Source organism: Rhopalosiphum padi, chromosome 1 (genome assembly GCF_020882245.1).
Source record: "Rhopalosiphum padi isolate XX-2018 chromosome 1, ASM2088224v1, whole genome shotgun sequence".
NCBI classification, from domain to species: Eukaryota; Metazoa; Arthropoda; class Insecta; order Hemiptera; family Aphididae; genus Rhopalosiphum; species Rhopalosiphum padi.
In genome coordinates, this window is record NC_083597.1 from 39146653 (window position 1) to 39366353 (window position 219701).

At 27.0% G+C, this 219701-nt stretch overlaps 11 protein-coding genes across 15 annotated transcripts; 5 read left to right on the forward strand and 6 right to left on the reverse strand.

Annotated features, from left to right (window-relative positions):
• Positions 1–211: 211 nt before the first annotated feature.
• Positions 212–8512, reverse strand: LOC132921587 (vinculin). Its single transcript, XM_060984691.1, has 10 exons — positions 8115–8512; positions 4952–5401; positions 4739–4883; positions 4458–4657; positions 3981–4400; positions 3763–3899; positions 3563–3693; positions 3158–3484; positions 2333–3066; positions 212–2259 (listed from the first exon to the last, which is right to left on the reverse strand). The coding sequence occupies exons 1-10, from the start codon at positions 8169–8171 to the stop codon at positions 1999–2001; spliced, it is 2862 nt and encodes a 953-aa protein (XP_060840674.1). The 5' UTR covers positions 8172–8512; the 3' UTR covers positions 212–1998.
• Positions 8513–21424: 12912 nt separating this feature from the next.
• On the forward strand, positions 21425–25436 carry LOC132931383 (U1 small nuclear ribonucleoprotein A). The gene is made up of 6 exons (XM_060997404.1): positions 21425–21634; positions 22128–22214; positions 22328–22500; positions 24333–24516; positions 24993–25083; positions 25148–25436. The coding sequence occupies exons 2-6, from the start codon at positions 22148–22150 to the stop codon at positions 25305–25307; spliced, it is 675 nt and encodes a 224-aa protein (XP_060853387.1). The 5' UTR covers positions 21425–21634; positions 22128–22147; the 3' UTR covers positions 25308–25436.
• On the reverse strand, positions 25357–29214 carry LOC132931376 (leukocyte elastase inhibitor-like). Its single transcript, XM_060997402.1, has 7 exons — positions 28933–29214; positions 28066–28602; positions 27781–28001; positions 27491–27715; positions 26230–26370; positions 25829–26165; positions 25357–25756 (listed from the first exon to the last, which is right to left on the reverse strand). The coding sequence occupies exons 2-7, from the start codon at positions 28600–28602 to the stop codon at positions 25445–25447; spliced, it is 1773 nt and encodes a 590-aa protein (XP_060853385.1). The 5' UTR covers positions 28933–29214; the 3' UTR covers positions 25357–25444.
• A 14414-nt stretch (positions 29215–43628) lies between these two features.
• LOC132927234 (uncharacterized) lies at positions 43629–47252 on the forward strand. The gene is made up of 5 exons (XM_060991733.1): positions 43629–43941; positions 45162–45446; positions 46522–46810; positions 46920–46999; positions 47086–47252. The coding sequence occupies exons 1-5, from the start codon at positions 43888–43890 to the stop codon at positions 47107–47109; spliced, it is 732 nt and encodes a 243-aa protein (XP_060847716.1). The 5' UTR covers positions 43629–43887; the 3' UTR covers positions 47110–47252.
• LOC132927209 (uncharacterized) lies at positions 47238–51766 on the reverse strand. The gene is made up of 7 exons (XM_060991695.1): positions 50819–51766; positions 49123–49311; positions 48853–49044; positions 48648–48779; positions 48364–48522; positions 48058–48289; positions 47238–47985 (listed from the first exon to the last, which is right to left on the reverse strand). Exons 1-7 carry the CDS (start codon positions 51169–51171, stop codon positions 47902–47904), a joined length of 1341 nt encoding a protein of 446 aa, XP_060847678.1. The 5' UTR covers positions 51172–51766; the 3' UTR covers positions 47238–47901.
• A 254-nt stretch (positions 51767–52020) lies between these two features.
• On the forward strand, positions 52021–54280 carry LOC132927197 (FYVE, RhoGEF and PH domain-containing protein 4-like). Its single transcript, XM_060991686.1, has 7 exons — positions 52021–52314; positions 52385–52515; positions 52587–52808; positions 52870–53056; positions 53134–53564; positions 53627–53770; positions 53844–54280. The coding sequence occupies exons 1-7, from the start codon at positions 52203–52205 to the stop codon at positions 53955–53957; spliced, it is 1341 nt and encodes a 446-aa protein (XP_060847669.1). The 5' UTR covers positions 52021–52202; the 3' UTR covers positions 53958–54280.
• Positions 54281–54401: 121 nt separating this feature from the next.
• LOC132927226 (uncharacterized protein F13E9.13, mitochondrial) lies at positions 54402–56097 on the reverse strand. The gene is made up of 7 exons (XM_060991719.1): positions 55709–56097; positions 55512–55594; positions 55310–55450; positions 55048–55247; positions 54803–54930; positions 54580–54700; positions 54402–54491 (listed from the first exon to the last, which is right to left on the reverse strand). Exons 1-7 carry the CDS (start codon positions 55782–55784, stop codon positions 54428–54430), a joined length of 813 nt encoding a protein of 270 aa, XP_060847702.1. The 5' UTR covers positions 55785–56097; the 3' UTR covers positions 54402–54427.
• A 449-nt stretch (positions 56098–56546) lies between these two features.
• LOC132927215 (single-stranded DNA-binding protein 3-like) lies at positions 56547–60184 on the reverse strand. The gene has a single exon (XM_060991708.1). It carries the CDS (start codon positions 60012–60014, stop codon positions 58749–58751), a length of 1266 nt encoding a protein of 421 aa, XP_060847691.1. The 5' UTR covers positions 60015–60184; the 3' UTR covers positions 56547–58748.
• Positions 60185–60403: 219 nt separating this feature from the next.
• On the forward strand, positions 60404–77282 carry LOC132927159 (protein PFC0760c-like). Of its 2 annotated transcripts, XM_060991630.1 has the most exons (13): positions 60404–60957; positions 63005–63592; positions 63686–64287; positions 64598–64711; positions 66975–67140; positions 67408–67623; positions 69059–69349; positions 69775–73600; positions 73677–73799; positions 74438–75503; positions 75663–75730; positions 75916–76073; positions 76596–77282. In XM_060991630.1, the coding sequence occupies exons 2-13, from the start codon at positions 63009–63011 to the stop codon at positions 77077–77079; spliced, it is 7698 nt and encodes a 2565-aa protein (XP_060847613.1). In that variant the 5' UTR covers positions 60404–60957; positions 63005–63008; the 3' UTR covers positions 77080–77282. The 2 variants fall into 2 exon arrangements, with proteins under 2 accessions (XP_060847613.1, XP_060847622.1); XM_060991639.1 differs by lacking the exons at positions 60404–60957; positions 63005–63592; positions 63686–64287; positions 64598–64711; positions 66975–67140 and adding an exon at positions 67208–67340.
• A 1176-nt stretch (positions 77283–78458) lies between these two features.
• LOC132927173 (adenylyl cyclase 78C) lies at positions 78459–206015 on the reverse strand. 4 transcript variants are annotated; one of them, XM_060991651.1, is made up of 24 exons: positions 205761–206015; positions 190574–190636; positions 136118–136217; positions 135990–136041; positions 107913–108098; positions 107307–107480; positions 106470–106651; positions 105683–105875; positions 105457–105606; positions 105021–105100; positions 104797–104946; positions 104226–104362; positions 104033–104126; positions 103797–103950; positions 101247–101305; positions 100973–101164; positions 100496–100795; positions 99720–100235; positions 99398–99524; positions 98454–98560; positions 97943–98057; positions 96723–96868; positions 93948–94164; positions 78459–83489 (listed from the first exon to the last, which is right to left on the reverse strand). In XM_060991651.1, the coding sequence occupies exons 2-24, from the start codon at positions 190627–190629 to the stop codon at positions 82960–82962; spliced, it is 4017 nt and encodes a 1338-aa protein (XP_060847634.1). In that variant the 5' UTR covers positions 190630–190636; positions 205761–206015; the 3' UTR covers positions 78459–82959. The 4 variants fall into 4 exon arrangements, with proteins under 4 accessions (XP_060847634.1, XP_060847643.1, XP_060847648.1 ...); XM_060991665.1 differs by having other exon boundaries at positions 83316–83489; positions 93970–94164; positions 205761–206006; XM_060991674.1 differs by lacking the exon at positions 78459–83489 and adding an exon at positions 87633–88139 and having other exon boundaries at positions 93970–94164; positions 205761–206007.
• On the forward strand, positions 152195–159358 carry LOC132917179 (dynein regulatory complex protein 8-like). Its single transcript, XM_060977791.1, has 5 exons — positions 152195–152246; positions 152330–152443; positions 157110–157233; positions 157625–157832; positions 158897–159358. The coding sequence occupies exons 1-5, from the start codon at positions 152195–152197 to the stop codon at positions 159038–159040; spliced, it is 642 nt and encodes a 213-aa protein (XP_060833774.1). The 3' UTR covers positions 159041–159358.
• Positions 206016–219701: the final 13686 nt, after the last annotated feature.

Here is a 219701-nt window from a genome sequence, read left to right on the forward strand (position 1 = left end):
TTTTAGAAAATCTAAAATCGAATTACATTTCTTTTAACATTAATATTTTATCAAAATTCAAAATCTTTTATAAAATATAACTTTTTGTTACAATGACTAGATGATTTTAAAATTTAAAGGAATTAGTAAAATACAGGTTGACTAGGTAAAGGGTAAATAATACAGTTTACAAATATTAAAAATATTAACATTGGTATGATAAAACACATCCTGAATAATGGTAATAATTTATTAGCACCAACTATATTAATACAATATTTTGTGTATGAGTCGCTTATGAGTAAAATAAAATATACCAAAAAAAAGGGGGGTAAATATGCTAGTATAATAGTTTTAGTTAACGCGTTGAAAAACTAGAAAGTTAGGAACTGAACACAACATTGTTTATTAACGGCAAGTTAAAATTGATTCTTTTTAAGAATTTAGCGCTAGCCTAGTTAAAAAACCAGGTTACAGCATATTGTTTTTCGATGTTAGTCATTTTTTAATGAGACAATGTTGTATGAAAAATAAATAAAAATAAAATAATAAAACTCAAGAAAGAAGTTAAATACAAATAAATACAATATTAAATTACAGTTAATGATAATTAAAAAACTAATATGTGATAAGAGTATACAAGAAAAAAAATAGATACATCATATATTTTATAAATTTTATATGATGGCGATTCTGTTTCCATATTCAGCAATACATTGTATCCAAAACAAAACTCATATTGTATACAACAATAAAATAGAATATTTACTGACAAACATTTACTATTTTCAAATAGTGATTTTTTAAAAATAAACATACTATTACAAGCAGCATAAAAGTCAATATTAACTCAAAATAGAAAAAAATAATGTATGGAAAACACAATTGTGACGGCTATGAAATGGCACTAAATAATTTACATTCCGAGCCACACAAGTTTTGTTTAACATCAATATTTTTTACTGTCTTAAACTAATGTTCTTAAGTCTTATATTATGGATGTGAATGTTATTATTTTGTAATATCATTGATATACTATGTGTATTTAATATTTATACATTTAAAAGAACATAAAAAAAATAATATATCATACACATTTGATACATTATTATAAGTATAAAAATAATACAATTAGAACATAGTATTATTAACAATTATTATAGATACAAATCTTAACATGTAAGTGGCTCGGTAGTTTTGTAAATTAAAATAACAACTATATTAACGACTTAATAAAATTGTTTTGTTACAAACATTTTAAAGTAAAAATCAGATATAATAAAATGGAAGCACTGAATACCTTTACAACAGAACATCTAGAAGAACATTGTTGTGATTATAAACATAAATTCATAATAAAAACAAATAACAATATAATATATAAATATTCTAAAATATGTTTGTATGAAAAATATTTTTCTAACAATCTTTGATTTCTATTTATGCACATTATCAATGCAGAATAACAAAATTATAAAAGCCTCTTTAAATTACCCTATATAAAATTATCTAGAGGCATTTAAAATAACAACATAATATGTAATTAAAAAGATATTAATTCGTTGTGAAATTGTCTCATTTGATGATTGAAGCGTCTATATATATATAGGTAACTCAACAATTAAAGTTAAAGCTCGATTATTAATTATTATTTAAATTTGATTTAACACTCTTAAACCAAATAAGTATGTTTAATATTAAATACAACTCTAAGCACCGCAAATCAATATAAATATAAGGCACATGTCGACCCGTTGGAATGATTTAATTGCCGAAATATAGAAAATAAATTTTCCAAATTTGTATTATTTATTTTATCTATTTATTCCTAAACCACAAATTCAAAGACTTTTTTTTAATGTAAATGAATTATAGTACTGCCAATGAGCCAGAGACTACAACCTATCACACATTGTGCCCAAAGTGATTTATACCAATTACTTTGTTATAGCTTATAAATTCCTTAAATAATATTGAACACCTAATTATGGCCATGGTAATGGAGGCAAATGGAAGTTATTAATAATGATACCATGGTTGACGTCTGACCCAACATAACCGTATACCAGTGTCAGTTCTTATTTTAATTGAAGCTGCTTCAGCTGCTCTTACGGTTTCTTTAACAGACTGCATCAAGTTTTGTGCATTACCCACCAACATGTCAGTAGCTTCTTGATCTTCTTCTGAACCATGGGCACCCAACATAGTTGCTTTGACTGTGGATAAGATTTTCAATTGAGTACCAATAGTCGGTATACGTTCACACACTTGCAGCAAGTTCTAAAAATTAAATTCAATATTATTATAACTTAGAAGGAAATTACTAAGTTATTATTTTTAAAAATAAACTTACAGTTCTCATTCTCTTATCAGTGCACTCTCTAGCCAATTCCTTGGCTAAACGTGTTACTTCTTCAGAAGCTTCAGCAATTGCCTTAGCACAAGCAATAAGATCACGTTTGGTACCAGTTTGTCCGCGAACCAATTGAGATAACCTGCCCATCAAAAGTGCCATTTTCTTTGCAGCAGCAATAATCTTGTTATCTTTACTTGACCATTGTCTCACTTCTTGATGGAGTCCGTGAGCTGCAGCCATAATAGGTTGATTAGGTAATGGTGCATGCTTGAACATTTCATCTTCATCATCAGTTTCAGCAGGTAATGGTGGCCTTGGTGGAGGTGCCTGTTCACCAGGTAACGGTGGACGAGGTGGAGCTATTTCAGGCTCAATAGACAATTCATATAGGTCTGGTACAACAGTGATAGCTCCACGCACACCGCGAACCGCATCCAACAATACATTATTAGATTCTCTCCAACGTTTAATAGCTTGTTCATTATTGGTATTTAATGCTACTGGCTTAGCATCTTGGACCATTCTTGCCACAGCAGCTTGTAATATATCTGCTGCTCTATTTAATGTTGCGTGGAACACAGGATCCTCAGAATTGTCAGCTTCTTGCTTGGCAACTTGATATACTCTGTTTCCTAGACGAGCAATAGCTGTAGTATGTTCTACCATTTTATTGGGGTCATGTCTGGCAATAGCATCCTCACACAGTTTTGCATGTTTACGCATCTGGTCCTCTATAAACAAAAATTAAATAATTAAATATTAGTATAAAGGAGAGCTGAAACAAAAATTTCATACCTACTAATTATACAATTTTATACTAACCAGATAATCGAATAAAAGTAGCTGAATCTGTAGCCTCATCGCAAAGGTTTCTTATGTGTGTAGCTGTATCAGCATACTGAGAACACAAATTGTCAAAATGCTCTCCAGCAACTTTATTATCAGAGTATTGTGATCGGATTTGTCCACCATTTATTAACTGAGGTCCGAGAGATTCAAGTTGTGTGGCAGCTTGATTTAGAGCTTCAGACAACTTTTTTCCACCACTACCGGTCGCAGCTACGAGTCGTCCAGTTCGACCTGCACGTTTTGACCAGTCAGATAACCTAGTTGCTCGATCAGCAAAGTTTGCCTCTCTACCAGGAGTTCCTTAACAAAGTAAAAATAAAATTTGCCATATATTAAATAAAACAAACATACCAAATATTGTATATTGTGTAAGCTTACCTTTTGGTACATGCACTGCATCTGTAAATTGTTTTAAAGGTGTATTTATGTCAACAAAATCTTCCACAACACGACTGACCACTGCATCTTGTATCATTTTTTTCAATTCATCTAACTTGTGAGATAATTTTCTAGAAATCATAGCATTACAGTTATAAGCTTAATATAATATACAAAAAAAACAATTTATCGATGATTACCTGGCTATTTGTTGCGCTTGAGGGGAGTTACCTTCACCACGGCGACATAAATCATTTAATTGTCGAGATAAGGTATCAACCTCATCACAGAGATTTAATATTTCTGCTCTTTGAACACCGGGAAGTCCATCAGCCACCTAAGATATTTCATATATTGAATAATTAATACTAATAACATGACATAAACAAAATGTATGATTAAATTTTCTCTATTTTACCCTATGTGCTTCATCTATTATCAACGAAATGGCTCTTTGCCCCAAACCATTATCATTTCGTTCTGGATGTAACAACCATTGTCTAGCTTGATCCAATTGTCCGCCAAGTGTATGAGCCACTTGCTGTCCCTTAGCAGCAACTCCACTTCTCTCTGTGTCGTTAACTGCACGTGTAACTAGTTTCACTAACTCCCCAATTCTTTCGTCAATGCTACGCGATAAACTTTCTGCTTGAGCAGTAGCGCCTTTTCCATCATGTCTCAGTTCACAAAGAGCATCGGTCATTGTGTTGATTTCTGAACACAATTTCTGTATTGGCTCTCGAACTTTAGGTGAACAGCGCTCTGATATTAAATGAGATTGTTCAAGTAAATGGCGAATAGACTTTTCACCCAGACCACCAGGCATTGATAATGGTTCCTAGAAAACAATTTCATTTAAAATATTAGCTACAACTTAATGTTATTTAAAACTTACTTGTAACCAATCATGGGCTGTATGGACTTTACCTTCGATTACATTAAGAGCTTTTCTCATTACAGTTATGTTATCAGCTTCCCATTCATCTTCATCATAAGTGGTCAACTGTAATACTCTTATTATTTCTAATAACTCTCCTGTCATTCGGCTAGTAAGATAATCTCTATTCTCAGCTGCTTCAGCGGCACCCTTACCACCTAAAATTAATCTTTAGTTAATAAAATGTAAGAAATAATAAAAAAGTATTTTACATTATAATTGTTTTTTGATTTTACTACCTTCTGAAAGAATATGAATATAAATCTTCATGCTACATATAAGTATTGGAGCTAATGTCTTCACTTGATCAAGACAACGAATAAGTATATCTCGATGAACTTGATGAGTAAGTTCTTTTTCACGAGCTCCTACTTCTCGAGAAACCTAGAAATATAAAAGAAATTTTAATTAGTTCAATACTATTTAAAGGAAATAATAATTAATAAACCTACTTTACTTAAACATGGACTTAAGTCTTTAAGAAACTGCACTAAGTCTTCCATACTTTCAATAACTTCGGCAACAGCTAAATAATCCAAAACTTTTTTACACTCTCTAATGATTTTTCTGACTTCAGATTCATCAAAACACAACAACAATGATGATGTTCCTTGCAAAATTCCTCTAGATCCTTCTATCAGTTTTCTCCGAGCTGGTCCACTATAAGGATCTTGTTTTAACATAGCTGAAGCTTCTTCGAGTAAACGGGATGCCCCTTCAACTCGATAAAGTGCTGAAGGAAGATCTTGTTTAAGTATTGGATCATCACTACTGTTTATAGTTTCTTTTCCAACTTTGATAAGGTTCATAACTGCACGACTAACAGCTTGAACCGGCTTTTCCAAGTCTGGCATTGCACTTCCATCTTCAGCATCTTCATGTAAAATAACCAATCTGGATACCTATAAATTTAATAAATAGATATTATTATTATATTAATAATATTTTAAAAATGTTTATGACATATGTTATTATAATAATACAATGAAATATTACAATGCACTTTCAAATAATAAACTATTAATACACTGTAAAACTAGTAAACAACAGTAACTAGTAAGTAACTAGTCATTTAAAAATATTGAGTGTTAAAAAGTCATTTGGAATCCATATGTATCATGTTCTACTCTAAAAATAGTAATGTTTTGTCCCAACTGTAAGACTACATTAGTTATAAAAATAGAGTAGTTAAAGGGTAAACTAAATTATTTTAATATACATCTCTCTTGGGTCCTTTTAGTCAAAGAAATATAAATATATACAAGAAGCTTGAGTTTGAAATACATCCTGTTTTGAAAAACATATAACCAGAAGAATCACATATTTTATAAATATCTTATTATATATATAGATAAATGTAAATTATAATTACAATATTTATATATATCATGTAATTTAAACTAAATATAATTTTAAGCTAACAAAAAATTATAAAAATATGACAAATAATAAATTAATTGTGATAATTTGTCAGAATAATAACATCCAATATAAATTTGTAGTTTTTATTTTATTGATAAATATAATTATTTTAATGTTCAATACAATAAACATGTTAAGGAAATTAACTATTAATTAATAAAGTAGATAGGTATTTAAATTTTGAAAATTTGTATTATGTAATACCTAATTTTTTATTAAAAAAAACTTTTAAAGGTATCAAACAAGTAATATATAGGTAACTATCAATTCCATCCAACTATTTATTGATTTATTAATATATTAAGAACCCAAATTTATCAATAACACAAAATTTTTAATATACTTGGATCTTTTTATTTTTATTTCTGCTACTAATCTGCCCCCTAAATATTCTTGATATTAATGACTATAATATGGTATATATGGATATAAATATGGATTATAAATCATCGAACTGCATTATACTTATAGTAATAATTAACATAAATAATAAATGTAGTAAGTTAAAATAATCCATTTTATGCATTTCATTATTGGATATCTATTTATTAATCTATCTCTTTCATTATTATACATAATATATAAATAATATTTTAGGGATTTTATTTATCATAATAGACACTAAATAATATTATATGGTAGTATATTCCTGACTAAGTCCAAAAATTATATAAGATATTTATCACTAAATTATTAAATTATTTGTTAATTTAACTTTTAAATAAAAAGAATATTCTGATAGTAACCAAAAAAAATATTTTTTAATAAACATTAAAGGTAACTTATAGAGTTGTGAGTATTAAATTTTTTATTAAAATAATAAGTTTAAAAATGTAATGGTATTTAAAGTATTAAAGGTATTCTTTAAATTGATTATTAATACAAGGAAATGCATTTGGTATTTTATTTCAATCTCAATGTAAACATAAAAATATGATTTCCAATTTTAAAAGATTTTCATACTACTCAAGTTTTTTCATAATCTTTTATCATACCAAGAAAGAACTAATATGAATGCATTCTGTTTTTGAAATTTGAATTGTTTACAGGTAAGGTACCCATAATTTATCTATGTGACTTCAATGTCACATGACTCATGCCCTTATCAAAACTACCTATAGGTACTTTAAAAAAAATGATATTAACATTAACTGTACTTTACTACTTAATTAAATTAAACATTTCTTGAATTTTTATCAACATTAAAAAGATAAAACAAATTCCTTAACATAAAACCATGTAGTTTTGATTGTTGTAAATAGTTTTCTAAATAATATTATATTTAATAATTAATAATCTACAGAGTTTATAATAAAATTTATTAAACTACACCAAAATGTCATTGAATATTAGCTATCATCTATTCATCTGACCATCAGAAATACCGTATAAAATTGTTCACCTTGTCAGTTTACAAAAATGTACTAAAATAATAAAAAGAATCTGTCTCATCAAGGATGACTAGAAGACTCTCTCAGGCAAACTAGGAAACTCGAAAAGTCAACGTCCAGTAATCAAAGAGCTTACAACAATGTACTACAATAGCAAAAGCCAATGAACATACACGAGGGTCTTTATAAATCAATCATCATGTAAAACATTGAAAATAAACATGATATGAACATGATGGAAACATTAATTATTGAAGGCACATTGGCATGAGTCCATCATACATTATACATGAAAAATCCTTGAGATCAGATCAAAAGGAAAAAAAATAATAGTAATAATAATGAAGTAGGTATCTATATGTATTATATATATAAACATAATTTTTCATTATTACAATATATTATAAATTGGGTCAAGCTCGCAGACGAGAAAAGTGACAAGTGTAACACACACACACACACACACACGTACAATAACATTCGATTATATTCTACGTACACGACAATAATATATAGATATAGTAGGACAACGATTATGCGAGGAGTGTTGTTGGCATTGGGCAAGAGCGACGGCGGCGGCCGCAGCAGCAGATGGTCGTCCTAAAGGTCCGAGCCCGATATTTACAAAGCCTAAATTACACGCAGTCTACCTACACATGCCTACACACGTCAGACGTGATACAATAACGATAATATACGTGAGTATAGGTAGGTAGGTAGGTGTTATGCGTCAAATCGTATCGTATAGCCTAATGTACACCTATAACACTTGGAACGGGTACGTTAAAAAATCAAAAATTACCTGTTGGGCGACGGGCTCCAATATGCTCTCGATGGTTTTCGTGTGAAACACCGGCATTTTGGCGGCAGAAAATTCGGAAAAAAAAAATTCAAAACCCTGACGAAACTCCGTACGCCGACGGGACGTGGACAGGTACCTATCTATCTGGCGCGAGCGCCAATAACACACGCACAAACGCGACTGTCGCGCGGGCGGCGGTGTGGTGGGTAGGGGCGGTGCGGCGCACAAAGGTGCAAAAAAGCGGGCGCACGCAGCAACACGAGCACAACACTACCACTGTCAATGGACCAGCGAAATAACCATTTATAGGAAACGACGTCGACTTCTTAAAATAAACACAATTCTACTGCGGCTGTGTGCGGTTAGGCAGACGGTTCAGCAGCGCCAGCAGCAGCACTGCGCTGCCGTCGCCACTCGCCGCCACTCAGACTCGTTCCGCCGCCACACCTCCTCGCGCACTCCCACCCGGCGCGCGGCGTAGACGCCGTTTGGTAGTCGCGGTAGACCCGTCTCTGCCCCTCCCCACCCTTCCCCTTGAACCGCCAAGACACTGACGACCCATCGCGTCGGCCGAAATGTCGTCCGGACCGAGTTAATTATATTATTATGTGTGTATGTTGTATGTATATATTTTATTTTGCCGCCCGTTTATTCGGCGCCCACTACGATAAAATTGAAAAAAAAAAAACGGATACGACTTTCAGCGATACATCAACAAAAATAATAACCACGGTACTCGTGCTAGTGATATTTGGTTACCATATTTATCATTTTAAAGAGCTTTCTTAATAATCAAATGCTCTCGGGGCTCTCTATAATTATTATTATATTATCGACGATGTCGCGCAATACATTATTGTTTAATGCGGATAATATTTACACGGGAAGAGAAACAAAGCCGCGTACGAAATTTGCATTGTTTATAAAATATAATATTTCTATAGAAGTTCAAAAAATAATTCGATAAGTATGCCCATATTTATAATTCCTTTAGTTTTATACAATATAACCCGTGTTTTTGTTTTTTTACCATCGGCTTCGTCGAACAATGGAAATCAATCATTTTTAGAGAGATATACTATAGGCGTAGAACCAAGGGTGGATGGCCAGGCTTTGCTAGTCATGATAAACTAATTTATAGTTAGTTACTTAGTTAATCGTGGTGCTGGTGTGCTATAGATTGTAACTTAAAACACTGGTCTGGTTCAACATGTTAGCCTGGGGCCGCTGAACTGCTGAACAATATTACTACTTATTATACATATAGTTTATCAATTTATCATTGTAGAATACAAGACCGCGTACCTCCCAGTCCGCTCCTGGCAGGCTAAGAGTAACCCATATAATATAATTCTTTCTTTTTCCTTCTTTCTACCTCCATAAAAATTAAAAATATTATATACAGATACTATACAGTATTTACCTACCTTGTAAATTAAACATTAATACGTGTTAGTGTTACCATAATTCCCATAAAATTGTTATCAATATACACGAAAAGATACTCTTATATTATACTACAAGTACCTATAAGAAAATAAAAAGCCAAAGGGACTAGGGAGAAATATATTTTCTACATTTCCTTATACTTCTCATAAATACGTCACTGCCGGACTACCCACTTATATCATTGTAATATTGCAAATTTGAACAATATTAGATACTAAATTATATATTTCGTGATTTCGAGTGAATGAATCTGCAAGGTCCGGTCTTTTTATAGGACAGTGTACGTTATTGTCGCCCACCGAACAAAATTATATTCTTTAAGTATATAACAAATTCATGTTATTATTTTATTAACATAATAATATAATATACGTTTACATAGAAAGTTCGAATTTTGTATAATTTTGCGTATTAATATTATATTACTATTATTACCTATAAAAGTCTGTACCTAATACCTATATGGTTATTACAATAGATGAATTTTTATATTTTTATAGTCATCATATATAGATACATACTATATACTTTCTATTAACCCGATTATTTTCATTTGAATGCTATTCGAACAAATTTAATTTACTAATCACGGCGCACTCACTTATCACTTAGACAGTTAGACAATTAGTTATAGTTATATTAGTTATAATAATAATTTGGTAAATGAAAGAAAAATATCTACACCTACCGAATTCAAGTTCAAATATTTGAATAAATCGTCCTAGCACAAGGTTTAATTATAATTCTTTCGATTTCTTAGCCAACGCACTAATAATCTGTACATTTAAATCGACTTCAATATATCTAACCCAAAAACGAAAATATTTATAGTCTTCTTAGTTCTTGCCCATTTTTGTCGAAAGTACTCGATAGTCAAGGCCGTATTTAAGCTTTTTGAGGCCCTAGGCAGACGGCAGTGGTATAATGGGGCCCCTATGACTTGGACAGAGTAATATTTTATTAAAATGGGTGATCAATAGATAAGAAAAAATCTAAATTAATTTAACTATAATTTTTTTATATTTTATTATTATTATTATCTATAGGGTTCGGATTTATGTGCTCTAAAAATCTTAAAAATATGCATTTATGTCCTGACTTGTAGAAATATATATATAACTAAAAAATCTGATTTAATTATTTTTAATATCTTTACAAAAAATATTTTATATTATGATAAATTTTCAATGGTGATGTCACATATTATAATTTTAATCTGAAAAAGCAATAATGAAAATATTTCTTTTTTTATAAATTCGGTATGTATGGCTATATGAAAATAAATACATACCAAAAGCAAATTGTAATGACTGTAAATAATAATATAACTATAAATACATTATTTAATTAATATAATCAACATATTATATATTATATTATGTATTTAAAACCCGTCTATATGTAAAGGAAAATCTAAAAATACAGAAATATGCTGTACAGTGTATGTGTCGAAAAATGGCAAAATATGCAAAATAAAACTTTGTATTTCAGATCTATTGACTGTAATTCAAACTTGTAGCTTATTTATAGCTACTTTTTGGACTGTTTGAAAAAAACATACAAATGCATAAAAATTCAGGCCCTAATTATTACTTTTAGCGATTATCCTTTGATTTTTCTCGAAATAAGTTTATTTATCGGTAATAAATATCGGTTATTGGTTACGTGCCCTATAAGTGCCCAATGGGAAAGAAGTGCCTGTCAGTAGTGCGCTACTACGCTCCCTTTACACACAAGGAAAATTAAGACTATAGTAGGTACGATTTTCGTATGTAAATCTCAAATTCTCAATATCCCGAAAGAGTGAGAAATATTTCATATCATCTATATTCGTGATCTCTAAAAATCACTTTCCTTGGATAAACCAGACACAAACACAAATACATATCTAATGCGTATAATTAGGAATTTATAAAAAAAATTTTATTTTTATTGTAGGTACTTTTTTTAATCTTTTTATAGTATTCAATTAATGTAAAATGTATATTAATTCACACCAAAGGCGTGTTTACTATAATATAGAATGAACTGTAAACTGTACGTGGCACGTTGACCTACGACCACCTACGCGTTTTTAATTATATAATATTCTATATAGACTGACTAAACACTAAAATACATTAGCCACCAAAATACAGGAATCACCATATCGTTTATTTATCTCTACGCAGATCGCGGACACGTCGTACATAGCCCATTGGTATCTATCATAAATAATGGTTCTAAAAAATATTAAACAAATCGGATTTTTGTGTCTGCGCATCATATACCATAGTCTATACCGACTATACCCCATAAATAATAAATAATATAGATACCTGATAATATTAATAAATTATAACATTGTTATTATATTATAATAACGATTACGCGACGCTGATGAAATGTTTTTACTTTTTATGTACCTAATATAATACATTAATATATTATAGCCTATAGATATATTTATATATTAATAAAATCCTGACAGTCTGACTCACTGCGTGAGAGCGCGACTACATCGAACACGTCCAAGGTAAATAAAACCAGACGACGGATTTTGTGACGAATGGTTTTTTTCCACTTCCTTTTCCGACGATGACGCGGGAACAATAATTGTCGTCTACATAGTTTCTATCATCCGCGGTGTAATATTTTATCGTGTTGTCTGTAATGTGTATTTGCGTTTGTACAGCACGTACCTACGTCGTATAATATTAAAATGTCCGTGCGTACAGTGCGCGTAAATAATAAATAGAATTAAGCATTTAAGCGTGTGCCTAAGACACGACTTCTATACGATTAAACACTCGCACATTGTTATTATTTTTTAACAATTGATAATTTACTTTTAATTGATATAACTACCGTATTGATTGCTATTTAATTAGTATATTATGTTGCGTATTGTTATATAATTATTGGCTACCGCAGCAATGTAGCCGTACACGGTTAAACAGTAATTATAAATTACAATAGTTGTAAGTTATGTATATTATGTAGGTAATATTAATGGTAACTGCAGTTTATCATAAACGATTATATTGCCCGTAATTTCACAGACTGCAAAACCATCAATGAATGAATAAAAGGAAATCTATTTTGGTCATTATTTATGAAGACTTAACGAAAGGTCGATTTTTTTGTCGCCTTTGGTCGTTTATGAATCATTATATGTTATTAGTCATTAGTATCATTACTCATTACATAACAGAATTCAAGGAGCGTTGACAGACGCATGCATTATATGTATATATATAGTTATTAGTTATTCACAAAGTATATCATAAACATCATAAAACTTGTGACAGTTTATAGCTCGATCGTAATTTATATAATAGACAGGGCCATTGCAATGCTATATGGAATGTACAGCGGGTGGTATTTGGATATTTGGTGATGATCAAATCTCGCTGCAGTATATATTACATATAATATTTGAACTGAGGAAAACCTAGTATTCTTTGAGAATTAATTTAACCATACGAGTATACAACATATCACATACATGCTTCTTACCATATTATTTTCAAACATCTAGATTCTGTAGTCTAGTAGTCTACTAAAACTCTTCATACACTATTTTATAAAAAACTTTTTATTCATAACTGCAAAAAATCACAATTCAAAAACATATAGCTAGGTAAATCTATATTATAATATAAAAATATATACAGAATTGGGCAAAATATTATCTATAGATAATTATTCGAATGATTTTTTTTTATAATTTTTTAAATAAAAATTTAATTGAATCGTTTACAAACATAATGCTAATACAAAATACAATTAATAAATTCAAATTCTTTACTCTCTAATTTCTTCTTTAAATAGTTCTATATTTGTTTCATTTATATAGTATTTTTCTATTTATTTCAAATAAAAGAAGATTTACAAACGTGAACTTAAAATATAATGCTAACTATTGTATTTTTAATACGTAAATATTTTAATTAATAAAATACCAACCATATGTTAACTAAAATAAAATTACTGAAAATTATTCGAATAACTACTATGTTTAATAATTATTATACATATATAAATAAATAAAAAATTTTGAATTTTGATTGATACATTTGAAGTCTGGACTATATAATTATAATTTTTAATACTAGTTATAAATGGGATGGATAAAATATTTAATTTATTATTTTACAGGCTGCAATATTCATATATATTATTATATGATATAGGTAACTAGATTATTGAGACTAGTAGACTACTCTAAGTTTGAGCGTAAATTAGTAACTTGATAAAAGTATAAAACTAAAATATCCAATTTTAAATAAAACTATAAAGATTTGGGCCACCATGTAATATAAACGGATAATGGAAAATATGTCTCTAGAAAAAAAGTACCGAAGTGTCAGTAACAGTGTACAATAAGTCTCATGTAAAAAAAAACTTAATATTTACTCTATATAGTATAGTAATTAGTAAGTTTTGTGTAGAAAACAGTAAACACGTAAATACAATGATTAAGTTTAATTGCACTGATAAAATGTCTTAGTTCCTCATACGTGTAGTCAGTCAAAAGAGTTATAAATCATAATATTTTATTGTGAAGTAAAAGGTTAAAATATTTTATATTTTTATTGATGACATATTAATATTATATTATTATGTATACACAAATAATACATTTTAATTTTTAAAATTCAATAAAGTCAACATTATAATAATTTATATAATAATATACAATTATACAAAACCAACATAGAAAATTGTTTAAATATTTTTATAGAATTATTAACTACAGCTAGAAATATTCAGTAAAACTGCACTACACGTCTACACACACAATATTTTTATAAATATATTACATTATTTTATTTTCAAAAATTTTCCCTAAGAATATTTTTCCAGGACTTTTCTGTTTATCATTAATATACACACATTATTAACATAACTAATTTATTAGTTATTTTAAGATATAATAACTGTAGTAGTCTGCATTGGCGTATTTCAGAATATAATTTTTGCTTGTAGAGTTGTAGACTTATCGTACAATACTAAAATACATAGTATTATATTGTACCTATACCTATAAATGTGACTATGCAGTATGCATCCTCATAACATATTGACACTTTATTTTTTATTAACTTAATTTAATATTTAGATATATTTTATAAATATGTTTATATATATTAAATATATAATAACAATAAATATGTAAACCTATTATTTCATTTTCACTTGCCAATTGGCAGTGTTACAAAATAATAAGGTAGGCATTATAAATTGTCAAAATGTGTTATACATTAAGTTCACGAGGTCGTGTGGACATTCAAAATAAATGGCAAATACGTTATGTTTATTGACTATAGTTTTATTTTTATAATGTTAATGGTAAACTGTGTAGTGTACAGTATTGTATTGTACAGTGCTATAAAGGTCTTTAGGGTTGAAGTGTCATTATGAATATGACCGAGGATCTGAGCTTTTATTTCTGTTTAGCTAATGTCTAGGGCTGGGATTTATATGTAATAAAAAACCAAAAATATGTACATATATATGTAATTAAAATTACCAAAATATGTAGTATAAAAATATAAATTTTATTTAAAAATTTAAAATTATGTTAAAGTGTAAAATTAAAATAAAATTCTAAATAATTGTTGAATAATATATAATTAATTGTTTTTAATTTCTAATCAATTTAATTTAAAAAAGGGTGTGCTAAAGTGGGTATATAGCTCTAGCCCTCTAGGTCACTATAATGGATGTGTTAAATTTAAATTTTTTACTTTTAACCCCCCTCCCCCCAAGTACCAACTAGATTCAATTTCTTTTTCAAATAGGGGCTAAAGTCAAAAATCAAAGTACTATTACTAGTATTACTACCTACTCCAAAACGTGACGACAGACACAAAAAAATTAACACATAACGTTATATAAATTAAAATTTTTGAAAAACTGGGGAAATCGTATATATTGATATATACCTATAGTACCTAATTACTAATTAAAGTAGTTATCGTGTGTTACAATTTTATTCAACAGATAAATGAAAATGTTAAAATACTTAAAATTGAAAATTGAATTTAATGATAAAATATTGTATAATATGATCAATGATCATACAAAAAACGATTCTGATCGAAGATGACCATCATACTATATTATTATAAGTAGATATTTATTTTTATTATGCATTTATGTTGCCATTAGACATTAGTAATTTATTTCAATATTAGTTATAATATGATTTGGTTGAATTAATTGTTGACAAAAACATTACATTTAATATATTATTATTTATAATAAATAATAATGTAGAATATATTATTATAACAATTTTGTGTCAACTGTCAATACCGACTTACTATAACCGTGTGTGAATAAATTCGTGGTAACACGTGTATATATAATATATATAAAAAGCCAAAAAGTAATAATTCAAAATGAATCTAAATATTTTAAAATTTCCATTGTTTATGTATAATAAAATATAATTATGTACGTAAAACCGTAAAAGTTTTAAGGTAACATTAATATTTTTAAATTGGGTTAATAAAAAAAAATAACTAAAACGGTTTTTTTTAAATTTTAAAAATTTTAGGTATAAGTAAAAACTGCTTATATAAAAAATTATACTTTATTTTCAAGCATCAGCTATTAAAATTGAAAATGTTATACATTCTTATTAACTACAAAACAATTAAAAAATTTTGATTTTGCGGAATTTTATCAAAGCTTTTAATTTAGACACTTAAAAATATAACCTAACCTATATATTTTAAATATTTTTAAATTTCTTAAATTACAGTTTATGTTCCGAAATTATTAATATAGTTTTATTTAATGTTCTGAGAATTTAATACCAACTGGCAACTAGTTACTAGATGCTATTCGCGCTACCAGAAACAACTCACAATAAGTTGTATATCGAAGAAGCATTTTTACTACTCTAAAAAGTTATGACATGGACACGAAAAAAAAACATCTTTATAAAACCAATACAATCATCGCTGGGCTCATAATTTAAAAATGTATGTATACATTTTTCCTTTAAACATTCATTAGATTATTACTATTATTAGAACGATTTAAATACCCAATCTTAAAATCTATTTACATGGTCCATATAAATGAGTATTTTATGACTATGAATAAGCGTGTTATTTATGACAACACGAAAGACAAATTAAATGGTACTTACACGTATTGCCCAGCAATGAAACTTTTAAAATTATTTTATTCATGTTTTTAAAATTTAAGCTGCGTACCAGGTATGACATAATTGCAATGAATTGCATTACCGTAAATTTTGATGGGATTATTGGGAATAATTATTTCCCTCTAAATATTGGTCGACGGTCGTCACTCGCCCTCTTCGCTTTAACAAATACTAGGTACCTATATTTTGTTAATTTCGTTTCAGCTAATCAGTAGATATTGGAACAATAACTAATTGAAACTCGAAACAGTCGAAACAATCAAAACTATAAATTATAAATTTATAAAATTTATAAATCACAAGCTATTATTATAAATTGTAAATTATAATATTATAAATACTCGCATTACAAAGTAAACACAATTTTAATATTGAAAATAAAAATTTATCAACAATAATGTTATTTTGAATTATTCAAATGTAATAATATTTTTATAAAGCTGGTATCAATTTGTTCTTGCAATGAGATGTCTTGACTCTTGAATCTAGATCGATATCTATTTTTTTTCATTTTAAACTTTAAGACTGGTCGTGTTTCACTGTCTCTGTGTCTTTATAATATAGTTATTTGAGTAAAAATAACAAATGTGTATTTATAGGCGTGTTAGTGTAGGTGTACTATTTTGTTTTTTGCCAGATTGTTCAAGTCACTAGGTCTGAGTGACTGATTCCTTGTTATTTTATCGTATTTAGAGCTACTATATAGTATATTAGAATATATTCTACAGCATATGAGCACGGTGGGCTGATTTTTTTTTATCTACCATCTGCTTTTAAATTCTCAAATCTTATAGATATTTATTAATTTGAAAAATATTAAACTTATAATATACCTAGTTTAAATTAGAATGTAAATATTCATAATAAAATATTTAACGTTCATTTATATATTTAGTATTAACTAAAAATCACATACCTGAAAAATAAAATGTTTAGTCAAAAATATAATGTAATATATTCAGTTGAATTAAATTTATCATTCATTTATAGTATATTCATAGCCTCATAAATGTGTAGGCACTATGAGTCTGTGTATAAAATAATGCATAACTAATATAAACGTAGGAAGAAACGTCCTATAATTCGAAAATACATCGACCTAATTGAATAATTATCGTAAATTAGGACATACTAGTACCTAGTTGTACTTATGTACCTAGGTAGTATTCGTTATTCATATAACTTAATACCCATTAGTATCTGATGGCCGATTGCCCGACAATATTATTGATTTATAAAATATCATTCTTATAATACAGATAATTAGTAATTATTGACTATTGTGAACAATGTGTTGTAGGTATATAATTTTACATTAATGTTATAGCCTTGTTGATACTAATTGTGTTAACTACTAATGTACCAGTGGGCAATAAATCACCAAATTTATATTTATAGTTGGTAAAAACATATAAAAAAATAATATTGAATAATAATACTTTGCCTTTGGAAAAATATATTATACTAAATACCATCTCTATAATTATATTAACAATAAAAATTACATATTTTTATTTGTAAAAAAATTATTTTTATAAAATCACTATTGGTATTTTACGGTATTCATTATGTTTTTAATGTTTCAGTTATTAATAGGTTAACAATAAATGAATATTATCTAATATTATAGTCCATACAAGTATACAACGATACATCGATTTATAATAATACATTAATACATTATAATTTATAACTTATAAGCTAATAAGCTATATTATATTTGATATTGTAGAATATCTTATTGTTATTGCAATAATCTATATTGTGGTAAGAAAAAAATTTTCGTAAAAAAACCGTCGGAATAAAAGTTACGGTTTTGTAAAAAAAAATTATTAGAAATAGATGATATAAGAGTTTACTACTTTTTATAGTTCAGTTATCACATCACAAATATTTTTTGTTAACTAAAATTATATTGTGATTAATAAAAGCTAATAATAATTGTAAAAATATATTCTATGATAGTTATGTACTTATGTATAAACATATAATAATTATTTTCTGTAGCAGTAAAAAAAATAATTCTAGCTATAGCTTTAGTATTAATCACATGAGCGTTTTTACCAAAATCAACAGTTTTCCTTTACCTATTAAAATACATTCTACAACTAAAATTATTATTTTTAGTCATGACCTCGTAGTAGATATGTAATAGTGAGACAGAGACTTGAATTCTGAAAATATTATCAATTAACAAATACTACTCATATAATGTGGTGCTAATAGTTGTAAATATACACTACGTGTCTACGTCACTACTATAACATACACTTCCAGAAGTTTAACCGGTTGATTTTCTTCTGTCGGGGTCAATATACGCTAGCATACACATTTTTTCTCAAAATTCTACATTATGCCATCTGTTATAATTAGAACAATAAGCTTAATTGATAAATCAGATAAAATACTGACTGCAGGAAGAGTAGTATACACTTAGTTTGCTATATCATAAATATTTTAGTAATAGTGAACAGATGATTTTACGAATAATATATCTGCACGTCTCACGAGACACGGACTTCATTGAGAACTGACTAACTGAGTAGGTAGTAGTAGCATTGATTATAAATAGTATTTATAAATGTATAATCAATGGTAGTAGGTACTGATTATCAGATACGACGTCATACCGTAGTTAATTACTAAAATAATATTAATGAATATGCGTAAGTTTATTTTTACCACTGATGACGTGTTTCCGAACAATTAGGAATGTTTGGATGTTAAGTTTCAAGTACACTGTAATACAGTACACTAGCTATAGTATTATACTATTATTACTATAATATGAGTAGGTATATGACTATAGTATTATATTAGGTAGAACCAAAAAAAAACGTTCTGTGGTAGAACGAAGACAAATCGTTTATTCGGTAATACAAACAATGCAGTATAGTATAATTAATATAACTAATACACCTTTATAGCCACATATGTCCAAACATCCAATTCAATTCGACAGTCTTAGTGCATTAATTTAATTTCTTAAAATAATGTGTTATCTTTGTACTTGGGTGTGTGTTTGTATTCATATCACAATAATCACATAAAAACTCATATAATAATAACAATTCCATTATGTCAAAACGACACATCACACGTATGACATGTACGATGTATACCTACATTTATATTTAATATCTATTGGCTATAATAACTTATTGTTACCCATTTAATCTCCTTTTTCTCTTTTATTCGTGCATAGGTACTTACTGTGTTATTTACTATATTTTTGTTATAGTTCGATTGCCACGTAAATATGCAAGATGCAAGATATGAATACAAGACAATACAAGAATCAAGAAGACTGTGTTTAAAATTAAAATTTATAATTTATAAGTATATTCCGCATTGAATGATAACTTTATCGTTTTTATCAGCTCACCATTGTCACGAGAATTGTTGATATTTAATGTTTATAATTAATTTCTTAAACCTATATAGGCTAATGGCTATAACCAGTGGCCGGTGGCGCCCGCGTAATAAATAAATAAGTATACAAATTACAAATATATAATAAATAAATAATACTAGTATTTTTATTTAACAGTTTAACACACACATAATAATGATACATAATAAAATATATAATAGTATAATACATAGAACATAATAGTGAACAACTTGTTAATTTTACCTGTGGTATTGGAAATATAGGTGTACACATTTTGTGAACTAGTTGTCACATAGAAATTCTCAGCACTTACAGTACCATATAGAGATTGAACAGTTGGGTTTGAACTGTTTGAACCATTAGCAATAATGAAATCTAAGTTGACTTTATCTAGGCCTCTAGGGGATCTGTACTATCTGTTCATGATCATAAAGATCACGACCAGCGAGTATGTTTCCTTTACAACAGAAATTACAAATATGTTTTGATAATTATTGGTTTTATGTAAAATGTGGTAAAATTAATTATTATCTATCGAGTAAACTAGCTGTATTTTATAAAAATATAATTAATGCGATACCTACCTAATTTTTAATTTTAGCTATAAAACTGAGCGTTATAGTGGCTATTATGGAAAGATTCTGACCTATTGGTTGTTCTTGCTTCTGTTGAAGGTTCAGTTGCCCAATGCCCATACAATTGGTAGAAAAGCGGCATCAGATGTAACCAAACTTAGAACTACGTTTTTGAGCCAAAAAGTTAGAACTTATTTTTTGTTATATTTTTTTTTTCTGATGCCTTGTAATAATAAATTACTAATTAGTGTGGTGTATTATTATAATTATTTTTTTTTCGATTATACATATTACGTTATTATTAATGTTGGTAAATTTTTTGAATTAAATATTTGTGTTTACTCAAAGAAAAAAGGTAAAGATGCACAATCGTGTTGTATTTTCTCAATTATAAAAAGGTGAAAAGTGCACAATCGTATTACGCCCGGTAGCCAGGTAGGTACTCAACTCAACAGAAAAGTGAAAACGCCATGGTGTATAATGCATACTGCATAATATACACTTACGAAGTTATGAATTTACGATATTTACTATAAAGATACTATACACGGTGTTATATTATAAGAGTAATAAGACCGTGATACTATACGTCATATTATTTTGTCAATGTTTTTGTCACTAGTGGCGCCATCTAACGTCGTTTTTTAAGACTAACAAAAGCCATAAGATACAATGCCGAGCGATGGCCGGACTGATTTTGATTAGCATTAGCCAACGCCGTTTTGTTTATGATGTGCGGTTTCGTTATCGTTACCAAAGTTGTGGATGTCGATTGTAAAAGCCGAACTCCAAAATTGTCATGTTTTGAGATTTACTTTTTACTGAATATTGAATTGTTTGTCCCGCAGATTAATTGTGGTGCGTTCGATTATTAATCAACGTTTACCGTTATCTTACAACATCAGAGTAAGATTTTCGTCTGTACATAATTAATTAGGTGAGTACGTTCGTAGTTTTCATACTCGACGACGTTATGTCGGCGATGTGTTTTCTTTAAACATGTTTGAAAACACGTCATTGGATTTTCCGCGTCGAACTTTTGCCCGTTATTATTAACTATCCTACGATATTGCAGACATCAACTCAATGAAATAATGTATTTCTATGCACTTTATTCGACTTTATATATTTCCATAGATTTCTTTAATAAATCACATGCACATATAAATATGAATTTTTTTTTTGTATTTAAAATTTTACAGTTAAAAAAGTATTTATCACATATCAAGATACAGTAGTTAATATTAATTGTGACATTTAATTTACTAATAACATCAGTAATTAAAAATTATGCATAAAGTCTACATTATTCTGCAATTCATAAATTAGCCAATTTTTTTTTAATGTGTAGTCAATATTACTATATTAGCATCTTATTTTATTAAAATTTTTGTATAAAATATTGTGTTAATTAATAATATTATTTTCAGTTTATAGAAATTGTGGAAAAATGTTGGACACACGTCCAAATCATACTATATATATAAACAATTTAAACGAAAAAATAAAAAAAGATGGTAAGTTTTCTTGGAGTCAATTTACTAAGAAAAATAGTTATTTAAAATAAAAGTATTGTTCTAAAATATTCAATATTTGTTCACTTTAATTTTTATATTTTTTATTTTTAAAGACTTAAAGAAATCTTTGTACGCAATATTTTCACAATTTGGACAAATACTTGATATTGTTGCAATGAAAGGTATTAAAATGAATGGACAAGCTTTTGTTATATTCAAAGATATAACTAGTTCTACAAATGCATTACGTGCAATGCAAGGATTTCCATTTTATGATAAGCCTATGGTAAGATATATATTCTTAATATTATATTAGTTTTATATTATCAGTGTTTGGAAAGAATGCACTTGTGGACATCACTCACTTAAATCGAATGAAGTTCAAATTTTTCAGATTGTTTAAATAAATTTCCTTTTTTAAAATGTATTTTTAAGATTATAATCATGTAATGTTACTAAAATTTCATCTCCATGGTGGTATTAAACAATTTATATTATTATAGAAAATAGAATAGAATTTTTACAAATTTATATAGATAATATGATTAATACACCAACTTCTCCTCTCAATGCCGATCATCTCTTCTTTTCTTATTAAAGCCCTTTAGACATTTCTCGTATTTTTTCTTTTATCAGTTTCTTTGTCCCCTCTTTCTATCCTAGAAATCACATTCCAATCCATTCATTATTCTAAGATTATAATCACCCCATATGATTTATATACTAGGGCGTCCAACCTTTTTTGAAGTTTGGGCTACATAGATTTTAATTATTGTAATATAATAATATTACTCATAGACTTATTCAGTGGCGGACTGAGAGAAAATAATAGCCTGGGAAAATCATAATTTTAGCGGTCCTTAGTACACCAACAGCCCTTTATATATATATATATATATACATAATTATAATATACTTTTGTAAACACAATTTAGCTTTTAAATTTTTAAATATTATAATTAATTTATATAAAACAAAATAAAATAACTAACTATTTGAGATTCTATTTTTAATCTTGTTACAATAATAAGTTGTCAACAACCATGGACTGGTTGAACACAAGCAGGTCACACATTTTAAAATAAACAGAAACCTGGCTTTTTATATTTAATAATATTAGTATATTACATACTTATTAGATAATATTTTAATTTATAATTTCAAAATAATAATATTGTTAAATATATATTTTATACTAGCAGCAGCTTACCGGGAAATTTCCTGGTATCCCGATCGTCCAGTCCGCCACTGGACGTATTATACGTCTATGCATTAACTGGCTTGAGTTGATAAGGATAATACTTTCATATACTTTTAAATTAATTTAAAGTTTATTTAATATTTTGTGGTATTAATATATTTTTAAAATACATTTTTTTCTATAATATTGTATACCATTAATTGATGGTTTTGAAATTGAAATGAGAACTTGCATTAAAATCTACTGCAGGCTTAACTATCTAATTATTTTGCTATATTCTTTGTCTTATATATTAAAGATTTATTAATTAATAATTTCAATGAACGATCAAGTTAACTTGGTTTTTTTATGTAGTGGGCAAATTAAATTTTCAAGTGAACTTTCCGATTACTATAAATTATAAATATTATAAATATTTATATCTATTATATTTTACCAGGGCCATCAGTAATTTTGACATTCACTCTAGTTTACGTAATCTTTTTCCAGAATAAAATTACGTGTTTAATTTTAATACATTTTATTAACAGCAGTTTTAATAAATTTTTATTCCAATATTTTAATCTAGTTTTTATTTTAAACAATTTGATTAAATTATTTTTTCACACACATTCAAGTGCATAGATATTTTTCTCCGTGTATCATAATTTATTCATTTAAATTTAATAAAATTCTTATATTTTAATCATTTTTTCAATATTTGATATAAATTAATTCAACATACCATATTCGTCAAAATTAATAATATGTTTTAAATCCTTGAACTAGAAATCATTCTAGTCATAGTCACTCCTAGAATATGAACACTAATATAATACTAATGTATAATAAACATAATCAAAAATTTAATATTTATACAACATGTGTTTGAACAATATAGTATTGGTTTGTAGAATTATTTTTATTTTATTTTTCAGCGTATACAATTTGCTAAATCAGAATCAGATATAATTGCAAAAATGAAAGGTACTTTTGTTGAGCGCCAGAAAAAACCTAAGAAGCCAAAGGATGATGAAGAAGCAAAAAAGAGACGTAAAGCAGCTAAAGAACAGGCTCGTGCTTTGGCACAACAAAATAACCCAGGAGGTGTATCTGGTGGTAGTGAGTGTTATTTATACTTCTACTTGTTTTACATTAAGAGGAAATTGTGTATATATGCATTGTCTTTGTCTTACTAATGCATAACATACCAAAATGTATGTCTAGTAGTTTCAATATTGTGTTGTTAGCTTAAGTATTTGAGTGAGATGACTTATTATCAAATTCACAGTTGAGAATAATATTTGTGTTCTCTTGTTTATATTTTACAATACTTTAACTTTTAAGTAAATTATGAGCATTTTTAAATATTAATATTTTACATATTCATAACTCGCTTAAAAATTAAAATACCATTAAAACCCAACAAGAGAACTCAAATTATGTTCTTAATTTTGGGTTTGATAATAGGTCATTTAAAGTGAATATAATATGTTTTGGTATATTATGTGTCAGTAAGATGGAAATAACACATGCAGATACGACACCTTCTTAATTTTCTTGTTATTGTATCAATATTAATTTTTGTTCTTCAACAGATGTACCTGAACAGCCACCTAACCAGATTCTTTTCTTGACCAACCTTCCTGACGAAACGACTGAGATGATGTTATCCATGCTTTTCAACCAGTATGTTTAATTCTATTGTTTTGTATACAATTGAGCTTAATGTGAGCTATTTTAATTTCTATAGGTTCCCTGGATTCAAAGAAGTACGACTTGTACCAAACAGACACGACATTGCTTTTGTTGAATTTGAAAATGAACACCAATCAAATACTGCCAAGCTATCATTAAACGGTTTCAAGATTACACCTACTCATGCAATGAAAATTACATTTGCCAAAAAGTAAAATTGTTCATGATAAATGCACTGATCATTTGTGAAATAACATAACTACATAACATATATATTATTATATTTGTATAAGTATTCAAGATTACAATAAAAAAAAAAAATTAAATATTTCAAATTATACTAATAGGTGATTTATGTTTTTTTATAAGAACTTGAATTTGACGGTGTTATTGAATATGGTGTAGGTTTATATATAGTACTCCAAAATACTATTGTATCACTTTCTATGTGATGAATAAAAAATATAAATGGCTTGTTTACATTAAAAATAGCCTGGCCTCCTCTTGTTATAGTTACTACGGTAGCTGCCGATGCCACTGTACCAATTTCATTGACATCAATTTCAACTTGGTGTAAAATCTCACCGATGTAAGAGCCTGGATCTATAGCCATATTTGATAAATCAGCCTTTAAAGGGTCAAATATTTTGTTAATTCCTATATTCTAAAAATAAAAACAACAGATATATAAGAATAAAACTATGAAAATATATAATTAAAATTATGTATTGTGTACCTGTAAAACTGGTCGTAGGTTAATCAAAGACTTAAGAGTCATTTTAGGCACAAAGTATGTGAATTCTGCAATCTTTGTATCTTTGGTTATGTTTTTTAATACTTTTGCATTCATTTTTGCAGTTAAACTTCTTAAACTAACATTTGTGTCAGGAAGCACAAAATATGTTATAAATTGATTGCCTTTGTATGGTAGTCCAATGGCTTTAAACTCTAATTCTTCATTTTTATGAAACAATACTTCACTGCTACCTACCATCATTGGAACGTATATGCAACCTTTGTTTTGACTAGATGACTTTTTATCACCAGTATATGATCCATTACAAAATGGTTTTCTAAAATAAAAATAATATTTATAATAGTTATTATTTTAAAATACATTTTAATAGTTTAACTTACATTCTGGTGTAATTGACAAAAAACGGATTTTCCCATTCACCTGTGAAGTATAATGCACTTGCAATAATAGTTTTGGTATCTGCTGGAGGAGTGTCAGGCATAATATCATTGATTTTTCCATGTGTCTGATTAGATATCCATCTATTTAAAAATGTTAATTATATTTTTAATACAGAATATAGATTTAAAAAAACGTTGACTGAAATTTTAGTTAAACTTATTTTAACAATCGTTGTGCTAAAATTTAACCGTACTCTCAACATAGTTTTAAATGTTTTAATACATCATTAAAAAAAAAAAATTTTATTAAACCTGATATATTATTCTTGAGTAATTTTCCATCACTTACTAAATGTTTTTATGTAATATTATAAATGAGTAATTACTAATTAATGAATCATTTTATTACTATAATTAAATAATACATAATTATAATGAAATAATTAGTCTTCCCTATTATAAAATATTATGATGGTAATTTGTAGTACTGAGAAAAAAATATCATTAAAGTTTATAAAAACTATATTTATTTAATAATTTAAAATTGATAAATTTATCAATACTAAAGGATGATGTTATACTGATGTAGAAATAAATAAAATTAGATTATAAAAACTAGTTATCAAAATTAATTATAATCTATGATTAATCTTGTTTAACTTTATTTGCATTAGTTATAAAATAAATATATTTTCAATTATTATGTTATATTGACCCATATAGGTAGTAAAATATTGAATAAATATATATTTAATGAAATTCATGAATTTTTAGTTATAGTCTATAGATAAAACCCTCGTAAACTTAAATCATCGGTTAATCATCTACCTAGTTTTTTTTTTGCCACTGTAGGAATTATTATATCCTTGTGAATTATTTAATATAGTTAATGCATTAGCTATAAAATATTTTGTCTTTAAATTAAAAATTGATCAATTACTTAAATTTAATGAAAAAATAATCATTTACTTAATTAAAAGCTTTATCATTATAAAGTTACATTGTAAAAATCTAAAATAAATGTATATATTTATAATAATAGTTTTTAGAAATGTAATGAATAGAAACAGAAAAAAATAGCTGAGCATAAACCAGACACATCAGATTACATAAAATATGTATCAATTAAAATAAATATTTGATAATTTAAAAAAAAAACAATCATAATTAAAACTGAAATGTGTAAATAAAAATGAACTACCTACTTAAAACTCCATGATCTACTATATTTTATATTATATGGTTTGTGATTAATACGCACTGGTTTATAATCTGTTTTGCTTTTTCTCCATCTGATTTGAAATTAACTGTAATCAATTTACTATTTAAATATTCTTCAGCTGCTTTTATATAACTTTTTGTAATATTATATCCATTTTGTACAAAAACTGCTTTTGCTAGATTAACTTGGGAGCCCAATTTTTCACCAGAGTTGGCTTGAAAATAATTTAATAGCATTCCCAAATTCTTAAAATTTTGGCTATTGCTATGAATATATAAAACATATTTTTAGAATATAATTATTATAAAATAAAATGTACGAACTCTTACTTATCAGCTAAATGGTTTGTTGTGTTCTCATCATAACCAAATAATTTACCAACTTCAGTTTTAGTTTCACCATTAGCTCCCAGAAGGACAAGTGACATAGCAGCCGCCATACATATTGGTGATATAACTATATTATTGTCACGATTAGAGCTGTATGATTGCAAACTATCAATTGATCTGTCAATATTTAATGTTGCATCAAATAAACCTAGTGACAATACCTGAAAATTTAAAAATAAAATTTGCCAACAAATACAATATAAAATTATAGATAAAATAATTTACTTCTGCTTCTGCATTAGTTGAAGTTGAGTTGTTCTGTATGTGTGGATGAACTGTTTCATTATTCATAGTTTCATTCATATTTAGTAATTCATTCATAGTTGTATTTATCTTCATAGGTTTAGTTTCATCAACAGTTTTATTTAGGAACATAGCGCTCATAGGTCTAGTTTCATTGATAATTCCATCTGTGACCATAGTACTCATAGGTTTAGTTTCATTACTAATTTTATTTGAGAAAATAAAACTCATAGGTTTAGTTTCATTAATAATTTTATCTGTGAACATAGAACTCATAGGTCTAGTTTCATTAATAATTTTATCTGTGAACATAGAACTCATGGGTTTAGTTTCATTAATAATTTTATCTAAGCAAATAGAATTCATAGGTCTAATTTCATTCTTAGTTCCATTTTCATTTACAGATAGGGTCTCATTTGTCTTCACCATAGGTTCCAAAAATATAATTTTATTATTGCCATCCACTATTGACAACAGAATGTAAATATTTAAACTTAACAACAACATTTTTGACCACATCTAAATAAATAAAAAAATATATGTAGATAAATTACTCACACAAAAAAATAGTACACTGTGTTGAAACTAAACAATCATTTATTAGAAAGACCATTTAATTTTAAATTACATAATATTATATTACCTTTATTTTAAATAAACAATTATATGTATTGTGTAAGTGTAGGTATATTAAAACATAATATAAAATATATTATATATACATAAAAAAAAAAACAATCCTATTTCATACACCGGTATCCGGGTTCACCAATTAGAATATTATAAATATTGACGACGATAATAATAATTATTATTTTAATACTATAACATTAAAAATTTAAAATATACCTCTGCAGTGGGTCCGACGGGGTAGTATGCTATGTAGAGAATGTGGAGTTCACGTACTTCGCCGTGAATTCATTAAGTATAACTGATCGATTCTCAATCCAATATTTAATAATAATAATATTATACTCGTACGTTAAAGTAGTATAAATGATAATAATGGTCAAGGTCTGACTTGTGTGAGTGTGCTTATAGTGTTCATGTATGTGCGGAGTGGTGGGGCCGTGGCGTGCAGGAGCGTATGTATATGTACGTTGGTACAGCGGTTCGTTCAGGAATGATTCGTTTTGTTTTTGTCTTCCTGTAATTATACATTATATCAAATGAATATATATATATATAAATATATGTATTTATATTTTGTACACACATATCGGCGATGTTGGCCGTCGGGGCGCTCTCGACAAAAAAACTCGTTTTTGCACGTTGTAAATTGTACTCCATTTTACTGTTCCATTTCATGTATATTCGACGCGTAATAATATTATTCCTATACCTGTACAGGCTATACATAAAATTATAGTATACGTGCATATAACTCGCTCCGGCCAGCAGTTTAGTCTCTTTTTTTTCTGAACTTGATAAATAATCACTAACGTCGTGTAGGTATGTACCCACTATAAATATAAATATCGTGAATTCTGATGTAGAAATGCGCGAGGGGGAGCTAAAACATTGATGTTACATTATTAGGAAACATTTACATACGGCGTACCAGTGTCTCGGTGTCTGCAGTATATGAAATACAATTTACGCAACGTGTATTAAACACGTCGTAGATATAATAATAAAACATAAATCCATTTCTACATAATATTTTGAAGTATTAGCAGATGAGCGAACAATGAACAATATTCATGCATACTGTTGTATTGTTGTTGGACATTTTAATCGTCGTATTATTATTGTTGGCCCGTCGTTTCCGTGTATTTAAATCTTTTACATCGACGTCGCGATATCGTATAAAATCGCATGCAATTTTAAACGTTTAGATTTAGAACACAAGAACAATACCAACTATATTGGTTAAGAATACGAATCACTGACATTTTACCAACCACTTGTCAAACAGTGATTGTTATTTTTTTAGGTAGGTGTAATACCTCCTACGCGTTATTATAAAATAATTAAGGTATACCTATTGCAAATGATCACAAAAAACTTGTGAGAGCGAAAAAACAAGATTTTTTGCATATTTTCATCAGTAGCCAGTTAGCTACACCTAAATTATTGTATCAAGTATACCTACATAATAATCTATATTATGTATATAGGAGACCGCCCCTATTCACTCATCAACGCCCAGACCGAATCGCTGGGTCTAGAGACTTGAAATTTTGTACAGAGATTCTTTAAGCAATGTAGGGGCGCACTAAGAAAGGATTTTTCAAAATTCGACCTCTAAGGGGGTAAAAGGGGGGTTTTATACATCTATAGGTCTATAGATATATGTATTTTTGAATTGTTTAATAATGGTTTGTTATTTGTTATAGTACATTCTAAAATTTTGAATCAAAATAATATAACGCCGTTGCCGTCCGACGAATTTCCCTTCCATTGATCTTTACGACTGTTAAACACGTATTTATTCGAATACACTTTGAAAACCGTTTAATCGACGTGAGCTTCACACATTATTAACGCATCAAATAGTAAATACACGGGCAACGCCGTGACGGAACAGTTAGTATACCTAATATAAATATATGATAGCGTGTCAACCAGGCATCCACTATTTTATTAAGGGTGGACAGTGGTGTCAACAAAAACTGTAGTCACAGTCCACCGTAGGTGTAAAATGAGAGCCTACCTGTCACTTTATTTTCAATTTGCCCTCCATTCTAGAAAGCCTACTAAAAACCAAAATATATAATATATGTAAGTATGTAGCAATCAAAATATCAATTGATCGCCAAAAGATAAAAGTACAATGAATTGTGGCATTGTACATAAACTACATATAACTATATACATACTAAATATTTTGAGTAATAAGTAGGTAGGTATTTACTGTCTTACATTTACCAACTACAGTTTAATTCTCACTACTTACTACTTTTAAAGATAGTAGTTATACGTAAGTACCTATCTACACAAGTCGAACAATCGATATTAATTTATTATAATTTATAATTATAAACATACTTATTACATATTTACATAGATTAATGATTATTGTTTTAATAATAGGTATCTAATATATATTTTATTAGCCTTTCGTGCACGTTATATTATTAAAGTAAAATTATATATATATATAGTAGCAGCCTACGGCGGCGTCCACGTAGAGTGCAAAGTAGTGCAATTGCACTAGTTTTACATGGGTCCCGGAGACTACATAAAAAAAATTTGGTTAAGGATTTGCAATATTTTTAAATTTATTTAAGGAAAACATGAGAAGTTTAGAAGCGTTAACGCGTTATGCATTATAGATTATAAACTGTAGCATTAAATATATATATATATATGAATTAAGTATCAAAAAATAAATTCGGGGGCTCAGGGGCTCTATATAATATTATAACTGCACTGGTTTATGGAAAACCTGTGGGCGCCACTGGCAGCTTGAACATTTTTACCAGGGAAACAAAAAATTTCTGTTGCACCATTCAAACATATCTAAACTTTTTATTAGCTCAGTAACATAACGATGGGAGAGGGAGTTGTCTCTCACACAACATGACATGATTTTATTACAAATTTATTCCACTGAAAATTCTTATTATGCTTCAATAAAAATAATTTGTCATAATTAAATAAACAATGAAATTAACAAATAAATTTAAATAATAATAGATAATTGTGTACTTACCTTATAACTATTAACATTCAATATTCATAATGTTAATGTATATGTATATATTTTTTAGATTTTGAGTGGAGTGAAACAGCAATGAATGTATGATTTTATAATCATATTATGTGTAGTACTCTAGTGTTTTTTTTGTGTATATGCATGTTTTATAGTATGAAAAATGATTTGATTTTAAATTTTAATATATTTTCTTGTAAAAAAGTGAAGCTATTTTAGATTTTATGATTTTCTTTTCTTTAAATATTGCCCATACAATTTTCATTCAGTTAAAACGCTTAAAAATCTAATGGATGATTTAACATAACTCATAACTCATAAGTTGCTATTTAAAAATATTAAAGTTGTAGGTATACAGTTGTACAGTTGGTACTTGGAATAATAAAAAACAAATTAATATCCTTAATTTATTTTATAGACATTTTAAGTTCAAATAATTTTTTTGAGGATTTGTAACGCTTATATTATTTTATACACAATGAAATTTTCAAAATAATTCAATAAATATTGTATTAAATAAATATATTAACTTCCCTCCTCAGACACATACATTAATGATAACTGATAAGTCAGAAAACTTTAATATTCTGAAAATTTGTGGGATGAATTGTTTTTAACCTTTTGACGAGCATTTAGGTACGTTTATATTATTCATTTTTAAAAGTGTGGACACGAGGGTCGAGGAGCATTTAATATAAATTTATACGTTTTCAAAGCCACCGATGTTTTTTTTTCTTTATTTTATAAGGTTTATCTTCAAAACTCACGTATATAATATTATACATTTAGAATGTATTTACATTTCTTCGTTAAAAATATGGTAATAAAAATGATGCGTTTTTACATACGCCATTGCTCCAAAGTTTATAATTTTTATTTCGATTTTACATTCCTTATCCGCTTTCTGAGCAGCGCCTGCAGTGTATTATATATTAATATATTTCAATATTTGTATTGTTCGTCCAAAAAAGTATTAGCATAACTGTGTGTATGTAGTAATAGTGTTATCATCATGCATAATTACCTGTTTTTCCATAAATATATATACCTTTGTGCCTCGAGGGCTATACAATATATTGTATATTTTGGTGCAATTCCCAATCTTTAATATTTTTTTTAATACTAATATAGTAGTATGATGTGTATTTCCATTTCTCACTTATTCTAATTTCAATGTAACAATTAGCCAACTGACGTCAAGACGCCAACTAAAACTGCTCAAATTAGCCCGCAGTTCACAGATATATAAATATATATTATCTAGCTATGTACCTTATACATATAATTATTAGAATAGAACTACACCACTGACCACTATACTATTATTAGTCAACAGGTGTTAAGTATACGTTATTTATTAACATCTCTCTAAATATTATTATTAAGTTTTTGATCAACTATAAATATCGTATGATTATAGATTTATCTACACACTACAGTCTACACACTCTGTTGTGAAAATTAATATCCTATAAATATGCGTTTGTGTGCACTCTATTATTTACGGACTATTTGTTATTTTTAAAAAACCAAGGCCAAATCTGAGCCCAGGCCTGAGGGGTCTCCGCCTCGGATGTTTAGAAATGTATACATTTATTGTATTCTTTTAGACTTATTTTACAAGGGTGCGAAGTAACAATTTGTAAGGGGTTAAATATAGGCAATTTTGACGAAAAATTAAAAAAAAAAAACAAAAATTCAATAATTTTAAAAATTTTCATGTAACGTTGCGTTATAATTTTTATAAATCATACTTTTTTCTCATTTTTCTAAAATTAGTCAGAAGTTCTGTAAATTATTTTTATTCGATTCATAATCCTTCCTAAGACAAGTAAATACGGAATGTATTGAAAAAAACACGTTTGGGTACTTAAAATATTTAGATAACTTATATCATCTATATAGCTGCTGTACCTATGTTAATTATAAGTATGATATATTTTTTTTAACTCTTAAATGGATTATGTAATATAATATATATTTAAAATATGCAAATTATACTTCCTAATGTTTAAACGCGTATATAAGGTATAAATATAATAATGGTATATAATATAATATATTAGTATTTAGTACCACATTTTATTCATTAAAAGTCCACAGTTACATTAAATTAAAGCTTTTGAATTTACTTTATTGAACAAAATAGGTTTCTGCTATGTAAATTTAATAGACAATACAAGAGAATATAAATAAGTGTATATTTATTGGTAAAATTATTGCTTTCTCGAAATTTTAATCGACTAATATTATTATTAAAATTAAAATTAAATTGCATTAGTCATTACTCATTACGTATTTACGTTAGCAGTCACTAGTCACAGTTTATTTGTATACCGATACTCATACCCGAATAATTTAATATCTATTAACAATTGTATTCTTTGTATATGTATATGTATATTATAAAATACAGATAACCTATGATATTAATTTTTAAAAGTGCTGTATAATGGTTCGATTATATACTACAAAGTGCAATTATTTAATATTGATGCATCCTCGTGCACTGTAATTGTAGGTAAGTTTTAGTTTTTTTAAAAAAAAAAAAACAATTTTCAATACATTTATAAGGTAAAAAATTTTACTAAGAAGGAGCAAACAAATTAAAACCATCAATGACTTTACAAACTATTTCATTTACCGTACCTATGATATATTTATTATTTACTGCATGAATCTATTTATAAACAGCACATTTCATACGCATAGTATATAAGAATTCTGTTCTCGATTTCTACAAATATTTACTTAAAACTATTTTCTCTTATTAACATAACTTTATAAATCCACGTCAAATATAACGTGGATTCAAATTTTTAAATGTACCTAATGTATTATGATGATTATTTTTATGTGCTTGTAATCAGATTTCGCGCGTCTAAGCAATTAACTACAAAATAATTTCTATAAATATTTACTGATTCTATCGGCGAGATCTAAGATATATTATAAGTTATTTTAGTGATCATTGATAATACATGTATAGTATCCGTGAAGGTATTAAAAAATACTTTTACATACTCACAACAAGTGTAAGACTGAATGACTATCATATTTTACCGTTTACTGAAGGTGTGGGGAAAGTGAATTTGATTCAACGGAAACTCTGCAGATTTACTTCCAATAAGTCGAAAGTGGACGTGTTGGGGTGTTTAGATACTAGAAATCAGTAATCTGTAGGGAAAGTCGATAACTGGCTGGCAATTTACGAACTACCTTACTAAGCTAATTTTAGTTTTTACTATAATATGTACTATTTAATCTATACATCTAAATTTATAAATTTATTATATAATAAATAAATATATATATTATTCGGTTATCTGTACTATTTTCCTTGTGGTTCTAGGTAATCATCATGATTAACTCCCATTAAACATCATATTGACCGTGTTACACATATGTGACACCGGTCTCTCAGAACAGACACACATGTCACATATATGTGACACGTGGCCGTGAACGTGTTAAGAAAATAAAAACCATGATGAAGTAAATTGAATAAATTATTTATCAAAAATAGTAATACAGTCTAAATTCTAAGTGAATATCGATAGATTTAACTACAATAATATTATCATTATGTATATTTCGTTTATCGTTGCTATAACTATTTTGATTACTATTACCTACTGGCTACTATCACAACTATTATCTATTATGATGTCATATATATAACAATAATGTATGCTCGTTTTTTTTCTCGTTCATACGTTTATAACATATAAAATATGTAAATATTATTATTATTGTTTATTTCTTCAAAAATATAATATATGTATAATTATTATAATTTAAATATCTGTAGCGGTAAAGGTCAAGTTGTCTAAACGAAATAAAGATCAATTAAAAAGAAAAACAACTAAATATTAAACCTCAATATTGTGTCACATAATTACATCAATCATTAAAATATTCTAAAAATATTTAAAATTGTATTTACCTATAATTATATGTATAATAAAAGCAGATACTAAATATATTGTAGGTATTCATGCATAATATAATATTTATTGTTAAAACTCAAGAACCGTGCCTGGTTAAATATTTAATATACTAATTATTATCAGTTAGTTATATTTATTTATTTTTAGATTTTACTAAAATATCACTGAACGACTGAACAGTAATTTGAAGTAAATATACATCTTATATAAAATTTAAAAATCACATGCAAATGTATATTAAAGCTTGACAGTTTACGGTTTGATTTGTATAATACGAATATATAATTTGTAGTCTTGTAGATATTATTCTATAAAAAATTATAAAAATTATTTATAGTTGACTGATGATCTAAATGATCACTTAACCTTGTGCTATTTTTTCTTTTGACATTTGCCATTATAAGTCTTTGAAAATTCACCACAAAACTCAATGTCACATTATGCCGAATAAATAAAACTAGGTAATTAAAATCTGATGTTGTCGTTGAAAATTATTGTGATTTCTTATTTTATATATAATTTTACCATATTATTATAATAAATACCTATTTAATTAAAATATACCAGAGTATAATTTCAGGAAATACTTTTTGAATATAAAATACTACATTAAAATAATTATATCCTTCAGGGCTCACAACAAATTTCACATAGGAACGTTTCGTACATGAAATGTATATATAGTGAATATAATTGAGCCTGCTATAGTGTTATGATACCTAAATACGTACATACCTGCTAATATCTAAAGGAAAAAGAAAATTGAAAATGTTTACAAAAAAAGAATTTTAAATATCTACCTTATAAAAGTGTAAGCGAATAATTTGAACGGAAGGATAAAAATTATGAACGTGAACTTTGGAGTATACTTAATTTATACCTACGTACTTAAATAATTTGCATTAAATTAATATTATGCACGTAGCTAATATGTTTTGTTTTAAAAAATTAAAAAGAAATAGTGATAAATAATAGCGTTATCTACGTGTATACGTGTAAGCTATTACATAATACATACATATTCAAATTATTAAGTATATCTATTCTGTATTCATAGCTGCAGTGTTGTATTTAATATGGCTCCTTAGTCGAAAATTATACTTGGCCAAATATATTTAAAATTATTTTTTAATATCATTTCGTTTTTAAGTGATATTTTTACCTAATTATTAAAATATAATATAGCTTATTAGTTTTTATACTATTTATAATTTAAATTTTTAAATTTTCAATATAAATTCTATTTATTTAAATATGAAGGCGAGGATTAAATTAAAGAGGTTGATAATAGGAAAACATTTAGTAATGCATTCTAATGCATTAATACTTAACAACTTTAAGTCATGTAGGTTTAATAAACATTGTCAAGGGTGTAAATTATAGTCGTAGGGCGATGAATTTTTTTTTTTTTGAAAGGGAGGTTATTATATATTTTTACTGTGCAGTTCAAAGTGGCGAGGAAAGTAATGCTAACGCAGGTCATGTTAGCATTAGGTTTTGTAGATAGAGGGTATGTACGCTTATGGGTGTAATCAATGCGAGATGAGTGGGTGACATTGGGCACCCCTGACAGGCGTGTGGTGTATATGATAAATATAATATTATGCGATATAATTAAGCGATAGTAAATCATGTATAATATAGTTATTGCAAATGGCAAAATTTATATCTAGTTTATTAGTATCTGATCATATTTATTGCTATACTCAGATGAATTAAACCACTCGCCATTAGATTATAATATTTACTATTTATAATTTATGTATTTTGATGGTTTATAGTTACATAACACATTTTAGGCAGATTAGCAAAAAATTAATAATCGTCGCTTAGCGATTAGTGAACGTCAAATATCCAATTATTGATGCTAAAACATTCATGAAACATTAATACGATAATGCCGAAAATATATAAACATAGATGCAATGTACGCAGTTTATTTTTTTATGCATTATATACCTATATTATTATATCAGACTGACAGAGCGTTAATACCTATTATGATTTATAGTGGTGACGCGTATCCGACTATATTATTATAGAGGAAATAATTTTTGAACAGAAATTATAATATGTTTACATTTTAATGTTTCATTATAACAATTATAACTGTATTTCCACTATTACCTTTTGTATAGGTATCTATATAGGAAATAACTTTTGAACAGAAATTATTATGTTTACATTTTAATGTTTCATTATAACCAGGGCTCGGATTTTATAGCATTTGCTAATTATTATAGGATACAGATAAAAATAGCAGAGTGAGCTGTACATTTGTTTTATGCACCAGGGGGTCCAGATATGAAATTTTATAATGCTATATATTTTGCATATTTTAAGTATTTTAGATTTTTAGTGCTATTTTTCAAGTTTTATTGGTGCATTTTTTTGCTAATTTGTATAATATAACGTTTTATTTTGTATTTTCATAAATCTAGTTTATATTATGTGGTATGAAAATAATAAAAATGTTGTCATTTATTTTAATTTTTTTTTGTATACATATGTAAAATACCCACATTTTCGTTCATATTAAAATATATTTTTAAATAGTCCGGCGTATTGGCCTATCCAACGGTAATTATAAATGTAAACAAACAGTAGTTTTTATTTAATTATAAATGTACTTATTAAATATGAATAGTCTTTAGTTAATAAATATAAGTTTTTTTTAATTATGAACAGTTTACATTTTTATTTTTGCTATTTTTCATGTTTTTAGGTCATATTATAGCGCTATTTTATTTATTTTTAGTGCTATAAAATCCGAGCCCTGATTATAACATTTATAACTTTATTACCTTTTGTATAAGTATCTTGTATAGGTTATATACTTATATCTATATGTGCCTAACAAATTCGTCCATGAACTTCGAAATTGTAGGTGCACTGCAGTCTGCAGTTAAATTATTATTCTTCGTTTAAATATTTAATTTATTCCAAATTTGAGCTTAAAATGTCGGTATAAAAAAATTGTACCATTTGTACCTATATATATTTAAAAAAAATTTATATAGTTATAAGAACAACATATGTGGAATTATATGAGTATATTAAATTTTCAAGCTTTTTAATAGAACCTTGACTTCTTTATCGATATCTAAAGTATAAAAATAATAAATATAAAATGTCTATAAATACTAAAAATAGCTTAAAATTAGTTCAAACATTTTGAAAATGTCATCAAGTATCAAAAATAATAAATTTAAAAAGTTGCGGAATGTTTCAACTTTCTACGGTTAATACTTTTAATTTGGATTACTTATTTACATTATAGATTAAAATTTTTATTTTATTTTACACTACAAAATATTTTAAAAAGTTTGAGTGGTTTTTCTTAAAAATTTCAATATTATAATGGTTTCTGATTATTTGATATACTGAAGAGTAAAAAATAAACATAAATACATTATAAAAAAAATACTTTCATTGCTATATATGCTTAAAATATAAAATTATTGACAGCAAAAATAATGTAATTTAATTAAGATTTAAAGAGTTAATTATTTTAACATATATTGTACTAATATTTCGTTAATATTAAATATTATGCTACATGAAAAAAATATTCGTCTCATAATACTGGCATCTAAATAAAAAAAAAAATTAAATGGTTAAAATTAAATGATATAGGTTTAAATTTTATGTAATGTAAAATTTTTCCTCAACATTTCGGCGGGGAGGGGATTAAACCCACAAACGGGCCCACGCTTTATATACGTGCTAGCGGGTAGCCCTATACGGTTGTATACGTATATATACACCGTATTTCTTTTTAAATGGTCTAATCCACTCTAATCGATAATAATTATAGATTTTGGAAGTAGAATTATATAATAGTATTATTTATATTTAGACAACTATACGGAAAATGAGAATTTTAAACACGTATACAAATAATAATATGCAAAACAAGTAACAACTAATGATGTCGATGACGAATGTTGCTGTGCGAGTTTCATAAATCCGGTCACGGTTCAATGGTTGTGGGTTGTGCACTTGTACAGGTAAAATGTGTTTATCACGGGAATACCGTTTGTAGGAAAAACCTAACATTTTTTTACTCATTACCATACATAAACAGTTTTAATTCCCGACCACCCGGGGCTGATGTTTTTGTCGATAAATTGTGCCATATCGATTAAATTAATCGGCAATTATGCATGTTTAATAAATAACAATTTTTTCTTTTGAATGAACTGTTAACAGTTAAATAAACAGGATGAGTACTTTGGTGTCTGGTTGAATATCGTTGTTTATTATAATACATGTTTGATTATGCACCAAAACGCAATGAATATTAATTGCTGATAAATGTATAAAACAATATTTTAAGTTTGAGTTAACTCGATCTCAAAAAACCCACAAAATGCAGTATTTAAATAGTTATAAGTACCCATGTATCATTGTATCAACAATTTTATTGTGGTAAATATCAAAATTACCTAATAATAAACAATTTATTATTTATTACACCACAAAACGTCATAACTACAACAATAATTGATAATAACATTTAATATCACATTCTTTAATCAAATATAATAGTTGCTACCATAGTCCATACTATATCAATTTTAATTGTACTTAATAAATTAAAAACTTAATAATATTGTCATACACGATATTTATATATTTTGTAATTAATTATAATTAAAACATGAGTAATAATAATTAACAATAACGCATTATGTACCTTTTTAATAATTAATTAATAAATAATTATGAATTCCAATGGTAGATGAGTATAAGTACAACAAAATTAATAACAACACTCAGTTGTCTCTGTTAGCCTTCAATGATGTATAAGTATTAAGTATCTATTAGGTACTATAGTAAAGTAGTAATGCTTCGCTGCTCTGCTCCATCTAACCATTGACCATTGACCATCCCTAAACACCTATCACCTGTGACTTGTGAGAACTCTTTTCGTTATTACATTATTTAAATGTGTTTTAATTATTTCTCACTAAATAACTTGGGGGATGTTAATTGCGAGCATGCATTTGCATTTCATATATTATAGTATTATACTCTATTCCAAATTTCCAAATAAGATCAGCCTTCGGCGGCCGAGTTGTGCGTATGGGCGTGGTTTTACAACACAGCAGGCATACAGTAGGTTAGGACAAACGGGTGTTGTCTGACCGCCGCCCAACGTAAACTGGTCGCCGCCGAAGTCTGTTCTTATTTGGAATAGAGTATAGATGCTTTTTATAGTTAACAAATTTTATATTAAAATTGATAAGTTTGATAGTATCAAATAGTATTGTTGGTATTCTGATATAGTGATATCCATTTATCAATATCTTCAATATTCTGAAAGTTACTCCTAACTTCTTTAATATAATTTTTATTCCCAGAAACAATTTCATTACAATAATAATAATATAATTTTATTATAAATATATTATTCAGAACACAACCAGCGGTGTAAAAATGACCAATTAAAATATGGTATTTTAAATGTCTCCGCGGGTCCACGGCTTGGCTGAGTTACTCCTGGCTGGTGGCCGGTATCGGCTGATCGGGCATTTCACCCCTTGTCACCAGTAGGTCTACCTCCACCGCTACTATGAAGGAGAAGATAAAAGCCAGAAAGAAATTGGTAAGCTAGTTAACTAGCAATACCGACTATCTATGCAACCTGCGGCAGGTTGTATGACTGGCCAGTATTGCTGGCTTATCAATTTCTACCTGACATTTATCTTCTCCTTCAGATTTTGGAACTGTAGGAAGTTGTAGGTTCCGCGACTACTGTACTTCCGTCCTCGCCTTCATCGCTGGTGTGCAGGCTGCCCCTGTACCGGTGCCGGCTCCCCGGACATAACGGGACTGAGTTCATTCGCTATTTTTACCGTTGATTGGTGTTGCAGTGGTTGTTTATCTGATGGCTGTGACTGGAGTGCATGTGCATCCCTGTTCGGTTACAGCTGTAGTGATCGCTGGATATCTACCGTCCGGTCTGCCCAACCCCGGCGGTATACATAGCCACACGCAACGGGTCCTGCAGTAGTTGATCGGCGGGCATCCTGTCGAATGGCCAGTATGGGTGATGACATCCACAGTAGATATTTTTACTGTAATATATAATACATATCGTTTTATATATAAGGGCAATATAGGGCAATTTAAGGCTATTAAAAATAGATTAGATACTATTTAATAATGCACAATATACAAATATATTAAGTAGGTATTCAAATATTTGAAATATTACAAAATGCTTACGAAATAAAATTTATAACGTTATATTATTACGCTAACTTCTAAGTGATGATAATAATTTTAATTCACAGAATTATTATTAAATATAAGATACATATTATGTTAAAGTTAAAAATAGAATTCAAAATTATAAAAAGAATACACTTGTCTACAAGTAATACAATTAAGTCCCACACTTTCTCCTCTATTTACGACAATTGCTAGGTACTAATACCTAGCTACATATTTTATTTTATTATATATTACCTACGTTTATACAGGATAATTACTCATTAGCCATTATTGATTGACCTAGTGGCTAGTATGTTAGTAATGTCGTAGTGATTTAAGCTATTTTTAAAATGATAACCTCGTTTATTTTCTATAGATTGTTAGCAGATAAGTTTATTTAATACTGATGATATACTTAAATCGATATTTGATTTAGAATGTTTTATTTTATTTATATTTTATTATTTTTATTAATAATAAACATTTGACTTAAATTCGTTGTAAATAGAATAATTCAGTCCTTACATAGATCCAGATTGATTCTCCAAGCTCACCTCCATTAGATCTTTTAATAATGTATTTTTTCAAAATGTCATCAAGTGGATGCGACGTATACACTTAAAATATATTTCTGCCATTTCTGATGAGAAGGTTTAAACTCAGCTGCCCACTCTCCCTCCAAAGTATTACCTTTGTACATATGGGAAGTTGATACAGAAAATCATAAACGACAGCATACTATATATATATATATATAAGCTATTAAACCCAACATAATATATAATACACACATTATATAATATTATTATTACGTACGTCCTCTTATAGGTTATCGCATCTGTAATAAGAGTACAGAAACTCGAGTAGGTATATTTATATTGTGATAATATATGAACAAATATATAACATATTAACATTGTACCTATTCATACGTAACTTCTCCGGTCCCATTGCAGACATCCGTAAATGCCGTATAAATCCCGAGACGATTAATCAATTTCAATGATTTCAATGTCAGACGTATATTTTTTAATAAGACGCGTGTTATGTATGTATACATATCATATGTATATTGTATATGTTTGCTGTTTGCACTATTCCGCAGGAATAATATTATTGTAAACGGTAGTCTTCTGTAATTCAATTTTCGAAGTGTATATAAATAGGTGTATTCATCATATATATATATATAGATATTCCTTTATTATTATTGTCCACTTGAGATACGGAAACGCATTTCGATTCTCTCGTGGCGGCCAGTCCATCTCGTCTATGTTTACGCACGTAGGTATATGTACCTCGCTATATGTATATATATATAATATACATATAATAACAATAACAACAATATACCTATATTATTATAACGCGCGCGACTCTTGTAAAATGATATATACACAATTTTGTATCGCTGTCGCGGATTTATGCGGCGTTTGTTCCCCAATTGAAATGACGACCATTATTATTGTTCGGGAACGGCGGGGTGTTGTATATATGCTGCGCGCCAATTTAATTCTTTAATTCTCACGTGTACCGCACAAACAGGACGCGTCACTTATATATAAAACGCGTTCGGGGGGAAAATTGAAAAAAAAATCGACGTCCTCGCGTCAATTTGGTCTCCGCAGAGACATTGCATTTCATTGCTATTTAATGTGCACAGAGGTCATAATCATAACACCGCGACAAAGGCATCCGAGCCCGTATATAAGACCTCGGGTACCGCGGCCGGGCGTCAGTCGAAACCACGCGTCGATCGTCGTACGAGGTGACATAATACTGCAGTTCATCGAAGAAACCACAGAAATTAATATTGCCGTCGTGTCGCGTTATAAACCATTGTACATATAAGGACAAACACGCGGGCAGACTTCATATAATTCATTACACTGCACAGTGCAATATCACAGATCATCGTGCGAGAGATCAGCTCTTGCAGCAGCATCGTGTGTACTCAGCACATTCGCCGACATTATGAAGGTATCTGCAGCGACCGCCGTCCTGGTCGCACTGGTCGCCACCGTGCAGGTAAAGTCATTTAATACCACATGATGATCGAATATATGTATAACGTTAACAGTAGGATAGTTGGTTATTAGTTATTCTACTTATTACCCATCATATAAATAGGTATTTGAATATACATTATATTTAAAATATTTTATATACCTGTATAGTTGTAGACTTATAGTACAATTTTATTCTGAACTTGAATTTTTTTTACGCAGCTTTTCCGTTGGATATAAATAAAGAATTGAAAGGTCGGGGTGCTTTTTAATAGCTATCCTAAAATTAAAAAAAAAAAAAACATTAAAATGTATAGGGTTCCACGACAAAATATCCCGTGTAAAAAAAAACTTAAAATGTTAACCGTTAACCTTTATTATAAAAGTTGCGATAAGATATAATAATCAAACTTATCCAAAGCGATTGTGTGTTTTAAACATTTTTTAATTAATTTTTTTTGTATTTAATAAATGTTAATAATAGTTGTATTGCATTTATATTAATAATATCTATGTAAATTTTATAAAAAAAGGTATACATTTTGAATTAATATTTACGTGGGATATTTTATCGGAGATATTTTGACGTGTCACGCTAGTCTGAAGAGTGCTATAGGTATGTATTCAATTAGCAAACTAATATTAATTTTAATATAACAAGACGCCAACATTTAATTTAAGTACACCTGAATGACGTACAATCGAATATTAATTATTTACCTAGAATTGTTTCATAAAAATTGGGATTCTATAATAATTAAATAATCATATTCATATATATTTATGAGAATATGAATCTTCTATAAATTATACGTACCTACCAACCTACCTATAACTGTGCTAATACTGCTAATGCTCAATGTTAACGACTTAGTAAAGTCTCAACCTAAAGAGTAAAGGTTATTACCGTACAATTATGAAAGTTCACAAACACAAGAGACACATTTGAAAATATAAACATATTTTATAAAAATTTAAGTATTGTTATTTAATTAAATATTTGTTAATATTTTAACATGCCCATTAAAGTGCATACTGTATATTACAGAGTGATTATCAACTTGATGGTTTTTTTTAAATATTCAATTTACACATATAACATAAGTGTCGTAAATAATAAATAATATTTAAAATTGACAGCAGCGAGTCTAATTAAGTTAAAGACCATTGGTATTGGTATATAAATGTACCTACACAATGACGAAATGTAAATCATCATTTCACCCCGTTTTTCGTCTCTAGAGCTCGGACCCATGTAATATATCCACTTGTTACAAGAGTGGAACCACGAAGCCACCGACGACCGTGACGCCCACTCGTCTACCGGTGCAGTCATCGTCTACGCCAACCAGCCATCAACAGACCACGTACGCCAAGGACCATGCGCATAGTTCGATCGCCGCCAAGTCTGGAGCTAATGTCACGGCTACGACAGCCAGCGGAGCAACTGTCAACGGCACGGAACGGCCAACCGTCGTAAAGTCTTCCTCCGGGGTAGCCGGAAACGCCACCACACCAAAACCAACAGTATAAATCACTATAAATTATTATCTAAATTAAATCTCAATCAACCCGACTTTTTAGAAAGATAATTTATTATGAACGAGAGCACGCGATTTGTTTTGACTTTTAATTAAATTTAGTAATCAGTACAATAACTGGCTAATAAAATTAAATTCGAAACTAAACGTAGACCGTTTTGAGTTTTTGATATATAGCGACAGATAACTCTCTGAAGACCGAGGTGCAATTGTAATTCGACACGTTAATCGTATAATCTTTTGGTGTTTGATAAATATTGATGGTCTATTTAAAAAAGAAAACATTTCAACTATAGGCACACCTTATAGTTTATGTGTTCCTATATGAATCGAACCACTAGCTAGCTCATAACAGTTTAAAATTTAAATAACAGGCGCGGATAATTTCATAAAATACTTTTTTTCTTTACTATTAATCAATATCGTTCTTAATAATTTATCACTTTTCAAAATTATAAAATCTTGTACATTAATTTGACGCCCTTAAATGTTAAAACAAACTCAGTCTTGAGGCTCCAGTGCATTATTGCATTTTCCTTTAAATCCGGCACTGCGTATAGGCAATATACACATTAGATCAATGGTATCTCGGCATCTCGCATACAAATATTTAAAAACGTTAAGTTAAAACACGCTGCAACACATCCATAAGTCAGAAAGCCACGGTCAATCACCATTATGTAAGACTATGAATATACAAGTAATGGGGCTTTAATTTAATGCATAATACAAAAGTTATAATTTAAAAAATAAAAATAGCAATTTATCAAGTGTAAAAAGTTTTAATTAACAACTTATTAAAATTGGTATATTTTACCTAATTCAAATTTCAAAATTTCCTTCAAAAAAACTAAGTATAATATTAATTTCTCTACAAATTCTAAGCCCTAGTGACGATACACCTATTAACGATTCTTAATAGTTAATCAGCAGGGGGGGGGGTAGCTTATAATTGTACTGAGTTTTCAATTACGGAATATACGCTAATAAGATTAATAATATTTATGTTTATATTCGTATTATGTCTATTACTCGATCTCATATGATATTCGTTTATACAGATGACTGTAGAACATGTAGCTCTGAAACAGAAGTTGAACACAATTGCGGTAAAGTGCAAGGATGAGCTGCACGCACCTCAGGAAATCATGGCACTGGTCAGCAACACGGTGGTACCACAGAATGAACAGCAAAGGTGTTACTTAGAGTGCGTATACAAAAATCTAAATTTGATCAAGAATAACAAGTTCAGTGTGGACGATGGCAAGGCGATGGCTAGGATACGCTTCGCTAATCAACCCGAAGAGCACAAGAAGGCGGTGACAATAATAGAGACTTGCGAAAAAGAAGGTAGGTTCGCGACTATGAAGATGAATTGAAAAGTCGCGAGTCGGATAAACATTCAAATATACAAAAACATCCGGATGATAATCTAATGGTTTTTGTTTTATTCTTACAGCTATTATCGATCCAAAAACCACCGAAAAATGCGCAGCTGGACGAGTGATTAGAAATTGCTTCGTTAAAAACGGAGAAAAAGTGAGGTTCTTTAGTTTTAAATTTTGAAAAAATTAGGTTTAGTTTATGATATACTTATATTTTAAATCTATATACTTGCTATTTAGATAAATTTCTTTCCTAAAGCATAAGTCTGGTTATGTGAACAGAAAACGGAAAGTATGAGTTTGAACATTTCAACCAAACACGGATATACTAAAAATACCTATATTATGTAATAATTAATTATTTTAAGTTATAATTTTTACCAATAAAAACATAAAAAAAAACATTATCAAGTATTTATTTTATTTACTTTATTCATAAAAATATTTTGATTTACAACATGTTAAAAACTAAACATAATGTCAAAAATAATATACTATTAGTATGTACAAATTAAAATTATAGTTTGTTTTTAATTAAACAAGTATCCAATAAAATGGAATTTATTGAGTATATATAAATCACAGTTTAGTGTGGACTTATTTTTACATAGAGAGGAAACAAATTAATTAAACTAATATACAAGAAAATAATAACTAAAAATATTCCACATTTTTTTTTATATCTGCATTAATAATTAAAGAACTATTGCAAAATTATATTTTACTTAGTACATATTTTATATAAGTGTAGTAAAATATAATGATGGTGCATATAAAATATATGACACAATTCATTTTTTTAAATATAATAAAATTACCAAAGTAAGACTTATGAGCTTTTAAAATATGACAAAAAGTCTTATATACAAAAATCTGTTATTATTAATGCTCAAAGTCAATAATTATTAATAATGCAATTCAAAGTGATACTATCACAAATAAAATAGAAAAATTTAATTAGTAAAATAAGTCTAATTAAACATTTTTTTTTTTTTATATGGTTATGTAAAAAAATAGAGATATCATAAAATTGAAATCTTAAAATTTTCATTACTTTTAGAGATTTGTGTGTAGTTTTATCCAGTCATGTAGTAACAATTCTTGGAGAGGTAAACGACTCTCCGGTTTTACTCTTAATAACTAAATAACAATAAATATAATTATTATACATTAAAATATATAAAATGAAAAATTATGTTTAAAAATACTTACACGTGATATGAGATCTCTAGCAAGTGGAGCAACATGTTGTGGGAAAATATATTGGGCATTTAATATTCTTTTATACGTTTCTTCATATGTTGGAGCTTCAAAAGGTGGTTTACCAACTAAAATCTCATATAATAAAACACCTACACTCCACACATCAACTGATTTATCATGAGAGTTGCCACTGACCATTTCTGGTGGTAAATAGTCCAAGGTTCCACATAATGTCATACGCCTGAAAAATAAATTTTTTTATAGATCATAATTTTAGGTGTAAATATTAAACTCAAAGTAGTATTTAAAAATTACTTGGAATCACGTGTATGTACAGACCACCCGAAATCAGCAATTTTCAAGTCACCAGCTTTAGTAAGTAGAAGATTCTCTGGTTTTATATCACGATGTATAATATTTTTATCATGGCAATAAATCAATGCTTCTGTTAATTGCTTAATATACAATGCTGCCCTATTTAACACCATAGTAGAATAGATCAAATTTTTAATTCCAGTAAAATAAATTATAACAAGGTAAACCTTTAGAACTATTTAAATCAATAATACATATTGTAATTTTTTTCTGTAAATATTTACCTAACTTCAGAGAAACGTTGATTTTCTTGAGCTTGTAGTTCTTTATAAAGTTGTTTGGGTGCATACTCTAGGATCATATATACTCTAGCATCATCATGGAAATATCCAAACATACGTACAATATTAGGGTGCCTAAAAAAAGAAAAAGAATCAATTTGTATTATAATTCAGATTTTTATTTTTATATAATAGCTTGAATAATTACCTTAAATGTGTTTGAATTTCAATTTCTCTTTTGAGCTGATGCTCAACATTTGCTTTTAAAATTTGCGTTTTAAATAAAACTTTAAGTGCAACAATATATCCAGAGCTCTTTTCTCTGGCAAGATACACATTTCCAAATTTTCCTTTTCCCAAAGCTTTTCCAATATCAAAATTATCCAAAGTCCATTTCATTCTATTTTAATAATCAAAGCACACAATTATTAATGATCTTTTTAAAAAATTATATTGATTTGTTATGATGCAAACTTACTCGTCTTTTTTATCTGTTAGACCCATATTTTTATTATTTTCTTGATCAGTACAAGGTTTTTCTTCAAGACTGGCTGCTTTCATATTATTCTGGAGTTGATTAACAGTTGTAGGTGGTTTAGTCACTTGTGCAGTTCTTTTTGGTATATTGGCCACAGTTGGAATTTTAAATACTTCTTTGGAGGGAACCCTGAAAAAAAGATAATATACATATTTTTTTAATGGGTACTGCTAATTTTAAATTATTTTCAAAAGTTATTTATGGTTTACTCACTATGACACAAAATAAGGTTTGTATTAGAAATTAAAAAAAACCCCTACATAAATCATGGTCATTAAATAACATTTAATGAAATTGTGTAAAAGCTTATATATGTGACATTTAAGGTATCAAAAATCTTCAAGCGAGCCTTCAAGGGTTAAAAACAAATTTAGCAAGGAATAATTAACTAAAAACATAAATTATGGAGAGAAATTAGGGTAGTATAATTTAATATTGTAAAGGTTATGAAGAACTTACGGTTTTATATTATTTTTATTAATACTCATTAATTGTAGGATATTATAATATACAATATTGGTTAATAATTAATCTAATCTTAAAATATTTATATCCAAACACATATTACTGTGAACTAGTTATTATTGTTATTTTAAATCATAACAATGTGATTACATTTTAAAAATCTATAAAAGAATTATTGATGAGGGAATTTCAAATATATATTAATTTATATTAATCTAATCATTATTTTGTATGCTGAGAATAAATTGTAGGATGTTATAACTGGTGATTGACCGTGGTGGACTGACAATATTTTTTTCCCAAAATAGTTTGTCCTTGTTCAACCCGAAGCCAGACTTGAGTAGAATAAAATAATTCTGTGTTTTATGTAAAAACACTATGAACAATATTATGTGCTTATTATTTTATTTATAGTATCTTAATTTTTAAGACATTTCTTCTATGGACCATCTTTAACCTTTTATGTTATACTTGAGATTTTATAAATATTCATTTTGGATTTCTTTTTACTGGGTACTTGTGTATAAATCCAAGTACATAGCTAAAAATAATAGTTAAGTAGTTTCTATTTAAGTAAAGAACATCTAAAACTTGTTCTCCAGCACAATATTAACAATTAAAAGTCACTAATTTATAGTGACAGGGAAACAATAAAAATGAATAATGATAAGTATTACCCTCGAGTATACCTAATATGCTAGGAGCAAAGATTATCCATTGATATAACTTGACTTTTTTAAATAATTATTAAATATTAAACTTCCTATAGCCTGTAGATATACTATATTAATTTATAAATTGTAATATTTTATTCCTAATGCGAAAGAAATGTATTTACCTATATTATAAATCATCACAGTTTAGATGGCCAAGTCGAGGAAAAATTATTTGTAGTTTTGAGTAAGGTAAGAATTAAGATGTATTAGTTATTATGTATGATTAATCAATTGGAAATATTGTACAGTATACACTGAAATTTCAAAATTTTTGTCAAAAATCTGTTAATATGGTAGGTACAATGTATTTAGTTCAATACTCAGGGACATACAACCACTTTGTACAATTTGGCATTTTAAAACCTTAAATCTTTTCTCAGACTACCACTATGTCACCGTTCTATGTTCAAAACAAGACCATTCATATGCATAGGTTACATTGACAAATATCTCACCTTGTCTGGGTTGTCGGTTCACATGGTTGTGATGGTGGTTTCTGTGTGGTTTTGGTAGGCAGATTTTTAGTGATGTCTGGCTTGCAACTGCGGTTGGACAGCTGTTGGCCACCAAACTTGGGCGGATGTAATAAATCCGGTGTCTTGCTAATAGCTGTAGTTACTGATCGGCGGTACTGCGCACCAACTGGTTTTGCAGTTGTTGGTTTTGCAGTAGTAACGGTGGTCGTGGTCGTTCCAAAACCCACGGTACGACCAGATGCGGACGATGTGTTTGAGGAAACGGTGGTTACCGGAGGTATCCGCGGTCTCTGTATTCGGTTTTCTTTTGACTTGAGCGCGAAACTACTCATGGTTAACAAACGAGGAAAAGGAAGGTCGAAAAACAGACGAAAAATTATAAATGACAGAAAACAATGAATGTCCCAAGATTTGAAAAACTATGTTGATTGGAGGATTTGTAAAAAAACTAAGAACAAACGAGACCGAAGATACTATGTGAAATATTATAAAACACTAATGAAAAATGATTTCAGGAAATCAACAGGCGCATAAATGTTGATTGTTGATAGTGTTGATACTTGATACTTTGATAGTTATTATTTTGAGACATCAACACAACTACATAAGCTTAATATACAGAACTAAAGAATTTGGAAATAGAAAATACAGAATTAAAAATATTCAATAGATAATGAAGACAAAATTCTTTGGACGACGACGGTTATTTTTAAAAATTGTTGTCCAATCCTGAATCCACTAGGAAGGAACTTATCTGGCAATACACAGTGCATACACAGAAAACGAATATTACATCTTTGAAAATCAGTGTGGCAAACTAATATTGGTTGTACAATTATTTCCATTTTATGTTTTCTCGGTTAAAAAAAGAACAAGGACAGGTGCATTGACGAATAATAATTAATAATTGAGGCCGTAGTCGGCGTAAACATATAAAATGATGAAACTCGTAAGATCATTTTAGGTGAGACGATAATGGATTGATAGGACAGGTGAAGACAATCTTCGACCGTTTTTTCTAATCTTTAGAATTATTTACGAAACACCGGCGCTATGTTTCAATCGGCAACGATATCTCCGTCAATATGGTCATACTGTAATAGTCGTAAACTCGTAACGTACTTTTTTTACGTTTTCCGAAAAACGTCGTAATTAATTCGAATACCGATTATCGCTGCAGCCGATTTCTCCGTTTTCCCGGTTTCCCACTATAATAATAATATCCAATCGCTAGTCCTATTCCCCATACGTAAGTTTAATCTTAAATTTATTGGCTATTTACTATTTAGTTAATCAGTTTCTGCGATCAGTTGTTTTGATCCGTTTCTGGGCACTGCGTTCGCTGAATTGATTGCTTAAAAATATGGACGAAATGAATTCGTTTGTGCCTATGACGCCACCGAATCATTTTGTCAAAGAACTGCGAGGAGTGTTGGATCAACAAAACATACTTTCTGCTAAAACCAAACAAAAAGGTAAAAATAAAATAACCCTCAAGCTTCCATTGATTGCATGCTTACAAATTGTTTTGTTGTTATACAATAGTATTGCGAGACTTAGATCAACATATTTGTGATGACAATGAAAAACGCATCGCAAAGTTGAGGATTCGATCTATTCAAGAAATATGCGTCTCGGAAACAAATTATATTCACCAGTTAGACAAATTGATCACAGTAAGTTTGAGACTCATGCTTGTCATTCACTCTTTCACATTGTTATTTAATATTCAATTTTCTGGTTACAGTATTTTAAACGTCCAATGGAAGAACAGAAACTTGCTTCAAGCCAAGTCATCAGTAAATTGTTTGGCAATGTTGAGACAATTCTGAATGTGAATAAAGAACTTTTGGTTCAATTACATCCGGCCAAAGAAAATATCGGACAAGTTTTCTTGAACACTGCTCCTTTTCTTAAACTTTATTCAGTTTACGCATTTAATTACAAGAACGTATTGGATACACTTCAAGTAAAAAAAATATTTCTATTATTGTTTAATCAATTTGAAAATCTAATATATATTATTTTAGGATTTACCAAAATCTCACCCAAAACTTTATCGCTTTATATGTACACAAGAATCAAGGCCAGATGTATCTGCTAAATTGAATTCACTTTTAATAACTCCCATTCAAAGAATACCTCGTTATCTGATGCTTTTACGTGAACTTCAGAATTATACTCCTATTGAACATCAAGGTTATAATGATATTAAAGGTATGTAATTACAACAACAGAAAAATTCATTATATTTTATAAAATTTATAACTGAATATAATATTTTTTGTTTAAAGCTTCTGTAGAACAAATAAGTAAAGTTGCAGACCATATCAATAACTTAGTTCAAGAACAAGAAAACATGTCCAGATTAGTAAGCATTCAACGTAGTCTTTCAGGTTGTGGCAAAGTTAACATTGTACTACCAGGACGTAAATTAATCAAAGAAGGTCCTCTGATGAAAGTATCACCCGAAGGCAGTACATCTATTCCCCGTTACTTAATATTGCTTAGTGACATGATACTATATTGTAAAGAGTGGGTAGACCCAGAAAAGTTGGTTTGTCTCAGAGTATTGCCACTCAATAAGTGTGAAGCCAAGTCTGTCATGTATAAAAGAGGATTGTTTTCAATAAATTGTCAGTCTGTAGAATTTGTATTTTACACAATGGATGCACCTCATGCTACATGTTCATGGGTAGAAATGTTACAGCAGTCTATTGACAAGGTATGCCATTGATAGGCATTATTATAATTAATTATATTTTTGTACAAATGATTTTATTTTAGTGCAAAGCCAACTCTTTGATGCCAGTAAAAAGATGCGGTCCTTTGAAATTAGTCAAAAGAAAAAAGGAAAATAACACAAATAGAAATGATGACAATTGTTATTCAAGTCCAACTAAAAAAATGAAATCATTAAACAGTCTTAAAGTAATATTTTAATCAAATTTTTTTTTTTATAAATTCCTATATGTCTTATTATTAATTAATTTTTTTTATGCAGGATACAACAATTGTTAAATCAAATCAACATATGTCATACATGGCTTCAGCAAGAAATCTTGTTTTCAGTTTTGGATCAACATTGAAAAAATTAGTGGGAAGAAATTCAGTATAGAAAATCAAAAAACAAAATATTTTTTTTTAACTTATAATGTTTTTTGTACTCCATCCATATGAGATCTCAGTTATGTTGTCCATTTTTGTTTAGATGTAGTTTGTAACAATTAACTAATAATGTTTGAATAATATCTTTTGTGGTAATACTTCCTAATGCAGTAACATATGTTACTTAAAAGTAAAAATTGTAATGTTATAATTATTTTTAAATTTGAATATTTTTCACATTTATAAAGTTTGTATGTAAGTAGAACAATTATTTTTAGTATTTAATTTATTTTTATTGGAAATATAACTAGTTATTAGTTAATTTTTAAGTAATTACGTATATTTCATAATAATATTATAAAAATGAAGTCCATAATATAATGTGTTAATGGCCTCTGTTTGTCAATTTTCTGTATGGAGTCTAGTATTACAATATTAAATAACTTACATTCAATAATGAATAAATTGGGGTTCTTTATTTCAGTTATTTTTTAAGCAGTTCATAAATTCTAAAATAACAGTCTCCTTAAGTTCATTTTGCCACCTGTAAACAAAAGTTACAGTTATTAATATTGTTTTTGTAGAATATGTACGAATAATTATTATTGATGGTAGTAATAGAAGGTACATACATGCCATATTTCTTGAAGTGAGATCCAATTATGAATCCATCAGCACCTTTGTACTCATGTACATTGTTAATGGTTATACCAGATCCTACAAGTACTGGAACAGTCACACACTTTTTCACTTCTATATTACAATTACATAATGGTACATTTATTAATATATAAAATAAGCACAATATCAGTGTAAAATTAAGTATATTATTATTATAGTAAAAGTATATTATACCAACTACATCGTGTGGTTTGGCGGGTTCTCCTGTTGCAGTACCAGTTACTATAACTCCATCGGTCAGAAAAAATTCTGCTGCTTTAGCAGTTTCAATCAGACTTACATCTTGAGTGATAGCATGTGAACTATGAGGAATAAAAAAAAACAATTTTTTTTCTTGACTTAAAGTCTTATATCTTTTACAATTTTCAGATATTTAATGTAATTCACTAAATATAACATTTTGTATTCAAAGAAATTACCTGTGTTTTTTTTTTATATCTGTAAATATACACACATCTTCTGCTCCTATTGATTTGCGATATCTCAATAACTTACCAGCACATGCATCCATGTAACCTTCATCAGCAACATGGCCAAAAACAAAACCTTCAGCCCTAATAAACTGGAAGTCTGTTGCATGCGCAACAGCGATTGCTTCTTCATTGGCTGCAGCCAATATCTAAAGTTGTCATTGACAATTTAGTAAATGCCGTACAACAATAATTTCAATTTCGAACCCACTTGGAGACCACAAGGAACATGTTCAGGTACCACTTGCCTAACTGATGTACAAATTCTAGTCATTGAGGATACAATTTCTGGACCTATTTCTTTGGCAGGCATATAAGGTATGTCATGCATATTTTCAACGACAATACCGTCCTATAATTGATAGTTATTATTATATTGGGTGTTGGAATAAGTATATGTGTTGAATGCTTACTATTCCACATTTCATATATATTTCAGCCTCCTTGCAGGCAGAGTATATTATTTGTTTTATATTTCTACCATATAACGGTGTACCTGAATATCATTATTAATAATTTAAGAGACAGAAATCAATTTTTATCTAATAGGAATAGTAAAATGTATATTATGTAGTTACTCGTTATACTTAGTATACTAATACACTCTTACCTGGTAATGGTTTAACATGAATCATCCCAAAGACATTATTCAATTTGGCCTTGAAAATATTTTGTATGGTGTTCATTATAAAATATATAATTATTTCACATTAATAATGTGTTTTCTATTAAAAATAAACTATTAGATTTTCTTAATTATCATTCCATAATTTTACTATTATGGACGCATAAGTTGTTGGATAATCACTATTCCCCAAATGTTTTATTGTTTGAAGTATACTTATCACAAAGATAAGTCATATTTGACAGTTGTTCCATAACATGAAATCACTTCTTGTCTTTTGACCTTTGTTGAATGGTACAACATAGTATTTTTTAATAAATACTTCCATAAATTGTAATAATCTTAATAAAAAGTAACAATCTATTTGAATTCATAACTTAACTATTAGTTAGTTCATTCAACTTGAATAAATTCAATATTAATTTTTTTATTTAATTTTCTGATGGCAAACTTATTGATGTTGAAGTATTTCTTTTCTCAATTAAATAAGGATCAATAAGATAAACGACAATGATTTTTTTTTGTAAACTATATAATATATATTATATATATTTATTAGAATTAAATTTCATTATAATAAGGAAAATAATAGGATCTAAATATTGATAAACAATCTTTTAAAGAAATTATGATAAATAAATGTTTGTTTTCATAACAATAATTTTATACTTAATTGACTTAATGTATAATATGTGTATGTATATTATAAACTCTTTTTCTTTATTTTTCATTTTAAAATAATATTAAGAAGACAAAGACTAGAGATTGACCAAGGGGATAAAAATGAAAAATGGAAATAATTATTACGGGTTTATCGATAATATATATTATAAATGTATTTATTTTTCTAGATTACCTTAAATTTAAATAGGTTTGTATGATTAACAATAAGTAGATTGCTTTCAATTTGTTTTTAATAATTGTCTAAATATTATTCATTATCCACAGCCTATATGTACACATCAATATTATATACAATAAAGCAATATAGATTCTCACATTTGACAGCATTTTGTCTATTTATAATATTGATATAAGACCATACATAATAATATATGCTATTGAGGTTTTTGAAAATTAACAATACAATTTTAAATAACCATATTTAATTTTTTGATTTACTTTACAATACTTGACATAAAATGTTGACACCAAATTAGATTTATTAACAGATGTATATAAATTCTGATTAATGTGTGAAATGATTTAGTTTGTTTCAAAAGAATCTTAAATTAAGTGTGGGAAAATATTAAATTTAAAATGGAGAAAAGAAAAGAACAAATGAGGTACAAAAAACTGGAAGTATCAAAATATTGATGAATGCACATGAAAAAGAATGTAAAATAAATGTAGATAGCATTGTTCATTCAAGTTGGAAGTCATAATTAAAGCATGAATTGTACTTAATAATAATTCAAAATTATCTGCGCGTATATTTAAAGCGCTTTAAACATTTGAGCCAAACTATATATTTTATTTTTATATCAGTATAATAAATAATAATGTCTAGACTACTTTTAATACTATACAAATATTGAATACTTAGATATTACCTTAACTAATTAAAAAAAAAAAATTAATTAATAAATAAATTGCATTAAGCTTTAAGAAGAAAATATTTATGGACAGGGTTTGGTTGGGAGAATATAGTCACACTATGTAGAAAAAACATTAAGAACAATATTTTATAACACTAAATAAGAACAATATCAGAACGCAATAGAGCGTTTTACAAAATTCTCAAAAAAAAAAAAAATGTTCATGCAAGTTAAACAACAAATTTTAAGTTGTCCTCTCACTAAGTCAGCAACATACATACACAAAGATGAAAATGGTTTAAAAATAGATTAAATGTTAAAATTAATATACAATATAAGTTTATGGTACACTCTAGGATAATGTGATGAGTCTATAAGAGAATCATCTTACATCTTTCTCATTCCCCCCATCTTATACATACAATTCAAACAAAAATAAATAAAGTTTTTAATAATTAATTAAAATGATGGGCATAATAAATATAACCCTCTAATTGTTTAAATGAACTGGTATCCCAACCAACAATTTCAAGGATATTTTTAAGTTGTTTTCCTAATTAGAGATTACTGATTATCATATAAATTTTTAGGTATGCTTAGGGAGACACATCACGCAAGGTTTAAGCACATGTCATCACAAAACGAATATCAATATTTGATAAAAATAAATTTAACTCATCACTGGCCATTTCCTTATAGGACTAGTATGAAAACACTAAACTTTTGTTTCAAATCATAAATACTGAAAGTTCTTAAATATTGAAACAATTTCAGTATCTAAAACTAAGTTCCTCAGGAAAAATAAAATAAAATATCAATAACTTTATTGCAGTTGCAACTATTAAGTAAGTTCATACTTAATATTTATCGACTTATAAAAATTTAACATAATTTTAATAAGATCAAAAATACCAAATTGTAAATTTAGCAATTTTTAATTAATATATTATTTAGTGGAGATAATGAACTTAATTTATAATCATTTATGTTTATTATTGATTATAAATTCTGTTTTTATTATCAATGATATTATGCTTGATTTAAGTTAATGTATTTTCTTGTTTAAAAAAATCAATTATGTATTGAAATAAATATTATGTCCATTCTTCCATAGGGGACAAATTATAATAACTTGCATTGCAATAATGGTAATTAGCTTTAAGCCCAAAATGGATATTTATGAAATACTCCTTTGGTTACATAAGTTATTAATCTAAATTCCAATAATCTAAAATATAACATACAAGAGTAAAGGTGATCCACAGAAATGTCTTAAAACACTATAAAAGAAATAACAAAATACAAGAAGCGCATAATATTGACAGCGTTTTCACATGACACGCTGGGAACTATTTACAATGATATTAAGTAATCTTTAAACCTTTAAGTGATAAATAATAATTAATAATATAAATATACATACATTTTGGCAAGAATTTTTTCTAAATACCAGAGATGATGAGTTGCTTTTAAAATGCCCACAACTATTATGGTATGTAATACTCTGGATGGTCAGAATCTTTTTCAAACCTTTTTGCTTCTTCCTGCATACTTTCTTTAATTTTCAATATTGCCGCAGATTCATTTTGATCGTTGTCCACAGGTCCACCATATCCTCCTAGGTTATAATCGCCCATACCACTACCACTATCATCTCTTGGTGTGCTCGGCCCATCAGGGGGAGATCGTTTTATACCTTCAATACCATCACCATTCATTACAGGGCCCATTGAGTTTGGTCCCATTGGACCTAATGGTCCCGCAGAGTCAGGATTTCCCATTGAAAATTCACCTGGCATACTACCGCCAGGTACAGATTTCATCATTGTATACATGTTTTCACCACCAGAGTTTGAATCTTGAGGACTTGCCATCAATGGTGTACCAGGACCGGGGGGGCCTTGTGGGTAATTCCCAGGTGATGAAGATGTATAACCCATTGGATGATTTGGATTACCTGGTGTCCACTGTGGTCGACCGACTGGACCCATGCCCATACCAGGATGCATTCCAGGGCCAGGACCGGGGCCCATGACATTACCAGGAGGCATACCCCGCATTGGAGGACCATAGCCACCCCGTGATAGATTCATTCTCGGATTCATTACTGGTGGTCCAGGACGCATAATATCCATATTATTCATCATAGGTTGGTTTGGGCTATTGAAATCATTAGGCATATGTGGTGGCATTCTTACACCGGGCCGAGGTCCACCGGGGTACCTAGGGCCCATAAAAGGCTGATTCATCATTTGATTGTGGGGAGCATTGGGTGGTGGATGAGGGCTCGATTGTGATACAGGATGAGTGGGAGACGGTCTCATGTTTGAGTTGTTGAAAAAGCTTGGCGGCATTCCGGGTCCGGGAGGAATTGAATCGTTGGGCGGCATCGGGCCCATCGGTCCTGGGGATGGTCCAGTGTTGTGTCCAATGCCATTGACACCACCGGGGTTGTAATTGGTCGGATTAACGAAACCATAGTCGTGGAATGTTTTGGCTTCGCTGGAATGTTCGCAGTTGTCACGGCGTTCGGGCGCCGCGCAGTATAGATCCCAAAATACGCACCACCAAGAACTGAGGAACCCGGGTGGCTCGCCTAGTGTGATGTTTTTGTCCCAGCGAATCTCGCTGAGGAACGTTTGCGCCGCTTTGGAGGCGCCTGTGTGTAATAGGTATTCGTAAACATAAAGCGCTAACCTTTCTCTGGCCTGTGCGTCCGACGGCACCGACGACCCTTTGCCTTTCGAGTACATGGCGAGCACCGTTCGCCGAACACAAACTCAACGGTCGATACGAAAGTCCGCCAAACCTATGTCAGACTGATCTTGGATCGCATTAAATACATAATTTTAGCATCAATAAAAACGTAAACACTACAAAACAACAAAACCATGATGGATTCTACTTGATTTGATAACACTGTGCGAACCCCGAAAGAGTCATGGAGGAAACCGCGTCGACAAAGACGTTGCGATCTACGAACTATAAATTGCGCGCCGCATCACCAACCATCCTGTCTACCCCACCAATCCGATAGGCGATAACCCACGGGAACCTATCGTGCCGCAGTAATGGTAACGAAAAAAGAATAAAAAGTAAAAACCATTGGCCAATGGCGGTACCTCGTTTTTTGTTATTGCAATAATGCGATATTGTAATTTGTTGTTAGTATAATATTGAATATTTTATATTTTTATTATACCTTTTACCTGTAAGAATTAAGTATATAATATTAAATATCTTATTATATTATTATGTAAGTGTTACAATAATGAGATAATTATTAACTACAAATATACTCTATTTTATCGATTACCGTGTGGCGTGTGCGTTTTTGACTTTTGATATTTTGCACACGTTTTGTGTCGTTTTTTGATTCGTTCGTTTCAAATTGTTCATGTCGAAACTGACGCGTGACTACGTTTCTGCATTCGTCATGACTAGTGTTTTGATGGTTTTTACCTATGTGAATTATTAAAAATATAATTATTGTATTTCGTATTGTTCCTATTGTGTATTTCCATTACCAGAGAACACCGCTGAGAATGGATTACTGAATAATAAAATTTATAACGAATTGCGCGTCTTCTTGCAAGTTAAATCGTTATTCAGTGGAGGCCATTATGACACATTCGATCAGTTGAAATCAATTAGAACGACAACGAAAAATCCATATCAACAGCCATCGTTATAGAGGTAAAGCTATTTTCTGAAAATTTTGGTTTTGTTTATTTTTTTTAATAAAAAATGTACTTACAAATCATTTGGTACTCTCGCCATCGACCAGATGCTAACTATTGCTTCGAACAGATTCATGGACTCCCACTACTATGTTGCAACCTTATATTATAGCCTATTAAGCCATAGATGGTTAGGTATAATGTGTGAACATCAATATATAGATGTTTTAAATGTTTATGGTCTTGGTTGATTTGTCGACATAATTATTAAGTATTGAAATTAACAATTTGTTGTATCTTGTACTCAATTTAATATAAAATAAGAGATATTGAGTAAAACACCTACTCCTTTTTAGGTAGTCTTTAAAAATGAAAAATTATGGGAGGCCTTGTATAGTAGTTCTTGAAACTGAGCTTTATATATTAATATAATGTCTTAATTGTTATCAGTGTCATTGTATTAAATATTAAGAATTAAGCATAATGTTAAGTTGTATACAATAAATTTGTTTTGATAAGTTTATCATATAGTATTATTGTACTAGACTCGGAACATTTTTATGATGAAAATTACAAATTTAAGTATCTATATTCTGTTCAACAAAAGAACATTTTTCCATGTGATATCCTACCATCAAAACTGGTTACATTATGGCTGGATATCGCGTGGTTGAGCAGAATTAAAATGTTCTCTCACTACACAAGAGTATAACAATATACCTACTTAATAATACAAAATTATACAATTTATTGTACCTTCATTTCTGTTAAAAAATATCAGAGAATTTAAGTTTTGATAAATTTATAAATATTCAATATATTTCGTTCGGGGAAAAGGTTGAGTCCGTGATTATAATAAATTCTGAATTTTATCTGTTCCCTAAATATTAAACTTATAATAAGAAAAGAATAAAGATACATATTTATTTTATTAAACATGTTATTGAATTAATAATAATAAAAACATAACATTATCTGAAAGCTTAGACGTAAGAAGTCATTTATTAATGACACTAACAAAAAAACTTAAATTTTTGTCACAATCTTACGTAAATTTTAAATACATTTTTGATCATTGATAAATTAGGTAGTTGGGTTCAATGCATATAGTAACTCTATGGTTCAATGACTGTTGATAATTTATATTTTATTATAATGACAAATTAAAATTATCATTTTGTAGGTTATGTTTGTAAATTTGTTAAAAAAACAACAGTAACTATGTATTTAGTTTTCATATTTTAAATGATTTACTTAATTACCTAACAATAAAAATTCAAAATGTGTATCTGTTAATGTTTAGGTACATTCTAATAATGTTTGGCAAGTTCTTAAACACTTTATAATTGTAAATATATTAACTTTAATATTAAATTTGTAAATGCATAATATGTGAAAACATTCAATTTCTATACAACAGAATTTTTGATTAGTGCTATAAAAGAAATAATTTATATTGCATTTATCAAATACTGTTATCAATTACAAATCATGAAATTTTGATAATGTTTCATTAAAGTTTAAATAATAATGTTTAGGAATAAACAACTGTTTAAACAATGCCCCCCATTAAATTGAATATATATATATTATTAAAATTAATAAAAACACATTATCTATATAATAATTATAATTATGTTGTTTAATCCATAATATGTTTAGAACTATGAAAATGCTTTGTGTTATTTTTATTCGTTTTGTTAGTTAATTTATACTTTAAAAACTAATTATAAAGGATTTATTGAGATTTAGCATAATAATCATTTTTGTTTAAAAAAAAATCTATTTTAATCTTGAATCCTTCATTACGTGATTATTGTACTCAAAATATTTGCTGAAAAGTAATAACAGGTGAAATTAGTTAAAGGTATAATTGTTCTAGATATTTAGATATATTTAACCAAACATTTTATATGTACACTTGAGTATTTAAAGTAGGTAGATACTAAATTTATAGTAAATTATTAGATAGATAGAAATTGTGTAACTGTTATTTCTTTTACTATCTAGTTTTTACAATGAACCTAGAATACATAAATTTATAATGTATTTTTTACTTTCAGAAACATGGATAATTCTGAAGCAACTGAGAATTCTATGTGTGAAACATCCCAACAACAGTTATTACCAGTTGAAAATAACTGTCAGCCAGTTGGAGATGCATTATTGAACAATGATTGTATAGAACCTTTAAAAATTGTAGATCAAATTAATAATTCTGAAAACCAAATGCTTGTAGAATCAACTGATGTCAGTTCTCCAAGTTCAAATGTTACTACTGAACTTAGTTCGGTTGTTCCAGCCGATAATTCTATGCCACCTCTTCCACCACTTCCCAAAAACGATAATGGACAATTGCCACAACCACCAGCAGCACCAGCTGATTACAACATGCAAAACTATGCAAACTATAATAGTTATATGTATAATTATAATAATTATTATGGCTATCCTTATCCTCAATATCAATGGGATTACAATAGTCAACAATACTATCAACCATATCAAAATTATTATAATTATAATTTTAATCAAGCAAATCAAACTCAAACATCATCAAAACCTCCTCCACCTCCACCTGATGCTGTGCAATTGCCAGTTGAAGAGAAACCAGTTAATAAAACCAATAATACAGTTGATGACTCTAATAGGTAACTTATATATTTCATAATTGCTCATAAATTTTTAAATATCAAAATAATCTTTTAGCTGATTTTATTACATTTATGTATTTTATGTTTCAGATATTCTCCTACAGCAGAGACTGATGATGATGTAGTATCAGAAAACTTAAAATCTGATATCCTTATTGAACAACCCGCTCAAACCATCAAAGCGGCTCTCATTCAAACTGTACCATCTGAACAAACAGAGGTGCAACAAAACATACCCGAGAACATTGACAATATAATTCGACAGACCGTTGACCCTTCAACTTTATCTTCAATTACACCAGTGCAACAGCGTGTTCCTATGCTAGCCCAGGTACTACCATACAATATTCAGGTTCAACAACCTAGCTATCCAATTAATCCACAAAGTCAAGTGCAGCAATCCACTGAAACTGTTAATGAGGTGAACAATCAACAGCAAAACTCGCCTGCATTGAATGGAAAAGATGACCCTATTGAGAAAGTGTCTAAAGCATCAACAGTGTTGGGTAAATCCCAAGCTAAAAAACGACTGATGGCTTTTTCAATGATGAAACAAAAGTTGCAAGAACAAAATAATTCAATTACTGATAATCAGAGTTCAGACATTGGTGAAGGAAATGATGTAGAATTTGTGCCTGAACTTAATGTATTCCAAACAGTTACAAAAAAAAAAGTTGTTACTAATAAAAAAGGTAAGCAAGTACCAAATTAGATAATTATTAGTTTATATTATTATTATATATATTTTTTGATCCTTATAAAGAACAATTTTTCATCATATTTTTTTTACAAATTCTATAAAAAATGAATTATCGTTATTTTATTATTTATATAGGTTTATTGAGTATTTTTTTGTATTAAAATTCATCTAATCAGATACTATGAATATTAAGCAATAATTCAATAACTTTCAAATTTTAAAGTATCAGATCATTATTTGATAGTATCCCATTTAAAAATTTTAATAAATTTGTTTACTGTAAGATTCTGTTTATTTTATAGTTGCTAAAGTTATCAAGGCTCAACAAACAATTGAACAAATTGAAGAAATGAAGAAAGATGAACTGTTACAAGGAAATAATGCAGCATTATATCAACATCTCCTTAGAAGTGGTGGTAAATATAACATTTAAATGCAGTTATTATAATAATATGTTAAATCATGCATGTGTTAGGGTTTAGTGAAAACTAAAAATATATTTAAAAAAAAAACAATAAAATAATTCATATATTATTAGTTAAATTCTGTATAACATTTTTTTAAAATTATAAATCACTACAAATTCAATTGTTTATTTTTAATTTTAAATACAGAAATATTTTTATTAGTTTTATGACAAATTAAAATATAATCTCTAATGATCACAATTTATCAAATTGAAGGTTAAAATTTATAAATATCTTTTTATTGATGTTTATTTTCAATATAAAGTAATACTATATTATTTTACTTACTTAATATCATCCACGTGACCAGGTGTATTTAATCTCATTTATTATTAGTATATCATTAATACTAATATATTACGTTTTGTATGTATGTATTTTAGTATTAAATTCTAAGCAAAGCAATGGATGTATTGAAATTATTTATTATTATTGTGTCTTTAACACTTTTATTAGAAATAATCCTTAGTATAGGCGTTTCTAAAGTATGTATGTACCTACACCCCATGCGATTTCAGATGGGGCTCACCTCAGTATCATCACGTATATACATAGCCATTAGAGTCGTTTAGACCAACATTCCCAAACTTTTATGACCTGGGTATCCTTGAGAAATAGTTTTTGTTTTGTGTAACCCCCTTTTTAAAATAATACAAAATAATAGTTTCTAATAATATAAATAATCCAAGTATAATATTAAACAATTTTCTCAATAATCATATATATCTGGTTGAATACACTTTGGTAAATGCTGGTTTAGACAATAGAATAATATTTATCAAACATGCAATTGTACTAGTTGTAGCCAATATTGTGTTTCACAGTCTCCAATATCTTATAAGATTAAAATCATGACGAATTTGAGAATAACAAAACTGTTAAACAAATAGAGCTTAGACCCTAAACCCCCTGTGTATGTGGCAGGTATAGATAATTATGATAGTTATCAGTAGCAAATTTGACTTAGTTTGTATTTAAGTGATACAAAATAGAAATTTTTCAGTATTTTTAAGATAATTGTTTGATAGTTGTGGTTATACAAAAAGTTAGATCAGCTTTGGTCAGAATTGTTTTTTTTTGAATGGTACATCATTAAATTAAAGTGATTCAATTAATGATGTTCATCATCTCAAAATTTTTTTTTATTAATATATATGTCATAGAGTAGAAAACTACTTTGATCTTCAACTATAAGTTTTGTTTCTGATAAAAAATTTGAATCCAGTTAGTACTTTTGAGAATTTAAAATTAAAAATGCTCAATATTTTTCAAAATAATTGTGAAAATGGGAATTTTTACTTAAAATTGATTTTCTTATTTTGTTATCTAAAAGCAAATAACTTACTTGAAATTTTCACCAAATGTTAATATAAGCATTTTCTATACATGCAACAAAATACAAAATTTGATAATGATTTTTTACATAAAAATACAACTTCTTATATAATTTCAATTATTTTTAATAGTATGCAGTTACTATTCAGTTCATTAATTATCTTGATTTTAATAAGTTAAAATTAGATAGATCAGTGCCATAATCTATTAAAAAATTAACTTAAATAGTAAATGACTCACTGGAGCTCTCTACTTTTCTGTGATTTTTACCATCAATTTCTTTATATTATATGTTTTTATTTTTCTATGTTAACATTTATCATAACTGCTTTTTGTTCTTTGCTATAGACTGCTAGTATTCAGTTTAAAAAAAAGTAATTTTGAACTTCAAACTTGACATGGTTCTTGGGTATTTAATAAGTGCCTATTTCATATAAAGATTTTTAATTAATACATATTCAATGTGTTTTTACTGTTTTGTTTTATAATATTTTATTACTTTTATTATGAATAAATCACACTTTTACAACTCACAGTATGGTGTTGTGTTTTGGTTTTAATTAAATAATTTAATATTATGAAAAAAAAAAAAAAAACGAATGCTAATTTTTGTTGATATTTTTAGAATTTAGCTCATAAATGTGTTTTTATCACAAATTAAATGTAATTGTTTTTATGACATTAACTTATGTATGTGTTTTTAAGTTAAAGTTTATCATGTTAAAAATGTTTGGAAAGAAATGTTATTTTGTGGTTATGACTTCCCATAATATTTTATTCACTATTTATTTGTATACAATGTATAAGTCTACTTTAATAGAAGCTTTACTGAAGTAACTAAAAAATTGAGTTTTAATTGAATTTATTTTAATTTTAGGCAACGAAGCTCCTATCCTTCAGAAACTTGGTATAGAATCATTAGCAGAAAAATATTCAGCTAAGATAAGAGAACAGGATAAACGTTCAAGTAGACACCATCACAGGCGTCGAGATGAATCCAGAAGAGGCCACAAATATCGTCGTCGTTCTCATTCGAAATCCAGGTTATTATTTGCCCAATTTTTATTCCTCAGCACAAAGACTGTACTAAATCCAATAATAAATATTTAGCGCAAAAGTTATCCACAGAAAACAAAGTCCCGGGTCGTCAGCATTGCTGCAATATTATTCTATAAACTTTAGTGAAGGAAGCGCTGAGCACTTTTTGTACCTATTTGATATTTACATTATCATTTAAATAGAGGTATATCAATTACCCGAAATTATTACTGCTTAAAATTCATGTCTCCGTGACATTATTTTTCTTTTAGGACTAGGTCAAGATCAACAGAGAAGCCAAAGATGCGAGCACTAGAAGTTAAGAGTTGGAAAGATTTTGTTAAAGGTGGATTTCACTTTGACAGATTTAGAAGATTCAAAATGGATGAAACTGAAGAAATAAAAGAAAAAGAGCGCAAGTCCAGAAAAAAGAAAAGGCACGGAGACTCAAGATCTGATAGCAAAAACCATAAAAATGAATCTAACATGTAAATTATTATTAATATTAAATTATATAAATTAAATTAATTTACAAACCTGAAAAACCAAAACATTTAGTAACTTCATACTGCTCTATAAGCATACTACTGATTTTAGTTAACTTTAAGAAAGTGAAATCATACCTAATAATCAATTCGATTTCTACTCATATCATTCAACAATTCCTCAAATACACGAAGTTACTGATAAAGTATTAATGTATTTAAAAAAATAATAACACTGCTCAGGTGTATTTCTCGATATCACCTAAAAATTTAATCATGTCTGATATGATAGGTTATTGTTTAAATTAAAATTGTTTCTACCTGCTCTATGTTACCTTATTCTAAAATTAATTTTGAAGACCAATTCTTTCATTGTTAAACATAATAACTCTTACTCTTTCTACTACAAAGTCAATACTAGAGTACTCCAAAGAAGTGATTTATCACCTCTATGGTGTCACATTTGATTCACCCTGAACAATTCATACAACTCTAACAACTTATGCTGATAATACAGTCATTCTAGCTGCCCACAATATTCAATACCATTTAAACCAGATCTCAAATTGAACAAACAAATGGGAAAAATTAAGATAAACAAAAATAAATCAGTTCAAGTAGATTTCACAATCAATAAGACTGTCTTCAATTATCTTTCAATAACATATCCTTACAAATTAAAAATATAACCAAGTTTCTAGGAGTCCTTTTGGATAATAGACTAAATTTGGCCCAACATGCAAAAAAAGAAAAGAAAAGAGTAACATTCACCTACACTTTCTCCGCCATTATCTTCTTCAATAAGTGAAAAATAAAATTTTAATATATGAGACAATTATAACTCATATGTGGTCATATGGTATTCAAATCTGGGGTCAAACCAAACACTTCAACATAAGACCAATAATGCTCTACATAACTATCTACAAATCCTAACAGTTAATGAAGTAGCATATCGCCATTACAAAAAAATTCATTCCAAACTACTCAAACCAAAACTCACTAATCTTTCATATGTCATCAATTACCATTCTCAACAACCAACAAAGAAGACTTAAGAATATTGCCAAAAGAAGTCCTAAAATTAAAAAATTAAAAAAAAAACTGTTCCCATCCAATCCATATTAATTAAGAGATCAGATACTGTAGACAGTTTCTGAATGGTTCCCTCTAGTCATTCAAGCAAAATTCATATTATACTTTCATACAGTTTACTTATGTCATATTTAGTATAGATTGTAAATTAAACTTTTTTTTAAAAAAAATCCATGTAAATTCATTTAATTTTTTATTATTTTTTTTTTTAAACTATGATCAGTGGTATGTTTAATCTCCTCATTGTATTATAACTAACACTAGATTACAGATATTTACCACATCCAAAGTTATAATTAGGTACCTACTATTTATTCTAATTTTTATGTTATCTTTATTAAAGACTATCCGAGACAGAAAAAGGAACTGGAGATCAGAAATTACGCCACAACATATTAGATCGCAAAAAAGAAATTCTCAAGGGTCTTGAAGTCAACACACATGAAGGAGATTTTACAAAAGATTTTCCCAGTTATATTATTCGATGCACTAAAAATAAACCAGTAATTAAGTTTAGTGAAAATCCAGCAAATGCCACATACCATCTCCAGAATAGACAGCAAATGTTTGCCACACTTCTACCAGAAATTGAAGCAATTGTTCTCAAATTCTTATCTTCAATGAAACCAAAAAAGTAATTATATATTTAAGATTAAAAATACTATAATTGTGGGCCTAAAAAGTAAATTATATTGATATTAATTTAAAAATGAATAATGCAATATTATACTTCGGTCCACAAAATAACAACTAGATTTTACACCTCTAGAATGACATGCGCTTTGTCTTAATATTTCTCATACTTTTACACTGATTTTTCCACTCAAGTACCATCTGGTTGAGTGTATTCAATTACTATAATCAAGTATGTACACATCAGCCATAAGCATATGCCACTGAATCTTATTTTATTACCAATTGATTTGGTCAATATTATATTTGTCTTCTGGTAGTCTTAGTGTTACATAGTAAATATTTTGCTGTATAATTGTGGATTTTAAACTGTAGTTGATAAATTGTAATGCTCTGTAAATTTTAATTTATTTACATTTTTTTCAGGCTCAAAGAAAATTATACTGACAATAACTTTAGTAACGTTGACGAAAAACTATTAGTTATGATGAAGGATAAAAATATTTATCCATTCAAAGGTTGGTGGCCCAAAACAAATTTTATTGTTACACAAGTCAAAGAAGATCCAAATGTTGAAATAGATGAAAATGTATTGATGAATGAAATCACTACTAGTAAACGAACTAAAAAATCTAGATTTAATGATGATACATCTCTTGTTGATTTAAGACCTACTGTTCCATCCAAATGGGACAGTGATTATGATGGTAGTCCAGCTGCTGAGAATAAAGTTTCATATGTTGGAGTTACTCAAAATGTAGAAATGAATACTAATGATAATGTCTGCATAATCAAAAAAGAAGAAAACAGTCCTTTGGATATAAGTCATCAGGAAGAAGCAATGGACACTGCATCAGATGTTGGTGAAGACGAATCAAAGATTGAAGTTAATATTTGTCCAGTTCTACCGATTCAGATTCAAGAACCACAAGGACACGCTAAATTGAATACAGAATATGAAGAGTTTTTGAAAATTGTAAAAGCTGAAAAGGAAGAAAGTGCCAATTCCATTATTACTACAACTAATAATGTAACTATTCAAAAAGATAATGAAAACAATCTATCTACAAAGTCTGTATCAATGAATGATGATTCTATGCAAGACGAGTCTGAAGAGTATATGTCCACAAAATCTTCAGATGAATCTATTTCATTACACAATGCTGCCGAGGAGTCTGATTCAAATGATGGATCATTTGTTGAAGAGTTATCTTCTGCTATTGATTTAAAGATTAGAAAAAAGAAAAAATCATCTAGTAAAAAGTCTAAGACGTTTAAGAGTAAAGAAAGTAAGAAGAAAAGGCATAAATCAAGTTCCAGTGAAAGTTCACAAGACTCAGAATCAGAAAGTGATAGTAGTTCAGATGATAGCGATTCTGAATCAACTGATTCTAGCTCTACATTTGAAAAAAAGAAGAAAAACAAATCGAAAAATAAGAAAAAAAAGAAAACCAAAACAAATTACAAAAAGAAACATAGAAGTGACAAGAATAAGACCAAAAGTCCCGAAGACGAAAAAGAAGATGCTAATAGTAGTATTCTTAACTTAATCGAAAAAGCATTAAATGTTGAAATTAAAAAGAGGCCTTCAGATAGTAAAGAACTTAAACAAAAGAAGAAAAAAAAGAAACACGAAAAAAAAGAAAATAAATCAAGTGAAGAAGAGAATGATGATAAATTTGAAAAAGTTAAGGATTGTTTAAAAGAAACAATTACAAAATTGGTTAAAACTGATAAAGTGAATAAAAGTCAGTCTCTTTCATGTGATGACACTGTCATTGAAGTATTAAAATATTTAAATGATAAAGAAAAAAAGAACAAAAAATCAAAGAAAAGTTCAAAAAGAAAGCACGATTCAGATATATCTGATGATGAGAAAACACTTAAAAAATCTAGGTTAGCTGATAGTTGTTCAAAACCTAAAGTTAACGATAAGAAAAAGAAGAGTAAAAAGAAGAAATCTATAGAAAGAAAATCTGTCGATTCAGATGAACACCTGACAAAAAAGAAGTCTAAGAAAAAACCCAAGACCACTGATACTTCAGAGACTGAAGATCTAGAGGAATTAAACGAAAATAAAAGTAAAAATGATTCAGTTCAGTTTTTTGAATTGCGACCCAATGAGTGGAACATTAATAAAAAAAGTTCCATGAGGGGAGTCATCCATCACTCGGAAATAAATAATAAAAATAAAGTACCGCTTGTACATGATACAAGTAGATACGATAAAAATAATAAAAAAAACAAATCTGATTCCATTAATTTGATAGATAATTGTCATTCTACAAACAGAAGTACAAATAAAAGTGAAATACCTAAGTCGCCTAATGTATTTAAAGACCATGTTGAGGAAAAAGAAAAAAGAAAAACACAATTGCAAAAGACTAATGAAGATGTCAAAAGTGATAAAATCGACAATGTTTCAAAAAATATAGCAGTAGAAAATGTTTTAATTAATTTTAAAAATTCAGACTTTAAATCTAATGAAGAAAATGATGAAATGTCGAAGACATTTGTTGATAAATGTCATAATGATTTATTTAAACTTAAAAATGAGTTACAAAAAACTGTGTTTGAGAAAAATGATAATAGTGAACAACATGATAAAGATAAAAATAAAGATCTTAAGAGTATTTTTAAACCACAGACCCAAAACACACCACTTGATCTATATAATAAATCTCCTATTACTTGTATTGTCAACAAACCTGTTACAGAACCCATATCATATAGGGACAAAGTAAAAATGAATTTAAAGAAACTTTCCACTTGCCAAAATATGCCGTTTGTTTTTGGATTTTCTTCACCAATCAACCTAATTAAATCAAACAATTTTAAATTGGATAAAACTAAAGATTTTAAAGTATTTAATGAAGAAGATAAATCTAAAGATGATGATCCAAAAATAGACAATCCAACAGTTAATGAAACCAAACTTTTAAATTCCGATGAACCAAAAGTAATTCTTCAAACACAAATGAAAGAACCACATGTAACTATTACTGAAAAAGAATCACCTAAATTCAATGTTGAATCTGATAAAAAAGCTGTAGATCATAGTTATGATTGGGATGACTCTGAAGAATCCGATACTGACCAATCACTTACTACAAGCACGGATACGTCAGAGCATTCAAGTGATGATAGAGAAAGTGAACAAATTAATTCAAATTCATTGGTAAACGATTCGCCAACTATAAGTAATAAAAATAAGACATTCTCAAATGATAGCAAATTTAAAGAATTTGAGGAACTTGTATCTAATGTGTTTGAAAAAAATAATTTAGATTCAAGAAGGGAAGAACAAGGATTTCCTTTAGAAGTTGACAATGTCCTTATAGAGAAAGAAATAACCTCTTTGTCAAATTTGGCTGATTTCTCTGAACAACATTTAGATAGTGATACTGAAGGTTTGCGAAGTGATGTATTAGTTAAAATGGAAAAAAAAGATTCGGTTAGCGATGATCTACTAGAAGTTTCTAAATCTAACAATGAACTAATTACTCAATGGACGTCAGATTGGATAAATTTGGATAAGTCGGTTACTGAAGTTAATCATTCAAGCAATTCCAAATCTGGGGATGAAGAATTACAATTAAAAAAGAAATCTCGTTGGGACAAACAACCCATGGATAATAATATTAGCAGATCACAAAATCTTAATAATGGACTGAAAGAGTTTAATGATGAAACTGAAGCAAAAATCTTGACTGATGAACTAAAATGTATTAGTTCTTCATCCAACAATGAAGAAATAAAATGTATAAGTTCTTCATCCAACAATGAAGAAATAAAATGTATTAGTTCTTCATCCAACAATGAAGAAATAAAATGTATAAGTTCTTCATCCAACAATGAAGAAATAAAATGTATTAGTTCTTCATCCAATAATGAAGAAATAAAATGTATTAGTTCTTCATCCAACAATGAAGATGACCTTTATAATGAACAAAACCTGGCATGTGAAATAATGTCAATAAATTGCACAAATGATATTCATGAAATTAGTCCTTATGTATATGATGATTATGCTCAAACTTATGAACAATATACTGGTTTACCTATGTATTCTGAAATGAAAACTATTGAACATGATTTATTAAGTCCGATTGACTATAGTGTGTATGAAAACTATAATCCAAATTATAATTACCATTCTGAAGATTATAACATGTGGAAATCTATAGATACAGAAACATCTGATCATGGAGTGATTAAAGCCATTCCAACAACCGATGAAACAGTTTTACAAGTAAGATCATAAATTATTTAATTTATCAGTAATTATTTATGAATGATGTGTATTTACCATTTTATTTATTATTTAGTATGACAATGCTTTTGAAATGTTGCCCGTTAACAAAGTTTCTGTTGATCAAGTTCAATTCTCTAAAGAGGAGGTAACAAACGAAAACGTTGATATTATTATTACAGATATTCAGGACAATCAGGTAAATAGACAGTAATTAGACAGTGTATGGTAGTTTTCATGATTGCACATTTTCATAAAAAGACTCATTCAGTTCTCACTCTTTAATTCGTCAATACCACCATACACTTTTACAATCACACCAGTATTTAATACTACACTCATAGATATGTATTGTATTAATAACACATGCATTTATTTAAAACCAGACACCAGTTAATCATTTTATCATAATCTCAAAATACATTTTTTTGGATAATTTGTAGATTATATTACTATACGTTTATTTAGATAAGATACATTTATGGTACTTATTTAAAAAAATTAAATTTCTACCATCAATTAACTAAAAATATTTTTAAACTTTTTAAATTATTATAGGTATTAAATAATAAAGTAACTGATTCAATATCCGAGTACTCTTGGATCTAAATTATTTTAGTATATATAAATAGTACTTAATATTATTTAATATAATGAATGTTAGTATTTCTGTTCGAGATTAATAGACTCAAAAATTATGGGATTGATTTATATACTCTAAAGTGATCCCGATTATAAAATAAGTGCACTTTGAATAAGGTTTTTGGAGTTAATTTATAAAAATATTTCATTTACTTAATTGTCATTAACAATACTAAATCAAAATATTGTATTTAGGATGAAATTGTCAAAAATGAAAAATCGGATAGTGCAAGTCGTGATGAATTATTTGTCAAATTGTATCATCAGCATTTTCAACATTACAATCAAAATCCAATTAAATACTCGCTGAGCGATCCTGTTATAATTAACACAGAAGAAGTCAAACTAAATATCCCAGATAGTTTGATATCTCAAGAAAAGTCTGAAACTGATCAAAATTCTGATAATATAATGTCCATACCTTTACAAACTCGAGCTTATGTATGTATACTCGAAGATGATAATACCAATCTTTATCTTACCAGTGACAACTACATGGCATATTGTGCTGTTGAGGATAGATGTATGGTACACATATCTGTAAATCCATGTAGCCGCGATGGAATAGGGAATGATGTCAGGCATTGTTTCAATATAAGCTTAAGTGGATCAATAAATGAATATTGGCTGCATGCAGATTTAATTCCATTCAACGTTCCATCTGATGCTGAATCAGGTGTGTTCAGTGATGACGAGATTGACTCTTTGGAATCAGATTCTGGCCACGAAGAAGACTTAAACAATGACAATGAAAATGATGATGATCTAATAGAAAGTGAATGGGAACTAGTTGACAATTTTCATGACGATGTCAATAGCTGGCTAGATGAACCATATATACTTAAAAAATATAATATTGAAAATGATGTTAGTCACATCAATGAAGATCATTGTGTGACTAGTTCCTCAGAATCTGACACAGATGGAAGTGAGTTATCAGATTCCTATGTTGAAATGTTTAATGATAAACAAAATATTAATGAAAATAATAAGTCACTTGAAACTAATGATGATAAACACAAATACCAAAATGTAATCAACAAAGTGATGCCTATAGATGTTTCTGAAAATACTGAAAATTCAGATTTAATAGTAGAAACTGAATCATCTGAACAATTACGTATGGACATTGAAGTTAAAGAAGAAATTAATACATTGGAGGTGATTAATGAGAATAATCTAACTTCAAAAATAAATACAGAAAACAATTGTAATGTCTCCATAAAGTTAGAAGATAAAGAAAACCATGGAAATGAATCAGGTAATAACAAACATTTGGAATAAAGTGGTAATAATAATAAAAGTAAACTTTATGTCTACATTTTCTCAATTGATACAATTATGTTTCTGATCTTTTATATAATATACTTTAGCTTTATATTAATAGTAACTTTTTAATACATTTATTTATGTTTTATAGGTGTATTCACAAAAGAAAAAATTACTGTTGACGACCTTTCAATGATGGATACTATTATTAATCAAAAGGTATAATTAAATTAATATTAAATAATAATCTTAAATTACTTTTTACGTACAGTTGTTAAAAAAAATGTTGTAATACCCATCTTAAAAATTTAATTTTTTTATAAAAAAACTTGTATGTAGATAATTTATTGAATTATATTTGGTTTTAGTTTTGACTAATAATTTGACTGTTGTACATTATTCAGATATTAATTCAGAAATTAAAAATTCGCGCAAAAGAAAAGATTCGTGAGAAACTGCCTGATACAATAATGGTTCGCTATAGCGACAACATGGAAACCATTAAACATCCATTTTTAGGACTGTTTCAGCCACCAACTAACAGTATCCTATCTAAACCAAAGTAAGTTCACACATATTTAAATGTATGAATATTATAGTGCATTTCACATAGAATGCGACTCAATTAGAGGGTGTCAGGTGACAGTACTCAAATCAATGGATTGTAGATTTATAATAGAAAATCCTCCTGTAAATATTATAATAATTCTAAATTTTCCACTTTATTTACGCACTATTATTAGTAACTTTAATGAAAAACTGCTTCCTGGCATGCTATGAGTCGCATTTGATGTGAAAAGCACTTTGAATTATTATTATTTTTTTTTTTTTACAATAATAGTATTTATAAATTACTTTCAATCACAATTAAATAAAAATATATCTGTATGCTTTATATTTTTAATTTATATGAACATATTACCATATCCAAATTATTTATATAAATTTTTTTTTTTAAATATTAATATGTTATTCTTAATTTATTTGTTATTACTGTACTTATGTAATGTTTTGCCTTATGGTATTTAAGTTAAATATAATAAAATTATTTACAAAAACTTTAATTTTTAATTATTGTGTTTAGGTCTATTGAGCCACTATACACTTCTAACATGTCTAAACGTGTGACTTTTGCTGATGGAATCCGTCCTGGTGACAATTTGGCAGCATCTCCAACACACGACGATTTCGGTCGTCCATTATCACCTCCTCCTCTTAAAGCATTAATGCGGGAAACATTAAAATTCAAACGTAACATGTATCCATTTAAAAAATCAAAAGTACACACTAAATTGAAAATGGAAAAAAAGAAAGTGGCCAAAGTAACACCTTCAATTAAGGCAACCAATTCATCAACTATTGAATATTATATCAGCCGTCATCGTCTTGCTGACTTACCTATTGAAGAAACGCCCAATAGTTTCTCAAGATCTGATTTTTCATCAAATAATGATAATGATGGAACCGAAAAGATGAATACTCCACCTAGACCCACAAGAGAAGTCACTCCAGTGCCATTTGATACCGAGTGTTGGAATGATGATGATGTAATTAAAAACAACAGATAATAATTAAAGATTAAATGAGCTTTATATATGCGTGACTTAAAACAAATATATTAGAATATCATTTTATGCCTTTAGTTCACTGTTATATAAATATATATACATTTATAATACATATATATTATGTCTATAAATTATATATACACCATATACATACGTATTTAATAATTTTACGAATCTATTATATTATTTTATCTGGATCAAAATATGTATTTTAATATTATTTATTTTTATTACCTATCCCAATTTTATTATTTTGTGTAAAATTAATGTTTATTATATGAACAATGTTATGTATGGAGGGATGAAAAGACAAACTGCTGCCACATTTTGAGTACATAACCATTTTTTTTTTAAATTTACTTTTTTTCTTAAAATAATTAATTTTTTATTATAACATCACTTAAGGTATATTATTGTCATATATTGATTAAAAAGAAATCTGAAATAACTGTAACTACTACTGCTATAGGTAATGTAAAACAAACATCTGATTTTGGGTACAGGCATTATAAATATTTTTAAATATATACTACTTAACCACAAATGTTTTTTCTATGTAATATTCAGCACATTAAAAATGTTTTTTTTATTAAAAAAATTTTAATTTATGATTATTTAAATACCTGAACTGTTAAATTTATAAACTTTTTATCATAAACTAATTTTTAACTCTTACCTATTTTTTCAGTATAATATATAATTTTTACTGATTGTAAAATTGTCCAATTTACTAATACTCCAATTATATTATTTGATATTTATGGCAGAATATCAATCACTGTCATTTAAAATCTCTAAACCTTTCCTGGAATAAAATTTCTAGGTAGTTATAAATTCATTATTAACCATTTTTTATGTTATTATAAGTTATTTTAAATGACAAACTATAATTTAAAAAAAAAAATAATATTGTAATTGCATTTTTAAATTGAGTTTTTAACTATTATTATAATATTATGTAATGTGGTGTATTATATATTATGTGTATTGGCGTATTGTAACTATATCAAGTAATGTTTTAAAAAACAATAAATTAATAATAAAAATTTGATTAAAACTAAAAACAGATTTTAATGACCTAGAGTTTATTCACAGATGTAAAACTATGATAAATATATTAGACATAAAATAAAAATTAAACTATAAATACTCTGAATTTGATTGATGACCTTTTTTTAAAAATTCCAATTTTGAAAAATTGTATGAACGATCCGAATGGTTGTTGTTCGTTTTATAACGAACAACGCTGCTTACCTGAGGGTATTTTAGTCAAAGCGTGTAATAACAGAAGACCGCAGACGTGTGATAGGACGGATAATATACAGGGGTATAGCTACGATTAATGTACAACCGGTGTTGCTTAATGACAAACAAGTGGATACATTTTTAAAAATTTTAATTATATTTATCTTACAGTAATAGAAACACAATATACACATGTAGGCAAATAATAATACGTAGATAGGTACTAAATATATTTAAAGATCGTTGGTTCAATCGTACTGTACAAAATGGGAATAATATATATTATAATGAACATCGAACAATACACTTATGTACGTCTTACATAAATAATAACATTGTTATAAATATAGGTACGGACGAAGGATGTGCATTAGCATTCAAAGGCAACGAGGCCGTCACGAGGGGGTGGATAAGAATAATGTAGGTACGAACTACGAACATAGCAGCACTGTACGATATATTAATACATTATAGTTATAAGTAATAATAACCTTTAATAATGTTGGGCTTGGCTGGTACCTCTACACCGAATTATTCAGTTTAATTATTTGAGATTATTGTATACTATCGCAAAGAGGTATGTACCTATGTAAAATGATGGAGTGTTTGTAAAGTATATTACTGAGGTTGGGAAAATATGACGAAAGGCGTTTGCAAATTTACAATAGGTGTCTACCGTAGTATACTCTAATGCAAATACATAGGTATACATTCATAGCCGTACCCAGAATGGCTTCAGGGCTGAACTCCCCCCCCCAACAAAAATGAGGAAAGTAAGAAAATTAGTAAAATCCTGAGCGTGCCTGTATACAATATAATAGATATTTAGATATTCGGAGTTCGGATTGTATGATAAGTCGACGATAGATGTCCTACGAGTTGATTCCGGGATTAACACACAGACTGTTATCATAATATAAATAGGTATATTATACGGAAGACCGAAGAAACGTGTAATACGATCAAAAATACGAAAAACTAGTGACTACTGTTACAGAAATTGGTCTACACTTTATTGTATATAGTACCTACATTTCGTTCAAAACTAATGACCGACGAAGTCCGCGTCGACGCAGTGACGTACCTATGTAATGAGTATATATACGGAGAACGTTTACCGAAAATCGGAATTATCGTAAACACTAAACAGTATATAATTTTAAACTCGAAATTTGAATTGAAGGTATTCATAAAATTAATATTATGTACCTACAACGAATCCGTTTTATATAGATATCGGTTTATGATTATGACATCAATGTAAATTGTAAGTACACAATTCAATAGGATAGGTATGTCAGAAAATATTTTTTTCTGAACAAGTTATATTGTGATGGATAGGCATCGATGTTCCTCAATTACGTATTTACATTGCGCGGTAGATAATTCTAGTATGGAACTTATCCTTACGTTTGTTTTAATCACAAGAAAATAAGGATTAATTAAAATTCAAAAAACAGAGTAACCTAACCTTGGTATTTATTATAACTTTAAAAAAACCAGCGCCGAGGTGAGAAATACATTATTTCCACCATTTCACCCCGGATAAAAATACACTGCGTCGAAGGAAACCGATCGTGTACATAAACAAACATTTTTCCTAGTATTTAGGAAAATTGGAGGAAGAAAATCGATAAGAGTGTTTTAAATAACCAGAATGAATAACTAATAAAAAAAATAATAACTAATGATACTCATACTTATGATTAATTTTTATTATTTTACAGTTTATAATTTAGTGTTACCTAATAAATGATAATTATGTTCACAATTATTACGATTTTTTAAGGGTCACGAAAAGTTTAATTTAAAATGTTAGGGTCACGCTCATAAAAGGTTGGGAAATCACTGCATACATTCTAGAAGTATCTATACGAAATCTTAATATTTTTTTAGCGTTCGTTCGTACCTATTATGGATAATAGGTGTGTCCATAAGTTCCGTATCATAATTATAAATAATAATAATAATAACAACAACAACAATAATAATAATAATAATAATTAATAGTAATAGGTTGTATCTTATATCATACACGCCGCTTATATGTTATATTGTACATTACGACTAGGTTAAATGAGGACTATGCTTTCAGGTTTTCAATTACTGCTTATATGCATAATATAAATGGGTAGGTATTTTTTTGTTATCAAGACATCTGTACATTTTTAACAACTTTCAAGAAAAACAAAAATCTGGTTTGCTCTTAATTAATTTTCATTTTAGGACCCATCATTTAAATTTCGGTTGAATTTTAATTGATTTTTTCTAATGCTTTAGCATTACTTACTATATAAATTTAATACTTTAAGACTTAATAGTCTATAGTCTATCCATATTAAATATATTATACAATATACAACCATACAGGGTGATTTACCAATTATGCTCACCCTCATTTTTCATTTAATAATGAATATCATTTTAAAAATATTTGTTTATTCTAAAATATAAAATATACTTAATGACCATATTTCTAAATTTTTAAGGTTTTTGTACTACTTAACGACAATAACGAGTGTCCTATGGGAATAAAAACTCTTGTCTTTCAAATGAGAACCCCATTTTTTACTGTAAATTATTTTTTGAAAATGTTGGTGTGCCTAATTTCTAAGGAGTAGTTTTTCAGCTATTTAAATATTTATATTAAGGATAATAGTCCTCAGAAATGGTTTTGTAAAAATATAAAATAAATGTAATAGGTATTGAATCTAGTGTTTATTATACCTGAATCATTTTTATTTTTTACAATATTATAAATGTTGATAGATGGATTGATATCAATTTGGTATACCTTTACTAAAACCATATTACCATCACATTGGTAGTATAGTTCACAAATCTTCCAAACCCATTATAATAATGGTTCTATTATTCTTAGTACACAAAGTTAAATAATACAATAAATACCAATCAAAAAAAAAAAAAAAAATACTATTTAAATTTACATTTTGATACGTAATCATTTTTAAAATATTACCTACTAAATAATTTACAGTAGAAAAGGGAATTCTCATTTAAGAGACAGTAGTTTGTATCTCTATGGGATATTCATTTTTCGTAGTACAAAAATCTTGTCATTTAAAATATGGCCTTTAAGTAGGTATATTGAAAAATTCCCGACACCAGATTTTGAATAACTGCGTTATTGAAGAATATGAAAGGGTGAGCAATAACCATGTTCAGCGAATCACCCTGTGATAAAAAACCTTTTAATTTTTTTTAAACCTTAAGTGACAAAGGACCCTTTTTTAATAGATTCTAATGTTTTAACATATACAATATCAAAATAATATAGTACTTGTAATATTTGTACCAACGATTCAGTTTATATTTCATTTATTAAATCCAATAGAATAAATAGGTAGTAAATATTAAAAAAAAAAAACTCAAACTAAAAATGAAAACTTGATTATTTCTCTTGAAAAGTTAAAAATGGAAAAAGGTACCTTTTAATAAATACCTACCCATTAAACATTTTTAATATAAACATTTAGTATGCACGTTGTATAGATATGGCCGAGTATCTTACATAGGTATTCAGTCAAAATATCCAAACTTAAATAATTTATTCATAAAGATTTTACGTCGATATTAGCTAATAAAGTTAGTAATAACGGAATAATATAATCTAAGCTCATTAAATTCAGATAATCGTATATACAGTGTGTTATATGACGTGTAGTCGATATTAGCGGAACATTCGATTTTCAAACTAAGACGTAAGACGTAGTATTATCAATTTAATATAATTCAATCGATTTGTTTAGTATTGATTCAGGTTAATATTACCAATACATAAATATTTGAAAATTATAATTGCGAAAATGCGACACTAGAACAAGCAGCTGACAAAATAATATAAGAGCACAATGTATAGGTACGCGAATTGGGTATTATCTGACCTGTCACCGTGGATCAAATCACACTCATAATTATTAACAGTTCAGTGTTACGAACGATAAATCTCCGAATTTGGATTATTCTTATTTACTTTTTCAAAACTTCTTTTACCGGCATACCTTTTTCCTGGATACACATTATTTCGTCTGTGGATATTTTGACCTATTAGAATACTTTTATGACACTACATGAATATTTCTAAATAATGTTATACCTGTCAAAGGAAATAGATTTACCATAATGTACTATATAATAATATTTTACTCTATACTCAAACACGTGACTCATTAGATGATCCTTTTTTCAACAAAATGGTGTGCAGTTGTTAAAATCGCCCTCGGTCTACCTTCCCGGCCCTTGAACGGCGAGTTTTGCACTCGACAGGACGCGCTAAGACATACACATTCTGTGGATTTATTATCATAATATATACATCACGCACAATTTTTCTTATACATAATAATATACTTAATGTGATTTTAGAGGTATATAATATAAATACACATAATATAATTATCGACAAATCAATATATATAGAGAACAGATGGTACTTAAGCAAACCTTTCGATCGTACCCCATCGAACGTTCGTTTTCCGTTTAAAACAATATTCGTATAATAGTAATAATAGTAATAATAATAATAATAATACGGACTCTGTTCCGCTACAATAGAACGCTGCACTCGACCGCCGCCGCGCTGCGTCTACCCGCACCGGTCATCACTCATCACCATCACCTCGGGAACGAGTCGACGGCCGTCGCCGCGAAGCTGCGGGCCTGGAGGTTCATGGACGCCGACCTGGGCGGGCTGCGGCGCGCCGGCGGTTTCTCGGCGATGGGCGACACCGACTTGCAGTACCTGAGCGACGTGGCGGCGGTGACCGGCCTGTGGTTCTTACTACGCGAGTCCACCCGGGCGACCACCACCGCCGTCGCGGCCGTCCCGTTGTCGCGTTGGCGTTGCTGCAGCGCGCCGCCGAAAGCCGACGCCGACAACAGACGGCTGCCGCCCGCCGCGACGGCCCTGGCCACCGGGCTCGGTCCGCCGTCGTCGACGCCGTCGCGGCACGTCTGTTGCTGTTGTCGCTGCTGTCGCTGTTGCTGGTGCTGTTGTTGTTGTTGCTGCTGTGATTGTTGTTGTTGTTGTTGTTGTTGCTGGTGCCGGTTGGACACGCGAAAACTGCTAAAGTTCACCAACCGGCCGGGTTGCGTGCGGTGGTACTGCGACTTGGTGCGCGTCAGGTTGTTGTTGCCTGCAACATCTGCAACACGCGCTCGCATCAGTCAAAACATCATCGTACACGACGGGACGTCGAGTTTAGGCGTTACGGGTGTCGTGGGTGGTGTATTTGTTATGTTATTATGCGTTTATTATATTTTATATACGTATTTATGTTATCACATTATGGCGGGCGGGTCGCAACAACGACATATTAGGTTAGATGTAAACCGGTGGCGCGCTGTAATATCTTATGTCGCGGGTAAGCGTTAAAATAAAACAATTAACTAGAGTTAATCTGTAAAAAAAAAAAAATGATATTTTATTGATACAATACCTACAGCGGAACTTCGATTATCACCGGACTAAAGCTCAGACAAATATGATCAAAAATATAGACGGCTAATCGGACGTTTGAACAATTTTGAAATTTTATGTTTTTTTTTTTTTTATGTAAACGAAAGTCGAAACGAAAAAATTGATTTTTAATTTTCGCACATTGTTGTATATGTGTATGTATTATTTTATTATAAAACTCTATAGTGTATAATAATTTGAAAATATTGACGTGATTGACGATCGTTTAAAATAAATCAAATTTTTTTCAACGATGATACATAATAAACCACTTGACTCGGCCATCAAAATCAAACTGATATGCGACTGACGGACCGAATGAATTTATCACACATTATCGAATTCTATTTTTACCATTACGGCAATTTTCAACAACGATAAATGTTTATTATTATAATGATAAATATTTTTCATTTATTAAATAATATTTATTTTTGAGTATCTATGACGGTTGAACGAAGTTCCAATGTATTCAAAACGTATTTATTAAATTTAATAAAAGTGTATTGACGATGTTAATTTTCCGATATGCTGCAGCGGCGCAATATTGGAATTACGTTTTTAAAATTATCGACGAGCCCTGATCGACACGGCAACATTCTTGTAATACCTAGTGCTCTCATCTTAAAGAAATAAAATATAAATAAATAAATATTGTCTGTACAAAAAAAAAAAAAATAATCTCACTTCTTTCGAAAAATAAAAATAATCTCACTTCTTTCGAAAAATACTGATAAACTGATATAAATTGAATAGACGTACAAGAATTAACGAATAGTAGTCATTTTAATGACGTATAAGTCACACTGTCGTTTAAAATAATGACTGTTAAGCTTTTTATTTCATCCTTTTGCCGGGCCATGCCGTTTACCTAGCTTGCCCTGACCGCACGCCACCGCTGTAAACATATTAATTAATATCTTAACGAATCGCCGTAGAGTGCTATAATGTGGTAACCGTTAAACACGATTTAGGTATAGTGACCAACGATTGGTCCATTAAATTGCAGAGAACCATTAAATCAATCGATTTTTTTTCATGTGATCCGGTATAATATTTTATACTCGTATATTTTAATTATACGTTGTACACTCGCATGAAAGTCTTTTTTCAGGAACTGAAATTTCGACGGTTTTTTTTTGTTCGGTTCCTGTCTCCGTATGTACGGTTCATAGAAAATACATAAATGGCGGTTTCAGTACTTAAAAATTAAAAGCACATATTTCTATAAATATAGTTATTAGGTTTTAATTAATTTCAATTTTAATGAGTGATTAAAAAAATAAATAGCAAATCAAAACGATCAAAACTATTGACGTCGCGGAAAAATACCTATTTAGGATTCTCAAAATATCGGATTTGGACGTTTTGGTTTTTAAAATATTTAAAATAGGGTTTTAATTTTAAAATTTTTAAAATTATAGTTCTTTTCTGTACAGTTCACACGCGCCGAGAGTATGGACGACAATCGTACTTTCCTTAGGTTAGGCTTTCTCTCTCAAATTACGAGTGGCGGACATTTACTTCGTATCATATAAAATACAAGATTACAATTGCATTTATGAAGCGACGACTGGTTTTCAAATCTCAGTATTCATATTTACGTGACGGTATTGTCGCGTATTCATAACAATTTTTATAAATAGTTGATAGTTGCACATTTGTGACATTAAAGGTACGGTTTCCCTGCAGTGTCCAGCGTCAACTACTGGTCTGGACATAGTAAGCGTCATGACACGCCGCACTGTTCCACTCTTTGACGCTGCAGGGAAACCGTACCTTAAAGCTTTTTATTCTGAGCTAATTCAAAATCACCACAACTAAAGACGTGTTAGACATATTAAAATGCAGGTTAGCAGCTAGGCCCAACTATTACGAGCTTCGTGCACTTAAAAAAAAAATTATTAATTTGATAAAATTGAGTATATCTGTATATAAATACACAGTGGCATATTTACCCCCACCTCCCCCGTAAATACTGTTTTTATGTTTTAAATGTTTGGTTAAATAATAAACAATTGATTGACAATTTTATGTATAAGTAGGTATATGTTTCGTTCATGAAAACACGCGGAAAAACGTATCTGAGATTACATCATATTGATATAGAAATTAAATAGTCAATTTTGTTGACCAAAATTGAGCTACTGAATAAGTGTAGTTCCTTAAATATAAATTATCTTTCATATTAGTCATAAGGAATAAGAAAAAACAAATATTTAAATCTCATAATATTTATGATAATTCATTCACATTGATTATTACTATATTATATTAAAAGTTGAAAAAAAATCAGATATAATGATAATATCATTGATACTCATATTTGGAAAATATCACATTAGAAACAAAACCGTAGAACAGAACCAACCGTTCATTAAAAATCACGAACTAATATTATATATGTATATGTTAGGATGTCCATAGTTAAATTATGATAATAATGATTACTTAAAAATAAAATAAAGCAAAATCATAAAAGGTGAGACATAATAATGTCTCATAGGCCATAACGCAACGGTAGGTAATCACTACAGTTTTCCGATTCTCCCTGCACGCCTGTTTGAATGAGACAAATTCAACATCGACTTGGTGTGTCTGCAACTAGTATAGATACTATATATACTATATATACTATACTATATATTCCAATAATAATAATAATTAAAAAAAGAGAAGCTATTTATAATATAAATATAAAAACGAAACGATTATAGTACATAATATATGTTAACATATTATTATTACATTCAAGTTTGGTAAAATACATTTTATTTAAATATAATAAAACCAAATCATTTATCTGCGTTCTAATTGGGTATGTGTTGTCTCATTGTTGTTTCGAGTTATGGTACTTCGCTACTGTTATGGTTTTTCCTTTATAATAATGTATATTGTTCTCAACTACAATAGAAAACGCGCGATCTAAATTTATAGGACATGCTCCAACAGAGTTTTATGCCAAAGTGATAAAATATATAATAAATAAAAAACAAATTAACACACGAAAAAAATAATATAAGTTCCGGGAGGTGATGGTATATATCACTTTCCGTAATTGCGCCACTGGGCTATATTGAAATCGAAATAAATACTCATTCATTGTGCGCGGACGTGAAATAGTTGCTCGGCAATATTGGAATTCGCCAAAAACGTATACAGCAGTCAACTGCAAAGAAAACGACTGCGGTCGAAATACCGATTGGAAAAAAACGTTTTAGTCGTGTATAGTTCAACCTTCGACAAAAATTTGACGTGCTTCGTACAGAATAACTGAACGTCATTCCTTAAATGTTTTTATCCAATTGCGGTTCAACATATAATCAAACTTGTTGGGCTCTCCGTATACCTTTATTTGCATATATATATATACATAATATAGTTATATATTTTTTTCTATAGGTTTTTCTCTTCGTATTAAAGCTGCGAGTCATAAAAAAAACCTCGTTTTTCTAAACGGTATATAGGTAGGAACATCACATATTAACATGCATGTAAATGTCACACCATGTAATATAATGTGAAAACATAAAACGCACGTTTTCACTTTGAAATTTGTTCCGCTTTAACGGAGGATGGTAGACTCGTATACAAAAATTCATCATAATCTTTCAAAAATATTAGACATGTAAACTTCTATAAAAATATTTTAATGCATAACTGTTGTATTTGAGTGCACATTTACATTTTATATAATAAGTATCTGTATATACATGTACTACATTTCAAAGTTTAAGTTAAATATAATATATTATTTAGTTACTTAAAAGTTGAAGTTTGAAAAAAAAATAACAAGGATTAAATAAAATATGTAAAATATATATATATGTATAGTAACAAAAAGAGATTTTTCATGCTTTTTTTTCTGGATGATGAGCATGGAAACTGAACACGCTGCATAAGATAACGAATGTATATATATATATATATATATATATATATATATATAACACACTATAAATAATTATATATAAGTTCAGAAAACGTGAAAAACCGAGAAAGTTCTAACGTTTCATTTTGTGATACGATGGTGAGTAGATTATTAGCATGATATAACATAGTTTATTTATTATAATACTTTTACATAATGTAGTATTTTATTCCGCAACCGAGACGTGCTTGTGAACAAGGAACTGTATTTTCTGCATGTGATGACTATATATTATTATATTAGGTCCAAAACGGATCCCCGCGTCGACAACGGTTTTGGATATCTCACACGACCATCCCGTAACGGACCGTGCTGCTGCAGTGTGTAAATATCGATTTTATATTCTCCACACGCGTGTCATCATCATACATATTATATATATCTGCGCCCACTGTCTGATCATTCCTGTAATAATATGTGAATTTTGTTGAAAATAGGGGTGGTCGACGACGTCCTGCAGAAAATCGGGTGTCATCTGATCGAAAACAGAATAAATAAATTCAACATACAGCGAGATTGAACAAAATTAAATTTGTCTTACGGGTGTAATTCGCTGTAAGTACAATATGCGCGTATAATTGAGAATTAAAAGGAACTAATTTGGAAAATTTTCATTTAAGATAAATGATAAACAAATGGTGAATATTTATTGTGCAAGATGTCATAAAACCAAACGTTGATATTTTAACGATGTATTATAATTTATAATTGTCTTGACATTTTACAAAAATAGATATCGTGAAACAAGTGAATGAAATTGTTCAAAAGTATTTATGTCTCGTATTATGATAGACATTTTAATATCAATCATACTATGTCGACGGAGATTCAAATAACATATTTTGCCATTTTTTTTTTTTAGAAATTTACAATAATTTCATACTGTCTATTTACCGATTTACAGCTGTGTGATAGTTTTGACTTGAACTTTTGATCTACGATAGGTACTTTATTATGATAAATCATTATTATAGTGATGCGTTGATAATACGAATATTTTCACTTTATTCGATAATCTTTATTTCGATCTCGAATAGGATGACCCGATTTTCTTATTAATCACGGCCACTGTTGTTTCCAACAAACTAATGCTATTAAGGTTGCGACATTTAAACACAGTCGAACTGACTGTTCATGGCTACATGCAGCTAACGTCACACTGATGACTATATAATAATACAAATAACACATAGATAGGTATATATTATAAACTATAGCGGAACAGACAAATTACAATAACAAACGAAAAGCTCCTGAAATGTTATTCTAACGACTAGACCGAGAATAGATTTTGCTGGATTCCTGTGAACATTATAACATTTAACACACTTACATTAAATGCGCCAGATAAGTTTGTAAAACGTTTTAGTGTAAATCTCAAACACAACTGTTTTTGTGTTGATTTAAGTATTTTTTTACGACAGAGTAAACATATATGTTATATATGTACGTGTTGGAATATTTGTATAATAACGATATACAGGTATTGTGTGTCTAAAGAATTACAGTAGTGTTGTTGTTTATGCATCCGTGAAGCAAGGATGATTGTCTTGTGATATTTTTTTCTAATAAATTACTAGTTGGATATTAAAAGATCTAACACATTTTTAAAACGATAGATAAACATGAAAAAACTTTTGTAATTAATTTTTGAAAAGTTTATTTCTTTTTAAAAGGTAAAACTGTCGTTGCCCGTCGGTGGTTGTAATGTAATAGTTTTAAATTTAATTTTTAGACTTATAAAACAAGCTTTGTTTACCAACACCTTTATATGACCATACATTTATATTACAGGCCAAATCAAAACAAACGAAACCATAAATGAACAATAAATATAGTTATTAAAAACACAAAACACAAAACAAAAATTTAATTTTCAATGGTACTAATAAGTTAGGTTAAGTTAGGTAAATTATTATCGAGGTTTAGCGCCTTGTTACATTAACTTAAATATATTTGTTTATTTTGTATATATACAATAATTTAATGATTTGTATAGTCAATAAATAATGGTTTTGAAAAAAAGTGTTCAGTAAATGAACATAAAGATTCTCTAAAAACATTTTTTTTTTTTTTTTAAAACAATAGTTTCAATAAAGTTAATTAATTAATTTTTATTTATTGATATACAAACACAAATTAATTATATATTGTTATCAACATTTTTGTTTCTCGACATTGATTCTTATAAATAATATATATTTTTAGAGTGTAATAAAGATATTCGTATATGGTGGCGTGGTGTGGACTCTAGAGATAAAAACTTTATGTAAATTATTTTAGACAATAAGTACTTTGAAAACTAGAGACTATCTATTTAAATACTAAATATACACTGTGGAATATAATATAATAGTTGAAATTAAAAATTGATTATAATAAGGTAATATTTTAGTAAAATTCTAGTTTCTAGAGATTTAACACATAATTTTTTTCTTCAATTAAGATGTTTCAGTTTTTTTCACCAAATCAAAAATTTAATTATGCACTTAATTTCTCAACTAATTTATTCTTTCAATTAGTTTAGACATTATTATATTTATTTATTTATTCAATTAAATAATGTACTTTTCTTTTAATGATCAATCAACATTAATGTATAACATTTTTTTATTGTACCTAATAGTTTACGAGTATAATAAACTTAAAATGTTGTAACAAATTCAAAAAAATAAATAATAAATAAAATACCTATTATCCAAAACTTTACAGCATCAAAATCATACACGATAAAGTACTAACATATTAGAAACAGTTTACATGAGTAAAACGTAATGGCATTAAACAGTTAAAGAAATAACTTTTTATATTAAAAGTTTTAGCAAAAATCAAAAAAAAAATATCATTAAAGTCCAGCTCTTTAGTTCTAAAAATACTTAGTGAAGTAGATATAAACAGTTGAACAAATAAATAATTTCTATTAAATTATTCCCGTAACACACTCCTGCGAGTATAAATTAAAAATAAAATGTTTAATCAATAGGTATGTATAAACTATGTATACTGAATACTGTATAGCCCGGAAAGCCGTAACGAAAATCCATCTATTATTTGTTGAAAAATAAAAATTCAGTTATTAGTAAAAGTAAATCGTTGGATAATGAATTATTATTTATGATGGCATAAAAATATGTCAAACACGTACCTATATCTTTATATTTTTTGTACAGTTTTTTATTTATGGAAAAACATCGGCTGTCAGAAAAAATGTATGTATTTGACTCTTTTAACAGTAAAAACTCACTACATTGGAAAGTATTAGCAGTTAAAAAAATATTTTTTATACAATTTGTTGTCATCATAAAACAAAAATATTGAAACAATGTTTTCTATTTTTATCGTTAGTTATTCGTAGAACTGTTTTGAATCATAAAATGTATTTTAATTTTATGTTCCAAAATAGAATGTTTTTCTGCGAATTTATATATCTAAAAATCCGATTTCGGACGAGTAATTAATTAGTTCTAATTTATAAGTGTTTAAAGTTTAGAGTGGAGTCGAGCGGTGCAGAAGTACCTTGCACATTGTTGGTCTACTACAATTTTACTTTGTGTCGTCGATCATCAAAACTTTAAACATTCTTAAGAAAAAAAAACAATTTAAAAAACGTTAATAGTTTTCGAGATAATCAGTGTTTACTGCTAAAAGAATTACCTAGTAAATATAAATTGTTTCCGTAGAAATTATTTTGCATTACATGAACATTGTGATTTTTACATATTTTTTTCACTAAATAAATCACGGCTTACGGGTTTACATACATCAGCTGCGCTTAGTGCTTACTGCTTATTACATTTGAATGTTGATTTATAAAAAGATACTGGTTTATTTGATTTTGGTAGATAGGCGCACGGTATTCTATAAATACCTAGTATTATATTATTATTGTAATTAATCTCGTTTTTTCGGTATTCACAGCTAAATCGGTTTATCGCGTTATCACGACGTTCATATTATTACAGTTATTTTGTTATATGTATATATATATATATATAATATTATTGCGACGATTATGACGTTAGGATTAAGTCGTTATAACTACAGTATACCACGCAAACACGGTAATACTGTACGCTCGATAGATATCCGTTCAACGATTGCGTGGGATTAATGTTAGATATTAGATTATTGCATGAATAATAATATTTGAATAATATTATATTGCGGTTTTCAACAGAAACCGAAATCAAAAGTTTTTAAATTGTGGTGAATATTTTATCCCGCAAGACAGTATATTACAAGACACAAAATATTATGACCCTCGTATTCGATCGATTTAAGACTCTTCAAACTAATCTTACCAATAGTTAGCCCGGTAGTCACAAGAGGTGTTTTTACGATAACTTGTTCTAAAGGTTAACCTTGTTAACCATGTTTCTCGCAATATCCTAGCTGCACATAAATATCCAAGTTGTCATTAGTAGAAAATCAGTCGACGAAAAAAATTTTAATTATTTTTTTTCTTTGTAAAATTGGGTGAAATAAAATAACAAATTATCTTTCTATCTTTTCGTGCTCCTTATATTATAATATCTTGCCCTCCACGGAAAATTTTGGACTAATACTGTCAAAGATTCGGTTCGACGTATAAAAAGATTTAAGATCCCTGGGGTTGTGGATGAGGAATATCGGGTGTTGTATACGACAACAAATTCACCCTGTATACTAGACATAAATCCTTTTCGGGCATCTTGTTGACCCGGAGATTCGTGTTACACATAATACGTTTGCCCGAACATCGTGTCATTATAATAATCATTATTATATCTACACGTACGCTGTACGCTATATATTATTATATTCACAACGACGGGTACAAAGTATCATATTACTGTAATAACCGAATCGCGAGCAGATTCAACAAATCACATATTATATCGTTGTCTACCTAGGTATCTATTTATTTATATAAGTGTATAAAAATGAATGTTTCTTTGTCCGCTATAGACTAAAAAAACTATACTGGACCGTTTTCAATAAAAGTTTATATCAATAGATTCCTCGGTACCTATGAGGGTTGTCGCAGTTTATTTTTTCAACTCGTATATACCGCTATCGCTATGCTATTGCTATAGATCACACATGTATTATTTAGATTTGGCTCCCGAAAATCAAATATTTATTTGCTTGTTTAAATAGTTGCCATTGATTATAGATTATATTGATATTATAGAAATATATGGCATAATCAATTTTTTTTTAAAATAAATTTAAAAAAAAAAACAAATCTTAAAATCAAATACTTATGGTCGTATCTTGAAGATACATATAGCAACAACATTAAAAAAAATATATCGCCTTGTGCTCACGCCCCCGTCTTCCCGTAAATACATCACTGCACATATACACATATTATGTAAAAAAAAAAAAGTCTATAACGAAGACGATGCCAATATATTATATAATGTTGGTGGTTACTGGTCGGTGGTATATTCTTGTTGCGTGCGCGTATATATGTGCACAATGTTCATATATTATTATAGCCGCCGTTCTAAACGGTTGTATATAGAGTATAGGCAATACCGAATTAGCGTAATGTTATGGTATATTAATGCAAATGTTACGTTATTAGTTAACGGAGCAAGATTGATGAGATCCAATTTGGTGGCGAAACCGTAAATAATTACGATGTATTACCGCCGATACAGTAATACGAACAACAGTAATAATAATTATTATATGACCGCGTTCCCCGCGATATATCTCGCGCGTGTGTTTACTGTTTATATACTTATAATACATAACGACGGTACAATTACACGGATTGGTATATGTTATATGATGTGTATATGTATAAACTATAAACATATATCAACGCGACGTGGTATATTATACGAGTCACTGCACGCGACGATGTCTTACTCGGGATTTCGTCTCGGACCGACTGAATAGTTCAAACACCGCAATGTGTTTAATTCGTGGTTCGCACATTCTGTGCCGACGATGGTACAATAATGATAACACACAACACCTAAACCGGCTAAACCATTTAATATATATATATATGCGCATTCAAGCTCGCGGTTAATGCTTGTTAATAAATCGCAGCGAAATAAGTCGAAAAAATTTCGGCACATATAAGCATAATATGTATAACACTAGGCGTACACCATTCTCTCGTCACCACAATAATAATAATAATAACAAAGCCGTACGCCCGTACTCATTAGATATGTATTTTATTATTAGTGTTGTTAGTAGAAGCGCACTCACGATGAAAATGTCTTTTTTTTACTGTGTTTTGCCGGCGTCTAGCTTGCACCATCCCGTAGACGACGGTCGCCAAACTGCTGATCTGACTCGACTGTCGGCTCAGGTTGTTCGCCACGGCTCCCTTTTTGCCCACTACGAAGTACGTTTTCATTTCGCCTTTGCCCTTGACCGCGATCGAGCCCCGGAACTCCGTCTCGTAACCCCTGTCCATCAGGATCTACACCAATGACGATAATAATATGTATTAATAATAAAAAATATAATATTAATAATAAACGCGGACAACAAAGTTTGATAATGCGTCAATATATATAGGCGCATTATATGTATCGAAAATTGATTATGGTTCTTTAATATTTAGATACAAATTTATAAACGATAAAATAAATAAAATTATACTTATAGATTTTATACGTATAAACTGAAGTCATGACATTTAATTATAATACCTATTGTACGCATAAACGAAAAAGTATTATTCACGCTGCTTCACTGTTTGGTTGTGCCTATACTACCAAAAGTGAAATTATTGTTTCTCGACGCGTTGATCAAATGTCAGGCATTCCGCCTTGATCTGACATATTGTATTACGCGAAATGTAATTTTCCGGAAGTGCACTATAGTGTATGTACCTCTAAAGATTACTACTGTATTATACATATATGTAGTTAACATACATTCAAAACATTAATAATTTAATAATCATGTTTTAACGCTGTTGCGTGCACGTGACAACATTTGAACACAACCCGTGCGCGGGACAATTTCATATTACACGAAGTAACAAACGACATAAATCTTAATAAACGATTCTGTAAAATATAACCGTTCGATAATGGCTGCGTGTATACCAACGAGTTGCGCGTTTCACCCCCTCCGCGTATATATTGTAATGCTGCTGCGTTGACGACGACGAAGACGTAGCCGTTTATTATCGAAAGAAAAACAGCGTTCAAAGTTTAAAGTGTCCGACAGAAGAATATGTTTACATAAATTTGAAATTTATGTATAGTATTATACGAGTATGTACTATACGTCGAGCGTTCTGCAGAATAATAACACAGGTAAGTATACCTATACAACACGCCTTGCGTGTCTACAATATAATGTAAAAACGCGCGCATCATCCGTAGCCCAATAAAGTGAATTATTTTGTTTATTCCGACGGACCTGGTTGGTCATCTAAAAGGATAATATGCTTATAGTCTACCTCTGTACATTACACTATTTTATTTTTCAAATTGATCCGTAGTATCCAATTTTTATTTAAAAACAAAATAACATGAATAATGCATGAAACGCACGCTTATATATTATGTAATATACCTATACCCTTCTGTAATATGTTGTATTATTCTCCGATACAAGCTTAAAACTTTTCATCGTACTCTTGTGCATTTTTATTTTGTTTAAATACATTTAAAAACAATCGTCACAAACAGGTAATAAGATTCATGAAACTTTCACTCGAATAATCAATTAAAAGGAAAAAACAGTGGGATACACGGTTATGCCGGTTACAGTTGCAAGAACGGGTATTGTTGATCTCGTAAAACGATTCTAAGCAATCTAAGTAGGTATATCTCGCGGCTTACCCAAACAAAAAAAAGGTCAAGATTTTTTTTTTTAACACGGGAACTGGAATATATTATTTTTGCTGTTTTTTCCATAAACTATATTGATAAATTTGTAAAAAGGTTTTCTCAAAGTTAAACTTGTATGTAGGTAGGTAGGTACATAATTTCCTTTAAACTTTTAGGAAACTTATCCTCGTTGAGCATAAAATACTAAGACAATTGAATTCGGCTAAGTAATGCATTGCTGATAAAATAAGGGTTTAGACTGTTTTAGTTTATATGGAACTATGTGCATGAAGTATGATTTACTCATGTATAAACAATAAACGTTTCAAAGCATTTATACCTATGCAGAAGGGTTTTGTTATATTTTATTATAATAGTTGTTGTAGACACTGTAACCAATAATATAATAATTATTGATCACATAGTTTTAGTTATAAGACATTGATAACAATTTTGTATAGGTACTTACGTTATTTATAGTCATCTACTAAAATATTAATAACTTATGTTGTTAATGAATTTAGTTAATTAGTTAAATAAAGGAAATTACAAATAATGTTTCAAAGCATCTTTACGACTACACTTATATAGCGAGGATTTATTATACTTTATTCTAAGGCACAATCATTTGACAAAATTACTCTATAAGTATGTCACGTTACGTAGATTTATGAATTGATATTACATGATATTGATATGTATAACATGTGTAGTATAACAATGATGTTTTTTAGTATACCTATGTAATATAAATTGCTATCGTTGTCCTGCCAAAAAATGTTTACAGTGAATACAATTTTTATTGTACCTATAATTTGTTATTTGTTGTATGTGAGAAAAATATAATTAAAACAATTTAACAATGCAATAAATTAATGTTTTTTTAGACGCATTTTGTATAATTTATTACCCGTATAATTCTTTTATTTTAATTATACGTCATGTAAATTGCACATAATATTAGATTATTAAACGTCGCGATACGATTATTATTTTTCAGTTTTTTAAAAGAGACAAAAAAACATAAACTTTGGTCATTATAGCCGATGACACGCCGACGACAAAAACATAATAATATTAAATAAATGCGAACAACGAAAAGCGACGCCAATACGGAATGATGTAAATATAAACAAATTATAATTTCAAAACGCCAGTGACGTTAAAATTAATTCAATTACACGATTCTTACTTTGGCCGTGCTCTCGGGCACTTGTATCCGGCCCATAGTGCCCGTGGAATCCATCCTGGAAGCCTCGTTCACGGTGTTTCCCCATATGTCGTACACAGGTTTCCGCGCTCCGATGACTCCGCCCACTAGGGCACCGCAGCTTATTCCTGTCGGACACGAATCGATCGAAATAAAATAACGTTCATCAAAGGATGTAATTTATATACCAAAATAAATATACGGGTTTGATGTCTACAAAATGTTTTGTTTGTATTCGTAAAACTTCGATATGTATATAATATGATCATCACGCCGTTTGCATTAATTTCGTCATACTTTGGTAGTCCGGTGTATATTCCATAGGGCGACCCTCACCGTTTGTTTATCCTAATATCCCCCGGACCCGGTATATATACATAATGTGTATATAATGATATGTACATTCGTCTAACCGCCTGCCTCCCGACTATGCGTTTTAAATATTGCTCGCGTATTTGTATACAACTAATGTTTACACCGCAATTTGATCTAGAAAATTGGCAGTTTCAGATTTTTAAGAGACATTACGTTTATTTTGTAGGTCGTAGGTGAATCAAAAGTTAGAACGAATTACAATTATATGTATGATTATAGTAATTATAGAACAATAATAATTGTGTCCTTATACGGTTTATACGGTATTAATTTTCCAAAAATAATAGTATACTTCAAAAGTATTAATAAAAAAAAATATATAAATACAACTGAAAGAAACTTGGTGAAATATATAATAGGGTGGTAATTTTATTTTTGGCCATTGATTTTTAAAAGAGTATAAAAATATTATATATAGTAGGAGTACCTACCTACATTTAAATTACAATTGATTTCATGGATTTTTTTTCTACCTTTATGAATTTATTATAACAACTATTATACAACAGCAGTTACTTGAAGTATATACTTATCGTTATTTTACTATTTTTTATTGATATAATTTTTTTATTCCTTCTTTTATTCATAGCGAAACCTATTATAATTAGTTTAATATTAAATAAATAATGTATAATTATTATATAAGGTGCTACGTATAAATTAATATCAACAGTATAAATATATATGTGAAATATAATATTTTAGAATGGTAATGGAGTTTGTTTTTATGACGTCAGTTTGTTGGTTTGATCATAATGAACAAAATGTAGTGTATTTGTCCATCAATTTTAAAAATGTACCAACTATTTTTTTTAATAATTACTTACCAACCCTGAGCTGAAAATTATTAAACGAGTGCACATTGACATCTTGTAAACATTGTTTCATAGCTAATGCGAAGTCGACAAGAGCGCAAAGGTGACCGTATTCGTCTTCTCCGTCCTAAAACAACAATGTAATAAAAATATGTATTAATATTATCGATTATTTAGTGCTAAATTAAAATTTTACGTATTAGCGTTTAAACTACCCAAGGTCGAAAATAATATAAATTGTGGACATTTTAATTAAACATGGAATAATCAATATTACCTACAATAATGTTTCCAAGAAAACAATATTATTGGCCGATTTTTCAAATTATATTCAGATAATTTTTAAACAAGATATGTAGATATTAAAACAACCAAAATATACTGTGATTTTATGTTTTGAAAAACATAATAAAATAAATAAAATCCTATCTACCTAAATGATATTAATCGTACTAAATATATTGGATTTGACAGTTTAGAAACAATATTACATAATATTTAATAATGGTAATAATATTCTTGCCTTAACACCGGGATTTAACCCGGACGCGGCCATATAGCTTGCACCGACGGTTTTGATTTTCTCAATCGAACCAAATTTTGGTTCTGATAACAATTCGTCGAAGTCAGCTGTAAAACAAAATAATTTATGACATTTAACCAACATCGTAATTTATTGTACTGCGTAGTCATACACGCACATTAATCATTAAACACTTGTGTTCTTAAGTTCTTTATTAGCACGCGTATAATAAAAACCTTAAAACAGGTTAAAAGTTTAAAGCTCTTTCGTGTGAAAGTTTGACCCTTATGAGTAGTAGACACACGACACTATATTTCCAAAGGAAAAAAGAAAACTTAACACCCACCAAAGTACACGCTTTATACCTATTTATATATAGTTCATTAAGCGCCGTATGTATAATATATTACAATTTAGACCACGAATGCGGCGATAATCATGATAATAATAGCCATACTATATTATAGTACCTATATACTACCATAGTATATCACGGCGCGCATTTAGGTAAGTGACAGTTTTAATCGATTCCAACATATACACACTTAACCGACACAATATAATAAAACAGCAGGTACCCACAGAGTGCACGACATAAAATATATTATGTATAATCTATTCACGTATAATATACATAGTATATATTTAAATAATATAAATATATGTGTATAATATAATGTATATATAGATCAAGTGACGTCAAAACTGACGTCCACCCGTACAGCATCGACTGCCTGGATTACTACAGATTTCGTATTGTGCAAAGTTCACCCTCCCAAAAGATAGCAATGGGCGAACGGGAAAAACAGGCTAAATAATATCATATTTTAATATGAGTATATAATACTCATTCTCTATCTACGTACAAATATATCTACATAAATACCATTAGGCAATAATAATATTGTTAAAACATACATCGTGTAAATGCCTCACGTGCTTACCGATTATTTCGTTCAGCAATCTGATGCACTCCATGCCTTTGTTTATGTCTTCAGAATAAAATTCTGTGAAATTTGGAATGCTTGCAAACATGACGCCAACCTTGTCGATGGACTGCGAGTACAGTTCCTGTGAACAAAAACGTGGTTTTATTATATATATAACCGAATGAGGTTAAAATAGCAGTCGCATGTCTATTGCTGCGTGTCCGAGGGGGTTGTATTTAAAGCATATTTGTGGTTCAAACCACATGCTCATCAAGCCTCTCCTCCCCGACATCATGATAGGTTTTCATTTTAACATTGAGTACCCGCTTTTACTTACGTCCGTAGTGTGCCTGCGTGAGGACGACAGGAAATGGTGGGCGACGTGATCGGGCAGTATATTGCGCAATAGTTGTCGATTGTTGGTTCGGGTCTCTCGCATTTCGGTAAGTTCCCGTTCGGCTTCCCGTTTCCATAGAAAGTCTAGCCGGGAAGTGACCTCTACTAGCCGGGCGTGATAGGCCACCAGTACCAGGAACACGATCAACAGCAACAGCATCTGCGACGACAGCGGCATGGTGCGGTGTTCAGTGTCGGTTTGTGAGAATACCTGTGGGTAGGCTAGCGATGTGAGTCCTGTGTACACGGCCACCATGATGGATGCCAAGAAAGTCTTGACCAGGAAGTATAGCTTGAGCGTGGTGGCTAAGGCTATAAGGCAAAGGACCCACGTGAACACTAAATACTCTGGGTGCACACAGTCGTTGGTTTCTTCTGTCCGCCGTTTTGTCCTTCGGCCGTCGTCTCCGTCCGAGTTGTCCACCTTCCTAATCAGGTGCTCGTCGGGCGTAAATAGCTAAATTAAATTAATGTAAGTAAACATGTATGAAACCTACTGATTTGGACAGTAAATTAATTTTATTTTCGTTGTTTAACATTGAACGGAACGATCGCATTCGCTTAAGTATTTTATCCGTTGATTTACGTTGCTTAATTTTTATTTTACTTTAACAATGAAAGTACGATGTGATTTTTTGGTCTGAAAGCGCTTTTAGATAGGAGACTTTACGTGAGTGTGTCGTTATAAACGACAATATTAACAGTCGAGATACTCACGAGACTAAGAGTGGAGGAAAAACATATAAGTCCGACTACAGCGCAAATGAACATTGTCCGCCTGAACCGGTTTTGAACCAATACTGAGGACATCCTCTGCAAAGCAGACGGCAAGTGCATGAACTCTTCTGCCATGACAAGTGTCAGTGCAGCGCAAAGCACAACGGTGGTGAATGCCAAGGCAACCAATAGTTTCATGCATCGGGGCAACATGATCGTTTGACAACATACGACTAACAGCCATATGATAAAACAACACGCCATGTTTGATTTAAACATGTCTTCGCGTAACTGACAAAACTAAAAATAATAATATAATTAAATCATCAGTGGTTATAATCAAATAATATAATTTTATTATTGAAGGTATGTTATTATATAATTATAGTTTTGTATTGATAAGTTTTATTGGCGAACAATTTCTTTTAATAGAACTTTAACAATATGTATTATTTTATAATAAATTCGTGATCTTACTTTAGTTTCAATTTCTGGTTGTTTGAACCTTAATGTCCATCGATCTATGTTTTCGTTTCTCATTCTTTCATTACTCTCGACTTCGATACAATGATCCATTATGTCTTCGGCGTGTTCGACGTCTCCTTCGATCGTGATAGGAGTACCACATTCACCGTCTTCGATTTCCAGTTCTTGATCACTTGTATTTAACTAAAAAAAAAAAAAAAATGAACAAATTTAACTTTATAATTTAGTTTTAATACATTTTAATATTTTGGTATTTCAAACGTACGTTTTCAAATGGTATTTCCGGAGTCCATTCATTGCATTTATTGTCATCGATGTAATCTTCTATAAATCATATTAAAATTAAAATTATAATTTATAATAATCATTTTAAATAAAATGTAAGTACCCCATACTAAATATGGTTTTCATCTAATTATTCATGTGAATTCTAATAATACTTAAATTCTTATTTTCTAATTATTCGATGATTCTGCCTTAAAGATATTCAAAAGGAATTGTGTCAAAACTGATATGTTTACCTACTAAAATTTTACTGTTAGTTGAAATTTGGAGTGTATATTTATCGATTCTGCCTATTTCATATCGACTTCACAAAGCTTTAAATTAATACACACATATTTAATAGTAAAATTCATATTAATTTAAAAAAAGTTTGGTAGTAGGTTTCACGTGTAATGGTACCTATTATGTTAATAATTATTTTGAATTATATAAATTTTTTTATTTAAAATAATTCAGTTAAATATTAATATAATGTAGGGCCGATAGGTATACTTATAAACAGTATGAACTATAGGTAATATCCGATGGAATCGACCAGTCCTAATTTAATCATCAAATTAAGTTTTTTAATTAATTGCGAATTTTCATTATTTTTTTATTCTATAAACAATTTTTTTGTAGTTTTTTTGTTTAGTTGTTACGATTGAAACATTTTCAGTTGTATTTATTGTTAAGTTATTTTATGTAGGTACATTTTAAACCAATAACACGTCTGGTACATATAATATGTCTGCATCGACAGTCAAATGGAAATGAAATTTATAAATATCGGAAATAGTATGAATTCTGCATTCTGCTTGCGGAATCTCAATAAAGATCTTTGAAGGTAACTATTGAAAATCTTAACTGAAATGACAGAATAAAACGAAAACGTATACAAAAGATAACACAACTTGTGAATTCTACAGATAAAATTCTCTTTGTTTCTGATAGTGTAGGAAATTTTAATATAAATAAAAAATTAATATGTTATCAAAATACATCGCAACTAACTAAAATCATTTATTATAAAAATAAATAATGTATAAACTAAATACTTACTGAATATTATTTAGAAAATAGTTATTTATTACCTAATAAATAAATATTAACTTTTACGAATATGTCTACCTCTTATTTTTTGCATTAACTTATTTAGCTATTAAATATTTTTGTCAATTGTGACTTATGAGAGTTATGTACGTTAACATTTTTGGTTTTATTTATTTTAGATATACGATTAACTATTCTTTAATAAAAGTGTATTTAATGTTAAATAGTAGGTACTATAAGATCACCATAAAAATAAATAATATAAGAAAAAAAAAACTAGAAAAATCTTACGATGATACAGCTATATAATAATGTGCTAGATGATTGATGATTCGTGTAGGCCAGCAACTGTATACCTTAAACGAGGTTAAGAAAATCAAAATATCTTAAATCCTGATTATGACACCTATTTTTAACGACCAAAAAACTTTTACAGGCCAAAGATGTATACACACTCCTGAATGGCCGATTTATTCATGATGATACATATATATATATATATTTATAATATACACCGTTCATGGTATTTTTTTTTAAAGTATAATTTATGAATTTATTTATATATTATTATTTTAGCGAATAATATTTTTCATCTCTGTAGCCTAACCTAATTTACTATTCAACAAATTTGCTTGTTCTAACAATATTGAACAATGCACATGTACGGAATGGCCCACGCGATACTATTATAGCTGTACCGAATGTATCGTAACAGTATACCGTGAATATTATTACTAACTTTGACTTATTATGTTATGATACAATATTTATTATTTAAATTAAAACAATGTGTTTATTGTTGAATAACATAAAGTTAACTAGCTACGTGTATATGTATAAATCATGTGTTGTAACTATCGATTTTGTCCCACGGTATGTTTGTTCGAATAAATTAATAAATTATTCAAAGATTAAAATATAGATATATTTTTTAAATAAACTAAACGTAGTTATTTTAATATTAATTGTAAGTTTTGAGATTTATTATTTTTAAGTGTTAATAAATAGGGACTGTAAAAAAAAGTTTGAATATACATTTAACTATAATATTAGTCGTGTTAATTGAATATTGCAATCAATGAAAATGTTGAAAATTATTAATATTATTATATTATACATAATTATTATATAATTAATGAAAATTACTAATATTGTATTGATCTGAGTCGTTCAAATTATAAATATTTCAATTAAATAATTCAATAACAAATTACAAAAGATACACGTACAAATATTTTGATATTAAATATTATATCATGTTAAAAAATGTAAATATACTTATTTGTACAGTGTATTGTTAAGGTAATGCAATCACGAAATATTAATTAGCCAAGAAAGCTGGTATGAAACTCAGTTATATCATATTTTGTGTGTTGTATGAGTGCAATATACGTATTGTATAGGATATTTTTTAAATTGTTGACATAGTATATAGATATTATATTACTATGTCAACATTTTGTTTATTTTTTAATGAATTTTATAGACAATAAATTACCAATTTTTGGCGATACTAGTTTCTGCGTATTGGAGTTGAAACACAATTTCTCGTCCGACCATAAACGCGGTCTCGAAGAATTAATTTTCTGTAGCTTTCGGTGACCTCGGCAAGGTTCTTGTTCTTTAATCAAGAACGTTTCAATCCCGTGATCCTGCAGCACAATAAAACACAATACCGTGTCATATTCTCATAATTTTGGATAATAGTATAATAATATATTATAATAACTATACCCTTAAATAAGCATCGCGATTTTCCCCATGACCGGGTTCTGTGTCGTAGGCTTCTTCTAAGCAATCTAGAGTAGCCTTGGATATGTGAACACGTCTAAAACCGAACGGTGTGTAATAATTAACATTAAAGCGAAGGCGGTAAGAGAGAGAGAGAGAGAGAGAGAGAGAGAGAGTAAACGTTTCAAAAATATACCCGGGTATTCCGCCTGACTCCAAGTGATTGGCTAATGTCACGTCGTAAGACCACACGTCAAACTGCCATTTTCTGAGTCCTAAGACGCCACAAAGAACTGACCCTGAATGTATTCCGATGCGCATATTTAGATCGACCTGTTTCAAATCCAATAATTTGGTGTCAGTGTTTTTATTTAATCTGCATAATATGCGCGACCTATTTGATCGTGGTTCACGTACGACTCAAATTAATCATGTCCTATATTCACTCGAAATTATTTTTAACATAAATAAGGTGAAGTCGTGCATCTTTAAATTTTTTTTAAAAAGTAGCACAAACTCATTAACTACCGTGCTTATCCGCAGCATTTCGATAAATAGCTAACTGAACATCAAAAATTAATACCACGACGAGTGGAAACCTATTTTATGGGTAATATGTTCACGATATCTACGGCGGCAACGATGCATGATGTACAAAATGGGCGGATACGACAAAAATGTAGTTTTTTTTTTATTTATGTTTTGGGCACAAATGGGTTACACCATTCGCAAGTGTAATTATAATTTATAATATTATATGTTCTTACGTTCAATTTATTTCGCACTTCCTTAATCGCGTTTATCATATGCAAACCCATTTCTACACAACAAACGGCGTGATCTTGTCTAGTTTGAGGAAGACCTGAGACACAATAATAGCAATCGCCCAAAAGCTTGATACGAAGGCAGTGATTTTCCTAATTAATAGATTTAATAAATTGTAATTTCATTAATAAAACATATAATTTTTTAATAAAAATTTCGTATTTACCGCAGCTAGTTTATCGAAATTAGCGAATAGATCGTTCAGTACTCTGACTAATTCTTGAGCACAAGTACGACTCGCCCACTCTGTGTAAACAAACAAAAAAGTGTAACAATAGGTTAAATAGGTTTAAAAAAAATTATTTATTAAAAATTAGACTAATTAATATTTAAATATATAAATAATAATTATATAGTACTTATACATAATATAAAAATTATAAGGAACTGAATAATGCATATGATAATAAAAACTGTATCACTTTTATTGCTCGACAATATTTACTGTGTAAATTGAGTATAATTAAAAAACAATAAAAATATGCAACGTATACTGGTTTTTGTACGATAATCAACTGATTTAAATAATTTTTAAGTAAAATATTAAGATTTAGCCATTATAAGACGTATTGACACGCGTAGATTATAAATATTTCACTGACCTGTAAAACCTTTAATGTCGGCAAACAGAATACTGACGTCTTCGTAGCGATGAATGTAAATTCGGTGAAATTGATTTGGCATAAAAGGTCCTTTGTCCGTTTCAGAAGCGATGTCTTTAATTATTTCCCTAGCCACGAAATCCGGCAAAACTACATCAAACAAAATATGTTAATGACATTCTACAACGACCGATTTGTATAACAATGTACTGCGTTGTCAGCGTACCCGAGAGTAAAAGTTTTTCTTGTTGTTCGTTTTCCTTTTGGGTCTTGAATCGGGCTTCGGTGGACCTATGCGTTTCTAAAAACGCCTTTCGCTGACTTCGGTCCGTTAGGTACTTTGTGTACATCCCGGCAAAGTTGACGGCAGCGTACAACAAACTCATTGCGGTTAGCTGGCGAACGACGCACAGTCTATTCTGTATTTGCGAAAGAAAAAAATTAGAAACTTTTAAGATCGGCATCAATCATATTGCACGCTCACGAGGATGTCACGCAAGCTTCCAAGCCATTATTATTGTTACTTTATCGTTTCTATCGCGCATTATAGGTAGATAGCAAAAATGTATCATGTATTGATGTGATGACCAGTTCCGGACGATTAGTAAGTTATTATTTTAGGAACTAAAATTTCTATAATATATAGGTGCTATAAATTTTAAAATAAAACAAATTTTCGATACATTTATAGTTGAAAAAAACTTATCAATGTACTTCGAAAAAAATGTATATAACTGGTATATATTCATAATAAAACTATAAAAGTAAGCCCGTCGAGCTATATATTGGCACATAAACACGTGTGAGCTATCACGTATTATTCTAAAGTCACTTGCTAATCGTGTGCGACTGGTGTTGACCAGAGCGAATTCTAATGTAATTTGTTAAGTTTCGATTTTATATAGACATCATCATCGCATACGACTAGAGAACTCGGGCCTGCGAGGCGTGTCCCATATCATTGTATCAACTATAGGTATTCGGTATCTGAATAATTAGCGCTACAAAATTACTTTTTCTTTTGATGATTTCGTGTAACTGGTGATGAGTATGTGTAAGAGTGCGGTCGAACAACCGGCTAGTATGCACCACCTCAACGGAAGCGGTAGCATGGCATAAGTAACGAAGACGATGAACAGCACGTACCACACCAGGTATTCTCTAGATCCTTGTCCATAACTCTCCCATACGAAACCTATTTAATATAATACATTGTCAGGTGAATATTTTTATATAATATTACATTAGTTATTATCTATGTACTTGCGCCACGTTGGAAAAACATATAATATGCAATAACGGATAACCGGATGGATTCAGTATTATACAGAATGATTCAAAGTAAACTCACCCCTATTTTTCCTTTAACAATTTATTTATTCATATATTCTGTTTTTTTAAATTTTTAAATAAAAATAAAACACCATATATAAAATATACCATATTTTCAAACTATCGATTTTTCGTACTACTTAAGGAGTGTCATGTGGCGATACAAATTTATTTTTAAAATGAGAACTCCCCTTTTTTCTGTCAATTATTTAGTGGATCATTTTATTGACGATTTTCATTGTTACTTTAATCTAATAGTTAAAATTACAAATTGTTATGTACAGTTATAAAATTTACTAATCGTGTATATATCAATGATATGTCTAAAGGAAATTTAAATCGATTGTTACTATCTTATGATATAATAGAAGAAAATTGATGGAATACAATATTATCGGAATAATTTTACACCAGAAAAACCAATACTTAATTATAATGCGTGTTATGGCAGTTTATGATTAACGTCATTCTACTATGCATTTTTTATTGTAATAAATAATATATTATCGCGTGGGTACCTTGTATATTAATGAAACACCAAGTGAAAACGGCTGCCCACTGGAGATAGTTATTGGCGAAGCATTTCCACCAGCCGAGCAGACACACGGTGAGATTGGCAAACATCGTCAGACACGTCCATATGGCCCTTTGACTGTGGTACGGCTCGTGATAGGTCGGCAACAGCCACACACCTGTTTTCACAGGAAAATCATTGCAGTTATTAAAATGTACACAAAGCACGTTTAACAATAATATTTTACATGATAATCGCCGTAATACGTAAATATTTTGTCGAAAGTCGAAATCCCTCGTTCGAACGTATATTCGTTAACTATATGTCATATGCTATAAAATGTGCGTGGACCATTTACTTAATACCATAGATTTTAAATAAATATAATAACAGTATAATATGCAAGTGCGACGTGAATACGTGATGCTATTACTATATATATGCTTGGCGTTGTACGGACGGTATATATATATATATTATTATAACTGCTTCGTTACATATATTACTCTATACTATTGTGTTATTATTTTATTTTTACCTTTGGAATTTCTTCAATAACACATTTAATCAATAGTCGAAATAATTTTCGTAAATCTGAAAGACATTTTACCGGCTAAGACTGCTTTAAGTGTCATGTCGACGAAATTAACGATGATTAAGGACTTCTGTCGTTGTCTGTGCGAGTATCTCTGATACGATAGCTCGAGACTGGGTTCTCGAAAACTGTTGGTGAGCGTTGGACAATAAATGCCTTTGTAAACTCTGCCTTTTTTGAACACAGGCTCCGTGTACTCGACTGTAACAAATAATAATTACACTATTAAGCATGCCGGCGCATCAAGATTAGTGTCACAATAGTATAATACTACTATAATTGAATATTATGCACTATACTGTAATTGGAGTCTCGAAAATATTATCAATTTTTTTTTTTTACATAAATTACGAGGAAACAGAAATTATTTAAAAATATGCAGTTGCTCGTAAAAGTTGTGTAATGAGATTTATGTATATTTAAAATAATTTTCAGTACACAATTGTCATTAGAAAAGTGTTCTTACAACACATTTAAAAATCGGTGCAGCTGCTTTGCCGTATAGTAATAATATTGAGTGTACTTCATCATTGAGTATAAGTTGCTGTAATGAATGTGTTAAATTGTAATCGAATGACAACGTTTACAATTTTTTTTTTTGTAAAAAACATATATTAATGATGAATAATCATACCGCTCAAAATTTAAAATATTATACTAAATCTTGCATGTTTAATAATAGATACACAATATTGTATTCCTATACATATGTACTTACCGATACCGATGCTAAACCATAATGACGAAAACAGATAGTGATGATACAAATGATAAAAATAGGGAAAAAAATAAAAACGAAGTAAGTTTACATTATTACACGAAATCGAAAACGGCGAGATTAAATTAATTTATATATTTTTTTATTCACAAAAGGTATTATGTTTTACCATTTTTTTTTGTAGATATAAAGTACAAATTGCCAACACTCTATTATGTCAACCCTTTACTGAATTATTAGTCCTTGGCATTGAGGTATTTGCCGATTCGTAACAATTCCATAAACTAATTGAATATTTCAGTATAATATTCTATAACCTTTTTCGACCCATTGGGCGTCCTATTCAGTTGCCAATAAGCGTTTGTTAAATGTTTTCGTTATCTGTAGAGTATTGTGAACCTATTAGTTTCTCAAACGCATCTATCACAAGATTTTCTGGTACACATGCTAATGCGAATTGTAAGAGCCGTATCTGTAATGAAAATTACACATTTTATGTATAATTTTGACTGTATAATGGATTTGTTGTATTTTACACCAAATACATGAGCGAAAATAAAAATTGAATCTTTTATGTTTTAAATTTGGAAATACTTCTTTAAATCCATTAATTAATCCCATTTAAAAATCTGACATAATTGACTTAAGCGATACAATTGGTTAATCTTTTTTTATCGACTACGCACACGTTTAAATTACGATAAAAAAAAATATATCTAACACAAGTACAATAATACATAATACACTCGCTCTATACTAAAGCTTGATGTTCGTATAGCCACTATAATGTTATAGTGTATAGATAGTGTGTGTACTTGTACCGCGTTCACCATTCACGTTAAACCCGATAACGGATATTGCATCGAGTCTAGACTCTAGACAGTTGTTACTTATTGCTGTAATTGACTTACATATATCTGATTAATGATGTAGGTTACAACAAGAAATATAGATATATTATTATTTATAGATTTTCACCAACCATTCTTTTGGAATGATTCAGTTTTGTTACATTTTTTTTTCTATGACATTTTTATACTTATAATAATATATATACTGTATAATGTTGTCCTTATTATAAATTACGCACGGTAATAATAAAAACCAAAATATTATATATATATATAACTTAAACAGTATAACTTTACGAATCGTTCATAATATTATAAAGTATGTCATATTACGGACGTACAATATTATATATATTATAGATAGATTTAAACGAGTCCTCGAAATTTCCGGGTTACCGTCCTCGGGGAAATAACTATATTAAACGTGTATTATTTTCCATAGAGAAATACAATTACAATTCGCGGCGGCTTACCGCAAGGGCCGTTTACCTGTGTATAGGTATTAGTTATGTTGTATAGTTCAATTTCTGTACTCTGTATAGACATACCTCGAAATGGTTGTTCGCCCAGCCGTGGATTAAAGTATTAAATAATAATAATAATAATAAAAAAAAATTAAAAATTAACATTCTCATTGCTAAAAATTTTAGTATTTAAAACGTACCGTCGGGATACGGTATAAAATTAAATGTTTTTACATTATGTATTTAGTTTTCACGAGAAAATAGAATTAACCGACCCAACAATATACTCGATACGGACTTTCTAAATATTAAAAAAATAAATTAATAAATTGGATTCAAAATATTCAAATATATTATTATTTAATATGTATATACATATACAGATTTAAACAAATATAATATATCCCTGCAACGACATAATCTATTTCATGTAACTTAAAACGATTACATTCAAAAATTAGTTTTTCAATAAGTGATGACCGATGACGTTTTGAATATTTATTATAGCTGTTGTAATAAAACGTAATTATTTTTACCCAGAAATCAATTCTAATTTTTATATTTTTTTTGTATTTGGAATTGATCGTGAATATTAATTTTATTTTATATATTCTATGTACATAATATTTGTTGTCCAACAAACAGTTAGCAGATAACTTTTGTAATTAACTTATGTGACATAAGTAATGAAACACGCACACACATAATATATAGTAGCAATAACATATAAAAGCCAAACAATGTTAAATTGATATTCATAAAATATATTTTATAAAATTATTATTACCAGAAGTATACGCGACGAGATCGTATAAGAAATTGAAGAAAGCAATATTGTCCCCGTAAATTAAATTTATTGAAAAATTATTTGTCATATTATTATGAAATAATCACCATCGTAATAACTGTAAAACAAAGAAGCCAAAGGACCGTGGTCGAGTATAATTTAGGGATAGGTTGTATACGAGTGTGGTTAATATAAATTTAAGTAATATTGTTATTAAGTATAGATGCCTATAATTTCAATATATTATAATATATATACATAATAAATAAAATATTGTAAATTCAAATTATGCAGATTATACAGGTACTTGATGACATTAGAACTTACAGTTAAAATGATTTTCTTATATTATTATGAATAAGATTCGTTGACAGTATAATAGTGTTATAGGTAATTATAATCTCATTATCAGATATATTTTATAGAATAATATCAGTTATGGAAACGGAATTATGGAAATTTACGAAGTGATTTGAATAGATTATTATAAAGTAGTATTACCTATTGTAAGTTATTGTTGCTTGAACATTATAATACAAATTTCTTGGAAATAATGAAAAAAATCATTTAAGATATACTAAGATCGTCTTAAGTATACAAAGCTTTTAAATTTAGAAACACAAGCTTAAAACAGTGGAAGAAATTAATGTTCCTCGAATGATTGACGGCTTTGCTAATTGAAAGTTTAAACTATAAAATAATATATTATGCACAGCATACGCTACGTATATTATTATAAATGATCAATTTAAATAACATTATTTACTATATTTTAGACATTTTGGGTTCAGATACAAGGTTTACTAAGGCTCCCGCAATCTGTTGTACTACTGAGGTCAAAACTTTGTGGGCAAAATGTATATGTTTATATTATAAACATTTATCTAATTTACAGGCTGCCGACGTATAAGTCTCGGGTGTATCGACTAGAGAGGAATTGCAAAGTGTATATTAGATATCAGGTTTGCTGAAAATGGGATGAAGTGGTACCGTGAATATGGGTTTTTATAAAGTCTGGTCGCATTTAATATTTAAAGGGGTTTCAGTAGCTATAATAAGTGTATATTTTTATTGATTTAAATTCAATTATTTTGTGGTTAACTAGAAAAATCAAATTTCTGACTATCTACGCCAATCAAATCTAATTTGTAATAATTACTAATAATTGATCGACCAAGCGCTTGTTATAAGTTGGGATGATTCTGTTGCATATAGGGAATGAAAATGCTTTAACCAAGCGCGTGGACCAGAAAAAAATTATACAACGGTATATCAGAATAAATTATATAATAATAAATATAGCTGTAGCATGCAAATATAATAGTTGAAACGTTAATAATAAATATCGTAAATTGAATATCATCAGTTTAAGTCATAATAATATAGCAGTAAATATACACAGGAGCGTGATGATCATTTCAACAGAAAATATTTATTATTTCAAATACTGTTAAAGTTTTTTGAAAATATTTCATTTAGAAAATGCAAGAGTATGAAACGTGCAGACCCAATGTGTTTCTAATATTTTTTCAACCTTTGCTTTCAATTTTCCAACAAAAAAAGTGTCTGTAAAATATAATATATAGGTAAAATATTTTTTTTGAATGAGTGTTTGTTGATAAAGGTATCATACTGTATAACTGAGTGGATAACTAAATGATAAAAAACATATTACTATAATGTATATATCAATATATTATTATGTACTCTTGTGTAGTACTAAAATGTTAGTTCTAAATTTCTTGTCTAAAACCGTGTTAAATACTCGACTTAAAATTTAAAATTAAATTAAATTAAATGAATCAAGTGCTATGCGATGTTTTTTAACATTAAAATCTTTGTATTTTAAAAAGTATTAAAGTTTTTGTAAAGATATAAAATTTTTTTACTTAATTTAAAAAAAATACTTTTTATTGTTATATTTTAAATTTACTTTTTTGAAAGACACCTACATTTATAATGTTATTTTCTAAAGACAAAATGTTTCTAACATTCAAATTTCTAACCAATAGTAAATTTATAATAACTTATAACTGTTATAAGTATTTAAAGTTTAGATTTAACAGGGCATGTCTTGTTATATAATGACTTGAAATTAGGTAAAAGAGTAAAAAAAAATAAATAGGTATATTATATGTGAAAAAAAATACTTTTTGAGATAATGAGTGTTTATAATTTTCAAAGATCCATAATGTATATTATTCATTAAATAGTAAAAATAAGTATATGTATACATTTTTAATTTTAATATTAGCTTACCATAAAAAATTAACAACAAAAATACATAACGAATGGTTTTATTATTAATGGTAATAGTGGTAATATATACGGTTGAAAATGGTTGGAATGGTTGGATCTTTTTCAGTAAAATAAAACCGTGAAAATTTAAAAATAAAATATTTCCAGTTTTCTTTAACCACAGAAACTAAGTCGGGGAATAAAAAATACAGACCGTTATTAAAAATTTAAGACTGAGGAAGTGACGAAGACAATAACTGTACATAGAAACACAGTGGCCTATATTTGTGGTAAAAATTGTGATAAAATAAATAAAATAGGTCGTTAAATAAATAAGCCGAACAGTGGGTAATACTATTATTCGCGAAAAGCACCTACTTATACACTTTAAATACACATTCTACATTGAGCCGGGTGACGACTATTACACGGCGCAATTTTGGCAATTAATTTATTTCGAACAATGAAATGCGCGTTGCGCTTATAGCAATAGCCGTACGAACATGCGGCTATACGCACTAATTGTGTTATTCACGCAGGACAATAATTGCGTTGTAATTAAATATGTTACACCTACACCACTACAGTGTATAGTAGTAAAACGTAAACTGGATGCAGTGATGTTCGTATTATATTATTATAATATTATTATAAAGGCGAGTTATGATCGTGTTTAAAATAAGCATCCTCGCGGTCGTGTTCAGACCGTCGAAATTGAATTATTCCGACACACAGCGCATAATATTATGGATATAATATAGACACACCGGCAGTCTTCAAAACAGACGCCAACCCGGTCACGCTTGTCGCATCTCTACGATAACACTATATAACTGCGGGGCGCTCGCGCTCTAAGAAATATCGAGACATTTTGTGGGTCAGTATTGTATTGTAGTGTTCTCTCCGCGGTCTGCGCAGTCAATAAAATATTTGGTGCCAATACATATAGTAATAAATTATTATGCGGTTTTCAATACACGAGTTAAAAGGTTTAAGTATATAATATAGTTTCTCCACAATGACGAATAACCGACGCTCCGAAGTATATTATATTATATTATATAGTTTTATAAGGGGGCGTGTGATTGAAGTGTATCGAAAAGCACGAGTGCCGATGAATTTGGAATTTTTCGTCAATTGAATATAATATTTTGATAAAAATTAATGACTGCAATATAGACAGAAATAGAACTTATAACCAATACATATATAATATTTATTTTCGGCGCTTTCTTCTATGTTTATGTCGGTCGAATTTATCTATGATATTCGATACACTGAAGTCATTTGCAAGGGTATGCTGCTAACAGTGGCGTGACATGGAGTTGCCAGTGGCGTAAACAATCATTAAAAATTATATCTACCTATTTCATACAACGCAAGAATCTGTGCGGAGAAGTTAATTATAATATTGTTTTTATTTGTTTACACAAATGATAAAATTAACATCTTTATCGTGATCATCGCATACATCATAAAATAATTAAAAATGTAAATATTATACACAATTATTTAAATAATTGATTACCGTCACTAAATAAAAAATAACAAACTATTCGAGTAATAATAGTTCGAACTTGGAAGTACATAAGCCGATGACAATCCCAGTGTTGTATCAACGCAATGGAATAAAATATTATATATAATGATATCGATTAAAACCACGACGATTGGTTGCATGATAAAATAGATAAGTAGTAGGCATCATCACAGTTTTTCGATACACACCTCTCGCGCAAATATTTCTTCACTTCACCTCACTGAGATGGATAACAACTACTAACTAGTTGCTATCTATCTCAGTGCTTCACCTATATTGTAGTTCTTCACTTCTTGTTTACTTGAAATTATCATTGCCACGTAAATACGATATGCAAAAAATGTGATAATAATTAATAAGGAAAAATATAAACCAATTAGAAGTGGAGACCTACGGTATAGGTCAGAGGTGAAGGATAATACGCGCAATACTATTACAACTGTGATGAGATACCTATTTTTTCACGTATAAAACATTTAAAAATCGCTTATACACCACTTATGTACATTATATACCCTTTATACTATTCCATACACTTATTCCAATAATCCAATGCAATTACTTTTATACTATAAATAGCTTTAGCATTAGTTGCAAACAGATTATTGTCACGTTACGTGAGCGCACGTGCTATTATATCATGTTATCACATCACGGGAACAGAGTATAAATTGTTTATTTATATGCTATTTTTATGTATCAGTAAGTATAGCACAGTATTGTCATCTCACGCGCGTGTCACGTCACATTTGATGCCCTGGACCATTTCGCAATTCATGCCCTAAATGATGAAATTCACCAAATTTCTCCTTCTTTTTTATTGATTTCGTGTACCCAGGTTCACTGGGTATATTTATTATTTTTTTATTCAAAAATTGCTATTAAAGTAACAGTTTTCCACTCTGATGAACTAATTGAAGTCACTATTTCCATTTTAATTTGTATTTTAGAAAAAAAACGTGCATGTTCATACAAAAAACATTATGAATACTTAGTAACCGTAACGCGATAAAGCATGGCAACTTGATGATGTGACTATAATTTATTTTTAAGCGTGATATCGCGGTTCAAATATGCCAACGTGATAGCACACGAGTTCACGTGGTGTGACAATAGTAAATTCGCAGCTTATGCTGTAATAGTTTCATACACAAAATAGAAAAGGGAATTTGAATACCTTACACCTTACACCTTATACACACAAACACGTCTTATTTTTTATAATTATTATAAAAACTGCACAGTTGACCTGAAAATTCGTGTACTGAAAGTTCGGAATAAATTTTACCGAGTATCCTCAGTTTGTTATCTTTCGACGGTTGAAACATTAGAAATCAACGATGTTTTTTTTAGATATGCCAACAAATAACAATAATACATAAACAAATTTAATGATCTATAATTTTACATTAAGAGAGCTTTGATCATGATGGATTAAATTTAATTTTAATTTGTTCATTTGAATATGTATTCATAACGTGTTACAACTGAAATTGTAAACACGCTGCTTACACTGCTTTAAATGCACGCGGCTCCACTGGTTGCCGAAACCAAAGGATGTTGTTCGGTTATAATAATGTATGTTGCCATTGCCAAACATGATTTCGATGGATATAACAACGCAGTGTTGAAGTTAAATTGGTTTTGTCTAGTTCACATCGTAATTAACAGTTCTTGTAATTATGTTGTCAGAACGATGGTTAGTCGAGTGACGAGGGAAAGGAATGAACGCAGAGAGCTGTCAAGAGGAAATTGCAAATATATAACCCGCTGGCCCTAATAATATAGTTAAATGAAATCTTTCATAATAATATCGTCATCGTCCGTTCGTTAGTTGTCGGTACTTGGTAAACATATAAACGTAATAATCAGCCTGAAAACGTCAAAGTTTAAAGTTTATCTATTAATAACATAATAATATATAGGTAAGTACATAGGTATAATGTGTATTGTGTATAGTGTATACGTACTGTATAGATGTTTAAAGTTTATTTTTACTTCAACTTACAGATATTACGGGTATTACCTATACCTACTTATCACAGATTTTTACTTAAACTAAAATATTATTAAAAAATACAACCATATATTTATAATATATACATAAAAGATGAAATATTTAGTTAACAACCAGCAGGTATGCATTTTTATTTGCATAAATAAATTACAAAGTTAAGTAAATGTACCCTCGTAATTTGATTTTATTTCAGATCCGTTTCAAAATATGAAAATGTATCTAAGATTCTAAGAGCAGCATTAATAAATAAAGCAATCTATCAACACCAGGTCAGTTTTAAAGTTATGTTCCCGATGGAAAACGGTACACATAATATACTGATGATTTATATAGCTGAGTGTTGATCAAATTTGACGTAACCCAAGGGATTGTTTTGAGTTAAACTTAATTTGTATACATTTAACGTTAAAATTATGTATATACGACTATACGAGTAGGTAATTATCTATTTTAGTGTACGTTTACTGTTCTGTTGGATTAAATTAATTTTGTAATTCATGGAAAATGTATACCAGCACTATAATATACACTGACATTACTCAAATCATCCCATACTGTCATTCGGATTAAAATTATTTTAATGCTGATAAATAATAATTATATTTGTTTACAAATCTGAAAATATAATAATTCTTAAGAAAGAAATATCTGTGTAATTAAAAAAAAAAACAATTACCAAATTGTATAAAATAATAATCGTACGAAATATATAAAAAGTAATATTATATTAAATTTTTGAATTGAAATATTTTTTAAAACTTTATGATATAATATTATTCAATACAATTTAAACATTATAAGAAATTATAATCTATCTTTAAAAAAAAAAAAAGATACATTTTAGATCTCGTATAACGAATGTACTTAACTTAATCTTTATTTAATGTTATTGTTAAATAATAAATTGTATAACAAAACAAGACATGATCAGATATTATGCAGGACACTGTGTTTTATATCAGTACAGGATATAACTCTTCGATTCTACAATAGATAATGCATATCATAACGATAATCATCATTTGAAGTTTCTGTTAAACTAAAAAGAATTTCATCTGTCCGGATTTTATTGCATTGTATTCATATAAGGAAGATATTCATCTTTTCTAATTGTATATATTATGTTCATTTAGTTTTTGAACAAGATTTTAATAATACATCGCGTGTGATAAAAATGTCATATATGATCCAATTTATTTAGGTTTTTATTTGCGTCAATATATTCTGATAAGAGTAGTAAGCTAAGAATTACTATTTATTTTTCATGCATATTTAGTATAATTGTATTGTAATATACATAAAGATACATAGAGAAGTAGGTACATTAAGTAAACTACGCAACAGTATGATATATAACGTATGTACAGTGTATACTGTACAGTATCCAACTTTAATTGATTCTATCGGCTACCAATACATTTTTCATTACTCGTTGTTTAGATAGATGATATTTAGGTTTGTATCGGAGGTATGCAAATAATTAAAATTAAATGATAAGTAAAACAATTCATGTTTTACTGTTTTAGTTCAATTATGTACAATAAAAAAATTAATAAACTAATAGGTAATACAATATTGATAATAATTTAAGAAATTTAGATATTAACAGAAACACCCAAATAATAATGTACATTGAACATATTAATTATTTATTTAGTATAACAACTATTTCAATGTTGTATTTTTGATTCTGAGAAGAGTGATGAATATTTTGATTTTGTAGTGAAATGTATTTTTTTCTGTCTGTCATCACCGTAAGTGGTAAAAATGCTTCAAATTTTAACCTAAGAGTAGTTTCTTGCTGCAGGAAATTGGATCTAGTTGGTAATTATTTAAGAGGTTAAAAGTAAAAATAACTGGGGAAAAAAAATTAAAGAAAAATTGAATTTTTTACACAAAACCAGTATTAGACCAAAGAGATTTTATATTTACGGTGTAACTTAGAAACGTATAACTTAGATATCACTTAAAATTTTTACTTTACATATTGAAATATTGTTATAATACATTATAGTGACTTACTTCTCAATAACGAATTACAATCGACATCTACTGGAGTGCAATAGTGGTTACCGATTTTGCCTTTTTTTAAATTAATTTCCGAGTAAACTATTACAGTGTTTTTCTTAGAATCAAGCCAAAGAAATTAAATACCTACTATATTAATACGTATCAAAAGAAAAGAAAAAAAAACATTAAATAATATACTATCAGATAATTAAGAACAAACACATACACACAAACACAAACTAAAACAATAGGTATAAACATTTTAGTAAAATTCCTTAGAAAAAAGCGAACCAACGATTTAATTAAGAAGATGTCAGAAGAACAACGGTATCAAAAAGGGATTTCGTTAAAAGAAAACTAAGCGATATGAAGTCATATAGACAGTAACGTTTGAACTTTGAAGGTATAAAACGAATAGTGAAAACAAATACGAATACCGTTACATGCTATAAATAATTTGCTATGACATAAATGATGAGAAATGACTAATAGAATAATGATTTACAAGTGGCTTTTTGCACATTTTTATAATAATTAATTATATGTTATAGAAACTAAAAATGATCATTGGTATTGTTTTGTATATGCACTCTTAAAACGGCCGTACTTGTAATATAGTTATCGATTATTCGGGTCCATATGCGGACAATTTGAAAATAGTATTTATCAGTTCTGTCGTTGGTGATATGAGCTGAACCATTTGTAACCTTTAAATGAAAAAATCGTATTTACTCATATAAAACATTTGTGCAAAGCATTAAAATATTTAAAAGGGTTAATGTCTCCCTCGATCTATACTCATGCACCGATGCACATGACCCGCAATTCCCACTAAAGTGAATTGAAGTAATATTTCATTGCAGAGGTAAAAATATTTTAAAATTTGTATTGCACATTTTAAAATACAATTAATTGAAATATTTGTTCACCCCCAAATTTTGTTGATAAAAATAAACAAATCTCAACTCAATATTAATTTTTATTATTGTAATCAATGGCGATAATAAATAAGGCATGATTCTAATAATATTATAGTATAGTATTAAATTGAATGTGTATTCCGTGATTGCATAACACTATAAAAGTCTGTGTTGCAAATACAGAGACAATTAAATATTCTTATCTGTCACTATAGACTTATCGTGACTGGGATTGTCGTTAAAAGTACAAAACTGCTATCGTTAGAACTCCGGGACAACAAACAACTATAAATTATGGTTAAAATGAAAAAGATTAATTAAATTCAAAAACAATATAATATATATTATTTTATTATATTATATTGTACAAAAACTCGAATTCAATCCTCGAATATTGGATTTTAAAGCTCTTGTAAGTTTTTAATAATAACATTTTTCTTGATCAAAATATATGTTATTTTACAGGGTACTTACTATTGATTAGAGCATAGGTTTTTAACCAGGGTCCGTAGATGGTTACTCGGGGGTCCACGGAGTGGCTGTGAGTTTTTTTTTAATAACCCAAAAATAAATACGATCCAAGATTACAAGACAATATTGGAATAAAAACAACAGCAAATGTCACATTAAAATTTGTTTTTGATTATAAGAAAAAGTGATTATTCACAATCATTTAATATAGTATTTGTAGTATTACGTTTTAGATTTATTATCATTAAAATATATTCAAAATAAAAATTATATCTATTCGGATTTATATATATTTATACATAAATTATAAAGGTTAAGAATCTATGATTTATATATATATTTTTTGGAGGGGGGTCTGTGATTATATTTTATCCTTTAAAGGGGTCCATGACCCAACAAAGTTTAAGAATCTATGGATTAGAGTAACTATATAGTATATAGTATTTATTATAATTTATAATCTTTTCAATTTTTCGCCTTTCCCACCCTATTCCTCCTGAAATTATTTATAAAAAATATTTGAATATACAATTTGTATACAAAAAAGAAACATTATTAATGAAAATTAGATTGCTCATAATATCTTTTCTTTAATTTTTTGTCCTCTGCAAATGCAGCAACTAAATCATGATAATTTCAAGTCCACAGAAAATCTGCTTTGATGTTCAATATTGTCAAACTATTGCACGAATTTTTTGTTATGTGCGTAATGACGTGTATTACATATATATTGTAAACAATATGTAGTTAGCTGTTCAATTTTGAGTAAACGGAAGCGATATAGTTTAATTTGTAATTACAAATGATGTAATAATATACAATATTTATTTAATTTATAGTAATAATTCATTTAAAAATAGTTTTTACACTTAAAAATTAGTAAAAGTATGACATTAAACATATACAAATATAAACATTTGCCACCCTTAAAAAGTCGTCGCTCTAGGTTCAGGTTTACAGAGCTATGCCAAAAATACGCCTCTGTCTGTGATCAGTTTTTTTTATATTATATTCATATGACAATTAGCTAAGCATAAAAAAATTAAAGTCTTAGTTATTTGTTATGTGAATCGTGTATCAAAATAATTGTTTATATAATTTAATATTTGTTGTAATTTTTAACTAATGAAATGCCAGCTGAAAATTATTACGAAATAATTAAAGAATAGAATTATTTATGACTCAGTTATAATTTATAAATTATGTTATACTTAACAAAATCTGTCCAAGAATAAGATTGAGTCAAGTGAAATAAAAATAAGAATGTGGTTATTCCAGAGATCAAAAACGTGTATTACCAGCTTCAAGTCCATTTCATTGTATACATGATGAATTATAAAACTGCATTAAAGTAATTTCGACTAAATATTACTGTAGGTATTCGATATAAATCTTCCATTTTCTCTGGAAAATATTAACGAGTTTTCCCATTATAGTGCGTTACATATTTTTATTCTGTTTCCCACTTCACGGACAAACATTATTTGAGTTACATGTCAATAACATCATGATTTATGAGTTTTTCTTTTCATTTTTTTTTTGTTAACAGACCAACCGATTAATAAGAAAGAGATGGTAAATTGATATATTATGTTTTAATTATTGCCCATTTAGTTTCGTTTGTAAATCGCGTAAATCACTCATTAATAGCATAATATAATAGTTAAATCGTTTATTGCGCTCATTAAGGATATTCTGTGTAAACAATATTTACGCCGGCGAAACGATAGATGTAACGACAAAAAATATCTTTTTAACAACGTGATCAATAATTTTCACCTGGCAATTCATGACGTAGAAATTAAAGTTGTAAATCACCACAGTCTACATTGTATATACAAATGATGCCGTTGTTATCCAAAAATTCTATTAATTTTTGACATGATTACAGTTTGTTTGCGCACGCGACGAACGGAAATTGATATCACGGCAAACAACCTATATGTTATATTATGATATCTATAATCTTTTAATGCGATTTGAGTTCAGAATAATCTTTATATAGTTTTAAAAGTATAGAAAACGAATATGTTTATTATAAAACAAAAGTTGTGTACTTTCCCGCGGAAAAGTAAAAATAATCTCGTCCTTTGTAAAATAAAAATCTGCAGGAAAGGGCGAGTAAATGTCACAAACACTTCCAATAAAAATCTACACATGTTAAAATTATGTAAGCTATTATGTAAGCAAAATTATGCAACAAGTGTATAGCAATAATTTTTATGTATACTGATTGGAATAAGCCAAACGATATATTTTATTAAAACGTAAATAATTGACGATTTAAATTACATCCATACGGGACAACTTTATATATAAACACAATGCACCTATATTATAACTAATATAACTATAATTTAATGTTGATTTCGTCCTTTTGAAGTCGAACGTAAACTGTTTAATTTCTTCAAACGTATAGACGATTACGGAAAGTTATACTATATGTGTCTTCGTTTTCCATATAAACTTTGCACCTCAAGCAATAAAGTGCAAGTTAAAAGGATTATTTTGCGTCTAACTTTAAGCATTAAAATTGTGAAGATATTTTCATTCGGAATTAAATTATCCTTAGAAAGGCTTAAAGATTTATCTACAAAATGCTGAAAAATATACGGAGTTTTATATTTTCACTTAAAATAAAATGTTAAAGTAGTTTCAATAATATTTTATTGTTATAGATTCCTTCTATATAATATTTTAATATCTTAATACATTTTTTAATATATTCTCTAAATTATATATTTATACTTTAAAATTTTAAATGTAATTTAATATAATAATATGTATATATTTATTATTTTAAATAAATTGAATAATAATGTTTAATTTTTATTGAAACATATTTTTGTCAACGAAAAACATCGGCTTTATTATCATTTTAAAATTTTTCCACAATAAAATTGTATAGCTTTATTTTGTATTCATTGTATGAATTTCTTAGATTATCATACACGGTATTGTAATTTGTAACTCAAGATTTTCTTATTTCAAATGAACACACTTTATTTCTCCGTGTAGTTCGTGAACTGTGGAGGGAACTACGTTAGCATTGCTTCCCGCAAATAAACATACATACACTATGCCTTTATATTATTATATCACACATGACTACATACGGAATACATTATTTATAAATAAAAAATCTAACTAGGTTTATACCTTCTTAAGTTTAAATGAAATAATTATACGCCGGGGATTGGAAACAAAATTATTGACCATAAATGTTTTGTGTAATACAATAAATAGCCATGTAAACACGAATTCTAACTGATTAAGTTATACATTAAAACACATGCTGTTACTTTATAGTGTTTATAATTATATCTGAGTCAAAAACTCAGACTTCAATGAATAAGTTTAATACTAAATAATTAAATTTATGAATAGTGCATATACGCAATGGGCAATATGGGTACACATAAAGCAGAAACAAGTAACTTAAATAATACGTAAGAGTACCTACAAGATATAATTCCTGAAGTTTAAAGTTTATTTACCTTTTAATTTAAATAAACCAATAACTAAGAAATGTGTATAAGTGCTTTAAATATTATAAGTACATTAAAAACATAAATATTACAAGCGATATGTATATCGCAAACAGCGCATTTGTTATATTATAATACTTTATAACAAAATTGTTTAAAATATTTTTTTTTTCGATATAGCCATATAGGTTAGATATAAGTACCTAAATTTTTATCATACTCTAAATTGGTGATATTTTTAATTTTTATAATAATAAATTAATAATAATAGATAATATACAAGATAAATAGAAATAAGCCGGATATAATTTTATGTAAATTGAACAACACAACAAATAAAAATAAAATTACTTATAACTAAAAATTTAAACGTCAGTAATTTAGAACTATTGAAGTCATTTTACTTGTTATAATCATAGAATTTTACACGTGGAATGTAAATATACAACTGAGTAATACGTTTATTTTTATAGATTAGTATATCGATATAGATCTCGTGGTCGTTTCGTTATAATATTTTTAGTAATAAAAAATGTTATTTTTATAAATTCATGCTAATAAATTTAAAATATTATATTTGAAACATAGTACGTTTAGGTTAATTTAAGTATTTAAAAATTATTTTTAGAAACAAGTGGGTTATATAATTATAATATTTATAACGATCTTCATTTTTTTTTTTATTAAGATTAATAAAATTATTATAACCCTAGCAAAATAAAAAACGGAAAATTAAAAAAAAAAAAATTCATTTATAACAGAAATAAATAGAATATTATACTAAGGACATAGTAGTTACAGCCTGTATTAATAATGAAATCTAAAAGGATTTAAATTAGATTTACGTTATTAGTTGTTAAGAAATTGACACAAGAAAGGTTTCTATTAAAGGAAGAGGTTTTTTTTTTTAAATTGTCTCGTTTAATGAAAGAGTAGGGAAATTAATAAATAAGTGAAAGAAGTCACAGAAGTCGACTCTGCATTTGAAGGGGTCACGAAGGACCGTGGTTAAACCCTAAATTGAAACCGTATTTGAGAAAGTAAATTGTGAGTTCTAACATAAACTTTAATTATCATACTATAGAATTTATCATGATTGTAAAAAATATTAATAGTTGCTCAGAATATTGTGTACAATATTTTTTCTCAAGAATGCAAAAAAATTAAATTTCAAAGACGACATAAAAAGTTTTTTTTTGTGTATAGTATGCATAGATGATACAGATATCGATATATGGTTTTTTTTTTAATTTTGAATTAATGTGTCCAAAGCATTATATGTTTCTATTTACTGTGCAAAACCTACAAAGATTAGTAAACTATAAAAATATCTTTATATTATTTAATTATGTTTACACGTACTACGTAGGTGTATGTATATATAATAATATATCATGAACATGTACTAATCATGAAAAAATTATTTATTTTTGAAGCTTGAAATAAATAAAAATAATAGCTAGGTAACTAGTATAATTTATAACCATTAAACAGTATTTTTAATTCAATTTTAATTTTATAGTGTTAATAACACCATTTAAATAAATTATTAAAGTATAACGTATTTTATGTATAAAATTTGATACCTATTTTATAAAAAAATATATACCTTGAAGAATACAATAATAATATAAGGTTTAATTTTATAAAGTAATTAATGAAAAATAAAATGTATATACAATTTTCAGTTCTTTTAGTTTAATCAAACAAACTCAACGCTTCATGTTATGTATAATTTTGTTACCATGCACACATATACCATGTTTTTTTTTTTAATAAATGACTAATTTGTTTTACTTAATACCAACGTAGTAACCCTCGTTAGTATTATGCTTTGTAACTAATAGCCGTGACTTGTGAGCACTTTAACTTTAATAAAAATATAAGATAATATAACTATTTTATAAAATTAGTTGTTATAATAATTATTGTATTTACGATTTAATGAACTTATTATAGTTATTACTTATTTTAGTACTTATTCATTTTTATACTGAACGTTTTATCAAACAATAATATTTATACATGATTTGTACCGTTCATCACAAAATCGTCATTTAAAGCAGATAGATAATGTTTAAATTTTAAAATCTTATTAATTTATCTTTTTTGACTAATTAACAAAACTAATATAATGGACATGAATATATTTTTATAAAAAATTAGACATATTGTCATAACTCAATAATAGATCAAAACATACTTTTATAGTATAATACTAAATAGCAATAAATATATTATTGTAAAAGAACAAAAGAATTTTCTCATACTTAAACTCGTACAGTTGGTTATATAATTGACTTTTTTATTTAGTCGTGGTTATTTATGTATATAATATGAACGTGCGGTAAGTGTTGGTATTATTTTTACTGTGTTGCAGATAAGATGTTACGCAGTACGCGGTAATGGTCGAATGTAAATGTAAAAGATCTTTGATTTTATAAGTATAATAATAATAATAAATAATTAACAATAATAAAAAAAAAAAATCATATACATGATAAAACGATAATGATTAACTCGGAGTATATATAATTTAATAGTAGTAGGTACTGCACCGAGAAGTAATAGTGTGCTTGGACCTGGTGTGCCGGAGAATGTTTCGGTATTTTCGATGATGCGGTCGTTTGTCATTTTGTCAAGTGTACAACTCCACACACATACACACACTCACATGTGTATATACTGCAATACAAAACTACTTCACCACATTCACTAATACTTTACCACAGTCGTTTCTCCACTTTGATTCGCTGTAGGTACATAAATAGATACATCTAAGTTTTGTCACGAAAAACCCATTTTCTCGGAGGGGTTAGTGCACGTTTATCAACTTTCACCTCTTCCAAATATCAAATCACACAACACGAGTAGCCTCAAGAAGTACCCACGACCCTGACAACGAAAAAATAATATTATAATAATAGCACAATATTATATTAATATTTGATATAAATGTATGCGCGGTATATCGGATTGTTCATATTATAATGTACTTGAATCAATAAAGTCGGGTAATATTCGATCTTAATTTTGATGAATATCTTATCAGTAAAATTGGTAAATACCCATTAAATCGTTTTTGAAAAATTATATTTTACTATATTTTTATCGTTATTAATCTTGATGTTTTTTTTTAGTTTTTTAATTAAAGTAAAAATGAGTCTTTTAAATTTTAAAATCGTAAACACAATATTTTTCTTAAATTTTCAATGTATATAAAAATCGAATTTTGAACTAGTGGTTAATAAGTTATAAATATTTTTTTGATGAGTTAAGTAAATCAATATTTTGTCGGCCCCATGTCACTCTACTCCGCTCATCTAAATTTTAGATACTTTTTACTTATAAATCCTTTCAAAATTCAACATTAACATATTGACATTTTCAGAAAAATAAACTACTAAATAATTTGTTGGAGTATGAAATTAAATATGTTTACTATCAGATAAAAAGTAAAAAATGATAACAATAGAAATAGTGAAAATATCATTTTTTTTTTTCAAAATGATTTGTAATGACTTCAAATAAAGTAAAAAAAATCTTCAAAACAGTCTACGAGTCTTGGAAAATTTAGTATTAATTTATAAAATAATTACCTTTGTATGCTTCATTATATAATAACCACGGAAACTAATAAATAAATATATTTTGATTTTTTCCAACCTAACTTAATCTAACTTCTAACCTATTTTATCTTCAGATATTTTATTTTTAAATATTTTAAATTTCAAGATGTAAAGGGAGTTGACTTGTGGGTCATAGAGGCAAAGTTCTTATGAGTGTCAGTACCACTGAGGGGGTCTTGACCCCACAAGGGTTGGTGAGCGAAGTGAGCAAGCACCCTGGTTATTTATAAAATATTTTTAGATTGTCTATTTTTCTTAAAAAAAAAAAAATTAGCGAGATCGTTAATTTATTGATTAAATTATTTTTAATTATATGATAATACTATTATTATAAAATACGATGTTAATCCAAACTATTCTCAAACTTTTTTATCTTTATAAATATTCTGTTGTAAGTATACTATACACAGTAGTGTATGTATTACTTGTATAAATATATATAGATAAATCATCAATGAGTTTTTAATTAATTTATTACGGTAGAGGATTTAGTACTCTTAAAAATATATTATTTTATAATATAAAATTGTTAATTAACGGTAAACGTCATAATATTTTACTTTTATTAAAAATTCAAATTTACACTTTTATTTGATAGTTGTAACATATTAATTAAAATTATAATAGTTATGTAAGCTAAAGCAAGTTTGTATACATATTACAGATTACACACAGTATATACTGTAATAGAGGCTAGAGAGATTAAGTTACAACCCTTTAAAAGTATTTATAGTTACTAAACTATATTTCTTTTTGATTTTATTTTTGGAAATAAATCACGTTCTACACCTATAAATTATATGGATCTAAAACCAAGCTGTATAAACTCAACAATAACTTTCATTATTATTTTTCCTTAAAATTTCAAATGTTATATGATTATTAATTTATGCGTATACGACGAAAAGTAATTTATCATCATTTTATTTTTAATTCCCGTATCAAATCCTTTATTTTTTAATAGTTTAAAATAATAGAATGGAAGTACGATTCTATTTTTATAGAATAAAAAAAACAAGCTAAGAATTTGACTATATTTATGAATCATATAATATTTAAATTATATTGTAGAATATTATTTATATAAATGTTACGACTATTTAATGGATTTTATCAATTTTTTTGAGAACAGGTTTCAAACACTTCGGGAAATGTGAATATGTGAAACTATATCTCGCTTACCTATTCATCTAACATGCAATTTGCGTTCTACTGGTGATATTACGATTTTAATATGTATTCTACCCAGGATATTATGAATGCTCTACCGATGTAATAATAATTTAATTCGTTTTTTTAAATATATATAAAATCAATTTATTTAGTAAAATTTGTTTTTTTTTTTTAAAATTAGGATAAGTTCGGAATTCCAACAAAAAACGATGGAGGCTAACCATAGGTACGAATAATTACATTTTCCGATGTAGTAGACCGTAATCTTGGTAGGTTGGTCGGTGGAAGAAAGCATTTTGTTCAGTGCGCTATAATGTGCATGATAACCGCATTTTCTATTTACTGTAGAAAAATATTAAATACCGGAGTCCAGAGATAAGTTACATCATATCCAACCTGTTTTTCAATAATTTTTTTCCAATGTTTTACTTTCTTTATCTTTAATCAAATATTTTTAATCTAAATGTAAATTAATAAGGGACTAATGCCCGGATATTATAAAATAATAGAGATATTTGGGCAAAACGTGTTTTTACTAAAATATCGAGGGAAATATGTAGGTATATTATAAATGCATTATGTGTGTTTATATCTAACAAACAATTTTATTTAAAAAAAATTTATTTTTAAGCTTTTATAAGAACAATCGAACGGTATGTGGATGAAAGAAAATAAGTTGAATTGGTAGTTTTCTGATTATAACGCTATTTTGTAGAAAAATAATGTCCCACCTAGTTTTCATCATCAAAATATTAGATTTTTTTATCTTAAACTTGTTTTGTAACAATTAATTGATACTAGTACAGTTCTATGGCATCCACTTATCCACTACCCATGATCTACTTTTTTTTTAAATTCTATTCATTCAATTACTTTTTTATTCAAAAGTATATATAAATAATGATGTATAATGTGAATTATATATTGAATTCACTCCCTCTTTGAAATGGCCAAGGGACATGCTTAAATAGATACAGTAGTATATTATATAATTCTATTAATACGATACTTTTTATATTTTATACTTATCATTTTAAATTTAAAAACATGTAGGTACATAGCTTTTCATAGAAATAATACAGAATTACTTATATACTATTTAAAAACAAATATTAAGTCTTATAACAACGTTTTACTTTATGTGTTATTAAAATATTACAAAAATAGCTAATAAGTATTGATGTAAGCCGTAATAATTGTACTTATCCGGAATATTATGCATATTAAATGTAATCATGAAAGTTTCTTGTACTCAATAGTTACAGCGTAATTTGTAGTATACTTGCAGTATTTAAACATAAATATAGTATGTATGTAAATATGTTAATCGACCTTACCTTATTAGCATTTTGTTTATGTCACATTCGTCCAAATTGAATGTATTATAAAGCTGATTATCTATACAGATATAATTCAAAATAATGAATATAATTCATCAATGTTCTATTGTAGAAGTTTAAAGTTTTGTTTTCATTTTAATTTCTTTAAATTTTTTTTTAGCCGATCACTAAACGTGTGAAAAAATTCAGTAAAAGACTAATGTGTATTGTGTCTTATGGGACAGAAATAACAAAGTGTTTGCTCATGTTTACTGTTTGTATAACCAGCCAATCGGGAACGTTTTGTAAAATGCTTAAGAGTTGTATTATGTATTAGAGGATGTCCGCACAATATTTTTTTGTCCTCGCCGTTTATCATTGTACAATGTATAGAAATACTATTCTTATAGATGTTCTTATTTTGCGCCTGTACGGTATTGTGTGGTTCGGGTTAAGATAACCATAACTCAATATTTATATAAATGAATGTTTTTTTCTTTTTTTGTCCACTATAGACTAAAAAATCGTCCAACACCATGCTTCAATGTTTTTCTGGAAAGCGATTTACGTCCGTTAGTCATTCGCTAGTATATTGTGGCTGTAACTTTTGTGTTTTGTAAATATACAATTTCCCAAACAAAAATCAATTGATCAATCTGTACCTCAAGTACGTGAGAATGGTATTGCAAGCTTCAAAAACGAATGAGCAATAGAAAAAAGGATAGGACTAAAATTGGTATATCCATGTATCTCACATTTTCAGATGTAGGGTAAAGAAAGGTATGTTTGTGATATATTTAATTTCGTGATATTTCTTTTGTTAAACTAGTTATCATCTAGGTATGATTTGACGTTATTTAGGTATTTACCGAAGGTATGTTCATTATAAACGCTAAAAGAAATATCACGAAATTAAATATATCACGAACATATCTTTCTTTACCCTATATGTAGCCTGTTTTGGAATCGTAAAACCTTTTGATTTATTCGCGAACGAGAAGCGAATTTAGCTTTTTACAGTTATTGCTTATTGGCATTAAACATTTTCTACCACTATAATAATAAAAATGTTATACTTATACTTTTTTATAAATATTAAATATAATACAGTGGACGCCACTTATATGATTCAAGCATATAAGATTCAGTCGCTTAATGGATTTAAAATTACCTGGAACGGACTCGGGCGTATCCTAGTATATAAAAAAAGTCAGTTCTAAGACTCAAATTTCGTAAAAATGGTACCTAATAAATAAACATTTTTTGTAAAAATAAAAAATAAATTGGTGTTGAAAAGTTACATTAGTTTTGAAAATTTATTATTTTTAAAATCTTCTATCTAAACTCTGAACATTTTGTAAATTGTCGAATATTTGTACGGATTATGAATATAAATTGTTATAATGAAAACAAAATAGGTAGGTATATACAATATATATAAATAGGTACACAATTCATGAAATTAAAAAAAATTACAATTATTACTTGTAAATATAAAACAAAGAAATTTATATTTATATTATAGGAAATCCACCTCTGTATGTATATACGCACACGAAAAGGAAAAACCAAAAATACTGTGTATCCAAAGCACTTAAAATGTCATTAAAACGAAACGTTAAAGGTTCAGAATTTTTTCGTAGAAAATGTACAAAAAGCCATAAAAAATTATTTAAAACAAATTAAATATTATCATAGCGAGTTTTCTGTATATACCTATTCAATTTCGGATGAAGGCGTAGCAACTCGTCCAGTGTAAAATATATAATTTTAAATGAATACATAAAATAATTGATATATAACTTTTAATTTTGTTCATTTAATCTATACAATATACATACTGAATCTAGCATTAGCGCGATATTAAAATATACTATAAAAACTCGTATTGTATTTATACATACATTAACGTTACTTGACACACCGTGAAATAATATTTTTTAATTTTCAACACACCAATTACTTGTGTTAAATATTTATGCAATAAATTTCAAACTATTTAATTTAAATTCTTAAGAAAGTAGTATATATATATATATACTATTATATGGTCCGTACTGAGTGTATTGACATACAGATATTAGAACTGGGTAATTTTTTATAATCGGTTATTTCAATATAAATCTCATCATCTAGTCACAATATGAGAAATACGAAGTGTTGTTTATGTATGTGATTGATAGAAACTAAATTTGGCACCGCATCCTCATAAAATATTATAAAACAATAGCGTTATTTAAAAAAAAAATATGTTTGTTATCATTGTATTCTGTATATTTTGTAGATGAAAATATAACCAAAAGCTAATTGAGCATGCAATATTTTACCAGAATGTAAATTGATATTATAGATACGTCTAGTTTTTATTTATTTTTTAATATAAAAGAAAAAACGAAATTCGGTTTGTCGTGAGAAATATATTCAATACGTAAATATTTAAGATTAAATATTTTTTTTTATAAAAACAAAAATAGTAGTTTTTTTTAAAGTGATTTTATATTAAATAATATAAATTCAAATGATCAACAATTCATAAATTGACGTGTAAATGTATTGAAAATTAAGAAATATATTGAATAAAATACAACCTATATAATCCTAATATCGATTGAAAGAAAATGGTTCATAATAAAATAATATTGTATTAAACCCATTTGATATGTACCAATATCGTTATATTGGAAATTTCACTAGGCATTATTAGAAGCAACATGTTTGGTGTCTTTGATAATTTCTCTCCGACTTACTGCTCTTAATATACGATACAGATTAAATAACGAAAAAACTTAAAATAAAGTCACGATAATATTATGTATATCAGTTTTAAAAGTGTTCACGTTGTTTTGTCTTTAGAATTAGTAATGGTAAAAATAATAATTGTTCATTATTTATTGGGTATTAGATTTATTGAAAATTATTGGTGATAATTGATTGGTATACAATATACTATAAAGGCTTGTGTATATAATGATGATAGACGTTAATAGTGGCTGTTCAATATATAAATTATGTTATGAGTTTTCATGTTAACGTATGAAGAGCTCTACAGTTTTAATTAAATTTTTCTTTTAGCTAATATTTTATATTATACAGTAGGTAGAGGTATACCTCCTAATAATTCGTATTGTCTGTCTAGTAGGTACCTTCGTACTTTCGTAAATACAAATCCCATATGACTGGCCTATGGGCTTTTCCGCTTCAATAGGACTTAAGTAATGGGACAGAAATACGTATATATATCATGTATTGGACTTAGTAACTTAAAAATAAGAGACATTCAACTGATTCAAGTTAAAAAATATTATCCTTTTAAAAAGAATTTAATTTACTGAATTTCAGTTTTACACTTTTTAACATATTAAAAGTAAAAACAGATTAATTATAATATTTTATCATTGTTGTCTATTTGTACTAGGTGCCTAGTTTTCTGTATATACGTATATCATATGCATTTATACTCATAGATAATACTCATAAGTCTAAAAACAAAGCTGTAAGCTAATCAAAACAATTAGAATGTAGGAAAGAGAACTTGACAGGGCATACTGAAAGGGTGTCAGTTGAACTGACTCAGTTCAGACACTCGATTTATTCGCTTCAGGGCTGTATTATTATTTATTATTGTAAATTCAAAACCTGCAATAGTAAATCATTGGAAAACAATTTCTCTGAACGCAGTGTTGCAATTAAAACTATATCAATAATATAAATATATCGCAAGTTTATGGTATAGTTTTTTGTTTCATTTCAAGTAATTACTGAGAAAATCGAAAAATTGTATTTTTAAAGTATCAATATTAAACTACTCAATTTGCAATCGATAGTGCTAGTGAATAATAAGCTTAAAAGACAATTATTAAATATTTTTTATTTATTAAAAAGTATTATCCTTAAATAAGTCTAAAAAAAATAAATTAAAATTAGATATTTTTATTTTCCTAAGTATAAATGTGGAACCAAATAAATTTAATTGATTCGAATCTTTAAAATGATGACAATATTAAAATGTTTTCGATTAGAAGAATATACAAAGTACTTCCAAAAATCTATCATCATTCATCAACGTAAAGGGTTTAAAATATTTTTTATTAAGCATTTTAATTATTTAAGTACACTGTATTAACAACAATCTACTAATGGTTTCAAAGTTTTCAAAAGTATTTAAGTTTATAAATCAATTAAACATATTATACAGTAAATTATAATATTTAAGAAATTATTTTCTAAATACTTATGACATTATACTATATTATTCTAAACTTTATTAAATTTTAAAATTAAAAAAAAAATGTTTTACATTAAACGCATTAAATGGCAAAAGTTGTAGTTTCAATCATTTCAGTTTGTATTCAATTTATTTCAATTACCTACATACCAAATTAATAGTTACATGGGTACGTTATACCTATAATTTTTTTAAATATAATTAATATCGTATTAATTTTGCATTTATTGATTTATAAATGTTAATTTAATAGAGATATGGTGATAAGGGATAATTAAATTATAAAATTATTTGAAAGGATTTGTGAAAAATCTACAGAACAACTGTACTTACATGAATTGATTATTATCTTGCTCTCAAAAATATACAAATATACCTATAATAATAGTCTGTTATCTTAAATTTAAGCTTTTGGAGACATCTATAGTAAATGTACTATATAAAAATTTCACGATTCAAAATTGAAAACTATAATTACAAGTATAATTTAACAAAATAATATGGTATTTATAATTTATTATAAAAATAAATTATTTCTCGCGACTAATCAATTGACATACATCTCATTAAATTATTACTATATTTACTATGTTTTAATAAACATACAATATGGTAATATGGTTTTATAAACATTTCTGAACAGTATAATAAAATAAAGATTCCTACTACAAATAAACCAAATACAAAACAATTTAATTACACTTGAGAAGTAGAAAGTTCAGTTTTATAGAATGATTTAATGAGTAATATTTTAGTGGACAGTGGCCGAGACCTTTGAGAAAATTGAATTTTCTTACGATGATTACAAATTGAAATTTTATAGTTACCATCAGCGCTTTATTGTAACAAGCTTTTATGTGAAACATAAATACAAAATAATCTTTAATAATGTTATTTATCAACAATTAAATACTGTACAATTTTTGAATTATTACTTTATATTATTATAACTACTTATACACAGCTGCTTACACAGTTATTCATATTTGTTACACCTGATATTGTTTTAAAGTTAAATGAGTTACTTTTAATAAATCTAAGTAATATTATATAATATTGAGACAAAAATGAATTAATGGTTTTAAATTTTAGTTTAATATCTCATAATTCAACATTATTTATAGGAATGAAAGCGTTAAAAGTAATAACTAACCACCTGAGGTACTCCTAGTAAAAATATTATACAAAATTAAAAGTTTAATTTTAACATTTTTAAGTAGAACGAAATAATTTGTTTTTTTAATTTATAGAACTTCAGCCAAACGTATAGGTGTAATGCACATCATTACTCATTGTGGTCTGTAGTGAATAATTAAAACATTAAAAAGAATCATATTCAATATTGTAATATTTTGTAATGTGTATTTAAATTTTAAAATGATGTAATAAAATAGAACATATTACTGTATAATACATTAAATAATTGTAATTTTAGATTTCATAATCAGAAAATGTATATTTAATTTATATTTGAAAAAATATCTACTTATTTTCAAATGTATCCGTTAAAAATTAATTTTAATTATTGAAAAATTATTTTATCACCTTGGATTGACTTTCCTAGTTTTAAAAAAAAAGATACATAATATGAGTAATAGTTTGTTAATTATTTCAATTAATTACTTTGATACCCTCAATTAATTACAATACATTTATAGCTATGTAATTGAAACGTTATAAAATGTATGAGCTATAAATATTCTGATGTTATCACTTATGTTTTTTTATGAACATTTTTGGGTAGGTATTAAAAAAACATCTCTAAAAATTCATAACCCTAATCCAATACATAACTTGAAAATTAAGCTTAATTCAGTGTTAGTTTTTAAATTTTATGATAATTATTATTTATTAATATTATATATCGTTACACCGTACCAAATTGAATAAGACAAATGAAAAAATTGATTTTTTTAATTTTATGTTTAGTTTTAATTCTATTTATAATGTATAGAAATTAGCCATCACTTAACATGCCTTTCTTTTTATAAATGTATTACACTTTCATTGTATAATATATGCATATAATATAGATATATAACTGATTTATATACTATTAAATGCACATAAATTTCGTTAATGAAGTTATTTTTTTTTTCAGAAATATTTGATTAATTAAATAATAATTATAATCATAATTAATATTTCTTATGATTCTTTGAAGTATTTAGAGTCGTTCATATTTGTGACAAATGGAATAATATTACAACACCTAATTTAATTACATAAAATATCATATTACTTGGAATTTGTGATGTATTGTTGGTGTTGTAGTCTGTGCCGTCAAACGTATCCTAGAAGAAAATGTTATTATAAATATTGTTATGAATTGTTATTTATACTTAATAGAAAAAAATAAATCGTACGTACCACTGTCATGTTTGAAACAGAATTTGTCTTTTGTAAATCGACATGTTGATTTCGCCTTTTCTGGCTGTGAATCCGATGTATCGCTCTCAGCCATAGCTCTCTAAAACACAAAGAAAATTCGAATTAAGGTGGTTATAATAATAATAATAATTGTATAACATTAATTGAATATTAGTACTACCCATTGCTGTACATAAAATATGGTTTTTAAACTAACTAATTTTACATCAACGGTTAACAAAAAAGGATAATATTTTATTGCTAAATAAGTATTAGGTATCTTCCAATAACGTGGTATAAGTATATATTATGCGAATGACGCGATGTACCAATATGCTATCTCTTGTTGAATCAAATCATACAGCTCAAAAGAATAAATCCGTGTTGCTTCAGCTATAAACAAAAATATCAAAAAAAATAAATTGAATTCTCATCTCTATTATGTTTTTTGTTACTTAAAGTAAGATTCTCCAGACAATGTAGTCTCTATGTCAGAATATTCATCATCAACCCGTTGTTGAGATATCAATCTAAATAACTGTAAGTACGTCTTGTTATAACATTTACAAAAACCTTTTTCTTTTTATTCAAACATAAAATGTACGAGTCAATCACACTAAAACATGATTTATTCGTAGATTATCACCGGTCTGATATAACTTTAGTATATCCTTTAGTATAAGCTGATTTGACTATTAATAATATATTTACATCATTTTAACATGTATAAATAGCAAAACACCAACAGTAAATTATATATATATGCCATTCGGAGGGTTTAAAGTGGAACAAAATGGCGAAAGGTGCTGTAATATTCTCTGTATGATTTCTGTAATATTTTGAACTTTTACAAAAATGTATCTTAAATGATTCTGATTTTATTGAATTGTTATTTAAGCACATTGTTATAACCGATGGTAGGGAGAGTTCTTGTGTTCATTAATATTTCAAAACTCTAAATAAGATACCCTATAATGATATGAATTAAATTTACATGTACACTTTTCATTTTGACACCATATTTTATTTTTATTCAAACTAGCATATATTTCTTCAGAATTTAAACTATGTGATGATTATACATCATAATCTTTAATAAAAACATATTTTTATGAAATAATACAATAGAAACATTAATCGAATTTTCTTTAGAACTTACATTATACGTACCTATTAACTTGCCTTGATAAAATAAAATATACCAAATACAAAATGCGATATAAATAAAATAAAAAGTATAGAATCAAACATATTATGGATTAGTGAGATGATAAAAAATAAATAAATAAGTTTATTCTGTATGTAATGATATTTGTATGAAACCAAAAATGTTTTAATGAAATAACTTCATAATAAAATAATAACATTTTGATAATAAATAATTTTTTTGAACACAGAAAATAAATTATTTCCTAAGATTCAAATTGAATGTTCGAATGTACTAGTTTACCATTTGAAGAAAATATTAAAGAGAATGATTCCTAGACGTGGGGTCAGAAGTAGGAGGACTGATAACTATTGCGCCGTCTTTAAATCGTATCAATAGGATATATTATTTAGTGTTCTCACTTATCGTTAATTAGATTATTAACATAGAATCTCGTGGTTTGTATTGTATAAAATAAATATTTGTTTGATATGAATTTACATCTATCACGCCTGACTGTTACTGCTGGGTATAGTTACTCTTTTCAAGCTTCCATGCCTTGTGTGCACATTTCCCGAAATGTTTAGAAGAAGACATTTTAAATAATAAGGTATAAAAACATAATATAATAATAAACATCAAATTTATTTTGGGATTAACTATGTTTTAATAATGTTCTATGGAAATCCGGAAGAATATGTAAATAAGGACTAAAATAAGAAAACTAGCAGAATGATTGATGTCATTGATGAAATAACGATATATCGTTTATCATATATCGCTTAATCGTTTATGTAAGGGATTTAAAAGTCATCGAAAAGAGTCTTATTTGGTTATTAATATTATTAGGATGCACAGATGATTAATTTGATATATGTTAGTACCTTCTTTGCTATTTATATATTTTATATAATATTATCAAGTATTAAATAAGTATTAAGTCAATTTAAAGTCTATAATAACATTTTAATACAGTATATTAAATTCTAAAGAATAGTTATTTTTAAACCTAACTATATTAAACAGTTTTTTTTTTTACTTGTATGACTAACAAATCAATAGTTTATGAAAACAATTTTTACTATAAGACTATATTTTTGTAATATTAGGTATAATTTAGAATAATTTTAAACAAAATTAATACCTATTTATATATATGACCAACTTTTGTAAGAGATTTTATACACATAAAATTAACAAACCTCGATAAATAATTCGTATTGTGTTTATTTAACCGTATATATTTAAATATTATATTAAATCAGTAAATATAATATTATGGCTATGGCAGTTAAATAGAACAGATTTTGACATAGAGTGAACATTTTCAATAAAACTCGTAATATTTTTTAACAACACTTTATTGCGTCGCGCATAACGTGTAAAACGTACATATATCTAAAACAGTCTCAGCATACAAATTAATGTTTGTCTGGGATTGAATTTTAAGCACGTGGACGGCGTTGGTATTTATATTATATATATAGTTACCGGTCGTTTATTAAGATGATCTATTTAAGGCATATTACGTCGCTTGCGTTCATATTGTTAATCTTCACAAAAAGCAATGCAAACACATTATGAGTCACGTTTATACTTTCAAAATTAATTATTTATTGAAATAGCTGTACACGATATGTACGTACCTATATATTATTATGGTATTAAATGGCACCAGTAAATAATATACCTACAAAAATAAATTTATTATATACGTTTTTGTAGGTCATTCAATAGGCACTGGACAAGCTCAGTGATACAAGTTGCGGGCCAGTCATACCGAACGGCTCATTCAGCCGTATGTATATGTTTCAGTCAATTGTGTTCATATATAATATGATAATATGGAATCCGATTTTGACGTTGTCAATGAATGAATTTGTAGAATTGAAGGACACAATTGAAATGGAACAGATATGTTTTCAGCTCAAAGACACTTTATTTATTTATTTCTCCCAAATCACTGAAGTTTAAATATTTGTTATTCCGTTTGTCCGTGAATTTATTCTTTTAATTTAAGATTTTGAATTAAATTATTATTAAAAATTCAATAAGAGCATCATAATGTTTTTGCAATGTTTTTTTTTGGATTACATACATATTATATGAATGCATAGTAAAACAGTTAAATTCAATAAGTATTTAGAGTAATAATTGATTTATTTATAGTATACATATTGAAATTATGAAAATTGTTGATTTTTTAAAGCGAGAAAACTAGACGTTAGATAATAACTATAATGGGCATGCAACAAACACACTTGCTCAAACCTACTGTATAATATGACAGGTAACGACTCTACATAAAATGAAGCAAACATAATAGACAACATCATTTCTAATTGTTTGGGTGAATTTAAATCTATACTTTATCCCTTACTTGACACTATCATTTTTAAAACTAATCGAATACAAAAATAAAAAATAACTCACACCTCAAACTTGTTCCTTATAACTCATAATAGTATAGAGTAGTATGGGTTATCCCATAATAAAAATAAAAATAAAGTGGTGTTGCTTGTTTATCTAAAATTTAGAAAAAAAGACATTAAAAATGTAGACTAATATTATGTAAATTTAGTATAACACGTATAGGTGTATAACTATTATTTCATGATGAAGTATCTCCAATTCCTGCCTCTTAGCTCATATTCTATTTTTGTATTTTCATATCTATATTATTTTATCTATTAAGCGTACTATTTAGCTCTATAACTGATGGTATAAATAAAAAGTTGTGTTAAAAAAAAATTAAGGTAATAAATGTAAGTTAACAACAAAAAATCATTAAAATATTATTCGTTTCTGATAATTTGCAAAACACTTTAATAAAAATAAAAATAAAAATTGAAATCAATTCAACTATAGTAATTGAAAAAGTTTTATACACACACACACACACACACTCAACCTAACGTAGCTTGTTTTGATTCGTTTGTGTACGAAATGATTTAGAAACATCAAACCAGAACTAATAGAAACAGAAACCATTATATAAACGAGTTTGTTATTTCTGATGCAATAACAAAAGATTTATTCCAAACTTCGATTATTTTTTTTTTTTTGCAATTGTCAGGTGTCTATATATAATATAAAAAGAATAAATAAATAATACATTTAATCGCTTTCTGCCTGGAGTATATCATAAGATGCCACATTATTCGACGACATATTTATGACTTCCGATAGTAGAAACTGGAAACATACGACTATAATATTAATGATACTTTAATTTATTATTATGCATGTTAAAAATATTAATTTGTTCAGAATGTATTGAAAAAGTATAAAGTTAAGTTCAAGTAAAAAAAAAAAAACAACTTTATAATAGTATGATAATATAACTAGGTATTTTCAATAAAACCGTATCTAAAAATTAAATATGATTCATAATGTCTAATCCATCATTTATTCCTGGATCAATACCAGGAAATGATAAAAATTATCTTTCAGAATAAAGTTAAAAATAATTTTTTTTTTACATATTTTTTATGGCTGTAAATTATAATTCATAATATTTATTCAAGAGGCAACCGGAATACTTACAAAATTACTAGACTACCTATGCAGAAGTCAGTGGGTATTATATGAAATTTAAAAAAAAGAAAATATATAAGTCGATATTTACTTATCATAATTATGAAGAAATGTTAATTTGGTTATAAAATAAACTATTTAGCTTATTATAATTCTTTAATACTAAATAATTATATTATACTTATACTTCTATGATGATAAAATATCATTAGCTGTTTTCCGTTAAACTAAAACTGTCATCTTAAATGTCCGTCATCCTCATCTCTCTACTAGATTCGTCGGTTATGGATATAATTATATATAATGCTACGTGTGCTAAAACACTAATAACTACATATTGACAACTATGACGATAAAATTATGTGAAAGTTATAACAAACTAAATATTATAAAATATAATCAGTAATAGTAAGTCAGTTGTAAATAGTTGGAAGTAGATAAATATTAAATTATAATAATAAACGAATATATTAGATATTATTATATTTTATCTATATACATTCAAAACTTTTGATAACCAAAAACATTTTGTTAGTACAAACCGTTATAACTATTATAATACATAAGTAGAATATTCATTTTAAAATGTTTGAAATTTTAAATATATTATTAAACATATTGTATTATTTTATGTTTTATGAATACAAATTGCTAATAACCCTACATGTTTGTAAGTAGTTTAGATTTGCTATGTAAAATATAGGTATATTATGTTATATTACATACACAATATGTGGTCATTGGTCAGGCACATTTTTACGGTTTAGAAAAAGGAGATTACATAACATTCCATGTAACCCACACATTTTTGTAATGTAACTTTTAGACGGTTAATTTTGTAAATACAAATAAAAAAATGAAGATGATATTTATCATAAAAAATTATAGAGTACCGGGATGATAATTATATTTATTGAATTGATACACGTTTTTTCTACTTCAACTGAATTGTAATACGATCAACAGTTCTATATATCGGTGACTCTATATACTCATATGTATCTAACCTGAATGTCTCCAACCTTACAATATTAATCCATCACGACATTAATAATGCATTACTTTACCCCTTTTTCAACCCTAGAAATACCTGTCACAGGAAAATAAATTAATTGCCTTGAAATAGAAGTAGAAACCCATCGAGAATACCAAACAAAGAGTATTTATGCATATCATTTAAAACGTTTAATTTCAATGTTTTTAGACATAACTGATTTATCTGTCGGCACGTATATAATGAGATTGTTTTTACTGAAAGAAAATATTGCATTTATGATTAGGAGTTAATGAATTATCATTAGGATTATTAAACTATAATTAAATTACTAACATGTACATACATCTTATTTATCGTTTTATATAAAAATATAATGTTATACATAAATATAAAATAACTTTGGGATAACGCGTGCCTACAGCTAATAAATAACTTGACTTTGACAAGCATGTCTAAAAATATTAAACGAACATTATATCTAGTTAACTCGTCTCTTCTAGATACCAATATAGTAAACAAAAAAAAATCAAGTTTGATAGTATTATAAAGTCTACACGAACAACTGTATTATATAAACTGTAGTAATCATAAAAATAATGATAACTGTAAACATAAAGGAAGTTTACTTTATAAAAATAAAATAAAATAATTAATAGAAGAAAAATATGAAAAACGTAGTCAAATAACGTGACACGACGAGTATCAATTATGCTTTTATTTTAGCATTAAACAATATGAATTATTTAAGATTATATAGATAAAATGTAAAACGTTTAACTATCAATGCATTATTGTCATGTGACAAAGCATATTAAACTAAACAATTGTTAAATTGTCAACGATATGCAATATGCATAAAATAATTTATAGACTCTATTATTATATAAATTAACATTTTTACATATTTTTTTTTATATGGCAAATAGTTTAGCAAAGATAACTTAGTTGAAAAACCCCAGTTGACTTTTTTAAATTATTAAAGTTGAACTACATAGTACATACTACAACATCCAAATTATAGATCAATTAAATTATGTACTAAAATATACACGTTATAATATTATAATTCATCAGTTGAAATCCTAGACGATTCTTAACCAGCAGAAAATTTAAGATATAAAATGTTCCAAAATATGACATATATCGTGCACGGTATCAGATAAATATTTCTTAATACACATAATATGCAATTTTTATATAATTTTTTTTTTATTTTAAAATGTTTAACAATTCAATGTTTAACCATAGCGTATACCATGTATAGTATAGTTTATGGTATATTCAAATATTTACAAATCAATATTTCGACATTTAAATGTTTGATCTATGTCAACTTCATTTTATACAATGATGTATAAAATGACAAGTTCTTTATATTTTCTTAAGGTGACAGTTATTGAAGAATACCGAAAGATGAGGTCCTCTGGGAAACCTTTTTGGTACTCAAGTACTTATTTAAAATTATCTATATGGAATTGTATAATAAAAAATAATGTCAACACACCTACGAGTATATTGATACAACTAAATTTAATGTTTTTGAGAAAATTGACACACATATCTTATAACGTACATTTAAAGGCATAACTAATTCTAAATTCATTAAACATATTCAAAAACTTTAAAAAAAAATTCATCTTGAAAACTTCAATTTTACTAAAGGAAATGTATTGTGATTCACACAAAACACAAAGCATACATTATCACAATAAATGGATGGAAAAAGAAATCAAATACATCGATAAACTTCAGTTGTTATTTATAGAATATCATCATAAGTGTTTGTAACAATGTCGTTATTATTATGATTATAATCATAAGTCATAACTAAGCGAGACTATTCTAATTAACTAAAATGGTTCTTATATACTTAATTAGAATATACACAAGCCTACCGTGTAGATGTAATAGCATTGTTAGTGTTAAGTATCTATAATCTATATGGTAGGTATATTACATTACGAACAATTAATATCATTATTTAGTAGGTTAATATCAGAATATATAGTTTATATAACTTAATAATTGATATAGTTCAATATTTATTTTAACTCACAGTCATATAATATTTTTTTATAATTTCAAACTTAGTATATCTGTTAGATATAAATTTATTTTAGTTCCAAAACTTAAAGGTAAAATAAGCCACGTTAAAAAAAAATGTTAATAATTATATTAATGATTTAATTGAATACTTTACTTTTGATAAACTTTCACTTCCCCCACTTTAAAAAACAATTATATAATAATATTGATAATCTCTGTAATATATTATATTGTTATATTCTAAAGTGTAATAATAAATAGAATAATTGCATGAGAAGTCAAAAATATTCTATTACTAAACAGTATTTCAATATTTCATAATAAATACGTAGAATGTTCTAAGTTTACTATTACATTTTATAATACTGTTAAAATAATTTAATGAAATAACTAAAGTAAAGGAAAGTTACTAAATGTCTGTAACTATTAACGTTTAATAGATTATTTGATAAAGATGCAATTTTACAGCTGTAAAACTTCATTTTTAATTAAAATATACAATTTGATGTTTAGTTGATATATACTAGTATTTTAATTTTGATTTTTAAACATAAATATTTTACAATATATTTATTTGGATTTAAAAATAAAGTTATATTTTTCGTAAGCAATAATAAATAATCTGACGATAAAATAAAAACAATACGGTCGCGGTTTTTAAGGTATAATATGAAAAAAATATTTACGCCGCAAAGAATAATAATAAACATTTAAATGACAACGAATAATTATAAGTTATAACATACGTATATAATACGACTCAAACTGTTGGTCACATACACGCACACAAACATTAAAGCAATGTACCACAATATAAATTACTATATTATCCTATTGTAGGTATATACATTATAATATATAAGTATTACATATATACATAGTCTTTTAGTCGCATTAATCATATCCCCACGGAGGGACGATGGGTAACAAAAATATCAGAAACCGTTCAACAACAAGTCGTTACGACAATCCAGAATATTATAAAACTTTCACATACGCTTGCAAAGGCCAATGAACAATGTTTTTGAACTTTATTACGACCAGACCCCGACCCGGCTCTGCCAACCGACGTCAATCCTTCGCGTACTTTGCCATGCCATACACACGCACAAATGCATACAATATATATGATATTATATGTACATAGAGCAGACGAATACCCGTAGTATATATTATATATTTCTTAAGCCATCCCTTTGTCATAGAGACGTATGCGTACGGGGAGTTAATGTGAATATGTGCGTTTTTGTGATTTTGTTTTCACGCACAACGATATCTTTTCGCGCGATGCACGTGACGTACATTTTTATTGTCCACTCGGCTTTTAACGGCCACCGACATTATAGTCGGAATATTGTTTTCTCCGGCTCGTCCTATATACCATCATATACCATATTACTACATGCACCCTTCTATTTCAAACATCCGACGGGTAACGGTATTATGGCTTTTCAAGTATGTGTGTATACTAATGAAATCTAATAACAAGGTCGGCATCAGAATGGCAAGAACAAGGGAAATTTACGATTGCTCTCTCTCTCTCTCTCTCTCTCTCTCTCTCTATATATATATATATATATATATATATATATATATATATATATATATATGTCAACCCATCATAACCGAAATCCCAAGTAAGTGCAGGTATATTAAATAAGATGAAAATATTACTACGGAATGTGTGATATTCTTATATTTTATGCGAAGCAATATTTCTCGAATATCAACAACTATAAATGACTATAATAATGTTTACCTACCGAATGTAAATTTTACACACACACACACACACACACACACACACACACACATACAAAAATTAAAGTTTTAATGCTTTTGTATGAAGAATATTTGAATTGATTGTATATTGAATTTGTATGGGTCGTATATATGATTTCCAAGTAATGAAAATAATTTTCTTAAATTTACGTAGCTGTAAATTCCAATAAATATCAATGCATCACAATAGTATTTGAAAACTATTAAGTATTACATTTTTTAAGAACGCACTAATACTAAGTGAGTGTGTTAAGTCATTAAAACAAGTGTAGCAAGACACTATATGTACCTTGTACCTAGTTAATTAACAGCTAAATGGAGTTAAATTAACTCTGTCGTAGTGCACTGATTAAGACATAAATTGTTGGACACATGAGTTATATTATTAAACAAAGAATAAAAAACAATAGGGAATAATTCCCGTGTGCCGCACAACTATACATATATAGTGATATAGATACTCAAAACGTTGAGCATAATTATTGTTCGATAGTATATAGCAAAAAAAAACAATAGCTTAAATTATAAATACATTTTTATTTTTATTTTTATTTATTAAACATGCATAAATTAAATAAACGTTTTTAAGCAATTTGTTATATTCATAGTTTAAACAATTACTAAAAAAAAATAGTTAAAGTATAATATTATATGTACAGGGTGAGTTACCATGTTGTTCGCCTTGTATATAGTTATACCTTAAACATTATGTGAAAGTATAAATTTAGAATTTACTATAAATTATAAAATAATTTTTAGGAAAATTAATAATTTATATATTTTATTTATTTGCATTTTTAAGTTTACCTAACTTAATCTTCTAAACTTTGAAATCGTTTATAATATAAATACATATTTTCTTATAACAATAGGAATAAAAGATAAGAATTTATAGGTATAATATTTATAATAATAATAATAATAATAAATAAATAATAGTTACTTAATAAAAGAATAGTGAATTAAAAGTGCCTTAGTATATTTATGTTTGATATAACATATCATAACCTTTTTTTTTTAAATATTAATGATTAAATCAGTACCAATATATTATTTATGATTGTGTAAAATGCATAATAATATTTAGATCAAAAGCTAAACAATAATAAAACATAATATTATAAAAGCATTGTTTCTTTACAAACCCATTTCTATATGTATAAAAAGACATTTATAAACATTTAAAATGAAATAATAGTAAAATCAGCGAAGTGTACCTATTTGAATTTAGAATTATACAAAAACTTTTAAAACTGTTTGAAGTATACGTACGTATATGTTTTTATTTTTATACCGACTGTTTCATCTATGCTTGACTGTCAGTTTTACGTTGTCTGAAGATAAAAAAATATTACTTACATTTTTATTATATTTTTAAAGTTTAAATCATTTTTTATTAAATGTTTTCTTGCAAATATTTCTCAAATCTATGAAACATTAGTTTTTATATTATACACAATTAAATTTAACAATTTAATATCAACTTGATAAATAATATTAATTAATATAATGACGAAGAAATAGTTTTTGAATTTCAAAATAAATAAAACTTATTATTCAGAATAGCTATAGCTTTAAACACAAATTTGCATAATTATATGTGCTCCTATATTATAATGATATATTACCTACTAAATTTAAAATTGACTAAATTAAATATACATTTTTATAGTTGTAATACGATTTTTAATTAAATAATAATCTTAGTGAAAATTGCTATGTGATATTATTATAGATACAATTTTACATATGCACATATTATCTTCAAGTACTGCAGTTTGGCAAAGAGATGTAATGATACTAAAAGGCCTTAAAGTATATGAGAAATGTTTATACTATTTCACCAAATCAAAGCAATGCCTTGTCATTTTATTATATATATTAAGAAAATTTCGTTATAAAAACGTGTACTATTATTATCTCTGACCTTTATTTGGCTAAACCTAATACCGGATAAGGATTGACTGACTGAACCGACCGACTGTACTTTTGACAAAAAAAATATCACTTAGACAATGACAAAGGTGAAGAGCTTTTTATATGTATAGAAATAAATGTGAATTTATTTGTGTAACTAAAATTAGTTTTAATTTAGTATGAAAGTACACATTTAGTATTATGTAGTAAAATTATAGTGATGTAAATTATATATTATGTATTTCAATATGAACCACGATTACCATAAATTATAATTAGGTAGTTCATTATAATTTAGATAAATATATAAAAATGCTATTTCTTACACGATAATGTTACTGTTTAAAAATATAATATGAATAGTAAAATGATAGTTACTGATTATGACATATCTGTTATATGCACTTCAGTAAAAATCTAAAGGTTAAGAATATAGGTATACAAATACATGTATAGGATTTTTTTTAATTTCTTTTTTAATATAATATTATAATCGATATTTGATGTTTAATTATTCTAGACGTATATATGACATGGATACAAAACAATAATATATAATTTATTATAGGTAGATGACTCTTGAGTATTTAAAACTGTGTAACATAAATCGTATTTTTAATCGAGAATTTCAGAAACAGGAAATAGTGTATTCTTTTTTAGTACTTTTAAATAAAACTTCATATTCGATTGTACTTAATGGCGACATTACATTTTCATATCGAATTATGTGCACATGTAACCGATCCATTACTGAAAGTTTAGTGTCACGTGCTCACTGTAAAATCCAATACTATAGTTAACATGAGTAATTTGACTCCTCTGGTTGTCAACGTGTAATACGATCATATGGTTTTTAAATATGCTGTTAGAATGGTAAACATCTCCTGTATGGAGACTATGTATAGGTCGGTCACTCAGCTAGTTGTTTGATTTTAGTTGATGTATTCCGTTCTTGAACCAACAATGCCGAGTAGGAATACATAAATGACCAGTTGTAGGAGTGATGGAATTTTCAAATAAAGCCCATAGGAAAAGGGTATATATATGATGAGATGTGGATATTTTTTTTTGTTATCGTATATATGATGTACACAGACGTGGAGAATAAATCTAAAACGAAATGACAAGGGAAGAGTCAGAGTGCGGTAAATAATACATTGATAAATACTAGACCGTATACTAGATATGAGAATTGAAAAAAAATATGTTGAATGGACTGTCGCTAACTCAACAATGGCAATGATCAAAATGATCATGGCCGCGGATTCGAGGGAAAATATTGAAGTTTGTCTCCACTTGTCGCTATCGCTATAGGTTTGTGTGTGGCTACAGTTATAATTTATGAATATTTCGACCTATTTCACGTCAAATATTTGAAGTTTTTTTTTTTTATAACTCACATTTTAAAATATTTCTGCTTTTATTCTGGCAATATTTACAAGTTAATTTATCATAAATGTGCTAACGATCAAAGTTTTAATACAAAATATCTTAGTAACTATTATTAATAAACAAACCGTAAAAAGCTTACTAAATAGTAGAAAATAGTTGGTAATTAAAATGTCTAAAGTTGTTTTGATCCATGATGGATATAAAATTAAAAAATAAATCATTATGATAAACTATTGTACTTTAACTAAATATGTAAATGAACATGATAATAAATAATATATAGACAATATAGAAGAAAATATATTATAAATATAATAATTATATATATATATACTCCTGGGTTTATTATTCTTTAAAATATTTAATCTATTTTAATAATTATTAACATTTACGTTGAACTATAAAGTATTTTATAAACAAATATTTTTAAAAAACTATAGTAGGTATACATTGTCATATTGTGAATACGTAATAAGTACAATTAAAACTATTTAATGAAATCTATTGAATGACAAGTAATTCAGTGATACAATTTTTATAAATAGTGACGAAATTTATTTTTTAAATTGTTTTGTCAGTTATTTTTAATTTTAATAAACTAATATATAATTTAACTAAAAAAAAAAAAAAAATCAGTTGTTTGTGCTTTAACAGTATAATTTATAGTTTTATTCATTTATTAATCCCGTATATTTAATGTTATGCTAGTGTTTTCGTCACATTTAAAAGTTATAGGTACATATTGGTAATATTGTTAGTATTTTTTTTTACCGAAAACTAATGGTTTTTAAAATAACCTTGTAATTATTTATCTGAAAGATAATACTTTGATTTTCGTCAAGTATAATAATAGCACAATGTTTTGAAATAAAATATTTCGATATTGGACCTCTTCGTATAAAATCCAAACTTCCTAATTAGTCAGCGTTCGAATACAATTTAAAAAAAAACGAATATAAAAGGATAGTTCAAGGGGGAAAAATGTGGAATTAATTTGATTCGCGCACGCAGTCCACGTAAAGTAATTTAAATTGAAATTCTCTGTAGATAGAGTTTACAGGATGCCTTCGTGTACTGTAATCCTACATTTAGATGAAAGGAAGAAAAGTTTGTTTTTTTTTTTAATTTTTAAAGTATTTTATAAATTCATTATAAAATTTCTGACAAAAATTAAATATTTTCAATTATTTATTATTTGAGTACATAATTTGTTTAATTGATAGTGATAAAACAATTTTATTTATTATTAAATGTTAAAGATTAGAAAATAATGAAAATCGTTACCTTTTAAATTTTTAACGCCCTTTATATAAATGCTCAAAGATATATTTTTTAACAAAATATTATGATACATATTTAAAAAAAATATATTAAACATAATATGCATATTAAAGTTTTGCTTTTAACAATATCAGCGTTGAATACTTCGATGAATATTGTAATATTTAAATTGTTGTTAATATACATGCCTTATAGGAGTTGTGATGATTAACATCTAAAAAATGTAAAGTTTGTTAAAAGCTATAATGAAAGAAGATTTACAAATTATATTTCAAAATTAAGATAATTTAAGCAATTCATTACTGTTTATTTTTAAACATTCAAGCTGTTTCATTAAGATACAATAATAATTAATGTCACGAGATAAGGGAAAAATGTTAATTATATTGTTTTATATTTAACTGTCTTAAATAATAATATGAACAAAATAAGAAATGGAGTTGCATATTTATAGTTTAATTGGTTTTACTGTATTTGTATTTAGTATTAACCTTGGTAAATAATAGGACTAATATGAATTAATAATTAATATCATACAGCTATTGAGCTATCTTTGAAAGTTAGAAACATTTCTTTTTTTACTTTACTAGAAGGTATAATAGAAGGATTACCAGAAAAATTATATAATAGGCGTATATATCATCAGACGGAATTAAGCCATAAATATAATTCCAAATTTGGGATTGAACTTTATAACTTCAATAGTATTTAAATATGTAGAATAAAAAACAAACAAAAAAATAAATTGAGTTAAGTAGTAAATATCAAAAAGTTTAAGCTTTATATAAATTATCTATATAAAAAACCTATTCGATTCATTAGGTTTTTTTTTAATATACTATATTTGTATTTTGTCAACATGTATTTTATAAAATGTGCACTTTAATTTATTATAACTCATCTTATATACTTCTCCTAATTTACGTATTTTTCCTAATACACATTAAAATAATAGTAACTTCATACTAACATAAATATGAGTTATATACTGAAGCTTAAAATATTACTAAATAAATTAACACCAGTTTGTGTTGTAGTGTATATAAATATTTACTAAAGTAAGTTACAGTAAAACGAATAACATAATATCAAGATTTATCGGACTGTTATTTTCAAAACAAGATATTTTAAATAAATGTACGAAATACTTATACTTTATGAATTAAAAAAAAACTAAAAAGTTATGTTTTAAAAATAACTGTATTTTGCAGTTTTTTTGAATGAATATCAAAATAAGCGTTTAAAAGGTGGGTAGGTGGTAGAATTTCATGGTTACGATTTTGCTAATTACTATATGTATAAATGTATCATTATAAAAACTAATTTATATGACTAATTGAGTATACAGTGTTAAAAAATTTAAATGTTTATTTTTTGAAAAACGAAGAACAAAGTAGTAATTTTATCACGTATTTACTAACTTTTAACATGATAATGAAATGTACTATATATATATATCAATACTACTGATTTTGATCAACTGTCTATCAATGTAATACGTGCTGTAGTAGAATACAACGCGATAAAGTGAAATATTTACCTTATTCTAGTAAGACGTTTTCAAACAATATATTTATATTAATTTATTAAATTGTATTTATTTATTTTAATTAAAAAATTATATATTTCACTAATATTACATAATTTTCTTTCGTTAGTCATGATCAAAACTTGAATTTATGTGTGTTCTAAATCGTTATTAAATAGAACATACAAGTAATAAAGATTGTATAAACAACCCTTAAAAAAATATAATGATAATAACAAATAAATTAGTAACCTATAAAGTCAGGGTTAAACAGATAAAAATTGTCTTTATTGATACAATCTAAATAGCATCATTTTAAATTCAATTTGGCTTAAAACACTCGAATCAACATCTTAATTAATCACACAGCTGATAAAATAATGTTTTATATTAAACGTATTGACATTTTTTTAAATCAATATTCAATAAAACTATTTTTAATTGTTTAAAATGACTGAAGACAACATAACAAATAGCAGTGAATCAGTTATTTCGACTTTCGGTATTTTTAGATACTTCATATAAAATTATACACTTTTAGTGTACTTAGATTAAATTACATATTTTTTTATTTTTTTTTTTTAGAAATTAAGAATGATCTTCAAAAAATGATTGTTGATGCATTTTCATTGTTTACAAGTGCAGACAATATTAACATCATACCAATTACTGATCTAGGCAAGGTTATTCGTCATATAGGTACGCATAAGGCATAACGTACCTATGATAGACAAATTAATGGTTTACAAATATGATTCCTAATAAAGGTTTATTAAATTTATTAAATTTAATTATATTTAATGAATTAATTGTAATAAATATTAATACAATATATGCAATATCCATATAATAGTTTATTTGTAATATACAAGATATAAAGTTCATAACTATATACATATATTATTATGTATAGGATATAATTAGGGATAATCATAAATTGTAATAACTAAATATTATACTCATCATATAGTCATACACATTAACTATTTATCAGACTCACACAAAATAAAGTTGGATACATAGACAATTGTCTGGTCATCATTTCGTAGCCAATTGTCTATTTCTCCAACTCCATTTTTATGAATATATGAATACTGAAATGGGTAAGGATTTAACTTTTCACGTAGTGTGTACTACACTTAATCGGTGAACAAGGAACAACGGACGTGTCACCCGTCTATACGCATATATTGTATAATATTTAAGTATGAAAAATACCTACCGCGCGTATTTTACATTTTATTATTATTTAACTATTATATTGCTGGGTACGAGAACATAGAATACCTACATGAGACCGTTTGACGTGAACTTTGTAAAGAGAGCGTGGGTGGGGGCGAGAGAAAAAACACACTGGCGCCATAAAATAATTTCGTGACGACGAGAGCTTGGTGTAGGTAAAAGAAAAAACCTCGGTCGACCCGTCCAGTGAAATAACAGAGAACGTCGTTTATCGACATAGAGCGATCGATTTCAGTGATAGATGTTTACATCTAAGCCCTGCCGCAAACTACAGAAAAAAGAAATTCACAACACTGGTATGGATCCTCTGCTCTGTACCGCCATGTATAAATTCATGTACCAGGGCAAGACCTTTGATTTATTCGGTGCGCCAACGTTTGTGATGATTTATGGAGGAAATATATAATTATTATCCTCGATGAATATTGTTTTAAATTTTATTTTGTGAAATCCAAACGGATAATTTGCCGTCCCGTGCTATAATTCCATGCGATATACTATTATTACTGGCGTGTATTAAGCCTTTAATATTATTTCTGTTCGATTGGTATTTGTAAATGAACGGACCTGCGACAGTAGATAGTAGCGCATAGTCATAATTACCTCAGCTGCTGGAGGGGAGGGATTTAATAGTTAATAAGTAATGATGTAAAATAACACCTATAATTCTGCACATTAAACAAGGTTATCTTCTAAGTTTGAAGTATTGCAAATTGTAGATAACCGTCGACCGTGGTATTAACTGATGACGCTGCCAAACAAAATTTCAAGAAATTTTAAAACAATTTAAATCCATTGGTAAATGCAATAACATATTGACAAATATCTATTAATTGTATTTTTAATATTTTTAATTATATAGTTCAGTAAGAAATTTGAAAAATTCACTTGTGTAATATTAGATTATATAGGTATAACATACGTGCAGATACGTGATGCACGAAATTACAAGTTTTAATGTTGAGTCTATTTTTTATGCTCAAATTTCTATTTGATTTTACTATCGGCACGTATTATAATATTTACTTTCAGTTGGAAAAAATTAACAAAAAACGATTTGGTTTGGTTTTTTTATTGGTTTTTTAAATTAATTTTTTTTTTTGTCATGTGGTAGGTATACATAAAAGTAACGTTGACCTATATTATTAATATACCGATGAACAAAAATTGTTTAATAAATATTATTATTCATGATTATGTATGTGTAGTATATGTAGGTACTATATATATTATATAATATATACGATATACCTATTTGTAGTTTGTATACCTAGTTTATAGTATTGTAGGTTTTTAAGTTAAAACTTTTAAAGTATCAATACATAAGTTATTTGTACCTATAAGTAATGTATTGTGTAACTTTTAAAACGTTAAAATAATATATTTTAAATAATGAATCAAAAAAATGAAATAATTATTAAATCTATTTATAATATGATTATTTTTATTTTTTCATTTATTATATTTTAAATTTGTCAACATATTACATATGTTATTACAAGTTTTTTATTACAATTTAGAATTTATTTATTAAATATAGTATGAATAGTCAGAAGATATGTGATGCGTGTGTTAATTAATTAAAGAGTAGGAGTGATGGGGAGTGAGATTTTGTTTATTAGGTATGTTAGTATAGCTAGAAAGGTATTTAAAATGGTAAAACAGTAGGGTGATCTATAATATTATTTTTCCAATTTAATAACAAAAATCGATTGTATCATACCTATTATTTTTCAAGAAATCCAAAATTAACCGATATAAAAATAGTGATATCTATAAAACCAACTGCCACTTGAAACGTTGCCAACGATACTAATCAATGAATTTCCTTGTTTGTAGGTATTATTATTTTATCTACTTTTTATACTTGTAGAATTCTGAAATTTAAATCAATGGATTATTTTTACACATTTATACATATAAATATATAATGCACTACTATCATCATATTTAAAGTTCAAAAATCGAGATAAGTAGATATATGTGTTTATATAGGTAAGTGTAAGTTTAATAAATAACTATATCAAATTGAATAATTACTTAAATTGTTGTCTTTATGCAATTTTATACTTTAGAAAAATAAAATAAGTACCAAAAAGCGAGTGAAATGGAAGCGGAACCGGGAACATAGGTACTATACGAATACATTGAAAATGGCTTCCCGAAAAATTTTCATACTTCATTTAAAACTGAATAACTTTTTAAACCAAAAACCCAATCGAATAATTTCTTTAAAAGTTGTATACCCCTTCTTTTAAACCCCTTTCAGTGTTATTATGTATTTTATACGCGTGGATATTATTATATCTGCAGAGCGAGAATAATGTTCAGGCAGTCAATTCAACTAAGATTGTGTGAAATGAATGATATTTTTGCAGTAGTAAGCAAAATCGCAAAGAGGGTTTGTAAATCGTTGTATTCAAAGCGGTATTCGAATTAATAATAATGTCGAGGACCACAACGGATGAAATACGAGGTTTCAAATCACGTAAAAAAAAATCGATAGTAGTTAGTTTTTCAAAGCTGAAATAATATTAGTGTGCTTGGAGATAATATATGGGTAATGTCAAATGATCAATTATAAATTTCAAAGCAGCTGCAAAATACATTTTGCGAGGTAATCGAGTTATTTCGTTTTCAATTTTTATGTTGTAGGTATAGGTACATTTTAATACTAAATTATAAACATAGAACTTATATATTATAGTATACATTATGTATGTATATATTTTATTTAGTTTTATAATTATCAAATGGTTCAGAGTAAACCGATAAAATATGATCATATAAAATAAAAGACACAACTATCATCAAAATACTGATGTATTAAATGGATAAATTACGAACAAATTAAATTCAATTTATTACATAATAAATAATTATAATATAATGTTAAAAAAAACTAAAATTATAAATAATGATATATGTATATGATTTCTTAATAAAAAATATATGATCATTGATAATGATAACCATATAAAGGATTAATTAAGCAATTTAATTAAATTACTAATTTTAAGTTTAATGAAAATATTGTTGTTTTGTTAAAATGACTTTAAGAATATTAAGTGACCAAGTGTAGGCAGTGGCAGATTTTCAACATTTTTCTGGGGGGGGGGTCCTAAATATTATAGTATATTGTATGTGGATCTAAAATTCAAAATTTACAAAATAAACTAGTCTTCTTATATAGTTATATATATTAGTGTCTGGGGGGATCCAGACCCAATGGATCCCCCTCTCCCCCCCGAAAACCACCACTGAGTGTTGAGCATGATAAATTAGGTAGTTGTACTGATGAATTAAAATATTTTATGGCACAGTACCTAATCTATATTATTAATTGGTCATCTTAATGATATGTGGTTATCGTTTTAATAGATATATTACAATCTAAATTATTATCTTAATAACTTATTATATATATATATATCTTCCTAGAATTAAATGCTTTTCGGTTACATTATTTACAGTTGTCTGATTTGTATCTTGTTCTTATTTTATTTCAACAAAAGAAACTAAGATTTCAAACAAGAAAGAACGATAAAATGAAATAATACACATTTGGTTAAATGCATTATTCAGAGTTGTTCAATATCTCGAACAAAAATACATTATACTGGTTGTACGTTTAATCAAGTTTTCGTAAATTCGAAATAATATTCCTAGCAAAACATACTTATACTATGTAATGTATATTTATTTTTGATATTTAAATAACAAATATTTTTCAACTTTTTGTTTTATATTTCGATAATTAATTATGATGCACCATTACAATCAATGTTATAATATCATGTTTATACGTTATAATTTAAACATTAAAATCTAGAAGCTTAACTTAACTAGTCTAGATGTTCAGCGAAACCCATTAATATTAATTAACACAGACCATTTCGATATTATACTTAAGTACTATACGTTAATAAGATGGTGCAAACAAACTATAACGTATGAAACGACTGCATTAATTGTATTAATAAAGTTTACTAAATTAGTTAGACTTGCACGCATTTATACAACTAAAAAAAATGCAATGCTAACCCATAAACTAATATACTACATTTCTTAAACATATTATATTTATCAAAAAGTTTTTGTAACGATACTGATTATTATTTAGGATGTGTCCCAACCGAAGAAGAACTGATCGAATTCACAAGTTTGGTAGAAAATCAAAATGAACCGAATACAATCAATATAAATGTATTTGTACCACATATGGAAAAACAAATAAGAGTGTTTAGGTACCTAAAATGTATTTATTTTTTAATCACTTTACATATAAAAATATCTGAAATACATAATTCCTATGTATATTATTTAATTATAAAATAGCTAAAACGTGTATGTTATATGAATATACAATCAAAAAGTGACAATGACAATCATGCGACGATATTCAACAAAGTTAATATTAGATTTTATAAACGATAACCGGAATATGGTCAAGACGTTTTTATTTTTATGGCTAAACTAATTACTTGTTTTATTTTCAGTCCCTAACTTAACCTAACACTTCCAGCAGATAAATCCACAATAGGACATACGATATCATTATAGACTTATTACCTTATTTCTGAACAAACAGCAACTGAGAAAGTCTTCTTTGGTATTTTTAATTAATAACTATTTTAGGTATAAACCGGGGACGGCGGACGAATTGCTGCAGGCATTTCACACGTTAGACACAGAAAGTAAAGGCTCGTTGTCTGTGGATTTTATGCAACAAGTGCTTCGTGAAGGCGATTCATTAGATCCCGACGATATTACTGAAGCAATTAAGACCGCTTACGACCCCGATTTCCAGTGCATACATTACGACATATGGATTCACAAGTTAATGGTAAGTCTAGTCACAGCCACGGTTTCGAGATTTAAAATTATGAACGGTCACACCTTGAATTCTGATTTCAACATTCATCATCAACTCATAAATCATAATGCGATGATACATAGAAAATAAAATATTCAAACCATTCTGACAGGTACTAGATAAAATATGTATTTTAAAAATCGAAGGGCGGTAGGCAACATTGATTTTTTCACAGTACCTGCAGGAACTATCCAGGTTTTGAATGATTCTGGTTTATAATATACATAATATTTTGTTCAATGACGACTATGAATACTAATTTGTAAAATCCACGAATCTATGGCCATCCATAAAACGAAAGGTTACAAAAGTTAAAGTAGATAAGTAATAAACTAATAACCAGAACCCAATGCTATTTCATAATTTATTTTGGCGAATTGTATCGCGCAGTAGAGCGTAAAAAAAGAAAAGCGAAAAGCATAATAAAAACCCTCAAAATCACGCAAACGTACGTGACTTAGTTCCTTTTATTAATGCGTCGTATATAGTAGGGTGCGGGATCTGACGTATTATTATTGTCATTGGGAAAACAATCGATACATTTTTTTTCGTTTTTAATTTACGTGTTTGTAAATTATGTGACGACGGTGGTAATAATAATGGCGGTAAACATCACAAAGGTCGATTAATAAACGAGACGGAAAATCGATCGACAGCGATAAATCCTCTGCGCAATTCCGAGCGCGGTGTGGTAAACACGCGAAGCTATAGATACTCGGAGGCGCACTATAGAGCTCTAATTCCAGGGATAACTTTATAAATGATATAGCGACAAGTAAATGTCCTCGAAATTAATTTTAATATGCTAAAATACGTTTAAAAAACTAGGGAGAGGCTATATGGATAAAACTGGGGAGGGGCTAAGCCCTCCCTAATTGCGCCTATGTAGGTACTGCAGTATGGCCAGTAAGTGCTCATTATATACATCGTAATAATTATATTTAAGTTTTCGTGGTGCATTTTCCTGTATACTGGTCATATATTATATCATTAATTTTGTACTTAAAATTTCATTTTCATTTCCGCTGCTGCAGGGAAAGACCAAAACGGACCCGTACGCTTTAGTCACCAAGGATCTCGTTTCGACTAACCGGGCGAGGGCAGCGGAAGACGGAGAACTGAACCGACTGTTATTGTCCTCTGAGAATAATGATATTGACCCGGCTGTACAATATTAGAATTATACTGTTCAAAACCAATAAAAAAATATATATATTACGACTCGGCGATATTTTACACGTCTTATATCGTATACAATATACGTCATAATATATAATGTTATGATACGTTATTATATCAATATTATATTTATAATACACGCATATACTGCGCGCGTGCGGACGCGATACAACATGACTCGAGCACCACCTGAACTGTTGACGGTGCGCTACGAAGGGTAGGGCAGGAGGTAATTGGGTCGTAAACAGGTCAGTCGCAAGACAAAAGAAGAAAAAGGGGAAACTATGTTATACGCTTAGATATAGAAAAAGAGCGGAACGCCGCCGTGGCGGTGCGGGTAATAAGCTCTGCATACGGTTTTGACACGGTTTCAAAAACGTCTTTTGGTCGTAAATGATATACATACCTATATATATATGTGTGTGTGTGTGTGTGTGTGTATACATTTTTTTTTCGTTTCCCGAGGACTCGCTTTTATCGAATTAATCGCGTCGAGCTCGTGCGATGATGGGCTTTTCGGACGGCGTGCCAAAAACCGTATATAATACCAAAACGGCGACGCGACCGACCGACCTATACCGGCGGCGGCTACGGCGACGACGACGACAACAACGACGACGGTGCATGCGTGTCGGACCTAATGCCCCGGAAACGCGTAGCCAACGAGGCGGTTCGCGAGCGCGCACGTCATCGTAGTTCGCTGGACATATATATATAAAATATACGCGCGATTATATTTTATGGAATAGTGTGCCATCCCCTTATCTCTCCACCCTCTATCCACTCCCCTACCAACCATCAAGGCTGCGGCGGCCACTCAAATGCCATTATTTGTTTTATCTAACTCTATAATAATAATTATTGTATCTCGTACTCGGCATTAGCGTGATATATGTATTAACAAAGATGAATGTTATGCTTCGCCTGTTCCGACTGCGTCCGTCATCTCACCATTACGAAATCACGCGAGAAGATTTTTAGCACAGCCATTCGTTTCACGTGCAGCTGTGTACAATATAATAGTACGACCAACCGCTATACCATATACATTATAGATCCGTGATTTGACTACACGCGTGGAAATTGTTTATTCGACGAGAACGCAATATAATATCACGATGATTATTATACACGGTAAAGCATCATTTTAGAACATTTATATCAAATTAGGTAGGTAGTTGGGGGTACGCCTTATCCATGTTTGTCAATTAATGACATTTTTATTATAATTTTTTACATTACATGGTATACAATGTACGATAGGTAATACCTAACTTACCCGTAAACGATTCACATAATTGTGTTACCTATATTGTACAACCATATGTTTTTGTAACAATTTAACAACACATAATTTCCGAAATATGATTTAATCTAAAAATATTTTTGATACATCAAAATAAGAACCATTTTTATACTTGACAATGCTCTTTTAACAAATTGAAATTTGTTAAGTTAACAATAAAGTGTGCATTGATATTTTTTTGTTTTAAAACGTAATTTTTTTTTTTTTTTTGTTCGACATTATAGTACTTTCAATAAAACAAAGTATTTCCAAATTGTCAAATTTATTTTAATTTTAGTGTTTACAAATTGTTATGATAATTTTATCAAAGTGACAATAATATTATTGGTATCAGTATGACAACATATATATTGGGCTAAGTTTTATTAAATTTATCTAAATTAGAATAAATAGTTAATTACTAGCCTACTTTTATTTTCTTATTTTTTTTTTTATAAATAAATAACAATTTTTAGAAACAATATTGTGTTATATTTTTAATTTTTGAAATAACTTTACTATGAATTATTTAAAAAAATATATGAACATGACCAACTTACATAATTATTATTTAGTATTTTAAGGTTTTAAGGGCTTGTTTATTTCAAAGTCAAACTATTGATTTTCCTATCAAAAAATAAGAAAATTGAAAAAATAAAATAATTTTGATAATTTAATACAACAATATAATTTTGTCAACGCTACTAAACTTTTAGTTTCATTGATAATAACTTTTGTTTATATAATAATGTGGATCTTTTATAATATATAATAAAATTGGTTTAACTAATAAAATAATATTATTATAGTGACGATTGATTTGTTACTATAAGAAAATCATTGTTATTTATCAACTTTACAATATTGTTTTATTAACAATATATTTTATTGAAATTATAGTTATTTTTTAATACAAAGAAGTTTGTCAATTTGATAGTTAATTTTTGTCGGAACTGTGTCAACACATTTTAGTCAAACTTACATAGGATTTTATATTTATGAATGTGGTTTTTCTTTTGGTGTGCCTAGACTTAGTATGATATTATTATAATGCCACTGATAATCTCTTAGTTTTTATTATTTTGCACACCATAAATTATAGAAAATTACAATAAAAAGACACATGTGTTGTATTTAAGTATCTATATTTTTGTATAAAAATAATTACAAAATATAGATTATTGAAATTTTAAAACTTTAGAGTTATTTAAATCAATATACAAACTTAAAACAAGTGAAATTTACATGCGTTTTAATCAAAAGCATTTTGGTTATTTTGTAATAATTCAGATATGCACTGATCCGAGATATTTAAAACTTTAATGTACTCGTATAATTTAATATACACTATATATACCAAGCATGCTCAATCACACTTTTCCTTTAGTAGTGAATTTATTCAAATTTTTATTTTTGAAATTTGTAAGTATATTCAAGAACCACATTTTCAAACATACATAGATGTTTTTACATAATTTATGTAGAGTGTAATGTGGTGGTATGAAATTTTTTTTTTAAAACAAGACTATTTTTTATTGTAAAATGTTAAGGAGTTAAGGATGTTAAGGATCAACTTTGTTGATGATTCAAATATACACAAAATAAATCGAAATACGAAGTAGTTTTGAATTAATATATTTATAAGTTATAAAGATTATTGTCTATGATCTTTCGTCGGGTTTTTTATACTTTAATTTTAATGTGAGTTACATATAAGTATGAACATTTTTAAAATAAAAAATAAAGAAAAAAGTAAAAAGAAAACCTAGATATTTTTATACACAAATTTTATAATATGCCAATTTATTACAATATTAAAACTAAAAAAAAAAAAATTAATTCTGCTAAACACAATTTGCTACTCTTCATTTATAAGACTGTGGCAGCATACATACGGGTAACACATTTTATTAATAAAAATGTAAAATTAATAAAAAAATATTAAAATCTATTTTTACTTAATGTAATATCCCAAACAGCAAAATTACAATTAATTAATATAAAAATTATACTACAAATAATATAATAATTGTTACGAAGATGTCAGAGTAGTATTACTGTTATCTCTCGACTCTATCTAACCTACGCACAACATAGTAAATTTTACGTTCACAATATTGTTTATAACCATATTAATTCATAGTATATAATATATATTTAAATTGTTTAAATATTTAAAAAAAACTTTTAACTTGCTTTAAAATTAAAATATAATATAACGTTTTTGAGATGCCCTAGATAATGTTCTTAACTTTAAATTTTATAAGAGGTCATTTTACTCTAATTTGAAAAATTAATATGGCTAGAGTCATTATTATTAACGTAAAATTTGCTATGTTGCGCGTGGGTCAGAGAGAAAAACAAATATTAGGCTGACATCCTTTTAACTTTTAAGTATATACTAATAGTATAATGTTTATAGATCCTATGGAATTTAATATCTCATAGTACCGTTATCATATTATAGTTTAAAAATGATTGTAATTAGGTATTAATTAATATTCATTTTATAAATCGCAGATTATTATTTATTTATTTCATGTTACACTGAACATAAGACTAAATAATATAACATGTAATTTATATTTTAGGTAAAACCACTATTAAAGACTATTATCCTCTTAATTCTTACCACATAAAATTTAATAACTCAAATACTAATCGTGAATTTACTAAAAATTTACAACACAATTTAAGTGGTTTTCATTTAAAAAAAAAGTTTATTTTACCATAGGATGTTTTTTAAATGAAAAAAAAATCAAAGAAAATATGATTTTGAAGTGTACTTAAAAATTTGAAAAATTATAATTCGAATACAAATACAACTAAAAAAAAAAAAATGGGAATAAGCATATCTTGGTAAATCACTCTATAAATAGTGTATACATTACAATAAACTGAATTCGAGTCAACAGTAAGAATTTTTTTTGAGAAGCAAAGATTTTATTATATTGCTTTCAAATTTAATCACACCAAAAACAGCTAATGGCTATTTTAACTATAGTATACACTATAAACGTGAAAAATGTCCACTCCTATTTCTATTGCATTTATTTAAATACGTTAATGGAAGTGTTTTTAGTCTCCCTTCGACTTTCGGTTATCGATATAATCAACTAATATAATACATAATAAATATATAAACTTCACCACACACAAAGACATAGCTTTATAATTTATATTATAAAATTAATATAAAATCGACCACACAGTATAAAATATTAGCTAATATAACCATTAACCGATACTTTTTTAAATATAAGCGTTTCAAATTACGATGAATTGTTTAAAAATTAAAATAATATATACCTAATCAATAGATAATATATTATGTGATAATAGTAAATATCAATGGTTTCCACACGAATTAACCTCAACCCTATATTATGACTACATTATATACAAGTATTATAAGTACCATACAAATCCTAATAATTCTAAAGTATCCTGCGTAACGTACAACCGAATTAATCCGATTATTGTGGTATTAATTATATAATTATTTAAACTTTAAAGGTTATACTGCGTTGCAATGAATAAAGGGTAAGACACTTTTTATTTATTTTTAAGATTTCCTTTCTCCATTCCGTTTATTAAAACTTTAAATAATTTGTCTAGCCAGTCTAGGTTGATACTTATCAATTTTTTCATATGATTAATTTACTTGGTACTTTAATTTAAAAATAATGTACATAATTTAATTTAAAATTAAAAGAACTATTCATATTATCTTAAAAAATTGATCAATTTAAATACATTTATAAAAACATCTTATATAAATTGAGTATTTCGATTACTGCTTATGTGTAATAAACATTCCTAATGTTGTATAATATGAATTGACTGATATCATATGACCACTCGCTAAATTCTTTAATCTAAAGTTATTTTTAATAGTTTTATATAAAATTTTAAAATTTATTTTAAACAAGGTATTTTTAAAAATATTTATATTTTGATTTTTGATAATAAATAATTAAACATGATCAAAAATAATAAATAATAATAATAAAAAAAATGTATCTTAATACAAAATTGCATAGGTAATATTTTTTAATAGTTTATTTACCTAAACATCAAAGAGTTTTTTAGGAAGCTTGATGTTAAAGTATACTTGTCAATTGTTTCATCAATGTTAATAATTATGTTTGTTAATTATTTTTCTGTAGTTAATAAAACTAAAATAACTATTAAGTTTTGATTTATTGTAGATAAAATTTGTGTTTTAATAAGGTTTAACTTTGAAAAACATCTTTCAATTTAAATACGAAGAACAGAAATTGTATACACGCGCGGGTTTATAATGTTTATATGCTACATGAGAATCATAAAATGCTGCGATTAAATCATAGAAACCTAAAAGTTGAAGAATGTTAAAAGCTCTAACTCAGTTTCATTATTTTTTTTGTTATTATATTTTTTGATATCACATAGTTATTTTCATTACATTGTTCACTATTTTCTTCTTTATCAATATAATATATAGTTTTTCTAACTTAAATCCGACTTGTAATTCATTATAACAAGAAAAGAACCTTTTTTTTTATACATAGATTTCTGGAATCCAAATACATCTTTTGGCAAGGAACTTTTATTGCATACACTTAGCAATCTGTTATAATATGATAGTAATAACTAATAAAATATATCTTTTAGGATTCCGGGGTTTTTTTTAAGCTTAATTTTCTTTATAAATAATACTTACATTACAATTACAATTATTAATGTTTTCATATGCTTTGGAATTATCTACGTGGTCGTACTATCGCAACCAACTATCATCGCAACAATTATTGTCATGCCCCCTTAAAAATATCTTCGAGATGTCACTGGGTAATATTATTATAAGAAATTGATTGATATACTTAATTCAAATTTGTCTTAATCTTCATTACTTATGTTGACTTGTATTAATTATATTATTTATTATATGGCAAATAGTAATATGTTATACAATTTTATTATGATTCGATGGTATCATAGACTGTTATAATATTATTCTTATACCTAGTTAATCGGAATTTGAAATAAAATATTTTAGAAATATCTTTATTTTCGTAAAATTTTACTAAAAATTGAACGGACTTTTTTTTTTAAATTTAACTATATTAACAATTGAATAAATTATTATATATATATATTTTAACTTTTTCAATGTACGCATATTATATATAAAAAGCCATGTGTAAACTGTACAATATAGCATGAATGCACGATACGTTATTAAGACTTTCTAGACACTGTGATATACATATATATTTTAAATTTATCTAAAATTATTGTTGTATTTATTCTATACACTTTTTTATATTTATAAATAATCCACATTAAAATAAATATCTATGTATATCGTATAGTTATGATATATATGTTTTAATATTAAATTGTAAACAAAACATATTGACTGAAATTGCAAAATAAATATAAAAATATTGTTTATGCATACACAACAAAACAAAAAATCTTCTTAAATAATTAATTCAAGAATAAAACTGAAGTGAAAAAAGGTGAACCAAGGCTATAATATTTGTATTCCTGCGTAGAATATTATGGTAAAACAGCCAAAAGAAACAAGAGAAGAACAAAAATCATTGACAATAAATGACATCTATTGAAAAATGCATTTATTTAAACCAAATGCAAAATTAATTTAAAAAATATTATTTAGATTTGTGTTTAATGTAAAATTTAACTAAAAAATACTTAAATATTAATTAGAATTTTATTTCAGATTAATATTTTAATTTTTACTAATTCATTCGTTATAATTAGTCTATAAACACTGACGCAAAATAAAATTTTAGTTCTGTGTGCCAAGACTACGTGTAATTAATTTTAAATTTGATATGCATATAAATTATAAATATCATACGATACTATATTTTATTATTATTTTAATGTGGTAGCCGGTAGGTATACCAGATTAATAATGCAAAAATACGTTAACATATTATTTTGAATCGATTTTTATGTAGGTGCTAAACGTCAAGAAGACCACACATAATATTTTGGAATTCAACCAAATTACTCCCTTGCAGTAATGTCCATCAGACTTGACATCTTCTAAAATTATGTCGTTGAGTGACAAATTTACGTTCTAAATATATTCAAACGAATTTCTGTGATATTAAATATATTCTATTTTATTATTACATATAAGTATATAACAATCCTTAAAATATGTTTAATTTGATATTCTGTTTAAATAAATATATTACACCTAAGGAAGAATATTTTTAATTTAAAACCATGAAACATAATTCAATTAATCAAATTATAGGACAGAGATAAAGAAAAATGTCTTGGGCCAGAAATGCAATAGGTAACCGTCAAAAAGTGAAAATTAGTTATTTTTTAACACCTATTTTAGATTCTGAGTGAAGCAATGAATGTATTGATTTTACAATGCGTGTGCTTTTTTTATAGTGTACCTACACATTTTACAGTAGAAAAAAATGCTTTGATTTTCAACTTTAATATCTTCTCTGGTCGAAAATTGAATTTAGTTGGTAGTTTTGGGAGCTTTTTAACATTCGAAAATCCCAGTACTTTTCAAAGTAATTGGGCGAAAAAATAGGGAAAACGGGAATTTTCACGCAAAATTAGTTTTTGACAAAATCGATTTTTTTTTTTTTTTTTTTTGTGTAAATCAAAAACGAATAACTACAGTAGTAGATTACCAAATGTTTATTGGCATTTAATATACGTTGTACGCTTTCATAAACGGCTCTAAATCCATCCTAACTCTATCATAAAAGTCTTTCCACCTTTACACTCCCAAAAAATCCTAACCACGGGTTAAAAATAAAAATATTGACGCGATCTTTTACATAACTTTACTATCTAATGCTTTTTAAAAAATAAAAATAAATATATGTAATAATTTAGTTAGGAGTCACTAATAGGTGGCTGCTTTAATCAAAAGATATATGTTTTATTATTATTTTCAACGTATAAACTTATTGTGCTGATAGTATATTTTGTTTATAACAAAAAAAAATATATATATATATGCGTGGCTTAATTTTCAAAATATTTTCCCACTTTTTGAATAATTTATATAAATTTAAAATATTATATTCTTGATAAAATTAGTGTTTACCTTTAAAATAATCATATTTTATAAATATAAAAATATGTATGGCGTTTCTTCTTATTATTTTTTGTTATATGTTTACAGTAGTGGTTCCCAAACTTTCTTCCATCGCGATACGTTATTATTAGTTATTATAAGTCACGGCACACTTTGGATAAATATTATCTAGGTACTTTCTAAATATATATGGTTAGGACCGGGAAAAATAACATATTAAAGTTTTGTTGCCTTTTAAATTTCGCCGTACATCCTTTGGGAAGCACTGGTCTACGTGTATATTATACTTTATACGAACCGAAAATTATAATTTTATTTGATAATGTTACCGATAAATATAAAGTGAATTCTCCAAATGAACGCATTTTCGTGTATAAAATATACTGCTCTTACATAGTTATGCATACTAAACGAATAATTTTTGGCAGCTGGCCTTTTCTATGTGAGTACACAATTTTAAAATAATGAATTGTTTTGCCAAGAATCCATTTCGTGGATTTCTGTCAAACTGCCTGTATAATAAATAAACCAACATAAAAAAATTATTATTTATTTTTACAAGACCGATTACATTTCTGAAAACAACATCAACATGTCATACGTGTTAATGTCATATAAGTTTCGGTATATCAATAATTTTTCCTTATTGGTAATATCGTGTATTTGTGTTCATGAATTAATTAATTAGTAAATAATACTAAATTTCTATTGTTTATTTGAAAAAATTACAAGTGCTTGAAAAAAATAAGGAATTCATCGATAGAACAAAAAATTAATTAATATCCCCACATATTATATAATATGATAATTTTTAATGTTAGTTTTTATTTTTATTAAAATAAAAATGTAAAAGTATTTCAACGGTTAGTCCTGCGTTAATAGCATATTGATATATACATGGTGTATATATAATATAAGCTTTAGGTCATCTATTCTAAGGTTTCTAATTAATTTAAGTTTCTAGAAATACGCATCATTAACAATGATATGAGCGCTTCAAAGCAAATCTTTATAAAAACATTAAAAATAATGATTTTATTACGATAAAAGCCAACAATTTCTAAGACTACAGAAGATATTTTAACGTTAATTCACATACGCGCTAATAGGTTAGTTAAAAGTTGTGTTGAGAAAAACAAAAATGTAAAAGCTGGTAAACAACTCACAATAATCATAAATTACCCGGTGCAAAGTACAGAACATGATGTATACGATTTTTAAAATTTATTATATTTTTCAAACGTGTAGGTTCAATATATAAATAATAACATCACGTGTACGAGTCGGAGTACAGCAGTAGATTATAACGGACGTTTAAGCGCGACACGGACACAAAACAGATACATAAAGGTATAGACTATAATAGCATGTCGTCTGTGCTCGTGTAGCTCTTGTTTAGCTGATATAGTAATAACAGTTTTAAGGGTACTTCACATCAGCGTTCGTCTCGGTCCGCTGCCCCATATTATGTCCTACATCCACCATCACATTCACTATCAATTATATGGCCAACGAACCTCTAAAGACAGTTGATATCAAACACCAATGCAGACCATACTTTTAATTTTTAAATTTATTTTAATGAGTTTAATAGTTAAGTTATGTAATATTTATACTGTAAACTTCATTAATTGTACATCATACTCGCGTATTTAAAGCTTAACCCATATCTTAATTTCATATAAAAGGGGGAAATACGGGAAAATAGGTAATCGCTCTGCTATACCCAGATACGGAAGTTGAGTGAAACTCGTTATTGAGGACAATAAAATATGTGTTAAACTTAAATTAAATGATAAATCATTGCATACGATTAACGATTCTGAGCGAAAACCGTCTGTCAGACTATACCTATTACTAAATATATTTCATGATATATTTACATTGTTATTGAAGTAATTTATTTTAAAATATAATTAAATATAATAAAATTTTAAAATTTCATTGAGTGTATAAAATAACATAAATATACTAATTATACAATAAAAGTTTTAAGTGCCCACATTTATTATTTTAAACACTTATTTTTCGTTTAAATAACTAATTTCTCTTCAATTTTATCTTAAAATGTTTATAAAATAAATTGTTTTAGTAAAATTAATAGTTTAGTCTTTGGTCTCAGTATGAATTATTTATGAGTTATGACGAATCTTATAATAAATTGTTAAGCATTATCACATATAAAAATTGATCATTTTATACATTTTACATTTTCTACTACAAAATCATTTTAAAATTTACTTAATTTTATGCTTATAAAAAAAAATTATGCCGATCATTAATAATTTCATAGTGGTAACTGTAATAACAACTAAATCATAAATCACGTCTTAAATGCTTATCAATAAAAATCAAAAATTTCAAATGTTTAAAAACAATTTAAAAAAACACAAAAATATTTTTATGAAAATATTGTATTATGTATCAAAAATGATAATATAAATATTTGTTGAAAATGTCAAGTATCTAAAGCTATTTGTTTTTAAGATAGGTACATCAAAAAAACGAAATCAATTTATCTTAAATGTAATTTTTGTACAAATTTTGTTTATCCTTATTTTTTAATTAAACCTAATTTGTTACCAGAAACCACTCCCAAAGATAGATAAAAATCCAAAAGTTTTTACTGCCTCAAAATGTAATGAAAGACAAAAAAAAGTATAAAATATTTCGTTTTAAAATTAATACATTAATCCATTTCTCTGCTCAGAATCAAAAATTAATGTGTTGGTAATGTATGTACTCTAAAAATCTAAAACTACATAAACGATTTTGAAAAATATTTAATAGATCGTTTTTAGAGATACCAGAAAAATTTAAAGAGTAGTTTTAATCACGTTCAAAAATATACTAAGTGATATAGATGCAATCCACAACAAACGAATTCATTTACAAAGCGAAGTACACCAATGTCAATGCCTAATACGTCCGTGAACTGAGGTACACTAAAACGTCTAAAACCGAGATACACATATAAAGCACAGTATTTAAACTTGTTAATTTTTTTCCGTTGTAATCAGATTATAAAAGCTAGTATATTAAAAGAAATAAAATAATATATAGTTTTCTAGTGAAACAAGACACGTATACCATACGAATTAGTTAGCAGTTACAAATCACGTCACAAAGCAAAATCAATATAATATTATAATATGTATAATGCAAATTATATTAACGACAACGACGATAATATTGTTATTTGTTATCATACTATGCGATATATTATATGATTGCTGTTTGGGATTTCGTAAATTTTGTAAACGGCGTTGAAGCTGTAAACCGTTATATAAGCAATGTGGATATCACATTACTACAGTCTATAACAATTACTATTACCTACGTTTTCGCACTATGTCGATAGTAATATTATTATTATTATTTTATAGGATTTACGTCGAGGGTATTATCCTACAGCGGGACATCTAATGAAAACCACCTGATAATATATATATTAATACATACACCCGGAAAACTTACAAGATTTATTGATATAATTAAAGAATATTTTCAATGAAAAAAAAAAACAAATAACACGCAAACATTTTAACAGATTAAACCGATTTTCTCTCGACTCATTGGACCACATGTCGAGTTCACATAAATAATAATAAGAAGAATAATAAGAATAAATAATTGAAAGAAAAAACCGAAGAAACGCATAAACTGTCGGTAGCAGAGTGGCAGCGACGGTAAACGAAAGATATTGAATAGTTACGCCATATCCGTTATATTGGGCATTTACAAAGAAAATAATGTAAATACTAAAATATATATTTTAATGTATTAATATATTCGCTTTGAATATGATATAGTGCATTAGTATACACGCCAAAATCTATATAAATAAGCAATTTCGTATACAATTATATTCTCTGTATTTTTTCCTCCTCCGCAACTAGAGAATCTTGATTTAATATTAAAGTTATCTCTATTATTCACAAGCCTTTATACAGGAATGGACAGTTTCATATGTTTCTCCAATCGTTAGTTAGAAATTAGAATTTATTGTATATACCAGTGGTAAATTTAAGGTCCTCCTTAGCAGGTATAAAGTATTATATTCGTAGTTGTAACTATACGAGTTAATAATAATTATGAAAGCGCCTTTTTTGGGCCCTCTCCAAAAGAAAAAAAACGTATATCAACTACTGGTACTTCAATATGAGTATAGGTTTTGGAAATCCAAGAAAAACCTATTGGTAAAATAATTGAATGATACAATTTTTAGTATAAGCACAATAATAAATAGATTTTCGACAACGTATAGTACATATTATCGTTGATGTTTTAACGACATCACTCTTTGCTGCTCCCCGTAACGATGTTGTGCTTATCAAAATGGATGTATATATAATAGTGGGACATAAACTGATAATATTACTATCATGTATATTATATACCACATAAACAACGGTTTTCCGTCTTTTATCGCCTGTCATCGTTACATTATAGTTGCTTTATAAAACCTCCATACTTTAAAATTTGATTTTAACAACTCTATTCCTTTTCATATACATACAACATAACTCTAAATATACTCATTTATAAATCACATTCAAGCATGATAAACATATGGGGTGATTCACTAACCACGTTCGTTTAATAAATATTTTTTTAATCAAATTCTGATATTTAACAATTTTAAAAATGTACTGTGTCAATAAAATGTTTTTTTGAAATTAAAATAGGCCTATTTTACTAAAAATTGTTGAGCATATGATTTTTTAAAAAAATAATGTTTCTTCTACCTACCTATATAAATTATAAATGAAAATTTGAATGCTTTTGAATTATTGAACTTAAAGTACTGATGATAATAGATCATAATAATAATTTAAAAATAGAGGGGGATGATTTTAAAATAATAGTAATTAATATTATTAATTAGTAGATTACAATTTTCAAACATTTTTCAACAACCGCAAGACAATTTTTAAATGGTAAAATTAATTTAAGGCATTTAAGCATCTAAAAACATGGTCTTAAAGTATAGCTAAAACTTTTAATAATCAAAATTTAAATATAATATATTAAACTATAAAAGGGGTGGGTGTAAATTGTTTTGTGAATCATCCCACATAATATTATATTAATTAAAAAATAATATAATATATTATAGATGTACAAAGTACATTGTACATTGTACATTCAATATATTACTCATTTCAGCTATCTAATTATGAATAATAAATATTAATAGTTAGTTTATTATAAATTTTTGTGCATGTAATATATGAACTTTTTTCACTCGTATTATAGATATGTCATATGTGCATCGCCGTATACCAAATTATTTTGAAATGAAAACAAATACCTATCGATTCAACTTGATTACGAATTTTGTATACAAAATACTACACAAAAGTGTTTTAACAAGGTGATTTTTTCACACTCTTTAGGTATACTCATTGTCTCGGCCATTTTTAATATTTTTCAAAACATTGTTCGTATATATATAGTTTGAGGTGCGCTTGCAAGATACAACAATACTGAATTGAATATAAAATGTCAAATCTGTTATAACGGTGGTATTGTATGTTTAAAAAAAAAAAATAACTAACAACAATCTATAATTATAATGTTTTATTAAAAAAAAAAAAAAAATATTTTTTTGAACAAATAATGTATTAATGCATAAATATCATAAGGGACAAATTGGTTTTTTTAAAATAATAACCACTGTTTTAATGTTTAAACTTTAGACTATTATAGTACACTACTACACTGTATACCATTAAGTTAATTAATATACCCTTGTCGTCTTACTTAATATTTGAACTTGAAAGTTGAAAGTGTATATTTATATATAACCTATATACATAATAAAAAACAATTATTTGACGTGCCTATTGCATACATTGTCTACATTTTTATAAAAATATTCTATTTCCGTTCATAAAATTAAAAATAGGTAGGCTTTTAAACACATAAGTAAACCGATATAATAAGGATGCCCTATTCAAAGACTACTCAGTTACTATGCATGTATTATATTATAGTGCTACTTCGAAATAAGTTCATTAAGTCATGAAATTAACTTTAGGAAGTATATTTTTTGGAACGTATTGTTTTATTGTTTTGGTTGACATTATATTCAATCTAAAAGTAATTATAAAATAAAAAAAAACGCAAGCCTTGTACAAAAAAAAAATAATAATAATAGTAATAATAATAATCAAATTGTTATTTAATTTTATTGTTATTAAATTTCTGCGAGTTCACATAAATAAATATGCGTTATGTTATTGAATGATTTTTAATTAATTCATATTTAAATACAAATACTCTTAAGTCTTAAAGTATTAAGTTTAAGTAACATAATAATAATATTATTATTAATTTATAATTTGATTCCATTATTCTTTCGAATTCTTTTACAATATTTACTATTTACTAAAAAACCCGCATTAATAATAAAAAAAAACAGGAATGATACAAGCCCAACTATATTATTTCATTAATAAAAATTCATATTATAAAATAACCTATTAACATTTTACTACTGTTATTTATATAATATTCAAAATTTCATATCAAAAACTGGTACGATGATTGATAACAATATAAAATCTAACTTTGGAGTGAATAAAGTATCATTTAGTGCGTCGTCTAATTACTGCGTTGAAACAATAAATGGATAAATAATAGATTATTCTAAAAAATTCTCAAAACTTTAATAAAATACATATTACAAATTTAAATTATTATTTATTTTATTTTTACGTTTTAAGAAGCCTTTACTCGTTTTAAAATTAAATAACTAACATGAGATGAATGGAGAGTGGAGCTAAAAATAAGAAATAATCTTACGTTTATAAAATTCAAATATTTGCAAAATGTAGGTGAAAATTTAGAGAAAATCTGATTACACTGTGCCATTATAAAACGTAGCAATTTTACGTATTATCTAATAACATATTGTTGACTTATTTATTATAAAACATACACCGTACCTGTAGGCCTTTTGCTCCTTTTTATTATAATATTATGTAATATTTGAAACCATTGATAAACAGTAATATTATTCATATTATATAGGTAATTAACATTTTTATAGAAATTAGTCTATTATATGACTAATTTAATAAAATTGTGCCGTTATATCGTATAAAATATGTGCAATAACCATACACTAATATTCGTATATATAATATGTAGCATATTAGATAATTGATAAGCAACTGTGGCATTTACTGTAAAATTGAATACTTTTATACAAGACATACGTTAACTACATACCGAATTGTCACTATAAATATTATAACACAATAATTGCGCGAGCCAATCGACGTTAAGAATTTACGGTTTTCAACAAATATAATATATCCATCATTATTCGTCATCGTATCTTTTATTAAATCATAAGCATAAAAAAATGATTATATAGAATTTTCTCAGTACTTATGTATTAATACAAATATAAAAAGAAAACGGATGCCACAAAATATAACACAGAATTTCTGATTGTTCTATTTCTTAGTAACATTTTCATCAAATTATCATATAAATATAAATATATAAATTGGTTCAGTATATAACATAATAATCTTGAAAAATTATATTCTCGTAAAAAATTTAATATCACAAATCTTATGTCAATATAATATATTTTATTATGAAAAGTAATGTATAGCCAAAATGTAGTTCCTTATAAATTATAAATTGCAGTTCAGGCATATTTTTATAGACAATTAAAGTTCAACAATTTAAAAAAATTAATATTTAAAAAAAATGATTTTTACTTTAAAGATTTATTTTATTGAGTTCATTGAGATTTGAAACTTTTTACAACTCCAACATTAATATTTTCTATTGAAAATTCTATTAAAATATTCTTCTTAAAATTTCTATTAAGATTCAATTTTAAAAATATTTTCATTATTTATTATTTTAGTCTATGAATTTATTTACACTATTTTGCTGTACATCTTTATTAATTCTTATTTCATAATAACAATAATATATATAGTATATTACAATGATTATTTTATGCGATGTGTTTGGTAAAAAGAAGTACGACCTAGTATAATAATAAAAAAATAAAGTACTCCTAGTTTTATAAATTAATTATACAATCTCCTTAGGTATATTGACTGACCATCAGTCTTCGATCAGAATAATTTTTATCATTTATAAATATCATTGAATTAAATATAATCATTAAATTAGTATTTATATTAATGAGTTTAATAAGTGACCTCAATGAAGTAGTACACATGAAAGTCAAAACTTACTATACAGCAGAATGACTTTCTGATTTTTATTTAATCATATTTTAAATGGTGTGCGTGTAATAATTAATATAATATAATAAGTTTGTTTCCGCGGTCTGCGATCATATATTTTATCTGATTGTATTATGTACAATAAACAATAAAATAAAAATACTTTGAAAATATCATAGCGATAGTTTTCAAATCAAATGTGTTAAATTAAATTATTAACTAGCCAATCCGAAAATTACAGTTTAGTCTAAGTCATACAATCGTTAAAACAATTTTTACTGTTTTATTTTTATTTTTTTATTTATTTACTTTAAAGTTGTAAACGAAAGTCAAAATGCGGCCATACTTTACGCATTAAGTAAGTGTTCCATTCCGAACAAATGCGTGTAAAGAATGTTATTATGTCAAAATCTATAAAAACAATTTAGATCCAGCAAACTTGTATGCTGACACTGATGCGATTATTATAAAACCGATCGTTATAATCAAATGTGTTCCATAAAATTTATCAAATATTATATTATAACAAAAGAGGTCATAATATATTTTAACAACAGGTTATAAAAATTGGGTTAATCTTAGAATTATATGTAATATAAATATAGCTACGTGGCTTACGAAATAATTTAAATAATAAATAAATATGGTAAATACAATTTAAACATTTTAGTACCACCCATAATACACACAATTGCTTTAAAACAGTCTTCGTTTATATACCTATTCTGTTTCTTCATCAAGTCGGCTACATAAAAATTTTAATAACATATAATCTTTTCATCGGTTTTTTTTATTTTTTATTTAACACTCCAATTTCAGTATTTTTTTTTTTTATTTGTATTTACAATTGAATACCACGAATAAATATATGAAACCACAACAAATTTAACACTTGACTACAATATTTAATACACGGAATACGTATAATTAACTCATTTATAGCGAATGATTTATGGAATTTTATAAACGCATTCGCAATCAACTTGAAATATCGTATGTTTCAATATGTGTCAAAAATAATTGAACTTTTTCATATCTTGAGTTTTTTTTTATTCTACATTTGCGCAATTACAGAATTTGTAAATATAAACTGTAAGTGTGTCTGGTAACACAACACATTAAAATGTAAATCGGTTATTACTTTACTAGTGCGTTAAGTTATTGTAAATTATTGTTAAATAGATTGGACGAGAGGCAAAGGAAAATAATTTATTTATAATTTTCTGGAATCTACAAGTTCAAAGTTCGTAAAAAACTAATGATAATAATTTAATATTTTCTGATAAAAATTGCTAATTTACAATTGCTTAAGCTGTTTGAGGTATATTTTATTTGAGTGAGAACAAAATTTAACTTGGAAAAATATACGATGTGTAAGTACCTAATAACAATAAACCGTCAGTACCTACCTACGATCACTATAATAGACAATAGAATAGATATAAGTATAAGAACTATTTATATATTATAATGTTATATCGGTCGCAAATACTTTATAATGTATAGGATATAGGTTATATAATAAATTATAAAATATATATTATATACTTATACATGATGTTTTGACACACAATATAGGATATTATTTTCGAAGATTCCTTTTTATATAAAATTCAAAATTTTCTTTTCGTATACATTTTTATTTTTTATTCATAAAAACTAATCCTGTTACTAGTAAATAGAGCTTGTTCGTCAAATAAATTTCTGTCAATATCCTATTACAAATACTAATTTACTATTTCAGGGTTATGGAAAATGAGGTTAGGTAACCTACCTAGATATTGGGCTGGAATCGAAATAGTACGTTCTAAGTTCAAACACTTTCCTTGAAAATTAAATATACATTCTATTATACAGGTTTTAGTCATCATCATTAAACAATAATAAATATTTGAAGATCTTGTTCACTTATTTCAGCAATATTCTTATAATAGAAAGTGTTAAATCATATTTAAAATTGAGTTTAAATATAATACATTATCTGTCTTTCAAAATTACAACAATAGGGTCGTAAAGTTTTTCAGTTCTAACTTCTAAGCACAACAATTATATAAATATTTAACCACTCAAAGGCCTTAAAAATTGCAGCATTCATATAGGAAACCATTATAATTATTAGTTTATGTACCAAACAGTCCATTCATTTTAAATAGTTAACGATAAAATGAGCACTTACAATCAAAATTATGGCTTTCTAATGAAGTTAATAATAAGTACGTAATACTACACGATAAAAACTATACGAGTGGTGATCAAATTAAAATAAATTTTCTTTGATTTTAACTAATAATATCGTATCTTATAATATGTAATGATTACAATGTATATCCATCATATTTTCTCTAACGGATGAGTTTTATGAAAACTAGCAGCTTTAATATTACTTATAATGCATTTTTTTTTTAATACTCGATTTAGCACATCCGATTAAGCATTCAGATCATATCCTAAGTGTCGTGACTTACATTATAAGAAGACATTTTAGTCTAATAGATTTAGAATGTTATAAATAATGTTTGATTGTGTAAAACTAATACTTGGTAATGTATTAGTATTTTTACTATACTATAGCTAGATAGGTATTACAAAAAAAAAAAAAAAACTGTTGTAAAACCAATATACCAAGTTTCATCGCATTACTCAGAATCTAAAATCGTATTTCGTTGATAATGGTTGTAAATAAATTGGTTACGGTTGTACTTTGGTGTTTATATAATATAAAAATGCGAGTGTACGCGCCCACGCGAGTATGTATATACAAACAGTGACAATAATATTGTTATAAACAAATCTTGTGGAATCACGATTTACAAAATGAGTCGGATCCACCAACATTATATGACTTTGCCGGTCTCCCTTATACTTTATTATTTTTTTCTGTACAATAAACTATAAGAGTTTTTCCAAATCGCGACGCGTATAAAAGATTATTTGAATGTCTACAACTACAATATGTAGGAACTACCGCGTAACATTCATTTTATGAAAAACGGATCGATTTTACTTTGTTACCACGTTATTAGTATAGACTATAGGTATACTAAACTTACGAAGCTTAACAATATTATCATATTATTATAACAATATTAAAACGGCTCATAAATTGCTGCAGCAGCTTTTCGAGTCTTTATAAATTAACCTATACGTGACTACATTATTATTAAACGTATAAACGGATAGTTTTCAATGAACATTTTGCCAGCTCGAGTGATAATAGTATAATATTGTCTTAGATAAATCGTAAATTTGTATATATTAACTTTTGTTGTAGATATAAAAGATTAATTATCAACAAACACGAAACGTACTGGCGACCTCCGACTCAAAAGGCCGACCTGATTGTTGATATTCTTATAGTTGTCCATATTATTGATAAAAATACAAAATACGAAATTTCATTTTTTTAAATAAATAAATAATCTGAACTTATTATAATTACTTGGATTGAACGATTTTGTATAAATACAAGATAACAAAAACATAATACAAATTGTGTCCCAGACACTATGAGAACACTTACAAATTACGAGTAATAACATATAATAGTTGGATAATGGAATATCTTGGATATTATACACTATAGTTAGGTTGTAGCCTCGTAGGACATTTTATACGGTCACCCAGAAAAAATTAAAACCCCAGACAGTTTGATGAACTAGTTCGGGTAGAAAAAAAGAGCGAATGTAAGTTCCTACACAATAAAAAATAGGTGCATGTGTAAGTTTTTACACGGTAAAAAAAAAGGACGTATTATGTAAGTTCCTACACTGCGTATATCATTAAATATAATTTATAAGTTATCAATATCAGTTATATCATATAATACTGTCATACATTTTAATATAATATAATATAATAATTCATTTATTATGTGGTTATAATATTTCTTCACTTACTCCACACTATTATATTATTCATATAGTCATCAGTTTGATAACTTATAGATATAATATTATATAAAATGTAATAAATATATATATTTTTTTTTACTATCAAAATGTATAAAAATAAAATGTTCAATGATATTTTTATTTTTTTAAGACAGTATCATCAGTTTAATAACTTATAATATTATATAAAATATGGTATATTTTTTTTTACATATATATACCATGTCTTCCGTCGCGTAGGAACTTACACATCACATATGTAGGAATTAGTGTATGTAATTATTTACCTGTTACTCTCGTATAGAAACTTACGATTCACCGAAAAAAATTTATACATATCAAATAATTTTTTATTAAAAAATACAGGTAGTTAAATTTAATATTCTGATGTTATGTTATAAAATAATATGATACTGATAACATATAACTTATCGGCCCATAAAGGTTTGTAGTAATTTTACCTGTACAAGTCACTTTTGAACACATCCAACGAATATTTGATTTATTTATTCTTAAAATGGTATAATCTTAACCATATTTAAAAATTTTTGGATTTGGTTCAGCAGTTTGGTTTTGGTTCATAGTGTATTTCAGAGTGTATAGGTTATGCTGTATTGTGTTATCAAACTCATGTCTCATACTAATTGCAATCACGATTCACGAACTGAAGTTTTGAGTACCTAATTTAATCTTATTTTGTAAAATATATTTCCCAGTTTATTTATACTGTATAAAGTGTCCGCGCTCGATTTTTATCAATTTATTTTAACCGTACAAAGTGACCGTGGTATGTAACTCAAACAAAAAATAGTACAAAGTGTCCGTTTACCATTATAGCTGAGTTCCGAATTATAATAAGCACTACATAAATTGGGTCTTGAATGTATTTCGGTAAGTGCTAAAATATAATAAATTTCGAAGTTTGTAAATTTGGTGAATTTTCGATCAGATATTCTTATTAACAATATAAAATTATTGTAATATCAAAAAATTCCGATTTCATAACGTTTATCCGTTGATAACCGGGTAATCAATGAAGAGTTGAAAAATATATTGTATTTGTATAGTAGGAATAATATATTAAACACGTAATAATTAATTAATATTAAGTAACATAAATTAGTACAATAAATGATATTGGATAATAGATTTAATGATTTGAATTTTAAAAAGGTTCATTAATTGAGGGATATCGACCATAACATATTATCGTAAATTTTGGGGAATCATAAATTATACACGAGAATAATAAGTAAAAAATTATACATACGTTAATTCCTTCATACGTGACGTGTGTAAGTGCCTACACGGAAAAAAGGTACGTATATGTAAACAAAAATATACCATATTTTATATAATCTTATAAATTATCAATCTGATGATACTGTTTTAAAAAAATAAAAATATATTTTATTTTTATACATTTTAATAGTAAAAAAAATGTATATACAGGCTGATTCTTTTATCAAACAACACTCATTATTTCAAAAAGTATTAATGTTTTTGAAAATATTTTTTTACATAGTTTTAAAATGTTAAAAAAACAACGTTTTTATTAAAAAATTATATTTTTAAATATTTTTATCCTTATAATTTTTTAATTTTTTTCCTTTTTTGAATGACAACATAGATTTTTAATTTCATATTCCAAAGCAGAATAATTTTTTAGTATTTTTATACATAAAAATCAAATTTAGGGCGAGTAGTTAATGAGTTATATGTATTTAAAGTTTAGTTGCGCGGAGTGGAGTGGTACGGGGTTACCGTATATTTTTTATAATATTATAATTATAATAGTTATCAAACTGATTATATGAAAATAATATCATTTAGAAGAATATAATAGAGTGGAGTAAGTGAAGAAATAATATAATCACATAATAAATGAATTATTATTATATTAAAATGTATGACAGTATTATATGATATAACTGATACTAGATTGATAAATTTTGAATTATGTATAATAATATACGCAGTATAGGAACTTACATATGTATTTTTTACCTACTATGTCTCGTGTAGAAATTTACATTCATCCTAAATTTTAATAAAGTACTACATCTACGTGCTAATAAAATGATAAGAAATTTATTATAATGGAACGATGGCAACCCGTGTGATCAACCTTTGGACGGTCGGTTTATGAACTGGTATCATTTTATCTGTGAACGAAATAAATCAACTTTAAAGAACTTGGGAAGAAATGACGATTCACAAAATGAAACAAAAATTATGGTACCACTATTATATCATACAATATTTGACGAAATATCGAAAATATCGAAATTACTACACCGAGTGCATCGATATATAATGTATTAAGATCAAACGACCCAACAAAAACGTATAATAGCTAGGTACCTAAAACAATCCCAGGCTCAACTAGTGTAAACATTTAATTTTTGGACTCAACTCATATGCAGCCTTTTCATAATATTACAATAGTTTTCTTTGCAGTTGATCTGGTTATGTAATATTAATATATTATACATAGTATATACGATCAACAGTCAGAGTTTACGGTTAGGTATAACAATTCACTGCATCGTCTGCATCTAAACCTTTATAATTACACATTTTCAGTTTAAGATATTTGTTTATCTTAATTTTTGTTGGTCTATCGAGGCAAAAATTTTAGTGAGGCTAAAAAAAATTGTGTTCGCACACATAGCATTACTTTAAATATATTATTATTATCACGTCTTCTGTCACGATATACGGCGCACCGTCGCGGCACACAATATTCGTGAATGTATATACGTAATTTTGTTACATAATAAATTGGATTTTAAACAATTGCACATGCCATGGTCGCAGACGAGGTCGTCAATATCGAAGTCCAGTTGTTATTATTTTTGTTTTCGGTCCGTCCATTTATTTCTCTGTCCTAATCGATCGAAAAATATACGATTGGGCTTATACAGATAGATAAATTATATCGACGGTGGGGATAAAAACAACAAAAAAAACATAATGGACAAGATTGCCGGCTACAACGGTGAATCAGCGATAGCGGGAAGAAAGCAGTACCGTAAGTACGGCGCCGGAACAGCTGACGTCTTATTAACGACAGCCGCCGTCGGGTCTATCTGCTGTTACGCTGTCGCCGCTGAAGTCTACGCACACTAAATGACTCGACTAAAATCTTAATAAAATATTTACACAATATGATTTTTATAAATTTCATCACTGTAGCAAATTTTGATCAGTAAAAAAAAAAATGACCAGTATAGATTAATAAAATGAATTAACTTATTATTATTGTGTACGATATATTTTGTATTGTAACGTAAAATATCAACACATTAGTTATCATATCAACAGCACTTAACTATACACATCTGTTATTTTTTGATATTTTTATTGAAAAAAATGTACGAATATGCCATTAAAAATCTAAACAACAGTAAAAATGGGTAGAGGTAGACATACAAAAAATAAAGTAAGTACGTAGTAAAGCAATTGATAATATTATACGACTCGTACAAGTTATAATATAGAGGAAGTAAATCGGACGGCTTAAACTTTCCAAAATGACTAAACAAACATTTTAAAATCTACGGTTAAGTTAAAAATCGTTAAATATAATATCATATATTGCCCATTATCCATTACTCGCCACATCATAATAGTGCGTGAGAACTGATTTCCTACTTTCTTAATATTTAGCGTTTTTATTAATATTATTGCACAATATGCGTAGGCGCTTAAGCTATACTATATTATTGATAAGCAGTTTATTTTAGTATTTTATCGTATATGGAATGGAACATGTGTCATCTCAGGATTGAGTGACGTAATACAGTATCTCGGCTCCAGTCAATTACTTATAGTGTACTATACGTATGTAATAAGTCTATTCGTTTTCAGCGAGGAAATAAAAAATAAGCTGGTATATTATATTGATATCTGTTATTATACCTATAAATTATGTAACCATCGTTCAAAATATCAGTCGACTGTCGAAATGATACTGAAATAGACAATATACCTAATATTTTAAAAAGACAATACGACAAATATATTTAAGACTTACGTCAGCAGTGTTAGAGAATGTCATTTGCTATTTTTATGTATATATTATTTTATAATTGTATTTATACATGAAAATAAAAATAATACGGAATTAAAATTGTGGTTCTAACTACTGACCACGGTGTGCGAAAATACGAATATAATGATTGATTTTGAACCTAACGCTGCCGAAGAAATAAAAAAGTTTTACATCATCGTTTTTTTCTTCTCTTTTTCTACAAAATGCGTTAAATATATTAAATAAGGAAGACGAATGAAACAAATGGGAACAATAATCTGCTACCAGACAGAGTATTAAATTTCGATTAACTTTAGACTTGATTGATTATAAACAAATCGAAACTTTCTTGTTAAGAGTATTTTGTACATGGTGGTACACATAATATAATAATAGCTATAATCACATAAATACGAACACAAACGTGAAGATTTATTATAATACAGTTAATATATAAGAATACTAGATTAGGCAGAAAGCAATGAAGTAAATCGTATATGTTCGAATAAAAACTAAACATGATGACTACGGGATATTTTGTCAATATGGAAAAAAATGACTTAGGTAGTAAAACCGTTATGATTTCGTAAAGTTCGTTAAAATTTCACAATGAATCATAAACTATAGTTAATGAACAATTTGTATACGCACCTATTAATTAATAAAAGTACTTAGTACATTGTCAAACTTGATATTATAACGAGTTTTTGTGAGACACATTCGAGAGCTTTTGATAATGACAGTTTCAAATCTCCAAATTAAATCATGACGCCCCCATTCGTGATTCAAATAGCACGTTATAAATTATAAGGAATGCTATTAACAAAAATTACTTTAACTGGAATTAATTGAGGTCCAGTTAAACGAGATACTTTATCATTTTGTATGTTAAGGTTTAAATATTTAATATAATTTCCATTTATTTAAAATTCCTCAAATCTTTTTCACAATCATATTATAATTTATTAAGCTAAATATTATTATACTAAAAAAGTATAAGTAAGTACTAAGTGGGCAAGTGGATATCGCTCTGCTGTATAGTAGAGATGGAGAGTAGGTCACTGGTCACTTTAATGGGTGTGTTAAATTTGAATGTAATGACGGGTATCATTGTATACGAAAAACAAATCTGAACGGAGATGATTTGTCAGTGAATGATAATAAGTTGGATATATTATATTATTACCTATATTTAAATTGTAATATATCGTTAGTTTACGCGATTTCGTAAAAAATTAAATTTCATAGGCTCATAAAATGTTTTCTATATTGACGCTGGAATTTTTTTTTACAGTTACTTGTAGGAAAACTTATGGATAACCTTGTATTGGATTTTTGAACCTTAAGTATAAATCACAAAAATTGTATGCTTTTTCAACTTCAAAATTCCTTGCAAATTTTCTCAATTTTGATATATTTCGTAAACATTTGAACTTTAAATAGTTATAAACAAAAATTGTGACTAACGATTTTTGATTTTTTTTTTTTTTACTACGATAGGTATTACTTATAATAAACCTTGTATTAAATTTTAAAGATTTTTTGGATAGCCAAATTTTTTTTTATTGGCATTTTAAGAAAAAAAACATAGAAAAGTCGAAAATTTCAATTGTCTATAAGTAGCTTAAAAAAAGGTCAAAATATTTTGAAAATTTAATCGTAAATAGATAACCATAATATAAACATTTGGTGAAAATTTCAAATATTTACAGTGATTCGTTTTTGAGTTACAGCAAAATCAAAAAATCGATTTTGTCAAAAAGTGGTTATGCGTAAAAATTCCCGTTTTTCCATTATTTTTTCAGGGTTTTTCCCGACGCTTTTGAAAACTACTGTAAATTACTCCACAGAGTACCAACTAGATGAATTTTCCTATTCAAAGAGGGGCTGAAGTCAAAAATCGAAGCATCATTACTACTCCAAAACGTGATGACAGACACAAAAAAAAAATAAAGAAATAAAAAAAATAAAAAATAAAAACACACATCATTGTAAAATCAATACATTTATCACTCCGTTCAGAATCTAAAAGAATTATTTTATATCAATAGGTTAGTATAGTATTATATTAACACAATCATGACAGATAAATAAAATGTTCTTGCATTTTTGGAAATTAAGTCAGTTATCATCCAATGATCTAAAATTGAATCGCAATCACATATATACTCGTATGTGTATAAAATCATTGACAATTTAGATACCAAAATTATTTAGAACCATATTTACTCTATAAAGTCATTGACCGGAACACTTTTGACCCGCAACCAAACCGTTTGTATGCCAAATTGTTGTACTATACATAAACTCCTTATATTCAGACTATTTGGAAGTTCTCAATAAACATTATTAATTTAGTTACGTTTCACTTAAGAATTCGATCTACTGTACGTTTATATCAGATATAAATCAGTGATTTTTAAGATATTTTGAACATACCATATATTATTATGTTTTTTAAATACAATATCTGTTATAAAATACTTGTTAAATTTATAGCAATATTTTTTAATTTTAAACCACTTAAGTTTCTATAGTTGTTGAAACAAACTGATATAAAAAATGCTTTATTTCTTAATAAGGTAATTTTCAGTACTTAAGATAGGTACTACTGGAAAATATGAATAAGTATGTTTTGATACTTTCTTAATATAGAATTTTTTAACATGCTAAATTAATTACTCAAACCAGCGATTACTAATACAACTTTTAAATATTTCTAAACAGTATTATTATTGATTAATTATTATATATTTAATTTTATTATACTAAAGTTTTGTCACAGTGTATCTTCTATTATGTATATGTACATAAATACAATTACAAAATATTCTATTTTCTGATATTATCTAATATTTGATTGTACTGTACTGTATACACAACTTATATTCTGTATACCATAGTACCAATTTAAGTACCTTCATTCAATAAACTGAATAAATATTATAAACTAAAAAAATATTATGTCCATGATTCTGTTTGATTAGGAAATCTTATATCGAAGGAATTTTTTTATAGTTTATTACTTTTTGGTAAATTAAGAATAGGCAAATATAATTTAATACTTAAATATATTATTTATTGTAACTTTTTTTTCTAGAAATTATTGTCTTTAATAAAACTCAAATTGTTATTAAACACTGTTTATTTATTCGAATTACAATGTGTTATATCTCTGTATTATACATGTACATATAGGTATAGGTAATAGAAGGGAACGATACGGAAATACATAATGCAATCGATTGAAGAAATTAACAAATTAAAATACGTTTAATGAAAAATGATTGTATTATAATCAGGTAAATATTCAAAATTATAACAAATCATGTAGTTATTATGTTTATTTGAATTTGTCAGCCACAGCTCATGATTTATCGATGTAATGATTGGTTTATTAACATATAATGCAAGGCTCCATAAAATGATGAAGAGTTTATGAGTATGGACCCTATAAAGTACAGCCTTACAATAATTCGATTTTCATATATACTCACATGGGGCTTATAAAATTATCGAAGTATAAAAGTAAAAAGTAATTACCTAATAAAAGGAAATTATTACATTTTAAAATAATTGAAAAATAAAAAAAAATGTTTTCTTTCCTACCTTTACATAGATAGTTTAACCACGATATTAAACTCTGTACATTTTAGAAGTAAGTATTTAACCCAATAATCATTTTATACATGAAGGTTTGTCTTTAAAAACGACTTTCAAATGAAAAAGTCTACCGGAGTTTGGCTTACACATTAATGTTGAGAAAATAGCCAATTGTCGAGTTAAATTTATTTCCAAGAACCAATTTATTGCCACAATTGGTAAGCAGTATAATAAAAAAACAATAGGACGTATAATAAACATAAATTATAAATACTTTTTAGCATTCTAAATATTTTTTCATTGTTGAATAAACTATTACGTTTGCTCAATTCACAAATATCGTCTTCCTCACTGGTGGTACTATATACGAGCAAAATTTCAAGTTTCATCTCCATACATTTTTTTTCTTCATAGAACTAAATACTGATATAAGCATTCATAAAACGTTTTAAAATAAAATTTTGTCCTAAAAATTATACTTTGATTAGCGTTGGGCTATTTCTAGAAATGAAAACTTGGTGAATACTCCAGGGAATGACTCGAAATATCGAAATTTCATGAGAATCAATTACTCTTTATTAATTCCGTTCGTATAACACTAAGAATTTCTAGGCGTACCGACCCTGTTACCCTGGGATACAACCTTATTATCTTGATTGTGTTAGATTTTGCTCCATTTTCGTCTACTATAATGACTAAAAAGTTTGTCGTATTATTTTATAGGTTGCCGTAATGACCATGTTCATTACCCTTCGTTTCTACGCACTCAGTCAAAGGGTACCGGGTGTAATAGGGATCCAAGGATAAAAGAACATTAAGAACCCATCAAAGTCTTGTCATATTTTTTCCACCGCTATAATATGTACGTTTACTAAATAAAGAACGACTTTTTCATCTCAAAAAAATAATATATTACGAATCAAATTGAGATATATGTATATAGGTAATTATATGTACCTATCACATAATAAATTACATAATTTTTGTTATAAAATTTTAAGACTTTTGCAGACACATCTACTATTATTGGTTGTCAAATTAAAGTACCTACATGAGAAATATGCATTTTATATTTCCAAATAAATTAATAAAAATTGTAGATTATTTATTCCTGCATAAATTTAGTTATGATTTAAAAATATTACTCTTATCAGTTATCGTACATATAATAATTACTATAAAATAAACTTTATACTTAAAACATTTTATATTTAATCAATTTCTTATTTGTTTTAGTAATACAAAACATGCTGCAAACGTATCTTTATTATATGCTATAAAATATAGAATCGATAATGAATAACAATTTAGTAATAGAAAATAATGGCAGCAATAATGTTTGTACCTACATAGAAAAAAAATTAATTAGTAGTTCTATAGAACTATATACGTATACGAATATCGAATATCAAGGAAAATAATTTTTAATTCATAAATGAATTAAGGGTTGGTCATATGAATCATATAATAATTTTCGATTTTAAATTCTGTGTTTGTAAATTAAAACATTGCATAATATACATATTATAAGATACTACCTATGGTATGTAAACTATTAGAACGAAAGAAGATTACATTTTTGGCAACTGAACTTTTTAGTCTACGGTCGTTTCCCTAATGTATTGTTTTCTTTGTAAATATTAATCTTTACATATTGTATTTTAAGACAAAAATTATTTAATAGCTTTTCGAACAGACAAATAAGATATCTATTGGTAAAATCAGAGAAACTGAAAAAATGTTATTCATAAAAGTTTTCAACAATTGTTTTCTCTTACTACCACTTAAATCCAAATTGAACGGTAATTATTATTGAGTCTTATGATAACAAATACAGTTTTTATAATTATTAATATAAGTTTTGTCAACTGTTATTATTGATTGTTTTGCATTTACTTACGTAATTTGTTTGAATAAATGTATTAATATTAAGTTTTTATCTACTTGTTAAATTTCAATGAATAATATATAATATACTTATCATAACAATAAATGTATTATTTTTTATAATAACGTGTTAAATTTTGTCTTTATACATAAATGATATAATATAATTTGAAATTCTAAATTTTTAATTACAGAAAATATAATAATATATTATATATATTCAAGTTTAATCATTTCATGTTTATTTATAAGTCGAAATGTATTATAGGATAATTTAACGTTTGTTTTTTAAATAAAGTAAATAGGATATTTTATGGAATATGTAGGTACTTAGTGCCACAGTAAAACATGTTATTCTATTGCTCAAACTTCAAGTTTATTTTTTTTTTATTATTATTATTGCACATACGTGTGAAAGTAGAAATTGACTACGTACACATACGGAATTACAACAAGTTTAATGTACATATACATAATGTTATACTAACTGTAATTTGGTACCAAGAGAAAATTTATAACAATTTTTTTTCATGATTTAATTTGCTAATCATAATATAATATAATTATGTGATTATGCAGCTTACACTGTTTCACTATTATTGATAAACTAAGGTTTACTTTTTATTTTTATTTTTTTGTTAATAAAATTATTCTGCTTCTGTGGTTAAATTTAGTGTGTATCGTGCATATTGCACATAATCGATGTATACTTGTTTAGTGTTGTTGTGCATAGATGAATAGATGAATAAATATACTTATATAATTAATTATATAAGTTATAATTTGTTGTTTATTCGGCTAGTTTAATTAAATTTACTTAAAATTAATTTTTCATTCAAATATATAATAATATGAAGGTTTTTAATTGTTTTTATCAAATTATCATATTGAGTTGTTATAATCGTAACACACATATCGAATCATATAGTATAATACTTTCATATATTAATGTGAACATTAATATATTATATTATTATAAACTAAATTTTTAGAAAAATGACTGTTACAAACAACAGTACACCTCAGTAAATTACAGATTTACTCATTTTTATCAAAGAATTGACACTAACTATATAGCATCTCCCGGTTCATAGTATCATCAATATAAATTTATATTACCTAGAACCAATTCTATACTTTGCTACAGTTTTTTTCAGTAAACTTTCAAGCACAATGCATTACTTATGATTAGGTATAAAATAAATGCTTTCACTAACTAATAAATTTGATATTGTATTCATTCTATAGTTTTTTGTGGAACTACATTATGCAGGTATGTTAAGGAACAAATACAATAATTTATAGGTACTTAATATATATGTATATTGTGTCACAGATAAAATACTGTATATAATTGAGTTATGAAAGTCGGTAAAAATAAAAAATGAAAACGATTATTTTTCAGTAAAATTTAAAGTAATTTTATGAACGTTTGTAAAATTAAAATATTATACCTATGTTGTAATATATTTTCAAAATTTTTTGAACAAAAAATAAATTATTAAAAACTTACTTGTTTTTGGTTTGTTTTGTTGTAAGAGTATGAAGTGAACTTGATTCTGATTGCATTTTCCACCTGTAAGAAAACAAATTATTAAACTTTGTGCTATCCCTAATTTTTGTTATTTTCGATATTAGTAATATATAATGCATGTATTTATCATCCAATTTCAGATTGGTGCCTTTAAATAATAACTATTATACCTAAATGATCTTGTACTACATTTTCAACAATTTTGATTCAATAAATAATTTTTATTGTACTTTATAAAAAAAAATTTTAAAATGTTAACATATAAAATAAATAATACTATAAACGTTTGATAAAAATTTCAAATATCTACGGTTCTTTGTTTTTGAATTATAGCAGAAAACAAAATATACATATTGTCAAATACTGATGTTGCATACATAAATTCCCATGTTTGTCTAGTTTTTTTATTTTTCTCAATTATCAAGAAAAGTGCATAATAGAATTGTTTACTTTTAATCCTCTAAAGTACAAAGTAGATTCACTTTCCTACCAAAAAATATATTGAAGTTATCAAATCAATGCATTTATTTATACTTCAATACCAAATACTTTTACTTAAGTATTAAAAAAAAAAAAAAAAAAAATACGTCTTTGTGGAATTCATATATTTATTGGTCCGCACAGAATCTAATATACCTACACTTTTTCATAGTCAAATTGTATTTCAAATTTTAGATTTTTATCTTGTACTAAATAATATATAAATAATGATAAAAGTATTAAATATTGTACTTAAATCAAACTTTCAGTAAACTTTAGTAGTAATATTGATGAATTACTTTTATTTAATAATAAAATAATAATAACAATGAATACTAAATAGATATCAGTAAATATTAAAATATTGGTTTACTCACTAAAGCAATATTAGGCTATTTTATGGATACGAGTCAAATATATTGTTGTTATTATTATTTAATAAAATAATAAAAAAAAAATTAATTATATTAAATACATAGATTTGTATTACATTTTTTTTTAAATTTAAAATCAGAAATTTAAATAATATTATACATTTTAACAAAATCTACTGAAGCAAACCATTCATGACAATCTTCGTGCCAATAAAAACAATTATAATATACTATACATTTACATAAACCTTTCTGTAAAAAATAACAATACATATACATAGTATGTTTTTACACGTATCACGAAGGAATTTTTATTACTTTAAGTTTTAACGTTATAAATATATACACAAACATTTAGGTACTGTGTAGTTCCAGACACATCTCGCGTTACAAATGCTACTTGTTTCTACTACCACAGATCAAAACCGAGTTCAATATGCTAAAAAGGGGTTTTTGGAATTGTTTACGGCGTAATTTTTTTTTACGATTTATTTTGTTTTTTATAATCATAGTTTTCAAGAGAGAATAACAAAATCGCTCCCATTTCAATTCATATACCGTGTTTATTATAAAATACATACATACTTAGGTAATATTTTTATATTTAAATTTATTTGGCAATGGTACTCATTTATATATTTATAAGTAACCGTTATACTTTTAAAATGTAGACACGAGGCGAGAAAAAAAATATAATATATATAAATTATTTATACACTATACAGAGTGGTCCAATATTTTATTTATTCGTTATTTTTTCATTAAAGTAACATAAAAAAGGAAAATCGTGAAAGATCCGTGTACTATAGATACTTTATTTTACTATAGTAAAACAATATAACGGTCGAGAATATACAATGAAAACCAATACAGTAGGATACTCTGTATAGTTTGTACATTGTATAATATATTTTGGTTTCACAATCCCTCTCTGTACGACTGATTACAGTTATCTCATCCTATAGTTATCATAAATTTCACCATTTGGAATCAGTGGTCGCTGATAACAAAACTTAGTGGAACTAGTATAAAAGTTTCAATAAGTATGCAAAATGTGTTTTTGTGCGTCGTAAACTTTTCTAAACATTTTGAGCGAAAAAACTACAGCTTCATACGGCAGGCGGACATTTGGTTGAATTTTTGGCGGGATAGCGTTATCTATATAGTAACGTGGCCGAGCCCTGATTTCTATTTAGATGTTCCACACATAGATGTATTATTTGAAATTTAGAAGAGCGGACTAAACTTCCAAAAGCCCTCACCGATAACCACCTTTTTGGCTGCAACGTCAATCCAATCATCAATAAATCGAGCCGAAAACCTTCAACCTTTCAATATAATCCATGTTTCGAAAATTAATCGTATTATACAAACATAATAATTAATATTATGTTGATGCGTGTATCTGGTAATATAGTACATAGGTACTGTATATACTGTGTTCGTATCGCAAGCGAAAAGAGTGTGATGGTAGATGAAAGATAAGAGCTTTAAACGAAAAATTATTGAAAGTCACGTTCAGAACTTACAAGTACGTATAAAGTATAGTCTATACTCTATATCAATGATTCTTAACCCGGAGAGCAAGCCCTCCCTCCTTAGGGAGGTGTGAAAGTTAAAAAAAAAACCTCAAAACATGAAAACGTTATTACTGATTATTTATATTTTATCGGGCATTATTGAATAATTATATTATCTATAAGTACTTAAAGAATACCGTTGGGAAGTTGGGTTATAAACAAAATTGATATGTATTATATACTATATATATATATTATATATATTATATATATGTATATAGCATGTATATCAGCTATATTCCTAGAATGCTAGATAGAAATAATAAATAAATTCATTAAACGACCAACAAAAAAATCATGACGGGTATATATAAAATATAATATCCTATATTAGTCATACTTCAATCTTGTAGTGGTAAGAGGAAGTGTGATCTCGTATAATAGTATGAAAAGAGACATGGTCCTTAAAAGATTGAGAACCTATAGTATAGACTAAGGAGGATTTTTGTCACCTCCGTGTGAAAATGACAGACAAGCGTATAACAAACGATAAATAATAATAACACAATATAGCAAGCACTATATTATTACGGTTACATGTTTCGGTGTGCGTTATCTCCGTAAGTTATATTTTATACCTTTATTTTATTCAACCACCAAAGCTCGTTGCATTACAAATCGAATTTCAAAAAATTATATAGCCGACAGACAAGGTGTATGTCACGTTTCCCACCTGAAGCATTTCTCGAGAAAAAATAATGTTTTTACAATTTACCATTACCCGCTTACTTATATAGCTATATGCAGGTATACGTCGCTCTTGTCGCTCTTCTTTTTACCCACTTCCGCCACCAAGCAACTTGTTAGGACTGCCGTCACTGTCACTGGAAGACGGCAAAATTTCTCACGACATAAATCCACGAACGAAAATATGAAAATTAATCCATCGACCCACCCTTTCCTTCCCGGCTCCGATATTACTCGGTACACTAAATGTGTAATGTGTCGTAGGATTTTATACATCAGAACTCTACACTATAGTTTTACATACAACATTGCATCTGCTGTACTGCTAAAACAGGAGCGTTTGATGTATAAAAAAATTAATAAAGAGAATATCTGTGGTTCATCATTATTAGCCAATGGTTATAAATTACTTATAATTGTGTGATTTGTAAATTTATCATTAAATCTGCACGACTCCGTATAAAACCATCCGAATAAAATCATTTTGAATTGTTAACATTAATTTATTATTGCATGATCCATAATGTAGTATGCATATTAATTATATTATATTTTGTTACCGTCTGAGCCCAATTACTACACATTATATAGTTAATGTTAGGATATACTGAACACATATATTTTGGGGAAAAAAGTTTTCCTTTACTAAATACTATATATATATACACGTTGCATAGATTCTAAATGTAGCAAATCGTTTTTAAAAGAACCAAATAAATCGATTGCGAAAAAGTAATAAAGGTGAAATTATGATCGATAAGCTGTGTGCAATAGCATTATTTTTAACCACCAGATATTTTCAGTGTCAACTGTGAGTGCACCCCGATTTGATTATTTGTTGTAGAATAGACAGTAGATTAATATTTTGTGGCTTTAGAATTATTTAATCACAACTTGTTTTATATTATTTATACTTCTGAATAGCGCAATAATGATTATTTATTTTATGTTTAATTTTATTGTGTTTATTAATATGTGCGTTGATGATCATTTTAGCTTCTGAGTGAATTACGAATGTATTGATTTAAGAATGATGAAATGTGTTATTCATTTAAAATACATTCTCAACAAAGCGATGAATGTACTTATTTTACAATGATAATGTGTGTTTCTCATGTTTTATTTTTGTGTCTGTCATCACCTTTTGGAGCATTAAAAATGCATTGAATTTCAACATTGAGGGTGATTTATAATATGATAGTACGTTGGATCTAATGTGCACTTTTTTTAAAGGGAGATTAAAAATAAAAAATGTTCAGTACTTTCAATAAAAATTGGGAAAATTTAGGGGAAACAGAGAATTTATACATAAAAACAGTTTTCGATCATTTTCTTATTTTGTTAGGAAGTAATAATCATATACTTACATACTTTAAATGTATAAAATTTATATCAGATTTTTCTATGCACAGTAAAATTTTCAAAATATTTTGAATCTGATTTTTTTTTTAAATTTATTATTGATAAATGTTGATAAAAAAATTTCCCTCGGTCACAAAAAATGTAAAATCTAACATAAGGTCTTTGTTTTGTTATTTATGAAATAATTTTTATAAAAATTGAACACAGAACATAAATCTATATTTAAGTTATTTTTTATTGAGTAAAGTTTTGAAAAAATCGTCAAAATCACGAAAATCTGAAAATGTATTGTAGTTGAACATCTTTAATAGTCATATCTACCTACCTAAAATTTGAAAATTCAGTACAATATTCAATTTAAGTTTTGTTTACAAGAATTATGAATAAATACTTTATACGATTTCAAAAATAATATTTATGAGTGTTTAAATATTGATATGGAATTGGAATTCGTGCAATGATATTTTCAAAATATCTTGATTTTAGAATTATTAGCGATATAACTATATATTATTACCGATTAATTATTTATAACCATATTAGTAATGGTAAAATAAATTACTTTAATAGCAATATAAGTATATTATAAAATATAGTAAGCAATATAGACTACCAGTCTTTGCTCAAAATCGTTTTTTGATTTGATTTATCATTGAATTCTTATTTTCTAGATCGACTTTACAGTAGACGGTTACCTACTTTCTCCATTTTTTTTAGTTTTTCCCAATTATTTGAAAAGTAATAAGCAATTTTATTTACTTTTGACCAAAAGTACTAATATAGGTAGTTTTAATTTGTAATTAGAAATCACTTTCAATGTTGAAAACTCAAGTAGATTAACTGCTATATAAACAGTTGTGGCAGACCAAGATTTTTTTTTAATAAACACACATAATTCTAAAAACGCAATAGATTCATCGTTCTATTCTGGATCTACAATTTCTTAGAAAAACTAACTTTTAAGTTTTAAACTTTAGTTATTGTATTCAATTATTTTGGTAAAATACATTTATTTCACTAATAAATGTATAATTATTAGTTTTTAGTTATTACAGTGTTTTTCGCTGTATAATATCATTCAATTCGAGGTATTGATAATTTAGAAATAGGTTTTGAAATCTTATATAGCTAGTTTTCTAAGTGCTTCGATTTAAAAATTCTTGACGTATAATAATTTGACAGTAAACTGCAAGTTTATACTTTACAATTTATTTAAATATAATTACTCCGTGTCAATAATATAGAATTACACAATTAATAGTTTATTTATGACATTTCTGATAAAAAATATTATACGATTCATATATTTTGTAATAATTATGTTTATATAATATAGTTTAACGAGTATTTAATATTATTCATTCGGTTACTTATCAGCTCTAAGTTCAAATTGATTTATACTTGTCTTTACTTTGAATAAAAATGTAATTTTTTTTTATCTTTTTTTAGGTAACAGGGAATATAAAATATTGAGTTCAATATATTAAATTTTTTTTTAAATTCTCCAATTTATATATATATATATATCAAATAAAAATTTTAGTTCATTAAAAAAACTACCCAACTACCTATTAAATTATAACTAATCATTAATAATTATAATTGGAACGTAAGGCTTACTCGGTGTACAGTTTTATTATAACAATGTATAAATAAAATAAAAACACTAATTGGATGTCCAAATAATGTCTTTAATTGCTGTATGACGTATTTATTAAATATCCTATTTCATAACAATTTATTCAAAAAGTGATTTTTAACGTTTTACTAATTACGTATATATTAAAAAAAAAAACTAGTTTTAATTTTATATTTAATGGATAAACATATTATACTCTTAATCTATATATGTATGAGAAAATTGTATACATTATACTATCATATTTCATAAGATAATTTCTTAAAATAAATCATTAAGATACGGCGGTAATAGCTATACATTCGTTTATAGAATATTTTATAAAAAATATCAATAAATAAAACAATAGGTATCATACATAGCTACATACCTACTACTTACAGATTAGTTTTATTCGAATATAATGCCCATAAGGTTATTCCATTTAAACAACTTATTTTTATAAAAGAGCATATTTTAAAAAACTTCCAAAGAAAGTTCTTCTTATGATAATATTAATGTGGCGACATTTTGTCTTGTGAGATATACATTGTCTGCATTGTCAAATGGTCTTACATTTATTTTTCAACCTGCTCTCCAAACCATTACGACCTAACACATTGCAGTAATTCCCTAGGGAAAATACAAATAATTTTGGAAATAAATAACAAACTTTAATGACCATCTTTGAACTATTCTAAAAGGATTTGACATGAGACAGGATTTATGTGAAGTAATAATAAAAAACCTGTTGAATCACCAAAATAACTCTGTTGAAATGATAGTTAAATAATAAATTTTTTTTTCAAACATTAGTCTTTATTAAGCAATCTGTTACAATATGAATAATAAGCTTAAGTAATAATTGATACAATGATATATAGACAGGAATAACGGATTGAAGAGACTTCCCAGTGGGGATACTTCATTAAAAGATAAATAATGATAAATCAATTTAAAAACTTCACATGAATGGTTATATTTTAAAGCGTTCTTGTAAATGTTTTTTATTAATTTTACTACATTAAAGTATATGTCACATCATTTTTGGTAGTATTATCAACAAAGGTCAAAGAGTGAATTTAAAAATATAGCTATTTTAAAGCTGTGAACTGTTAATGTCAAAGGAAGTCCATGGATAAAATAATATTATGTTTAATTATAAGACGAGCCACAGGTGTCTCTATATTTCCTTTTTTTTCATTATAATATAATACTAAATACATGTATTATTGGATAACTTGGATGTCTTGACATATATATATATATAATACTTTTTCGACTTTTTGTAGTAATTTACTATTCATATTTTTAATTTTATTATAATAGTCTTAAGACCAAGGTGCTTATAGTATTAACGTTGTTAAAAAAATTATACCTGGAAAGAAATGGGTAGACATAAAAAGAACATTTACGAGCAATGATCTAAACTCCAATATAGGGTTTTTAAAATTCTGAGTACATTGATGAATGTATTGATTTTATAATGATATTTTTTCCCCGTCAGTCATCACCTTTTGAGACAATAAAAAAAGATATTTAACTTTGAATATAATTTCAGCCAACAAATTGCATCTAGATTGTACTTGGGATGGGAGGAGGGAACTGAAAAAGTCCATGTACTTTTTTTTATCGGAAAAAAGAAAGTTAAACGGGAATTTTTTAATTTAATTTAAAAGCTAAACCAGTTTTCAACAAAATTAATTTCTTTATTTTGTTATAATTCTAAAACAAATGATTGTAGTAATCAGAAATTTTCACTAAATGTTTACATTATCATTTACTATAACTACTTTCTTTGGTAAAATTTTAAAAACATTTGACACATTTTGATCTATTTATAGGCATGATAGATTGTCGATTATTTTCTATAAATGTCAATAAAAAAATATTCTATGAGTCAAAATAGTAAATATATTAATATTATATAATTAATTTATCGTTTTAATAAAACAAATTGTAACTAATTTACTCATTGAAAACTTTTACACTGATATGAAATATATTATATTTAAATCAATTTAAAAATCGTAAATGAAATATAATTATTATAATTTTCAATAAATGAATCATTTTATTTTATTTTTAATTATCTTTCAGGATATAACGATTAAAAAATATATTTTTGTATTATTCATTAAATAATTAATCGCACTATACTGACTGTTATGATTAAATAATTTAAAAAGAATTTTATAATTTTATAATTTAAAAAATATTAATTAAAGAAACTTGAAAAATTCTACTTTTGCTTAAACTATTATTTTCTATACACAAAAACATTCAAAATATTTATAAGTTGGTACTTATTTTAAGCTATTTATACCACGAACCTATTCACTCATTCTCGAAAATTGGTTTAATAATAAGTACAGGCAGTAGTGTAGACAGGAGTTCTAATTGGGGAAGGGGATATATATACCCCAAAAAACTAGCTAATTTTCGAAAAAAAAAATTATTTTATAATTGTTAATCTACAATATTTTATCTATTTTCTTAGATTTATGTGAGATATATAAAAGATATATTATCGGTATAATATTTAAAGTATACATATATTAAAAAAAAAAGTCATGGGAATCCATCCCCCCCATAACCATCACGTGTCTACGCCTATAATATAAAAATTGTAAAAATATTACAATCGGTATCATACAACAGAGCGATTTACATCACTAAATATATATACATATATATATATTATATTAATGTATAATCTAAACTACCTCTTTATTAGCTTTTCTTAGGTCAGTCAGGTCAGGTTAAACTCATACAAATTAAGACCCGATTAAGACCTTAACAAATTAAACTTCGATTAACTGTTTTTAGTGTGATTAATTGCTTTTAGAGTTTTAGACTTAGACAACACTACCAGACAAGTAATAACTAACTCAAAACGTGATTCCGAGAGATCAACATAAACTCTTACGAATTACAATATGCTATTAAATGTAAATGGAGTAAACTCATAGTATGACTAACACGATGGTTACCCGAAATTTAAATCGATGTATGCATTATAAATATTAAATAGTTACTATTTTGATTATTTAAACAGAATATAGAGTATAATGAGTAGTTATAGCCGTAAAATTTCAGAAATCATACATAAATATCTTATTAATCATTATGATTTCAATAACAAATATTATGTTTATACTAAAGAATGAATAATTTAGGTTATATAGAAATCTAAAACATTTAAAAATTCTAAAAAAAAAATTGTTCGATAATAACTATAAATTTATAAATAATAATATATTTTAACGATACCCCTATACTGCAGTACTGTAATAAAATAATAGAATATTCACAAGGATAAACGTTAACATTTCAATTTTCAATACCTAATGCGTAAAATAGGTATATATAATATTTTGGTTTAATTTTGGATATGTTAAGAATATTTTAAGAATCAACGTGTATTACTTTAGAAGTTTTACAAAATGTAAAAACTATTTTATTTGTATTATATATTTATGTATTATGTGAAAAATGATTTTATTACATAGCTACTTCAATAATCACTATATTATTTTTTATAAGAGTTTATACTCTTACGTATATGTTTATGTAAGTACATGTATTAAACTAAAAAACATAAAACAATTAATTATGTAATCATGCTTAAGTTTACAAACTAACTATTAATAAAATATAATAGTGTTAAATAATTAACGTTGAATTTAGGCTGTTCAAAAATGTAAAGTTTTGAAACATGAAATTCTTTAAATATAACCACTATAAAGTCCCTTTATTTATTTGAATTTATGTTATATATATATATATATAACTATAATTCATAACATATTTTAGAATTAATAGCAATATAACATTTAAAAGGAAATTAAGCTAAAAATACTAAAATGTGAATCCATTGAAAAATGAAAATATGGAAGTGCACTCCGTCTTGATTAATAAAATTACCACTATACATGTTTTTTTATAGAACTATTAATAATAATAGCTGCCAACTTAAAATATTTTTCTTAGTTTTTTGTTTTTAAACATTTAAGGTTCAGGGTGAAACGATGAATGTATAAATGTTACAGTAATATGTGTGTGTCAGTCGTTTTATTTTCGTTTATCACCTTTTTGAGTAATAAAAATAATATAATCTTTAAATTTTAACTTTGAGGATGGTTTCATGTATTCAATAACAGTTTTCTATCAAATTGATTTCATTTTTATTTTATGTAATTCAAAAATAAATAACCGTAGTTAGGTTAAATGTTAAAAAATTAGTTATGTTAGCATTTTTAGACATGATACATTTATTAAGCTATGGATGGAAACACTTGAAATTTTTAGTCAATATTTATTATTACAGAAATTAAAAATATCTAATAATAATTATACAATATAATGTACATGATTATGTTTTTATATATAAATGTAGTAATGTAGACAATTCAAATTTTATCAAAAATAATGAATATTTTAAAGTTTTATAAGCATTAAAAATTTAAGTTTTTCTTACTGGAATAAAAAAAAAATGAGTAAACCACATACATATTTTTGGATGTTTTGTTCAAACTATGTAGTAAAATTGAAGGGTACTCAAATGTAAAATAACGATTTATTATTGTAATTAATTATAATTAGTAATTCAAAAAATATAAATCGCAATTACATACAATTTCTTACCATTGTAGGTATATTATTATACATAATTTTTAAAATATTTAGACTAATTTTAAGCTATATACATAGGGTGGGGCAGGGGGGAAAGTGCCCTCCCTTGCATTTCAAACTAAATTATATTTCTTACACCTTATAAATTGAGTTTTAATGATTTAAAATTGGCTATGTCAATGCCCCCCCTTGATTGAAATTCTAGCTACGCCCATGGCTATATACCTATACCACAAATAAATTTAAGGTGCCGTTCTACTGTGTTAATTTTGACGTATTATAAGTTAATAACATTCATCTATAATACCTACATAATTGTATAAATTAAATAATTATATAATATAATGACATTTTTGGCAAAAATTAGTTCAACATATCGAGTTACATATTGAATAATGATTTACTAAAAGTAACATAGATAATTTAAATAAAAACCATAAAACATTGTTGAATGAGTTGAAGCGTCAGCAACAAGAGATATCTCGCAAAATTGTTGTATACTATCACCAATTAATTTTCCTCTTATGGGGTATTTTTAAAATTATTTTATTTTTAAGTTAGTCATTAATTAATTGACTAACTTCTGTAAAATTTAACTTTTAGCACTTATTTAAACGTAATAAAAATGTAACCAGAATGTAAAATGGACTTAGTCACATATTAAATAATAGAGGATAAGTATACTACACTTTTTTTTATGATGTGAAATGTATAATTTGGGTTTTACAATCAACATATTTTAAAATGTTGAAACCGTTAACTATGTTCAAATTCGGTCAATCGCAAAAACTTTGTTTCTTTTGTAGTGTTCGTTGTTATTTCAGTACAATAGCCAATAAACAAATTAATAAGAAAAAATGTAAATTAAGATTTAAATATTCCCTAGAGTTATATATGGTTAAGAATTAGGTACCTACTATTTTTAAATTAAATACTATTACATGATTATTGAAAACTGGAATATAAAATATTAGTAAGATCAATAAAATGTATTAGTATAAATAACTTAAACAGGCTAACCTACATTTAAGTGTGATATTTATCAATCACTTAACATTTATCTAATTATGCTAAATTCTATATTCTCAAACAACAATTATTAATCTTACAATATATTATGTAAATAGATAGAAATTAAGACTCGTAGTTTTACAATTTATATACATACATTTAAAAACCGATTTATACTTAATGATAAATATAAAAATTAATTTTGTCACTTAGAAACTTTACTTATGGTAACCCGAAATGGCGTTAGTTTAAAATTACATATACTTTTTCCAACCGCCATTACCAATCAGTATTTAGTACAAATAATGTAATAACAAAATTATCTGAAATAGCATTTTCGCAATTACGATATTAGAATTCAATACAAAAGAGATTTATTTATTTTTGGAAATATATTGAATTTCGAGTAAGTGTTATTTTTGTTAATTCCAATAGTAAGAAATAAGAACACTCTAAAAACTGTATATTGTGGCTAAATTTCTAATAATAATAGGTTAATAAGTATACCACTAAATTATTTCAAGGTGAGGTAAACAAAAACAGTGTCTTATTAGTCCACGTATATCCTATTAGTAGTTTATTCGTTTATTATTATGAAAACTAACTTGGAGAATCCTTATAAAAATAAATAATGATTTTTATAACTAAATTTATGTGCAAAATAAGAGTAAAATGTACCAAATAACATTATTTTTTTTATAAATTACATGTAATGCAATGCACTTTGAAGTACCCAACTGATAAGTGGTAATTAATAAGCTACATCACTTAAACTTTTATAATATAACATCAACAATAATATAATTATAATGTAAGTAAAAGTAATATTATATATTTAATTTTACAAATTGTAAAATACATAATGGACGTGTTAAATTTGAATTCAATGAACTAGATCCTATAAATATCTAATACAAAATATTTGTAGTTCACAAATTCTGGATTTTGACAGATTTTGTAACAATTTAAACTTCAATTGCATATAAAAAAAATATTTTGCAAATGTATATTAATAATTTTATAAAGATATAAAAACAACTTATATATACTTTTGTATAAAATTTTCGAGAATTTTTACCTGTTCATAAATTATTGTTAATACATTTTTATAAAATAAAATAATGAAAGTTTAAATTGTTTATAAATAGCTCAAAATTAGTCAAAATAGTTTTATAGTTATACCTTTTGGTAGAAAATGACTAGGAAAATGAGATTATAAGCAATTGGTAACTTCAAACGCGTATAAAACTGTTCTCTAAAAGAAAATATCAAGTTTTCAGTCATTTGTTTTTTAATTATAAAAAAAATAAAAAAATAAATTTTTCAAAAATCAGTTTAGCATAACAATTTACTTTTTTTAATCATTATTTTGGTTTTGGCTCTCTAAGTGCCAACTAGATCCATTAGCTACCTAAAACCATCACAAAAGTTAAAAATCAAAACATTTTTTTTTTTTACTACCTCAAAAGGTAATGTAAAACAGAAAACACACACTCACACACAAACAAACACACATCATTGTAAAATCAATATATTCATTGCTCAGTTCAGAATCTACAAAATTATTTTAAATCTAAATATTTTCATCGCACACCGTCTGTGAAAATTAAAATCATCAAAAATGTTTTATTATTTTTTAATATTTTTAATAGTTATCTCCATAAAAATATTTAAATGAACGCCTTTTTTTTATATTAGTTTCAAATATATTCAATAATAGTTGTTTTTAATTATTAAAATGAAATTGTTGATACCATATTCTTGATTTAACTATTTAACATTATCTCTGTGATAAAAAAATAATAATAATAATAAAATGTGGGCGTTTACTTTTGATTTATGATTGTATATATTATTATAATATACATAGTGTATACATCATTATATACTTATTTTATTATACAAGTATTATATAATTTAAAATAAATAGTTTTATTTTGTTATTCGAGTGTGTATAATAGATCGACAATAAGTATATTATATCTATTCGAAATTCGTTAAAATTCTTAACATTTGTGCCTATTTATGATTTTTGATTGATAATTTAATTAGATGTAGAACACATAAAAAATAATAATCAATCATAAAACTGTGATTCTAACGAAAAGTATTAATTATTAAAACCCAATTTATAGGTATTTTTAATAAATGTTGGCTATCGTATTTTTAGAATGTGAGATAAGAGAAATTCACGAAATTTGCAAACTTTTTCTAAGGATTTCTATAAGTAAACATAATTTTGTTTTTGTTATTAAAGTCACACGTGTGTTGACGAAATCATTAAAGTAATGTATATAAATATAAACATACGGAAATACATACATATAGGTAACTCAGGTTAACTCAACTACCTACTTATGTCGTTACGAAGTATAATTATAATCATCATAAAAATGTAACAATTTAAAATAGTTTTATTTTAACTCTCTTAAATATGAGTAATTTGAACATAACATAAATGTAAATTATAATATTAAACCTTTTCATTCATAGATTCTACAAATTGTTCAGTAAACTAAATGCGTTGCATTTGTAGTAGATACCTAGTAGGTACCGAATTATGGAATAATTATTATCTACATTAAAATTAAAATTGTTATCAACAATATTTTAGGTATTTTAAATCTCAAATTTCTATTAAATCATGTACGTACCTATACCTATATATCATATTATGTGAATGATGTTTTATTGTTCATCTAATACCTAAAACTATATTATGAGATAGATACTTAGTAAATTTTCAATTGAATAAAACTGCATAATATAACCTATGTAAATTATTTATAATTTTATTATAAATAACTTATTAATATAAATGTTAATTATCTATATTAATAAAATACAATGTGCATATTTTATAATGATATAAATTTAGGCATTTTTAAATAATACAATTAGGTAGTTAGGTATCTGATAATTATACAATATTGAATATTGTATATATTATAATCGTAGAACAATTTATTAAAAGAAAAAAATATTGTACACTTGTACATATCTACGAAATATCTAGAAAAATATTATGGCCTGATGGATAATAGTAACTGGTTACTTATACACTTGATGTGTAAAAAATCCAACGAATTTTTTTAATTTAATCGTCTATTAGTATCATAACTATACCGGAAAAAAAATAAGAAATATCCAAGTTATAAACCCAAACAAATAAAAAAAAATACCAATCCCGACGAGTAGGTATTTATACGATTGCAGATTACATTGTTTTTCAGTGTACCTGTCTAATGGCTACATAACACAGTGCATCACCGTCGTCGGAGACTCGGGTGTGTTCATAAAAGCATTAGACATATAATTAAGTGCATGGGTTAGTAGAAAATGTCGTAGTTATATTATTTTTATTTTCTAAAACCTATAGGTACCTAACTAAAAAGTGAAAAAAATATTTAATTACTTACCTATATTACGTTGACGACGGTCCTAGAATCTTCTACGACGAATAATATTATATAAACACATATATTTTATTATGTTATTATTGTTAATTATCTTTTTCGGAACACTGCAAACTCGCGTACGGTAACGAAAACAACGACGACAGTAACGACGACGGCACACGGATGCAAACGACGTCCGCGTGAACTACCGTCGCGGCGACGGATTTCCAAGCTTTTGGCGGCCCATGCGGGATCGTCGTTCGAGTCTCGTTGCCGCGCGCGGGAGGGGGAGTATGACCAACTGTCTGCGGCGAATAACCGTGCGCGTTGCCACCGCCTCCGACGCAGGCAGCATTACGGTGCGACTGCGACTGCGACGGCGGCGTTCGGCTGACCGACCGCGGTCGGCTAAATAATAAATTATCATTATGTACATTATATTGAAAATTTATAAAAAAAAAAAGATATTTTATTCTTTATTATACACACGCGAGGTGCATAGTACAAGTAAACTTAAAATTAGTAAACAAGTTGTAAGAAAAATTAACAATTTTCAAGTGGGTCCTAGTGTACACCTGTAGTACACTAGTCGAAATCTTTCAAGATTAACACAGATCGATGATTATAATTTTTCAAAAAATGTCTGTAAAAAATAAGAACAAATGGTGAAGTAATGATGGTAGTGGTGAATGTAAGGTAAGTCACTTGAATAAACCATTTACCCTCCTCCTATTAAGATGTTTTATTTTATCTAGTGATCACTGATCTATAATATAAATACTAGGTACATCTAAAGTGCGTTAATATAATTCAATTTAATTGAGTACATATAAATTAATCAAATTAAAAACTTTTAATACAATATTTCAATCATAATGATTTGTGTTTTTTTTTTTTATTACTGTTTTTATCACTTTTTAGGACAGTAAAAATATTGGAATTTTTAACTTTGAGGATGTTTTCTGATAGAAAATTGAATTTAGTTGGTACTGTAGCGAAACAAAAGCAAAAAATTTCCTGTAATACTTTTCTTAATAATCAGGAAAAACAAAACAAATTAATGAAAATTGGAAATTTTTTCTCTAAACCTATTTTCGAGGAAATTAATTTTTTTATTTTAAAAATGAATAACCGAAAAAATTTGAAATTTTCATTGGAAAGTTTTATAAGCGTATGAAATTAAAAATTTCTAATGATCAATTTATAAACTGTGAGTATTTTTCAATAAAATTTTAATTTTAATTTAAACTTTTTTTAAAAATAAAATCAGCTTTTACACAGCTAATTTACAGTTTTCCTGGCATTCAAGCAACCTACTATAAATACTAATAATAAAATAAATTACTTTAATAGAAATATTAAAAACCACATAATGAAGTATACTTAGTTATACAGGCTGTTAGACAGTCTCCACTTAGAATCGTTTTCCGTATACAATAATAATATATCATTGAATTCAAATTTAACATACAACTATTTTATACTTAAGTTTATAACAGTCGTTAAATAAAATAAAAACTAACCATTTTTGTTTCGAATTATATGGAATATTGTATATACTATATTTATATTGTGATGGCATTTTTTAGTTTGTCAATTTAAGATTGTAAAGGATTTACACAATTTGAAAGTATACACACATGCGCTACAATAGTACGACGATTCATCCGAATGTATAATATTATGTTTGCTTTTTTTTCCTTTTTGTGTCGTTTTATTTAAGAATCAATTTAAATTTGAACCCTAGATAAAACGTAGGTTCAACCAATTCTATTATTTGAAGCACGTTTCAAGCTATGGTCGAGCTATATCATATCCTATTTTTATATTTTTTATTAATAATAAACAAAATAATGCGTTTCGTGATCTAGACGATTGTTGGTTGGCATAAGAGTGACAACAATAACCGTATCACGTAGGTAATATATATACGAGTGTATATAATAATAAACAATATTTGAAAAATGTATTCTTGTATAACATATGCGTGTATTTTATGCTCATTTATGGACGGAATAATTTGTTCCTCATCAAAGTTTGGCCAGTTTAAGCCCACTTTTAAAATTATCATGTATATATTTTATATATAGTTAAGACTTTACTAGAATATTAAGTAAAATAGGTATTATAGGTATTTATAAGTACCTATATAGAGAACTCATCGTGGCGTATTTATGTTTTTCCCATTCATAGGCACTTACAAATTGTCCACCTCTCTCTCCTTAACTCTCCTAGAATTATTTATAAAACATATTCAAATATACAATTTATTAAACTATCATAATACAACAAAGATATCTTATTATTAATAAAAATTAAAGTCTTCGTAATATATTTTCTTGCAATTCACAAATTAATTATATACTTTTTCATCTACTTTTTTCCTCAAAAAATGCATCAATTAAATTAAATCATGACAATTTAAAGTCGACAGCAAATCCACTTCGGTGTTCAATATTGCCGAACTATTGTAAGCATTTTCTTGTAATTTATACATAGGTACTATAGGTCCATATTGCATATAGGACATATTATGTATAAAATGTAGATAGCTTTTCAATTTTGAGCAAACAGTCGCAATCGTTTAACTAGTAATATAGGTATATCATATTGAAGGGGTATACGACTATATTATTATGTGATGTATACACAAAATAAGTTTCGTTACATTTGTGTAATATATATATATATATATATATATATATAATAGCTGACAAGAGTCAAGAACATTCATTTCTTAAAGTCAGCCGTCAGGTATTCAAAGAAATACTATTTTTAGACACTATAACAATATTAATTAAATAATTATTTTAATTTGGTAAATAAAAATTCTAAACTAAGATTTATATTTTTAATCGGCCAGCTAATATAATATTTAAATGATTATATTTTTATTTTGTTTACAATTAAGTTAATTCGTGACAGTAATGTGCCAAACCATACCATGTCGATGTTTATATAATTTTCAAATTTATTAGAAAATTACAATATACCTACCTAGAGCATAAGCGTAATTTTCCACATTGACAGCATCGTAAAGGATGTAATAGAACAATATATGTAGGTATTACCTTTACTGCACTATGCATAATATGATTTACATTATATTTATATACCAGCCATCAGGTGTTCATTATTTAATAAGTTTGGAAACTCTTAATTATTGTATGCATATTTCAATAGCTACACGGAGTAATAACAGATTACACTACTGTTCATGTATAATATAAAATATTTAATAACCTCATTAATTATATCATATTATCGTTTATCAGTCCCAATTAGTCTAATTACCGTTTGCAAACTTACTAAACACCCTGTTTCAGTGACGTAATTGAGGGGATGAGGGGAATAGATCCCCTCCCAAAGCCTTATTTTACTAATATTTTGCAATATTTATAATTTAATAGTAATCCAACTATAATATTATAAATAATTGTGTTCTTAAATCTTAATACAGTTAAAGGTTTTTTTTTAAGTGACACATAATATATTTTACAGTTTTCTACTGAAAAAATTGAATCTCAAAGCAAATTCATAATTACTCCACTGCCCTGTTTATATTTAATATTTATTTATAATTATTATATTATAAACCTGCAAAGACTCTCGATTCAATTTAATTGTTTTAATTTTCGTTACCTAACTTGTTGAAGCGTCATAACATTTATTTAAGAAAGAATTGTATTTATTTTTTCATTAAAATCTAAGTATAATCAACATCAATTAAAGCAATATAAACTAATTAAATAATTTATTAAAGTTGTCTACGTTTAAACTTACCAATTCTTAAAGTATCATTATCCTTTATCTCAATTTAAACGAAGCTATAAAAAAATTACTTAACATCGAGAATGTTTCCCTTTTAATTATAGAAGCAAGTTTGCTGAACTGCAAACAAGAAGTTTTGTTGTAATGAAATGATACAGTATTATTGTTGTATAATAATGAGTTGACAAAATGTAAAAACGATTTAAGTTAATATATTCATGTTTGAAAAAAAGATAGTACTATCACAGAATGGCTTCTTCTTTTACATTTTTTACCATGTTTTTTTTTTTTTCTTATTATGCCTTTGGGCACAGATTGTTTATTTGTAATAAAATAATTAATATATCGTATTAATAATGATGAGGTTTACGCGACAGTAATATTTCAAAAGTTTCCACCTCCATTGTATTGTATTTAAATAAATTTTCCCTGGGTTCGAATAGTTAGTATTTGGGTTTCATACGACTTGCTAAATAATTCACTTAATAATCTACGATTTAATTTTACAGAAGATAAGTCGAAGTTATTTATTTTTCATCTAAGTCATTTCAATCATACCGTTTACATCTTCATCAACATGATAAACGTAACATGCAGTGGTGTAATTACGGAAGAAGAATCTTGGTTCCGTGATTTTTTTTTTAAAACTAACACACCACATTAACACTACTATAGAAAATGTTATCGACATAATAAAAAAAAAACTGAATTCCTTATACCAATACCTAAGTAAGATAACGGGTGGAGAAAGGACACAAATTTTCTACATTTACCTAAAGTATTTAAATTCTTACTTTGCATATGGAACGGTTAACAAGACTGACAAAAGTATTTAGTATTTATATTACACGTTTTGTCTATGAGGTTTCCGGTTTTTACACGATTAATCTCAAAATACAATCTTTTAACTTCCTTACAAACTCTGAGCCACTTCCATGTATATACTACATCCGTTGTAAATGTAATCGCAGATGAATTCTTCGCTATACCTCCATTTATACACGTCGGAAATATCATTTTTCTCCGGAACCACGTCTTAAATTTTAATATAATAATATTCATACCTTACAAACACCACTAAAACGTATTGGTTATACTGTTAGTATACTAACATCTAACGTTCAACATGTTCTATTACAGTTATTATATTTTTACTTCAATTAGTTCACTAAAAATGTCCACCTTCAAAACTATGTTTTACATTGAGTAAATTTTAAATAGGCAAATAGGCATTTGTAACAAGTGTCTATTTTGTTTATACCACAGTTTACTGTTTAGAACTTGGGTAGGTAATTGGTGTTATGCTTACTTTTTTTTTAAATGAAATATTAATATTAGATAAAACATTATTTGATACATTATGCATATTAAGTGTATAAATGTTGGCAATGCTGATAATGATATACTTGTAATAGTCACATTTTGTCATTTATCTAATTACAGTTAAAATATATTTTAGTACACTGTAGCTATCGTGTTAAATGCCAAACTATAACCTTGAATTTTTCAACAAATATAAAATATAAATAAAAACCTGAAAATTATAAAGTTATAAAATATGATAAAAATATATCGCCATTCATTATCAAATAGCATTAAAAATACAAACAATTTTTCTAAAAAACTATCTATTATCCTTAAAGTATTTCATTATTAAATTATAAAATAAACTAATAAGTATATTAGTATTATCATAATTTATTTTTATAAATAATATTTTATTTAATAAATGGTATAATTAATACAGTAATATATAATGTATCTAATATATATAATGTATTTCTGAAGATTATTCCTATATTATATTTAAAATATTATATAAATTATAGAATAATTGTGTAGGTTAATAAGTACATAGTACATTGTATTAGAATATACAATTAATATATTAGAACATTTATAACAAATCTAATTATCGAAATTTAAATTAAATGTTAAACAATTGTGAATGATATACAATATTATACATTATCTACTTATACTTATTCAACAGTATTACCTTCATCCATGAATGGGGCGTGTCGATAGCAATGATATTATGTATCTACTATCTATTATATCTATATAATAATTAACAATTTATAATGTTTACTAAATCTATGCTTAAAAACATATCTTACACCTAACGGGTAGTGTACAAATAGGTAAAAACTAAGTATAGTACCTATAACTACATAATCATTCAACTATCTATAAATATACCAATGATATTAAAATTAAATTAAAAGTGTTTTGATTGTAAACCGTTTTGAACTTCACCTTAATCATTTCATTTTACCTTGTAATCAATTTTAGATTTTGAGCAGAGCCATGAATGTATTGATTTTACAATGATGTATTTTTTGTTTCTTTCTGTCATTACCTTTTGGGACGGTAAAACTGCTTCAGTTATCAACTTTGGTGGTGGTTTCTGGTGTAAAATTAAATCTTAATAATACTTTAAAGGGTGAAAACTAAAAAAATGTCTAGTACTTTCCTCAATAATTAAGGAACACAAAAATAAAAATTAGGAAAGGCTGGAATTTTTACGCTGAACCAGTTAACTTGTTAATATAATAGAAACTAAAATCAAAGTTAATTATGTCATTACAGTAGGTGGAACTGTGTATTAACTACATAACTTTTTGAACTAAAGGGAACATGGAAGGTAAATTTATTCCTAGAATTAAAATCCGAGGCTTTGAAATCAATTTCTGATAACAATTCAGGATAATCTATTAAGCCATTAATTAACTAACCTATACACAAATACATCATTAAAATATTTTCTACGATGAGTGACTAGCGATATTAGACCAATTCCGATGTCTTTAAAAGCCAATTTATACTAAAGCAATATGAAGAAAACGTATTTTTAATTTCTTGAGTTTTCAATTTAACTGCGCAGAAACGGATGTTAGATTACTGACCCAAATTTTAAAATCAACCTTACCAATATACAGTAAAGTGCAATAAAACAGTTTATATATTTAAATTCAGCACAGTTTATTTTCAAAAATCCAAGTACTCTTAAAGCTTTTAAATAAATTGAATTAATATGTGGACTAAAACTAAAATCCTTAGAAAAGATTATTCCTAAGTTACAAACTTGATCCACTTGTATAATTTCTTCATTTTTTACCATTTGGGTGTGATCTATCTGATAAAAATAAAGCCATGACAGAAAAGGTTTTCCAACACCCATTTTTCTTAAGATCACCTATTAATTTGTTGTGGTCAACACTGTCAACAGTGTCAATTTTTTTTCCCCAAGTCAGTATACATCTACTTGTTAACGACTGGATGCTTTGTTATAACTAAAAATAAATAACCATAGTGTGCTAGAATAACAAGTACTAAGTAGCCAGAAATACGTTTTTCCAGTATTTTTCTAGTAAAATTAAGATTTTGGACATTTCCTGCAAATATATTTCACGTTTTTATATCTGTGAACATGACAGATTAGTTTCTAAAATATATATATATATATATATATATATATATATATGTCCCCAACACCACAACCCCACGTACAAAATTAAAATTAAAAAAAAAATTTGGCTAATATTTAGCATGTATTTGTATGCCAAATTTTGTATTTAGCATTTTTTTTTATTTAAACGTAGTAAAAAAAAATATGGGTGGGGCACATTGTTTGCTAAATTGTTTCTAAATTAATATTTAGTATGTAATTAACACGAGTTTGTACGACTAGATCATTCCCATCATATAAATGATAAATCCGTCTTCCGTAACCACATTCCACATATTTCCCAAGTCCAACACAAAAGTGATTGAATGGTGTCTATCAAGTTGCTATCAGCATACTATTCTAGAGCTAAATTATAGTTTAAATGGGCTTAATTATAGTATAAAAAATTTGTTAATTTGGTTGGACCATTTATTGAATTTACTTGTGCGCTTGAACTTGACAAATCCACAAACACACCCGGGATCATCGGCACATCGTTCGATTCCGAAAAGAATATGGATAAATAATTATTTACCCGGATTTACTAGATTTTGCTGATGTATGTGATATGTCTTGTTGTCTTCAGGCGTTTTCTCCAAGTTTCATGACTCAAATTTGGCGTCAGAATCAGTCATTTCCTGTCTATACAAAAAAAGGTGCAATATGCATAACAACTTTCGAGGCTGTGCCTTCGTACAGACTAAAATATTATTATAAAAGGTAAGCTTATTTGAAGTATTAAATGTTTATTTGTGACATTTATATAGTTAACATATTTCAAATATCTATAAATATAATATAATAAGTCATTTATGTAAATTGGAAGACAAAGAGATGCTTCCCGCTGTACATAACATGATGATGATATATTATAATATATTATATATCTGTATAGTAAATAGTATCGATTTTTTTTTTAATTTTACTAAAACTGTACTAAAACCATAAGTGTTATTATTAATCAAATATGTTTTTACAAAAATGTACTTCGAGGTGAAAGCTTTTCCGCCTGTTATTCGTAAATCACAAAATCCCATCTCACGTATACCAAATACGATATTTTAAATCATTTTATAATGGCGTCGTCCGGGAGCCGTAAACGATGACTTAGACAATGTCGTCTCCGCAATTCCCGTACGTCGCGACGCACACATGTCTACAATTTACCGCGAGTTCTCAAACGGATCTCTTTTTAACACTAAAATAAATCATACCTCAATTTTGGCCTGAACACTTTGTCGTGGCATGTTTGTTCAATGTACCGATCCAAGCACCACGTGTTATGACAAATAGCTGAGAATGTTGCCAAATGTTCGCTATTCCCTATTTGTCAATGACGGACGCGATCCGCAACAAATCTGAAACGCAATTGTAGTCAGCACTCGGCCGTTACCACATCACTCTACTCGTGGTTAACAGAATAATCATGTTCGCAAATCGCAATGTTCGTAAAACATTCGATCAGGGAATATCCACTATACACTTATTCATAAATGTATGTGTTAACGAGTGACTTTAATATCATAAGAAATATTCAACAGTAAATATCAAGTAAAGTAGGTACTTTGTCGTATTGAATGAATGAAGAATATCAATTTGTATTTCTTTATTTTACACACCATTTTTATTGTACATTTGAGTTTTATCCATGGTGGTTTTTGAATACTTGTTCGGCCAATAGTCAATATACAAGAACTACGTATATGGTATATACCAATAAAATGTATACGGTAAAAATAATTGATGTTAATAAATATAATTTAGAAACCAATCAAGGTCAATATTATATAATTATTACTATTATATTATACTGTATATTATATACCTATTATATTCCAGATATAATATAATATTACGTCTGTGTGCAATATTCTGGTAATAACGCCAATCAAACGATACACGACTCGTGTCAGAAGTTAAGTGTCCGAGTCCAAGTATGATTATTATTATTCAAAATACACCGGTGAAGATGTTGTATTTTAATATTTTATCTATATTTTCCAACTATGTTCATATAAAACTTACTGTACTCATAACTATGTCAATGCCGTCGTTTGAATGTATTTGGACTTGAGTGTTAATTGTCTGGTTACTAATTTATATAATTATAGAATTCAATCAAACGCTCATTTAAATGCAAATTGCACCCACTCTTTATTACGTATATAGATTACTATTTATTGAAAAACCTCGTGGACCAAACACACTTTTACGTAATATAAATTAGATAATTTGATTTAACAATATATTATGCTTACGGCGTACCTATATCATTATAGTCATTATATCCTGAATTCTATTCCCACACCTAATGAAAATTTGTCACTGTCAAAACACTATTTTCGTGTTTTATAGGAAATTGAAAATTAATACGGTACATCAAAAAAAGTGTTGAAAATAAAACCAATTTAAAAATAAGTAATACGCGTGCAAAATTTCTATAATATTATAAAAAAAAACCCAAATGGTTCATTAGTCATTACTTCGACGAAAAAAGTGGCTCTTATTTCTTAAGATAATCAATAATCTATAGAAAATAATTATGTAAGTATTTAATTAAGAGCACAATAGTAAAAAAAATGTTGATTTTTATGATATATAAATGCATATTATTATATTGCTTATTTAATAGGCAAAAAAAAATAGGTACATAAGCCCGATAATATTAGAAAAATAAACAGTAATACAAACAATTAACAAAGTATATGGAATAGAAATGTATACATAAATTATTAGGTACCCTAAATTGTTGAATCATATTGTGCTACGGATAATACTTATGGCCTTATTAGGATATAAAAAAGTATGTAATGTTTGTTATGATGTTAATTTTTTAATTTGCTCATCATATCATCATGTTATTATTTTTTAATGGGTTTATCTTATTTTATTAATTCATACATTGAGTTGAGAAATAGGAGTTAGTATAAATATACATTATGTATAAGCTTCTATAAAATAACTATAATTATTTATGATTTAATAAGAACACAATACATAAAATTATTGTGACCGGGTATAGTGAAGTTTATTCAATAATGATAACAAAATTGGTTAATTAATACATTTTCCTAATAAATGTTTCAATGTTTGTCACCAATTATTTACGAGAAATAATGTACTATACAATTTATTGTACCATATCTAGATAATATTATAAACAGGGTCGAATTTATTGGTGGCGTGGGGGGGATTTACACCCCTCCCCACTTAAGATACCTGGTTCATTTTAGTCGGCAAATCGGCAATTATGATTTTATTATGTTGTATGATTATATTATATGAATATTCAAATAATATTTATTATAATATTTAGTATAAAATATAATAAATATTATATTTGTTTTTGGTAAATAACTTGTATTTACAGGTAACTATCTGCCTGCTGTTGGTCATCAACATACCTAACTAAACATAACATATTCTCTTTATGAGTCAACACTTTATGATTTATACACCATCATCAACTCACTTTGTATATAATATACTACGTATATTAAATAATATTTTTTCTATGCTGCTGGTGATCTATATTTATAGGTACAATCACAAACTATAGAAAGTTTCAATTCGTCAAAACCTATTAAAGTAAAGTCAAATTCAAATTTGATTTATTGAACATAGAATTAAATTTATAGAATATACCTAAAATTATAATTTTTATTTTATTGTTTTTCTTTGTTAGTATCCAATAAATTGTTAACAAGATGTTAGTGCACTGTTTGTTTTCTCTCTCTGACTTATGAACAACACAGATAAAACACATTTACACAGAATCATTATTTTTTTGTTTTTGAGTACCAACCTAATCTTATAGGGTAAAATCACTTATTACAAAAACGATAGAAAATAATATTTTTGAGGGTATGATATATCGATTTGTTTAAATATTGTTTCAAACAGTTTAAACATTATTGAAAATTTCCAATTTTTTTTTTTTTTTTTTTGAAAGTCAAATATAAAATCAAATAATAATAAAATATAAAACCGATATTTAATCGCTCGAAAATATTATCATCTATAAATTTGTAATGAGTGATTTAACTCTAAGACTACTCAAATCATAATAATTTTAAGTGAAAGTATTTATCTATGTTGCGGGTGGGGTCTGAATGAGAAAATAATTTAAGCATAAAAATGGGGTGAGAATGCTTAAAAAATTACCTTATATTTAGTATACTTATATGAAACGTTTTGTGCCGGGTGACACGGAGCAATAACTATTAGAAATACGTTAATATTTTACAAAATTCTTCTATTTTTAGATAATAAATAAATAATTAAATTTCTAAGTACACAGAATTGTTATTATTATAGCATTATTGAATAATAATTCTCCTATAGTCTAAAAATGTTTCAACCTGGTGAGACATACATATATTAAATTGTAATCATAATAATATTTGGAAAAAAGTTCCAAATAGTTCGGCCACATGCCTATTATTATGAATTAATTTGGGGTCCGGCCGCCTGGGGCCCGGGGGTTTTTTGCATCCATGCATCTATAGAGTTTGGGAAAATAACTAAACCAATTATAGTAGAATTTTTTGGCATTTCTATTTAATAAAACAAGAATGTTTATTGTTTAATGTAAACAATCTTTTAAAAAAATAAAATATTATCAGGCTAAATTAAAAATAATTAATTACGTTATACCGTGTGAAACTATTAGCACACAAACATTCAGTTATTATTATAATATTATATGAATGCTTTATAATATTGTTTATTGATCAAGCTTGTATAGAATTTCTGTCATAATCTTTAAATTTTCTTTCATATTTTATAATGTCTTGCATTAATTCAGTTCATATACAATAATAGTATTGTTTATATTGGTTTATATACGTTTATAATACAGAATAATGGTTATAATAATGATGAACCCTATTTATTAATAAAATTAGATATTGCATTATCGGAGAACGCGTAACTTATTCGTAGAAAAACCAGCGAGGGTGACTCTCATATACATACACGCACAAATCGGTTAAAACAACTACTGTTCAGGAATCAGGATTCGTACAATATTTCCGTCAAAAACTACTAATTTTTCATCAATCAGTCCGATCGTTGTATTGGTGGAATAACACTTCTGAAAATTAATTTTAATTCAGCGTTAAGTATACTTAAAATCAGTCGGGCACTTTTTCAGTTTTATTTAATAATAATTGTTAAACAATGCTACAACATTTAGTATTTTTCAAACAATTTAAATCAAATTTGTGGAATTTTAAGATCAAAATTAAAAAATGTAGTCCGATCGATCTCAAATATACTTTATGCCAAATTCATATACATTTTCAGAAGTCTTATCGCTTCAATACAATGATCGAACTAATTGAAGTTAAATGGGTAGTTTTTGATGGAAAAATTGGCCGGTATTCAAATAGCCGAAGAGTTTTACATTAAAATATTAAATATACGTCTATATGATCAGTAAATTTATAGTTAAAAAAAAACAACAACACTCAACAGTCAACACGTATAAAATATAATGCAAGATAATATTTATCATTTTTTAGTATAATAAATAATATTGTAAGATATAATAAATATTTGTGGTAACGCCCTACGTAACAGAAATAAGGTAAAGCAATAGAGAGGACCCCTACTAAAAAAAGATTGATCCTTTGAATAATTAATGAATTAATTCAATCATAATATTGTTTAAAGGATATACACGATATGGAATAGGACACGCTATAGACAAGAATAATATCACTCTGGAAGAAAATAAAAATATTGTATTACCAAGCGCAGATGTTAAGTATGTACCGGAAATTGAAAAAAAACATAAATAATTTGGATGTGATGGACGAAAAAGAATATGATGAAACGGTTCTGGAGACAGATAACTCCATGCCAGAACCAAATCTAGGCTAATCCAATTACCTACAATGATTCTATCATATGGCGATAGGAGTTGTGGGATACAAAACTTGGTATTGTTCTATGCGAGTAATAATGGATGATACAATAGCGATTAACAGTTCGTACAATTAAAACATTCTTGCCATCACGGCAACCTATAGTTTCGACATTACAGGTGTTTGTCAAACATTTATAGATAGCAGTTATGGTGAATGTGTTTTGAAAGTGTGGGTAAATAATCGCAATTGTATCACCCACGATTGTAACTTACAGGGCAATTTGTAATGTAAATACAAATGTTCATTGTAGCTATAATACAAATTATATTTCAATTACATTAATTTACATAATATAATAAAAAGGGACTGTTTTTAATGTTTTTATATTTTTAGTCTTAGTCTTAATGGCATGTGCTGAGTGTTGACTCTGTTTTACAGACGCGTAAGATATATTATCAAATGTTGAGTTCATTCTATTATTTTTTAAATTACAGTAAATTGATCAACTATGTATATACAATTAGTGTACAATTTAAAAAATTAAGATTATTATCTAGGGAATTTCGGAGTGTTTTATTGATATTTTAAACATGAAGCAAGTTATGTTATTTTGAAAATCTGCAAAAAGATTATAATTTTAAAATATTAACTTTCTTCAAAATTTAAATATCAATAAAACTTTCCAATATTCCCGAGTAGGTAATAATTATATCTTTACATTTTACAATATATAAATTTACTCTAGTTTTAAAATAACATAATCAAATTAATTATTCTAATTATTGAATTATCCCCCCCACCCCCATCAATATTTGCTAGCGCCAGCCAGGGGCGTCGTTTGGGGGAGGGGGATCATGGTGTGCGGTT

Coding starts and splice junctions, on each gene's coding strand:
- LOC132917179 (XM_060977791.1), top strand. CDS start 152,195: ATGACTGAAGACAACATAACAAATAGCAGTGAATCAGTTATTTCGACT. Junction 152,247..152,329: donor ATCAGTTATTTCGACTTTCG/GTATTTTTAGAT, acceptor TTTTTTTTTTAG/AAATTAAGAATGATCTTCAA. Junction 157,234..157,624: donor AAACAAATAAGAGTGTTTAG/GTACCTAAAATG, acceptor TAACTATTTTAG/GTATAAACCGGGGACGGCGG.
- LOC132927197 (XM_060991686.1), top strand. CDS start 52,203: ATGGACGAAATGAATTCGTTTGTGCCTATGACGCCACCGAATCATTTT. Junction 52,516..52,586: donor AGTTAGACAAATTGATCACA/GTAAGTTTGAGA, acceptor TTCTGGTTACAG/TATTTTAAACGTCCAATGGA. Junction 53,565..53,626: donor TACAGCAGTCTATTGACAAG/GTATGCCATTGA, acceptor ATTTTATTTTAG/TGCAAAGCCAACTCTTTGAT.
- LOC132927159 (XM_060991630.1), top strand. CDS start 63,009: ATGGATAATTCTGAAGCAACTGAGAATTCTATGTGTGAAACATCCCAA. Junction 64,712..66,974: donor ACATCTCCTTAGAAGTGGTG/GTAAATATAACA, acceptor TTTTAATTTTAG/GCAACGAAGCTCCTATCCTT. Junction 67,624..69,058: donor CATAAAAATGAATCTAACAT/GTAAATTATTAT, acceptor TCTTTATTAAAG/ACTATCCGAGACAGAAAAAG.
- LOC132927234 (XM_060991733.1), top strand. CDS start 43,888: ATGAAGGTATCTGCAGCGACCGCCGTCCTGGTCGCACTGGTCGCCACC. Junction 46,811..46,919: donor AGAGACTTGCGAAAAAGAAG/GTAGGTTCGCGA, acceptor TTATTCTTACAG/CTATTATCGATCCAAAAACC. Junction 47,000..47,085: donor TCGTTAAAAACGGAGAAAAA/GTGAGGTTCTTT, acceptor CTTGCTATTTAG/ATAAATTTCTTTCCTAAAGC.
- LOC132927226 (XM_060991719.1), bottom strand. CDS start 55,784: ATGAACACCATACAAAATATTTTCAAGGCCAAATTGAATAATGTCTTT. Junction 55,248..55,309: donor ATGTTCCTTGTGGTCTCCAA/GTGGGTTCGAAA, acceptor TGACAACTTTAG/ATATTGGCTGCAGCCAATGA. Junction 54,492..54,579: donor CACTTCAAGAAATATGGCAT/GTATGTACCTTC, acceptor TTTTGTTTACAG/GTGGCAAAATGAACTTAAGG.
- LOC132927173 (XM_060991651.1), bottom strand. CDS start 190,629: ATGCAATCAGAATCAAGTTCACTTCATACTCTTACAACAAAACAAACC. Junction 104,947..105,020: donor ATTTCGATAAACTAGCTGCG/GTAAATACGAAA, acceptor TCTATTAATTAG/GAAAATCACTGCCTTCGTAT. Junction 98,058..98,453: donor GGTTAAATCCCGGTGTTAAG/GCAAGAATATTA, acceptor TTGTTGTTTTAG/GACGGAGAAGACGAATACGG.
- LOC132927215 (XM_060991708.1), bottom strand. CDS start 60,014: ATGTACTCGAAAGGCAAAGGGTCGTCGGTGCCGTCGGACGCACAGGCC.
- LOC132931376 (XM_060997402.1), bottom strand. CDS start 28,602: ATGTGGTCAAAAATGTTGTTGTTAAGTTTAAATATTTACATTCTGTTG. Junction 27,716..27,780: donor ACAAACCATTTAGCTGATAA/GTAAGAGTTCGT, acceptor ATATATTCATAG/CAATAGCCAAAATTTTAAGA. Junction 26,166..26,229: donor TTTGTCAATTACACCAGAAT/GTAAGTTAAACT, acceptor TTTTTATTTTAG/AAAACCATTTTGTAATGGAT.
- LOC132921587 (XM_060984691.1), bottom strand. CDS start 8,171: ATGCCGGTGTTTCACACGAAAACCATCGAGAGCATATTGGAGCCCGTC. Junction 5,402..8,114: donor TGGAGCCCGTCGCCCAACAG/GTAATTTTTGAT, acceptor TTAAATTTATAG/GTATCCAGATTGGTTATTTT. Junction 4,401..4,457: donor CAGCCCATGATTGGTTACAA/GTAAGTTTTAAA, acceptor ATTGTTTTCTAG/GAACCATTATCAATGCCTGG.
- LOC132927209 (XM_060991695.1), bottom strand. CDS start 51,171: ATGAGTAGTTTCGCGCTCAAGTCAAAAGAAAACCGAATACAGAGACCG. Junction 49,312..50,818: donor GAACCGACAACCCAGACAAG/GTGAGATATTTG, acceptor TCTTTTTTTCAG/GGTTCCCTCCAAAGAAGTAT. Junction 49,045..49,122: donor CTAACAGATAAAAAAGACGA/GTAAGTTTGCAT, acceptor TTATTAAAATAG/AATGAAATGGACTTTGGATA.
- LOC132931383 (XM_060997404.1), top strand. CDS start 22,148: ATGTTGGACACACGTCCAAATCATACTATATATATAAACAATTTAAAC. Junction 22,501..24,332: donor CATTTTATGATAAGCCTATG/GTAAGATATATA, acceptor TTTATTTTTCAG/CGTATACAATTTGCTAAATC. Junction 25,084..25,147: donor TTATCCATGCTTTTCAACCA/GTATGTTTAATT, acceptor TAATTTCTATAG/GTTCCCTGGATTCAAAGAAG.